At 40.2% G+C, this 288,358-nt stretch overlaps 5 protein-coding genes across 12 annotated transcripts; 3 read left to right on the top strand and 2 right to left on the bottom strand.

Annotated features, from left to right (window-relative positions):
* Window positions 1-10,585: 10,585 nt before the first annotated feature.
* Window positions 10,586-17,790, bottom strand: LOC310956584 (interferon regulatory factor 1-like; the record flags this gene model as incomplete). Its single annotated transcript, XM_083926864.1, has 5 exons — window positions 17,662-17,790; window positions 16,878-16,970; window positions 11,164-11,263; window positions 10,898-11,065; window positions 10,586-10,716 (listed from the first exon to the last, which is right to left on the bottom strand). Exons 2-5 carry the CDS (start codon window positions 16,962-16,964, stop codon window positions 10,586-10,588), a joined length of 486 nt encoding a protein of 161 aa, XP_083782990.1. The 5' UTR covers window positions 16,965-16,970; window positions 17,662-17,790.
* Window positions 14,280-44,185, bottom strand: LOC310956582 (interferon regulatory factor 1-like). 3 transcript variants are annotated; one of them, XM_083926861.1, is made up of 10 exons: window positions 44,036-44,185; window positions 43,264-43,356; window positions 42,462-42,561; window positions 42,199-42,366; window positions 41,977-42,017; window positions 41,703-41,832; window positions 41,424-41,531; window positions 41,241-41,269; window positions 40,931-41,048; window positions 14,280-15,048 (listed from the first exon to the last, which is right to left on the bottom strand). In XM_083926861.1, the coding sequence occupies exons 2-10, from the start codon at window positions 43,348-43,350 to the stop codon at window positions 14,942-14,944; spliced, it is 888 nt and encodes a 295-aa protein (XP_083782987.1). In that variant the 5' UTR covers window positions 43,351-43,356; window positions 44,036-44,185; the 3' UTR covers window positions 14,280-14,941. The 3 variants fall into 3 exon arrangements, with proteins under 3 accessions (XP_083782987.1, XP_083782988.1, XP_083782986.1); XM_083926860.1 differs by lacking the exon at window positions 14,280-15,048 and adding an exon at window positions 39,951-40,684; XM_083926862.1 differs by lacking the exons at window positions 14,280-15,048; window positions 41,241-41,269 and adding an exon at window positions 39,949-40,684 and having other exon boundaries at window positions 40,931-41,077.
* An 8,867-nt stretch (window positions 44,186-53,052) lies between these two features.
* Window positions 53,053-87,573, top strand: acsl6 (acyl-CoA synthetase long chain family member 6). The gene is made up of 21 exons (XM_083927068.1): window positions 53,053-53,184; window positions 65,367-65,587; window positions 66,959-67,073; window positions 67,669-67,733; window positions 69,321-69,422; window positions 69,864-69,963; window positions 70,471-70,649; window positions 72,139-72,171; window positions 73,093-73,144; window positions 75,695-75,768; window positions 75,987-76,064; window positions 79,709-79,843; window positions 80,362-80,496; window positions 81,802-81,897; window positions 82,224-82,296; window positions 84,583-84,671; window positions 84,901-85,017; window positions 85,169-85,312; window positions 85,866-85,967; window positions 86,069-86,140; window positions 86,452-87,573. The coding sequence occupies exons 1-21, from the start codon at window positions 53,139-53,141 to the stop codon at window positions 86,590-86,592; spliced, it is 2,169 nt and encodes a 722-aa protein (XP_083783194.1). The 5' UTR covers window positions 53,053-53,138; the 3' UTR covers window positions 86,593-87,573.
* A 7,135-nt stretch (window positions 87,574-94,708) lies between these two features.
* Window positions 94,709-131,302, top strand: fnip1 (folliculin interacting protein 1). Of its 3 annotated transcripts, none has more exons than XM_083926917.1 (18): window positions 94,709-94,882; window positions 106,925-107,054; window positions 110,459-110,596; window positions 110,787-110,887; window positions 111,205-111,279; window positions 111,666-111,757; window positions 112,748-112,831; window positions 115,293-115,364; window positions 116,844-116,979; window positions 118,051-118,252; window positions 118,790-118,875; window positions 123,092-123,238; window positions 124,917-125,086; window positions 125,919-127,689; window positions 127,874-128,039; window positions 128,274-128,474; window positions 128,586-128,701; window positions 128,948-131,302. In XM_083926917.1, the coding sequence occupies exons 1-18, from the start codon at window positions 94,791-94,793 to the stop codon at window positions 129,024-129,026; spliced, it is 3,858 nt and encodes a 1,285-aa protein (XP_083783043.1). In that variant the 5' UTR covers window positions 94,709-94,790; the 3' UTR covers window positions 129,027-131,302. The 3 variants fall into 3 exon arrangements, with proteins under 3 accessions (XP_083783043.1, XP_083783045.1, XP_083783044.1); XM_083926918.1 differs by lacking the exon at window positions 94,709-94,882 and adding an exon at window positions 102,460-102,500; XM_083926919.1 differs by lacking the exon at window positions 112,748-112,831.
* Window positions 131,303-134,518: 3,216 nt separating this feature from the next.
* rapgef6 (Rap guanine nucleotide exchange factor (GEF) 6) lies at window positions 134,519-282,035 on the top strand (the record flags this gene model as incomplete). Of its 4 annotated transcripts, XM_083926495.1 has the most annotated exons (31): window positions 134,519-134,873; window positions 167,847-167,917; window positions 169,013-169,069; window positions 172,561-172,644; window positions 184,170-184,239; window positions 193,186-193,329; window positions 227,521-227,652; window positions 232,678-232,858; window positions 234,701-234,837; window positions 236,590-236,748; window positions 237,777-237,929; window positions 239,285-239,449; window positions 243,467-243,574; window positions 243,901-244,104; window positions 246,103-246,211; window positions 246,342-246,585; window positions 251,531-251,688; window positions 259,560-259,800; window positions 263,421-263,588; window positions 263,762-263,977; window positions 265,791-266,002; window positions 266,619-266,742; window positions 267,976-267,999; window positions 269,722-269,942; window positions 270,528-270,701; window positions 270,815-270,961; window positions 271,234-271,353; window positions 273,510-273,780; window positions 275,769-276,316; window positions 277,227-277,583; window positions 278,276-282,035. In XM_083926495.1, the coding sequence occupies 31 exons, from the start codon at window positions 134,799-134,801 to the stop codon at window positions 278,296-278,298; spliced, it is 5,097 nt and encodes a 1,698-aa protein (XP_083782621.1). In that variant the 3' UTR covers window positions 278,299-282,035. The 4 variants fall into 4 exon arrangements, with proteins under 4 accessions (XP_083782621.1, XP_083782622.1, XP_083782623.1 ...); XM_083926496.1 differs by lacking the exon at window positions 267,976-267,999; XM_083926497.1 differs by lacking the exons at window positions 134,519-134,873; window positions 167,847-167,917; window positions 169,013-169,069; window positions 172,561-172,644 and adding an exon at window positions 176,160-176,293.
* Between the last annotated feature and the right edge of the window lie 6,323 nt (window positions 282,036-288,358).

Genomic DNA, 288,358 nt, shown 5'->3' with positions numbered 1-288,358 from the left:
ACCCGCTGGTCAGATGATGGAACTTCTGTTAAGTCACGTGATTTATAAGAAATTGGAGCCTCCAGCTTAGAGCAAGCCACACTGTTGCACAGAGCCTTGCAGAGGGACTGTATAGCTCTTGACTCAGCAGTTCCTTCTTTTTTTTTTTTTATTGTGTATGTGTTTTTGCAGTTTTATTTTTTCTTATCTGAAGATAGCAGGCATAAGAACTATATGAGAGGGGGATATGTAGTGCATGTGGGTTAGGGTTATGATGTCTTGGCCTTATGAAATAGCATGCATGACCCAAATCACTCACAGGTGTCTACAGGTTCTCGTGGCTTTAACCCCAGGAGATAGTCTCATGTTGGGGATATTTTTTAAAGTCAGGCGCATTTTTGACATCTTGTTGTGAAATGATGCTGTCATTATATGAAAAAAATGGCGTTTTTCCAACGTATAGTGAAGATCTAAGAAGACAAAAATGCAGCAACTAGCTGTGTCTTTTATCGGCCCACGAATGAAGAGTGTCAACAATAAAGATATACAGCAAGAGAGAGTTCCCAGTTGCAGCCTACTGCTGGCAACTACAGAACCCCATAAATGCCTGTTTTCTAACACACATAAATAAATATCTGTGGTATGTTTTTGAACAGGTCCGGTAGCCTGCATGTTTAGCGTTGACGTCCTTTGTTCGCTTCCTGTTTTCTCTATCTGTTTTTGTTGCTATGACTTTTCAATTCAGCGTGCTACCACATCTCATCTGTGGCCACACCCATAGCAGATGGCAAGGCAACACAAAGACATTTCTATTAAAAGGTGATTTTAGTAAATGGAGGATTTAGTCTTGCACACGGGCTCACACACAGATTGTTTTAGCTTGTGAAGTTGATGTCAGAAGCTCTTTGGAGTTCACTGAGGAATTCACTGGGATGTTTTAGTAAATCTTTCCGGTCTCACAAGACAAAGTGTGTGTCAACTCTGTTTAAAAACAACATACCACATTGCAGGGAATGGTTGTAGCTCATTCCTTGAGTGCTGTTAACAGAGCTCGGGAGCTGTGCAAGTGGATCTGCCTACTCAGATAACCTTTTGCGCTTACATAATGTGACACACATACCTAGATATATCTGACATATGCAGTATATACTGTTAAGGGGGTCAGGATTGTATTATCTTCTTAAAGTACAGGAGGGTCAGGAATTTCTGTTGATTAGCCGAAACAATTTACACATCTTGACACATTTCCAAAGAGTTACTTCCTTGTTTGTCCCTGCTCCTCTTTGGCTGGATATTTTACAGCAGGCCCTAGTCTATAAGACTGTTCAGGGTCAACCATAGTAACCTAAACCCTTTGGCAGCAAACATAATATTTGCTATGTAAAGATATATTGAGTAATGGTGTCACACTCCTTCCATGTGTGTAATCAGAACTTCTCTGTTCTTTATTTTGAAATGTTAACTGCATTAGCATAAATGTTAGAGTCTCTACCATTGGATCTCCTCTGTTGGGAGAGCGGCAACAGTTAGCTAGCCAGTTATAGCACTAGTTGCATTGCATTTCATTACTGCTCAGCCACCTCCATGTTTGCTTGTCAGTTCAGACGAGAGAGTACAGCACCTTTTAACAAAACATGCAATATGGTCCAGCTATGGCCTGTGCCATCTCAGGTGACAGGGCTGGACACGGCATGAAATGCTTCAGGGTTCAGCTGGACCCTTCTTGAGAACGAAACACGACAGCATCAGTAAGTGCCTCGATAATCACACATGTGTACGCTCAGGTGAAGAAAACCCTCTTGTAGCCAAAGTAGTTGTGAATCTAGACCGACAGGAGCAAAGGAAGAAGTTGTTTTTGTTTTTATAGAGAAAGCAAATCTGAAGAGGGAAGAGGTCGGAGTGGATGAACTGCTCCACAAAACATCAGACTTTAGATGTTTTGTTAGAGTTTGTTTGCTGCCACAGTCAGTGGTTTCTTTAAGCCATGACTAACCTTTACAAAGCAGTCATTTGAACCCCAAACCCAGATGTTTTATTTCTGAACTTAACTAAGTTACAATGGTTTTCCCTTACCATAACCAGGTTGTGTTTATAACATATACAGTCTATGGTTTGTACCTAAGTACACTATAAAATTTCAATCTAGTTAATTGTCTGTTAAGTCACTATCTATCAAAGAGTGAGTTTAAACACTGGGGATTGATCGTATGACCCACTAATGAAAGCACTCTGACTTGACTTTTTGCTGAGTATTCCAATCTGAGTGTTTGTGGTGACATTCCTTCCTGCCATGTTAGTGACGCTGCTCAATTCCTACAGAATACAAATTGAATCAGAACACTGTCACAACATAACTACGTCCTGGACATAGGGGCGTCAGCTGGGGAAATACTTACTATATTGTCCAGGAGGGCTGTTAAAAACTATGGATTTTGACATTTAAGTGATTCCAAAGTGGTTTATGACTGTAGTCTGGCATTCAACTGAAAACTACTCTTGAAGAGTCCAAAGTTGGTTTTTGAGAGACTTGCACATGCATGTTCATCAAAAAGGAAGAAATATAGTCACAAGATTATCCAGCTGTTATTTCAAATGAATCATTCAGTGTAAAGTGAATCTACGATCTGATGTGTCAGCTATTGTCTGGAGTAGTCTACAGGTTGTAATAAACTGAAATTGCCCTGATGCAAATTCACATGGTTAGTGTGTTGTTAAGATCCAACTGTTGCCTGGTTTGACCTGTTTGTGTTGCCACTTGGTGTGGTATTGTGGGCACGGTGCCATCCCGCCAGACAGGGTGGCAGTGTATGGCATACACCCCCGCCATGTGTGCGTGTGTGTGGGCGTGTGTTTATGTGTTTGTGTGTAAGATAGAGAAAGGGAAACAGGGCGCTGGTATTTCCAGTAAATCAGCCGACTCTGAGAGTGTCCTCTTCTTTCTGTCTTCTCTCGCTCTTATATATTCCAAGAAACCTTCCCTTTTCAGCAGACCACCTCTCTCTCTCTCTCTCTCTCTCTCTCTCTCTCTCTCTCTCTCTCTCTCTCTCTCTCTCTCTCTCTCTCTCTCTCTGTCTCTCTCTCTCTCTCTCTCTCTCTCTCTCTCTCTTTCTCTCTCTCTAGCTCTGTATTTATCTATCTGTTAATCTCTCTCACCCACACCTACAATACACTCCCACTCACCCATACACGTAAACACACACACGGCTACTGTCATGCATCATTGGATTTTTGGCAAACAGGCAACTCTTGTTTATGGCCGTCAAACTGAATTTGATTACATTAAACATGGAAGTTTGCATGATGTTGGACAGAGACATGAACGTTTTTGTCCTTTGTTTGGATCCTTTACTACCAGTACAACACTTTTTAAAATACTCGGTAAAAGTCCTGCATTGTAAATGCTACTTAGTAACTTAGAGTAGTATCTGTGTCATTAGGCAAAGTGGGCTAGTGTCAAAAGTAAAAGTCATGGGTGTGTAAATGTGTTGGGAATTAATAGATTAGATGGTATGTAGATCCTCTGTGTGAATTTGACAACTAGTGTAAAAGCGAGTCTAAGAATAGAAAGTTACTATATAAGTACAAGACCATTTATCGTATTTAGGATCTTATCCAGTTGAATTTTCACTCTACATGAAAAGACTGCAAACAAAACACACAACACAACAATAAAAGACACCTTTCAGAGGAGGATCACGATCTCATTTTCAGCCCTGTGCACACAAATGGTGTTCCTGTTAGATACATGGTTTCATTGTAATAATATTTACTTTATTTTTTATGTTTGTGTTTGTATGTTTACAGTATGTACGTTTACTGTGACCTCACATAACATATTTTGGGCCAAAACTTAAGAAATTAATCCGCTCATTCTGATAACATTTCACACACATGAAATTATGAAGTGATGACATTTTATACCCCAAAGTATGGACATAACCGAGGAACAGAAGGGGAGACTGTGACCATATTTCATATTTGGTCGGATACTGGATTGGTGGTGCTAATCGTTGGCGCTCTCCTCCTCAGTTCACCCCAAGTGGACATCCTTGTCTAATTATATCCTACAAGTTCACAGCATGTGTAATGCCTATTCAACTAAATGCTGCTCTGGTCTTTCCAGTAAATCAGCAGACTAATTAATTTCCACTATTTGCTTTACTCACTCGGTCACTCCCACATTCTTTCTTTACAAATACTCACACACACAAACATGTCCATAAAATACCTTAAGTCTCATCCGAAGTGTTTGTCTTCTTCTTAGCTTAGCCTTCAGGCCCTCACACACACCCAGATACCAAGATGTGGTCCGACACTCTTGATTATTCATGTATAAATGGATGAAACATGTTATGTTGAGTCATAGTTATGTAATTACATTTATTGATCTCGTGGTGTGATTTATTTTATCAAAAGTAGGCCCTAAATATGTGGAAAATAATGTTTCATTAAATGGCACTGTGCCCTTTTGGGTATCACCACACTGAGAAGCGCTGCGGAGGAAATAATGCGATGCACTTGATAATTTAGAAATGTTTTTTTTAAAGAAAAAATTGCATTAACTGAAGAGTTGCTACTACAGTTATTTATGTACTGAAGTACTTTATGTACTGACCTGTATACACTAGACTATTACTGAAGTGGTTTATTGACTTGGCTACAGCATTTGAGGCGCTTTAAGTTATCCTAGTGTTTAAGTCGCATTATAATTATCATAAATGGTTGATGCACTTCATACGTTATTAACTAAGAGTCAGAAAAAAAATGTTTTAAGAGAAGGATGTCGACATTACTCCTTGTATTACTGAGATAAGGTCGACAATTGGTCGACTTTTGACTTCTGTTTCCTGCAATTGTTTTCAGCTATCTCAATGTTTCTCAGAGTCGGCAACTTCTCCTCTCTCCTGTTCTGTTCCAGCATGAGCGTTTTTCAGAGACACAGTTTGTCTAAGCACATCTGTTCACTAAATTCAGTTAAAACAAATGGTGTGTGTGTGTGAGTGTGTGTGTATGTACATACATGTTTGTACGGCAACTTGTATACATTGTATATATTCTAGACTTCTATATTTAGTATAATTAAAAGGCAGGGGAGGGTAGGAGGGGCACTCGCCCAATGTGGCCCAATTGTTGAAAAATGCGTGCTAAAGTGCCATCTAGGAGCCAAAACATGTGCTAAAGTGCCCTCTTGGAAACCCAAATGTGGGCTTAAATGTCCTCTGGGAGCCAAAACACATGTCAGTGTCCTCTAGAGGCCAAAACATGTGCTAAAGTGCCCTCTAGGAGCCAAAAGTGTGCTAAAGGGCCTTCTTGTAAGCCAAAAGTGTGCTAAAGTGCCCTCTAGGTGCCAAAAACGTGTGCTAAAGTGCCCTCTATAGGAGCCAAAACACACGCTAAAGTGCCCTCTTCAGTGGCGAGGATTTGTCTTTTTTTTCCTTTTTTGCCTCTGCCCTTTAATAAGTCTGTGCACGCCACTGCATCACCATATAAATAAATCACAACGGGCCATAGATGCTGTTTCTAACCCATATCTATGAGGCTGATAAGAGGGTTTCAGAATGAAAAGCAGATTGGCTAACTTTTACGCTCTAAGGCGGGGTCCTGTTAATCCCTATTATGAATTATTACACACTTTTTGTGTGTATTTCATTATGCCACCTGAGCAATTTACAATGAGATGACATTTTCATTTTGAACTTTCCTTTATTTATCCAGGGAAAACCTTAGAGCAGCAGTAGCAGTGGGCAGCAGGGGGAAATGCAAATATGCACACACACCCAAGTGAGATATTTCCCTCTAAGAGACATCCCACATCCTTTATCTACACTCGAACACTCATCCTTTAATTGCCAGGTTAATGCAAAATAGTTGTAAAGATGTTATTCAATTAAATCTAAATTATTAACCTTGGCATTTTATTGTGTGCTTCAGCACTTAAACATCAATTATTACTGCATATTTATATGTTGGAATGTATTGCTTGTGTACAACAGCAGTCATTAGAGCTAAGAAAATGACATCCCTAAACCTGAAAAACCACCATTAAGTCAGTAACATAGTTGAACACAATGAGCAGTAGTACAGGCATGTTTGATTACACTTTCTATATATATACTGTATTTAATTAAATATGGTAAGCACTGGTATTAGTGCCTATTTGTATATTAGAACAAAGCAGGAGGGGAGGAAGATGTGTCCAGATCTGTAACTCATCCCCCATCCCAAGTATTTTCAGCAATATCTTCCTAAAGTATCAAAAGCAAAATTCCTTACATGGCCCCTGTGAGTGATATATTATCACATCAGGTTATTTTATTATTGAATTATTACTACCGATGCATGAGAAGCATTTAACTGCTGTAGCTGTTGGTTGAAATTGAGCTGATAAAAACTGCTTTAAAAACTTTGGGCAGTTACTAAAACAACATCATATTTTATGAACCAACAATTTGTTATACTGTACATCTACAATCTAAAATCTGCAAAGAAAGTTTAGTAAAAAGTACAGATTTGCCTCAAATTTGTAGTGTAGTAGAAGTATAAAGTAACATTAAATGAAAAGACTCAAGTAATGTATCTAAAGTGTACATAATCAGTTCATCTCCACCACTTTAAATCATCTGTAGTGTTCAAAAGCTCGCCTGTATTATCTAGAGTTTGGAGTATGTATTATTAAACAACACAAATACTGTAAATGTCCACCCATTTGAGACGCTTAATATAATCATTGAGGAAATTTAATGTATCTAGCTACATAATGAAAAGACAAAAGTTTCTAACCAGCTCACTCACGAGAGGTGTTTAACAGCCAGCCTGTGGCCTTGAGATGAAGCCGTGCATATGGCTGTTTTTCAGTGATGAATGGTTTTATTTCCTGCCAGAGGTGGGGTCAAACAAAGGGCAAAACACAGAGAAAAACCAGCAGGAGAGTGTTTTTTTCATTTCTTATTTAGCTGTGGGTAATCAAATTACACTACAACCGATAATTAGAGCCCAAAAGACTGTTGGTATATAATCATTTATTGGTAAATGGAAAGCATTTACATGACACTTTTCTAGTCTTATCGACCACTCAATGCACTTTACACTGCAGACACCATTCACCCACGGCACCATACAAGGGGCTACCTGCTCATCAGATAAACAATCATGCACATTCACATTCTGAGCAATTTGGGCTTCAGTTTGTAACACTTCCACATGTAGAGTGCAGGGGCCAAGGCTCAGACCTTAGCAGCCGCAACAGCAGAGCCAGTATTGTTCTATCGTTTGAATATTTTGCCAGGTACTTTCTGTCTGTCTGTCTGTATGTCAGTCTTTCTGTCTGTCTGTCTGTCTATCTGGTCCTCCTGGCTTGCAAGATTCCGTCACAACACACACAACAGGTGTGTAGTTGAGATCAAAAGTCTAATGTGTGCGATAAGCCGCAGTTACTAGAATTAATAAAACCAAGGATGTAAAATAATAAATAAGGATAAACTACAGTCTTAACCCACTTTGATATTCCACTGTGGCTGTTCTTGAGCAAGTTGTGTTTCCAGTAAACTGGCATCTGTTGACATCATGCCAAGACAAACACGCTCAGGTGTGTTTGCCAAAAAGACACTGACGGAAAGACACACACACACACACACACACACACAACCTTATGATGCTGCTGAACTGGAAGATCAGAAATCATTGCAGCCATAAAATATTTTCCAAAGAGATATAATGATCTAACGTGCATATCCTGAATTTATCCCAACTCTAAATTTAAACCTCTGGCAGATTGTTGATTACAAAGCTCTAAGTCTATGCAGTTTTAGTACATTTATGAATATATAGTCTTATATAACCTTCATGACTTTACATAGTTATGCTTACTGAACCCCAGTTGAAAGATATTTTTCTTTTATTGGTTTCTCACCCATCTGGGATCTGTAGGGCGCAGTTTATGAGAAAAAACTTGAAATATCCAAGAGCAACGTCATATATTGACAATACAAAATCCTTGGGTATTCCCTGAGATTATAAAATCATAAATTTGCAATAAAAAATCTCAAATGATCCGAGATTAAAGTCACAAATTTACCAAAACCAGTTGTTTCTTTTTTGTTGCTGTCAAGGAACCTCATCAGTCAACACTGGTAATTTAGGTTTGTTTGTTTGGGGGGGAAAAAGTGGAATTTCTGATTGCAGCACAGATGCTGTGCAAGTGTTAGATTTTGAATGATATCAGTCACGAGAGTGAAAAACCTAGGGAAATACCAAGCCTGCTTGATTTTACCCAGTTGGTTACTGTGGTGTAAATGACTCTGTGAAAGCTTCAGGGAAGAACCTCACATGTACATTTCTGTTGTTTCACAACTATATATATATATATATATATATATATATATATATATATATATATATATATACCGTATATATAAAAACAAGTCTTGCTGATCTTCAGTCTAAAGTAAGTCAGTGTGTAGTGTCCATTGAAATGGGGGCATGTCAAGTGAAATGTTATCACTTGCCAGATGGAAAGCACCAGAGATATCGCTCTATGGTTCCCCATATGCACACACACACACACACTCACACACATATACACACACTCACACTCTCACACACATATACACACACGCTTCCACCTCCCTCCCTACGGTCTTCTCCACAGTTTTATATTTTAGGTGTTTTCGCTGCCATCTCATCTATGCACGGCAGGGAGGAACAGTTTTGTGTTGTGGGTTTGGTATTTCCACCCGAGGGCCACACTATTTCCTGAGACACCCCCCCCCCCCCCCCCAAAAAAAAAACAACAAAAAAACAACTTCTGATAGACTTCTAAACAAATCCCAACAATCCATCTACCGTTGTGTCATTGTTGTCCAAAAATGATGTAGGTGAGCCACAGTAGAAAAAGAAATTTGGTGTTCAGTTACTCTTTAAACATATAAATTGAATTGCATATAAGTTGACGTAGTTGTTAAATAAATTATCAATAATTAAGAATCAAATTGAGTAGATCACCCCCATTGTCATGATACTCAATCCAGCTATTTGTGTTCATGTCGGTACATCCCTTAATGGAAGTACCTTTGTTTTGCAAATTCTGTCGTGGTAAGAAAGGAAGCATTATTATGATGCCAAAAACATCCAGAATATTTCCATTGGATATAATATTTCACTTAATGAAGAGCTAAAATGTGCTCATGCAGAATATGTACTGTATGTGATACTGTCAGACAGAGTGGGACAAGATGATTTGAATGATTTAAGTCTACTCAAAGGCAATAATGACAAAAGAAATGTATGGGGCTAAGTATTTACAAAGACAGACACTTCTGGCTCAGTGAACAGGTACTGACATCCATCAGTTACTGTGTCAGTGCCTCCAGATCAGGTTGAATTGTATGTCCACAGCGTCAATAATACATTACATGTTGGCATCTTGGCAGTTCAGGGAGGCATTTTTACTTTCTCCTTCCTTGACCTTTGTTTGCATGAACCCGTTGTGCTGCTGTGGCAGATTTATGCTGCACCTTTGCTCTACAGCCACACACCACACAGTCAGAGAAACCTGTGAAATGAGCGCTATACCTAAGAGAAAAAGGAGGCTCGGATTGCCTCCACACAGCTCTCACAGACCATTCCCCAATACCTGAAATACTGATGTTTTTTTTTTGTTTTTTTTCATGCATTCATGTTAATGCACGCCTGGCTGGACCAGCTATCAAAACAAACAACAAAAATTCAGATTACAACACGGACAGACTCTGCTCGGGACGCCATTACTCCACTGTATTTTTACATAGCAGATTTTTCTGTTTTCAAAGTTTTCTGCTATATTAATGTTCTGACTGTTGAGTACAGCTCCATAATACAGTTGACCAAATCAGAATGGCCTCGTGAGGCTGACACTGATCTTCATATAAACTAGTGTTACCACCTGTTGATTCACTACCAGGTGTTTTTCAGGTCTCTTAAGCGATTCATGCAAATTCAAAAGAATTGAAGCACATAAAATGTATCAGAAATGACATAAACTACATGATAACAAAAGACTCACCTGAGTTAACACAAACGGTATGTACACACACACACACACACACACACACACACACACTAATAGATATGGTATCGTATTTGTATCTCTTTACTATAACATGTGTACTTTTGTTTTACTATTTTTGTGTTGGGATCCTGAGGAAATGAAGTGTTTTTTTTAAATGCCTTCAAACATTTTTCTCTATTTTCTATTTTTGCCAGATGAAAACAAATCTTCCACACAGTTTAAATGCATTTGTTATCTAATGTGTAAAGTGTGTAAAACAGAAACCACCCTTAAGGGTAAAGTGACTCAGATGCGTTCCACAGAATTGGAATAATATATATGCCAGAAATGTTTCTAATTTTAAACACTTTGTTCTTTTTTCTGATAGGACAAGACGGTATCAAAACAGATCTACGACTGCAGCAGAAGAAGGGAGAAGAAAGCATGATGCCATCAGTCTCTAAAGTAACTATGTCTGAAACTAAAAAAGAGACAAACAGTGGGAATATTTACAGTATATTCAGCAACAAAATATCGACATACAGTAATAATTAGGTCTAAAGTAAGCTTACATCAGGTGTTTCACATCTCTTTTTTCCAGTTTGTCCAGCCTACAGTTACCCGACCTCTGGATATGAGCCCATAAACTGTCAATATATACATATCGTCATTTGCTACATTTACATCAGTCTCCTTTGCTTTGCTTCGTTTATCTGTGCAGATGAAATCAAGACATTTTGATCACTTAAACAGCTTATCGTGTGATTATAGAACAAACTGACTTCATGAGTAAAATAGAAAAAGATCAGCAGCCAGCAGACGCTGCTGCACATCAATATTAACTCGTACTTATGTACTCAAAAATGCTTTCTCACTTCCTGTCAGTTTTCTCACCTCTAGATTTTGGGCTGGCAGGCAGCATCCTGAAGACGCGCACAGCTTGGTGGCCTTTGTTAATGCTCTTGTCTTTCACCTCCTCGATGTCAGGCAGCGAGTTCATTGCACAGCGGAAGTTGGCTTTCCATGTTTTGGGGTCACAGGCCTGACCTTCGACATATTTCCCTGCAGAGTGCATTTTGTTACATACATGAATTTTTATTAAAAAAAAAAAAAAAACATCTGAGTCATTATGTGCAGTTTGTGTATTCACACTTGCTCACCTGTGTGGATGGCCCATGGTTTGAACAGACTTGCGTCCTTGTCCAACTCCCAGCCGTGTCGAGCTGCATGCTTCCAGGGGATCGAGAACATTGTCTTGTCCTGGAAAATAAAAAAGGAAATACAGAGTTGTAATGAGGGTTTAACATGGAATAAACTAAAATATCACATTAGCACCAAATTTCAAACATGGTTGCCATTCAAACTGAGCATGCAGTGTGCACTATTACTGTTAAAGTATGTAATATATATTATTTGCATAGTGCAGCCGCCACAAAAGAAGTTAAAAATACACAACAAACATACTCTTTCTTTTTTTTTTTAACAATATCGACATACAGTAAAAATAAGGTCTAAAGTAAGCTTACATAAAGTGTTTCACAGCTGTTTTTCCAGTTACCCTACCTCAGGATATGAGCCCATAAACTGACAATATATACATATCACCATTCACATTTTTATTTTAAAATATTCACAAAAAGACTTTATAATACAAAAACCATTATATAATCAGTTCAGGTCAGCAGTTGTTGACCTGATATATAAATGGGACTGAATACGAGAAGAACTGAACTATTGCATCATAAAGTGAACATGCAGGGGTTGTTTTTGTGTAGTTATCACACCAAATGTTTAATTGCACATATTCAACCTGACCTCATTTATTAGTAAATGATTGATTTGTTATTTAACCTCGCAGTCAGCTGCCCGGTCAAAGTATTTTAAAGATGTACGTTCATGCAAGTGCAAATATCAGAGCAGGAATTTAAACTATATGTCAAAAGTTATGGTTTGATGATACAGAAACACCAGATTTTCCATTAAATAAAGTGTTTTCTGCGCTGCTATAATCCGTATGTTGTAATAAAACTAAACATTTCTGTAGGAAGGTTGCTGTTTTTCTTTCTGTTTTTTTTGCTCCAGATATGTTTTATAATTGGAAGTCTGTACTCTCCGTTTGAGTGCTTTATATTTGAGTGACAAGCCATGTTTACCTTCAAAATCAACTACTGCACTGTACAGCGGTTAACAGCTGCAGGTGTCTTTTAACCACAGTGGACTGAGGGCAGACTATTCAGGCTACCTAACTCGTTTGTTGTTAACATTAAAACACACTTCAAATCCCTGCTTCGACAATCTTCTAACAGGGATTAAATTATTTTAAATATACAATATGCCTTTTAAATGGCCAAGATGATTGATGCTTTAATAAAATCAGACCCTTTTTGTTGGCATATGTAAAGAGGTACAGCATCAAAAACAATCCCAGACACCTCTGAAAAAGGTCCAAAATTAAAACTGTATATTAAGTGTTTTGTTATGGTCCTGCATGACGCTTCCTGATACTATTATAATCTGTCACGTTAGCCGTGATTGTTTCTACTATTCTGCTGTATTAACTGCCATAACATATCAGTCATATCCACAATACTATAGATATTATTATAGTCACTGGAAGTGTGTCTGTCTCTGCTTTTGTGTCTGTCTTTGTCTCTCTCTGTCCATCTGTACTTCTTTTCTCTCTTTCTCTCTCCTTTTCTTCCTCCCTAATCGGTGCAGACAGATGTCCGTCCTCCACAGAGCTGGGTCTGTCTGACGTTCCTGCATGTCATAGGGAAGGTTTTCGTTGCCACCGTACTTTACGGGGGAATTGTTGGGTCTATGTAAATCATAAATAAGTCATAGAGTGTGGTCTATACCTAGTCTGTAAAGTGTCCTGAGATAACTTTTGTTATGATTTGGCACTATAAATAAAACTGAATTGAATTGAATAGAATTGAATTGAATTATTACATTACATTACATTTAATTTAGCTGATTGTTTTATCCAAAGCGACTTCCACTAACTGCATCCAACCAATAGGGTACAAACCCAGACCAGCTAGAACTTAAATACATATGTTAGCTTCAGTGCGTTTTTTTATTATATATATTATTAATTTAGAAAATTAGCCAAGGTGCAGTTGAAAGAGGTGTAAACTTTCTGCTGTCTGGATGTCGATTGGGACATCAAATAAATCGAGAGAGTATTTTTCGTTGATCAACCATGGATAGAGAGTTCCCCCAGAGAGACGCTAACAGCCCCAAAGGGCTAGCACTGATTAGCTCAGGGCAGTGTGCTGAATGCATCCAAAACGTAATTTTTTAAACACTAATATTGCTCAAAATAGCACCAATCCTCTGCAGTAGCTTAATTAGAGTACCTACACATAAAACAAAGCACCAACAACGTAGTTAATGAACCCGGAGTTTATTAAATAAGACTTCTACAAGTCTGCACCTTACTTTAGGTCCATGTCGACAACCGAATGCACTGGAGTTCAGTTCAAGGAGGACATTTTTTAATCAATGGCTTATTTGATGTGTTTTCATGCCTAAAAAGCCCATGGGGTCCAGTTTCGGCAGACTTACCCTTTAAAGATAATTCCACTGATTCATCCTTTATCGGCAATCATCTCCTTATTATCATCGCATGTTCATCTTTCAAGTGGATTGACGAGTCTACTGATGCAGTTTACAGTCATCAGCAATCATCTGGACAAACCTGAAAGGATGTGTGTGATGAATGAGAAGAATGCTGTTGCTCCTCTGTGGTTTGTTTTGAAAGACCTGCCAAAATATGCAGACATCTTTATCAAATGAAAAAAAATCCTTTTTAATTCTATTTATTACCATTCATACTGATAGTGAGAAATGTCAACATGCTAAAGTGAGTTGCAAAACAGTATTATTTCCTCAAACTCTGTGTGGGGTTGATAGAGGAACCCCATATAGGGAAGGAAAGATAATTGCTAAAAACGGATGTTAATAACATTATTATTGCACTTGAAAGAAGTAGCAATTGTTCGTTTTATTATAGCCATAATGTTAAATCCAGTTTATTTTGTATACTTTGTAAAATAAATAGAATATCATAAAGACGCGTGGTGTCGATGCATTTTTTGAGCCCTTTAAGACTCATGTCCAGTTTACTGTGACAGATTAAGATGATAATTTGAAATCTTAATCTGCCACCTGAGGGAAATTTGTTGGCTTAAATGTCTGGTCATAGTAATTGATTTCCCAACAGCAGAGCACTTAAAGGCATCCATTTCTTTTCAGTAAAAAGTCATGTTCATTAACGTTTAGATTTTTTATTTTTTGTATAAAAACAACAACACACAAACAAAAACTATATAACTATTTACAGAAATATTTTACAACTGCTTTAAGCAAAAAAAAAAGTATGATCTTGAAGTAGAGCTATAACCAGGAGTTTGTTACAATGCATTATTACCCTTTAACTAATGTTTACTTAACGGAAAAATGGATTATTATAGAATTAGCATCATCTACCTGTGTTGAATACAATGGGTATGAGCCTATGTGCAATTTGAGGTAAGTATTGACTACCTCGTATGTATTTATGGCTGTATGGAGTTTGATAATGTGCTCATCCTAACTGAGCAAAATCAATTCCTGTGCTCATCATCACAAAAAGCCTGAGCACCAAAATGCCTTGAGTCAGAAATCAGAAAGTCCATTTTACACAGCAATGTACTTCATAACTTCTCACAAAAGGTGGAGGGAGATGAGAAAAGCTCTCTGAATGTGGCTGTCTGAGTGTCAAACACACGGAGGTTTAGCTTTAAGTGTGGAGACCGTCCATCAGACTGGAGAGACGATGATGGCGAGGTGTGAGTCAACTGAAAAGAGGGCTTCGAAGGGGAAGGTGGCGGGCAAGATGAGCTCTTTAAAGTCCAAAGTGTCAAAGCACTATTCTGTCCAGTCCTGAAGATCTCAGAGACTTGTCATCTGTTGACAAAGGATGTTCCAGAGGTCATCTGTGGAGGTTGCGAAGTCTGTGACCAAAGTTGTGTACTGCGGCAATTCGTCTAACTCGTCGACTGTAAAACAAACAGGAAACCCCACGTCAGCAAGGTGAAGAAGAACATAAATTATTAAAGACTAAACTTTTCAGGAAATTATATTTGTCAGGGTCATCTCAGATTGGGTTTGATATTGTGTTATAAACTGGGCCTGGGTACTTTGAATGACGTGGACATTTACCAGGCAGGATCTAGCAAAAGAGGCTATGAAGTTGCATTATGGGAAATGTAGGATCCAATTAAGAGCCACAAACACATCTATTAGTAACATTTACCTGAGGAAGATTCACTCCAATGGCTCCCTGGACTGGTGCATGCTTCATTGCTCAGGAACCCCCTGTCATCTAAACTGCTTGACATCCAGTTTGTGTCTTTCTGCAGTTGCTGGCAAATCTGAAAGAGCAACACTGGACTGAGTATGGCTATAATATTTTTGAACAACTGGACTTTTACCACACCAAACAGTCTTATCTTATGGTTTGGGGTATTAATACACAAGCCAAACAGGCTGAATAAGACAAACATGGGTATTCCTGTCAATGAAAAATGCATGCTGGTAAGAGTAGGTACCGAAAGCCATGCTTACCTGGATAATGCTGTCTGTATAGTCCAAATCTATGAGACCACAGCAAAGACAGCAAAGGGAGAGAAAAGGGAGTGGACATGAGTACGGCACTGTGTACTGCATTGATCTGTTTGAATTTAGCTTATTTCATTAAAATTAATCATAAACTATTTATTTTCAAGTATGCCGTATGTGTTGTTGTCTTACCTGAGCTGTGATCAGGTGAAACTTCAAATCTCTGGTAGAAGTTTCCAGGCCCGATTTCGACTGACAAAGACAAGTCAGGAACTTCAGATGGAGGCACGAATGTGAAATCTGCAAAGATGACAAACAATAGCACTTAATACACCTGATGCTCTCATGGGTTTGCCTTCACTGCGCCATGTAACATTAAGAACATTTTGTGTCTATGTATCTACTTGTTTGACACATAACTAAATGCCACAGGAAATTACAATGTTATTTATTTTTCCTCCCCTTGCTGCTCTGTGTGCACTGTGCTGTCGACTGTGTTCTCCTGAGTGGATGAAGTGTCTTCCTGCACTGAATCCGGGGGAGACTGGGTATCACTGCTGTCCTCGTCTTCCTCCACCTTGATCAGTGAGCTCTGCAGAGGTAGAAATTAAGTCACAGCCAGTGAGATTTAGCTCCATGTCAAGCTACTGCATCAATGCCACTAAAATACCATTATTCTATAATATATTTTAATTTGAATTGACTAGTGACAATGTAACAGTATTGCGGTATTTACCTTCTTCCTTTGCTTAGTTTCCTACACAAGCACTTTCTTTTTTTTTAACCACAGCATGTCATGTAAGGAAGAGATTTTGAATTTCTCTTTTTGGCATGTTTGGCCTATTTCCCACTCAGATAAATTATTGATAGAAAATTCTGTAATATCTGTGAGGTAATGACCAAACTAGGGTTACAACTAACTCCTGGAGTCTGGAGTGTTTGGATTAAAAGACTTCCACAGTTGCATATTGTTTTCCTTTCCCTTAACTATCTACAAAGTATTTATATTTTTCTGTTAAGCACCAAAAGCCATCACAGCTACTGCTTAAAACAGGCTACGATATTAGAGCAACCTACAAATATTGATTTCTACGGAACCAACGTAAAAAAAGACGCGTGCAGCCTTGTGCATCGCTTCCTTGATCAACAGATGTGTAGCTCCGATTCTACAAAATACATTTCAGAATGTTTGCATCCGGACTTCTTTCAGAAAATGTAATTTGCATGAACCAATGCAACTTGTTTCAGGAGGAAATAAACCTCTCACCTTGTCCACCCACATCAGACCGCTGACGGATTTTGACTCGATCTGCTGCTCCAGCCATGGCCTCTTCCTCATCCTTGACACGGGCATGTTTGCCTAAAATATGCAACAAAGAATGTCTTTATTAGTAAAAAAAGAAAAAAAATGAGGAATATGGCGTGTGATGAACAGCCATGAGATAAAATCCACTCCCGCATCTGCCTCAGTTTAGATTTACTGTTGCCTGCTGGGCGCGCAGCAGGCTGAATGGGGTTCACAGCCAGGGCATGCAGGCGAACAGGGGGCGTTTACGCGTAGGAGTCAGCGCGCTACTTATGAAGGACACAAGAGACCAAAAAACATTTCCTGGTTGTACTTTTAAGGCATTTGCGTTCATGAACGTGTTCAGATACAAGTGGACTGATTTTACAGTATATAACGTTTGAAAAAAAAAACGTGCAACAACTCGATTTTATCCAAACAGGAGGAATTTTAAGACGTGCGCCCAGAGAGCACACACCTCCTCCTCCTCCTGCACTGCTGCATTCATACTGTATGTAGCCTTCGGGTCCAAAAGTCACTTCATCAACTCCTGTCAATAGTCCTTTTGAACACATGGTGTGCAGGAATTACGCATCACTACATTTGTCATTTAGGGATATTAGAGGCTATAACAACTTCATCTTCCCGTATAAGTATTCAGGATTTATAATATTTCTTCTCGCAAGCAGCTCCCGGCAATAAAACATGTTTAAATATGATGCATCTCATGCAAGTAGAAGTGATACATGAATATCAAATCACTTACAGACTGCTTGTTGTATTCGCCGTAAGAGGAAAATGCACAAGAATAGTCCAAGTGGTTTGAGTTTGATCCAGAGAAGCTTCTCCTCGTCTTTGTGTTAATCCACTTGGAGACCTGTCTTGATCAGAAGCGGGCACTGGCTCCTCGCAGCTGTGAGTTCTGGCTTTATAGTGTGATGAGGGTTTTCCCCGGCACAAGAGAGGAGGAGGCGGGCGCACCGTAAAAACTGTCCATCCCGGGAAAAAAGGAAACTGCACAGAGCAGTTAAAAAAATGTTTTTATGTGATTATTAAATCCCATAAGAACATTATATCAAATGCTTATATCAAATATAAAAGTTAAATTAGGTTCAAATGGATATTTCTTTACAACATTGGCATGCGCATGCGCCGATGCGAGCAGCTTTCAGCCGTGGACCTGTTTCCGAGAAATCACGCTGTTGAAGGCAAGGCGGAAGTTTAGAACAACACGGGTTAATTACGGTGGTTTGCAGCACGTAGACCTACCCTTAGGTCCTACCCTTAAACTTGAATGACTCAACTTTACATTTGGCACGGGACAGTTCTTAAGGCTTTGCATTGACCTGCTTATTACAAACCTTTTTAATAGTTGCTGATATTGTCACACATTGTAGGTTTTCTATTTAAGGATGAAGCAATAAACAAGCCATGATTTTATTATAAGGCATATATATATATGTTAATGTGTCATATAGACCCACTGTACTAAGTAGCTAATGACTTTAGATAGAGCAATAATAATAATAAGAAGACGAATAGTAATAATAGAAATAATTCACATGTTTTGGTTAGTAGCAGTGATGTAAATTGTAATGTAGTTTTTGCAAAGTGTACCTTATTAAAATAACAAACATGCATATAAACGATAATATGTCAAACCACCTACACAGGTCAAAGGTTAACTTCACTCTGACATCATAGTGTTCTGCAAATAATGCTTTTCTTATTCAACACCATACCTCGGAAACAGATGGGGAGACATTTGGTTGAAAATGATACACTTAATACTTATCATTACATTCTTTCAAAGTCTTCGCTACAAATATTATGTAAGTCTGAACAGTTTGGATGTAAACTACAACTTGACTGGTTGGTGGAGGCATACATCCATAAGGCAGTTTTATTTTGTATTATCTTATTTTTAACTCAAACATATAGAACAGTAATCAACACCAGCCTGTGAACCTTTGTTCTCCATTTTCAACCTAAATCTACTTTATTTACCCTAATCTTAGGATTTACGTTAGTCTTAGACCAGTGATTATTTATTTTCTGCTCTCCTTGCCAACTTTTTATTCAAGATGCGACAAATATTGATTGCACTGCATGTACAGTATATAGTGATAGTGATTCTGATTATTTAGTCCACTTACAAGGATAAGACAGTAATTTGAGGCTTTGGGATGAGACAAGCAGCTTGAGCATCAAATCTCCCGCTGGACCATCTGTTTTAACAGCTCACTGACACTGGTTCAGGTCAAAGCCTTCGTTAGTTAGCCTGCAATTACACTGTGATCTCATGGGTGGGTAAGGGGACTAGGGGAGTGTAAAAAGAATATCTGAATTGGGGGAAAAATGAATTAGAAGGAAAAAAGAGGCATGATCTGACGTGGAGGTAGAGAAGGCACAATGGAAGAGAGGTAATTAAAGAGTGATAAAAATATATATTATTGCAACAAGTTCTACAACACATGCTTAAAATGTAGGGACATGAGTTAACATGTGGAGTTTCCAGACATGGCAAGCATCCCCCAGGCCGATGAGACACAAATTACATCATCTCTGCAGGTTTCTGGTGTCAGAGTTTTGCCTGAGTGGTTTTAAAGTCTAGCACCCCCATGAGTCCACTGTATGTACTGTCTCTTAGAGCCACAACAGCAACGTGATGCACCATCCTTTGTATATTGTACAATTGAAATAAGGAAACTTTAACAACAAAAAAACGCATAGTTTAAAACATGGTTAAAGAAAAGCAAAAATAGATTTACAGGAAGAAATTGAGAAAGAGGTTAGAAATGTGGAAAGCTTCAGCCTCTCTCTTGTTCCCACCACTGTTTTTATTTAATCTCGGTTTCACAGTTTGGTTTGTATCTGCATTTTCTTTCACCTGTGCCCCCTTCTGGCATCCTTCAACTTAAAGTTAAGTCCTCATGAATATATGGTTACTGATTAAACCCTGTGTTAAAGCAGAAACAAGGAAACGGTAGTGAAATATGTTCAAAGGGTCACCAGGTCAGGGTGAGGGCTGCTTCTTATCTTCAGTGCTGTAAACTAAAGTATGTGGTAAAGAAGTCAGAGGGAGACAGACTTGTTTCTGTACAATCTACAATCTAGTTCTATTCCTTTCATGGTCGTATCTTTTAATGATAATACCTCTTGCCTTCAAAAGGTATTATCACAGATTATTTTTTGTCATCTTAACCATCCATCCATTCATCTTCAACCGTTTGTCCCTATCAGGGGTTACGGGGGGGGGCTAGAGCCGATCCAAGCTGAGGCGTGAGGGGGGGTACATTGGCTTTCACTGTTTGTCTGTATGCTGGCATTAAGTCCTGACAGCTCATTAAAAGAGACAGTTGGTGAATACAGGTTGTGTGCATGGAGCAGGGATGGGATGGCATCGAGATGGGACATGGGGTGGGATCTTGAAGGTGAAGCACATAATGCAGCAACAGTTGGATGCTTTCAGACAGGTTATATGTTTTCATTCCACAACAATATACTGTATATTAATACATTTATTTAAAGATGCGTATATCTGAATGCAAATGAAAGCTTCGGGAAAGGCTTAGGGTTTTAGATGTTGTTCCCCTCCCTATGTGATACACTGTGTATTGTATGTCAAAGGTGAGCACCATAATGACGTGTCATCTGTTTCTGTGGAAAGCCCGCGAGACATTTCACTTTCACTTCAAATGCACAGTAACAGGAAGCTTTAAAACATTGAATAATGCGTTATTATTCTAAATAAGCAACAATCCGAATATATAATAATAATAATAATAATAATAATCCCTTTTAAATGAATTGCAGCTGCTATTACGACTGTAAACTGACTGGCTGGCTCACAGCAGCTGTGAATGGGAGTAACTGCGGCACCGTTTCGCCTGAAGGGTGGACTAAAATAAAAGTGAAAGTGTTTTTATGTATTGAACTGTCACTCCAGCCAAAAGTTCGGTTGTTGGGTTTATCCGCGTTTCGTGATATATATTTTCTTCAGAGCGTCACCTCTGGAAAAATATGATGGCTGAATAATTCAAGGTGAGTTGTCTTTTTAAATAGTTGCTTTAAATCGTAGATTGATACGCCCTGTTGACATAGCTGTGGTGTTTGGAAAAAGAAGCAGCCCTGAAATGTTATTTAAAGGGGAGAACAACACTTCATTGGTAAACAGTCCCACTTTTAGGGAGTTTCACCGTACGTTTCTTAGGTTTTTCTCTATTTTGAACAGAAATGAACCAAAATAAATTGAAAGTGACTCTCCGGAAAAGACAACTGCAGCCATATGTATAGCTAGCTGGCATTAAGTACTTCTTTCTTTATTTCAGTTTCATACATATTTTTGCACTATTAAGTAGCCTACACATTTATGCTGACCATACAGGCCTATAAATGCTATTGGGGTTTTTTTTTTAAAAATTTTATATGTGTGTGTGTGTGTGTGTGTGTGTCTGTGTGTGTGTGTGTCTGTGTGTCATAGGCCTTTTTACATTTTAGAGTTGTTAAGATTTGGATGGTAACATGCATAGTTATTGTTTAATTTTGAATACTTAGTACCCAGTGACATGACATATCTTACCATAGCATATCTATAAATGGCTCCTCCCAGGCCTCATTTGCACAGTTGGTCAATATCTCGTCTATATAAACGCTGTATCATAAACAGCCCCTAGATGTCGCCAAATACGTCCAGCGCATGTCCGACATGCAACATGTATTATATGTATATACTGTAGGTGTCTTTCATGCTCAGCTAAGTCACATTGTTTCACAAAATTGTCTTTAATGCATTAATATCAGAAGTGTAAGGTTCAATTCTCTAGTTATCTTTTTAATTGACTTTTACAACTTTCCATTTGACATTGAGATAATATGTATAGTTTATTATATGACACTGCGTCATATTTTATAAAGTAATCAATTGGTTTGTTTGTAAAATCTTAATCTGTTAAGTGAATAAAGCCCCTAGATGTCGCCAAATACGTCCGGTGCATGTCCGACATGCAACATGTATTATATGTATATACTGTAGGTGTCTTTCATGTTCAGCTAAGTCACATTTTTCACAAAATTGTCTTTAATGCATTAATATCAGAAGTGTAAGGTACAATACTTAAAAAACAATCTCTGGCTATTAGTCAATTCTCTAGTTAGTCAATCTTTTTAATTGACTTTCACAACTTTCCAGTTGACGTTGAGATAATATGCATAGTTTATTATATGACACTGCGTCATATTTTATAAAGTAATCAATTGATTTTTTTGTAAAATCTTAATCTGTTAAGTGAATAAAGCATTTAGGTAAACATATAGTGCCTTAAAAGAACAATAGTTGCCTCTACATTGCAGGGGACTATAAGTTTTAAACTTCAGCTGATGAATCCTACAGTAAATGAGGGGATGTGGAGGAAATCCCACCACTGGTAATGAAGTAGTCAAATCAAAAGAACATGCTACAACTTTAAAATTCTATTAGATCTTACCACCAGTAGTAGAAAGCAAGTACATTTGCTCAAGTATGGCATTTAACTTCAATTATGACTTTTTCCATTTTCTACATTTCCTTTCCATTAAAACGCTGCAATTCACTTATTCATACTAGTTAGATAGTTACTAGTTACTTTACAAATATAATAATACAACATACAACAACAAATAACATATGATGTATTATCACAGGTTAAGATAAGGTGAGACTTTATTGATTGCTGAGAGGGATATTTGCTACCCAGATCCCCGTTACACTTGCAAGACTAAAGGGATGCTTACACAACAATGCATCATGTTTTATAATCTGTTAACATGGTTTTTATAATTCTGAATGATTACTCTTACATTTGGTACATTAAGAATATTTTTACCTGCAACGATAGCGACGCTGGTATTGTTTTCACCTTGTGAGTCTGGGTGTGTCATTATGACAAAATGTGGTCCTGGAAACAACTACTATACCGCAGAGGCATAGTATGTCTGTCTCTCTGTGGACAGATTGTGTCACTGTAATAGCAACAGAACTGTGCCAGATGCAGTCACAACTTTACTGGTGTTGAGTTCAAAAAGAAGGCAGAGTTTAAAGATGAGTGTGGTCTGAACAGAGGCATCAGATGTAGGGGGTTGGAAGTAGGGAAGGGGGCAGTGGCCTCCCCACTTTATCCACTTTGCCTAATTTTCAACAGGGCTGGTGTGATCCCGAATACTTATACCTTTAAATGAGTTCAATTTTGAATGCATGACTTTTACTCAGTGACATGCAGTCAGGGGAGGCAGGTGAGGCTGTGCCTCCCCTGTCACAATGAGAGGAAAAATAAATGAAATAATAAAATAACACAAGTATTAATATCTGGACTGTATATTGACCGTTTTTATAGTAAAATTCGCAGAAAATTATGTATTTCCTGCTTAAATAAACGGAGTCTCATCGGAGACGACAGGTGAGGCACGGACAGCCGAGCCTCCCTCCAGATTGCGCAATCACACAAACTGTAGTGAGCGCGTGCCAATGGCGCGTGCTTGTTCACATTTCTGTGTATGTTTCCAATATGATGGTTGAGGACACTTTTATGTAATAAAAGCTTACATCTTCTTTTCCATGGTGTTCAGCAATGTATTTTACGTATGTGTGTAATATTTACATCTTATTGATGTGACATAAATCCACAGGGAAAATGCCTGGCTTGAGGCAGGCAGTACTTCTGCCTCAAGGAAGGCAGCGATAGTGAGCAGCCTGATAGCCTGCCATCAGCCAGGTCACGTGAACTCTGACCTGTGTGCAAAAAGTAAACACAAGAAGTGTGCTGTGCGACGCTGTAGAGCTTAGCGACAAGCTGTCATTTCTCGCCCTGAAAATGGAGGATTTGATTTCTAAACTAAGACATTTTTCAAAGCTTGACTTTCAGTCAAAGCAAGGAGCCATTTACAAGTAAAGGTCAGATATACTGCAATATACAGTGGCACTGGTGTTTTAAAATGGTTTTCAGCATCCTATTCGCTCCTATTCTCTCCTATTCTCTCATCCTATCCTATTGGCATCCTACTGTATGTTTGTAAATCTGACTTGTGAGTCAGTGCCTCCCCAACCCCAACCCTCACTGCACGTCACTGCGTTTTACTTATGACAGAGTATTTCTGCACTGAGCTGTTGCTACTTTTACTTATGTAAAAATGAAGTCCTCGACCAGTACTTAACACTTTAATGTTGTTACACTCTGGGAGTGACCAATGTTCAAAGTAAGTACTTTCAATACTTAAGCACACTGATACTTAACATTTACTGAAGTCTAAGACGTTTTTTTTTAAACTACTGATTCATTTAAATGTGGCTGGTGTCAAAACGTCAAATTTTATAAATTCACACCAGATGTCACTATTGGTACAGGTTTAGATAAACACTGTCATGAAAGAATATCCACTAGATGGAGCCAAGACCTTTTAGTATAACCAACATGAACTCAGCATGCTTATCTTGTACTTACTGTCTGTCTGTATGTGAAAAAGGAAGTATCATGGTTTCAGTGTTTATGACTGGCAGGGCGTTTCTTATTTACTCACCGTGAAACTCTACCTGCCCACGGATTCGATCACATATTTCTGGATTTGTTTTGCATGTGTGCAAGTGTGTGGAGAGGAGTAAACCTCCACAGTTTAGCAAAGATACGACTATTTATCACAATCAGCCTGCAGAGCTGCTGAATCAGAGTCCTACTGTAAAAACAGGAAATGAATCTTGTAAACCGGGGCAGTGACACTTGATCTACTTTAAACCCAGCCAGCCAGCCAGTAGGGCGCTTTTACATAACGACATTACAGGAATCTTCGCGTTGAACAAACATGTATCACAGTAAAACACGTCCCAAACCTGATCCTACTTCCTCATACCCTCACCTGGCATAGATGACCGAAGATACTTATGTGGCATAAAAGCTTTAACCCTGGCAGGCCTGTGTGCGTGTGTCACGGATGCTTGAGCCTTAGGTATGCCACATTCAATTTCCAGTGAATCTTTTTTATTATCATCACTTACTGAATGAGATCAAATCTGCACACCATGAGATTACATCCCAGTAGGGAATCTTGAATCTTGAATCTTGAATAGGGTCACAAATTCAAGAGTGCACTCTCTAATTCCTGCCAGAACTGTTCAAATATCAAACCCCTGATTGTTTTGGCGCACAAGACAACGGAACAGGCAGCATTCCCCTTAAAGTACCCAGATAAACTAATTTTTTCTTTTTGCGTGAGAGGCATATTATCTGATCATGTTTACCAAACAAAAATTCATATGGCTTGTTGGCCGTCTTATAGTTTTCTAGGGCAGTCTCAGCATGTTGTGATATGTCATCTTGTCCTAAAAGATAAGACAAACACTATAACATGATCAAAATCATGTTTCATCCAGTAAACTAGTGTATTTTCACCTTTTAAACACTGCCCCAAAATAAATGCACATTTAATACTGTCACATATCTGTTTAGTATGTCATCCTGGAAATTTATATAGTTATCTGTGACAAACAGCTTATCTAACACATCCAAACGGGTGCGATGTAGTGAACTCCACCCATCTGGGACTCTAAAACAAACACACAGAATCATTTTTTAGTAAGACATGATCCAAATCTGACTAGCAGTGAGGAAACTAATGTCTATCTTCTCCTCTCACACAATGACACACACACACTCAGATCTTTTTTTTGTAAATGCTGTGGTTGCAGCAGCTTCTTACAAAGCCACAAAAAGGCAGTGCCAAAACACTCCGGTGCAGCTCAGCCAGTATGAGATTTACACAGGGAGGGGTTGGGGAGAGAATCCAGAATTGGATTTCCCAACTCTAGGCAGGTTTCTTTAGAAATGCCTCAGTGTCTCATGTTAGCAGCAGCACCACCCGCTGGTCAGATGATGGAACTTCTGTTAAGTCACGTGATTTATAAGAAATTGGAGCCTCCAGCTTAGAGCAAGCCACACTGTTGCACAGAGCCTTGCAGAGAGACTGTATAGCTCTTGACTCAGCAGTTCCTTCTTTTTTTTTTTTATTGTGTATGTGTTTTTGCAGTTTTATTTTTTCTTATCTGAAGATAGCAGGCATAAGAATTATATGAGAGGGGGATATGTAGTGCATGTGGGTTAGGGTTATGATGTCTTGGCCTTATGAAATAGCATGCATGACCCAAATCACTCACAGGTGTCTACAGGTTGTGGCTTTAACCCCAGGAGATAGTCTCATGTTGGGGATATTTTTTAAAGTCAGGCGCATTTTTGACATCTTGTTGTGAAATGATGCTGTCATTATATGCAAAAAATGGCATTTTTCCAACGTATAGTGAAGATCTAAGAAGACAAAAATGCAGCAACTAGCTGTGTCTTTTATCGGCCCACGAATAAAGAGTGTCAACAATAAAGATATACAGCAAGAGAGAGTTCCCAGTTGCAGCCTACTGCTGGCAACTACAGAACCCCATAAATGCCTGCTTTTCAAACACACATAAATAAATATCTGTGGTATGTTTTTGAACAGGTCCGGTAGCCTGCATGTTTAGCATTGACGTCCTTTGTTCACTTCCTGTTTTCTCTATCTGTTTTTGTTGCTATGACTTTTCAATTCAGCGTCCTACCACATCTCATCTGTGGCCACACCCACAGCAGATGGCAAGGCAACACAAAGACATTTCTATTAAAAGGTGATTTTAGTAAATGGAGGATTTAGTCTTGCACACGGGCTCACACACAGATTGTTTTAGCTTGTGAAGTTGATGTCAGAAGCTCTTTGGAGTTCACTGAGGAATTCACTGGGATGTTTTAGTAAATCTTTCCGGTCTCACAAGACAAAGTGTGTGTCAACTCTGTTTAAAAACAACATACCACATTGCAGGGAATGGTTGTAGCTCATTCCTTGAGTGCTGTTAACAGAGCTCGGGAGCTGTGCAAGTGGATCTGCCTACTCAGATAACCTTTTGCGCTTACATAATGTGACACACATACCTAGATATATTCTGACATATGCAGTATATACTGTTAAGGGGGTCAGGATTGTATTATCTTCTTAGAGTACAGGAGGGTCAGGAATTTCTGTTGATTAGCCAAACAATTTACACATCTTGACACATTTCCAAAGAGTTACTTCCTTGTTTGTCCCTGCTCCTCTTTGGCTGGATATTTACAGCAGGCCCTAGTCTATAAGACTGTTCAGGGTCAACCATAGTAACCTAAACCCTTTGGCAGCAAACAAATATTTGCTATGTAAAGATATATTGAGTAATGGGGTCACACTCCTTCCATGTGTGTAATCAGAACTTCTCTGTTCTTTATTTTGAAATGTTGACCGCGTTAGCATAAATGTTAGCGCATACATGAGTCTCTACCATTGGGTCTCCACTGTTGGGAGAGCGGCAACAGTTAGCTAGCCAGTTATAGCACTAGTTCTATTGCATTCCATTACTGCTCAGCCACCTCCATGTTTGCTTGTCAGTTCAGACGAGAGAGTACAGCACCTTTTAACAAAATATGCAATATGGTCCAGCTATGGCCTGTACCATCTCAGGTGACAGGGCTGGCATAAGATGGACACGGCATGAAATGCTTCAGGGTTCAGCTGGACCCTTCTTGAGAACGAAACACGACAGCATCAGGAGCAAAGGAAGAAGTTGTTTGTTGTTATAGAGAAAGCAAATCTGAAGAGGGAAGAGGTCGGAGTGGATGAACTGCTCCACAAAACATCAGACTTTAGATGTTTTGTTAGAGTTTGTTTTCTGTCACAGTCAGTGGTTTCTTTAAGCCATGACTAACCTTTACAAAGCAGTCATTTGAACCCCAAACCCAGATGTTTTATTTCTGAACTTAACTAAGTTACAATGGTTTTCCCTTACCATAACCAGGTTGTGTTTATAACATATACAGTCTATGGTTTGTACCTAAGTACACTATAAAATTTCAATCTAGTTAATTGTCTGTTAACTCACTATCTATCAAAGAGTGAGTTTAAACACTGGGGCTTGATCATACGACCCACTAATGAAAGCACTCTGACTTGACTTTTTGCTGAGTATTCCAATCTGAGTGTTTGTGGTGACATTCCTTCCTGCCATGTTAGTGACGCTGCTCAATTCCTACAGAATACAAATTGAATCAGAACACTGTCACAACGTAACTACGTCCTGGACATAGGGGCGTCAGCTGGGGAAATACTTACTATATTGTCCAGGAGGGCTGTTAAAAACTATGGATTTTGACATGTTAGAGATTCCAAAGTGGTTTATGACTGTAGTCTGGCATTCAACTGAAAACTACTCTTGAAGAGTCTAAAGTTGGTTTTAGAGAGACTTGCACATGCATGTTCATCAAAAAGGAAGAAATATAGTCACAAGATTATCCAGCTGTTATTTCAAATGAATCATTCAGTGTAAAGTGAATCTACGATGTGATGTGTCAGCTATTGTCTGGAGTAGTCTACAGGTTGTAATAAACTGAAATTGCCCTGATGCAAATTCACATGGTTAGTGTGTTGTTAAGATCCAACTGTTGCCTGGTTTGACCTGTTTGTGTTGCCACTTGGTGTGGTATTGTGGGCACGGTGCCATCCCGCCAGACAGGTTGGCAGTGTATGGCATACACCCCCGCCATGTGTGCGTGTGTGTGGGCGTGTGTTTATGTGTTTGTGTGTAAGATAGAGAAAGGGAAACAGGGCGCTGGTATTTCCAGTAAATCAGCCGACTCTGAGATTGTCCTCTTCTTTCTGTCTTCTCTCGCTCTTATATATTCCAACAAACCTTCCCTTGTCAGCAGACCACCTCTCTCTCTCTCTCTCTCTCTCTCTCTCTCTCTCTCTCTCTCTCTCTCTCTCTGTCTCTCTCTCTCTCTCTCTCTCTCTCTCTCTCTCTCTCTCTTTCTCTCTCTCTAGCTCTGTATTTATATATCTGTTAATCTCTCTCACCCACACCTACAATACACTCCCACTCACCCATACACGTAAACACACACACGGCTACTGTCATGCATCATTGGATTTTTGGCAAACAGGCAACTCTTGTTTATGGCCGTCAAACTGGATTTGATTACATTAAACATGGACGTTTGCATGATGTTGGACAGAGACATGAATGTTTTTGTCCTTTGTTCGGATCCTTTACTACCAATACAACACTTTTTAAAATACTGAGTAAAAGTCCTGCATTGGAAATGCTACTCTGTGTCATTAGACAAAGTGGGTAGTGTCAAAAGTAAAAGTCATGGGTGTGTAAATGTGTTGGGAATGAATAGATTAGATGGTATGTAGATCCTCTGTGTGAATTTGACAACTACTGTAAAAGCGAGTCTAAGACTAGAAAGGTACTATATAAGTACAAGACCTTACCCAGTTGTATTCTCACTCTACATGAAAAGACTGCAAACAAAACACACAACACAACCATAAAATACACCTTTCAGAAGAGGATCACGATTTTAGGGTATCTCATTTTCAGCCTTGTGCACACAAATGGTGTTCCTGTTAGATACATGGTTTCATTGTAATAATATTTACTTTGTTTGTATGTTTGTGTTTGTATGTTTACAGTATGTAAGTTTACTGTGACCTCACATAACATATTTTGGGCCAAAACTTAAGAAATGAATCCGCTCATTCTGATAACATTTCACACACATGAAATTATGAAGTGATGACATTTTATACCCAAAAGTATGGACATGACCGAGGAACAGAAGGGGAGACTGTGACCATATTTCATATTTGGTCGGATACTGGATTGGTGAAGCTAATCGTTGGCGTTCTCCTTGAGACTTTGGTGACTGTAGACCTTCAGTGCTGCCTGGTATGAGATGTGTGTGACATTTCTGTGCAGCAACATCCATATTTAAAGCATTGTTTGTCATGGCTACAACTTTGTGTTCGATGAGTTGGTAATTATAGTGTTTAATATTTTCTAACTGAACTGTAAATTTAGTTCAACCCCAAGTGGACAGCCTTGTCTAATTATATCCTACAAGTTCACAGCATGTGTAATGCCTATTCAACTAAATGCTGCTCTGGTCTTTCCAGTAAATCAGCAGACTAATTAATTTCCACTATTTGCTTTACTCACTCGCTCACTCCCACATTCTTTCTTTACAAATACTCACACACACAAACATGTCCATAAAATACCTTAAGTCTCATCCGAAGTGTTTGTCTTCTTCTCAGCTTAGCCTTCAGGCCCTCACACACACCCAGATACCAAGATGTGGTCCGATACTCTTGATTATTCACGTATAAATGGATGAAACATGTTATGTTGAGTCATAGTTATGTAATTACATTTATTGATCTTGTGGTGTGTTTTATTTTATCAAAAGTAGGCCCTTAATATGTGCAGCCCAGTGGAAAATAATGTGTCATTAAATGGCCTGTGTGCCCTTTTGGGTATCACCACACTGAGAAGCGCTGCGGAGGAAATAATGCGATTCCCTTGATATTTTAGAAATGTTTAATTAAAAAGAAAAAATTGCATTAACTGAAGACTTGCTACTACAGTTATTTATGTACTGAAGTACTTTATGTACTGACCTGTATACACTAAACTATTACTGAACTGGTTTATTGACTTGGGTACAGCTTTGAGGCGCTTTAAGTTATCCTAGTGTTTAAGTCGCATTATAGTTATCATAAGTGGTTGATGCACTTCATATGTTATTAACTAAGAGTTGGAAAAAAAAACGTTTTAAGAAACGGATGTCGACATTACCCCTTGTATTACTGAGATAAGACCTCCAATTGGTCGACTTTTGACTTCTGTTTCCTGCAATTGTTTTCAGCTATCTCAATGTTTCTCAGAGTCGGCAACTTCTCCTCTCTCCTGTTCTGTTCCAGCATGAGCGTATTTCAGAGACACAGTTTGACTTAGCACATCTGCTTTACTAAATTCAGTTAAAACAAAGGGTGTGTGTGTGTGTGTGTGAGTGTGTGTGTATGTACATATGTGTATGTACGGCAACTTGTATACATTGTATATATTCTAGACTTCTATATCTAGTATGATTAAAAGGCAGGGAAGGGTAGGAGGGGTAGTCGCCCAATGTTGCCCAATTGTTGAAAAACGCCTGCTAAAGTTCCATCTAGGAGCCAAAACGTGTGCTAGAGTGTCCTCTGGGAGCCAAAACGTGTGCTAAAGTGTCCTCTGGGAGCCAAAACGTGTGCTAAAGTGTCCTCTGGGAGCCAAAACGCATGTTAAAGTGTCCTCTAGGAGCCAAAAACATGTGCTAAAGTGCCCTCTAGGAGCCAAAACATGCGTTAAAGTGCCCTCCTCAGTGGCGAGGATGCGCTATATGTGCCTTTTTTTTCCTTTTTTGCCCCTGCCCTTCAAAAAGTTTGTGCACGCCACTGCATCACCATATCCATAAATGACAACGGGCCTCTGAACATAGATGCTGTTTCTAACCCATATCTACGAGGCTGATAACCACTGATAATGCTCATTCAATGGAGCGATAACATTCGAAACATGTGCCACATTTCAATGAATTTCGAATCTTTCAGTTTGGCCAAAATTAACTCATTTGAAACATGATGAGCTTGATGTCTTCAACCTGTCTTTGTATAAAAGTATAGTGTATGGAGCAACTGATGGTATCACTTCTTTGGGACAACTCTAACAACTACTCCAGTGGTGAGTGTTCACAGTTTTGGGATGCGTAACTATTAGTGTACTGCATTGGCCCATATGAGCCACAATGAAACTAATAGAATAACTGCTACAAACTTGTTGCTTTGTTTTGGTGGTTTTTGGAATGCATATTTTGATAATTAGTCAGTGAAAACTGGCAATGTGAGTTGGCAGTGTCTTTCTTTCACACCAGGCTCCTTACACTCACTCTAAGGCATGGTCCTGTCCATCCCTATTATGAATTATTACGCGTTTTTTACTGTGCATTTCATTATGCCACCTAAGCAATTTACAATGAGATGACATATTCATTTTGAATTTACCTTTATTTATCCAGGAAAAACCTTAGACCAGCAGTAGCAGTGGGCAGCAGGGGTAAATGCAAATTTGCACACACACCCAAGAGCGATATTTCCCTCTAAGAGACAGCTCACATCCTTTATCTACACTTTAACAACAACTGACACGCACACTCATCCTTTATTTGCCAGGTTGATACAAAATAGTTGTAAAGATGTTGTTCAATTCCATCTAAATTATTAGCCTTGACATTTTAATTACTCAGCCCTTAAACATCAATTATTATTGCATATTAATATGATGGTATGTTCTGTTTGTGTATAACAGTAGTCATTAGAGCTAACAAAATGACATCCTTAAACCTGAAAAACCACCTTGAGAGATTATATAAAATACTAATAGAGTCAGTAACATGGTTGAACACAATGAGCAGTAGTACAGGCATGTTTGATTACACTTTCTATATATACTGTATTTAATTAATTAAGGTAACCACTGGTATTGGTGCCTATTTGTATATTAGAACAAAGCAGGAGGGGAGGAAGATGTGTCTAGATCTGTTACTCATCCCCCATCCCAAGTCTTTTCAGCAATATCTTCCTAAAGTATCAAAAGCAAAATACCTTACATGGCCCCTGTGAGTGATATATTATCACATAAGGTTATTTCATTATTGGATTATTACTGCTGATGCATGAAAAGCCTTTAACTGCTGTAGCTATTGGTTGAAATTGAGCTGATTTAAACTGCTTTAAAAACTTTGGGCAGTGAATAAAAAAAAAAACATATTTTATGAACCAACAATTTGTTATACTGTACATGTAAAATCTAAAATCTGCAAAGAAAGTTTAGTAAAAAGTACAGATTTGCCTCATATTTGTTGTGGAGTAGAAGTATAAAGTAACATTAAATGAAAAGACTCAATTAATTTATATAAGTGTACATAATCAGTTCATCTCCACCACTTTAAATCATCTGTAGTGGTCAAAAGTTCATCTTCATTATCTAGAGTTTGGAGTATGTATTATTAAACAACATAAATACTGTAAATGTCCACCCATTTGAGACGCTTAATATAATCATTGAGGAAATTTGATGTATCTAGCTACATAATGAAAAGACAAAAGTTTCTAACCAGCTCACTCATGAGAGGTGAGCCTGTGGCCTTGAGATGAAGCCGTGCATATGGCTGTTTTTCAGTGATGAATGGTTTTATTTCCTGCCAGAGGTGGGGTCAAACAAAGGGCAAAACACAGAGAAAAACCTGCAGGGGAGTGTTTTTTTATATCTTATTTAGCTTTGGATAATCAAATTACACTACAACCGATAATTAGAGCCCAAAAGACTGTTGGTATATAATAATTTATTGGTAAATGGAAAGCATTTATATGACACTTTTCTAGTCTTATCGACCACTCAATGCACTTTACACTACAGACACTATTCACCCACTGCACCATACAAGGAGCCACCTGCCCATCAGATAAACAATTATGCACATTCACATACTCTGCATTTGGGCTTCAGTTTGTAACACTTCGACATGTAGAGTGCAGGGGCCAAGGCTCAGACCTTAGCAGTCCGCCTGGCTTGCAAGATTCAGTCACAACACACACAACAGGTGTGTAGTTGAGATCAAAAGTCTAATGTGTGCGATAAGCCGCAGTTACTAGAATTAATAAAACCAAGGATGTAAAATAATAAATAAGGATAAACTACAGTCTCAACTCACTTTGATATTCCACTGTGGCTGTTCTTGAGCAAGTTGTGTTTCCAGTAAACTGGCATCTGTTGACATCATGCCAAGACAAACACGCTCAGGTGTGTTTGCCAAGAAGACACTGACGGAAAGACACACACACACACACACACACACACAACCTTATGATGCTGCTGAACTGGAAGATCAGAAATCATTGCAGCTATAAAATATTTTCCAAAAAGTTATAATGATCTAACGTGCATATCCTGCATTTATCCCAACTCTAAATTTAAACCTCTGGCAGATTGTTGATCATAAAGCCAGTCTATGCAGTTTTAGTACATTTATGAATATATAGTTATATAAAACTTTCATGACTTTACATAGTTATGCTTACTGAACCCCAGTTGAAAGATATTTTTCTTTTATTGGTTTCTCACCCATCTGGGATCTGTAGGGCACAGTTTATGAGAAAAAACTTGAAATATCCAAGAGCAACGTCATATATTGACAATACAAAATCCTTGGGTATTCCCCGAGATTATAAAATCATAAATTTGCAATCAAAAATTTTAAATGATCCGAGATTAAAGTCACAAATTTACCAAAACCAGTTGTTTCTTTTTTGTTGCTGCCAAGGAACATCACACCACACTGGTAATTTAGGTTTGTTTGTTTGGGGGGGGGAAAGTGGAATTTCACCACAGTGTTAGATTTTGAATGATATCAGTCAGAGTCACGAGAGTGAAAAACCTAGGGAAATACCAAGCCTGCTTGATTTTACCCAGTTGGTTACTGTGGTGTAAATGACTCTGTGAAAGCTTCAGGGAAGAACCTCACATGTACATTTCTGTTGTTTCACAACTATATATATATATATATATATATCGTATATATATAAAAACAAGTCTTGCTGATCTTCAGTCTAAAGTGAGTCAGTGTGTAGTGTCCATTGAAATGGGGCATGTCAAGTGAAATGTTATCACTTGCCAGATGGAAAGCACCAGAGATATCGCTCTATGGTTCCCCATATGCACACACACACACACACACACACACACTCACACACATATACACACACTCACACTCTCACACACATATACACACACGCTTCCGCCTCCCTCCCTACGGTCTTCTCCACAGTTTTATATTTTAGGTGTTTTCGCTGCCATCTCATCTATGCACGGCAGGGAGGAACAGTTTTGTGTTGTGGGTTTGTTATTTCCACCCGAGGGCCAAACTCTTTCCTGAGATACCCCCCCCCCCCCCCCCAAAAAAAAAAAAACAAACAACTTCTTATAGACTTCTAAACAAATCCCAACAATCCATCTATCGTTGTGTCATTGTTGTCCAAAAATGATGTAGGTGAGCCACAGTAGAAAAAAAAATTTGGTGTTCAGTTACTCTTTAAACATATAAATTGAATTGCATATAAGTTGACGTAGTTGTTAAATAAATTATCAATAATTAAGAATCAAATTGAGTAGATCACCCCCATTGTCATGATACTCAATCCAGCTATTTGAGTTCATGTCGGTACATCCCTTAATGGAAGTACCTTTGTTTTGCCAATTCTGTTGTGGTAAGAAAGGAAGCATTATTATGATGCCAAAAACATCCAGAATATTTCCATTGGATAAAATATTTCACTTAATGAAGAGCTAGAATGTGCTCATGCAGAATATGTACTGTATGTGATATTGTCAGACAGAGTGGGACAAGATGATTTTAATGATTTAAGTCTACTCAAAGGCAATAATGACAAAAGAAATGTATGGGGCTAAGTATTTACAAAGACAGACACTTCTGGCTCAGTGAACAGGTACTGACATCCATCAGTTACTGTGTCAGTGCCTCCAGATCAGGTTGAATTGTATGTCCACAGCGTCAATAATACATTACATGTTGGCATCTTGGCAGTTCAGGGAAGTATTTTTACTTCCTCCTTTCCTGACCTTTGTTTGCATGAACCCGTTGTGCTGCTGTGGCAGATTTATGCTGCACCTTTGCTCTACAGCCACACACCACACAGTCAGAGAAACCTGTGAAATGAGCGCTATACCGAAAAAGAAAAAGTAGGCTCAGATTGCCTCCACACAGCTCTCACAGACCATTCCCCAATACCTGAAATACTGACGTTTTTTTTTTTTTTCATGCATTCATGTTAATGCACGCGTGGCTGGACCAGCTATCAACAAAAATTCAGATTACAACACGGACAGTCTCTGCTCGGGACGCCATTACTCCACTGTATTTTTACATAGCAGATTAGTCAGTTTTCAATGTTTTCTGCTACATTAATGTTCTGAATGTTGAGTACAGCTCCATAATACAGTTGACCAAATCAGAATGGCCTCGTGGCCTGTATCAATCTCTTTTCCTTACGGGTAAAGTGACTGAGATGTGTTCCACAGAATTGGAATAATATATATGTCAGAAATGTTTCTAATTTCAAACACTTTGTTATTTTTTCTGATAGGACAAGACAGTATCAAAACAGATCTACGACTGCAGCAGAAGAAGGGCGAAGAGAGCATGATGCCATCAGTCTGTAACGTGACTATGCCTGAAACTAAAACAGAGACAAACAGTGGGGATATCTACAGTATATTCAGCAACAAAATATCGACATACAGTAATAATTAGGTCTAACGTAAGCTTACATCAGGTGTTTCACATCTGTTTTTTCCAGTTTGTCCAGCCTACAGTTACCCAACCTCTGGATATGAGCCCATAAACTGTCAATATATACATATCGTCATTTGCTACATTTACATCAGTTTCCTTTGCTTTGCTTCGTTTATCTGTGCAGATGAAATCAAGACATTTTGATCACTTAAACGGCTTATTGTGTGATTATAGAACAAACTGACTTCATGAGTAAAATAGAAAAAGATCAGCAGCCAGCAGACGCTGCTGCACATCAATATGAATTCATACTTGTGTACTAAAAAATGCTTTCTCACTTCCTGTCAGTTTTCTCACCTCTAGATTTTGGGCTGGCAGGCAGCATCCTGAAGACGCGCACAGCTTGGTGGCCTTTGTTAATGCTCTTGTCTTTCACCTCCTCGATGTCAGGCAGCGAGTTCATTGCACAGCGGAAGTTGGCTTTCCATGTTTTGGGGTCACAGGCCTGACCTTCGACATATTTCCCTGCAGAGTGCATTTTGTTACGTACATGATTTTTTCTTTTAAACAAAAAAACATCTGAGTCATTATGTGCAGTTTGTGTATTCACACTTGCTCACCTGTGTGGATGGCCCATTGTTTGAACAGACTTGCGTCCTTGTCCAACTCCCAGCCGTGTCGAGCTGCATGCTTCCAGGGGATCGAGAACATTGTCTTGTCCTGGAAAATAGAAAAACGAAATACGGAGTTGTAATGAGGGTTTAACATGGAATAAACTAAAATATCACATTAGCACCAAATTTCAAACATGGTTGCCATTCAAACTGAGCATGCAGTGTGCACTATTACTGTTAAAGTATGTAAAATATATTATTTGCATAGTGCAGCAGCCACAAAAGAAGTTAAAAATACACAACAAACATACGCTTTCTTTTTTTTTTTTAACAATATCGACATACAGTAAAAATAAGGTCTAAAGTAAGCTTACATAAAGTGTTTCACAGCTGTTTTTCCAGTTACCCTACCTCAGGATATGAGCCCATAAACTGCCAATATATACATATCACCATTCACATTTTTATTTTAAAATATTCACAAAAAGACTTTATAATACAAAAACCATTATATAATCAGTTCAGGTCAGCAGTTGTTGACCTGATATATAAATGGGACTGAATACGAGAAGAACTGAACTATTGCATCATAAAGTGAACATGCAGGGGTTGTTTTTGTGTAGTTATCACACCAAATGTTTAATTGCACATATTCAACCTGACCTCATTTATTAGTAAATGATTGATTTGTTATTTAACCTCGCAGTCAGCTGCTCGGTCAAAGTATTTTAAAGATGTACGTTCATGCAAGTGCAAATATCAGGAGGAATAGCAGGAATTTAAACTATATGTCAAAAGTTATGGTTTGATGATACAGAAACACCAGATTTTCCATTAAATAAAGTGTTTTCTGCGCTGCTATAATCCGTATGTTGTAATAAAACTAAACATTTCTGTAGGAAGGTTGCTGTTTTTCTTTCTGTTTTTTTTGCTCCAGATATGTTTTATAATTGGAAGTCTGTACTCTCCGTTTGAGTGCTTTATATTTGAGTGACAAGCCATGTTTACCTTCAAAATCAACTACTGCACTTTACAGCGGTTAACAGCTGCAGGTGTCTTTTAACCACAGTGGACTGAGGGCAGACTATTCAGGCTACCTAACTCGTTTGTTGTTAACATTAAAACACACTTCAAATCCCTGCTTCGACAAACTTCTAACAGGGATTCAATTATTTTAAATCTACAGTATGCCTTTTAAATGGCCAAGGTGATTGGTGCTTTAATAAAATCAGTCCCTTTTTGTTGGCATATGTACAGAGGTAACGTAGCCAGCCACTGTCAGGCGTATCAAAAACAATCCCCGACATCTCTGAAAAAGGTCCAAAATTAAAACTGTATATTAAGTGTTTTGTTATGGTCCTGCATGACGTTTCCTGTTACTATTATAATCTGTCACGTTAGCTGTGATTGTTTCTACTATTCTGCTGTATTAACTGCCATAACATATCAGTCATATCCACAATACTATAGATATTATTATAGTTACTGGAAGTGTGTCTGTCTCTGTCTTTGTGTCTGTCTTTGTCTTTCTCTGTCCATCTGTGCTTCTTTTCTCTCTTTCTCTCTCCTTTTCTTCCTCCCTAATCGGTGCAGACAGATGTCCGTCCTCCACAGAGCTGGGTCTGTCTGACGTTCCTGCCTGTTATAGGGAAGGTTTTCGTTGCCACCGTACTCTACAGGGGAATTGTTGGGTCTATGTTTATCATAAATAAGTCATAGAGTGTGGTCTTTACCTAGTTTGTAATGTGTCCTGAGATAACTTTTATTATGATTTGGTTATGATTTGGCTCTATAAATAAAAATGAATTGAATTGAATTGAATTGAATTGAATTGAATTATTACATTACATTACATTTAATTTAGCTGATTGTTTTATCCAAAGCGACTTCCATTAACTGCATTCAACCAATAGGGTACAAACCCAGACCAGCTAGAACTTAAATACATATGTTAGCTTCAGTGCGTTTTTTTATTATATATATTATTAATTTAGAAAATTAGCCAAGGTGCAGTTGAAAGAGGTGTAAACTTTCTGCTGTCTGGATGTCGATGGGGACATCAAATAAATCGAGAGAGTATTTTTCGTTGATCAACCATGGATAGAGAGTTCCCCCAGAGAGACGCTAACAGCCCCAAAGGGCTAGCACTGATTAGCTCAGGGCAGTGTGCTGAACGCATCCAAAACGTAATTTTTTAAACACTAATATTGCTCAAAATAGCACCAAACCTCTGCAGTAGCTTAATTAGAGTACCTACACATAAAACAAAGCACCAACAACGTAGTTAATGAACACAGAGTTTATTAAATAAGACTTTTACAAGTCTGTGCCTTACTTTAGGTCCATGTCGACAACCGAATGCACTGGAGTTCAGTTCAAGGAGGACATTTTTTAATCAGTGGCTTATTTGATGTGTTTTCATGACTAAAAAGCCCATGGGGTCCAGTTTCGGCAGACTTACCCTTTAAAGATAATTCCACTGATTCATCCTTTATCGGCAATCATCTCCTTATTATCATCGCATTTTCATCTTTCAAGTGGATTGACGAGTCTACTGATGCAGTTTACAGTCATCAGCAATCATCTGGACAAACCTGAAAAGATGTGTGTGATGAATGAGAAGAATGCTGTTGCTCCTCTGTGGTTTGTTTTTAAAAAGACCTGCCAAAATCCTTTTTAATTCTATTTAGTACCATTCATACTGATTGCGAGAAATGTCAACATGCTAAAGTGAGTTGCAAAACAGTATTATTTCCTCAAACTCTGTGTGGGGTTGATAGGGGAACCCCATATAGGGAAGGAAAGATAATTGCTAAAAACGGATGTTAATAACATTATTATTGCACTTGAAAGAAGTAGCAATTGTTCGTTTTATTATAGCCATAATGTTAAATCCAGTTTATTTTGTATACTTTGTAAAATAAATAGAATATCATAAAGACGCGTGGTGTCAATGCATTTTTTGAGCCCTTTAAGACTCATGTCCAGTTTACTGTGACAGATTAAGATGATAATTTGAAATCTTAATCTGCCACCTGAGGGAAATTTGTTGGCTTAAATGTCTGGTCATAGTAATTGATTTCCCAACAGCAGAGCACTTAAAGGCATCCATTTCTTTTCAGTAAAAAGTCATGTTCATTAACGTTTAGATTTTTTATTTTTTGTATAAAAACAACAACACACAAACAAAAACTATATAACTATTTACAGAAATATTTTACAACTGCTTTAAGCAAAAAAAAAAAAGTATGATCTTGAAGTAGAGCTATAACCAGGAGTTTGTTACAATGCATTATTACCCTTTAACTAATGTTTACTTAACGGAAAAATGGATTATTATAGAATTAGCATCATCTACCTGTGTCGAATACAATGAGTATGAGCCTATGTGCAATTTGAGGTAAGTATTGACTACCTCGTATGTATTTATGGCTGTATGGAGTTTGATGTGCTCATCCTAACTGAGCAAAACTGAGCAAAATCAATTCCTGTGCTCATCATCACAAAAAACCTGAGCACCAAAATACCTTGAGTCAGAAATCAGAAAGTCCATTTAACACAGCAATGTACTTCATAACTTCTCACAAAAGGTGGAGGGAGATGAGAAAAGCTCTCTGAATGTGGCTGTCTGAGTGTCAAACACACGGAGGTTTAGCTTTAAGTTTGGAGACAGTCCATCAGACTGGAGAGACGATGATGGCGAGGTGTGAGTCAACTGAAAAGAGGGCTTCGAAGGAGAAGATGGCGGGCAAGATGAGCTCTTTAAAGTCCAAAGTGTCAAAGCACTATTCTGTCCTGTCCTGAAGATCTCAGAGACTTGTCATCTGCTGACAAAAGCTGTTCCAGAGGTCATCTGTGGAGGTTGAGAAGTCTGTGACCAAAGTTGTGTACTGCGGCAATTCGTCTAGTTCGTCGACTGTAAAACAAACAGGAAACCCCACGTCAGCAAGGTGAAGAAGAACATATATTATTAAAGACTAAACTTTTCAGGAAATTACATTTGTCAGGGTCATCTCAGATTTGGTTTGAGAGTGTGTTATAAACTGGGCCTGGGTACTTTGAATGAAGTGGACATTTACCAGGCAGGATCTAGCAAAAGAGGCTATGAAGTTGCATTATGGGAAATTGTAGGATCCAGTTAACATCTATTAGTAACATTTACCTGAGGAAGATTCGCTCCAATGGCTCCCTGGACTGGTGCATGCTTCATTGCTCAGGAACCCCCTGTCGTCTAAACTGCTTGACATCCAGTTTGTGTCTTTCTCCAGTTGCTGGCAAATCTGAAATAGCAACACTGGACTGAGTATGGCTATAATATTTTGAACAACTGGAATTTTACCACACCAAACAGTCTTATCTTATGGTTTGGGGTATTAATACACAAGCCAAACAGGCTGAATAAGACAAACATGGGTATTCCTGTCAATGAAAAATGCATGCTGGTAAGAGTAGGTACCGAAAGCCATGCTTACCTGGATAATGTTGTCTGTATAGTCGAAATCTATGAGACCACAGCAAAGACAGAGGGAGAGAAAAGGGAGTGGACATGAGTACGGCACTGTGTACGGCATTGATCTGTTTGAATTTAGCTTATTTCATTAAAATTAATCATAAACTATTTATTTTCAAGTATGCCGTATGTGTTGTTGTCTTACCTGAGCTGTGTTCAGGTGAAACTTCAAATCTCTGGTAGAAGTTTCCAGGCCCGATTTCGACTGACAAAGACCAGTCTGGAACTTCAGATGGAGGCACGAATGTGAAATCTGCAAAGATGACAAACAATAGCACTTAATACACCTGATGCTCTAGCTTTTTTCACGGGTTTGCCTTCACTACGCCATGTAACATTAAGAACATTTTGTGTCTATGTATCTACTTGTTTGACACATAACTGAACGCCACAGGAAATTACAATGTTAAGTATTTTTCCTCACCTTGCTGCTCTGTGTGCACTGTGCTGTCGACTGTGTTCTCCTGAGTGGATGAAGTGTCTTCCTGCACTGAATCCGGGGGAGACTGGGTATCACTGCTGTCCTCGTCTTCCTCCACCTTGATCAGTGAGCTCTGCAGAGGTAGAAATGAAGTCACAGCCAGTGAGATTTAGCTCTATGTCAAGCTACTGCATCAATGCCACTAAAATACCATTATTCTATAATATATTTTAATTTGAATTGACTAGTGACAATGTAACAGTATTGCGGTATTTACCTTCTTCCTTTGCTTAGTTTCCTTTGCTTTGCTTCGTTTATCTGTGCAGATGAAAGAAAGACATTTGGATCACTTAAACTGCTTATTGTGTGATTATAGAACAAACTGACTTCATGAGTAAAATAGAAAAAGATCAGCAGCCAGCAGACGCTGCTGCACATCAATATTAACTCGTACTTATGTACTCAAAAATGCTTTCTCACTTCCTGTCAGTTTTCTCACCTCTAGATTTTGGGCTGGCAGGCAGCATCCTGAAGACGCGCACAGCTTGGTGGCCTTTGTTAATGCTCTTGTCTTTCACCTCCTCGATGTCAGGCAGCGAGTTCATTGCACAGCGGAAGTTGGCTTTCCATGTTTTGGGGTCACAGGCCTGACCTTCGACATATTTCCCTGCAGAGTGCATTTTGTTACATACATGAATTTTTATTTTAAACAAAAAAACATCTGAGTCATTATGTGCAGTTTGTGTATTCACACTTGCTCACCTGTGTGGATGGCCCATTGTTTGAACAGACTTGCGTCCTTGTCCAACTCCCAGCCGTGTCGAGCTGCATGCTTCCAGGGGATCGAGAACATTGTCTTGTCCTGGAAAATAAAAAAGGAAATACGGAGTTGTAACGAGGGTTTAACATGGAATAAACTAAAATATCACATTAGCACCAAATTTCAAATATTTCAAGAGGTTGCCATTCAAACTGAGCATGTCATGTGCACTATTACTGTTCAATTATGTAAAACATATTATTTGCATAGTGCAGCAGCCACAAAAGAAGTTAAAAATACACAACAAACATACTCTTTCTTTTTTTTAACCACAGCATGTCGTGTTAGGAAGAGATTTTGAATATCTCTTTTTGGCATGTTTGGCCTATTTCCCACTCAGATAAAGTATTGATAGAAAATGCTGTAATATCTGTGAGCTAATGACCAAACTAGGGTTACAACTAACTCCTGGAGTCTATTTTCACCTGTCTGGAGTGTTTGGATTAAAAGACTTCCACAGTTGCATATTGTTTTCCTTTCCCTTAACTATCTACAAAGTATTATATTGTTCTGTTAAGCACCAAAAGCCATCACAGCTACTGCTTGAAACCTACAAATATTAATTTCTACGGAACCTGCATAAAAAAAGACGCGTGCAGCCTTGTGAATCGCTTCCTTGATCAACAGATGTGTAGCTCCGATTCTACAAAATACATTTCAGAATGTTTGTATCCAGACTGCTTTCAGAAAATGTAATCTGCATGAACCAATGCAACTTGTTTCAGGAGGAAATAAACCTCTCACCTTGTCCACCCACATCAGACCGCTGACGGATTTTGACTCGATCTGCTGCTCCAGCCATGGCCTCATCCTCATCCTTGACACGGGCATGTTTGCCTAAAATATGCAACAAAGAATGCCTTTATTAGAAAAAAAATGAGGAATATGGCGTGTGATGAACAGCCATGAGATAAAATCCACTCCCGCATCTGCCTCAGTTTAGATTTACTGTTGCCTGCTGGCCGCGCAGCAGGCTGAATGGGGTTCACAGCCAGGGCATGCAGGCGAACAGGGGGCGTTTACGCGTAGGAGTCAGCGCGCTACTTATGAAGGACACAAGAGACCAAAAAACATTTCCTGGTTGTACTTTTAAGGCATTTGCGTTCATGAACGTGTTCAGATACAAGTGGACTGATTTTACAGTATATAACATTTGAAAAAAAAAACGTGCAACAACTCGATTTTATCCAAACAGGAGGAATTTTAAGACGTGCGCCCAGAGAGCACACACCTCCTCCTCCTGCACTGCTGCATTCATACTGTATGTAGCCTTCGGGTCCAAAAGTCACTTCATCAACTCCTGTCAATAGTCCTTTTGAACACATGGTGTGCAGGAATTACGCATCACTACATTTGTCATTTAGGGATATTAGAGGCTATAACAACTTCATCTTCCCGTATAAGTATTCAGGATTTATAATATTTCTTCTCGCAAGCAGCTCCCGGCAATAAAACATGTTTAAATATGATGCATCTCATGCAAGTAGAAGTGATACATGAATATCAAATCACTTACAGACTGCTTGTTGTATTCGCCGTAAGAGGAAAATGCACAAGAATAGTCCAAATGGTTTGAGTTTGATCCAGAGAGAAGCTTCTCCTCGTCTTTGTGTTAATCCACTTGGAGACCTGTCTTGATCAGAAGCGGGCACTGGCTCCTCGCCGCTGTGAGTTCTGGCTTTATAGTGTGATAAGGGTTTTCCCCGGCACAAGAGAGGAGGAGGCGGGCGCACTGTAAAAACTGTCCATCCCGGGAAAAAAGGAAACTGCACAGAGCTGTTTTAAAAATGTTTTTATGGGATTATTAAATCCCATAAGAACATTATATCAAATGCTCATATCAAATATAAAAGTTAAATTAGGTTAAAATGGATATTTCTTTACAACATTGGCATGCGCATGCGCCGCTGCGAGCCGCTTTCAGCCGTGGACCTGTTTCCGAGAAATCACGCTGTTGAAGGCAAGGCGGAAGTTTAGAACAACACGGGTTAATTACGGTGGTTTGCAGCACGTAGACCTACCCTTAGGTCCTACCCTTAAACTTGAATGACTCAACTTTACATTTGGCACGGGACAGTTCTTAAGGCTTTGCATTGACCTGCTTATTACAAACGTTTTTAATATTTGCTGATATTGTCACACATTGTAGGTTTTCTATTTAAGGATTTAAGGAAGCAATAAACAAGCCATGATTTTATTATAAGGCATATATTTATATATGAATATATATATTTATATATGTTAATGTGTCATATAGGCCCACGGTACTAAGTAGCTAATGACTTTAGATAGAGCAATAATAATAAGAAGAAGAATAGTAATAATATGAATAATTCACAAGTTTAGGTTAGTAGCAGTGATGTAAATTGTAATGTAGTTTTTGCAAAGTGTACCTTATTAAAATAACAAACATGCATATAAACAATCATATGTCAAACCACCTACACACACACACACACACAAGCATTGATCATCCAGATACCCATGCCTGATATCATAGGCATGTGCATGGACCAGCCCTTTAGTATAAACAGCCTCTCAGCTGAGAAGTAAGTCGTTTACAAGAAACGGTGTAGTAAATTAAGTCACCAGAAGTGGCAGTGCAGTACACATTTTATTATACCCCCCCCAGTCTATGATGTGGGCCATGCAGCATGCTGAGTTGAAGCGATGATGACGACACAACGCTGAAGCAGCAGCTGTGTGGGATCAGTAAGACAGTGGCAGAGATATTTACACTCTTGATCATTCATATGTGTGATAATTCACCAAGAGCTCATAACATGTTTAGTAATACGTCGGTCTGTGCGCGCACAAAACCGCAGCGGAGTGAATGAACATGCATACAGAACGGGATCCATAGTCCATGTTATTGTACATTTTGAATTCCGTTGCTCGGTCTCGTGGCTTTTTGATAAACAGTCTACCGGAGCTCCTGTTATATAACAGCATCAGTGCACACACAGCACGCTGTTCTTGTGGGAGCCCCCACACCGGTGTTGTTGTCGCAGCTACCGGCTCTGCTGTGTCCTAGGGACTTCCCACCCGCGTGGTGTTTTTTGCGCGCCCGCGACGGCTGCGCGCATGTGATGTGCAGGCACGCGCCTGGCAGGGAATGGCAGGGAGTTTTCCTGCGGAGTTTTCACCGGCAGTCAGTTAGTCTGTGGGATTTCCCAATGAAGGCAGTTATCTGGACATGGAGGGGAAAATCATCCCGATTTTCTCACCGGTTATTATTGGCAGCTCTGTTGTGTTTATTCCCACATTAGCATGTTTTGTTGGGCTCTCAGTTTAGGATGATCACAAATTTTCTTTTTTTTTTTAAATGCACCATCCTTCTGGAGTATTAGCTCATTTGGTTCCCCACCTGCAGGCAGCATTATTTTGCAAGGTAAACACGAGGTGTCACAAGATATCAAAGTTTTAACGATTCATGTTTTCTGACAAAAACAGTTTGTAAGTGAGTGAGGGTATGTCCACACACACACTTGAAACAACCTTTTTTTAAAAAAAGCTTTCCGTATGGCCTAGGCTCAAGATATATCTGCGTCCACACGAAACTAGTGAAACCAGCTCAAAAGGCTGTAATATACAAGGCAGGCCTAGATGTGGTGCTGTAGCTGCCACAGAAATACACCAACAACAGAGAAGACGAGACGGGGAGACGCTATGTAGGCTAAGATACAAACACCAGCGGCAAGTTTCTCGCCAAATCCGGCGACTTCCTAAATCTTGATCCATCCTGTAGAGAAATCTAGCTACTGTTTCTGGTGTTATTGGAGACTTTTGTGGTGTTTTGGACTCTGATGCACGAATCACTGCAATCCCAGGTGGGGCGATGACGGCATTGTTTAACAAAGTATGCAGATACACGGTCCAGACTACAACTCCACATGGGGCGTTAAAATCTTCCCACGCTGTTACCCGGTTTCAAGAGATACTGTTTTTAGGCTCTTATAACGCCGGCTGCATGTGGTCGGCCAAAAACGTCTTTGGTGGATGGGCCCTTAAAAAAAAAATTAAATGAATACACTTAAATTGTATGTCTTAAATGTCTTATGTTTTCAGGCTGTCCGTCTCTCTAATCCTTTGCAATACCTCAGGAACCCCTTGACAAATTTTCTTTGAATGTGGCAGAAACGTCCAGTCAAGGACGAACTGATTAAATGTTGGAGGTCAAAGGTCAAGGTCACTGTGACCTCACAAAGTGACTCTTTGCCTAATGATTTCTATGCTCGTTGTGACAATATTTCACACAAATGTTTAATAGGATAAAATTATGACATTATATATTTAAAAGGTCAAAGGTTAAGTTCACTCTGACATCATAGTGTTCTGCAAAAATGCTTTTCTTATTCAACACCATACCTCGGAAACAGACGGGGAGACATTTGGTTGAAAATGATACACTTAATACTTTATTTTACATTACATTCTTTCAAAGTCCTCGCTACAAATATTATGTAAGTCTGAACAGTTTGGATGTAAACTACAACTTGACTGGTTGGTGGAGGCATACATCCATAAGGCAGTTCTATTTTTTATTATACTTATGTTTAACTCAAACATATAGAACAGTAATCAACACCAGCCTGTGCACCTTTTTTCTCCATTTTCAACCTAAATCTACTTTATTTACCCTAATCTTAGGATTTATGTTAGTCTTTGACCAGTGCTTATTTATTTTCTGCTCTCCTTGCCAACTTTTTATTCAAGTTGTGACAAATATTGATTGCACTGCATGTACAGTATATAGTGATAGTGATTCTGATTATTTAGTCCACTTACAAGGATAAGACAGTAATTTGAGGCTTTGGCATGAGACAAGCAGCTTGAGCATCAAATCTCCCGCTGGACCATCTGTTTTAACAGCTCACTGACACTGGTTCAAGTCAAAGCCTTCGTTAGTTAGCCTGCAATTACACTGTGATCTCATGGGTGGGTAAGGGGACTAGGAGAGTGTAAACAGAATATCTGAATTGTGGGAAAAAATCAATTAGAAGGAAAAAAGATGCATGATCTGTTGGGAGGTAGAGAAGGCACAATGGAAGAGAGGTAAATAAAGAGTGATAAAAATATATATTATTGCAACAAGTTCTACAACACATGCTTAAAATTTACGGACATGAGTTAACATGTGGAGTTTCCAGACATGGCAAGCATCCCCCAGGCCGATGAGACACAAATTACATCATCTCTGCAGGTTTCTGGTGTCAGAGTTTTGCCTGAGTGGTTTTAAAGTCTAGCACCCCCATGAGTCCACTGTATGTACTGTCTCTTAGAGCCACAACAGCAACGTGATGCACCATCCTTTGTAAATTGTACAACTTCAACAACAAAAAAGGCATAGTTTAAAACATGGTTAAAGAAAAGCAAAAATAGATTTACAGGAAGAAATTGAGAAAGAGGTTAGAAATGTGGAAAGCTTCAGCCCCTCTCTTTTTCCCACCACTGTTTTTATTTAATCTCGGTTTCACAGTTTGGCGTGTATCTGCATTTTTTTCACCTGTGCCCCCTTCTGGCATCGTTCAACTTAAAGTTAAGTCCTCATGAAAATATGGTTACTGATTAAACCCTGTGTTAAAGCAGAAACAAGGAAACGGTAGTGAAATATGTTCAAAGGGTCACCAGGTCAGGGTGAGGGCTGCTTCTTATCTTCAGTGCTGTAAACTAAAGTATGTGGTAAAGAAGTCAGAGGGAGACAGACTTGTTTCTGTACAATCTACAATCTAGTTCTATTCCTTTCATGATCATATCTTTTAATGATAATACCTCTTGCCTTCAAAAGGTATTATCACAGATTATTTTTGTCATCTTAACCATCCATCCATTCATCTTCAACCGTTTGTCCCTATCGGGGGTTACGGGGGGGCTAGAGCCGATCCAAGCTGAGGCGTGAGGGGGGGTACACGCCGGACAGGACGCCAGTCTATCACAGGGCACATAGAGACAAACAGAGACAGACAACCATTCACACCCACATTCACACCTACGGGCAATTTAGAGTAATCAGTGAACCTAACACGTGCACGGCTTTGGACTGCGGGAGGGAGCTGGAGAACCCGGAGAAAACCCACGCAGACACGGGGGGAGAACATGCAAACTCCACACAGAAGGGCCCCAGCCGGGATTCAAACCGGGAACCCTCTTGCTATGAGGCAACCACCACACCACCGTGTCGCCCTGTCATCTTACAATTCCACCTCTATCCACAAATCTTAAAAGACCTCTTACCAACCCATTCAGGTTATATTTATTTACTCAGATTTGCTTTGCTTTGCATTCCTAACCTTATTGTTTGCTCACTCCAGTGTTGGGCAGCAGTCGAATAGACTTTTTTGCAAAATAAACACAATTACCCAGAAGTACCTGGAAATGGCAGCCATGATAAGAGCTTATGGAATTCCTTAAATGCTAAGGAAAGGTGCCTCAGTGCTTCCATCGTTATCTCCTTTAGCATAGGGTACACTGGACCACCCCTTATGAAAGGAACGGAGAAAAGGCCTTCCCACAATTTATTTGCGGCACCACCATTTAAAGCAACAACATTCGACCGTTCACGAAAACAAACAATATGTCTGTCTTTCATAAATGTAACAATTATTTTCGTACAATCATACTATTGGAATTAATGTGGATTAATATGAGCATGAGCAGCAATTCTCAATGAGACAATCCTTTTGTGTCACTTTTTTGACTCCTCTTAATTAGACATGCGTGTGGTGGAAACAGAAAAATAAAGATGATAAAGAGAGAACCTTGTCTTTGTCTGTCTACAGCAGGGCTGCCCAACCCTGCTCCTGGAGAGCTACTGTCCTGCATGTTTTAGGTTTCTCCCTGCTCCAACACACCTGAATCTAATGATGTGCTCGTCATCAAGCAGCTGAAGCTCGTCACAGGTTTGAAAATCGTTAGACTCAAGTGTGTAAGAGCAGGGAGAAACCTAAAACATGCAGGACAGTGGCCCTCCAGGAGCAGGGTTGGGCAGCCCTGGTCTACAGAGTCACATATAACTTACATTGGATAGACACTGAGTGTAGAGTTAACAGTCACTTATATAGGCAAGGCAATTGAAGAGTCATTGTCTACTCATAGTAATAAACAAAGAAAGTGTCTTTCACTAAGGCTCGACAGGCTAATGTATCATATCCAATCATTTGTGACCCTATCTTCAATGAAGTGGTTTATACTGCTTCTCACAACAAGTCCATAGTGACCCTAGAAAACCCCTGTAAAGTTTCAACAACTCAGTAAATCATCATATTACATATTTATGGTTCTCATCTGTAATAAAATGATGGTATTGTATGAGTCTACAGTGAATTGGTTATATTGTATGCATCCTTTGTATCTGCACAACAGACCCATAGAAATCCTCTTCCTAACTCATCCAGTTCGGCACAGATCAGCAAAGCAACATATTGGCACAGTCATGGGTGGCACAGTGAAACTGAGGGCGGCAGTGTTTAACTCACTCAGCTGCAGTTCACTGCTTCTTGGTTTCTACAATGATGTAGACAAAAATTAGCCACTGCAATGAGCTCCCTTGATAACAAGACTTTTGGAATTCTACAGTGGTCTCTAAAGAATTGACAATATGCTGTTTTTGCAATGCCTTTCTATTTTTCTGTATCTTTTCATCATCATGGTTCATGTGTAAAATTAGGCTAATATTATTTATCCACTTTAATAAAAAATACAAGCCATTCTTGCCATAAAAAGGGAGTGAGGTCCCCCAAAAGCCATGGTATAGTTTGCACACTGTCCAACATTAACATCTTTCCTTGACCTTATGATGTTTTCCAGCAAGGTTTAGGAAAAGATATAGGACTGATTTTTTATTCGGCTTGGTTGTTTTTTAGTTATGTTATTTTCTAGCTGTAGGTTAAGGTCTATAAAATATCCCAGCAACTGATAAATGGATTGTGATGAAAATCTGTTCAAATATTCATGGTACTCAAAAGATGAATCCTAATCATTTTTCCTCATGCTCCACCCAGGAGACTGACAATTATGGTTTTCAATAAAATGTCTTCACTAGTATTTGATGGTTTGCAGTGAAATTTGATGCAGACATTCATGTCCCCTTAGGGTAAACTGTGACAATCTGGTGGTCCTCTATCTACCACCATCATCAGGTCAAAATTTCCAAATACCTGCAAAAAAAGCATCCATTCCGAGGTCCTCATTGAGACAGTTTACCAAGTCATATTAAACAAGAACGAGCCTGGATTCATTGTTTGTTGAACCACTTAAGCTATGCAACATCATCATTATTGTCATTCATATTTTATTACCTGATTAATTATGTCGTTTCTTTAGCTGTCACATATTTTTGTATTTTAAATAAATGTCGTACATTAGGAGTGCCGCCTGACAAGTCCCTATGGGATTTTTTGGCTCCTCCTGCACATTTTAGTAATTTGTTTTATTTACTATTTTTCACTATATACTATATCTGGTTCATTTTTTACTGATCTATTATGTATTTTCTTATGTGCAATGAAACATCTAATCATGGGATTGTCATTACCATCAGCCTCCTCTGTACTTTGTGTTCAGTGCTAACAAATGTTAGCATGCTAACATGCTATCTAAGATGGTGAACATGGACGGTATACCTTCTTAGCATCAGCATGCTAGAATTGTTAATGTGAGCATGTTAGCATGCTGACATTTTATCATTTGCACTGAACACAAAGTACAGCTGAGGCGTTTAGCTCAAAGCACCATTGTAACAACAGTAAAGAGATACAATTCAACCACCAAAACAGACATTTATGCATGCACATAAGTCAAGGAAGTTACATTCTGACCTTGAAACATAAGGAATCCCTAATTTATTATCATCCTGTCAGAGGAGGGGAAGTTAATCTCTGTTATTTATCATTTTAACCCAAGACCTCAACCTAACCCTCTCATTTCTGTGGTAATACGATGACATTTAAGAGTTTTAGAGTAATATGTCACATACTGGGTAGATTTCTGTTTGTTATGTGTGGACTTTGATCACGCTGCAAAATAAATCAACAATGTGAACAGTGAACTCAGCTAAACTGCATTCGCTCTCCTGGAGTCCTGCTGGCAGATCGGGTAACTTGGTTAAGATACAACCCGCATTGAGATAAAAAAAAATGTATATATATATTTCTGTAATCGGTTTGATTCCACTCCTTTTATACCTGTTTGAACCCTAGACTGGTTTGACCTTTTTTTTCTCGACTATTTGTCTCAGTACACCAGATCAGTTTTTGCTCTCTGTTGTGTGTTTTCTCCGCAGTGGGATCAGAGAACAAGAAGAAGAACAGGATGGTGATGAGTGCAACTGTTGTGACAGATTAGAGGTCCTCACGAGTGACCCATTTAATAAGGTCAGTCACAGGACAACACCACAACAACACAGTAAGCGTGCCGACCACTACTGGAGACACACGTTTTGTGTCAATAAACTCACAGACTGAGTCAGTGAATTTATAGAAAGGACACATATTAGATTAACAATTAAATATTCAGCTACATCTGCCTGCTGTTGCGCTCAAAATGAGGCATATTTAGTATTCACTATGCAAATTGTATTATTTCAAATGAATATAGTGAGTAGATGAAACTGTGTTTAATCAAATACAAGTCAGAGCAGCCAGCCAGGACTTAAATCATATCGGATGCATTCACACACTCATGTGCTTGAGATAACAGGATGAAAAATGGAATCACTTAAAATGTAACCACTGCAGTGCCAGTGAGCTAAGCAGTGACCCTCCAGTGCATAACTGGACAAAATAATTAGTTTTTTTTTTATGTAAATACAATTCTGTTTCTGTCTTTTTTCCCTCTATTTCTCATCCCTGCTGTCACTCACTCAGCCTCTGTCACTTTGTCGGCCCATCTCAAGGTTACTTTAGTTCATTGGGAGTGTCTTATTGCACCACGTGATCCTGATGCAAAGTTACTCTGTGTCAAAGCTGTGGTGCTCAGCTGCAGGGACGTTTAGGCTGCATGGTGTGATGTGCCATTGACCAAAATAGCATAGATTCCTTTTGAATAAAACAATGTTCACAACGTTTAGAGAATATATGAAAATACTCATACACATGCTTTTCTTACATGCATAATTACTCATTTTATCTTTTCTTTTTTTTAAATAAACATTAAGCCTAAATGCCCAAATTTATAGCATCGCGTTTATTAATGACTTTACAGAATTCCATGATCATTTGACAATACATATAAGAATAAACACTTGATTTAGACGTGTGCATTCAGAATAGACATTTCATCCCCAGTAACCTTGGCGTCGATCGCATCTTCCGTCTGTCCTATTAAGCCCTTTCATTTCAGCAGGGGAGTCTGCCATTGCGCAGCGGCCAACTAGGTGAAGGAGGAAGATCCACCAGGAAGAAGGATGCTTCAATAGGCCGGTGTTTGTTTCTTCAGTCCGTTTAAACCCGCTGGACATCGCCATCTCCTGCCCCGCTCCCCCACTGTGGTCCGTCTCAGATATATTGTCGCCCCCCTCTCCCTCCCCCCCTTAATCTCCCAGATTGTCGGCGACTTGCTGCAGTCGATGCTGCAGTTTTGAGCCGCTCCTGCACCGGGACAGCTGACTCAATGAGAAAGACATGCTCGCATTCGTTTTGGTCTCTGGGTCGCTCTGGATTATATTAGGTGAGTTTTGAATACGTGTTCGTGTTTTGATATATATGTATATATACATTAAGGCCTATTGTATGATTTAGCATCGCTGGGCTGGGCTATAACAGGCGATGCACCTGTCTCACAGGGGCTGAGGCGCATTGTGTGTCATCACTGCCGGCTTTTTCATTCATTGGGCTGTGGTGTTTTTTATTTCATTCTTTTTGCAGAATCTACTTCGTCGAGTTTCTAATCATAGGACTCCTACTTAATACACACTGTAGTTGGCGCTTTGCCTGCACAGTGACGACGCTAGTGACATTTTAATATGTTCTCAGACTACACGTGTATCAACCCAGCTCAACGCAAACGTGTGACATCTCGGTTTTTAGCGAGCCTTAGCTTCAACCACAGTGCTTCATCCTTTTCTGTGGGCTTATTGGAGCAACGTGGAGGGATGCTTCCAGGTTTGCTTTACCTTTTATCAGGTACAGTAGGGGTGGACCGGCTGCCATGCGGCTGAATGCATGTTGGTCATCTTTAAACAGCAGTGATTTGATTTCGGTGACAGTGTGTTTGACGTCGAAACCATTAAAGAAAGACCAGTTCTCTCTGTGTGACAAATAGGATCAAACGTGTGCATTCGAGGGCCGGCCAGCTGCTAAGGTCGTGTGACATTGTGCGTAGAAACCGGACACACGTCATTAGTGAACAGCCTTTCAGTCGTCCGTGACCTCCTGGTGACGCTTGTGTCAACACCTAAACGAGGCTGTAACAAAAACCGCACCTCACATTCTTTTATTTCACACTAAACGGGGCCACTTTGACAGGAAGCCGGTTGTGAAAGTCAGCATTTTGTCTGTGATGTCCTCCGCCATGCCTCAGTGATGGAGGGAGGGAGGAGGAGGAGAAGGATGAGGGAGAGTGACGCGCTTCTAATGACCGCGTCTGATTGGACGGAGCTGTCCAGGCGATAGGGTGCTGAAATCCTGCGGCCTACCCGGCAAAGTAGAGAGCACAGCATGTTCCACTCTCACTGACACCACCCCGGTTTACAGAGCGGTTTTAGGGGCATGGTAACGCTTCAGAGGCGCCATCGTTAACCCCCGGTCGTCTTTTATATGCACGAGCAGATTATGGCAAAATATATAATTCCTTTTGAGACGTGTTTGATGGTATAGTTCTGATTTTATTCGAGGTGTTGTAAGACAATAGAATAGGGTCATTCTAGCCCATGCAATGTGATGAAAGAAACAGTGCCCAGTGAATTCTTGTTTTTAATGTATCGTGGCAGTACATCACAGCAAGGCTATGTTTTAATGGTAAATAGGCCTTGGTGTAATTATGTATTCCTCCGCCAAAGAGTATAGGTCTTCAGCAGCGCTGCACTGCATGGTTGCTAAGTGACAAACAGCCAGTAACAGTTGGGATTTTGGTTGGTGCATTAATATTAAAATTTGCTGTTGCAGGTGTTGTATATTTAATAACCAGCAAGCGGCCAATTAGAATCGAGGCTCAAAGTTGTTTCGAACAGACTGAATTGTTCGGCTGAAAAAATATACACAGTGACGCTGAAAAGTGCCCCCTGGGGTGATTCATGACACCTTTAACCTGTCAGCACATCCCAACACCCTGCTGCTCCTCAATATAAATAATTCATTTTAATCACCATAGTGCAGCCCCATACAGCCTGTAAACCTATTCTTTGCCCCTCCTCAATATTTGATTAAAAGGACGGTGGTGAAGTCACCCCACCTTTGTGCAGAAAACAACTAATAATGCTTTAGTATTGGAGGATGGAAGCTCTTCTTAACATAACACAAGGCCCATGTCCACTAGAGGAATAAGAACTGTATGACTCTTATGACATGTTGCATTTTCTTTCATTCAAACTACTTTTTGGATGGTGTCGAATTAGAGATTGCAAGAAGGTGGAGGTAGGGAGTCAGAGGGATTGTCAAAAGGTTGAAAACCTGCAAATTAGAGAAACACTGCATGACTGCACAATTTCACAGAATAAATGTGCAGTGTTGCCTGCTGTGTAATAAATGTCTGCCACTATGCGCTTGTTTGAGGTTATGAGGAAAACTGTTTCTCACCAAAACAAATTCCTGTTTCAAGTAAAGTGTTTTTTTTTCCTTTGCCTGACTTCAATCACATGTCAAGGTAGTGGTTTTAAGATGACATATTTATTGCTCTAAACTCTCAATCCTGGTGTAATCAATAATATCAGCCAGTCTGGGTGCTCGCAGATCCACATGACAGCTTTCCCTCTCAGTGGCATTTTGCTGTTTCAGCATTCACTGCATCCTCTTCCTCAATATTGTGGCTAAGACTAAAGTGCTGCACCAGGCCTGTCTGCCCATCACATGCTCAAGTCGCTTACAGATCAGACTTCAGAGTAATGTACTATGTTGTCTTTGTTTTGTTTGTGTTTGTGTTTTGTCATGCTCCTTTCAGATGGAAATATTCCTCCAATATTGATGGGTTTACTATAGAAATCCCTTTGATTCCAGAAATTCATCAAAAGGAGAATGATTTAACAAAAGAATTAACAATGTGGAGAAGGAAGGCTTTCACCAGGAAGCAGTTATGTGTAGCAGTTAGTCAGTTAGTTTGTGGTTGTCAGCCTCTTTTACTCACAGCCTTTAAAATGAAGCAGTACCCACAAAAGCCCCATGACACGTTACAAATGCACAGGGATGGACAATTTAACTGTCTGGTTCAACTGTTTTAACACTTTCATTATTATTCAGGGAAATTAAGATAAGACAAGATAATAAAAGATAAATACATAAAATTTCAACCCCCTCAGATTGTTATACAGAGTCAAACCCTCACTCTGACTTTGATATTCAAATCGAACTAGGAGCAGCCTAATTTAGTGTAAGTGTGTGTAATTTGTTTAAATGTGCAAATATCAACCGTGCTAGCAGAAGTCTCTATTTGCATATGTGTGCCTACTTATGTGTATTGTGTGTCACTATGCCAGTGTGCGGGAGTATCTTTTTAGTGAAGGAGAATAAGAGCACTACGTGTTTAGGTAGGGGAGGGTTTCAGAGAGAGAGAGAGAGAGAGAAAGAGAGAGAGTGGTGGAGGGAGGGGCGGATGGGGTGAGAGAGCGAAGCGTCTGTCGAGCTGAGGGTGGTGTGATACGGAAGCCAGCCAGGCCCAAACTAGGCCAAAACGCATCTTGCTGCCTTCCTCTTGCTTGCCTCAGCTTAATCTGACCGGTAGCAATGGAAAGGTAATCACTAGTTTGCTCAGGGTGATGTGATATCCGCCTCAGGCCCCTTAACACACCACATACACACACACACACACACACACACACACATAAACACAGACATACATCACGCCTCATCGGCTGCCTGGCTGCCTCCAACGCCTTTGTAAGTGCCGCTGCCTAGACCACAGCTGCTTTAACCCTTCTGCAATGTAATTACAGTTTAGATCGTTCACCTTACTTGCTTTTTCTTAAACCTTTGCTTGCTCTGTATGTCTCTTTTTTACCTTTAATTTGGCATTATATCATAATATCAGTCTTTCCTGCTTTATATCATAAATAGTTCTTATTTCTTCTGTAGCTTATATTATTCTGTAATTGTATTTATCAAATTATAGTTGCAATTACCCATTGTGTTGCATATTTATTCAAGAGGGGAAATGGCTGTTTCCTGTGTACAGGATGTTACGTGTTTCTACAATTATACCTCAGCGACAGCAGGAAGTAGTGGTTTGACTCATGGCGGGTGGTCTTAATCGAGGAATGGCAAAGAGAGATAAGGGTGGGGGGTTAAAAGAGAGTGAGTGATAGAGAAGGCGCTATGCAAGGATGAGTAAGAATTGTTAAAAAGAGGAAGCAATGGGTAAAAGACAGAATAAATGATGATGCAAGTGAAGTGATCCCTAACCGTGGAAAAACAGGGGGAAAACACATTTAAATACTAAGAGAAAGCCTTGTAGGATGTCTTTAAATAGAGTGCGGCCGTGAGGTTACTAGTGGTCATCCAGCTCTGTGCTAATAGGCTGTAATCTCCCCACGCTGGACTCTAATCATTGGTGACATCCCTCAGATGGGCCGATGAGGCGGGACTTAAGGAGGCAGGGCTGTGTTTCCTCCTCTTTAAGCCTCAGAGGTCACAGGAAGTCTAGCTGGCCCATTCACAAGCCCTCATCCCTGCATGACTTGCAGCACTAACGCTACACCAAAATCTTTCCAAGTGGAATATTTATGAGAGAGAAGGTCCTCATGAACAGGTGACATACAAGTATAGACGAGGAGCTGCTGCAATAAACAAGCGATGATGCAGCAGAGGTTCATTGCTAAAAATCTATATTTTGACCAGTTTTACTCACGTTGTTTAAATGGACTTAATAAAGTGACTCCAGCCTTTCACAGGGCCTCAGGGGAGTGACTATTCAGAGGCACTTTAGATGAGCCATTTGCACTGCACGTACCAAGTCCCTTCATAAAATATTGCCACTTCTTGAGCATATTTAGCTTTTTTTATGTGAGTGGATACAGCTGGATATTTTCTTTTAGTCCTTGTAATTCATGTTTAAGTGCCACAGTTAAATTAAATATGCTAGTAGGAATTCAACACCTAAGTGCATTTTGTGTGAGCTGATAAACTTAGGTTCTAATTCTAGTGTAGACATTTTAGTCAGCATGTACAGTTGTGAAGATTTGACCTGCTTGTTTATTTCCATCTAAGAGCTGCAATATTAAACCTGGCTGCCAAGATAAATCCCTGCTGAGGTCCGTTCATTCATCCTGCAGCATGTGCAAAAAGTTCAGATGTTTATTTTTTTAACCCAGCTGTTCATGCACAGTATGTGCACTTTATGTTTTGCAATAGATATATGATCCTGTGCACATCTGTCAGGCTTTCCAGATAAATGTATATTGATGTCTCCAAACTAGACATTGATTGATGTTGCATCAGGATTTTGAAATCTTTTTTATTTATCAATATTCCGCACATTTCACAGTGTTGATTCTGTTTTATCAGATGAATGAGGCTGCTTGCTGCCCTTACAGCACACACAGATTTCAAATATAGCCAGTCTCTCTCCATACAGCACATTTCAATGTGACATTTCAATGTGACAGACAGATGTCAGAAGCTGTGATTGAAAATCCCACAAAAAGCATGTTATTAAATGTCAGTCAATAAATATGAAGAGACAAGTGAAGTTCTCAAACCTTCACATAGCAGCACAAGCTAGATGTTAACATGCGTAATTGATCATCTAAATGTATCATTCAGCTGAGAAAGTGGACATGTAATTCTCAGGTGTGCAAAAGAAAAAAAACACTTAATTCAAGCTCTTTCTGAACTTTCACCTGCACTCACAGGCTTCATCTGCTGATTCAGTTTACTCAGTTGTCATGGAGATAGCTCTGTTGTCTTCAAATTTATTGTATGTGTTAGTTTTCAGCATTGCCTTACAATAAACCTTTATTACTGCTATATCTAAATTATACTGAAGGACTCAGGATCTGTAGTTAGGGGGATTATCCTGTAAAGTCTAATGTTCTAAATTGTGTCCACATCAACAATCCTTCCTTGAGCAAGACACCAAACCTACCTTCATTTAAAGCCACGCTGTAAATTCAGCAGGATTTCCGCTGGAGGGAGAATGAAGATAAACTCACACATTAAACAGAGAGGTCTTTGAGTTCAAAAAATGATAAAGGTCATTGTTGTTCCCGACCTGCTGTTCCCCGATCACGCCAGCTGAAGCAACAATCTTTGTAGAAGACTACAGGGATGGACCTTAAGACCTGTGTGTTTGTGCATGCCGTGCGTGCCTATGTGCGTGCCTATGTGCGTGCCTATGTGCGTGCCTATATGCGTGCCTATGTGCGTGCCTATCTGCGTGCCTATGTGCGTGCCTATGTGTGTGTATGTACGTGCGTGCATGCGTGTGTTATTTATGTTACTACAGGACAGAGAGTTGGACACCAAACCAAGCCATAGGCTGCAGTAGAGAAAAGGTTGAAACAGCTGAGCAAATGACCCTGTTCATGTAAGATAGTCATGCAAATTTAAGCACCTATTTCCCAATATTTAAATTTGTGTCCAGTTTCAGAGGCTGCACAGATGTGGCCTCTAGAGGCCTGAATGTACCTTGTCTTTAAATCCACCTCAAAAGTCCCCTTGAGTGAAGGATCAACTGGTTGTCATCAAAATTGTGAAAAGACAATTGCATTTCTTGGAGGAGCCAGGCATTTCATGTCATTGTGGTGGTTTTGACCGATATCTACATTGAAGGAGTCGGGCCCTGAAATGAGACACAGCTACTATGTGTAGTGAAAGGCTGATTGGTTCTTTAAGACCTTTCACTGCTTCACACCCAACACTTAACGCTGCTACAGTCTGACATTACTTTTTAAGAGAAAACATTGTCACTGTCAGATTCTGCTCTGAACATTTTCTACTCTGTCTTGTTCTCACAGTTTTCTATTGTATTCTCAGAGAACAGACAGTTTTCTTTATTGGCAGTCAAACAGGAACATGCGGACATGACCAGAACACAGAGAGAGAGAGAGAGAGAGAGAGAGAGAGAGAGAGAGAGAGAGAAGAGAGAGAGAGAACGAGAGAGAGAGAACGAGAGAGAGAGAATGAGAGAGAGAGAGAGAGAACGAGAGAGAAAGAGAGAGAGAGAGAATGACAGGCAGTAAGATGTTTGTATCTCTCCTGGAGGCCAATTAGGTGTCTGGCAGGCTGTGACTCTCCTGCTGCTGTCAAACTATTTCATGGCAGGACGATGTTGTATGTACTGTTTGCGGGTACAGCACCAGGAGTGGGTGTTCAATTATGAGTCAGCAGATGCAGATTATTTCCTGATGTTGTCCAACTAGCTCACGAACTCTGAAAGTTTCCAAAATATGTGTTTTGCGACCCGACAAATGGTTTGCAGAGATGAGTGTCATAGAAATAGGGTTTGTGATTAAATGGGACCCAGGCAAGATGGTATTTCATCAAATGTTACTGACACTACAATCCAGATCCAAAGTTTTTCTGTCTGTATGAGTCTGCTTTAAACCATTGAAATAGTCGAGTGAACTGACTTTGTGAATTGTTTAGCCAAATCCAGCCTCCCCTATTCCAGCCTTCTGCACAGTGGAGTCAGTAGGTTATGTCTATATTTAGTTTCCCCTCCTCTGCCTCTCTTTCCAAACACTGTGGCTCTGTCACCAGTGCACAACAGAAAGCACATGCATTGAGCTATGTTACATGTAAGCTGAGCAGCCTGTTCTCTTTTCCCACGGTGAAGTTTATAGAGATCATTTAATGCATTTTCAATATCAGTTAAATCATGCACGCCAACAAGCAGATAAAGCAAGTGTGTATCATGGACTGGTAGTTATTGTCTTAAGTAGTTTAGAACTTTACTTGTAATGTCAAGTAACAGTATTAAGATGCCAAATGTGTCCTTCCTGCAGGTTTTTATCTAAATCACTTTCAATTACTTGTTAATTTAAATTGTAACATCCATATAGTGTGTGTCTCTATGAGGATATCTGCATGTGTCTGGCAAGGTGTCTTTAAAAACAAATTAGGTTATTTGGTTATTGAACATCCACTGGGGAAATCATTGCCAGAATCAACGTATTTCCCTGAAACATAAACTTCTCAAAATCATCTCTGAAGTGATCATCGTAAAGAAGGACATGCATTCATTATGAGGCAGTCCATCCGAGATTTACTATCAGATCAGTTGTGAAATGCAGTCCACAGTTGTAGAACAGGTCAGGTTACTGTTTCTTAACGTAAACAGGTAGATCTTGTTGATGGTGATCAGTGCCTGATAGCAGAGAGGTTTGTTTGTTTGTTTGTTTGTCCTGTTGGCACGACACCGACATGGAAATTATCTTGTCTGTGTGTGTTGTGCTGCATGCCTGGCTGGTGCTTTGTCATTGATCTTCCTGTCAGAACGGCTAAGATGTTCTGTAATGTTGAACAATACAATATGAAATGTAGGATGTGCAATATTGTGGTAAATATATATCCTGTATATGTTTTCCTGTACAGGAAAATATTTATTTGTTCTCTGCAGATCAATCAATCATATTTGAACAACTCTAAAACTGATTAATAAATGTGTTGACTGTTGTGTGTTTTTACCCATAATGTATCTTGCAATGTGCAGAAGTACTGGGCAGATATTTAGACTGTTGTTCAACGAGATAAATCAACGAAACCGTAAACTGTACAGAATACAGACATAGTCTCTGTGACGTCGCCCATGGTCTCTTAATTATGCTGCCTTAAAACAATTAGTATAAAATGAACCATAGACTGTATCAAAAATGGACGTAGCATCTACATCGAGGTCCATTCTCTCAACTTGATCCAATCGTACTTACCTACTGGAGTCGCCATTTTGTTAGACTTTGAATCCGCCTCATTTTCTCTGACCAAAAAAGGGCATTGACTTGATGTTGGGGGGGGAGGGGATACGTCATTCTGGCTGACGTATACCTCCGAGGCGAAGTGAGGGCCAGTGGCTAACTGTCACTCAAGAGGCAGCGCCCCTTATTATTTATAAACTTGAACATCCAATTAAATAAAAACTAGCCTGGTACAAAAAAAAATTCACCCCCCTCAGTGTTGTCATGAGGATATGACCTAAACATACAGACTAAAATGTTTTTCTTGTACCAGGCCTTAAATAGGTTTAATTATGCTGTGAAAAAGGCCTATTTAACATGGGGGTCAATGAGAAATTGCTCTATTATGAAACCTGCCCCTAGTGGACACCCAGCAAACTGCAATTTTTGGCACTTCCATATTGGATCAACCAGAAAGTCACTGTGGTTAGGGCTTGGAATCAACCCCAGGAAAAATTTGTCATGAACTGAGAAACTGGTTTTACAGACCCAACCGTTTTGGCGGGGAGTGAATTTTCAGCCCTGGGGGGTTGCCGCTTGGTCCCAACTGGAGCTCCATATTCAAACAACGGACTTGAGATCAAATGCTTCATTTATCTCTTAGAAAGAAAGAGAATGGTTACCGTTACATGACCGTTTATGTTTAGGCTAATGAAAGGTGACGGCTAGGTTTAGGCATCAAAACGCCTTAAAACGAAAAATGTCATGGTGTGGCTTAGTACTTCCAGGACATAAACACCAGTCCCTGAGGTTAAAATCCTGTCTTTTCTGACTCATCCACTACCACAACCCACCTCTCTACGCAGAGTGTAGCAGTCGTATACTCACCTGATTTCCTTCTTTGCTTTGGACGTCATTTCTACTGAGATACACATGAAATTCCATTGCATGACTTTCCATATTTACATGTACGAGCAGTGAATGGGAACAGATTGGTCCATTCCAAACACCTGAAGCTGTGCCAGATTTTGTTTCTCATTTGTCATGGCTTTACAGTAATTCAGTGGAGCTATGGGACAGACTCCAGCTGTGCACAGTGGGCCACTCTGTGTACATCCCAGAATTAACTTTGACATTGTAACTGCTCCAACGCCCATGTCAAAATAGATTAGGTTTAGTTCAGAACCATCATCATCAAGTGGTTTCAGTTATTTTCTATTGTGCTCAACATTTCCCAGCACTTCAGCAGCTCTAATTCCCCCGTCAAGATTACTAGAACTGCAGACAAAAAGCAGACAACAGAAAAAGAGGAAATGTGAGATTTATACAGTAGTGTTACAGGCACATTGCTGGTTGCAGGCTCATCAGAGGGATCTATTATGCTGCGGTTACAGGTGATAGTTTCCATCTGAACAGAAACTTGAGTTTTGTTGAATTAAGAGGATCCGAGCCCAAGTAGAAGTTTGGGAAAACTCTGCGTCAGGGAATTCACTGTAGAGCAGTTGAGGGTGCTGTGCTACTGACTTGAATCATTGGTGTCATCAACCATCAGTGGAGATGATGAGTAATAGATGTTGTGTCATATAGGTCAGTTCTGCTTTACAATTGACTGTAGATGATGACTGATGTGCAAAGTATAACATTTAAAAAAATACTTTACCAGTGTTGTTGTCTCTTATTCTGATCTGTGACACACTTTATACTAAACTGGCACGCAATTGTAGTTCTGTACATGAAGTACTACGTTTGTGTATGGTGAACCGTAATGATACAACCTATGATGTTTTTTTTAACCTATGATTCCTTATATACCATCTACACATTTGTTTGTTGCTACTGTGCACAGTAATCACACCTTATGTGTTATCATGTCTACCTCTGTCAGGATTTCACAGAGTACTAAGGGTCAGTAACATTAAGGGGTATTAAATCTTTAAACAGATATTAGAGGTTTTTTTTTTCTAATATAATTTTTCTTTTTATGTGTCACTGGTCTTTTGAATTAATACAGCAGCCTGTGCCATTAGGTGTGTTAGCAATAAAAACCGGTGCATCAGCACCAATAGAAGACACTAAAGCTGTGTAATTTTTATGGGAATTGAGAGGTTTTAGCAGCCTGAGGGGGGCTCAGTTCAAAGCTGATTTAGTGGATATTTTACAGGCTGATGACAGTATTTCTTTAAATTCTCTGTGGTCACTGCAGTGTTTCTGGGAATTTGAAAGGCTCATTGCATAGATCCATTGCTTACACACTGACAACAAAAACAATGCAAAAGGTTCTTATGGTGCAAAAATAGTGAATGTTTCACTCGAAGGAGCATCTTACAGGTTCATATGATTCAGCTTCCCTTCAGTAAAGTAGCAGTGTAGAAAATAGTGTGACTACTCAAACTAATAGGCGAATGAGGAAGTCAATGTTCCCATGGCCTCAGATATTTATACCTACCGGCCTTGCTGTCTGTTCTGTGGCTCTGTGCATGTGTAAGTGTAGGAGGGAGAGAGAGTAAGCAGACAGGAAGTGATTCTGATTGGCTATGAGCTGCGGCAGTGCCCTGATACCATTCGTTCAGTCAGGTGGTGCTGTCTCTGACTCATTTCCCAAGGGGAGGGAAGGAAACCCTCCAGTCAGCTCTGCAGCACGCCTCCCCCTCAGATAAATTATGCATCTCATGCCGCGTGTTTGTGTGTGTGACGGAGGATGAGACTTGATTAGCACTGCGCGTGTGTGTGTGTGTGTGTGTGTGTGTGTGTGTGTGTGTGTGTGTGTGTGTGTGTGTGTGTGTGTGTGTGTGTGTGTGTGTGTGTGTGTGTGTGTGTGTGTGTGTGTGTGTGTGTGTGTGTCAATTTTATCAGAAATGTCTATCTCAACTTGGTTAAACTCTGAGAGACTTGTACAAAGGTCTAGTTTTGTGTGGTTGGTGAATGTGTATGTCTACGGGGGGTAGTAGCTCAGTCCATAGGTGACTTGGCTGGGAACCGTAGGGTCGCTGGTTCAAGTCCCTGTGTGGACCATGTATGGCTGGAGAGGTGCCAGTTCATCTCCTGGGCACTGCCGAAGTGCTGTTGAGCAAGGCACCGAACCCCCAACTGCTCGGGGCGCTAGTCACTGGCAGCCCCCTCGCTCTAACATCTCTCCTTAATTGCATGTATAGGTCCTGGTTGTGCATGTGTGTATTTCGGGCCTTTGTGTGTAACATGTATAATAATGAGAGTGAAAAAATTGAATTTCCCCGTGGGGATAAATAAAGTAATTCTTCTTCTTCTACGTCTGGACAAGCCCTCTCATCTCTTTTTCTGTTTGTCTTTGAACCCCCAAAATATAACCTGCGTTGAAAATACACTGTGGAGACAGTGGGCTTCCTCTTGAACTACAAACATATGCAGACTAATTGTAAACTGTGAAGTGTGAAGAGACTGCCTCTTTGGACTTTGTAGGTCTATTCACATCGGCTCACAGAACTTAATACATTTAGAAATCAGACCCTGAAAAAAATGATGATGTTTTTTTATATTTTTAACAGCACAAACCCCAAAGCCATCATTTCCCCTGGCACACCTCAGTTGGCTTTAATGGGGTATTGATTAGGTATTGACTGATCATGCCAAGATGCATCAACGCTGGGACTGAAAATCACAATTATTCCACCAAATATTGATTTTAAACCCATTCTAAATTAAAAATAAAATGTTGCCAACATTTTGAAAAACATGCACACTGAAACATTTAGAATTATTTTTGTATTTCAGACATGTCAAATTAGTCCTATTCAGATTTTGGTTGTCATAACAATGCTACTGCTGTAAATACACACAAAAAAGCAGCAAAATGATTTTAGACATCCTAAGTCAAAGGTTGTTTTCTATCCTGCAGAGCTGAGTTCCACCCTGATGGAGAAGATGCAGGCCCAGGAGATGATGAGCGGCCTGAGGATACCGGAGATGGATGAATTGGGACAGTTCTTTCGCTCCCTGCCGACCTCCACACTGGTGGGCATCGGCGCTCTGACCGCCGTGCTGGCGTACTGGCTAGCCACCAGACCCCGTCCCATCAAGCCACCCTGCAGTTTGCTGCACCAATCTGAGGAGGTGCCGGTAAGATGGAACGCACACTCAAACACACGCACACAAATGTATTCACAGATGCATGCAGAAGTATATTGGAGTCTCATTCACGAAGGCGGACAGTGTTATTGAAACACTCATTTGCAGACCCACCAAGTGAATGATTTGCACCTCCCTTCATAGATATCTTATCTTTCTCCCCCGCACTTCCAGTTTTGACTCTGATTCACTCACCGCCTAAACCACCTGCAGGAACCCAGATGAAAGAAGCTGAGTCGATAACAAATGCTGAGTTAAATTAAATGCTGCAGTTGTTATCATGCACCTGCAGCAGCGATACACTTTGTCAGCAGGATGGAGTGCTTTGTGTTTTTCTGTTTTAGATTTTTTTCCCTGGGTTTTACCTGTCAGGCAGCCTACATACACATGGCCCTAACAGTTGAGCTTGTTGGGACAGCAGCCTGAGAAGAAGACCTGCCAACACTACCTTGATCTCCTTTGCATGTATTTCAGAAAAAGATCTATATTTTTAATACTTTGATTAAAGAGACATAAGATTTGAGCACCAATCAAAGATAAGGCAATAAAGGCCGGTCAAGTAAAGATGTAAATACCTGCCTATCATTCATTGTCAGGCCTCATCACTAAATGTGATGTGTGTGTGTGTCCGAAGGCTTGTTTTCACTTTCACCGCAGAGGCTGTGATTCCACCCCATCCTGGTTTAGCTTAACCACCATACACACCAAACCAAACACACACACACACACACACACGCACACACACGCACACACACACACATCACAGCCCCGTGCCTTGTTACTGGCACCAGATGAAGCTGACAGCATTTGTAGTCATTGGGAAACTCCTTTGAAATGCTTTTTGTGGCTATGAGGGTTTTTTGCTTGGTAACCTGAGAAGGGATGTGAATAAAAACCGATTGTGATAACTGCGTCTGACAAGCACATGCATGCAAAGACACAACACATTCATTTCTTTTTATTCCAGGCTCCTTGATTTTTCCACCTAAATGACTCATTTGTAAATATGGATTTCCTTCAACCACTCTTTGTCTCTATGTGAATGAACTCTATTTACCCAGAATGCATCAGCAATGTACACACCAGGGAACGAAACAAAGCAGCTCCCATATCTTTGTACACATTTGTGAAGTTACAAAAGTGATGGATTATCATTCGGAGAACAAGGAAAACAAATTTGTTCTTTCTCTCCCTCAGGCTTTTGTATCTACTGTTTTAGCGCAAATACTATGGAATATTATATATTTTATGTGAAAATGATTTATGGTATTTATAGTTATTTTCTGTTGTGTATTCGCTCTCTGTCTGTCTGTCTGTCTGGCTGTCTCTCTCTCTCTCTGTCTCTTTCTCTCTCTCTCTCAGCATGAAGATGGAGGTCGCAGGTCCATGATGGGCGACAGCTCCAAGCTGCTTACTCATTACCATGACGATGCCAGGACCATGTACGAGGTCTTCCAGAGAGGCCTCCACATATCTGGTAGGATGTGAAGGGCAAGATCAGCACTTTTGAGTGTTTACTCACACACACACACACACACACACACACACACACACACACACACACACACACACACACACACACACACACACACACACACAGATACTGTACATTTTGGCAGTATGAAAAAAAATCCAATCATATCTCTGATGCTGGAGGTAAAATGAATCCTCTGGTTTCCAAGGTGATGCTATCGTTGCTAACGGTAACAGTGTCAGGGCTCACAGCCAAGGAGTACCTACAATATTTAGTGACTAAGTGACTGACTCACAATGCAGAGTTAAATTTCGTACCTACTGGCACTCCAACCACACCTGCTCTCGCCTTCATCTTCAGAAGTGACTCACTTATTGTAGTTTTTACCATTTTTAGAAGAACTATTACTGTCAATCAGAATTTGAGTGTGTAAACAAGTGGCCAATTGAAGTGAATGGTTAGTTTGCTGATGTTAAATAAGCATAAGTCAAGCACAGAATACTAACACTGCTGTGATATTCAAGTGTAATACTTTATCCACCTGGAAAACACTAAGTTTTCATCACCACTCTGACATCTCTCACTATGTGTTCAACAGGTGACGGACCTTGCTTAGGCTCGCGGCTCCCTAACCAGCCTTACAAATGGATATCCTACAAAGAGGTTAGTTTCATCCAGGGGACATTGTATCTCCCCGTAACAATGACAGGTGAAATGTGGAGGGAGTTATCCAGCTTATAAGAAACACTTCTAGTGGCAAATGCTATACAAAATGTTTTCTTGAATGGTAATAAAGCAGAATTGAATCTGTAAAATATACATATCCTAGAAATGTCAAACCTTATTACCACTCATCATCAGCTTTGTAATGAAATTTAATGAGCTTTAATTTGCCCATCCGGTCCATTTAAGTAAGTCGACACTCAGGTGTAGTTTGCAACCCGTGCACCGCAGAGGCTTGGTTGCACTAAATCTGCCTAGCAACCCTGGCCACCAAGCCTGGCACTGAGGAAGTGCAGTCTGCAAACATTGCTATGAATAGATAAAAACCAGCCTAAAAAGTATTACAGCGTGGGTGTACTGGAGGTTGCTACGATTATTAGAAAAATGTACTTATTGAGAAGTCCAGACCGTCTGAAATGTCACAATCCTGCTGCACTGGCTTTATTGTATTCTCATACAGTAAATGATTGCCTCTCTGGGAGTGTTTTCACCTGATTTTAATCTGTCATGCTGAATGCATTCAGTCCCCTGGGATACATTTTAAAAACAGGTCTGAGCAGGGCCTCTATGCTGCAGCAACAATGATAATGTGTGAATACTGCGGGCTACTGTGCAGTGATGCATTTGTTGCCTTCTTTGGAGCTAATGTTAGCTTCTGAAAACATACTGTGTTGTATGACTTTTAGGGCAAGAAAACATTGGTTAGCTGCGTATTATCATTTTGACAACATCTGGTGTCATTTAAATGTAAGAAGGGCTGCAACTAGCGATTATTTTGATTATGGATTGTCTGCAAATTATTTAGCATGGTTAATCAATTCATTGTTTAGTAAAAAAAAAAAAAAAAAAGACGAAGGCGATGCCATTTTGTCCTCAATCAAAACAAAACTCCAAAACCTAAAAAGTTTAATATCAAATAAGAAATGAAGGGGACATTTTATTTCAACAAGTGATGTAGAAATCACTGAAATAAAGCAATGCCAAAGGCCAAAGGAAAAGTGGATTACACAACCTTGAAGATTTACTAATGACGTCATGTTAACTCACAAGAGAGTGGTGGGTGGCAGTGCTGTGTTTGGTCATCCATCATACTGTAATTTTCAGATATGCCAGACAAGTCCAGGTTAGAAAAAAATGTACTAGACTTCCACAGAAGCCACATGGCACATTCTTGTTCTGCAACATGCCCGGGCACAGTACCATACATCCTGTTTTCTCTGATCACTCCAACGTGAGAAAGTTGATTCTGTCAAGTCAACAGTTTATGTAATAGAAGGTTAAGCTTTTATGCAGAAACGAAATCACGGACATAGCTGAAGAATGGCAGAAAATAAACTCCAACCTGATGGATTTCCCTTTCTCCAAAAGCCCCTGTTCCTATTTCCTACTCTAACTGTTTCCCTAGAAATTGGAAAGCATAAGGAAGTGAAAATATGTGTATTGTTCAAGAAGACAAGAAGACCAGCTCAGCATTTCTTTTGTTCTATCTGGTCCAATCAGCTGCTGTCCCATCTTCCCACTCCTTAGGTGACAGCCCGGGCTGAGCATCTGGGTTCAGGCCTTCTGCACCAGGGCTGCCAGCCCAACCCCAACCAGTTCATAGGAGTGTTTGCCCAGAACAGGCCAGAGGTGACTCTTGCTCTTTGTCTCAATCTCTGTGTCTCTTAACTTTCCATGCTGTCTCTTTTGCTCTGTGTCTTCGACTCAGTTTCTCACAGTTCTCTCTGCTTCATTGTATCACCAATTGGCTCAGATAAGGTAAACCATTTAACAGATGGTTCCATTCACACAGGCCACTAATGTAAACACAAACACGCGCACAAACACTCAAACTGTACACATCTGTCAGTATCTTCACATGGAGATCCTCCACGTTTTTACATTTTCTGTCTTTTAATTTCAAAAAATAAAACTGTATCGGCTTTAAACAATACTATTATGTATCATTATATATTTTTATAGTCTAAAAATATATAATGATACATAATAATATAGGATATATTAATAGAGGATATTTCACGGATGAGTGAACTTTAACCCCTGACTTTTGACCCCTGACTTGTGTTTTAGTGGATCATCTCAGAACTAGCTTGCTACACCTACTCCATGGTGGTGGTTCCTCTTTATGATACACTGGGCCCAGACGCCATACGGTTTATCATTAACACTGGTAAGAACACATACAGACAAATGACTCGTACAAATGCTGACATGGGCAGTCATGCAAACACACACAACAGTATTCTAAGTTTTGAGTTTTATTTAGACTTTAATACTGCTTGGGACTAAACTTTTTAGTTTAGTAAACTGAAGGATACTCTATTATTTTATGTTTAAAGGAGGTATACTAATAGCACACTTGAACAAACTCATTTTTGATAAGGTCAGCCAGAGTTCCCAGTGTGTTGCTTCCTGGATGAAAGCTTTTTTAAAGACTGAAAAGAAAAACGTAGTAACAGTCATGATGTGATAATGGTACTGCAAATTGGAGACTGTTGAGTCAATAATCTTATAAACAGTGCTTATGCAGGCCTAATATTTTATAGAACTGACCTCAAATTTCAGCTGAATCCCCTTTCCACATCTGTGTCTTCTTTTGTTTTGTTCCTTTTCGTGTCTTATTCTGCAAATATTCACACAAGGCTGCATGTGCTCTTGTGTGCTTGTGTCATTCCAGCGGACATCTCCACGGTTATCTGTGACAAAGTAGAGAAAGCTCAGGTGCTTCTGGAAAACGTGGAGCGGAAGGAGACACCGGGTCTGCGAAGAATCATCCTGATGGATGACTTTGACTCCTCCCTCACGGAGCACGGAGAGAGCTGCGGCGTTCACGTGCAGGCCATACACGAAGTCGAGGTATGACATGTAGGACCAGTATGAAGGTACTTGCACTTGTATACTGTAATTCAAGAAATAGTACTTTTCCGTTGCATATTCTGGTACTTGGTTCTTTCCATCCCTGTCATTTATTATGCTAATCAGATATTTTTATATTTTGTGGGTCTTCAAAAATGTTTGTCAATAAATGCAATCAGGTTTTCACTTGTACTGTACAGTACGTCCCCCTGAAAAGTATCTCTGAAAGCATTTACCTTGAAATCTGCACAGTAATACGATTTCATTTACTACAGCAGGGGATCAGGTACAAATTGTCACGTAGAGATATACGGTAGTCAACATATTGCTACTGAAAAAAGGTTAAACATCTATAATCCACTGTAGATTACTTGAAGGATAACGATCGTTATTTTCATATTTTACTTATTGTCCTAAAGACATAAATCTTAAATTTTTTAAGGGTTCAGAAATATGGTTTCATTTTATTCTGAAAACCTAATCCCAAACATATTTTTTAGTTAGTGAGTCAGTCAAACAGAAGTACATGTGTACATTTTTTGCAGTGGATTCTGTGCAGGACAGCGTATCTGAAGTTAACACAAATTAAACGACAGTGCCGACAGTGTAACGTGAAAGGTATTGTTAATGTCAATTAAGGACTATATTGCGCTGCCCCAGAATAACAGAGTAGTTCTTTGGTGTGTTTTTATTCATTTCTGTAAAATCCACTCCATTCACATCCATGTGGTGGATATTGGACCACAGCGATGCCATACTTTTTTTATAGTCTGGTAAAAATCTCAAAAGTCTTAACTGTGCACAATCTTAACAGTCAGTCAAAACAACCGATGTTTAGATTTGGTTACCGCGTGATCAAAAAGGCAAGTCTGGCATGTTAGGTGAGATCTTTATCTTGTCCTCTCTGGCTCTACAGAAAAATGGGGCATTTGACAACAACAAAGTCACACACTGCAAAAAATGACTGCCATGTGTTGTTATGTCTCTATGTTTATGCTTCATAAGCACAATCACAACAAAGGCTTAAATACAATAAATGATTATATAATGCAATGAGGAAGTTCCAATGAGTTGACTCTCAAGATAGTAGCAGTCAGTCATGTTTGTACATATCTGTCATTTTTCTGTGATGATGAACTGTAATGGATATGTATGTACTGTGCCAGTGTGACACACCCAGGGCATTTGCTTTACCCAGTGGATTCAAAGAAATGAGAGGACTTCTTGTAAATGCTACTGAACTCTGACTTACCAGCACAAATATCAGTGTACACAAATGCAGGGCTTTCGAGAGATGGATTTATTATTTCAGAACTCAAAATGCACAATCATTCAAGGAATCATAGAAAATAACAAAAAGACATGTAATGTCATGCATAAAAAAGTCATATCTACTGCTAATAGTTATTTTTGTGTTAAGCCTGTGAATGTTCTCATTTGTTATTTTATTTATTTTACATGTTCTTTTTTGTGTTGTTTATTCTTACAGGTTCTGGGCAGAGAGCACCACAGTAAACCTATAGTAAGTATTGATATCCAGTCCACGATACAGGAAGATACACTCTACAATATTTAATATTTAGTTATATCAATGCAAATGACATGGATGTGCCAATGTCTTTTCAATGGATTATCATATTTTCTACAGACATTTATGCTCCCCATAGGATTAATCATATTATATAGTTAGGACTCTGTTAGAATGCAAACCTGATAAACTATGACAACACCCTTTAAACATCAGCATATTAACTTTGTCATTGTGAGCATGTTAGCATGCTGATATTGGTGTTTTGCAAAGCACCACTGTGGCTCAGTACAGCCTGACAGAGGAACCAGCATGGCTGTAGACTCGTAGTCTTGTTTTGACTGTCATTGAAGAGGAGTTGCTTATTTTTGGTGTAAATATAAACTTGATTCACAGAAACATAACATTGAACTTGTTTAGAGCAATAAAATTTGAAATTGAATTATCAATAATTAAATAGTACTATGTTGTTGAAAGCTTTTGTTGTAATGTTCAAAATAAAAGCACATAACTGTTACGGATTCATTTACATTTACACTTAAGATTAAACAGTCAAAATTGACAATTCAGCCCAAAAATCCTCAGGATATTTTGTTTTACCCAGCTTAGAAATGATTTAATCACTTATGAAAATCAGAGAGAATTATTTTTAATAGTTATAGACCTAATTATTTGTAATTCAGTGCACTTCAAGGAAACTCTTTCCCATGAAAACTGCACGTCTGTGTGAAGAGAAAGGGCCCAAAAACATAGTAGACCTATGTATCTACACATGTAAACATTCATCATTCGTATTATATAGTGACGGGTTTTGTGCAGACTGCTGTCAAGAAAAGCTGCAGGAAGTAGAACTTCAGCTCACGTTAAGTTGCCTGGATATGTCATGCTCTAACCCATGTCATTATGTCTCCACAGCCACCAGCGCCGGACGACCTATCCATTGTTTGTTTCACCAGCGGAACCACAGGTAATAATTAGTTGTGTGAATGATGTGCAATATGTGTGTTTGGTGCTGAGCAATTCACACATACAGTAGGTCATTCAGGAACATGGCTGATGCAGCTAACTGGCTAACAATGCTATGAGTATCATTTTATTCCAGTTACTGTTCCTATTAAGTTTAAAATGACTGTATTCTGGATACTTTTTTAAAGGCAAAGGTTATTTTCACCCTGGCACAAATATCAATGTATGTTATGTGTACCCGGGTGTCGGTAGCCAACAATGCTATTTTCACCCATTTTTTTTTGCCTGACCCTAACCAAGTAGTTTTGTTGCCTTAATCTAACCAAACAGCGAAAATAATAAGTCAACATAATTTAAGTTATGTCCAGGACTGGATTCAAACCATGGTCTCTAGGGTGAAAGGAAAAATGTTTAACCGACTCACTCATAGTTAGCTGCCACAAAACCACACTTTGTCGTTCTTTGGGGTGGTGGATGAGGGGTCGGGTGTAAATAGCCAGATCCTGCGCCAAAGGCTATTTTCAGCCGGGTGTAAATAGACACCCTGTTTTTAATAAGCCATATTAAATTTGGCCTGTTTAATATCTTCCTAATATAATAATAATATAATATAATAATAGCTTCCTTTTGAGGAAACATTTTTCATCACCATACCAAGACATGCAGTATACGCCACAATATAAATAGCTGACAACCATTCCTTAACAAGATTTGCTCCTTTAAGTTGTTATGGCCTATTGCTTGCTGTACTTACATGCATACAAAGGCCTAGGTTTACTGACCTGATGCTGTAATGTGTAATGTGCGCTCTGACTCATAAGCAAATAAAAACGTTGATATCCCAGAGTCAACATATATTTTGTGAATATATAACTTCAGAGCTGCAGAGGTCAGACTTGTGGACAGGTCACCAGTAAAAGTACACTTGATTGTTGACTGATCTAACACAACTATTGTGTATTATTAGGGAAAGGCTGAAGAAAAGTCAAAGCTGGGACGCTAATCAATTCACTGATAACAGTGCGTTGGACGCAATATCATCTGCCCTTTGCTTTCCAGCTGTTGATCCAATGTGCATGTCGCTGACTCTGTTTGCCAGTTCAAACTAGGATCACCGATACTGAAAAATAAGCTCTGTTTATGTTTCAGGGAGCTGTAGATTAATGTATGCATATGCACCTTTTTAAATGCCATATATAAGATAAATATTCAGTCACTGTATACTATAATCACACAGCAATAAATATGCAAATGCTTTAAATCAAAGATGCGCTGCTACAGTCGGTCTCTCTTTTTATGTTTTCAGAATTTTTCTTAGTTTTATGTTTGATGTGTCAAAAATCAGTCTTGAATTTAGTAATTCTGTCTAACGCATTTTGATTCTTTTTGCTAAGAAGAAGACAAGTCAAAAACATTTCACTTCAAAATTCACACTACAACAGGAAGCTCTCTAACTGCTGGGATTATGATGATTTTTGGACCTACAATTGGATCAAATGCTCTACTTAAGGGGACTAGAAAGGCGAGCATTTACTGTAAATGAATCCAGTTTCTTCACAGCAACAGAGTGAATAAATGCCCTCTTTTCATTGTATAAATTCCTCAGCATATCTGCCAGTGGGCGGGACTTTCGTGTGAGTTAGAAAGCACCGCTGGTTTTTCAGGATGTCCACAACCAACAGACTCGGGAACAAGGGCAGGTCATATGAGGACACACACACTGGTGTCAGTTTACAAGTGACACCAGCTGCAGCTCACAGAAAACCATGCCATCTGCTGGCTGTCAGAGAGACATTCAGCCACGCCAACATGGGCTTATACTTTCCTCATATCACCACGTTTCTCGAGAATTCCCTCCATCTTTGTTGCAACATCTCATCAGCCCGGAGCCAAAAACATCATTGTTCACAGCTGTGGGAGTCATATGATACAGCTGGAAAGAGGAACACTCAGTCATTGCTTCATATACACCACTGTGTGTGTAGTAAGGACTGAGCAATGTGCTGACATTACAGTAAATGGAAACAAAAATGCTAATTTTAGCTTGTCATATGAATTGTCAAAGAAGACATGTGAATCAGGGATTTTCTTTAAATTGTGACACAACAGATTTCTATTTTTTCACTTTTAAGGTCATTTTAAAATGAACAAATAAGATAAGAGGATGACATAGTTTGGAGAGATTCCATCTCACTTTTGAGAGATTTTATTGAAAACTCACTTTAGTAATCTATTGAAAGTTATGTTACTAACTTATTCCCCTTACCCCCTTCTTGTAGTCTATTAGTCAGTCGGTAGCCTACAGTATACCTCTGAGTATTTATAATCTATTTCATGTCTGATTCCTTGGATGACTGTGTGATCCTTGGGCAGTTTAGGGTAATTTAACTTCATTGATGTTGGTGTGTGTGTGTGTGTGTGTGTGTGTGTGTGTGTGTGTGTGTGTGTGTGTGTGTGTGTGTGTGTGTGTGTGTGTGTGTGTGTGTGTGTGTGTGTGTGTGTGTGTGTGTGTGTGTGTGTGTGTGTGTTTGTGTTTGGTCTGCTTACACAGGCAACCCGAAGGGAGTCATGCTGACCCATGGGAACGTGGTGGCAGATTTCTCAGGATTCCTCAGAGTAACAGATGTGAGTCTTCTTTTGCCTTTTTTCAAGGAGATCATTAATAACAATCCCCTTCAGATATCAGTCAGTTGAGATGATTCAAAGAAGATGTTAGGCTTTGCTAAGTGATTCAACAGTCTGGTTTTACTATATGTACTTTTTTCTTCAGATTCTGTTTTTCATTAATTTGTTGTGTTGCAAGATAATATTCAATCTGCTTCTTCCACTCCTGTCTCCTGCAGAAAGTCATTTTTCCCAACCAAGACGATTGCCTCATTTCCTTCCTGCCACTGGCTCACATGTTTGAGAGGCTCATTGAGGTAAATGGGATGAACTGAGATCCTTGACCACAGGAATGAGCTTGTTATGGGTGTGAGATGAGCAGAGGAAGGATATTTGAAGCCATTCATTTGAGATCATTTAGTGCGTGGGAAGGAGAAAGAAAGGGAGGGAGGGAGATGCTCAGTTCTCCCTTTAGTTTCCTTTGCCTTGAGTTTCGTTTTCCAACTCAATGATGAATGCATACCTGCCTTTTACAGCCACTGGTGTACATGTTGCATAATTTCCTATCGTACTGAAGCACACACACACACACACACACACAAACACACACACATCATGTACACAAATCAGGTTAACATATTTACCATTTACCATTTCTCCTCTACTTTGCCTCCGACCACAAAGCTGCCAAAATGAAGTATATTCCTGGTGTTCAGATTTTGTTGGATCATTTGGACTCATGGGCACGCCACCACTATTTGTCTTTCCAGTGTCCACTGTTCAACCGTGGAAAGCAACTTGATTTTTAAGTTTCAGATTTAGTCAGAAAGCAAAGCTTTACAAAATTCCATGTATCATACAGCACTGCTGCTGCCAAAGGGATACTTTCCATGTCTCAAGTTGTTCTGTCATGCAGGCCCTCCTGTAAACCCCCCTTCTTTTTTATCATTAGGAAACCCTATTAAGCATTTACATGTCCAAGAAATCCAGTTTATCCTGTAGCTGTTTCTCTTAAAGCTTACGTAAGCAGTTCACGGGAAAGGAAAAAGGCATCATTTGAAAGTACAATTCTCCGCTCCCTCTGTAGCTCTGTTCAGACCTGCTTCATAAATTGAAATACAGGTGTACGCACTTAGGATGCATTAAGATCGGATCGCTCAAACCACATTCAGAAGTGGTCTATTTGGGTTTCTTTGCGGTGTTTGCAGTTGTTGGCAATGCAAGAATAGCAACTTCTTCCATAGGACTTTTACCATCATTAAATCAGGCTTTCATGTGTTTCTGCATTTGTAGAGCAGCCAATAGGTGCGCCCTCTCTCTAAAAATGACCTGTAACTCGCCAGAATTCACAGGCTGGATTTTCTAAAATCTGAAAACATCCGAAGAGAGTCTAGTTTTCTCTCAGACAACTTCTGATCTAAAAATAATGTGGCAATACTGCCAAAAAAATGTGATTACAGTTGCCTTTTACTCGACATGTAAGAAATCAGGTAGTTACTTGTATATAAACACTCTGACTTTGTTCCCTAACATTCACCACTGCAATTCCACACCTTAGAGAACTACCGGACAACAAACATATCCCTTCATTGGTGGATTTTCCCCATTTTTGTGTCCTCACAAGGACAAACACACACACATGGACAGTGATATCAACATCAAAAAAGGAAAATAATCAGCCAAGGTTGCATCAGATATTTAATATTATATTTAAGGGACCTCTGGTGTTTGAGTCTGCTGAGTCATCTCTCAAGTGACGGCTCACAGTGGCACCTCAACAATACCCAATCCCGTGAAAGCACACAGGAAACATCAGCGCTGATGTAAACAATCCTGCAGTGCACCCATTCTAGCCTTTCCTGTTTTGTTTTTGTTATCATCATACCCAGATGCATTGGTCGTTTGGTCAGCCTGCAGTTATGAAGTTATTGCAATTTTAATCCATCTTGCTGGGAACAACTGGAGGAAGTTTCCAAAAATGTTACAAAAAGGAAAGTTTGTTCCCTGAAGGTCAGGGTTTCACATTCACACAAACAGAATTGATTATATAAACTAAAATGCTTTGGCCTGAAGCAAAACTTCACATACAGGCAACTATTTTAGCTTCATGTTTGACCAAACACTGACAGCAAATAGTTACAGTGGTAAAGAGTGACCATCCAGAGCGGAGGTTGTTTTTACTCAGAAGCTGTGACGCCAATATCTCTGATTAAGGATCAGTCACAAAATATGACAACAAACATTAATCAACTAAGAACTTGTGATGAGATTGCATTTTTGTCTTTTTAAATGAGTCTGTAAAACCTTTTACCTAATAAATCTAAGGTTTTGTTATTTCATTAAGTGGATCAACAACTGTCTGTGTGTGTGTGTGTGTGTGTGTGTGTGTGTGTGTGTGTGTGTGTGTGTGTGTGTGTGTGTGTGTGTGTGTGTGTGTGTGTGTGTGTGTGTGTGTGTGTTTGTTGTTGTTGTTGTTGTTGTGTTGGTGTCATGTGCCAAGTGTGCAAATCAGGTTGAATCAGGTTGAACCAGCCTGGTTGGCTCGCCCGCAAGGCACAGACAAACTTGTCAGCAGTGTAAGACTCAGAAATAGGAAACCACCTTACTTCCCCAGAAAGCAGCGCATCGGCTCATACAATTAAAGCAAGCTCAAGAGTTTGTGTCTCTCTCTCTCACTCTCTCTCTCTCACACACAAACACACACACACACACACACACACACACACACACACACACACACACACACAAACATATAAAGTACATCTCCAATTCTGATACATGCAGGGCTGTCACAATCCAGGGTGAAATAGAGGGCGGAGCCCGTACTTCCCTGTGTCCTCAGATGGTCTCAGAAACAGGAACAGGGTCACAGCCACTTGACAAAAAAGGACGTGCTGAGTTAATCTTCAGTGATACAGTCTGCGAATGAACTGTAAAAGAGTTGCCTCAAAATGTTCACACTGCACATCAGTTTACTTGGTTGTATTATTTCTTGGTTGTTGATTTGAGCGAGAGTTATTAAAATGTAATTAACACCACTCATATCTCCAGCAGTCAGAGGGTTCACGTGAATAAAGAGTCACTCCTGCTGCTGCATACTTAAGTTTATCATCTGTGAACGCTGATTTCTCCTCTCACGTGTGAGTGGGAAACACAGAAGTCCTGTCCCAACATACTGTATACAGTGGAGTGCCTTGTTGCACAACAATCAGTTCGTTTAATTCAGCTCATTTCAGTTCCACACAAAGAACCAAAAAACTAAGGTGTCCACACTCATCTGATAATATCATACATACACCAGTGAAGAAACACATCTATGTACATGTACAGTACTTAAGTACAATATTAAGATTCTTGCATTTTACTTGGGTATTTTCTTTTTATGCTATGTTATTCTACTTCACTCGAGTTCAGAGGGAAATATTGTACTTTTTACTCCACTATTTATCTGATAGCTGGAGGTCAGATTTAGTAAAAAATACAGCGCTGTTAAAGATTTTGACCAAGTACAAAAATCAAATTTTTTAAACATCATACACAAACTAGTATGGTTCCTCTTTTTTTTCAGTGACATAAGATTTGAGAGAGTGTGGGAGAGTATGCATCAGTGATGGGTGACACATAAACTGCTATTTCACACAAATCATGTACCTATCTTTGATCTCTTATCCAGTGTAGCACAATCACAAGTGTGTAGTTTTAATACGTCCTTACAGCCCTCATTATTCACCAGATTATGGACAAAATTTCAGAATCATAAAAAGGGTTTGTTTTTCCTCTTCTTTTCTCTTTTTTCCCCTGATACACTTGGAACTATTGTTTGGAAAAGTTCTATATACATAAAGATGACTTCTGGGATCAGTTTTTATCTAAAATCTCAAATGATTTTACCCCTGTCAGTGTTTGGATTTTGTCTGTAAAAGATCAGCATTAAGATCACTATTTGTGTCTGTTTCTGCAGTCTGTGGTGTACTGCCATGGAGGACGGATCGGGTTCTATCAGGGTGACATCCGTCTCCTCCCAGATGACATGAAGGCCCTGCGGCCGACCATTTTCCCTGTGGTGCCTCGCCTGCTCAACCGCATGTACGACAAGGTGAGATCCACGGATAAAGAAAAGGCTTCTCAAGAAACTGTTGTTTGCTTGCTGTGCTGGAGAAAAAGTAATTGATCTATTTTGGTTCATTGTGAGTTTCTGGAGAAAAAACTGGTGAAAACGGGTACGGGAATCTGATGCCACTGACAGTGGTTTGTGGTTTGAAACATTTATGAGTCATATAGATATACAGTAAGTGTAAGATATTTGTCACCCTGCAGCTGTGGTTTTGGGATACAGTGAAGTTTTGGTTTTTGACTATGACTAATGCATTTGAAGGCTTTCTTCAGAAATGCCTGTTGTGAGACAAAAACCTCAAGAGTGTAAGAGATTTGTTTGGCAGAATGATGTGAGAGGAGGGGTGGGAGTTATGTTCTTGCACTTATATTGGTGTTACCTGCTTCCTGATCATTTCAGAGCAATCCACATGAATAAATGAACTCATTCTCTACAGCAGGGATGAGAAGGGTCTGTCCCCAAACAAAAGAATGTGTATTTTGTCCTTGTCTCCTCTGCAGATCTTCAGCCAGGCTAACAGCCCCTTGAAGCGCTGGCTGCTCAACTTCGCTGCCAAGAGAAAAGGTGCTGAAGTCAGCAGCGGGATCATTCGCAGTGACAGCTTCTGGGACAAAATCTTCTTTAGTAAGATTCAGGTAAATAGTGTTTTCTCCCCCTGAGCTAAGTGCGCCACCGTGGACTTATTTTTTGAATGAGGTGAGATTTCCCACAAAATCAAACATCATCATACAGTATGCTCAGTGCATTTTGGAAAATAACTGGAGAATTAGTGGAAGTTAATTATGATAAAGGTGTCAAGCTGAATTTAAAGCCAGATTTCTACATTGCAGTTTTTACACTATATACCACCACTGCTATTTCATTCATTTCTGTGCATTTGTAAATCAAGGTTCTTTATTCTTCAAACGGTTCGCAAAGTTAAGGATGCATCTTATTACTGCACTCCAGGCATTTCTTACTGTTTGGCCTTAAAAGTGATGGCATATGTTTATGTCACACCTGTTTGATACACACTGAATGCATTATTTTTGTATTAGCAAGGGTCTTCAAACTGTCACTGAAAAATCTGTAAAAGAAAAACTAAGTTTTTTTAAAACAAAAATTTTATGTTCAAATACACCCTGCAAGCAGACACTGTTCACTGTAGTTTACAGTAAGATGGGTCCACTTTGACAAGAACAAACAAAATGCTGATGATAATAGTGAAGACACATGTGGGGAGAGAAAATATTATCATGTAACTGAGCTTCTAAAAGTTTAAAAAAACAAAAATAATAAAAGAAGCAAGGTAAGAGACAAGTACAGTAGTTGTCTGTGTGTACTCTCTAGTGTAGTGTTGCACTGGTAATGGTAATAATACATGGTAACCTTCCAAAGGACTTAAAGCTCCTGAAAAGGTATATCTCTATAGCATTAAATATGTGAGACTGAAGCAACTTTAAGGTTTTAAAAAACATCTGGAAGCCTATAATTTATTAACATGTTAACGTTTTAACTCAGCTAACCAGCCTCATCGGGACTGTGTGAGCGTGTTTTCTTTAGATTTTATTGATAGTGACGAAACAGTATCTGGACTTAACATTAACTCTTACAGATGTCGCTCAATTCTGATTGGTGCTCAGAAATACAGACATCTCATATGACCAAAGGAGCCCCATCTACTTCAAACCAATTAGCAAAAGAAAAAGGAAAACCAGGAGACTCACATATAAGAAAAACAAAATGGTTCAAACTTGGGCAGATGATTGTGTGTTCAAGGTTACGCACAGAAAGATGTCATGGTTTAGAAAGCCCATTCTTTAAAACAAAGTACAAACAAAACATTCCTGATTTGTTTTTTTGTTCTGTGTTTTCTTCACTAAAATATTTATTTTGTATTATTTTTATAAAATTTGAAAATGACCCCCCCTGTACGGATGATGTGTTTTCTCTCTGTACAGGCCAGCCTTGGAGGAAGACTGAGGATGATTATAACAGGAGCGGCTCCTACCTCGCCCAGTGTCCTGGGATTTCTCAGAGCAGCTCTGGGATGCCAGGTCAGACAGACAGACAGACCCACACACAAACACACACACACACACACACACAAACACACACACACGCGCACAACAATGCCTCTAAACCTAAGTATGAAGTCTCAAACAGCCCTTTGACGAAGTGAAGACTTGACAAAATGTACACCCTCTAAAAGCCAGCACCTTAAATTAGTCCTCACAAGGATAGGTACATACTATGTGCGACCGGCATACAGTACAGTACATGCACAAATACACATACACATTCATACGCACAAATACAGTAAGTGGATGTATTTTTAAATCCCTCACACAGCTTTCTCAACATTTCCTGTGTCTGTGCGTAGGTATACGAGGCGTATGGCCAGACAGAGTGCACAGCTGGCTGCACCTTCACCACACCTGGAGACTGGACCCCAGGTGAGTGTTTATGTAACAGACCTAGTTAGACCCACTGAACTTGTTTACTTGACTAGAGGCTCAGTACAAAGGTCTAAAAAGTGATGTGGTTAAGTCATGAGTCATTTTAAGAGACAGGCGCTCTGACACAACTACTCAGACACTCTGTTCGTATCAGCTCTGTTCCCAGTGAATGTTTCACACGCAGTGGAAAAAAGGCAGGATGAGAATGAGTGGGAGGCTGTCATATACAGTAGATCCAGAAAAAAGGAGAGGCCTGGAAAGGTGGCACAGACAGAGAAGAAAGAGCTGTTAGGCAACACTATAAAAAGTCATAATAACTGCTTAGGGGATTGCCTGTATTAGGTCTGAGCTGTCTGTATTTACGCTCTTGCATTGTTGTGTTCAACCTCTTGGCATCGATGATAATTTTCCATGCTTTAAATCAATGAATGCACAGGTGAGGGAATTATATGCAGGAATTGACACGTTTCTTTGGAACTGGATCTTGCAAAAGTTTCGTAAAGTGTTTATGAATAAGCCTGTATTATATTTGGCTCTCTGATTAAGTCATCGTAGAGCTAAATGGAAATAAACCAGTTCATTTCTTAACTCAGCTGCACATTTAAAAGCGATACATCGTCTTTTGAATGTTAATAATTAAAAATAAATATAGGCTTAGGGTTATCTATACATATATACACAGTATATACTTATTATTACTTATTATTAAGTATTATTATTATTATTTTTACAAAGCACATATTATACCACATAAACAAATACATACTATACCTAATGCCTACCTTATTCATTATAAGGAACACATTTGAGACTTTTAGCCTCTGTATATGGGGCACCTGCTCTACAGCTAAGCCACCGGGCACCCAGAGCATTCACACTATACAAATATGTTGAGATTTTTTGCTTTTTCACTGCCTGCACACACAGACACAAAACACATTGAAGAGTAAATAACATTACACCAAACTTACAAAACAGCTCAGTGCTGTTTCTGAGAGCCTGGTGTCATCACCGGCTCAGTTACAGTTGTTTATTCTCGGTGGACAGAGCTTAAACAACATTACTTTTTGTATTAACTAGGCTTAGCAAGTAAGTCACAGTGAGTACTTTTTCACTTCATACTAAATTCACAAAAGGAAATCCATTTAATCCCTGAAGAAAAGGTGGAGATGAAGATGATGAGTAAGGATGTTAGTAATCTTAAAAGTCAACATCTGCACAAGGGAATAGACCTTTTCAAAGTTGAAAACATAAACGTTGTACATGTGTCCAAGTTTGATTCCTGTTGCAGTGAATGTGATTGACATCAGCTGACAGGAAGTTAACAAGGACCAAGGCTGTTGCCTAGCAATGTATTTCCATTTAGAGGGTCTATACAACTTAAAAGAAGAGGGAGTCCCTTCATGTTTGTTACGTACAAACATGTTTATTGATGACTATTTCATTCTGTGTGTGAAACGTTTTGCAAGTATTAGAGTTTTTAGTATTTGATTACTTGAAGTGTAATTATGTCTTGTTATTCCTTAATATGTGTGTAATATCTAGCTGTACAAAGGTTGTAGTGAGGTAGGCCATTTGCACTGGCTTATATTTATTGTCATTTACAAATCTGGGGGCTTTCGTTTGTACGCTTATTGGCATAGTATTACCTTGCAGTAGAAACAACTTCAATAAAAAAAAAGTAATGGAAGAAAAAGACTTTAATGACTTTCTAATGTGTTGTGAATTGTTCAGGCAGAATTAATATAGTAAATTGCCAATCATGACCTTTGACCTTTATTGCATAGAGCAGCTCCTGCCATTGTGAGACGATGTCTTTATCAGCCGGATAAAGACATCGTGCAGACTGTTAAATAACACTCACTATGTTTACTCACATATAAAATGTAGTCTAGCATCCCCCCCTGCTGCTCAGTCCTGATATTGCATGAGCTATGCATGTGATGTATCTTTCTTCAATTACTTTCTTTTAAAATTTGAAATGATTTTTAATGGATGTAACCGAACGTGTGCAAATGATCCATCGTCCTCACTTGTTCGGTTTCAAATGAACATCCATTTGGCTTATTGTTGAGCTTAGAGTACAGTGTGTAATTATTAAATGCTGTTAGTTATTTTCTTTAGAAAATTAATTCAACAGGAAAATGTTAGCAGCGACAAAGGCCAGCCAGTGCTGAGAGAATCAGGAAGTCCATGTAGAGACAAAAAAGGGAAAAAGGAAAAAGAAAGGGTTCTTTTGTTGAGGTTTTAATAATTTTGCTGGTTCTGACCATGTGTGAATAGGTCACGTTGGGGCACCGCTGCCATGTAACCTCATTAAACTGGTGGATGTTCCTGACAAGAACTACTTTGCCTCTAAGGGAGAGGGAGAGGTAAGTAACATGATTTTATAAGAAAGAAACATACACGTGTATGAGTATGTGTGAGTGTTTGTGTGTGTGCTTATTTAGATTATCTTAATATGCCATGATACAGAAACGCAGCCCAGATATGAGGTGTGAAAAAACAGCAGTAATGGTTAAAAAAGCATTTGTACAGGAGATACAGTGTATATTACCACCAACCCGACCCTTTTTTTCACTTTTCTAATCCACCATCTAGGTTTGTGTGAAGGGACCAAATGTGTTTAAGGGCTACCTCAAAGACCCGGAGAGGACGGCTGAGACGCTGGACACAGACGGCTGGCTTCACACCGGAGACATCGGCAAATGGTTGCCTGTATGTACACACAGCTCACATTGGACTCCATTATTTAGGCATAATAATTACAGATCATATATAACTAAACATTTGCTATAGATTATGCATTGTCTTTTAAATGAGGAGTTTTTTTCTTCTTGACGTTTATTCAACCTCTCCTTTGCTCTAGAATGGCACGCTGAAGATCATTGACAGAAAGAAACACATCTTCAAGTTGGCGCAGGGCGAGTACATCTCTCCTGAGAAGATCGAGAACATCTACATTAGGAGTGAACCTGTGGCACAGCTCTATATTCATGGAGATAGCCTGCAGGTGTGAATACACACACACACACACACACACACACACACACACACACACACACACACACACACACACACACACACACACACACACACACACACACACACACACACACACACACACACACACACACCCATCATCTTAATGTCCCTCATTGGGAGGGGGGCGGCTGTGGCTCAGAGGTAGAGCGGGTCGTCATCCACTCGAGAGATTGGTGTTTCGATCCCCGGCACCTCCGATCCACATGTCGAAGTGTACTTGGGCATGACACTGAACCCTGAATTGCTCCCCGTGCTGCGTGCCTTGAGTAGTCAGAAGACTAGAAAGGCGGTATATAAGTACAAGTCTATTCACCATTTATTGTTAGCTGTCCACGATAAGCTTTTCAAGGCACGAATGAAGTTAGTGGCTCCTGAGAACCTGCAAGGATATCTGTGCTTTACTTGTGTTTCACTTGAAGCCAGGACAACTATAATACATAATCACCTATCCGGTGCTAATGTTTAAGCTGAATTAGTACACAATCTTTTGACTTTTTGATGTTTGTGTTTGCTCTTTCCAGTCCTGTTTGGTGGGAATTGTTGTTCCCGATCCTGAAGTCATGCCTGAATGGGCCAAGAAAAAAGGCATATTTGGTACCTACAAAGATCTCTGTAAAAACACGGTAGGTGGCATGCTGCTCAGTCACTTCAAAACTTTGTTGACAATAGATGCTGGAAATACTGAAGAATGATACGGAAAATAACCTTCTTCTTTTGTCATCAGGAGTTAAAGAAGGCAATCCTCTTAGATTTGGTGCATCTGGGCAAGGCCAGTGGCCTTCACTCTTTTGAGCAGGTAGGAAGGCAGTTATTCAGCAGACTATGAGTTTGATGCAAAAACTGTTAACATTTGGACTGCCTTTATTTGTAGCAGTATTTTCCTTTAGAAACAAGTTAAATAACTTTGGTCTTAAAGCTACAGAACATCTTTCTCCAGCTGACCTACTCAGTAAAATAACAGTTAATTATGTATACTGTCTGACAAATCCTCTCTCTCTAATGAAATGTTGGATTGTTACAGGACTTATTATCTTTAATAATATTACCAAAGTTTAAACTAACCTGGGGCTCCTGTCTTTTCTATTCTTCCCCATTTTCTATTTACAGGTGAAGAACATCTACATCCACAACGAAATGTTCTCCATCGTAAACGGCCTCCTGACTCCGACACTAAAGGCAAAGAGACCCGAGCTGAAGGAGTTCTTTAAGGAGAAGATTGAACGACTCTACAGCAGCATCTCCATGTAAAGGCCGTATGACCTGATTTTCCTTCAAGCATCTTAACACTGAGATCAGCTTTGACCATTGACCCACAATGGGACAAAGATGTGACACCTTAGGCTTAACATGCTTCAGAAAAAACAAGCCAAACCTGGCCCCCTCTGTGGAAGATTTAAATGCCTAAATTAAAAAACACATCAAAGAAAAAAAGTTAAATACAATACACCTTGTTATTTTTCCTCTTTATGTATCCATTCACAGTGACACAGTCACACAAAAGCATCTGTTAAAAGGGAAATGAGCTATGAATATGTTAACTGAAATGTTTTTCATCGTGACAATGAACGTTAAAAACAAATCACAGAACAAAAAAAAAGAAACAAAGTGGCGCATTTCAGTGTTGTCCAGCAGAGGGCAAGATAAAACTGCCAACACTAAAAACAAATCACTGTCATTAGTTCAACACGTCCGACAAACTAGGTCGATTGCCAATTAATCAACGAAAATACTTTGTTAGGGTGGGTAAAAGATCATGGATTGGTTTAAAATGAGTCACAGGTGTAACTACATCACAGATTTATGTCTGTAACAAACTTTTAAAAAGTCACCGTTGACTTTTGGATTCACACAGGACACAAACACCAGGCTCCTGGGTGAAAATCCGGACTCCCTTCACTTATATACTGAATCACGTTACTTCCTCGTCTGCTCCCACAATCATCACTACAGCCACAAGGGAGCACTGTCTGACAATAAACGTAAATATGGGTGGTTATAAAGATAGGCTGTATGAAAAATCTTATAAACATAAAATGAACGGTTATAAACTGATTGTACAATTTACCCATAGGGACAATCTGGTTCGTTTGAGGAGCTTTTTTGTGTTGTGAAATGAAAACACTGTCACATTGTCAATGCAAAACTGAAAACTGTCCAATAATCATCAAGTTCTGGGGGGCTGGACAGAGGGATACTGTTAACGTATTTTTCATTTAGTTATGTGACACACTAAATGCATACAGAAAAGAAATTGGACCTATAACAATTTGTATTGTATTTAATTCTATGTCTCTGTTTGATTTGTTTTAATTTAATTTAATTTTAATATTGCTACCTGCTATCCACCCAATCAAACCATCAAATGCTCTTTCCCCAGCAGCCGAAACTCATCAGCACTTTTATGTTCAGTAATCCACTCCTACTTCCTGTCAATCTGCGTCTCCTCTCTTCTCCATTAGTTTAGACCCACAAGCCAAACACGACCTAAATCCACAGTTGTACGACAGCAAGTGTGATGTCTTTGTGTATAGTGTAGCTCAAGGGGATTTCTTGTTGATACTTTATGGGACAGTAATGGACTATAGATCATCCTTTAACTGAAATAACATAACGAAGATTACATTTTCCATCCAGACAATTTGACCACACTCACTTTTGGGGTCAGACTTAAGCTAACAAGGTAGAGAGAGTAGCAGCTCCTGCCTTACAAATCAATGATGTCTACACTGCTCCGTGTAGAGCATCTCGATGTTTGAGCCACATTCAAATCACAGTTCATGTCATGTATTCACTCATTCATTAAGTCACCTCTACATGGCTGTGATTAGCAGGTTAGCATGCATTCTCCTTGTTTATGTGAAGGACTGGCCCACTATAACAACCCTCAAGGTTCATACTCTACAGTCGGTTCAATCACAACTTTATTTACATCCATTTTACACACGCACAAATAGTAGGTCAGGTAAAATAAGATTAAAAGAGATAATGCAAAACCAGGGCTCAGGGCAATGCATGCAGTTTGCCCTGCAATGCTAGCTCCGTTAGAATTTGACTTGAAAAAGATGATTATTTCTTTGTGGCCATTAACAGCCAGTTGAATGCAGCTGCCCACAGCCACTGCTGCTAATGCAAGGCTTTGTAATGTATTCAAAGCTGATGAATTCCACTGACTGGAGGAAACTAGAACAACCATCAACTTTTAAACAAAATAAACACATTTTGGGGGGATTTTACAAATAGATAAACATAATGTATAGGCTTTTTAAGTTGATTACCATCCCAAAGCATAAACAATGTGGATGTACATAAATGAGGACAGCTAGATGTAAGCATATTTATTAAATCAATGGTTTGAATGGATTTTTTTTCTCTCTTTTTGCGTGTAGTGAGATGAATTGTACTTATTTATTTATCTATTCTGCTGTAAAATGGAATCAGCACCATATCCTTGTAATGATTGAGTGCAGCAATAGGGATGAGGGTGGGTGGGGAACAGGACGTGGGCAATGAAATAAAAGATATTCTGGAATGATTTTAAACAAGTGTCTTGTTTCTCCTTTTTTCCATGGTGTATTCAATGTTATTTGTATGCAGATTTTATTTTTGAAAGGTTTCCATGTAAGTACAGTGACTGTCTTGATGCCGTGATGAAAAATTGGACTGCTTTCTGGATGACAGATTGTTAGTAATACCATGTACTTGTATGTAGAAATGAAGTGAAAGTCCTGCATTTAAAATCATCTTTAAGTAAAAGTTTGGAAATAATAACAGCTAATTAAAGGTTGAATATGAGCAGAACACCGCCATCTAGTGTCTCAAGATTGTAGTCACAACAACAAAACATAATTCTAGCAGTCGGGTTGCAACGTTCGTCAGACCCGGCCCAGTAGCCTACAGGAGACCAGAGTCTGTTTGAGCCTGTTTGAACCCGTCCCTTCCGGCAAATAAAAAACACCATAAAAACAAGAATTGCAGAGGAGAGGAGACAGTTATCGTTGTAACTGTTACAGCAAAGTAAACATGAAAGTTAGCTTACTGATCAAGGAGAAACGTAGCCAGTTCTGCGTGCGTTTTAATACCGTTGAACTCCTCTAACTCAGTCCATGGAGTGAATGCTTGGCCTATAGTGACTCTCGTTTTTTCCCGTCTCCGGTAACTCAGCTACTGGAACAAATAACCAGCTGCAGGATCGGCAAACTCCATTTCACCCAGTGGCAGCCTACAGTAGCTGCACCCAACAACAGACAACCCTGGCAACCCGCAATGCCCAACGCTATTGGCTGCTACAATGTAAACAGAACGTGACAGAAAGTCATTTTCAAATCCATCTTTTTTTTTTTAAAGTATTAATTCAGTCTTAATATATTTTTTAATGTAAAAGCAATACTTTCATTCTGTACCCCTCAAAATGCCCCATGGGTGTTTTTTATCCATAACAGGACAATACCTACGCTAATTTTAAAACTAAACACTTCACACAAATGTTTAACAGGATAATGATGAAGATGTGTGAAGCATCCATGTTTTTTCTAAATAATACACTTTTATTTAATTATTTCAAAGTCTCCACTTCATATGTTATGTAATTCTGGAAAGTTTAAATGTAAACTGCAACTTGACTGTATGGCAGAGGCATGCAAGCCCAATGCGGTAATTCAAATGACTTAGATATTGTTATATATTAAATTATTAGACTGTTAATACTGGTGCATCAGTGCATCTAGCATTTTGGGTGGAACGAGTAGGCCTACAGTGGTTCCCACCCTGGGGGTTGAAGGGTCACAAGATAAATCTGACTGTGAGATGATTAATGGGGAAGTAAAATTTGTTTTTGCATACTGGAATATATTCCCAAGTTTCTGCTTTTTTGTAAAGTACTGGATTGTTATTCATTATTATTATTATTATTTTAACTCTAAAGGCCTTTAACAATTAGCAAAATAGAGAAGTTTAGAGGGAGAAGTAAGTGTTTGGTTGAACTACAACCAGATGCTTTGTTAAGGGCAATGTTGCAGCGCTGTCAAATAAATGTAGTGGAGTGAATGTCTGTCTGTCAGGCATCACACTTCAATATTTCCCTCTGAAATGTAGCTGAGAACAGTTGTAAAGTAGCATAACATGGAGATACTCAAGTAAAGTAGCTACAAGTAGGCCTTATCTCAAAACTCTGAGTTTTGAGAAATTTGAGTCGATCTATTTAGTTACTTTCCATCATTGCAGACCAGACTATTTCAGATTATGATGTAATGTGATCCACTCTATCTAATTGTAGCACGACTTCCGGTAAAGACTCGGAAAAAAATGTCGTCATCAGCAGCTAGTTGACTGCAGGTGCGCTCGGTTGCTAGGCACCGCACAGATGATTGTGTGTTTTCTGACATCTAATCTGACATGTAACCGCTGCTGTCTCAGTCTTCGCGAAATAATATCAGCCTACATATTTGGGTAAATGTTTAGGTACCAGTTAGCGTTAGATAGCGTGTGTTTTGTGCAGGGCATCGACCATTTGGACGTTTCATTCAGAAATGGGTCGACACAAGTACCGAGGAAGACCCAGCGGATCATCTGAGAAACAGGATACTCCCGTGAAACCGGCAATGAGCAGACGGCGCCGTAAGAAAGAAACTCACACGGTTTATCAAAAAATAGGTATTTTTTCTTGACAAAATATAATTTGCCAACGGTATGCACCATAACGTTATAGTAGCCGTTTTTGGTTGTTTAGCTTCTGTGCCCAGTTGCACTTTAAACTCCTGTAGCCTGATTGAAAAATAGGTGAACACCACACTTTTTTAGTGTTTCAACTAAATCTGTTTGTATTAGACCTACTTTAATGTGATCCATACATAAAGTGAAATGTATACGTCTTGTTTAATGCAGGTAAATTAATTAGTTGCATCATGTCCTTCTTCAAAACGGTCAGGGTGCAAGATCAGGCACCATGAAGCACTTCCAGAGGAACCTGAAGTGGAGGAGATTCATTTTCCCACAGACAAACCAACCCACCCGGTGCTTGTGAGTGTTCTGACTGGAAGGGATGGTGTATATATGTATGTATGTTCTCTTTATGATAATGATATTGACATGCATAAACCTTGACATGTTCCTTGGTCTTCGGGATGCTTTTGTTTTAATTTTTAGTTGTTTCGGGAAGGTGAGAAGTTCAGCCATCCGTGAGGAACTCGGGGGAAAGAGCCGCTTCTCTTTTGCGTTGAAGGTTGCCAGTTGAGGTGGTTCGGGCATCTAGTAAGGATGCCCCCTGGGCGCCTCCCTAGGGAGGTGTTCCAGGCACGTCCAGCTGGGAGGAGGCCTCGGGGAAGACCCAGGACTAGGTCGAGAGATTATCTCCACACTGGCCTGGGAACGCCTCGGGATCCCCCAGTTAGAGCTGGTTAATGTGGCCCGGGAAAGGGAAGTTTGGGGACCCCTGCTAAAGCTGCTGCCCCCGCGACCCGACCCTGGATAAGTGGTTGAAGATGAGATGAGTTGTTACAGGTTTCTCAAACTTCTTTATACTCTCTCATTCCCCATGCTTATTCTTTACACACACACAGGCGAGCATGAAGCCAGTCCACTGCAGATCTGCGAAGCGCTTGAGCAACACTGCGTTTACTGCAAACTCCAGAGACAAAGCCTTCTCGCCTGTCACGCCGGCTAATACAAAATGTGGATACCGAGTGTCACCAGCATTTTACCCAACCATTCAGATGACTCCAGAGCCAGAGGCTGTTAAAGGTGGTGAAATGCCAGTTAATGAAGAAGAGAAAAGCTTAACAGTGACTCCAGAAAGCATCACATCTTCTAGCATGGAGTCAGACACAACGTTCAACTCCGATGATAAGGAAGATTCCAGCAGTCTACCCTCCCCAGAGATCTTCAGAAGAGAGAGCTGTGTGTGCGTTTTTATTAATTCACAACAAAAATATAAGGTTATCCTACTCTATTTTTAATAATCTGTCTTCTCTACACAGTGGAAACACTGACTTTCCCCATTGAGGAGGAGCTGCTCGGTTTCCATCTTCACATCAAAAACTCCACCTTGCTGGATGTGAGCCACGCTGAGGGCATCCACATGTATCATTCCCCCAACCTTTCTAACATCGGTAATCCCCTACACATTTATTTTAGTTTAATAATAAATAAAAAACTTAAGTTATTTGACCAGTTAATTTTTTTTCTTTTAAGATATTCAGGCCCCCACCAATAAGGATTTGAAGTTATGAGAATTGTTTTTTATTAACATAAGCTATTATATTGATCGTCATACTTGGATTCAAATTTAAATGAATTAACACAATACAAATTAAGTAGAGAATAATCATTCAAGAATATTAACTGAGGGGTTCATGATGCTTGGGCCTTTCACAATAAAAGAGCAACTCATGCCCTATTTATTAAAGCAAAATGACACTTTGTAGGGACAATGATTACTATTGGTGCTGTTTCTTGATGTAATTATTACTTTAAAAGAAAAACTGATATAATTTGATGCTCGAGTGTTTGTATGTTATTGCCTGCAATTGTCTGAAAGAACTGAACTTCTGTCTGCAGATGCCTCTACAGTTCTTGTTGAAAAGAACGATGAGATCAAGTGAGTTTCGTCAGTTAAATTCATTTTTGGGGAAATTTTCATTTTCCCAAGTTTCTAATAATATCTTGAATGCTGAAACATTTGTAGGGGGGCCCAGTCAACACTCAAACCAGTAACACTGGAAGATTCAGTAAGGACTGAACCAGATGAGAAAAGCCGAAGACCTGAAGCTGAGGCCAGAATACATACAGACTCGTTTAAATCAGGTAAAGACTCATTAATTGAGAGTTGCATCCGAATCAATCTGAATAATATCATAATGCACCAAATAATGTAATATAATAACTCTGTTTTTCAATCCTCAATCTGTAGAGAAGGCCTTCAAGTGGAAAACACCACAAGAAGTAAGAAAGCCTGGTTACCTATCACATGCAGTCTAAAAGATGTACGCAATTTAAGTGTTGTTTAATCCAGAAGTAAAAAGGATTATGGTAATGGTCAAATGTAATTTTGTTCCATCAGCTCATCCACAGAAAGCCCCTTTTGTACAAGAAGGTATGGTTCAAAAGCCCCATCATTACTGAAATCTTGGAAGCAAAACACACCCCAGCCGCCAAATTAAAGAATGAAGAATCACAACAGACATCGAAAAGGCCTGTAGAAAGAAGCCTGGAAAAAGCCAAGTTCTTTGACTTTTTGGATGACAGTGACAGAGATGCATGCTTCAAGAGGATGAGTGATAGGTGTGTCAAACTCAGAAGTGCTCTTTTGTTTCCTCTCACAGCTCCTAAGTAGACCTGTGACATCTGAAGCCAAAATGTATGTAAAGATTTGGGCCCATAGGCTTGATCAGGGGTCTGTATGTATGTCTGTGTCAGTGTAACACATGAGACAGTCTGAATGTCTCAAATGGAAAAAAGACATGTGATGCAGTTGAATCAATATTTGAATATGTTTTTTAAAGAGAATAATATAAAGGGGCGCCATAGTCTAAACCTGCCCACCATATACTGTGCAAACATACTGTAAGGGACTTTTTACCTTTCATTGTTCCTCAACCCTTGGCAGTCACTTGTATTATAAAGCCTACTGTACGAACAGTGGTTGTGAAAATGCACTTGTAATACACACTGATACCACTCTTTGTTTGTTTGTTTTGTGCACAGATGTTATCAAAAAGTGCCTGGCGCATAATGACCACTAGATGTCAGACCTGTATTTTGTTATAGCCATCTTTTATTTTCTCGAGTGATTTGCTTTTCAATTTTACTTGTGAAATACATGTTTAGTTTTGTTTGTATTGTTTACTTTCTCTGCATATATGTCAATAGTATAATGTTTAATTTAATCTAAACATCTAAAATTTACGTTTATTTCTTTGTGCGTTTACTTTCTATATATGTGAGTCATGTCTTTCTGAAACTCTATACGTTTGTCAGTAAAAGAAAATCCAAAATAAATGAATATAGCCTACAATACGATTAAATAAATCACCCTTGTTGGGTAACTGTGTTTGCTTTGCACAATCCTTGCATTTCTACTTATCTCAAAACTCTTTTCTCATGCGGGTCTTTTAAGGATCTTCGATGTGTCTTGCAAGTAGATTAACATTTGCACTTGTTTGATTTCTGTGAATAAATTTCATGCTGTCACGATTCACGACAAAACATCAACACAGCGAATCCACTGACCACGTGGTACCGGGCCAAAAATACCAACCAATCGGGTATTTTGTAGTAGCAGCAGCGTCCGCTCAGCCAATCAGAAAAATGTAGTGGGTTACCAAGCAGCTCCCGTGACTAATGCCTGTCATATGACTGTGACACCCATGGAGACAGTTACAAGGAACAAGATTTGCTCTCGGATTTGAAAAGGAAAAAGAGACCTTCTGTACCGAATTTATTTTTGGTACAAAATGCCTCCAACTCTCTTCCAGAAACTTTTCAACAAGAGAAATGCGTTTTCGTCGCCGCCCCCGAGATGCAGCAAAGAGGACCCAGCTTTCAGGTTAGCTATTGTGTGTGTGTGTAATGCTTCTGGTCTGTGTGTGTGTAACATGTACATTGATGTTATTTATGATTTTCTTTCACCATGGCGCGCGGAGGACTGACATAGTTTTTTAGGCGTGGTGAATATTTATTTTTTTAACTCGCAGCCACTTAAAAAAAAATTAAACGCTGTATTAGTTTTGTCAATGTTAAGTTAAAGTGTGGAGGAGACGTGTTGTGCCTGTTGGTGAGGTGAGCTAACATGCTAATGCTAGCTACCAGACGTTAGCGGGGCTGCTGCACGCGCCGTCCCTTGCGCTGTTGATAAAGTGTTTAATCGACAATAAACGCTGCTTTCCCCCTCCATGGGGTGTAGTTTAAAAAGCTAATCGGTCCATGGATTAGAAGTTGCAGAAGCAGTGTCCTCCTTTCCCCTCTTTGTCTGCCCCGTGTCCTCATTTGTGCTTCTTTGGTAACGGGCGGTTAAGCCTGCGTGGTAGCAAGAAAACACCCGAGACAGCACCGTTACGCTGCTCTGAATCTTATCGGGAGCTATTATACCCCCGATAACTTGGAGCAAAGTACAGCTGGATGCTCCCAGTCCTGCGGCGGCACTAGTACTCTATGCCATTGCCGTCAGACAACAGTGGAGGACACTCTTCTGTGTGCTATGTGTTGGGGGCACATGTTATGGGTTCAGGCAGTCACTCATGACAGACATATCCGTGGGATAGGGCTGCACAGTTTTTTCAATGTTCCGATAATTGCTTGTGTTAAAAATGTCCGTTTTCGTTTGATATATACAATAAGTTATGTGTACATCACGCCACTGATGCCCAGCATAAAGTTAGTATGTCTTATTTAGTATTGCTCACTGCTTTGGTGTAAACCCATACAGTATATGTGTGATGTAAACTAGAAAAATACCTCCATATATCTAGTTTATGCCAGTGATGCTTAGAACAAATGTAAGATAAACTGGGTGCAGGTGTCACTCAAGCAGATGGACAGAAATTGGTTCAGTTTCAAATGTAACAGGCGTAAAATCATTCACAACATCTGCGCTCTTTGATATTTGTCCTTTTAAACCTGTCATAGCATATCTTTCATAGCCTTTTTTCTCTCTCTCTTGATTGCAGTGACTTGCTGTAAAGCAGCCATTACCCAATAATACTGACTACCACAATATTGTTTATCTGTAGCAGAGGGTAGACTACAGCTGGTTTAAAAATGGAGTGAATGACAGAATAATGAAACATATATATATATATATATATTCAGAATGGAAGTCCCTGCAGGTAGTGTGGCATGTAATATCACTATAAGCAGTATAAATACTTGCTTTCGAAATACCCCAAGGCTAAATTCAGTCAGAGTAAGGCATGCGTCATTGACTATTACTATGATACTCTATACTCCCGAGTTGATTTGCAGTTTCCCTACAAACATTCTGGATCAGGATCAGGACTGCCACCAAGGGGAACATGTTCATTTTAGTTTTAAATACACATTGGAAAAATGTGCTTGAGGCTTGCCATGACGGACTGGATGTAGTTTCCAAAGGACCTGAAAGCTCACCTCCTTATTGTGTTACTTTGCATTGCACTTTGCCCCGTGTTTGTGCCAGCGCACGTTCCATGGCCATAAATGTGTCCTGCGCCCAGTGATATAAATGCTGTGTGTGTGTGGTTGGCTGGCTTTAATGCTGGAGCAAAGAAGCAGGCAGGCAGCAGTCATTTGCTGTGCTCGTCATACCCTTACCTCTGGCAGGAGCTCCCCATTCATCAGGCAGGATTTGCTATGGAGAGGGCAGAACAGTGAGAAGACAAAGGCAAGGAGAAGGAGAGATAGATGGAGAGAGGATACTTGGGTGGTCGCAGGAATGGTAAAAAGGGCCACTGATATAACCATATTGTTCACTTGTCATTAAAAGATCAAATATGATGTGTATTTGGGATGATGCAAATAAACTTGGAAAAAAATCAGCAAACCACTAATTGTACTGCAGACTACATTGTAATACTTTGAAGCCCTGGAGCTGTGAAAGTAGCATATTACATTTGCTGAATGCAATGTTGTATTTGTGTGACATTCTATTTTGATATCAACATTGCTATATAGTAATGTTATCTATATGTTTTTGTCTTATTCTTTCATCCAAAAAATGTATTATAGCCATCAGCCCCCCAAATACCAAGTAAGCGAGATATCGTGCACTATTAAACTGTCAGAGATCTAACTGGGTTCTACTCCAGTAAAAAAAAAGCCTTGTGGGTGCTGAAAAAAGTTTTGCTGTTTTGCAACCCTGTTGCCCTGTATGATGCATCACCCAAAGCTGTCACATCACAGCACTGTGCCCTCCAGAATACCACAGAGGGCAGAAGGTTGGCTAACCCTGTGAGGAAAGCCTAAAAAGCCTCTCTGGTTTCCCTGGCTGCAGCACCTGACCAGGGACAGCATACTGTACATTACACTCAGAGCCCCTGGCTCACCCTGTAGCCAGTCAGAGGCTTGATAATCAGCCAATAGTTTAGTCCCCCCCACCCACAGCTAGACTGCTTTTCCTGGCTGCCCCCAGCCATCCCCGCCTGCTGAGGAAACTTCCTTCTTGACCCTTGTCATAAAACTCAATATAGCTGTGTTTGTGCTGCGATACAAAAAGGAGGGTGTGTGTTGCAAGAGATGGAATGGACGTTGGCAGCCTTTTTTTGCTTTTACACACCATTGCTTTTACACGCAAAACCTTAATCAGATGTGTTTAAAAAAAGCATATGTATTATTTGAGCTTTTATGCAAATTAACTGATACTGGTTAATGTCTACTAAATATTTTAACCATAGTTATGTTAGGAAAGGCTGTTTAATATCTAGGTAAAAAATACAACATTTTTATAAACCAGTTCATAGCTTTTACCTGATTCAGTTACTAGGTGCATATTGCCATTTTAAGTTGGTAATAAATTTACATAATAGTCTGGAATAAAGCTAAAACCTTGTGGTGAATTTGAAATCTATACCGTAGACTTACTAATTCATTTAATTTGACTATGCTATGAACTTAGCTCAGATTCTTCCTTCCTTTGTGAAACTTTGCATATTATTATGCATTTAAAAAAAAAGTATAGACCATAATAGATTTTGTTCAATGGGGGTGCTTTTTTCTTGATAACTTACCAGAGAAGTAGTGTTTCAGGTTCCTGATTGGTGTGGTGTCCTTCCTCTACTGCATGCTTTCATAACGCAGTGTCATGTGAGTCTTTCATCCGTCTAAGGCTGTCATGTTTGTGGGACAATCACATGGCTGTGCTCTCAGACACTGGCATAAAGTGTGTGTGTGTGTGTGTGTGTGTGTGTGTGTGTGTGTGTGTGTGTGTGTGTGTGTGTGTGTGTGTGTGTGTGTGTGTGTGTGTGTGTGTGTGTGTGTGTGTGTGTGTGTGTGTGTGTGTGTGTGTGTGTGTGTGTGTGTGTGTGTGTGTGTGTGTGTGTGTGTGTGTGTGTGTGTGTGTGTGTGTGTGTGTGTGTGTGTGTGTGTGTGTGTGTGTGTGTGTGTGTGTGTGTGTGTGTGTGTGTGTGTGTGTGTGTGTGTGTGTGTGTTTCTGTTTCTGTAAAGACAGCGGCTGTCATCAGGTTCCTATCAGGGCTATTTTAAGTGGCCGCACTCTGGCTTCTCAGAACTGCAGGGTCATGGTAAAGATATAGTTTTACGTAAAAGCTGCTCGCACATCGCACACATGCAGCAGCAGCATTCTGGTGAGTGCTGGTATGTCAGCTTAACATCTAGTTAGGCCTGCATGTCCTCTTACTTAGTGAGGACATCCCCTCAGGATGCTGCACTCCTCTCTATTTATTAATTGGTTGCTATTAACGATTGGTTTGTTGTTTGGCCTTTCTAGATTATAGTAAACTGGTATATGACCACATCAACACATGACAAATCGTAAAAATGGAGAACCTGCCAAAAGTTATATCTGTATTTTTTTAGGACTCTTATGTTTCTTTGATTCCCAGAATCACCACAATAGTTGCTGATCAGTGTCACAGCTGATACTGAAACATGATACTAAGGGCAGCAGGGCCTTACAAACAGTGCATAAAGTGCAACACATACTACTGACTTTAGACTGTGTTACTAGTTTACAAATTATATTCAGTTTTATGCATGACAGTGTACATTCAGCATCTGACGGAGACTTGTATCTGTACTTTTGGGTATACTGCACAATCTGAATTTACTTCATATTATACTTTGGTTTCTAAAGCATTTGATATTGAGCTATTATTGATATTCACCCTAATGGTCTCAGCATGCCTGTGTACCATTTCATTTGATTTTAAAAGATCTGTCTTCTATTGGAATTAATTTGGATAAATAAGTGTAATAGTATTATAATATTGTAAAGTGGCATTAATTGTCTTCTTTAAAATGATTTATTGATTAATTAAATGATAAAATTCAACTGTTTATTGATATCCAAAAAGCAAGTTGAGCTTTTGATCAATGTAGACATCTTTTAAGGGTCACCCTTGCCTCTCTAGTGACATGTGACCCTCACTTAGGTTTTACAGAAAGGATATGCTGACTGACAGTAATCCCTTTGCTTTAATGCTGAGTAGTTAATCATGTCTATCACATGACACTTTTTGTCCATATGATTACTCAACAGAGAAAAGAGGAAAAAAATAGCTCTATGCAGTTGTTGCATTATGGAGGCAAATCTGCTTTTCACCTGAAATTGAAAGTGACCATACACCCTGATTTCTACATAGCTTTCACCACACCTGTTCAGCCTGATGGTATGTTCATATACATTTTTTTTCGAGACACAGTCATACACTAGTTGCCCTCATCACTCCCTTTCTGTCATGTGTTGCTGAATCACAAGAAGTTGTGACACAGGAGTAAGCCATAGTGTACACAGTCATTAGAATACACACAAACACACACACTGCACAGTGTAAAGACAAACACAATATTTAAGTAAGTATAGTTTGTTTCAAGACACTATGCAGGGAATACCAAACAGAAAAAAGTTTCCAACACGTCTGGTAAACACAAGATCTAAAGTGTTGCCTTTGCCTCGTCTATTATGGAGAAACATGTTTTACAGATTTAAATTAACTAATCAATTAGCCTAGTTGATAAAATTGTATGCATGCGTTAATCAAGAACGTTTTTTTTTTTTTTTTTTTTAAATAGAGATCAGCCCGACAGATTTAATCTTATATCAGCCTCTGGCTATATGAGTCCGCTCAGACAACCAGTTGATGTCGTAGCATCCTTGAGTACAGTAACCTCAGGGCGTTGCAGCCTCTTCACACACTCAGGAACATGTGATTTCAGGAATGCAGAAGTCCTTAATGCAACATAACCTGCAGCGAAACCAGCAGGTATGCAGGTAGTCAGGTGCTTTCCAGCCATGTGGGCTAATTCCTGGAGGGACTTACTCAGAGCAAAACAATTGTTGCCTCAAACAAGTGTGGCAGTTGTGTTGGTGCGACAATACGTTTATACTGTATTGTGTTTCACCCTGGGATTTAGCCATTAAACAGCGAAGGAGTATTCCTTCTATCAGTAATTCATTGTCATCCCATATAGCATTACACTGGTGCAACAATCTATCCATGAAATGTTTCAAATTTGACAGGCGGTCAGACTGTGGGAAGTATTGGTGCATCAATGCCTTTCTGAGACTGTATCTGAAATATGCCCGTATAAGGCTAGAGAGATTTTAAAGATTAGATGTCATAACTGTTCTTCTGTGTCATCCCATGATGCATATCTAGTAATAGTTTTGCCCTTCCATGGGAAAGTAGCATTAAAGCACACAAAGAGCAACCGCTTGCAATGAACTGTGCAGCTTGGGCTCATTGATGTGTAATTAAGCTCTGATACATAATTTGTTAAGTTGCAGGGACCTATGTGAGACATGGGTATAAATACACAGTTGCCAGGCAATGAGTTTAAGTGTTCAGGTATTGGTTTGGCACTATTGCTGTGCATCATTCTCTCAGGACAGGTCACCTTAACAGTTATCACCTACAGAGCAGCCTGTCCTTATGGAAACTAGCTTTAATTAATCCAGATTATTTTCTGTAACCCAGAAAAGCATGTTGGTGATAATGCTAGAAAATCATTGATTTGATTGATTGGTATGTACAGTCATAATCTACTTTATTACAGCACAGAGCGACGGCCATTGCCTGCAGCAATAACGGAACAAAAATGTCTATAAAATGCTGTGTGTTGTGGCTGGACCTAACAGAAACCTCTGTCACACTCAGCCGGAAGAACGTCACACAGCTTAGACTGAGGGGATATTTATGTAACTGTCTCTCTGTCGCTGACAAACACACACACACATGCACAGATGTTCCAGTGGCAGTGGAGAGAGAGCGAGGGCTCTTTGAGGTCAGCAAGTAGGATGATGTCAGACTCACTGCAGTCAAGGGAGCTTGATTGCTTTTTTACCTTTTTTTCCCCCATTGTTGCAAACTTTGTATCACTGTGAAATGAAATAATTTTTCTCATTTGTCCAGTAATCAAATATTATCATATGTGACTCCCGTTAGTATGCAATTGAAATTTCCAGTTCATCACAGTTGATAGCCTACCTTCTTGGGTGTACTCATTAAATTCCCCAAAACGTATTATTTTTGTTGCACTACTCGGGTACAAGATCAGTGTCTATGAAGAACACACTGATGTTGTTTAGGTGTTGTGGGTCTTCGAAAGTGATAGGTTTTGAGCATTAACTCAAGCCAGAAATATAACATACTGTATAACTGCACTTGCAGTATCGTCTACATTAGGTAACTTATTCAGTGTTTTTATTGAGATCATTAATACATTTCGGATATATAAACTTCGTATAATTTGTTTGTTCAGTATCTCTAATTTATGATGAAGTCTCCCATCTTGTTAGTATCTCTGCATAATAAGGAAAAAGTAGTAATTTATGTATATGCTCCTGTACGAAGACCTTACCCACAGTCACCAAAGTTCCGTAATTTAAATGACGACCCACTGAGATTATGTGGCAGATCTGTGAAAAAGTTTCCGTTCTCCCTACTGACTTACTGCTGCTCACTTTCTGACTGTGCAATAGACTTTTATAACCTGCCATTTGTCACAAAACTAACCACTATCCATGTATTTGTAAAGGAAGAATTAAAGAGGAATCAACATCTAGGAAGCTTTCACTTTAAAGAGCCTGGTTTCTTTCTTTCTGGTAATTTATTTCCCTGCTCTTTCTTCCAAGACTTATTTGTTAGGAAAACAAATTGTGTGCACACAAAAGTTTATCAAAGAAAGAACGATGGAAAGAAGCAGAGAGGGAACACAAGGGAGAGCGAAACAATAACAGTGGGACTGAGAAACAACACACAAACAAATCCCCACTGTCACCCTCTTATCACAGTGCTTTGTGGCAGTCAGCAGTCCAAGCTCACTGCTGTTGCTGCCTCTGTACTGTCCAGCACACACAGTGCTCCTGCGATCACCTGACAGTCTCATGTTGTGTGAATTTAGTTCACCGCTATTCTTAGACCCTGCTTTGGCTGAGAGAGGAGAGAAGAGAGAGGAATAGAGAAAGAGAGAGAGGGCTGGGGAAAGACTGGCAGACTCACGATGATGCCCAGGTAGGAGTTGGTAATATTTAACCAGGCTTATGTTCATCCAAGTGGGCATGGTAATGTTGATCAAAGGTGGTTTGTTTGTTGTTTCTTTTAAGTTTTGTTTTCAGCCTAGGTGTTGATAACCTGTGGCTGTTTCCAGCTGGAGAGCTGACTTTACAAGGCTGTAGTTTTAAAGATTGATTAGATCAATTGAGTTCAATGTTATGTAATGAAGATTAAAGGGTTTTGTGGTGAAGTACACCTTTTTTCTTTGTGTTGATTTTTGGATAAGAAAACAACAGTTTGGTAGATATGCATTTGGGTGGAGTTGTAGTTCAAATGGTTTCTGTTTTACATATCTGTGATTTCAGATTGGATAACTTTTTGAGAAGGAAGGAGTTGAATCATTTCAAAAACGTTAGGGCCCTGCTTGCTGTCTTTGTGGTATTTTGAAATGTAACCTAAATGAAACCATCGCTGGGGATTTTGGTTTTAAGATCAACCGTTTTCAAGGAAGTTCATGCTTGTATGCGTGGTTGACAGAATTTTTGAGTCGTTTTTGGATCAGGCAATTGAGGTCAAAGCAGTACAAGTATGTAACAGTCATGAAGTCATGTGCTGCATTTATGAATGACTCCCCTCTCTTCTGTCAGTGCTGTGACTGTCACAAGCTCACTGATGGTATACTTCCTCCTTGGCGCTCGTACCGCCTTGTCTTTTTTTCAAATGCTTTTCTTTCTATCCCAGATGTTTATGTGTTTGTTTTGTATAACCCTTTATCTCATTATCTAAGATTGATACTGGGTTCCTCGCCATCAACCTTCAATGCTACATTTTATCATTCAATGTATTTGCTTTTGCTCTCAGCTTTTGTTCTTTGTGTTTCCTTACTTTAGGACATATCCTCACAAATAATTTTTTTTCACTGTGTTTGCTGCTGCTTATAAAAGGGCTCTGTCGTTTTATTGCTGTCTTTCTAGCTCTCTGTCCTGTGTTTATTCTTTCTTCCTCGCATCTCACACTCTGTGTTTTCCGTCTGTTATGTTTAAAACAAAGGGAGCAGTGAACTTGGTGTCAGATTATGCAGATCTCCCCTGGGCTGATCACAAAACAACACATCTTATTTTCAGAATGGTCCCCCCATTTTTGGCCAGAAATTAAATGGCATTACACATTTTTGTGAGCAACTTTATATTTTGTTAATTGAACATTGCATTAGAACATGAAATGCTGGTTTAGAAAGGTTAAATCAGTTAATGGTAGTTGCAAAAACCAATGGCAAAGTCAAATGTATAAATAAACAACGCATGAAAAGCAGTAGTCCAGTTGCAAGCAGGCATGTGACGGACTGAAACAACCACCTGATGTGTAATCTTACACACAAATGTATGAGCTAAATGTTGTCCAAGCCTCAAACAATGCAATTTGAGCTCATTATGTAGGCCAGGCAGGCATTACATCACCTATTCAACACTCAGACTGGGTAAGAGGTTGTTTCTCTCCATGGATAGAAACTAGGAAGACAAAATGGAAGATGTTTTTTAAAATGATCGAAACATCCACTTTGATTAACTGTTGGTCAAAACACAAGCAGACGAAAGATAAAAAAAAGCAATTTCACAAGCTGAGTAGTATCTCAATCATGCAAACCTTATGTCTGCTGAGTTATAAGATAAATGACAAGACAACACACCATTGTATTAATCTTAATTAACATTTCTCAAAATCTTACTCTTGAGGATGCTTTCAGAACATTTCCCAAACAACCTATACAAATATTCTTTGAACTTTGCAGGATGAACCTCCACCAGTGCCCGGAACATAGACTTCAGGGTCAACAAATGGTGTGAGGTTTTGGTTACTTTGAAAATTTGTCACATGCCTAAGTAATACTAGGTCACACAAGGGCCTATCAGTGCCTCCTGAGCAGATGGAGCTGGTGTTACTATTCAGGAAGACACTAGGTGAATCTTATTTTGAATGTCTCTCTGAGAGAGACAGGTGTCTGTCTGCTAAATCCCCTTCAGACAAAATGATAGTGTTATTATTCTGTAATTGCAGCATGGCCTTAAGACAACCATTACACCTCTTCTATTCGTTCCTCCTACTACTCTGCAAGACTGATTGCAAAACGGATTACCCCACTCCCCAAAAACCCTGGCCATACTTAAAAATAGGTACTGTAAATAGTAGATCATACGCACAGGAATGTACTCCTACAGTAGACTTGCTTTCCTGTCTCACACACGCACACACACACACATGCACATGCACACGCACACACACAAAAGCATACACCAACACGAAGGTATTCCCTGCCCTGTCAAGGCTCATTGACCAACAGTTGAATGTGTATGCTATTTTGTTGTTAAGTGAAATGGACTTAACTGTTCCTTTTCCACCCCTCCCCGCCAACCCATTTACTATATACAGTTGTATTTAGGGACACTCCCTGCTCCCATATAAAAGGCTATATTTAGGTCCAGCTCTGTGTCCATCTGCCTGACCCTCATCTATCCATCAGGTCAGACTGAAATCCTCAACCGTCTATGTGTTGGTCCAAACCCCTGTCATCTTTATTGCTGCTACTAAATCAACCAGCAGGAACAGAGTTCCCCCAAAAAGCCGAGGAGAGTGCCAAAGTCTGGTAAAGGCTAGTGCCCACGCTGAAATGTAAATATGTAACAACATCCTTCACAATATTACCTGAGAAGACCCAGCATTAATAAGATGAAGTGAATAAAATCACAAGTTACCTAGCAACAGCTATGGAGCAGGGGTTGCAGGTAAAAATGGTCTTGCTGTTACTTTACTGGTGGACGGTGTTTCTTGCCAGAAGAAATGTAGCACTTCTAAAGTCCATATCAGTCTAAAATCTAATAGGCCAAATCTCCAATAGGGCTATATATCTTATCTTACGCCATTGTTCATAGTGAATAGCTGATTGATGAAATGCATTTTCAGATCTGTTAAGTAAGAGCTGCCTGAGTGCATGCATCTGCAAAAAGACACTGATAGAAATGACAGATATTTAAATATCAATGAACTAATCAGTTGGTTAAATAAGTCCTATGGCTAGTTGACTTTAAAATACAGTATTTTTGCTAAAGCCTCAGGAGGGATAGTGGATCATACACTGTCTCTTCACTCCACAGTTGTAGGATAAAGTTCATTTTCTTGAGTAGAGTATAAATAATGACTCAACTCATCTAGTGGAGCTGCAGACTGGTTATACTGGGTGGGTGTCACATGTGTAACTTTGTGAATGAAGAGCAGGGAGTAGCAGCAAACATAATCTGTTAACGCATGCAAATATTCCCTAGATATTCCTTGACAGTGACAATCTGAAGCGGCTGCTTGTTATCTCAGTACCCGATCTGTAGTGGTGGTCGGGGTCAAAGGTTGGCTACTTGTTTAGGGATGAGATGGATGAATGATGGTAGCTACGGCAATAGAGTGACTCCGCCATATCCACTGGGAGGGATGAGGGCTTAAATAGATTTATTTAAACCACAGTAGTACATCATGTCTACCTTTTCCTTCCTTCTCAGAGGCTAGCCAGTTTTCTGGTAATATAGATCTCTGGTAGATAACTTGCAGAAATTGAGTACTCAAACCTCCACTATGGCTCAAATATGCTCCACAACAACATCAGTTTTTAACCAAAAGTATCCGCTTCAGAGTGGAACTCCACATCAAAGTCTGCGTACATGTTTCAGGTCTTATAAAGAAGTATCCTAGGCTTACCAGATCTCTGTAGCATGCTCCTCATCTTGGCTTGAGTTTATATAAGCTGCAACTAGTATAACACACCTGAATCTTAAACTGAACTGTAGGTGACCGAGTTGTAGTATGGGTGATGTAGGACACCAGGGGTTTTTCTTGTCCTGCACTATCAAATTTGATACTTTTTTTTTTAAACTGTCCTTTGTAAGTCCAACAATGTTATTGAGTGCAATGCTTAGTCAATTATAGTACTCTTGTAATGAAGCGTCCCTAATCTCAAGTCGCCTTTAAATATACACAGTTCTTTATTCTGATGTGCCAACTAATTTGACTTATAACTGCAGTTGGATAACCCAAGAACCCTTGTAGACCTTTTTTTTTCGGTGAATAATGTCGAACAATGTCAGTGTTCATGTTTTCAAAGCGTTTTGTTACTAGAGCATCACATGTCTCTAATGTGCAAATTTCCTTGAAGAAACACTGACATCTGTGAAATATGTTCAAAGAATATTTGACATATTCCCTGATGTTTTCTATTCACTCTCAACAATCTCTGGAGCTTTGTCAGGTTATTTGTACTAATTGCATTATTTTCTCTCACCTTCCCACCTCTCGTCCTCCTGTCTTTTTCTACATCACTTTGCTCTCTTCGTCTTCACTCCCTCACTGTTTTGATCCCTCTCTCCTCCATCCCTCCTCTCTCTATTCTTGCTTTCTTCTAGCTGGCCAATCCCCCAGCTGGAGCCCAGTCAGATCAGGCTGATAGTGTACCAGGACTGTGAGAGGCGTGGCAGAAATGTCCTCTTCGACTCCAATGCCAAAAAGAGGGGCACGGAGGAAACCCCCATCACCGTGAGTCACATGTTTGCTCGTCTGTGTACGTGTGTTTTTTAAAAATGATTTTTTAATGGAGGCTAAATCTCTCAACAGGGTCTTTCCTGTTTCCCTTTCTTATCCTGCTTATTTATTATACGTTTTCTTCACATTTACTATTGATTATTTTTTATTCAATACAATAAAATGCTAAATCTTATATTTGCCATTCTTTAATCTGGAGAAACTTTGACCTTTAAAGCTCACGTAGAGTCAGGATAGATGATCAGCGATAACTGCTAAAGTTCACCAGATGCGGATTCGGCCTGGCCCTGCTTCCGTGCAATTTTTATTTGCAGTTTCTAAAAGCAAATGTCTATGTCCCCATCCAATCAAAGGACGGTGAAAAGTCTCAGAAGATATCACCTTAAATATTCAGACATTATGTCAAACAGGTAGCATTGCTTATTTGCCAGTGAGACTTCACAACAAAAGCTGTTTTGTTACAGAGTATATATGAAGTACAGTCTTTATCAGGGTGTGTGCAGCAATAGCTTTCAGAAATCAATCATGTGTTTTGACAGCCAGCCTTGGGTAGACTCCAGGTCCCACACTGCACCTGCTAGTTGTTGTTTTTTTCCCAACAAACAGTAACACATGGTCACCACTCGTTTTTTCCTTTTTAATTTTGAATAACATGCCAAATATTTTCATAAAGCTGCTGTATGTTCCTGTCTGAGCCTGACCGGTTTGTTCTGGAGCTCTTATCTCCAATAATAATAGCCTCAGCTGACAGCCCATGTGTAAGCAGCATTCTTTCATCCTCACATGACAGCTGTGTCACTCACTGTCTGTCTTTCTCTGCTCTGGACTCACCCTCTCTACATTTTCCTCCAACCCTGCATCTTCCTTCTCTCAATCTGATGTCTCCTGTCTCTTTATTCTGTCCTTAATATCCTGATTACTGTCATCTGCTATATGCTTCTATACATTAATCTGGTTGTCTTGGTCTTTTCTATCTTTTTCTGAAATCGCTATACTCTTTTATAAATCACACTACCTTTTTATCTTTACGTGCCTGCCTACCTCTCTTTTTACCTGTCTAGATCTCTTTCTACATAATCCCCTTTCTTTCCTTTGTTCCCTTTTCTACCTGTTTTTGTAGTGTCTATCTTGCAGTATCTTTACCTTGTCTTGTTACACCTCCCTGCCCCTCCTCTCAGTCTTTTTCTCTCATCATGCCCTTTTCACCTCCATCTCACCTGCGTGGTTCACCTGTCTTTTTGCTTCCTCTTTTTTTTCGGCCAGGTTTTCTCTGACTTCATTGCCTCGCCATATCTTGTCTGCCTGTCCGTCTCCCTCATTATCATGTCCATATCGATGCCACAGTAACACACAGACACAAATTCCTGCTGTCTTATAACACCCTGACATTGAAAATTGTCTGTACTGATGCACATGGATTTACTGAAGCTCTACATTTGGATTGGACTGGTGCCAGATAGAAAACTGAGTAATGCCGTGTCTGAGTGTGTGTGTTTTACAAAGTGAGTGAGTGAGTGTGTGTGAGTGTGTGTGAGTGTGTCAGTGTCTGTGAGTGTCTGTGAGTGTGTGTCAGTGTGTGTGTCATGTTAATATAATATATAATACATTCTTCATCGTTAGGTCTTATAGTGAAACAAGGGGTGGATGGATGGATGTGCATGCATAGGATGGGTGAGAGAGAATTAAAAATTAAGAAAGGAAGGGAGCTAGAGACAAAAAATGAGCTAAACTATGGGATTATTAAAGTATTTCTGATTCTGATTCTAAAAAGGAAACCAGAAAAGAAATAATATAAAGGAGAGAAAGAAAGCTGCAGGAACTAAAGAGGGATTAAGTAGGTGTGGTGGAGGGAGGGAGGGAGGGAGGGAATGATTGCAGTGCTGCTCGCTCACGAGTTCCCGAAAGAGTCATATGACTGGCAGTCACATGCTGCTGGCCTCTATGTACACACCTTACATTGCACTGCAGCGGGCTCACACACCCATGTACACACTCAAACACATTCTCACTCACAGGGTTTTATTGGCATGACGATGTGCGTGTGCTGCAAAATCACTCATTAATAAGAGAGAATAAAATATGTACACAACAATTTGCATACATTTTGTACAGTCAGTGTTTACTGATGTACTTTAAAAAAGTAGCACTAAACAAAAACAATATATTTTCCTCTGCGTCTCTGCTTTCCTGCTCTCCTCATCTCCTTTTTTATTTCTCCCTTCCTCTCTTACATTGGCAGCGACATTGGTTTCAAGTGAGCCATTACCAAAGCCTTACACACACACACACACACACACACACACACACACACACACACACACACACACACACACACACACACACACACACACACACACACACACACACACACACACACACACACACACACACACACACACACACACACACACACACACACACACACACACACACACACACACCCCTCCCCTTCCGCTCCCCGCCCTCCCAAATGCATTCCTCTTGAATAGGCTGCCAAGTTAAGAAGGCACATGACACAAGCTGATTGAGCTCACATTGCTTTTAGTTTGTTGTTTACATAAGTTCCTCGGCTCTGGATCAGGTTTCTATGGTTTGTGACCTGAACAATTCAGCTTCATTTATTTATTTTTCCATTATGAAGTCTACTTTATATGGCCCAGGGACCTCTTATTGTTGGGACTTGTTAAAATGTCAGGGCATCAGAATCAAAGTAGACAGACTTGTGACTTTTTATAGGTGAAGTGTGCTCTCAGTCCTTTTGTCGATGTTATTGTTAGCAGAGGCTTCCATAACTGAAATCCCCCTGCAATAAAATCCTCTTGACTTTGTTATCTCTTGCCACGTGTAAGGGCTGTTCCCACACTAAAGGGCACAACCCTTCTAAAAACTAAACACAAATGGCTGCATCTGTCTTCATCTTTCTTGGTGATTTTATGTGCACATTAGCTCATTTTTGTTGCATTAATTCTTGTACATTCATTTTGTTTTGATTTGAATTTACGAGGATGAGAAGTAATTAACACCCAAGAGCAACATTGAAAGTTAAGCCATTGCTGCTGAATTTACTTAGTCAAAAGAAGAGAGTTTACGCACATTTCTCATTTATATTTGAAAGGAAAAGGAAAAACTTGTCTTGGATGACAACACAATAGAAAGTGGTTTTGTTTGTTTGTCAGATGTTACGAAAGTTTAAATCCTTAAAAAAGTAGTTTTTGCCATTTCATCAACTCAAATCCATATGGGTGTAGAATGAGGATTGTGCCTTTTCTTCTCCTACTTCCTCTTCATTAAATGTATTGGGATTTTCTGATGTCAGTTGAACCTTCTGTAGAGTCAGCTAAGCCTGTATTCATTTTATTTGGCCTTTAATACTATGTTTTTTGTTAATTACGCCATAGAGCACTGAAGGCCAGGCGAAGATGTTCGGGAAATGCTGTCAGCTCCGTCCTACTGGAGGTAGCAGCAGTTCCCTGGACAGCTCCTCCTCTTGCACTTCAGAAACAAAGGAAACTAAGGAGCAGGGCCTCCGCTTCCAGGTAGCTTTTATCTTTTACTTGCATGTGAAATTTAAGTATTTTCTCACTTGCGGTTATTATATAATATATTATATACAGTATAACAGTAAGAGTAGCTTTGTTAGACAAGAAAATCTTCAGTTAACTGTGGAGTTCATTACTCTTTAAGGATAACAGCATAAAACATTTGTGCTCCTACTATCCTCTCCAGGGTTCAAGGTGTTCGTCAGATGTTGTAATGCTCGGGGAAATGATGTTTGGCTCTGTGGCTATGAGCTACAAAGGTTCTACACTAAAAATCCACCAGATCAGGTAATGAGAATAGGGATGCATCAATGGCTTTTCCTCATAGCCGATAATGGCATGAATAGATAACACATGTTTTTGACAATTGGTTTTCCATTTAATATGGAGGTGAAAAATCTGCAGGGGTAAAGGCAGAACAATCCCATGTGCTTTGACATTTTTATGGCTTTTAGTACTCAAGGTTTTTATTTATATCTATTCAACTGTGTGTGGTAGAAGAATAGTCAAATGAGGTTGGGTGTGAACAACACACAAACGTGCATAAGCACATGAACTGAGGACACATGCTGATGATCTTTGTCCTTGTACTATCGTTATATCAGATCGCCACCTCAGCTGATGCTGAGCAAGGTCTTCACTGCCAGGACGGGAGGCAGTGTGTATGGGAGCCTCAACACGTAAGCATAAACACATGCTTATCAAAACTTGCTTCTCACTTTAATTCATATGACACCTTCTTCTATTAGCCAGCGCATGCAGATACACTCTCATCTCATCTTTCCCTCTCCCCCTCTTCATCTGTCTTGGTTGTTGTCCATATTCACTGTGTCAACTCAGGAAACTATCTCTGTCTGTGTCTCAGTATTTTTCTGTCTCACTTCATCTAGTTGATCACAGCTTTTCTCAATAGTCTCACACAAAAGAAGCCTAACCAACTGTAGTCAGCTTTGAATATATAAAAAACTTGCATGCAATGTGTATATTATATCATAATTGTGCTATGGGTACATGTTATAAAATCCACATAAACATCCTAACTTTTATTCCTGGTTTTCTTGTGCAGGTTACAAGACAGCCTAGAGTTCATTGGACAGGACAGTAACACCCTAAGGCCTGATCAAAACACTGGGCCCAACAGTCTTCTAGGGAACATAGGTAACTACAGGAACCCAGAGTCCCATCAAACCTTCTTTAGCCACCTATAACAGTCCTTCTGTTTTTTTTTCTTCAGTTCACTGGTGAATTGTACGTAGAAAGTGGGTGAAATATTGGTTTTTGTTTTGATGTTTTAAAGGACTTTATTGAGTCACTTTTATGTAGATTATTATGTTCAGTCAGTCCCAAACAATTTAATGGAGAAATACTCATATTTTACTTATTTATTATTTTGAGTATTGACCGCTTCCCCTGTTGTTTAGTTTACACAGTTGAAGTGCTTTGGTAGAAGTGTGAGGAATCATCTGATTTTGTTTCTCTCTTTCTGACTCTTTAACATTCCTGTTTGAATACAAACCAGGCTGGGTAGAGTCTGCTAACAGATTTCCCTTATGGCTCCTCTTCACTAACCTTGTGAGCAGTTGAAGAATGTTCAAACCTGACTTACGAGCCAACGTTTGCTCAGCAAATTTGTATAATTAACTGTTATCCTATCAAAGTCTCGGAGCAGTATATCTCAGTTGCGACTCATCCCTGAATCTCATGGTGACTCTACTTGTTACACATTGTTGTGAAACAATCTATTGTTTATGAAAAAAATGACTGGCTCCCAATAGAGAGAAGAATATTAAAATTGAATATAAAGAACTGTTGGCAAATTCTATTCTTTTGTGCATTTTCTCTGCCATCCTCACAGAAAAGACAAAAATGTACACATCAGAGATGATAAGTGTGACATAATTGATTTGTTTAATTAGCTGTGTTTTCTGTGAGTGATACCAGCATTTTTGTTTGTCTGTATGACTCACAGTTCATTATTTCATTCCAGACTAAAACGCTCCTGTAACTTTTTACTATGAGGTGGTCGAACAACAGGAGGCAGCCAGTTTCCCTCCTTACTCATTCACTAACTACGGTTCATGTTTTTTTTTTGTCTTTTTCCCTCTTCCTCCCTTTCTTCCTTTCCATGTTTTTGTATGTGCTGTGCAGGATTTTCTCAGCTCTGCAGCCCTCGACGGGCCTTCTCTGAACAGGGCCCTCTGCGTCTCATCAAGAGCGCATCTTTCTTTTCAGGTTGGCGCTTAAAACTGGCCATAACTGATGTGTGCCAGTTGCATGCGTGTGTAGAGACTGTAGTTGCAGTAGTAGTTTGTATACAGGCTTTGAATCTCAACAGTTGCATGCCTGTGTGGTGATTCTTCTATTAGAAGCGGTAGCAGTAGTCATAGCATGCGATATCACTGCAAGTCTGTAAATGACCTGGGTCAGATAGAAGCTGCAGATACCAGGCAAGATTGGTATGTTGTTCTTCAGTTCAACTGGGCAGATGAGAACTTTTGGATTCAAATCCAAGTGGTACCAAATAACTGTGAAATGCCGTTCTCTTTCTTGCTCCAAGACATCCACATCATTAAATGAGCTGTGAATATTATTAACAAATGCTGGTTCACTTGAAATTGGCTGTGAACCTAAACAGCACAAACTGCCACTTAGTAAAGCACAGATGGACGTGTACTGCTTCAAACACCTTCTGTTATGTTGTTTTGCTAACCCCACTAGTTAGACGTAAAGTCTACAAACAAATCATAAAATATATCTGCCAGAACTATCTGACCCAAGGCTGCAGGTGTATGATGCATGCAGAAATGGTGGATGGAATCACACTGGTGTCGGTGGTTGTAGTTCTAGTTTAAGTTGCAGTTCCTTCTCCTCTCTTCACTCACATGCTTTCACTAACTTCTCTTGTAACCATGGGCTAGGACAACATCTGCAGTATTCTGCCAGTATTTAGTGAGCTGTTCTATTGTAAGCTTTCCTTTTCTTCCATATAAACTTTTTAATGATGCAGTAAAAGTCACCTGAGCATGCATTTACACATTCAGGAACATCCTCACTCACATCAATACATTTACACACGGTTACTCAATCTGCTGTGCACCACTGAGCTACTCCACCCGAGCATCTGGTGGGGAAATGCCTTGGCGGTAGTTGTTGAAGGAAGGGAAGTAGTTACCTCATATTGCACTGCTGTATTCAAACCTGTAATGTCACAATCCCACTTCCTAAAATTAACATAGTATGGGTGGGCACAGTGGGGAATCGCCAGATATCTATCCATGTCACCACAAGTGATACACACTACAAACTTTACAGCCTGGACATTCATGATATTAGCATTTATTGTCATACCCGTAATATAGCAGCCACTGCCCAGCTTCTGCGAGCAGTATAACTTTATACCTTGCCGATACGTGTATCAGCACTGTAAAGAAACTAACTGAATTATTTCCTGTTGAGCTTTTTGATTAAGCAAGAAGGGTGCCTGTGTACTTACTAAATAGAACTATCAAGACAGCTACACAAAAAATGACATTTTACTTACTTGCTTTCAGTTGCTTCAAATGACTCTTCCCAGGAAATGCTGCCTACCAACAATCTAGTTCAGGGTACTGTTAGGTGGGCATAGCGTATAGTTATGTAATGTTGGTATGGTCAGAAAGCACAGTGTGCCACAGGAGTGCATGTATACGCAAACAAACAAACCCTCAAAGGTTTGTGTTGACTTGCTCATTAATCATCTCAACTAGAGCTATGCTTTCATCTGCTCATTTAAATGCTGCATTTGTGCATTGACATTTTTCACATTTTACACCGAAGTGTTGACGAGAAGGACATATGAGAACAAGCAAAGGGGCTCGGTGACATTCGTATTATGTCATCTGTTGTAGAAAGTTGCAGCTGCTGTAGATAGTGACAGAGATTGAGTCAGTGACCAACAGCCCATTACAACAGTAGTACATTTTTGCAGTATTTGTTTTGCTTGTGACACATCCTGTGTTTGATGTTACAAAACAAAGGTTGCACTAACAGCACGGGAATCAATCACTAGCAGCCATTTCACAGTAAAAATGAATCCAACACCTAGCCTTTATTGTGGTGATCTTACATATAGGTATGGTTAGGGCAGATATATATCTTTTGAATAAGCCACCAGAGCTTGAGTATTTTGTTTTCAAAAAATTCTGCCATGACAAATATTCCAAACATTTTTTAACCTTAACTTACCTGTATGTACTTTGTATGGTTAAGTGTTGATGTAGCCACTAGTCAGCCTATACCAGTTATGTGGCACAATAAGAATGATTGCAGTTCTTTTCAGAGGTATTTAAATTTCATTTAGCTTGGATGCTGAGGAGGTAAAGCATCAAAATGCATTAGCCTCAGTATTTGTGGAGTAGAAGAGCACTACAATGCTCTGACTTGGTGGTGATAAGTGCATCTTCAGCATGCCTGATGCTCAACTTTATTGATGATAAATATAAAATAAATGTATTGATGATATTATTTTATGTTTCTCACAGTTTTCTCTCTCTTTTTTGTCATCCTTCTCCCATTTGCTTTCCTTCTTTCTCTTCATCCAACTTTTCTTTTTCTTGTATCACTCCTTTGTTTCTTTATGTCTCCCATCTACTTTTACCTTTAACCCAACCCTTCACTTTCTCTCTCCCTCCATCTTCCTCCTCCCATCCTCCAGGCCACAGTCATCCCATGGACATGCCAGGCCGAGGGCTTCACGACGAGAGGGACAGTGGTATCGCCAGGTCAGGTAGGTTAATAAGACTAGAAGCTGGAGCCCGGATTAACCTACACTCAACACAGCTACATGTGCTTTCAGCCCTACAGCTGAACTTTGAAGCAGGTTTGAATGTATTCTTGTCAAGACCAAAGAGGTCGAGAACAGAGAAGATCAAGTGTATGCCAGGAAATTATTGTTATATTTCACTTCACTTCTTTTTACCTCAAATACCCTATTGGTTCCTACAATGTTTTTTGATTCTGGCTCTTTTTGTTTACCCAAAACATAACTGATGCAGGTAATGAGTTTTTTTATATTTTTATTCAAGGGTCAAAATGGTTCACCTTTAATTTCAGTGTTTAAGGTCAAGTGGGTGACCAGTTAAGCTTTGCTTAAGCTGCAACTTCACTAATATGGTACACTTGCACACAGTTTTCCATTCATTAAAACCACATATAGGAGCACCCTCTCAAGGCTGACTGGGGTGTGTATGGAAATATACGGTTAAAGACATACATCCCTCTCTTAACTTTCACTTCAGAAAAGAAGTATTTTGACTTAAAACCACAAAGAAAGAAGATGATGTCACTAGAGATGTTTACAGGACCTCTTTGGTATAGGAAACCTTGTGCAATGGAAACTGACCCCTGCTCTGCCCCCCCTCACAAACACCACCATGCCCCACTGGCATGACAGGTATGAGGGGAGTTGTGCTTTCTGCTCATACCCAGGTCACATGCAGATGATTAAATATAGCAGCTCTCAAAACTAGTAAATGAGCTTCTAATTCAAGCCTTGTTGTCTCATCTCCACTATTCCCACCCCACCCCCAGAGGTTGGGCTGCAGGGCTCTTTAGCTAACACTGATATGGACAAATACATACACGTCTCTCTGTGACACTCTCACCCTGTCTACCGTACTCTTCTTTTACTATAGCTCTTCTGCTCCATATACAACAGTTTTCTCTTCTTATGTCATACATACTTTCATTCTCTAACCCTGTAAACATATCCCTTTTTTATCTCAGCACACACTTAAGGTCACACACTGTAAATGGTTCATTGAGCCATTGATCAGTGTGTTACTATGTAAGCCTGTTGTAAAGCCATGTTGTCAGACAACTGCATCATGTGACTGCTGGCGGGCTAGCTGATATAAGATCTTATAGGAAAGCAGTAACAGTACATAGGTACTAAGTGAGTGGGGTTCTGTGTGTCTGAATGACTTTTTGTGTTTTGTGTGCTGTATATGTTTGCCCTTTTAAAGTTCTTTGTCTTAGTGAGAACAGTTATTATCCCGAGATATGTATGTGGTTCAGAATGAGTAACCCTACGCAATTGTTGTGACTCATTCTTGTCTTTTCTCTCTTCTGTCACCCACCATTCTCTCCATCTGTTCCCTTTTCCCTTTTGTTATCTTTTTCCTTATTCTTTCTCTCTTCATTTCTCTTCCCATCCTCTCCATAATCTACCTCCAATCCTTTCCTCATACCTCAACTGTCCCTTTAGCTTCTTTGAGCAGCCTGTTGATCACTCCATTCCCGTCTCCTGGCTCCTCCCTGACCAGCAGCTGTGCGTCTAGTTACCAGCGCCGATGGCTCCGCAGCCAAACCACCAGTCTGGAAAACGGCGTCTTCCCCCGATGGTAAGACCCATATCAGTTGTACATTCAGTCAAGAACAGCCATACAGAGTTATGTCTCATACAAACACATGCAGACTTAGAGTAATTAAAGTGGGGACAAGAGTTTAAGCTCTGTGGTCTTTTCTGCACAACTTCCCAAACACACACTTAGGGCGCACTCATACTGTCCATTTGTACTGTGCTCCGTGCCTGGACCCCTCCGTTCCCCCGTGGCCCAGGCCCAGTTGTACTCAAATAACTTGGAATGATCTGGGCCGCGGTGGTGGTTGTGCTCGTACACGTGCAACCATGGGCGCAACACAGTTGTACTCACTCTGGTCAGACGAACTAGAATATAGCCGTGAAGCGTGCTTAGGCACTGTACGATTGGACACTGTGAGTGCGCCCTTGGAGAAGTCTCTCCCATTCGCTTGCCCCCCTCCATTTTTCTTCCCTGTTTAGGCTGACAGTCTTTTGTAAAGTTTATCCTGCTAGGACTACCTCAGAATCCAGCAGGCAGCTGGGAAAATGACAAACACGGCTGCTATGTTCTAATAACTGCGCCCAGGAAGACACACAGACACACAAAGTGCTTTGACTAGACAGGATGCTATGTTGGCCTGTCACTGTAACTGCAGCTGTCAGTCTCTGAGAGCTCTAATCTTCCAGGCGTTCGAGTTCAGCAACACCAAAGCATCTTGTTTACCAGCTGCAACCTTAAAAAAAAAGCTAGGATTAAAATTATTTTGAAATGTTTTCTTTGCTTAACACATGTGTCTATGTATCTTTTTTTGCTTAACTGTTAAATAAGGTAAAATGTTTGTGTGAAGATTATTTACTGGTAATATCTAAGCAGTAGTTAACATGTATTAACATGCCACAAAAGTACAAGAAAGACGCTTAGCAAAGGACCTCAACGGTATTCTAACTAGTGATGCAATATGTAAGGTAAGATATAAACTTCATAGATCTTCACAGGCAATGCACAGTACTAGGGTTCAGATTTACATGTCAAATAAACATATTTTAAAGTTTGAGCAGCTTCACACACATTTCATGCTTTGAAAGCTGTATGTGATCTGCCTCTGATCAGGTCAGTGGAGGAGAGCTTCAACATGTCCGACGAAAGCGGTGGACCAAGCCTTGGCGTGGCTAGGAAGAAGAAGATTGCCATCGGGGTCATCTTCATGCTGTCCCCCAACCCTGAGGAGAACAACCGATTCCAGGATTTCTTTTTCTCCCACTTCCCTCTCTTTGAAAGCCACATGAACAAACTCAAGAGTGCGATTGAACAGGTGAATTATTGTGTGTGACTGTGACTTTAGACCAACTACATGTTTTATTTAGCAAGAGTTCCTTTCACTGGTGTCTGCATTTATTAATTAGGTTTTATTTATTCCAAAGATCATTGTTTTGCTGTGTTAGAGGTTAGTTTACTTTGATGCTTTTCAATGGGAGATGCCTGCTTGTGTATTCTTGATCACTTTCCTGATTGACACTGTGAAGATAAGCCTGTCATTGAAACCCATTTAGTAGTGAGCTATGAATAGTATCAGATATTAACCTCAAACTCTTGGCTGTTGTAATGAGCAGAGATGCTGTCAGATTGACTGGTCAATGGTCATACCTTGTATAGCTGCCATTCTGTTCACTGGTGTCTATTGTTGGCACCGTCAAAGCTCTGGATGACTTGTACTTTTACCCTCCATCTTCCTTTCAGCCCCCCCCCCCTCACTCTCTTCACCCTTACAAATTCCTTGCTCCACCTTTCCTGTTACTTGTTTGTCATTGCCAAATATCTCAAAGTGCATGTGTGTTGTTTCATTCTCAAGGCCATGAAGATGAGTCGGCGGTCAGCTGATGCCAGCCAGAGGGCCCTGGCTTATAGCCGAATGGTGGACGGACTCAACGAGTTCAGGTTGGGCAGCAACTCACATTCACTCACTATGACACATGTATAATTTTACATAATTTATTATTTTTCCTTATATATCTTACAACCAAATGTGCAAAACTACAAAATCTTCTATCCATCTTAGAATCTCTATCTATCTTCTTCTAGCTTCTATCTATTTGTTTAAAATTGTACCTTATTTAACTGTAGTGTCTCCCCTTAAGCCAGGAGGTCTTTTTACTGCATGTTCATTTTCAAACTCACAAACACTGAAGCCAACAGTACTGTTTTATTTAGTTATGTACTTTGGCCAAACACTCACTATGTCCTTAGTGAGGTTTCCAAATCATGGAAACTCAGAAAAAAATGTAATATTCAAAACCTGTTTCCTGGAAATGGATGTTAAATGTGTCAATCAATCTGCAATGCACACCAGGAGACATTTTCAAACTGTGTGGTTGGCAGGATTACGTTTCCTGGCTGGTAGTGAGAGAATGTTGGCATGATATGATGTATATGGAAGGCAGGTGTAATGGAAAGATAAAAGACCTGTAAAATATTGCCAAGTAGCTGCTGCACCAGGGAAAGACGGAGGAAAATAGGCATCAGATTCAGTGTAGGACACATTGTCATATCTTACAAATAGATTCTTCATTTAACTTTATTTTTTTTACTTTTCACGCCACAGATTTCCCATTTTAAGTCCTCTAATAAAGTCCAGCCATATATAAACTTGTATTTTATCCTAGGCCTATTCCTTTAATGTTTTTTGAATTAGGTCACAAAGTGCCCATACTAATCATGTTATGACACTTACATTTTGGCAGCTAAAAGTTTACAGTTTTTTTTAACATTTTTCATTTAGTATTTCTTACGCTTACCAGGTAATGGTCACATTTCTTAGATAATTATCAGAAATTTATCATAAAATGCCTCTTTGTTAGTTTAAATAATTTAATCAAATGCTGCCTTTAATTGCTATAATGTCGTTAGCTGGGGGTATTTCTATTTAACACGGTAAATTTATGGATTCTGAGGGTAACCGAGGTGAGGTGATGGGATTCTGTAATTCTCCAGTTACTCATGCGGTGTGCTGAGGTGTCACAGCAATCAATAATTAATGAATACTCACTGTGGTTTATGTGTGAGAATAGCTTGAGGCTAATAGCCTCTGCCCTTTCTCATATTATTATTTTTTATTCCTTTTTAAATGAATTGATTATTTAAAACATAACTGATAGCATGTATACTACGAAGCCCAGTAAAATATGTTAGGTAAAAAAAGAAGGAGCACTATGTTCCCTACCCATCTTCAAATCTGAAATCATAAAATCGTAGTGATTACGTTCTAAAATTGCATTTGTGTGCGTGTGTATATGGGTGTGACATGCTTGTCAGTGCGTGCGTGCATGCATGCATGCGTCTCCACTGCTTTCACTTGCCTCACACACACACTGGCAGGCAGTCCCCTGTCTAAGTTCCCCTCGTTGCTACAGTCATATGCCTGTTGGCAGCCGGCCACAGCAACCCAAGCCTCTGGAGTGGGAACCCTATCTACCTTAGACACTGACCACGAGCACCAGAATAGTAAATAATATGTGAGTGCCAGCAGGACGAAAGCTATTGCTCGGGACAAACAAAATATCTGTAAAATCTCACCTTCAGACATCAGCTAAATATAAGTGTAGCCACCTTTGCCATTAAGGGGTTTTGACTTCATGGAACATTACAGAAGGAAACTGGTAGAAATGCATTTGCTTGACTCTGCTTTGACGTAGTTGGAGGGCGGGCATGCACACGTACCCACGCATGCTGGCAAAGATAAGCTGTGCACTTAGCAGAGGTATGTGTACATAAAAGTCACACTAAACTATATTGGGATTATGTTAGAGCAGGGGTGGGCGATCCTGCTTCTGGAGGGCCACTGCCGGCATGTTTTAGGTTTCTCTCTGCTCGAACACACCTGAGTCTAACAATTATCAAAACTGTGACAAGCTTTAGCTGCTTGATAATGAGCAGAGCATTATTATCAGGTGTGTTAAAGCAGGGGATACCTACAGAAGCACGATTGCCCACCCAATTGTTAGTATACAGTTTAGATATTCTTACTTATACAGGAGGAAAAAGCAGGAGTACCGAGATGCAAAACCACTTAGCACACCGGGATGTGGAGGAATCTTAATTCCAATTTTAGTGCATACATTAAAAAAAAGTGCACTTATCCCTGTCTCAAGCACCTTGTATAGAATTATGCACCAAATGGCAGCCACTTTAAACTGTGGGACTACATCCTTGTTTTTGCAACATTCATCGCCAATATTTTTAGGTCCTATAATATCATAAAGTGAACTGAAACAAAAGCAGGAAAAGTAGGAAAGTATTCGGAAAGTATTATACATACATGTTTGCATGAAGGTGCTCAAAACGCAATGTTACCGCAAATTGATGTCACTGATTAGAAATCGGAACCACAATATTTAAATGAATAACTTTACAGTTATAATATTCAATTTGCAGAGGGGTCTTTATATTGGCTTAGGAAAACAATGCACAAGCCATAGATGAGGTCAGACATATTTGAATGGCTTCCCTCCATAGTGTGGTCATTTAAATCGGGCTCCTGATCTTGACACAACAGTTTAATTTCACATCATCGCTCTTTAAAGTTCACCTAAACAGCTGCTGCAGAGAGACTGTGATGAGATCTCCCACATCTATCATTGGCTTGGCCTCAGACCTCTACCCCCCTGGGGACAAAGCATGTTCAAGTGGGGCTTAAAAAGGCCACCGATAAGTTGACCCAGTTTATAACACCAGGATGAATAAAGCATTATTAGGTCATTTGATGCTGCAAATGACAGATCATCTTTGCTACCCTGCTGACAACGAGACACAAGCAGTTGAGCTGGAGACATGTTTGGGAGTGCTCAGTTACAAGGGACAGCAAGTCCATTCTGGTTAACCCTGCTTTGGCCTTTCAACTCATAAGTCATGCTGGAGTTTATTGTAAGTTTCATATGCATGTGTTGAATGATTCATTTCTTGGAGAAAGAAGGCAATACAGTGCCAGTTTGGCTATCCAGGAATTAAACATTTCGTCAAACTAAAGATTTATTGTTACGTCACATAGCCCCGTTGGCTGTTTAGGAAAACTGTTGTTTTTTTGAGAACATCCAATCAAGAAATGTCCTTGTCCACTACCACAGTAACTGTCATTGGGTTGATCAATAGAGGACAGGTTTAGGGTTACAACACTAACCCGAAATACTTGCAACAACTATATTTCAAAGCATTAGTTCTTCTTTTTGCAACCAGTTGATAACAACTTTTTATAAACCCATAAACAATTTTCTTTGGAAAATAAATAAACTTAAATGGCTTGATTACTGGAATACAGAAGAACTAGTGAAGGTCACTTTCACTTTGTGACACCTGCGTTTTCTCTCAGCATGCAGCCTGTCCTCTCCTCTGTCATCAGGTTCTTTGTAGGTCAAAGAGGTGTGAGTTTAATGCAGAATGAACCTTGTTTACAGTCTTAGATCGCCTGCAGTTTCCTGTAAGACTAAATCAAGATCGAAAAACAGCACTATGTTCTCATTCCTTATCAGTAGGACCTGCAAAATCTTGTGAGAGATCACTTGGGGCGATAGCAGCTGGTTAAATTTATTACAATGACTTTTCATTTTGTATGACTTTGTTGTTGTATTATCTCTGTTTGCTGAAGATGCAGTTGTAATATGGATTAACTTTATATGTTTGCAAGGAATACGAGTGAGTAGATAAAACAGTATTTTCAAACCCAGAACCCAGCAGCTGCAGTCCATATTTCAGCTCTGACTAAAAACGCCTGATTCTCCACATTCCTGAGGCTGCAGAGATTCCCCTCTGCCCCTGTGTCAAAGCTTGGCCTCCAGCCGAGACTCACCAACACGCCCCGCGTTCCATGGAAACTCCAGTCCTTCTCAATGGACAAATGCCCCAACTGAGCCACATACAGACAGATATACACACGCACACTGTACAGAGTAATATATGTGTGTGTGCGCGCACGCGTGCGTGTGTGTGTCTCCCGTGGCCTCTGTGCAGACAGCGAAGCTCTGTGAACTGAGATCTCTTTTGTTTACTCTGAGTGACAATAACATGTCTGTTCTCTCCCTGTCTGTTTTCTCCCTTCCCTTTCATTCGCTTTCTCCATGCCCTCTCCCTCTTTCATCACTCCCTCGCCATACCTCTTCTCCAGGATGACCATCTGCGACCTCTACACCATGCCTCGTGTGGCTGAGCCCGTCTGGTTGACTATGATGTCTGGAGCATCGGAGAAGAACCAGCTCTGCGGGCACTTCATGAGGGAGCTCTCCCTACTGATGGAGCAGGCCTCTAAGAACCAGTTGAGTGTCTTCTTGTACTGTTGCAGGAATATTCCAAAACCAAATTCAAGGGAACTACAATATATGCATTTTCAAACCCATATCTATCATGGTGAACAGATTTTTCCAGCAATTGTATATCCACAGATAACCCATATATTATTGAAACCAGACTGTTCACCCCATTATTGATCTTCTCTAAATTGAAAGGCATTAAGATAGTAGACAGGAATCACGCAATCTCACAAATATAAAGAGGGAAACGCATCTACAGCAGCACTCAGATATTGAGAAATGTGACACATAGTTTCCCCACATTTTTTTGTTTGCATGTACTTCCTGAACAAGCTTATGAACAGAGAAACACATGCAGGTTCACACACACACTATTCATTCCATTTCCCACATACACATAGTCTATGGTCTTGCTCTCCCTTTTCTTACGCTTAAACACACACACACACACATACTGTGATTGTTTCCCCCTGTCTGCCTCAGAGGGAGCTGTGAATGAGTAGATCCCTGCCAGTCTCTAATTGCTTATTGTTGCTGTTACAAAGCCACGTCAAACCCCTGCTAATTGTACATATATGAATTGGTAGCAAGGCCTTTATTGAACATAACACCCATATTCAGTATAGTTGATTTAAGTAGCATTCAGTACTCTGAACTGAATTATTACATTGAGATGATCTTAAAAGTCAAGAATAACTGCCAGCATTTTAAAAAGATGTGTTTTTCTAATCTTCATCACTGATTGAAAGCGTGAACTATTAGACTGTCTTAAATTGAAATTGAATTTAAAATCTGCCAATTAATTATTAAATCAGTGATTATGGCAATAGTGTAAATTTTGTTTCTGGCACCAGCAATCAATAGTTGTTTTGAAAAAATAAAATAACTGTATTTAACCTTGAGTGTGAAAATCCAAACATGAGCAAAATAAAATAATATTTAAAGGCCTCACGCTGCTGCCCACACTGTTGGATTGGAATTTATCGTTTAAATATTGAAAAAAACATCCGTACCATCCGTACTGCCCCATGAATCTCTTTAGACCTTTGACTTTCTCTTGTTTTCTCAATTCCTGCATGCTCTCGAAACATTGACCATTAAAACAAACTACGTCTCCTAGGCAACCATTGAAGTTTCTTTATCAGCATCACTTCTCGTAAAAATCCCTATTTCTACTACGACTACCTACGCATCTACACAACTACTTCACCTACTACACAATACTACGTAACGTTGACTCATGAATGAAGCATTGTGTCTCCCTGGTGACCACAGGTCCTACTGTATAACATTGTCTTTTCTTAGGCATCGAATGAGTATTTCCTTGACTGATGGTCAAGATGATATATGTGTTGTAGCACATGATTTAAGTGCCATGACAGTTTTGAGTCATGAGACAGGAAGGGAAGTAGACACTTGTGGTCAGGACTGAGAAGTGAATCATGCTAATACAGTAGATTGTGTGTGCGTGTCTATGTGTCATTCATGTGGTATGTGTGTATGTGGTGTCCGGACCAGCAAAAAAAAAATCTGACCCCGGTTTCCTGTGAGAGAATATCTGACCTAACCAAACAAGGTCAAGAGGGAAAATGAGAAACAATTTCTGATAGTGCACCCAGTGGGGAAGTACAGTTTTGGATTCTCTTCTACTCTCTGCTGACCAACCCACATCTGATATTCCAGATTCCTCCCTGCGTTATTGACGGCCATCTTAACCAACCACCTAGCCTGGGTGCCCACCGTCATGCCCAATGGACAGCCTCCAATCAAGATTTTCCTTGAGAAACACTCCTCCAAGAGCGTCGATATGCTGGCAAAGACACACCCCTACAACCCGCTCTGGGCACAGCTAGGTGAGGCAGTCACACGCACATGCACGCACACGCACTGTTCATTTGACTCACTTTTGTAATCTTTCAAACTCCTGGGAGTCAAATGAAACACTTTTTTTTTTCTTCATCTTGGCTTAGGCTGGAACGCATCCTAACTTGCCATCATTAATCACCACAACACAAAGACAAGTTGAGACTAAACTATCTTCTCTACATGCAGCTCCATTAAGTCTCCCATTTGTATTAGGTATTTGTGTGTCAATGTCATAGGTTTAACGCAATTATTATTTAAATGTCCTCCAGCATTCCCTATAAAAGTAAAAATTTCAGTTGTGATAAATATGCAATTTTCAAATTCAGATAAAATTTGCAACAGTGTGAAAATTGCACATTTGGATACTTTTTTACTGTGGCAAACATCATATTGTATTTCAGTAGAGCATGTTGCATTAGTGAAAAGTGGAAGTGTCTGCTGATGTTTATAGCTATAATTGATTTATATGTGAATATGACAAGCAATGATGGGAATCTTAAGCATTTATGTCGAGTAGTCAACACTTTGACCTCATGTGACATGGGGAACATATAGAAAGTTAGGTACTGGTGACACCTTGTGTTTGCATGTGAGAACTGCACACCAGAAAAAATATACCGATGTAGCAGTTTGGCTAACATTGTTAAAACATATCTTTATCGGTTTGGAAAACTGTAATTTGCAGAGACTCCCCCCACAAAAATTTGAGTAGAAACTATATCATTTCAAGAATTTAGAAACCTTAAAATATATCATTAACTGCTAAAAGAAAAAGATGCAATGCCAATGTCTTTTTTCTTTTTCTTTCACTGTGTGTAGGAGACCTGTACGGCTCCATCGGTTCACCGGTGCGGCTGTCGAGGACAGTGGTGGTAGGGCGCAGACAGGAGCTGGTCCAGAGACTCCTCTATGTCCTCACCTACTTCATCCGCTGCTCCGAGCTGCTGGAGACCCACATGCTGGACAGTGCTGAGGATGAGGCCATTGTCATGCCTGGTTCCCTCATCACCACCTCTCTGAGGAAAGGAGAGGTGGAGGAGTCGGACTATGTCCTGGTTACCGTCCATAAACCCAGTGGGCACTACTTGTCCCAAGGTGCCCACGGCCAGCAGACTGAGGCAGATGACAGCAATTACCCTTCAGACAACAGCCTCCAGAGCAGCACATACACAGATACAGAGGTGGAGCAGGGTGCTGGGGACACACCAAAGGAGGAAGATGAGGAGGATGAAGAGGACAGCAGTGAGAGTCATGGTTCCAGGAACAGTGTGCTTCAGACGGGACACAGTCAGGGTAATAACCCTGTTACCAGGACTACAGAAACAGATGAACCCAGAGAGCTGCACAGGGAGTCTAGCAGCCCATTATCCACAGAGGCCCGACTGGAGACGGTGCTGCGCGTTGGCTCGGCATCCCCCAGGGAGCAGGTCTGTGTGCTGGATACAGAGACGAAGGGAGACCTGAGACTTATCGTCCCATCTATACCCACAACCCTTGCATCAAGTCCATCCCCAGCTTCTGTCATCATAGAGGGTAAAAACTCTGGGGCAGAGGCTGGGATGCATGCAGGCATGGGGAACCAACCCACCAGAGTGCTGGCTCCTCAGCCCTTGGGGATCCCTCTAGAGAAGAAGCCCCCAGATAAGAAATTGGTTGCTGCAGTGCCAGTACCTGTCATTCCGGGAAACACCGTGGCAGGGCCCATGGTTTTGACTCTAACAGAAGAGGATGAGCCAGCAACAAAAGTCACTTTCCTCATCGGAGACTCCATGTCTCCTGAGTCGGACACAGAGAGCCGCAGAAGGAAGGTGGAGGAGGAATTCAAAAAGCACAAGAAACACCTCAAGGACAAACATTCACTTCACCAGCAGCTGTTGCTCATGCAGCAGCAACAGCAACAGCATCAAGGGCTGCATTATCAACAGCAACCGCAGCAGCTGCACAGAGGGGCGGATTCAAAGACCAGCAACACCTGTGCATCAGAGGACCAAACCAAACAGACCAAGGTAGCTCCAGCCCTGCAGCGGGTGTCCAGTAAGATGCCCCAGTGGAGTCCAAACTGTGCGGATGATTTTGATGAGTATTTCAGCATGGAGAACCCTGTGGAGACTAGGACAATAGACGATTTGGGCAAACGACAGGAGCCTAGCACCACAGACAGTATGCACAAAGACTTGTTGGACCCCTCGGGAGTCCCCTGTCCTAGTGACTTAGGGGGTCACAGCTTTCAGACTGCAGTCAGGGGTCAGGGTTTGGGGCTCTGTTTAGGTTCAGGTAGTGGAGAGGTAAGGTCCAGCAGCAAGGGAGACACTTTGTTGGATGTCCAGAGGAGGTGCAGGTGTGGGTCTACAGACTCCTCCGACACCTGCTGCTATAAGGGCTGTTCTGCTGAGCAGAACAAGGGTCTTCAGTTGTCAGCCCCCATCCCACAGGATGAAAGCAGCAACAGCAAAGAGGACCAAAAGCGTAAGACAGTGCCTGTCAATGACTGGGAGATACCGCGCAACGAGAGCTCAGACAGCGCACTTGGGGACAGTGAGAGCGAGGAGACCGAGGACTGGCAGGAGGAAGTTCTGGTGCCCTTTCCAGGGTGAGTCAAACACTGATACATTCATTCACAGACACACTCCCCCACTGACTTTCAAACAGCAAGTTGAGCTGGTATGAAGTGCTTTGGTTGTAACCAATAATCATAGTAATAATGATGGCAGGGAATAAGTAACCCATCTTCAAACAAAAACAAAAATATCTTGTGTCATATGTTTGACTTCCAGGTCGAAGTTGGTGGAGAACTACTCAAAGCCAAGTATTGCCAATTTTGGTCGGTCTCTGTTTGGAGGCTACTGCCCCACCTATGTGCCGGACTTTGTACTGCATGGGCTGCCCAGTGACGAGAAGCTACGGCAGTGCCTCATGGCTGAATTAACCCATGCTGTTCAGGTAAAGGACTGAAGTTATTGGACCTGTTCTTTTTCAATTGCCATTCAGATGTTTCAAGCATCCTTAATGTGAACTCACTTTTGCGATGTCACTGTAAAACAAGTAATTGCCTTATAAGGTGTTGTAATGTACCGGTTGTTTTTGGAGTTTAAGGCATACATTAACATGCAACGAATTCCTTTTTGCATGTGTTTCCTCGGTTTTAAATGAATAAATGTTCTTGTACTCCTGTAGCATCCAGTATTGGATGAGCCCATAGCGGAGGCTGTCTGCATTATAGCAGACACAGACAAGTGGACAGTGCAGGTGGCCAGCAGTCAGAGACGAGCCACAGATGTCAACAAGCTGGGGAAGGAAGTCCTGGTGTCCAGCCTGGTTTCCAGCTTATTGCAGTCCACACACCAGCTCTACAAACTTAACCTTTCACCCAACTTTGTATGTTACACCTCTGAGTCAAACACTCATTTTTTGTCAGTATACAGTAATAACCTCTTTGATTCTTATGCTTTATCAACCATATGTCTGTCTCTCTCCTCTCCTCCTTAGTGTATAATGCACCTTGAGGACCGCCTGCAAGAAATCTACTTCAAGAGTAGGATGCTTGCTGAGTATTTGAAGGGCCAAACAAGAGTCCATGTGAAAGAACTGGGCATGGTCTTAGGGTAAGCACTTCACCTTAATTCTCAACTCACACATGCTGTAAAGCTATACATTAAAGCTGAGTTTTTTGAAAGGCAGAGAAGAAAATCATTCAGTGTAAAGTTAAATCCCTATGTTCATTGCATCAGGGTTTATGGCCAAAGAGAAATGGTGCAGAAATGTTGATAAATTTCAGGTTTTCTTCTCCTGTCATTTTAAGTAGGGCATCTTCAAATCAAATCCTAATCTTTGCTCTGGTTTCATTGCAGAATTGAGTCCAGCGACCTTCCTCTGTTGGCCGCAGTAGCCAGCACTCACTCCCCCTATGTGGCCCAGATCCTACTATGAGACTGTAATTGCTACTATGAGGTCCCAAGCAGTGAGCTGCCTGGGGAAGCCAGTCAGACCCAGGTGGTATCACTCTGGACATGAAAACAGCCGTCCATGCTTTTTGGCTGATCCCGAAACATGGTTCCCTGACTCGCATGCTGGGCTAAGTAGGATCTTTGCTCTGAGCCTGAGCAGTGCACTTCTTTACGGACCACAGCCACAGCCTCCTCTCACTTCTACTGCTGCTGAATGTGTTGCAATGCAGACGTCGTGCCACAGGGGGGAACTAGAGACCACAGTCCCACAGATGGAGCGAGGCTCTGTGGATGACTGAAGCATCCACTGAAATGACCTTCTCTAGTTGTTTGAATGTTTCTTTTAAAGCAGAACACTTTTATTTTTGGACACGAAAGCCAAAGACTTAATACATTTTTTTTTTTCCAGTTGAGAATGAAACTTTATAGGATATGTGCATTGTAATAATAATAATAATGGAGTTTGTTTCTTCTACTGCTTTTTTTTCCCTCTGTACAATCTTAAACCCAGTCAGACAAAGTGACGGACTACAAGTTTAAAGGAAGCCCATGGACATGTTTAACATTAATTTGAGGTAAATATCACTGAGGACATTATCAATCTCATGCCAATTATGTTATTTCATGTATCTTCATGTATCTGTTTACAAGCCAAATTACCCTAAGATATCCCAATGACACATTTTTATTTTGTCACATTGCAATGCACACCTTACTTAAAAGCCCATTTCCTGGCAACATGGCGGTAATTGATGCACACCGTGATTTTTGGGTCTACAAACTGAGTTAGAAATGGCTAAAAGTGGCTTTGACATTCTTATCATAGGTACAGCACTACCTCAGATCTTCATATGGGCCGTGGATGACATACATTTACAGTTGCCCCATAGAAAACCCTGAGGTATTCTTTTTAAGCTATTTTAAAATCACAGGAATGTTGGCATCAACTGTGTGCGGACTCTATGCTGTGTTCTTTGAAAAAGGGAAGGTTGTTGAATTCCTTAGGATGATCGTTACACACATATTTTTTGCTTCAGAATGTGATTAAGGGAGAAGGGTCCCTTTCTACTGTGGAAAAGCTAAAAAATGCATCATCTACATCTATTTTACAACCAAAATGCTGAAATATTTTCACACTTTTATAGCTTCGCCACCTTTTTACGATGTTTACGGCTTCCATGTTTGCTGCAGAGTAGAGGAACACAGGAGGCCTTATAGTGCATTCAGATATGTATCAATTATCACTATTTTCAAACATGTTTCTATGACGGTTATACTCACAAAAACATGCAAAATACAAAACTATAGGAGGACACTTTTGTTCGATTTTTCCATGACATTGACATGTGATTTTGGTTGTTATGCCATATAGCCAGGGTGCGATTTGCTGAGCGTAAAAGGAAGGCTGAGTTTCTTTCACGGCTTCTGTTTTTGGATTCTCTCCTGGGCATAAAGTGTAACCTGCAGAGGGGCCATTGGGACATTATTCCGATGTTAGTATTATTTTTTTTGTCATCAGTTTACAGAATTGGAAATGAATGTATATTTTTGTTATGTCTTTGTTTGATTTCAAATAATAGGAGTTACAAATAGCCTGTATAATATAGAATATAGGTAAACAAAAGCAGGGAGGAACTACCGAGCTGCTCATCCATACACTTGTACTGTGCTTTTAGCCAGGCAAATATATGTTGATGGCAACTGAATTGCAGGCCGAGAGAAAAGGTTTAATTTTGCAAACGGCTAGATCAAAAAAATCTTCCATAAAGGTTGGAGTGCCTCAGGCTTGAGCTTGTTGATGGACTTAAGGTACATTGTGTGTTGAACTGTATGCTGAGAATGACTAAAGTAGGACTAGTTGTCAGTGTCACCCCTGAGGACAGTCTTTGTTTCTCTTTAAACTCAAATCGCACCCTGTTTTTGACCCAAGTCTTAATAGAGATGTGGCATGAATGCATCACAGGCTCATTTTGCTGGTAAAAATTGATATAGACCTGCTTGTTACTGCATTGAAGATGCTCCGCTGTATCAGCCTACATTTTGTACAACCCAGCCATTATGTTTAAAAGGTATGAATGCATATCTGCTTTCCTTTCTTTGTACATGAATAAGTTATTTAGTTGCCCGTGGTATGTGTTACGGTTCATGTAAACTGTACATACGCTCTGTTTATTTCCATGCATTTGTACAGAATGTCTTTTAAGAATTGTCTCCTCAAATTATTTTTTCCCAATTTTATGGGAACGTTGTGCAATAAAGATGGCGATGTTAAGGATTTATGTGTCTGGGAAGGTTTTTTGTCACACAATCAAAGGGGGAAAGGGGGATCCTGGAACAGTTAAAGATTGGATGTTTGAATCTAAAACACTTTCCCCGAAACTGAAAACCAGGAACTGATGTGAAGAGTAGGGGAAAAGAAAGAAGAACTCCTTTATTTGTCCCTCAATGGGGAAATTCAACACACACACACACACACACACACACAATGTTAGAGCGAGGGGGTTGCCATTGACCAGCACCCCGAGCAGTTGGGGGGTTCAGTGCCTTGCTCAGCAGTGGCCAGGAGATGATCTGGCACCTCTCCAGCCACCAGTCCACGCTTTATTAATTTAGTTCACACAAGGACTCAAACCAGCAACCCGTTGGTTCGCAGCCAAGCCACCTATCTCGCCCAAATCTTGGTGGTTCTGTTCTGACTGACTCAGGGATGGAGCAGGGGATAAGACCACATACTGCAGTTGTGTACCTGTTTAAGACATCACATTTAAGTCACAAGCTTCCTGTGAAACCTACAGGCCTGGCTCCTATTCAGTGGAGCATCTCCAAGTTTGTGTTTCTTCACATCTCAGATCAGCACCTGTGGTTTTATCTTCGTTTACCCACAAACACTGAACAAAGATATAGCTGTTACGTGTGTATTGATTTTTCACAGGCTTATTTAGCTTTCTTTTTGTTTTTAATATCATTGACAGCCTATACATGTTATAATTCCATAAGCAGCATGTAGCTTTACCATGACAATTCCTCCATTTCTGTGAAACTGCCTCATTTTTCAAACACACTGGAAAGTAGCTATAAATCAGTGCGCGCTCTACACGAATGGCCCTTGTGTTTGGATTGATGGTAGTTTGACTTCTAGCGCTCACCATCTGGATCACACATTTCTCTACCCACCTTTTGGATTTACCACCCTGAAAACTGTTCCGTGGCTCCGCTCCACCCCCACCCTCCTCACGGCACGGGAGGTAAAGCGAAACGAGCACACACGCCGCAGTTATGCAATAAAGGAAGGCGTGTCGTGGCAAGCAAATAACCTACACTTGCGGCGAACGAGTGCGTCTCCTGTCAGTGGAAATGTCGCAGGGAAGGCGCGCTGAAACCGGATACGCTTTTGCAGCTCAAGCTTTTATAATACCGTAGAAGTTTTTAGCTAAAAGTGGGCTGTCGCTTTTGAACGCCCTTTACTCGTGTGACTATTCCGCGTTTAGAGCAGTTTGTGGTGTGGTGGCGATCTCACTTTCACAAGTGTCAGAAGTCAGAGAGGGAGGACCTGTGCTGCATTCAAAGACTCCTTTTGAAACTCGTACGCTCCAAAACTACGCGGTTTTTAACTAGTAGACTAGTACATTTGATAACTCTTAAAGAAAATAGCACAATACTTGTCTTACATTTTATATATGGAATTCATAAGCAATAAAATCCACTATTGCTCTATTCAATTTCCTTTCCTAATACAGATTTCAGTGATATGGTTGGCTGGTAGCTTATGATGGCTAATATTTGTAACTTTTATTTTAAACACAAGACATACATAAATACAACACAAATTGACAAATTCAAATAGAATACACAGTAAACCTCATAAGAAAATGGGTAAATTCATTATATATATAATAAGAGTAAATAGAGGATAAAAGAAAGTAACAGATATGCAGAGGCAGTTCTAGAGTCTGTTGGGGCTCTGGGTAAGAATGCAGAGCGGGCCCCTCGGACCAGCATTCATCACCATTTTGTGTGTTTTTTCCCCTACAATTTATTGTTTCTTATTGATGCTTCTTCTGTGTGCGCTACTTTGCTGCTGTAAATAAGAAATCCCCCCTTTGTGGGACTAATAAAGGAACATCTTATTTAATATAAATAATCTGACACCAACAAAACAAATTGTGAAATGCATACATTTTTTTATTTCACAAGTGCACATTTGAGTTATTTTCAGTTAGTTACTGTCAAAATATAAATACAAACGTTAAAAACTTGCACTTCAAACATATTATTAAAAGTAACAGAACAATAAAACCAGAACAATAAAAAACGTGGAGTCACTTATTGCTTACTGTCCAGGCAAATTAATATTTGGCACATTGATGATTGATTCTGGTTTAGTAGTTTGCCGTTTAATCATTTTATCCAAATCAGTCCTCACCTCCGTTCTTTTAGGGCCAAAATTATGCCGAGCTCACTGTTTTTAATTTATAGGGAGACACATGAATTAATTGATCAGCCTGCAAATAAGGGATCATATCTCTCTGTCTGTGGCTTCTCAGCAGTGGCTGTATTTGGAAAAAGAGGTAATAACCATTGGCTTCAACGTCGTTGTTGAAAAATGATCAAAAGTACATTTTTAAATCCAGCGATCTCAGGATTTTTCTCTCTTTTAGACCCACTGTGACATGTTGATGAGTCCAATAATTTGTTTTATTTGTTTTGCTCAAAAAAGATGTGAAAAAAAGAAGTGTGTCTAGAGCCGAGTGTTGGTGAGAGTTTCTATTCTAAGAATTTCTCAGCCTATAGTTGGGGTTGTGGTAGTTTTGCATCTTGTCGGAGGACCTGTAGGTTTTGCAGCTGTTGATGTGAAACCGACTGTAGTGTACCTTTAACCGCATAACACAGCTGGAAAAAAACACATATAATCAGAGCAATGAAAGGAAAGAGTTGGGTGTGTGGGGTGTTAATACAGTGTGGAATATTATGTGAAAGATAAGAGATAAGGGCTGTAGGAGATAAGCTGGAAGCAAATTAATATTTGGCACATTGATGATGGATTATGGTTTAGTTGTTCGCCATTTAATAAATGCATCCAAATCAGTCCTGACCTCCATACTTTTGGGTCCAAAATTATGCAGAAATCATGTTATTAGTGTTTAGTGAGGGCTTTATCGGGCAGTATAAATCTGCTGCTTTTTAAAAAGTTGTTCATCAAGGAAATTCATTCGAGTAGTGACTTAAATTCCACTAAAACGAATAGGAATATATATATATACACTTAAAGAAAGTAATGTATGTTATTAATATCGAGCTATGAAACGATCATAAAATAGCCCTTATTTCCGATAGCACGTGAACGCAGCACCATCTCCGTGCAGACAGATGTCGTCAACTCTCGGATCTGCAGGAGGAGGAGGAGGAGGAGGAGGGATCTAAATCTGAACTTCTGGATCTCAATGACTCTCGCTACGGAGGTGGATATTTCCTCTACCCAACATGTACACAATTCAACACCCCGGGTGCCGTAGATGTACCTTTCTGTCACACTTTAGTGGTAGCTACTCTCTCCCGGACGCGCAGTAGTTAAAAGTGAAGTTGGAGAAGAAGGAGCTGCTTGGTGGGTTAAACTCCATCCATGCTCGGCTCGGCTCGGCTCGGCACAAGAACCAACGGGGATGTGAGTTTTGTTCGGGCTAAAAGAGCGACTGAGGAGACGTGAAAGTGAGGATACCCGAGGACCAAGTGATAAAAGTGGATTTGAGCCGAAGTTATGAAAATGACCGGTGCCATGGAAACTTCTTTCAAACTGGCTTTAAAGAAACCGCCCTCGCTGCGGACAGCAGAGGTAAACAAAACTATCGTGTTTGTGTGTGTGTGTGTGTATGTGTTTTATTAGCGTCGCCTTGCTAATGTTAGCCAAACTTAAACTGTAGGAAAACGTGACTGAAATGAGTCCACAGTATCTCACTATTAAACTACAGTGTTAGTTAGTACACACTGTACGTGACTTCATTGACAGCATGTATCTCATACAACATGTTAGATAGCTCACTAAGCTAGTTTCTGGGAAAGTCCTTGAACGCAACACTTGATTCAACTCTTAACTGTATGTCTTGCTAAAGCAGTTGTCTGTGCAAATGCAAATATAACAGGGAAATGGAAAAGTTAGAGCATACATACAGGGCAAAATGTATCAGGGGCTTCAGTGGTGCTCAAACCGGGGTGCAGGGACTCTACTGGGCCCTTCAGAGAGTCAGGGGCCCCCTTCTAAAAGGACCTTCAGGGTAGTTTTATCATCTTTAGTCATGACAGATCCACCAGTTTTTTGGTCTTTATCATGGTAAAGTAGGGGATAGCCCTGGTCCTGTACCAGGCCTACTAAACAAACACCAGAGCTTCCCATCAGAGGGCTTATGCCTATAAACCCAGGAGATAGTTTGTTTAAACTTTAGCTTGAATGAGGCCGGCTAAATTAAATCACCACTGCTTTCTCATCCCTCCTCCTCCCCTCCGCTGCCTCCTCCCTACACCAAGCTGTGGAAACACAGCTGGCTTGTCATTGCTTTAGTTATGCTCTGTGCCCAAAAATAGCTCACGCCGTACTCCCTTCCATGTTCAGCCTGCTGCTGGTAATAGTTTTGAAGTGCAAGCACTTTTCAAAGCACTGTCAGAGTACAGAAAATGTTTTTTAAAAAGCTCAGTTAGCCCTCAGCTCCGCACGACGCTTTTGAAAAGGTCCCTTTTTCATAGCTCTGATCCTCTGTTTGTTTGTGGGTGCATGGTGGGTAGAAAGCCTCATTCACACCTTCATAGAGGGCTTTTGTGTGCACTTGAACAAACCATAACAGCCATGTTAAGTCCACAAATATATGACGCAATCATAGCAGTGAAGTGGATCTGTAATCAACATGATAGGTAGCTCTTTGACAAAGTAACTATATTTAGCCCCATCCTCTCAAATGCAATGGAACAATCCTGCTTTTTTTTTTTCCTGTCAGCATTTTTTTCCAGGGATGCTGAACACTGTTTGTTCTTTTATATTTGCAACCAGCATTCATGTCTGAGATGAAGACAGGGCGACATGTTCCATGCAGCAGGAAAAAAAGTAAAGTTTGTGTTGTATTTGTCACAGATGACCCCCGGTACTAGAACAAGAACAAGGAGCCAGTGTGTTAATACGTCTTTATTTTCACTCATAGTTTAAAACCACCAAAAGTACGTTCAGTGCAGCAGTATGATAAAGCCATGTTGTAGTCTACAGCTCTCTCAGCCTGTTGATCACGATAAATACAACACACTTCAAATGTTAAGACATAAGTGGTGGTAATACAGCTCTCATACAGGCAGACAAAATCATTAACAAGTCGTTGACAAAATCCTCTAACAATAGTCTCTTATTAATCATAAAAGTCTATGTCACATGTTGTATTGGTTGCATTATATCTCCATTACAGGAACGTTTCCCGATTTAAAGGCTGCTATGACACTGCTGATGTAGTTAATGACATTTTTTTTGAACAAAGTTCAAAGTAGCTTGAAGGATTCACGTCGGTGGTACTGTTCTCTTGATGGAGCAGAAATTGTTCTCAAGGTTCTCAGACTGCTGTTGAATGTGGCGCTGGGATACTCACTATCATGTGGAGTTTTTTTTTCAGTCATGTGAGTGCTCCTGGTACACCTGCTTTTTAATAAATTCAAAAAAGTGATTAAATAAAGCAGCACACCTTGAACTTTGGGGAGAATCATTTCCCTTTTTATGGGCACTATTTATATCGGTTGCTAGTTTTTCCTCTGTAAACGGGCCGCATTTGATTCTGTCGGAGTTTATTATAAACCTTGTTGAGTTGGGCAACGGGATGGCGTGGAAAGCATCACATACGAATCAGGTGTATTGTTTTCACAGTCCTACTTCATTAAAGCCTTTATGGTTGAGACAGTCTGCTAAAATTCTTGGATGTGAAAGTTTTAGACGTGCTGCTGTAGGTTTGTCTGTCTCCTGTGCAGATGTTTGGCTCGGTGGGTAATCTCTCCAACCGCACATTTTATGCCTCGTCAACCTTTCCCAGCTTCGTGGGTTTTCCGTCCAGCTCCCTGCCCACCTTTCTCGGTGCCATCCAGACGCCCTGGTGGTAACAGACAACAAATCAAGGCGGGTGATTTATGGTGGTTTTTAGCTGCGCCCAGTACAGATCGGACATTTATGGGAATTCCAACCATCACAAAGCCACAGGCTCCCTAGGGAAGGTGCAAGTGAGGGAGAGAAAGAGAAACGCAGACTTAAGTGGTGACTTCTTGCTTTCTAAGCAAGCAGTGGAGCCGCTACGGACAGAACAGAGGAGGAGATGCAGACCAGTGTGTGGTCGATGCTGTATTCTTGGAGTGCATGCAAAGAAACATGTTTCAATCGAGGCTGTGTGTGTTTTCAGCAGAAGTTACCAAAGAGGATGGTTTGCTCAGAGCTGACGCAGCTCAACAAATTGTAAAACTGGTGTATTTTTCCCCCGTCTTCATTAACCAACTCCTGGTTCCATCTGCTCTGCACACAGTCAGCACAGAGATGTCAGGGTTGGTTGTTTTCCTCTCTTTAGGGGCCTTTGTAGAGTATGAAGAACAGCTGACACACACAAGACAACTGCACAGAAAGATGATTCATCCTCATTAATATGACACATCATTCGTTTTTATCAAACGTTTACTGAGTGCACACATATTTATTTATATGCACATTATGTTTTAGTCAAAAAGTCCATTCACACTAGAGATGCACCAATCCGATACCCCATTAACTAATTAGCTGGATCGTATATGGGATGAATGAGGCCGATCCAGCATTCATTCAGTCATTTCTTTTTTATTGATATCATACACAGCAAGTTAATTAAGCCATTGTTTGTTGGGTTTCAGGCAGCTGCTATATTTTGTATTACATTTTAAAATATCTGTTTGCCGTACACTTTACATGGAAGTGTTATTTTATTTAGAGTTTAGTTTAGTTACCTTTTTTTAACAAGGCTAAATGTTTATGTCAAGCCTGATGCCTTCACTCACATGGCAAGGTATACGGCTCATTCATTCAACAGTAGTATTGGATCGGTATCGGCTCATACGCTCAGCCCAGGTATCGTATTGGATTGGAAAAAAATGGATCGGTGCCTCTGTAATTCACTTCGGCATGAGGAATTGAAAGGCTTTGCCGGGGAGATTTGGCATATTTTATTATCTTAAGTCATTTTTCTGAGCAAGAATGGCAGTTTACTTTACAAAATTGCATAGTTACAAATACTTTTAAATGATTTGACACAGCTAAACTGTACACGGATGTGTTCCTCCTGCTCCGGGGTAGGCCCCACTGATAAGGGATTTTTGAGACCAATAGTGATTTTAGAGGGGTACTGATACAGACATGTCTGTTCAAGCCCAATATCGCCCGATAATATTGGCTGACTGATATATCGGTCTCTACTCTAGGTTAGAACATGAAAGTGAAGCCTTTTGGTTTGAGGCGTTTCACTCGGGTGTTGACTGTTTAAGGAAGAAGATATAGGTCACAGAGTGCTGTGGGAAACAACAATAAGTACCCTGTGTGTGTGTGTGTGTATATTTTCACAGGCCTCGCTTTGTGTATGTTTGTAGCTGGACATGTATGTTTATCTACAAAGTGGGCATACAGTAGCTAAGTGCTTGTTTTTGCCACAGTGCCTGTACATGGATGTTTCAAATAGAGCAGGAACTTGTCTGTGTGTGTGTTTTTAGATATTGATCTATCGTTTAGGTATACATAAAACAGATCTCCAACACTACAACTCAGCCTGCTTCCTGTCTTTTTCCTTGTTGGCATTACTTCAACCGTCTCCAATGTTGCCCGGGGCACCATTGTGTTGTTGCTACAGGATACTTCAAATACCCTCCCACTGCATTTTTGTTTCACTGATACACACAACAGAATGGCCTGCCTACTTCAGAAGTAGGTGGAAATGAAGACAAACAGTACTGCCTGACACTAGTGATTATAAAGCAGTTATTTTCAACGGTGGCATCTGATTGGTCACAGATACATTGCAGTTAATTCCTGTAAAATTCAGCTAGCTGTAGCCACTGGCTACATCAACTATGTGATAAACAAGGGTGTCATCCTCACAATAATTTAGTTCAGGCTAGTGTTCTTGAATGATTTTAGTATACTTATAAATGGGTTCATACTTGGCTGTGATTGGATGACAAACTCCTGTACAGTTAAACTGAGACAAACCTGCTGAGTGGAAGATGACTTCATGATCGATAGGGAGGAAAAAATAAACGTTTGATTTAGGGACTCATTCAAGAACATGCACACTTGTAATGCTCATTAAGTCCAAAACAACTTTTCAAAAAGGATGAAACTTGGAACAAAGTTATGTATTCTATAAGGTCTGGCAGTATGATATTCGTAAAAGGTTTATCTTTACATCCCAAAACAGTAAGTCACATTCCTCTGAGAATTACATGTTATTCTTAAGAATGCCATTTAAAGAGTCTTCATTTGACTTTCTGTTATTGTTATCACTCTGTCCAATACAGTATAATGGTCATGGATATTCACTCGGTGAATTATAACACTTAATGCTTACTTGTGCAGTGATGTGGCTGATTCAATCCCATAGAAGGCAGGAAATCTGGGTGAGGAAAGTGAGCATGACTTCAGGTGAATAAGATCTATCATTACCATTTATGAGGTGCACTTGAGCAAAGCCTATAACACAAGGCTCCAATGGAGCTGCTCAGTGTCCATCACACTGTGTTTGCGCTGGGTAGCTTCCAGGTGTGAATAAAATGACTAAACTGAAAAAGAGAGTATTGCTCTCAGTGTACTCCCCCTGATTAAATAAAGGTGGAAAAATAAAAACTTGGCGAAACGTATCTGCAAAACAATGCCTGACAGGCGTTTGGGGAACCACTGACCTAAGCAGATATTGTGTTATACATTTGGATATTGATTTTGTATTTTTCCATATTTCCCCCGATTTCAGGACCATCGTCATGATTGCAATTATAATTCCTTTCCCCAAAGTTCATAGGAACCATGTCTCGTTTATTTGTGCACATTACTTCCTTTTCTTGCAGTGTAAATGTTGCAAAATAGCCATTATCATAGTAGTCATAAGAGCCCTTCCTGGGCTAATTGCTCGAGTAACCTATTAGTTTGTTTGATGTGTAAATCCTCCATTCACATAAGTGCATTCTTGAAATATGAGCAAACATGCATCATGTTCACACACACACACAGCCGAGGTAAAAACAAGTTAGACAGACACCAGCGTCATCTTGACAGTGTCCTGAGGGCTCATCTTCCAAGTTTGGTGTAGGTTCAAGCTCACTGTTTTTAATTTGAAGGGAGACACACAAATTCATTGATCAGTCTGCAAATGAGGGATCATATCTCTCTGTCTGTGGCTTCTCAGCAGTGGCTGTATTTGGAAAAAGAGGTAATAATCAGGGGCTTCAACATCGTTATTGAAAAATGATCAAAAGTACATTTTTTAAATCCAGCGATCTCAGGATTTTTCTCTCTTTTAGACTTACTGTGACATGTTGATGAGTCCAATTATTTGTTTTATTTGGTTTGCACAAAAAATGTGAAAAAAAGAAGTGTGTCTAGAGCCGAGTGTTGGTGAGAGTTTCTTCTCTAAGAATTTCTCAGCTCATAGTTGGGGTTTGTGGTAGTTTTGCATCTTGTCGGAGGACCTGTAGGTTTTGCAGCTGTTGATGTGAAACTAACGTGGTGAGACTGTAGTGTACCTTTAACCACATTACACAGCTGAAAAAAAAAACATATAAACAGCAATGAAAGGAAAGAGTTGGGTGTGTGGGATGTTAATACAGCATAGAATATTATGTGCAAGATAAGAGATAAGGGCTGTAGGAGATAAGATGGAAGGGTCAAAGAAGATCTTTTGCCTAAAAAATGTAAGCGATAGTAGACAGAAACCAGTTTATAGACTAAGGTTGCGACATAAAAACATGCTCTCATAGTTCGGACACATCTAGCAAGGTATATGAGGCTATCACATAAGACATGGCTGTGAGGAAGAGAGATGTGGGAAAGTGAGAGATACTCAAGTAATCAAACGATGGTCTGAGGGAGAGGTGGGAGGGGGAAGGTATGGATGTTTGAATCGAGAAAGCTGGAGAGTCAGCAGAGAGAAGGAGAGAAATAGCTACACATAATCAAAAGCTGGGCTGAGAGAATGAGATGAGAGCAGCAGACCAAGTTGGATACAGAGCAAACTTCAAATGAAAGAGTGAAGGGATTGGCTGATGTCTGATAATTGATACAGACAGGGTGTTCAAACCGAAAATAGCACTGGAAAAGAAACAACAACCTCAAAATAGACAACAGGGAACGTGACTAAATGAGATATGACCCAGGAAGTCCAGTACCGTGAAGCAAGATCTTATAACTGTGGAGAGATCACAGTGACAATCATTTCATCTTTTTTTCTGACAGCTGTGAGGTAAAGAATAGCATTTTGCCATTGTTATTGTAACTACTGTGAAATGCTGTTGGTGCTAGAACCTAATGGGTCGGCCGTTGCAGTGTGTTGCCATATTACACTGCATTGAGTTACGGCAGAAGTTAAGACAAGTTGAACTTTTACGATTATTTTTTTGGCAGTTTTCAAGCCTTTTCTCAAGACTAAGGATGGACCGATATCCATTTTTTAGGGCCTATGCCGACACATATTTTTTTTATCAGCTTTAGCCGATGACCTGTACGGACTGCAGATTTTCTTGAGCCGATACTATTTTTGCTCCCTCAATTTACATCATAAAAGTTACACCACGATGATAACAAATGTCACGAGTCACAATTTAAAAAAGGGAACGTTTATTGAACTTAAAAAAAGCGTTTTCAGCAACATGGAGCTGCCTGCGGCCGCTGCCTCAAGGTGCTTCAACCTTTTTATATGGGCGAGTGCTCTAACCACTGTTCCACCAGCCGCCCACAGGGTCGACCAGCCTTTACCTCAGGCGACCTGTGTTTGTGAGGCCCTGGCGATGATGACCGGAACTTGGTCTTTTCGGGTTCTAGTTGGGGACTGCATGTGCACCTGCTTCAAAAGCTTGGCTTATTCTTGATTTCTCTATATAAAAAAAAAAAACTGTCTTCAGATTTGTGATTCATAGGATACTGAATCCTGATTGGTGCAATGAAGTATGTGTCGTCAGTTTTCTACAACTGCCCACTTCAGACCAGTGAAAAAAGCCCCAAAAAAGAAAACAGGAATCTCCCCATTGAAAAAAAACAGGCAGGAAATCTGTGTTTGTGTAGAACCCCATTACTCATAAGACACTGGAAATATGTTTACAGGGCTCTTAAGCAGTTTGAATGTCCACGTCCAATTTAAAGCAACAACCCTATTTTAACCTACAGCTGTCATATTTATCACCTTCGACTGCCGACATACAATAATGTATTTGTTGCCTGTAGCGCCGGCGTTTGTGCCAAAGAAGGGAAAGGTATCTAAAAACATCTTTAAGCTGAGGCTGTTTTTTTTCCCAGTTGAGTTTTAGTAAATCCAGTATGACGTAAATGCAACACACACACACACGCACGCACGCACGCACGCACGCACGCACGCACGCACGCACGCAAACACACACACACACACACACACACACACACACACACACACACACACACACACACACACACACACACACACACACACACACACACACACACACACACACACACACACACACACACACACACACACACACACACACACACACACACACACACACCAGAATCAATATCAACAAACCTGAACTGCAGGGTTGAGAGAGAGTCAGAAATTAAAAGGACACAGGTGTGTGCGTGTGCGTGCGTGTGTGTGTGTGTGTGTATCATTGAATAAACACAGCCTTCCCCTGACCTGGAGCAGTGAAAGCTCTCCTTGTGGAGCCAATAAAGGCCCCTCCTAACTGAGCTGTTGGGCCTGTGGACTGGAAGGCAGACAGACACTTAAAAAAACTGAAGTGACTCAAGTTTTGTGAGCAAGTTCTTGGTCATCCCTGCTCTATGGTTTGTGGTTGTTGGTTTCAAAGATCTGTGACACCAATTCCCCACTATATATATATTTATATATATATTTCAGCTGCTGGGTGAAGCCTGAGAAACAGCACCAGGGCGACACGAGTGATACTGTTTTTCAAAACACATTGTAACCCATCGACGTGACTATTTTTCACATGCGGTCTGTAAAAACACTTTTTTTGTGTGTGATTTGAAACATTGAAGGTTATCAAAGAGTGATCCACCTCTCCTGTTTAATGACCATTGCACATGCATTCAAAATAGAGCCAAGATCTTTGAAGTTGTTTTTAATACGTCAGACAGACTGTTTATGGGATACGTAAGACATCCAATTGTGCGCAGCCCACTTACTCAGTCATATTAAACTGGTAACTCTTGACATTGAAACATCGCAGGGATCTGAATGTTTCAGATGGAAGTAGTGGACTTAAATGTCAATCCATTTACTGTTTCACAAATGTATCTTAAAGGAAATACCAAAAATGTGTTGGCTCCAGCTTCCCCGGTGTGGGAAAAGTGGCATTTTAGTTTTTTTTAAACAAAATAAGCTTTTTTTAAGATTTCATCTTGGTGTCATAGAATTTAAGTTGCACACTGTCCCTATATTTTTTTTTAGCAAGTTATAGATCAAGCTATGATTTGATTCACTGTCAATAACCTAGTTTCAGCCCCCCTTTGAAACTCACAACAAACAATAGTTGTAAGAAGTAGTAGCTTGTGTTTACTGCCTTAATCATGCTGTAATCCGCACTGTTTACTTGACTTGTTTAATTATGAGCTTGTTAGTGAAACGGAGGCACTTGTAATGCCAAGTGTTTAATAGCTTGTTTTTTTAAAACCTGTTTTGAAGTCCCTCAGTCATGCAGTGGGCCACAACAACAGCCTGGCTTTGTCCCGCTGGGTATTGTTTGAATATAAACACGTCAGCTTTTCCTGTGGGTACTTCACAGCACAGCAGCCCAGTGTTTCAGGGTATGCGCATGTTTGCCTGCGTGTGCTTGTGTGTGTGTGTGTGTCTGCGTGTGTGACTACATTCCATACAGGACAGCAGGCGTGATTAGACAAATATCGTAAGCTCGGACCTGTTTCGTGTGGAGGGAATGCAGACCAAGGGTACAGGTGGACTCACCTTGTTCAGTCAACCAATGACAGGGTTATCTTCAAATCTTGAACATCAGTTGATCATTTGCTTCCCTCACAAGGCTCGCTATTGTGTCAAATAGTTTGAGTATCCCTTAATGCCAATATTACTGTTCCAATTAAACTTAGGAGTTTCAAGGTGTTTTTGAGTTTTAAAGTTGAGTGGGTTTTCTGTGAAAACAGGATCTAGAGTTTCTTTAAAACCATAGAACATTGAATATATGATATTATTGCTATTACTTCAGTTTGAAAGATATTTGCCAGTACAGTGTTTTGTGTATATTAAATATGCCCTTTATTCACTTTGACACTCTAGGAATATACTATCTGTACATCAAAGGCCTCTGCTTGGGGCAGTTATTATTCAGTGACTTTCCAACACAATGGACAGCTTCATTTTTTAATGTGAACAAAGTTTCACACAGCCGTTAATAAAGAGTGCAAAAGTCAACGGTGTAATTCCCTGCGACTGTAAAGTTATGGCATACTACTGTAGAACATTATATAAGGAGTAGGTCTGAACCCACTGATTATTTTTTCATCATCAATTAAACTAATGTTAGTGCTTATTTTATGTTTCTAAAGCCAATGCGTAAGGGTTAGATTTCAGATTTCCTTCGTAAAGATCTTAAATGCAAATATTGACATTTGTTACCCATCTATGTTCTGTATTTTTACTTGATAAAGGACTTTAAATTAGATAGGGGTGACTATTGATATTGTTGATCAGAGCTGCCCAATCTTGCTCCTGGAGGGCCACTGTCCTGCATGTTTTAAGTGTCTCTCTGCTCCAACACACACACCCTGCTTGATAACGAGCACATCATTAGACTCAGGTGTGTTAGAGCAGGGAGAAACCTAAAACATGCAGGATAGTGGCCCTCCAGGAGCAGGATTGGGCAGCCCTGTTGTTGATTTATTTTCAGTCTAATTCAGGGGTGGGGAACCCTGCTCCTTGCATGTTTTATCTTTCTCTCTGCTCTAACACACCTGATTCTAATGCTCTGCTCGTTATCAAGCAGCTGAAGCTTGCCAGGGGCTTAATAATCGTTAGACTCAGGTGTGTTGGAGCAGGGAGTAGCCTAAAACATGCAGGACAGTTGCCCCTCAGGAGCATGGGTTCCCCACCCCTGGTCTAATTGTTTCAGCACTAAAAGGAAATGCTACCAGAAATCCTTTGGTCTTGGCTCTTTTACTCTTTCTCTCGGAGCAGGAAGTGGGCCAAGAAGCAGCCTGTGTAAGGATATGTTGCCACAGTACTCTTATTAAAGCAGTTTTATGACCTTGCAAAACTAGTCTGGAATGTGTGTCAGAAAAAGGAAAGCAGCAGATATACCTCCAGCTGTGTGTTTGTGAGAGAGCGTGCTTTACTGATTGTGCTTCAAGGGCGTTTCTGTGCAAGGTTCCAATTTATGTCTCCATCAAAAAAAAACAAATAACATACTTTCACCAAATGTATGCAATTGTTAAAAACCTATTGTCCAGACCTGAATGACCTTTCTAAAGGAAAGGCCCTCTACCCCACGTCTGTAAACAGAACAGGGTAAAGATTTATGTTCAACCTGATGATGAAAGTGCACATGATAACTCAGTGTCGAGCTGCAGAAAGATTTTCATGCAGTTTTCATTTCTGCACAAATGATCTATCTTAAAAATGTCACAAGGGCCACAAGACAAATTGGCAATTTAATCTCCTGTTAAATCAATACTCCACAATGTTTTTATATGAATAAATACCCCATTGATTCTCTTTACTACTATAGATAACATTAAAGCAAGATAACACCTATTTTGTACGGGAGTTGGAACATTTGCTGATGGTAACCTGATATCCTACATCGTCTGGTGCTTACAAAACTATAGCTTTTACTTTTATGGCTTTTGTAAGAACCAAAGATGTTGCTGTCAGCATCTTGGAAATCATCATTTAAATATTTTCAGTTTTTTTTAATGTCTTTTACATGCTGAGAATGACAGCTGTGAGTACATTTTGAAAGTAGAGTGAGGTTAGATGAAAGAATGCATACTTTCTGCAGCTCCTAGTGCATGCATGACAGTTGAGCCCACCGAGACCCGGCCGATGTAGGCAGCTGTGTGTTTCCCTTCGGTAGCTTAGAAGTGCTGGCATGCAAGAAAACCATGTAAAGTGTATTTTGAAAGGCCTGGTATCATGTTCTGCAGAAATGATCACAAACCCCCGCCCCCTCTTATGAAGTATTGCGACTGGACAATAAACAAAACTACACATTTGAGAGTAGGGCTGGGTACTCAACTTCGATACTTTTAGACTGCCTCCATAGCATTGAGTATGGGAAAAAATGTCATTAAATACCCGATTTCACCCTAAGGAGTAAATCTCATCAGCATAAATGAGCCAATGAGAATGCATCCTCCTTGTACTAAGATCTTATAATGCTGGTGATTGGCTGTCTAACGTTACACGTCGTAATGGCATGCAGGGAAAACACTATCCCGAACAGAGATGGGGCCTGGTATAAAGGAGCTGAAAAATAAAAATAAAGATTTGTCCTGTAATGTGAAATGTTTAAATGTATTTTTGTTAAAACGGATTTTTATGAAATTGTTATCGAAAAAAGTAACGTTGAGGAACTGCCATTGAAGTAAAGATGTCGCTACCAGTACCAAAACTACTATACCGAGCCCTTTTTCAGAGTTAGATTAACATATTAAGAATTAGGGAAAACATAATAATGTTTCCCTGATTACCTTCCTGAATTCAGCTGTAATTGTTCTGTTAAAACAGAGAGAAAAATGTATCACAGAGCACCAAAAGCTAGAGCTTCTCTTCACTCAATATATAAAAACTGCGGTTGTCTTGCCTTCTGGCCAGTAACTGAAACGTGTTATGGGAATATGCTTTTATAGTTCATGCCTCTTTGTCCCATCTATTCGGTAAAGGGACTGCCTATCTGTTAAAGCACTGAGCTCTTCTAACCGCGGAACTTATCCCAGATAACATTGAGATGAGTTCAATCAGCCACCATTGAGGTCTGCACGGCTAACCAAAACAAAAATGCAAAGAATCTGTGTTGTGACACGTGGCTTCTTGTTCTGGTATTTTTGACCTTAAGGATTTTGAATACTTTTGTGTGTTGTCACAGCAATAAATTTGTGTTCCCTATGTGGGGAGTGTTCAGTGGAGCACAGGCAGTATGTAGGTCTCAAACATCCTGCACTGTAAATCCCTCAGAGACAGGGCTGTAGTCAACAGCAGCAGCATTCCTTATGGTAGCCAAGCAGTGCTGATACATGAGGGAACACTACCTGGAAAAAGAACTGATGTGCTTTCTTATTTTGAACCTGCCTTTGTTTTGCCCATGAAGAGAAAAAAACAAGAACAGGGGGCAAGGTTAAAGCACAACTTCTCTCCAGAGGTCTGAGCTATTGACAGTGAGTTATGCAGTCTGTTGAGATGAGTCAGGACTTTGAAGATTAAAAATGCTTCTCTGTGTTTGTCCGTGTGGCTGTTGTGCGTCATTTCCACTGTATGTGTGCGGTCTGTGAGTTATTTTGATTTGTGTAAAGCAGAGACACACACTATTACAATATTGAAGTCATTGAAAGGTATGACTAATTCAGATCCACAAATTAAAGCTGATATACCTCCCTAAGTGTTTCCTGTTTTCTGATTTTCTCCATTTCAATCAGTACATTGGGTATGGCGATTGGCAGTCTTCACTGGTTTTTATTTAGCTTCATACACAGTTACTCAACATAAAGGCTGTTTATTCTGTCTCATAGGGCCATGACTTACCTAGAATATGTTTTGTAGCACATGTTCTGTTTTTGTGTGAGAGCAAATGACTGGTCGTGTCTACATGGTAACCCTAGATTTGTAAAAATTAGCAAAAACTCTTGCAAGACTTGTTTATGACCATCTATACTAACCTTAACCATTCAATTGCATTGCCTAAACCTTACCATATAATCTTAACTATCGGAGTTCAGTACCTACCTTCTAACTTTAACAATTCAAGGTTAATGGCTAACCATAAACATCTCACAAGACTCAAATATGGCAAATATTGGGTTACCATGTAGACATTACTGAAGTGGCTGGTAAGCTTTTGTTTTTGCAAGCCAAAAATATTGCAAAGCCGAGCTTTTTCCTGCCTATTTAAATTGTCTCGTAATATGCTCAGATTTCTAGAGATAAGAACTAAGGTACAAAGTGTAGTAACTTTAATCTTGTATTTGCACTGGCTTTGTCAGCCCTAGGTCTTTAATAGAGTCAACAGAGTCTGACTTAGCCAGTCAATGTAACAAAAATGATTTTACTTGGTTTGAGTCTTCTTGATAAAGTTTTTGGAGCTCTGCCTTTCACATGTTTTTGATGGATTTTTTGGAAGCCACTTTGTAGTTCTTGGCAGAGGACACAGGTAGAAAGTTCTACAAAACAGCACACCTGCTACACATCCTTCAAGACTTTGTATATAATCTTTTTTACTGTTTTAGCGCTGCCATAGAAATGTAGTCTCACCAAGGGATTCCAGCTCGGTGACTGTTATTCTTGTGTGTGGCCTCACATCACTAGCAGCCAGTTCTGACCTTGATCCATGGTATCAGTTTTTGAAGAAGGCAAATACTTTACCTTTGTTGTTGTGTCTACAACCTTACGACGCTTCATGAGAAGGTGAAGTTCTGCTGCTTAGCACAAGACAACCCCAACGCTACCTCTTTCTGCTTCTTCACCAATCATCATTGTATACAAACGTAACACAGTTACATATTAAGCACTCTTTAAAGAAAGTCTGTTGTCTCAGCTTACTATGACTGACACGCTTAATTCACATTGTTTATTGTCACTGGTTTAAAGTTTTCTACTTAAGTGCACCAATTAAAATGTAGCAACATTTGAGTCAAAATCTGTATTTGATGTGATAGAGAGATACGTAAGATTTCAAAGCAAATTCACAGGGACTGAACAATTTACCTTAAATTGTAATCAAACATATAACTGAACTGTAAAAACAGCTTCTGACATTGCAGTCAAGAGAGATAGAGTGTTGAGTGGGTAAAAGACAGGGTATTGCCACTGTCTTCCTGAATGATTTTATTCTGATGCACAAGGTTGCAATTTGATTTCTGATTCAATTTGATTCAATAAATATTTGAATCGGGATATTTCAGTTACAAAACCAACGCTGCTAGGATATAAAAGAGATCTTACAGAACTAATACTTTAAATTGAACAAGAAACCCTCTAACCCTGTGCATTATTCAAAATATTAATGTTAAAGAATTGACCCCAAAGCAGATGCATTAATATTCTTTTTATTTACATTTACACGCTACAGCAGTTAACACAATAAAGTCAAACTTGACATACTCTACATCCAGGGAGTATTGAGTGACGTTTTCATTCAGATATCTTGAGGTCGAAGGTAAAGGGGGACCCCTTTGAAAATGGCCATGTCAATCTTTTCCAAAAGCCAAACTTTGGAGTGCATTTTAGCCCCCTTCTCAGTGGATTCCTTAGGTCGGCTAGGTTCATATGAGATTTTTCTTTTTATAATTTGATATCGGATAATTCAAATGATTTTAAACGGAAAATTGTTTTTTTAAACCCAGCCCTAGTAATAGATGCCGGTAATCTCTCAGTAGTAGGAGTAGTCCAACCCATGCTCTGGAGTTTGATATCTGGTTCATCAAACACGGAAAGTGTGTCCTGAGTTTTTTATCCATCAGTCACAAGTGTATCACAAAAATCTAACTTCCTGTTCAGCTGTAACTAGCTGAGATTTTTGAGTCTGCATCACCTGTCTGATCCCATCCATTTGAAATTGAATGACTGCTAGCTGCTCTATTCGGTGAGATTGAGGCTGGAGCGCTGACAGAAGCAGTGTTGTGGGAGGCCCCCTTGTTTGTCAGATCCCACTGGGGAAACACTGAGTCACTGTCCACATCACAAGAGAAATCCCGCGCTGCTGTCTGCGGTCTGCCCTCTGTTTCCCATTCAGTACTCTGCCCCAACACCTCTCTTTAAAAAAACATAACAAAACCAGGGTGTTAATACTATAGCAGTATATTACATTGCCTTATGGAGGGAATAAACAATCTTTTTTTGTTGCTTTTTAAATTTTTACTTTGAGTAAAAATTGTCTGTTGCACTATTACTGAGAAAGTTGATCAAGTTGCACTTAACAACTGTCTATTATCTCTTTTTAAGTTGTATAATATCTTTATATGGCTGCCCCTACTGGTCGATTGGTCGATTAGTCGACTAATTGGTCGCTTTGGTGTTAGTCATTTTTACGCTTTTTTCATGATAAACAACTTATATCCAAAAAACTTCTCTGGTAAACACAGAACTCAAAGTGATGTTTATAGATCTGTCGTGTAAATCAACTCATCGATTAGTTGACAAAATCGATCGAGTGTTAGTCGCCAAAGAATTTTTGAAATCAAAGACGGCGTTAAAGGTTTAGTATATAAATGTTGAGTATTCATGTGCAAAAGAACACAGTTAGTGGTTTTGTTTAAGCATACTGGTGCTGGCAAGCAGATACAATGTTCTGCTATACACCTCTTTTTCTAAGTCTTGAATACATTAAAGAAATATTGTCTTCCTATCTTATCTCCTTATATACTCCTTCTGTGTAAACATGTCTCTCACACACCGAGTGCAGCAGCTTGCTTGCTTTTAATATTCAAAAACAGAGATACACTTATCTATTGCAGGTGGAGCTAACTTTAGATGTGCAGATAAGGGATCGTACCACACTGTTTTGTTAAGGGAAAACCAGACACTTGCTACAAGAGCTTGTACTGACAACATTCCTGTCTCAGAGATCGACGCCAAGCCAATTTTTCTCAAGCCAGTCTGGAAACGACAGATTCAACTCTCTTCTACCATGTCATTGTTCAGTCGTGAGGCACACAATCACTTGTTAACCGGCGCAGTCTGACAGAGTTAAGTTTCAGAATTAGACTGGCTATTTGATTACAGTATCTGCAAGTTTGTGCAGTAACTGATGATCCAGTCGAGGCACTCGCCTGCATGGAATTCAGAAGTATGCACCTGGAGGCCAACAGTGTGATTGAGCAACACACAATTAACCAGAGTAGGTGTGTGTGAAATGGTTTGTCAGCATTGTGGAGCATACATGTATTTCCCTGAGGCATAAGTGGTTCGCATTGCTTTAAGACTTATGAGAGGTGCAAATTGTACAAACTACACAAGGTGATCATAAAATGCATATAAACACATGGGTGTGTAGTTTGCGCAAGCAGCACAAAAACACCAGTCAGTTTGTGGTTGACCTATTCATTATTTTGACACACACTATTACTCAATTCCTAAGTCACCTATTTTACTCAATTGCTGTCTTACTCACTGGTTCATTCAGTCAATTGTTTATTCAAGCTTTTGCACGCTCAGTTACTGATTCATTCACATTTTTGCTGTCGTCCAGTTATTCGTTTTTGTTTTCGTTTTATGCATTCAGCACTCTTTTGTTTCCAGTTGTGTCCTGGTTTGGTCAGAATCACTTATTCACTCTATCTGCTGATAGTCTTCACGCTAACTCACATAATTTTGGTCCGTCTTTCACTCACACAAAGTACTCTCAGTCATTTGCATGCTTACTCAGTCATTCTCCACATCACTTGTTGGCTTGTTCGGTCAACTCCTTTGCTGACATGTTTGAAAAGAATGCAGAGCGCTCACCTTTTGGAATGCCGGGAATGTGACAGCTGGATTCCCTGAACTTCCTGCCTGCCGCACCAACACGATTGTATTAAACAATGAATAAGGAATCCAAACATGGTGGCCCATTCACACTAAAGAAAGGCTCCTCACCCTGAGCATAAGCTGAAAAAAGTCTTACCTGCGTGCCCATAACACATGCATTCAGTATTGAAAATAACTATGTATCCTTATATGGCTCTTGTTGTCTTTTAAATATTCTTCAGTCACCTTTGTGACACATAGGACATGCTTTCCCTTAAAGTTTTACAGCCACATATTTTAAAATGACTAGCAATTTGTTAGGAAGTGCACGTGCATGTGTTTGTGGGCCTTGATACAAGAGAAATTCAAAAGGGGGAGATATACTCAGAGGAAGGAATGGGGTCAAAAAGGGTTTGTTTAATGGGAAACCTGCTTAAGTTATTTTGGAGCTGGGGCGTTGCCAACAATTAAGTGGCTTCACCAAAGCTACAATGTCATACAGGTCATCATTTTTTGTCCATATGGCAGGGTTAGATAGCCTAGCATTCAATTTGTACAGGGTTCTGCCCTCACTATGCGTTAATGTGCACAAACACACTTACAACAAAGGTTGAAGAGATAATGATAGTGATTAGACAGGATTTAGGTAGGTATTGTAAAACTGAATTAGTACAGTAACTGGAAAGAATGGATTAACAAAAGTATAGATTAACTGTGGAATTAGTTACATTAGTTACAATATGAAGTTCCAATAGGAAGTTGGACAATAATGAATTCATTGATTAGTTGTGTGACAGAAAATTAACCTTTTAACTATTTTGATAACAGATAACATGTTTCAAGTCATTTAAAAAAAAAGTGGAGAAATAAAAGAAGAACCTTGGGCTTTGGGAATTTTTCTAGCCTTTTCTTTTGTAGCATATTCTGACATTTATAGACGAACAACTAATCAATGAATTGAAAAAAATAATCTGCAGATTAATAACAATAATCATTAGTTGCATGCAGCCCTAATAAGCAGAAAATGAGTTCCAAAGGAATAACAGTAAATCAAGTAAAATATTTAACAGCCCAACAATAAATTAACAGTCAGTCATACACTCAGACAGTATAGCAACACTGTAGCCCCAGACAACTAGAATAATGACTGGATTGGTTAACAAAAACACTAACAACAATCACTGATACGCTTCAATAAAAGATGATCTACAAATAATATTCCAACTAGAGCATTTGGGGATTAGATCAAAGATACCGCTCAATTTTTGCTCTGCTTGACAGATCTGACAAAATGCTGCACGCAACTATGTCTGTTTAGCAGTAACTATGGACTGTCTGTGCCACATCTGGGAACACTATGAACTGGCATGTACTGTATATGGAGAATACATTTTAGTTTTAAAGTTATGAAATGTTCTTGTCCTTACCTTACTTACTACTGCTGTTTCTAAAGTATACGCCCCTCTTATCTGCACAGAGTTGGCCTACCCTTTGACACAGTCAACTTTTATCACTCATTTCTTTCAGATCAAATCACACCCGCTCATTCCATTCCTATCAGAGAGTTACAGTTTGAACCGTAGCTGACACATTTATGCAAGCCCAGTGTGTGTAACTGGGCATCTACAGGGCACCAGAGGAAAATAACCGGGACACGCCACATCACCTGCCTACAATACTCAAGTATTAAAAGCCCCGGCATTAATTAATTTGAGCATGTAATGTCTAATTCATATGCAGATTTGCAAAACAACTATACAAATGTCTTGGCCTTACAGGATCACCAACATTTTGCTAATAAAGTCCTCTGCATGGATTTCCTCTTTTTATCTTAATGGTAGCTCCAGGGTGGTTGAAATAAACTACTGTCTTGATATCCCTGAGTTCAATATCCTTTTGCTTTGATTAGATTTGCAGATGATTTGGATTATGTGTGATCAATATCTCACACAGCTTTTACTGGCAGCGATTAAACTGATTATACCATCTACATGCATGCTTTATTCTCCTAAATAAAAGTCTAACACAGAAAAATAATCTGCTGGTTATAATGGTAAACTGCCCCAACCATTAAACCTACTACTAATATTACTGTTAACTCCTCAGTATTGATTCAATCAGTGTCAGAAGAGGGGCTGCAGCGACACGTTGACTGTGATAGCTACTATTTTTGGCATTTAAGATGCACATATCCATGGAGACCCACTGAAAAGCTGGTCTGTGTCTCAAGACTTAAAAACAATCCAAATGGTTCATTCACTCCTGATGGAATTGACTCACCGAGTGTCGAAACAATCTATTTCAAGCCCCTTCTGTGCTGTCACTTTTAAACACTGTCAAAGTGCTTTCCACTGATGCTGTTTCAACCAGAGCAGAGGTCACGAACTGGGAAGTGACTGTCTACTCCCAGTTGGAGTTCCCGCTGCCCGACCAGACCCATTCATTGATAAGGGTCAGATCAGCCTCAATGACCTGACTGACAGTGTATTTAGCAGAAGGATGAGTTTATTGACTCAGAAACTGTGAGCAGTTAAGTAGACATGTCAGAGGAACAGTTGGAGACAGATTGATCTCTCTATATGGAAACAACTTCCACACACATGTCCTGTGAGACGGTTAAAGCGATGTCAGTGATCACTTACTGCCTCTGCCAACAACAAAAAAAGTGATGACTATGCATGGCAGCATCTGATACATGCTGTAATGTGCTAAGTGTTTTTCTGTGGTGGATTCTTAAATGCATCTGCCTTCAGGTATGCAGTCTGTTATGTCTGCTTCGCCAGACCACATGCTAATATTTAAGATTAATCAAACCGGTCTGAATGTATTCCGCCTCATTTGTTAAGAAGTAAACATGTCCACTGAATTTACTCACAACCTAGCAAATCATCTGTTCATGCATTTTCTGTAACTTTACATCAATGACTTTGAACTTAAAAATAGAAAGAGGCACCACTTATGTTTCCAAATTGCCTTTAAATGTCTGTTTCAATATAATAGCAGCTATTATAGCTATATTTAAAAAACTAGAAACACTTGTTGAATGAGGATGAAGAGAGACGACAGCACGTTCTGTCTGTCCCTACCTGATCTCTAACTAGAGTTCTGCACAGGCTAAAACCAAGACCAGAACCCGGCCTGTACCTGTGCCTTTAAAACCTGACCTCACTGAACCCACTCTGTAATGCCAAATTTGAGTGTAATTAAGTTACATTTAAAAATAATCTGACCCAAGCCCAAAGCTTTACGCAACGTAATGACCCGCTGAACTCTGCAGCCTACACCACACATTCATCTTGTAATCTTCTAGTATAATCAGAGCAATTTTCCTGTCATTTTCGAGTGATAAATATGGAGGTGTGCTAGTTAATTTTGTCTTTTGTCCAAGTTTGCCAGAGAATATAACAGGCTGAGAAACACTGCCTGTAGTGCTCCACAGAAGGGTGATAACCTTTTCCAAAAGTTGAAACCTTGGATGTCAGGATTTACTAACTATTAATTTTGCCGTAACTGCAGTTACAAAACGTCACGGTGTCATAACATCACAGTGTCATAGCCATAAGAATTATTTTCAAAGCTACGACATCTTCTATGGTGTCCATATTCCTACACTGTTACCCTGTGAAGACGAATCTAGTGAGTCACGTTGTTTGTTGTGCATTGAAAAGTCCTCTTCCAAGCAACATAACATGTGTTTGTGCACCCGTTTGTTTTATGTGAGAGTTTTGTCGCTCACCTGAATTGTTAAGAAGAAGAGCTGTAAAATGTCAAAGGGAACTGACATTCCATTCATATATCCACAAATTTGTATATCTACAAAATGACCACGGAGGTGTTGTCAAAGCTGGATATCCAGTTTGGAAAATGTGACTACAAAAGGTCCAACACTTTGAATTTGTTCTTACATTTTTTTAGATAATAATCCACCCCTTTAAGCCCAATATCGCCTATTTTTAAATTCCCAAATGAATGCTTGTGAAATTGGGATATTTCATCTGGCAATAATCGTGACGTTAAAATTTCGTACGATGACATCCCTCGTGTTGACATATGTAAACTGTTAGTTTTCATTTGATGCGCAGTCCTTAGATCTGCTTGAAATGCTTCTGGATTCAATCTTTTTCTGTGTTGTCGTGATGTTGGTCACACGAGGCTGGGTGCACCATGTTTAGATTCGTTTTTCACTGGGGTGGTCTGCACTGCATTAGCTTGTGTTTCGTTCGCCTGGTTTTCAAGGCGGAAACTAAATTCGTCCTAGGGCTGAGAAAGTTTCAAGAACCTAAATTTAAGTAAGTGAGAGAAATGTTTTTTTCGCCAGCCTTAGTGGCCAAATCTGCAGTTAGTAAGCTCAGTCAAATAGTCTTCCATCCAGTCAGTCCACTGGAAATTACATTTCATTATGTCTACACAGATAAGAAGCCAATCCCTAGCAGGGATTTGTGTGCGTCTGTGTGTATATGTGTGTGTGTCTGTGTAAGGTTGCTGGAAGTTTGGCTGTGTAACTTTGGTGATAACATGGTGTGCTGGCGTCCGATGTTTTGATTCAATGCGACCACTGGGATGTTTTCCATGCAAACCTATTTAAACTATATGAATGTTTCCACATGCTCAGTTGTTTTATTGTCCGGGGGAGAGAACCAGCACAAGTGGATTTGGATAAGAGTGTCAGCTAAATGCTTATGGACATTGAAACGTTTGCTCCGATTTTTATGCATTTTTTGCTTTTATTCTTTATACTACTTGCAGTCACTTTTTCCTGCATCTATGAAAATTATACATTTTAGTTAAGCATCTGTTTTGAGTACAGTTTCTAGGCTACAGCTTAACTGCTAACTGCCCCACATCCTCAACATAAATGGTGGTTTTTAGGCATAACTCTCCATTTAAAGGAAATTCTAACCCAGAATAACGTAGCCTACACAAGTCCCATTCCTGTAGTGTTAGTAGTGGTTCAATTTCACTGATGTTTGTTCTGCTCTCACCAGAGAAATCATACACTCCAGGTTCACCTGGGTCGTTCATGACCCCGGGGGAAACATCTGAGGCTTGCATGAAACTAAAACAAACCAAAAACAGCATTAATTCCTCAAGTCCCACAGGCGAGCTAAAGCTAGCGAGCCCAGCTGTAAGACACTTGGTGCTTTTTGTGTTTTCGGTCTCATGCAGTCTCCTACGCCAACTCCAAAAGAAGTTTGAGAGTTCGGAGCCGGTTCTGTTTTTAATTCATGCTGCAGTGAGAGTGTGAGAAGCAGAGCAGTGCTGCCTGCCTGAACAGATTAGTGAAAGAGATCAGCTATCTGTTCCATATCTTGGCTCTCTGACGGACCGCCTGCGGCTATAAGGCCATGTAGACGACAGCTATGTGTACGCCAAGTGGGTGCTTGCATCAGCTACTTTAACTCCTGTAGAGAATCAGAGCTGCAGTGTTCATTTACATGCTTATTCATGTTTGTGTTTGCACATTTCCGTTTGTGTGCCTGCCTAAACTTAGCAGCTCACTCAGACTTTGCCTGTCAGCTGAACTCCGTCTGGCAGGAACCTACAGTAAGTTCAGCTAAGTACTGTGTGTCCAGTCTCTAACATCTGCTGCTTTGGACAGACCCTCTGGTTGGTGTGTCCTCTACTGCTGAGGCCAGCAGAGATGGTGAGGGATAGTGGGGGAGAAGTTAAAGAGGCAGAGGCATGAAAGACAAATTAGTTTAAAACCCACAAGTGATGAAAAGCTGAGTATAAGTGTCTAACTCTCCAAAGGTATAGCTTGGCTAAAGAAGATAAACTATAAATGCTAATAGCTGAGTTAATGAGAGCATGTAACAAAGGTGCATTGTGTTCTGAGGGAAATAATAGATGAGTTTAAAATTGGTTGGTAATGAGAAGGAGCAGGAGTGGAAAACACTTGTGAAATTATTTTTAAGGGTGTTTAAGATGTCTTTGACATTTGTGAAACCAGACAGCCAGTTTGGGCAAGTGCAGTGTAATTAGTAGAGATAAAATTCCCATAACTTCAAAGCACGAGTGGAATCATTTTGTATATTTATGGAACATAACAGGCAGTCATAAAATCATCAAACCTAATTCCCCTGTGTGTGAAAAACTTCTATTGATGATGGGCTGCATCACCGTGACTTTTTCAAGTAGTGATATTGATTTTTTTCATCAATAAAACGTTTAGAAGATATCTTTTTGCTTTTTGCCAAAACAACAAAAGCATTGAGTAACACGCTCATTGAGAATGATGACATTTACTTTAATTGTGCAGCTGTTCCTCCAACAACCCAGCAGCCACCTGTAAAATATCATACAATGCAAACATAACAATAACAAAGCTTGAAATGTGAATGTACACTTTTCCCCCACAGCCACAGAAAGTTCATTGCGGACAGAAAAAAAAACTTCCTATGCCTACTTCATTGATTTAAGTTAAAAAAAAACACACAGAAAACTGCAGCTAAGATTACATAAAGGGTCAGATTTTCCATTTCTGTGTGGCAGTGTTTTTGTGCATATGTGTGTGGCTGTTTGCTTTGGCTGGCGGAGGGAAGGCAGCTGGTGTGGTGTTCTCTGGGCCAGACTCGCTCCTCACCCTCTTTTCTAGTAAGTAGGAGTAAAGCAGCAGCAGACTTTCCCAAAGTCAGAGATCGTTCTACAGCTTGCAACGTGAGTGTATAAAAAAAGTGGTCAAATTTTGCCATGATGCACGGTTGGCTTCCTTACAAGTAGGGAAATGGTGTTTCATCTAAGAGACTTATTACTAACTAACCATCTTCTAAAGAGGAAGGGTTCATACCCTCTATTCACGTCTATTTTGGGCTGTTCATCTTCTGTTCAGCTCTGTTTGGGCAGTTATTTTCTTCAGCTCCACATGTTTTGCTGGTAATTTGACAAGCATTTACTGTAAATGCAGTCAGCAGTTCATATGCGAGTCCGAATCAAGCACAAATCAAGTTCTCTTCTCTCTCCCTCCCTTCCTTCCCGCTGTTTCCATAAGCCGCTCCACCACCAGCACCGCGACTGTCGTCACTCGGCTTGTAATGAACCCACCTCCATAGTTTTCGGCGCGGAAACTCTCAGGATCCAGGATTTGCACTGTATTTGTTTTCAGCGTTTTCTTTTTTTTTCTTTTTTTAGCAGACATTGGCCGGTGTCACTCCACGCTTTAAATGATTCGCTGGATGATCACATGCGTTTAATTCTGCAGGATCACATTATGGTGAGAGTTTGAAAAAAGGTCTTTGTGCAGGCAGTTTCAAGACCCTCTTTTCAACCTGATTCTGCTCCTGACTGTAATTTCTTTGTTGAGCAGAATCGAGGCTGAGCTGTGAGCAAAAAGAGGGGATTTAAATACAAGTGAAACCTCACACTGATGCCGACAGATAAGCCTGAACTGCATGGTGGTGCAGGGGATTGCCAGTGAGCTTCTGGCTTGTATGGATAATGATCCTGTCTGGAGTTATGATACCATGGGATCATAGTTGACCTTGTCAGCCCTTGTAGGTTTAAACCATTAAGGCTTCAGGGAAATTCATGTTATATCGTGCATGATGTTAAGCTTTCGCCTGATCTGTCTGGTAAGGAAATTGTGCAGCTATGAATAATGACCATGGAGTAATTTTTCTCTTCTGCTGTCTTTTCTGTTATTCCAACTGTTCGAGCTGCAGGATATAAAGATATCTAATTGCAGTTATTTTTGACTGCTGTTTCAATTATGATATGACATTGGAGAGAATTATAATTTTTGCATCATTATTATTTTCATTGAAAAATATCTGTTTGTAGAATACGACTTCTCTCTCCTTTTCTTCCGCCCCAACCGGTCAAGACAGATGGCCGTCCTCCACAGAGCTGGGTCTGTCTGACGTTCCTGTCTGTTATAGGGAAGGTTTTCAACGCCACCGTACTCTACGGGGGGAAGGTTGGGTCTATGTAAATCATGGATAAGCTATCGAGTGTGGTCTATACCTAGTTTGTAAAGTGTCCTGAGACAACTTTTGTTGTGATTTGGCACTATAAATAAAATTGAATTGAATTGAATTACAATAGACTGGGGCATCTCTGCAGCGCATATTTTGCCATTAACAAACATTGTGTCTCCTGTGATCTGGATATTTGTACTGGTCCTTATAGCTTTTTCGATAAAATTCTGAATCACTGAGTAGCCTTAGAATAAATGTTTAGCTTTATCCAATAGCCTACAAACGAGAAGCATCCCTGCTGTCATAATCCCCATATACAGTACCGACCTATCCGGTCAACCTGTTTAATGCTTGGATGAGCAAATGTGTCTGTATCAGCTTATATGAAAGTCCTGTCTCTAAACATCGACATTGTTGTCAATAGACCAAAAGTAGGTCCTTTTGAGATTGAATCAAAAATAGATCATCTAGTCTTAGGTGGTGTTGAGTTTCTTTTATTTATCATGTTCTTTACTTTTCTATGTTTAACATTTCTCCACACACTCAACACACAGCACCAGCTGACTGGACATGAATTTGTTCAACTGGTGAAGTTAAGGCCCTTCAACTGCTTGTCACGACTTTCCTTTTAAATGACAATCACTGATAGCTTCTTAAGCTCATTCTCCATCTAATTCCATTGACTCACAAAGCACTCACACTGAATCCCTATGTAATTCATCCTCTGACAAGCTGACTTTTCTGATGAGGCCTGTTTGCAGTCTCTGTGTCTATATCTGAAGCTCAAACAGAGCATCTCTATTCTGTTCAGATGTGTATAATGAAAGAGGAGCTTACTGTACCATGACGCAGTTTATTGAGTAGAGCTGACCTGTTTCTGTGGTATACATGCTGAGTATTGGAAAGTTTCCTGGGATTCTGTACCTTCAGTGGTATCCCACAGAGACACTTGATACAACATTTTCTGTTCCAAGCATGAAGGGCTGTGTGGTTTCTGTACGTCAAAATATGTAAACATATACAAACTTAATGTTATACAGGACTTTTATGGCTCTAATATAGTGAGGATGTAATTACCTGTGTGTGGTTTGCAGTTTTCTTGGCAACTTAAAATCACAATATTCTGACAAACTGTCTTTTATTTGATGTTTTCTCATATACAAATGACAATATAGAATATTTTTAAAGACTTTCTAATTATTAATATATATATATATATATATATATATATATATATATATATATATATATATAGTCCAGCACAATGTTGACACTAAGGCTTGGGGAGTCAGTAATCTATGTAATGTAAATGTTAAAAGGCTTGCTGTGCCGGCAGGATGTTGGCCAAGCTGTTTGTTCTGTCGGCCTGAATGGACGTGTTGTATCGCCTCTCTACAATATCCTCTCTGTGTCAGTGACAGACTGCCATACTGTACATTCTGGTGGAGGCAGGAGTGGGCCGAGGGGTGATTGAACTCTCTACAAGGGCAGGTTCCTTCACGAAAGTCCATTTTCCACAAAGATTCTGTAGAAGAATCTTGAACTCTGCCGCAGGTTTTCAATGCTTGCCACCACAGGGTCACAGCCCACTTCATGGCACATATCTCAAACCAGCAAAGGAAAGCAACGGCATCCTTAACAAACAATATGAAAATAGTGTAGCGGAGTGAGGATTTTACTAGCCTAAGGGACATTAAACATACCTGGTACATTAAGAACTTCCCCAAAACAACCAGTTCATGTAACAGAGCCTCCACAGTTGGAATTACAAGGCTTTTGCACAACAGTAGCTGGCTTCATTTCTTACTCATGTAGGAGTGCCTTGACATATCACAAATTCTGTGTTAGTAGGCTCTTGATGGTAGAAGGAGAAATGTGGTGGGTGGGACAACAACCTCTGTACTGCAACAACTTGCTTTTGTATGACTGTTCCTAGTTCTGTGCTGCCACAGCTTGTTTATGTATGAGTAACAGGCATACTTTAGCAGGCCACACGTCAGCATCCTGTGAGAGTTTGGGGTGCTAGAAACCAACACATACAGATCTACTGTTACTCTTAAATGCGGATAGAATATTTTCACAAATTATGATTCAAGTTCTGTGGTTGGGCCACATGACAGCAAACTGGTCTCACATCCCTTTTCTACAGCAGTATGTGTACTGTAAGTAGCAACACATATTTCAAGTACCTTTTTTTTTACTGTCATTTATTTATATGCTCTTGCTGTCAGGAAAGCTGCTCCCCTAGTCCGTAGTTAAATGTGTCAGTTTACAGTGTCTGATGGACCAAATCTTATTCACTGAGAGTGATGTTTCTGCCAGGAGGTGGCAGCAGCACTGTAGCTACCTGAGTCACACACACATGATGTTTGTCAGCACACACACCATGGACAAGCACAACTAGCTCAGAGCATCACTGATGAGCTTCATTTGTCTTATTTTTAGTTTGACAGCCACACTGCTGAGGATCAGATAAGATGGCATTTTTAGATATTCTCTGCAGTGAGATGCATCTTCAAATGGTTGACTTTTTAGTAACTTGGAGAACCAGCTTTTTTTTCTTGACTGACAACCGTGAAGTTGTAAAATGTCATACGGTTCTGCTCATGGGGTGTGAGGACAGTAACTTGGTATTTCTCTTCTGTTCCCCAGACTCATACTATAATATTTACAAAATGTATAGTCATAGTAAGCTGTATTCAGTAATGCATTAAAATATTTAGGAATTTAAGTATATGCAGTTACAACCCTGATTGAAACCTCTCCAAAATAGCAAGGTATAATGGAAGAATTGCACATCTCATCCAAGTAAAATACCTTTTTTTTTCCTGCTGTTTAGTTTTGGCCATACCGCACAGGGTTTAAACGAAACGCTATGGCCTCATCTGGTTATGAGTTAATGGACGATGATGAGGTTGTGAGCTGTATATACATATATATAAATATATGTGTATTCATGTCTGATATATCAAATCAGGTGCATCGGAGGACTGGTGTTTCTTTATGTTAAGACAAAGCAAACCTTGTTAGAAACACTGCTGCAGCAATCAATATTCTCTGAAAAAAGAAGGATTAATGTATGCGAATAACTTGAATCCTGAGCATATTTAACAACAAAAACAAGCTTATGTTTTCATATCTCGTTACTTGGGGGTAATTACCAGTTTACCATGTGGGTTGGGAATGGAGGCACCACTGCAGAAAAGATATGTGGATTGACACTACTACATTAAAATAAGGGGATCGTTTCCCTAGTGAACACCACCAGAAACCAGACCACAGCTACCACACCCTCACTTCAAGTCCAAGCTGTGTATATATGTATCCAGGGCAGAGCGAGAGAGAGAGAGAGAGAGAGAGAGGGAGAGAGAGAGGCGTGGGCCGTGTAGTGATCACATTACCATCCTCTCTCTGGGAGACCACTGAATGAAACGACAAAGCAGAGATCCCCTCCTCGGACATCCTGCTATCTGTCTGTCTGGGTCTATTGATGACCTGCTTTACACTAATCAATATGTGAAACGGGGACAGCTGGCCTCATGGATGTGTGTTGTAGTAGTAGTAGAAGCACTGTGTTTGTAAAGGTCATTCAGTAAAATAAATCAATATATGATTTGGTATATAAGGTGGTACTGCAGGTTGAGTGTGGGTTATCTCATAACCTTTTGGTACCAATATTGTTTTACATTCTTTTTCAGTTGAATGAGGATTAATCTGCAATTGTGAAAATTCACTTATCAACATTTTAGAAAATATTTGCTGCTTCCAGCCTCTCAGATTTGCTGTTTTTGTATTTTTGGTCCTCAGATCTGCGTCTTATCAAGCATTAAAGGTGGTGATGCGGGACATGTCACTGTTATGAGGGATTGGTTTGCCCCCAACATGGCAACATCTCAGGTTAAGATAAATGAGGATCTGTCACTGATGAAATAATGTGGTTGGTACTCCTATTTCTTTTTTTAAACAGGCATTACTTCAGAGAATTTCAAAGAATTTGAGTATTTAATGTAATCCAGGAACACCCTGACAGCCAGAGATGAGGTTAGTATTGAGCTGTTTCCATCTACTTTAAACTCCCATGCAGGCTTGTCGCCTCAGGCCCGAATGCCCTGACATACACACACTTACTGTAAATACACGGACATGCACATACACACATGCGTGCTCAGCAACATGACACGAGTGCCTACTGCAGCACTTTGTTGTGCTCACTAACCCAGTTAACTGTAAGTTGAAGTCAATACAGCTCCACTTGAACCAGGGTTTTCCATGCATGCTCTCTGCTCACTGTTTCTGCCCCAGGATCAGTAAATGGGGGTTACAACTCTTTGTAAAGTGGCTGGCCAGGTCAAGCTCTCTGTCCCTATTTAAATGGCCCAGTTTCCAGTGTCTTGACTAGGGATGGGATTTGTATAAGATCTTACTAGTATCGATTCTCCTCATCCGTCCTATTCTTTATCGATTCCCTTATGGATTCCTGATCAGTTTTCTGTGCGGAATACAAGTTGACCTACACAGGTTTTCAATTTCAACAGAGAACTGTTTCATTATCTGAGTCTGCAGCTCTCTTTTTTACTTAGGTTTTCTGGCTTTTCAAAGAAAACATCTGCTATGTCCGCCTGTATGGCTAATCTCATTATAACGGCACACTTTAGACCATTTCTTGCACTTCACCATGACTCTTTGTTGCAAGTTTCAAGCAGTGTAGATGCACTGTATGAATTTGACGTCATTGCTTTTGCAATGAAAAATATGCCAGTATTGATGAAAGGAATTGACAAGCTCCGAGGCAAATGATCCCAGTTCGGATTCCAATTTGTTACTGGTCCTCAAGTAGAACCGCTTCTCGATTCCTATCCCTTTTTAAGGAACCATAGACTAAATGTTGCACCAGGTGCTAAAATATTTCTCTCTTGGGAGGTAGGTACTTTCCAGAAGTTCAGGAACTTTAGGGACAAGCTTTACAGGGCTCACCACTGCTGCTGGTCACACATAGATGCCATGGCAACGAAACGTGTACTGCTTCATGAAACAAGGAAGTGAAAATCTGATGTCAACCTTAAGACCAGGTTGGACTTTTCTTGTTAAGTAATGTTAGAAACAAAGTTCAAATTTAGGGTTGCACGGTATGAAGAAAATATCTAATTGCAATAATTCTGACTGGTATTTTTGCATCATTGTCATTTTCATGTAAAAAATGATCATGGTGTGATTTTTGTGTTCTGTACCAACAAAGAAAATTTTCTTAAGTCCGTAGAAAAAGACTTGTAGTGTGTGACATCTGCAGCACCACGATAGTACTAAAGCCAGGGATCTTCCCAAAAATGATGTAAAGTGTGACTTTCAGTCACTTTCATTCACATAGAAAGCAGAAAGAGGACCTAGCACTACAGATAAGTGTAGTAATATCCTCTCTATGACGTTCCTGGCGATGAGATAGCACTCAGGCAACACAGCAGTGTTGTAGAAAGCATGGAACAAAACTGGCTGAGGTTTAATTCACATCTCCCTCTCTTGCTCCCGTCTTTCTCTCATCTTGTTTTTTCTTCACCATACTGCCTGCAGTCTTGTTCACTCCCTTCTTTCTTTCTCTCTCACTCTCTCCCTCTTGCTTAATGTCTCTCTGCTCCTTCTCTTCCCCCAAACTCTTCCTTCCTGCAGACTGAGCCAACAACACATCAGAATTGTGTTGGTCCATTGCATTAAAGCCTCCCCAGTCCCCAGTGTTCAGCTCTGCTTCCGCTAACTCCCACTGCTTGACTCAGTTTACCACGTACCCACATACACCCACACACACAAACACGCACGCACGCACGCACGCACGCACGCACGCACGCATGCACGCACACACACACACACACACACACACACACACACACACACACACACACACACACACACACACACACACACGCACACACACACACACAGAAACTCTAGTATGCTCTCATAAAAGCATGATTCTTTCTCTGCTGTATTGATTCTGATGTATTGCTTTTATACTGCTGTGATACCCTGAAATAGCTCATGTTTAATTTTTTTTTTCTTCCACCAATCCGTATTTGTACAATGTCCGTTATAATATGCACAACTGATTAGATGAATGCAAAAGCTAAATCAAAGATCACTTATTGGTTGCAAGCACGACAAACTAAAGAACTAATTTGAGTTTGTGTAATTCTGTTTTAGTTGTTTTTTGTATGAGTGAATCAACTATTCAGACTAAACAATATAGGATCTCTGATAAGTTTCAGTTTCTTTTTTCATGTTAGTAGTGGAGAATTCTAAACATGCAACCATGTAGAGACAGAATACACATGCCGTCGTGTAAATAAGATAAGCTCTCCTTATATGAGCGCCCCCCTAATATAATGGTAGGGGAAACACTGCATTACATACACAGTGCTCAATCTGCTTAATAACTATGTCAACAAAACCAGTAGTGAGGAAATGGTATTCCAACAAAGGCAACACACTGCAAAAATGAATTTGTCCTCCCGGATTTTCTGATTTATTAGTTCAGGTTAGTGCATTGTAGAAGTCCCATTTTACTGTCAGTTCTTGCTAAACTGCAGCAGCGCTTTGGCTTTATTTTGAAGAGGGATGATTGTTGGGGGGGGGGGGGTCTTGTTTCAGCTGTCAGAAGTTGAAAGCACAGTTTCTAGTTTGCTGGTGGACATTTGGATTTTTTTGTTTATGTTTAAATGTGCTCATTTGACTCAACTGATTACTTTTAACAGAAGGTTTTTAATCATAAGTACAAACAAATGTACAAAGGCGTGATGCTGGACTTCTACACTGGCTATTAATACATGACAGACTTGTGCTTTAAAAGAAAAAGTTCAACATTTTGAAACTGGACTTATTTGCTTCTTGTAGAGAGCTAGATGAGAAGATGAATGCCTAGCAGCCAGCTCAGTTTTTCTCAGCATAATAACTGGAAAAAGGAGGAAACCAGGCACAGGTTACCAGGCAACCAGTGGAAGTTACTGTTCCCATTACTGGCTAAGAAATAGCCTGTCACATAACTTTCTGTTAAAAAGGTACATTTCTGCATTTATACTATACATATCAGAATGGATCAACTAAACAACCTACATCATGTTCATTTGTGAGCGTAAGAGGAGCTGGTAGGTGGATTTAGTTCACTTTGGACAGAGCCAGGCTACCAGTTTTCCCGTTTCCAGTCTTTCTGCTGAGCTGAAGTTAACAGTATGCTGTAGTTGTTGTAGCTTTATATTACCATTACTACCATACAGTAGGACTAGGCGAAGTATTCAATGTATAGTTTTTCAGTTAGCATGGAATAGAAAATAGAGCAGATTTCCAAAAGAGAAGAGAGAAGTCATGGTAATATAGGCTATGTAATACATTTGTGTGTGCGTGTGTGTGGGTGTGCGTGTGTGTGCGTGCGTTAAAAGTAGTTGCCCTGTGGTCTCAATAGCTGCTTAGTTTGTTTGATCCTACAGATGCATATACGAAGCTGTTCCGTTCACATACACACTCTGTCAACCTCTTAATGTTTTGACAGCTGGGCTTGATAGGATACTATTTTAAGGGTGGACCTATCTGTGCTTGTCTCCCCGCTGTCATGTGCATACATAAGTGGCATGCTTGCCCGTCTGGTTTGAGGGTGTCAATTTGATAGGCAGTGTGTGGCATGGTCCAAGTGGCTTCTGTCAAAGTGCTGCACTAGATGTGATTTACGTGGTGCTAAGACATTCTGCACACTCTGAACAATGAGCTAATCTTTTAAAAGCTTTCAATTTTTTCACTTATTCAACATACTCTCCAATGTGTGTGTAATTATATATTGTTTGAAAAGGTAGTGAAGTTTGTTTTTGAGATGGTTTCCTGCTAGCTGTAGCAAAGATTCCTGCAGCATGTGTGCATGCCATGTAGGGTGCACATGTCTTTTTTTATTATCCATTTATGATAAGTATTTTCTAGGTGTAGTGTCACAAACATTGATTTCATTGTCTTTCTGTCCTTCAGGACCTGCACACCATCTACTGCCACCTCTACCACATGGACGTCCTCTCTCACCTTAGGGAACATCAGCTAAGGTGAGTCATTTTTTATTTCAATTTCATTTCATACCAAATTTAGTGTTACAACCACAGAACCCATCTACCGTCTGTCTGAGGAGAATTTTGCCTCTGGGGGGGCAACGGTGAATATTTGGATCTTTCTGGTTTAGCCAGAGGATATTCGTTCAAGACTTTGTCAATTGTTTACTGCCCAATTAGCATCTTTAGACATAAGAATGGAGTTGGGGTTGTGAGATTGTGTCTCTGTTACACAGATATCTGCATATGAATGCAGATGAACAATAACAAAAAGCTAATGAAAGCTAATTCCTATGCAGTATCTCATTATAGAGATTAATGTTAGTCTGACTCTGAGTTTTGATTTGCTGCCATGAAATGAGTTGTCAATCACAGTATCAGTTTACCAAAAATAAATGTAGATTAGCCTTTAGGCCTACTTTCTGCTTGAATTTGTCATAATGTGACACACCCTACCTAAACCGGTTTAGAGTGCTTACAATGTTTTTACAAATACCTTTTGCCCCAGGTAAGTCCCCCCTCTCCTCCCCCTAACCCCACCCTCAGCTTTACCATTCAAAGGACGTTCAGGCGCCTTTCAGACATTCACACATTCATACCGAGCATGTTTGAAATGCTCTGCCTGTAAGTCTGGAATGTTTTTTTTCTTTGCTAGTTTAGTTCAGTTGAGCAGGTGACAACAATGCCATTTGAAGAGGCCGGTCTGAGCCCTCTTCCTAACTAACAGTTATGTAACATTATGATGTGAACTAATTACAAGAAATAAATCCACAATGACAGAGACGGATATAAACATCTAATAGACAGCTGTTGAATAATACAATGGGCCAGTTAGCAAGATACAGTACTTGTGAGTCCATTTGAATTGTGTTTACAAATGCTGGTTCTCTTATTTGGGTTCAATCGACTAAAAACGCCGGAAAATTTTGCTACAAAGTCTGACTGGCACTGTAACACTGTGAGCTGACAGTCAGTAATGACGGTGTCTAAAATGGGAGAGCTTGTTGGATTTGTGATGGATTGTTAGAGCCAGAAATGTATTAGAGACGTGTTTGGAGAGAGAAAGTGAACATCTTTGTCTTTCTGTCTCAGGTCGATGTGTACCTCGGCCAGGTATGAGAGACATGAGGCCAACCACATCCTGTTCTAGTAAGTACAACCTCTCACACTGAGCAGGAAGTGCTCTGCTATGTTCTGCTGCACTCACTCTCTTTTTATTCAAAAATCTGCTGAGGAACGCTTATTTTATTCAAACAGGAGTTGCTTTGTATATTTTTATCATCCAGTCGAAGTTTCACAATATTTATTCAAGAATATCCTGCTTTACAATCAAAGAATCCTTTACACTGACACTGCTAGAACAATACCAGTCTGTCAGTTTTGGCCACTAAGCAGCTGCATTAGTGTAAACGATACCTTGCTCAGGGGCACATCAGCATACATCACCTCAAAAAAAAAGAAGCTTAATAACTCTCTAAAATTGATGATGCTCTCTTTTTTCCTCCAAGCTGGAACTCGGAACTTGACGTCTCATTACGTTCAAAGTTGGAAAAATATCATATTTAATGGGTTAGCCAGGTTAGCCATTGTTAGCAATACTGGCTGATAACAATGCATTATGCTGTATTTCATTGCTACAGTGAGAGCTGAAGCTCTGCAAGATCTCCAATTGGGAACTCAGAAATTACGACTTTTTTAGTCAAACAGGAACATATTATTCATTTGTGCCAATATTTATGCTAATGAAGGAAGACCCAGTGCATCAGACTGGATCATTGATATGTTTGAAATAGTCTTTGGCAACAATGGGAGCTCTATGACACAAAGGTATGAGATGTATCTGGCTTTTTTGTAGGAACAATTATTGTAAGTTTTGGTCTTTTAATTAGATATGTTGACAATAAAAACTATATAATATCACCACATTTATCCTTTAAAATGGCTCAACATCTACTTTTTGTATGATCATTTCAAGTTATACCACACTTTTTATACCAACATTTCTAAATATTCCCATCCCATAAAGAATATTACAATGGAAAATGTGAATTAGGGCTGCTGAATCATCCACATTATCTGCTGCTTCTTAAATAAACTTCCAAACAGCCCTGTAAACTCAAATAAATGTAGACAGACCTACTGATAACCTGTCTGTCAGGGTATGTGGATAAATGGATACAAAGATGGATGAGGCAGATGGTAAAAAGAAGAAGTGGCTCATAGACACTGGTCAAGAGGAAGGCGGAGTAGCAGCAGAGAAGAGAAATGAGAGATGGCTAGTGAACGAGGGAGAGGGGTGTTGAAAAGAGGAGAGAGCTGATGATGAGATTTGAAGGGAGGAAGTAGCTGCAAAGAGAGTTGTAAGAAGGTATATCAAGAGAAGACATGACAGGAGTGTAGAGGAGGATAGAAAACAAGAGGGGAAAATGCTAACAAGAACGAAGGAGTAAAGGAAAACAAGAGGAGGAGACACGAGAAAATTAAACGAGGGGAGAGATGAGGAATTTAAAGCAAGGTTGGAGAGAGATGAGGCCGGGACGTGGAGGAAGTGTGAGAGATGGAGGGAGGACAGAGACAGATGAGAGGATGAAAGAGAGAATCTCCACTTGCTCTTGATGTATTATCATGCTCACTAGACACACATTTAACACTCAGTGGTTTAATTTACCATCAAGTAACACACACACACACACACACACACACACACACACACACACACACACACACACACACACACACACACACACACACACACACACACACACACACATACACACAAACACACACACACACACACACACACACACACACACACACACACACAAAATCTTTTTCTCCTATACACTCTCCTGACTCTGTACCAAGGGCTAGTCTTAAGCACTTTAACCCAGAACAAAGCACCTGCCATGTTCAATTAGTCAGCTGTCACACACACACACGCACACACACACACACACACACACACACGCAATCATGGTTCCACCAGGGAAACCATAAGAGTAATCGTGTTTAAACCCCAATAAGAAACACGTATTTTTATTTCTCCTTTGAAGCAGTTATTTTAGCCTTTCCAATGATAAAGTACACCAAAAGCAACAAAAAATGGCTGAATGAATGGATGATGCATGCCTTCGGAGGACGGCAACTGACTAAAATGCTCCATTTTGTGTGGTTTGTCACCCTAAAAATGTCAAGATTTAGTGAAAAATGCCCCTCGCAATTTCCAAGCTTTCCCATTTTCAAAAGTTGAAAAATGTACAGACATATGTCTCTTTTTTTTATTTTTTTCCTCAAATCAAAACCCCTACTTTGTAGTTTTCCATAACTGTCCAGCTGTGTCACCTTTTAGATAAATAACCTGCGTTTTCCATCCAATTTGCAAAGTGTGTTATTTTTAAGTTAGATGTGAAAGAGAATAACCTCTGCCCATAAATTTCACTGCACCTAGAAATTGTGAGTATACATATATCACACATAAAAGCTACTGTCTTCTGCGCTGACAGGGATGAAGAGGCGATAACATTACAATCTTTCCATGAGGTGATGCTTTTCCCACGATGATGCATCTCCTATCTCCACTCTTCAAACACTCCTCATTTCTCAGTCTATGTTCCCAGTCTCCGTATTCATATTCATATTCATAACCATGGTCACAGACACAGAGTGTTCTCTTCTGAGAGACTTCTTCATGTATGATTGCTCCTCGACTTGCTGCTAACTCGGGCACCGAGCTTATTAAGAAGTGAATGCGTCTGGCGTTCGGGGTGAATACATTAAATGTTTTCATGAAATAGCATGGGCAGTCAAAAAGCCCATGTTTTAGATGTGTTCACTTTCAGATAAAAGTATTCCATGTTGCAGCTGCTAAATGAATGACGGACAAATATAACGTGATTCTTTCAGTGCTTTTTTTGTCCATCCTTTAGCCCGACTGCCTGTCTTAAATAGATTCTCTCCACCTTGCAGTGATGGCATATTATATCATGGCTCCATAGTGCTTGGCATGCTAAGAATACATTTATGCTAATGCAAAATGCAGCACTTGGGATTCAAAGCTCGGATGTGCACTTTATATTTTCTTTCAGACTTATCTGTCTTCAGTTCTCCTTCCATAGGCTAACCCCCACATTTTTCAGTCTTGGATAATAAGTTACACCAGAATTATCTTTTGCTCACTAAACCATAAAAGACAACTATGGTGACACCTAACATGAGGGTGCACCAGAGGTACTGACATAAATCTGGTTTTAACGTCAGGAAAATTTTAAACTCATCCGTCTGACTGATGACATGTTATTTGTTCATTATCCTTATTATTAACCTTTGAAATATGATGTCCGTAACTTTTTTGCCATCAAAATTACTGCAGGGTGTAACGTGTTGATAGAAAATAAAACCACAACTTAAAGAGCCCAGTAACTAAAAGTAACTGAGGAATTGAATACATCAAATATATCAAAAAAGCACATATGACAAGGAGGCTCAAAATATACCTAAAACACATACAAGTTGATTAATCTCTATCATCAACCTAACAAAAATGGGAATGTTGAGATTTCTAACAAATTAGATGTGAGGTGTTGTGAAGAACAGACTGCAGTGTTTTATACTAGTGTGTTTTCTTTTTCTCTCTGTTCCAGTCCAGACAGCATCGCTACCTGCTGGTACATCCTGCTTTCTGGATCAGTCTTCGTCAAGGAGCACATGTACTTGGCGAGGTGTTGGTATGTAACAATCACACACACAAAGACAATGACAGAACAGCATCATGGTGGGGTGAGAAAAGAAGGTGCCATATGTAGTGAGAGCAGGTGGGATTTGTCTGACATTGCACGTCTTGACATTGTGCGTGTGCGTGTGCGTGTGCGTGTTCGTGTGTGTGTGTGTGTGTGTGTGTGTGTGTGTGTGTGTGTGTGTGTGTGTGTGTGTGTGTGTGTGTGTGTGTGTGTGTGTGTGTGTGTGTGTGTGTGTGTGTGTGTGTGTGTGTGTGTGTGTGTGTGTGTGTGTGTGTGTGTGTGTGTGTGTGTGTGTGTGTGTGTGTGTGTGTGTGTGTGTGTGTGTGTGTGTGTGTGTGTGTGTGTGTGTGTGTGTGTGTGTGTTAGCTATGAAAAGACATTTATGTAAATTAAATTGAACAGCAAGGTTAGGGGATAGTCAAACATTTTACAGATATTTATGAAACCAGCTCATCTGTTCATGAGACTGTCTATGCCATCTAATGTGAAACTGGATCCAGCAGCAAGTTAGCTTAGCATAACTGATTGGAAACTGACCAATTAATCTTCTGAATAGTCCGCGGATTAATTAATTAATCAATCGTGTGGTCTATAAAGTGTCAGAAAATACTGGGAAACATTGTAATTTTCTAGAGAACAAGGTCATTAAATGCCTTGTCCTGTCTGACTTCCTGGAGTCACCGCAGGTTGCATGGCAGGATCAGGACCCCAGAAAGTGCACAGGGCTTTAAATCCAATTTGACATAGTGGCCAAATGGTGGAATTACAACTTCCGTGTCCGTCAGTTGATGCAATTGAGCCTCATAAGACTTTTCCCCATTGTCTTACATGTCTTTGGGCCCAACAGTGCCGATCATCTGGTATTTTTAGACGTATTTTTCATCTTTATTTGCCACTGAGCAGCTTTCATAGGACTGAACGGGGCTCTGCCTTGATTGCTGTATCCAGTAATCTTTGTACAATCATGGGCAAGACTTAGTGTTCTCAATTTAGATGATATAGTTTGCTGTATGGGGTTGCATTACACTAAAATGTCTTTCTAATATGTGAAACACAAGTGGGGGAAAGGTTCAAGTGCATTAATTTAGTAGACTCAATCATAAAAGACTATCAGGTCCCCCTCCCCAGACTCGTCAGAATGCCAAAAAAAAGCCTTGAAATACCTTAAACACAGATGGTGCACCTGTTTAAACAGTCCATTTGATTGTATTAAGAAAACCTGTGACAGAAAGTGTTTCAGTTCGCCCCTCAGCTCCGTGTTTATCTTCCCTCTCCTGTTATAGTTGGACTGAAACAGAATCAACACATGCCAGAAACAGAAAGGACGTGGCGTTGGTCATGAATTAAAAATTATTGCAAAAGTAAAGTCTCACTCTCCAGCATCATAATATATTCAAATTAAAGGGTTTTTCTACCCGTCATGGAATTTCTGGAAGAAGAAGCAGGTTTTGGTGAGTTGTATCCGAAATAGTTTTGGTATCTGAGTGAAAGTCTAGGGAAATGATGGATCCCTTTACAGGAATGTTCCAGATGAATACAGTACATTTTTCACTTCTTGTTGCATTAGTTGGTGGTTTTCACCTTGTTTTACTTTACTGTTATTCCCTTAAGACATCATAGAGTAGTCCTGCAAGTCCCTGCAGATTTCACAGATTACATGTTTGTACTAGTCTGTCCATATAATAAGATCAAATTTGATTCCTTCCCTCTGTATGTTAATTATTTTCGCGAATCATCTATTGATCGTTTGGTCTATATAATGTCAGAAATTAGAGGAAAATGCTACTTCTTAAAGCTATAGGGGACATCTCTGAATGCATTGTCTAATGCTTCAGAACCTAAACATATAAAGACAAAAAACAGCATCTAATCCTCTCAACTGACATGGTGGAGGAAGGCAAAGTGGGGGGAAATGTAATTAAGGACTTTCAAAATACTTCAGCACTTTCTGTATCACTACAAAGAAATCAATCTGAACAACAGCCAAATGATCTACCTACAATAAGTGTCCTTCGCAAAGATGGCTGGACACTTACCTCCTCACCACTGCACGGTCCAGCTCGACTTGACTAACTAAACTCGCCCTTTTTTGGTTTTCCATTAGCAAAACTTGTGTATGATACCTGGTACAAGTACTACCTCGGTCAAGCTCGAGTGGAGTGGATACTAAGGTGGTGTTGAGCGTGTATTACGAGATTCAACTCATGTCCGTGGAAGAGACGAGAGAGAAAGACGTTTTAAGTGTTTCGATGCTTTGTAATAAAAGCTTTTAAATAACTAAACAACAGAGGACTTTCATTGTGATGATTTTATAGGAAATTAAATGTGTTTATCCACCGTTTTGCAGCTGCGCCTGAAGCTCTAAATAGCAACAGCAAACTTTGCGATGTTAAGAATGGGAGTACCTGTGGTGATATCCCAACTATTCGTATATTCGGGTACATTTTATGAAACTAAAAATAAGGTTCTGCCTGCATACCTCCGGGGTGACACGTTTACTTTTTTGTAGCCGCAGCAGTGGAAAAATGAATCCCTTGCGCGCTGGGCTGGCTCATCAGTTATTTCTCATATAAGCAATAATAAATAAAGTTCATAAAACCTGAATGCGACAGTTGATGCAGTTTCTTGTAGTGAAGATGGACTCTTTGAAGGAATAGATAAAAGTAGCTGGTGCGATGTTAAGGCAGTTTATTCAACAACAACAACACAAAGCACTAACTGAAGCAGAAAGAATAGTTAGTCAAGTATCAATAACCTCAGGGCAGCTAGCACTGACCGTGTGTGTGTGTGTGTGTGTGTGTGTGTGTGTGTGTGTGTGTGTGTGTGTGTGTGTGTGTGTGTGTGTGTGTGTGTGTGTGTGTGTGTGTGTGTGTGTGTGTGTGTGTGTGTGTGTGTGTGTGTGTGTGTGTGTGTGTGTGTGTGTGTGTGTGTGTGTGTGTGTGTGTGTGTGTGTGTGTGTGTGTGTGTGTGTGTGTGTGTGTGTGTGTGTGTGTGTGTGTGTGTGTGTGTGTGTTCATTCCAGTTTGGGTCAGTTGATAACAGAGTGAAGGGTGGGGTGGGGGAAGGTCGGTGCCCTGTAAAGGACTGGAGGGTGTACACACAGGGGGTGTAGGAGGGCTTGGAAAGAGTCACAGTAGGAGCTAATGGGGGGAGTTTGTGTGTGTGTGTGTGTGTGTGAGGAATGCGGAACCCCTGGCAGAACAGTGGCAGGCCATGTGTTCCTGAGCAGCCTGCCCGCCTGGAGCCCAGAAGCACATCCAGGCAGGAAATGAGCATGCTACACACACACACACACACACACACACACACACACACACACACACACACACACCTCCCTGGAGCCATTAGACAGACAGACAGACAGAACAGAACAGGGTAGAGCGGGAGGGAACACGCGCACACACACACTCCTCCCTCAGTTAAAGACAAACTAAAGGCTTTACAGTCACTTACTTCTGCTTTCTGAGGAAACTTTTCACTCGTTCACACTCTGGAGTATAGAACAGACACACTTGGATCTAAACCTGGATTACTGGAATATTGTACTCCCCCTCTCTCATACTTGTGGATAATATGCTGGATATCATTTCACTTACAAGGAATCCAAAGAAGCGGACCGCCGAAATTCTTGTTCCTGGTTCGTAATCTCCAAGCTTTTGTTTCTCTTTTATTTACATCTTATAGTTCAGAGATTGCAGAGCTAATTCAGTTGAGCTTTTTTAAAACTCCCTCTCTCTCTGCGCATTCTTCAACCCAGCGCACTCCATTTCCTGCCTGCCATAGTTTAACCAACTGGATAGCCAGGAATTCCCCACAGCGCCGTGGCAGGATAGCTCTGTGCTCTAAAAAACTCTCTTTTGTGTTATCCTTTTTTTTCATTATCTTAAAGAGAAAAAGATGTCTCTTTTACTTTAGAATAAAAGAAAAGTCTGTACTGTCCTCAGCCCTATGTTCAAATGTTTAGTTGATGACTGTTGATGAGTTATTAATGATTTAATATGCAGTGAAGATGGATATGATACACAGGTGTGAGCAGAGATATTTCGGCTGTCCACCAGAAGGCATTAAGATTCAAGATTCAAATAAACGTTATTTATCCCCGGGGGTAATTACGAAACATAATGAAAACATTATGAGTTGGGGTTATTTAAAGCTTTAGTTACTTGCAAATGATGAAAGCTAAACTTTATGAGATTCGATAATGGATTTGGAATCGATACCGGATTTGGTTTCAGTAAAATGCTACTAAACTCCAACCCTCTACTGGAAGAAGGATTGTTCATATATCAGTGTTTGAAACTTGACTTCCTTGAACCTCCACAAGTAAAACATTTACCACGCTGCTCACTTTTCATCCGTGTCCTCGGGTTTTCTGGGAACTTGCAGCGCAAAAAGATTAGAGCAAGATAATCTACAGTAGAGTGAAATTAATGTCCACTCAGTGAATGGTTATGTCTCCCTAAGCTACGAGGATACTTTAACTCACAGCCTTGGAGTTCAGCAGCAGCTGTCGGCGGGGCCCTGTTTGGCTCTGATACGCTGAGGTTTGAATTAGGCCCTTAACTGATTACCCTGTTGTTTTGCAAATGAATCGTAATGTTTCTGAATGACCCACTACGTCATTACTTTGAGCCTGTCTGGTAATTTTTGATTTACGTGCTTGTGTGTTGGTGGTCTGTCTGTATGGTGACTGCTGGCCAACTCTCCCAGTCTTCTTTAATGTGTGTGTGAGTCAGAGTGGTCAGTATTTGCCAACCACTCAGCCACACTGAGAAGGAGAATAATTTCTCTGTGTGTGAGAGAGACAGAAAGAGAAAGAGAGAGACTGTGGTCTGTGGTTTTCTTTCTTTACTGTTGGTCATCATTACCATGGAGACATTGTTGCCAAATGGGCCTGGATCCTGGGCCCTGTTTGGGTTTGGATTTTTGACCGAAACTCTCTACTGACTTAAATTCCACTCAAAGATTGTTGTCGGTATACTGTGCAGCATCACATACCTTGGCACTTTTGAAAGTTAAGTTCTTATTTGCAAGTGTACAGTTTGTTTGTAGAATGTTGCTGCATTAAGACCAGCTTTAGATCTGCAAGAAAAAAAACAAATGGACTTGGATGACTTTGTTATGTGAATGTCCTGTTTCTACTGTTTACCTCATGATTGGTGTGACCAAAGATAGAATAATAGCCACCGTGATCATTTTCCAGATACAGTGTGTGCCATGTATGGGCGTATGATAAGCCTTCAAACATGTGAATTTGTCGCTAAAACTGGACTTCCTGAATTTAATTTCATGTCTCGCCAGGCCATATTCAAAGCCTATTTCAATATTTATATCAACTTTATTCTCATATTGTTTTATTATTTTTATTAGACACCTCCCTTTATTACTATTTTGCACTCCAGCACTGACACCAGCTCAGAGTGCGTGTGTGTGGCCTTAGTATCTGTGCCGGCTGTCATGGTCTATTGCCCCCGGGCACTGCAGCTGTCACTAGACCAGGGCTGAACCTGTTCTCCCGTCTGCCAACAACTTGTTTCTGCTGGAAAAGAGGGGAGAAAAATCATCACCTGCTGGAAACCAGCACAGGCACAGCTTCAGTGCTGTGGGAAGAGCTTTCCATGCCAAGGAAAGATGACTTATTTGAAGGGAAACAAAAGTAAAAGTAGTAGTGCGCAAGCATCGGGTTTTGCATCAGCTTCTTCAGGTTTGCTCAAGAAACCTGTTCACTTCAAATAAAACTTATTTTATTTCATGCAGAGATAGAGTTACTACTAAAGAACTGGAGTTCAATGCGGTCTACTGCAACAGTGAGTTTCCCTGCATACTATACTTTAAATAAATTTGTAAAACAAACTTTCCACACTAAAGCTATGATTCATGGACTTCTCTTTTTTTATCAGCACGTTTGTTTGACGAGTTCATGAAACTCTAAACCCACTTTTATTTTACCAGACTAAACCTTTGGCCGTAGTGGGGTTTTAGAGGTTTCTCTTATTTCCTCTGTGAGACACCAGCTGATGCGTCAGACTTCAGTTCAGTCAGGGAAACAGAAATATTTGGTGGGCACAAAGTCAGTTACTCACTATGAGTTGACTTAAGTTTGTTGGTTCTTCGACAATTGTGGGAATGCAGTAGGTCAGAGAAAGAAGAAGGAGCAGAAATGGGAAGCTGCGCAAAGGTGTTTAATTGTCCACACACAGTACATACATTAGGTGTGCAAGTCTGCAAACTCTAGATCTCCTCCTGCCCCTTTATCAATAGCAAACTGTATGTCTCCTTTGTTTGTCTCACCACTCTGTCAGCTTACACACACACACACACACACACACACACACACACACACACAGACACACACACACACACACACACACACACACACACACACACACACACACACACACACACACACACACACACACACACACACACACACACACACACACACACACACTCAGTGCACTGAAGAGAAGATGGGCTTGGCAGGCTTTGTGCTGCGCTGACAGGGACCATGCGTCTCGCCTCAGTGAAGTGTGGAGAGATCTGTCAGAGTTGGGCTGACCTCCAGGCTAAGGGCTCTGAGAGAGCTCTGCGCCCAGCAGACTGCATTCCTCCCTGGGAACCCTTAAACCACGCCTGAGTGTTCATGTTCCGGTGGAAGCTGTTGTATAAGACAGTATATGGATTTTGTTGTATTTATTAATTTACTTACTAGGCTTTGTGATGTAAGACCATATGCATTATTTTTTATTTAACCAGCTCTGAATATTTAAGTTAGTTAAGTTCGTACTGACTCGTTGATACCATTTTTTCAAAGATAAACAAAGAATAAACAATCCTCTGGAGTAAAACAATTTGGGGAATCTTAACTGGTCGGCCTGGTTTTGTTGCCCATGTGTTGGAAAGCATCTCCCTCACTGATGTGTCATCTTGAGGAATGCTTTCTGCAGCTGAAACTGACCTCTGATCTCAAACCAGGGAGGCAAGCAAAAGCAGGATTTCCCGAGAGGGGGGTCTGTAAAATATGACTTGAACAATTGATGCATATACAAAAAAAATTAAGAATATACAAAGAAAACATAAGTATTGTGTATAAACCCCTTTCCATCATTTTTGGTTCATTCTAATGTGCTAAGAAAATTCAATTCAAAGGGATAATGGCTGTTAAGGTCCCTGGATTCACCTGACCACTGCACTTTATGGAAGAATTAGTGATTCATATTTTGTACATTTCGTGAATAATTGTTACATGTAGAAAACCTGATATAATCCTTTTAGCCTTACTTGTGTTGCCAAAAAACCCCAAGGCTGTATCTGCAGGGATGGATGTTTCACCTCATTCTGGGAATCTTGAGTCTAAACATGTGGCTACACAGCGTAGCTGAGTGCATGTGGCAGTGAAGTGTCAAATAAATCCAATCACAGCTAATTTAGCCCTAGTTCAGCTACAATGAGAATGGTTTCCACCAACAATATGGTCATAGTTTTTATCCAATGGCAGCTTTCTTCGACTTGGTTATCATTCCTCCCTTAGAAAAAAATCAGTGTGACACACCAAAGCTTTGACTTCACAACTGCTTTCTTTACTGTTCCTAGAAATTCTCTGTCTGAATAATCACTGCTCATCCAAGCTTGAGCAGAACAGATGCATGTAAAAAAAAAAAGAAGAAGTGGACTTTCATCATTGTTTCCATTATCAGAACACATTTTGAAGTCAGTCTTTCATCTGGGCATTAAATCAAGAGTCTGAAATTGTGATTAAGGATGTGATGAGATGAAAGTGTGTTTGTTTCTTTTTGGGCCCAGAGAGAGGAAGGGCCAACAGTAAGACGAGAAGGAGAGGATGAAAGGGAATGTAGAATGGAGATTAGGAGAGATGGGAAGAAAACAGCAAAGCGTAAAATAAGCTACAAACGGACTGCCGATTTGACCATTGTCAGTCTACTGAATGGGCGTTCTCAGTTTATTGTCTCTACCATAGATATAAGGCAGTGTGGCCCTACTGTACCCCCTAGTTCAGGCCTTAGTAAGCCATTATCATATATTGTAATGGTAGTATGATGGCAGGAAGTGGTGGATGGTTATATACATTTAGGACTTTCACATGGGAGATCCAATTTTTGCATCCTGTTTGAAACTGTGACTTTTTAAGTTTCATACATTATGTTCTTTAGTATTTTAACCCAAACCACAATCTTTTCCTAAACCTAGCCATGTAGTTTCGTTGCCTAAATCTAACCAAGTAACGGCTGTTTTGTTCTAATTCACAATGTGACTCCCAGACCATTTCAAAGTGACATCAAAGGGTCCTAAAAGCAACCGTTACCATGTTAATATATGATAACAGCTTTCTAAACCCCCCAGAGATCCAGGTATTTAACCACTAGTGGATCTCCACACCAGACATTTGGACCAGTCCCAGCATGGTCAGATACGTAAAATGAACTGATGAAGCCTCTTGGGTGAGAGGTGAAACGTCTTCCTAGACAAACGACCAAGTCCAGTTGCTTTTGACTTAAATTTCTTTGTGGAAAACGATGACCTGGACAAATAAGAATATTTACAAGCTTTCTAAAACTTACTGGTAGGTATAGCAGACACCTTCTAACCCATATCAATGAGCCTGATAACCGTTGATTACGGCCACTTGATAGATTGATAACGTCCAACGTGTTGGGGGTGTTGGAGAGAAGTGAAGTGGGCAAGAAATGGGGAAGGCAGCAAACGGTGTACAGAAGGAGGTGGAAAACAGCTGACAGAAAAAGACAAAACAGTGGAGGAGCAGGGGACAGCGAGAAGCTTAAAGGAGAGGGAATATTTAGAAATCAGATGCAAAAAAAAGGAAGGCTCAAGACAACCAGAAGTGAAAATATTGGTGTGGAGCTGAAGGGCAAAATGAAGAGACATGAAGGAAGGATTAGAGAAATGAGAGCAAAAAGCTGTAAACCAGAAGTAAGAGGGGAGCGACCGTGTGAGAGACAGTGTGAGAATGTAAACCAGGAAAGTAATGCGAGAGTGAAAGTTGGCCCTCTCCCAGCTCAGCACGCTTCCATAATTAAAACCAGCCGCTTCTGCAGTTCTTAAACAATGCTGAGTCGCCACTTTCAGGGTGCCAAAGGGAGCGATACATGTTCACAGGCCAGTCTCTTCTCAGGGATCACCGCACACAGTGATTGAGCTGCTCAGATGGGGTATCGCTCACACACTTAGACAGTACATGGGAAACACAGAGACATGCATAATTACCGTATGCCTAAGTACAGACACGCACGGTGGGAGACCGTTTTCACAGATGTGGAAAGAAATTTCTCAAAACTCTAACACACTTTAAAACACCTGATTGTTTTTAATTATGGAGTATACTGGCAGCTGAGGAGTGTATGGGCTTCACTTTGCCTGTTGCATTACTTTGTGCACTGTGCACAGATATTATGGTGAGCATTGTTGGCTCCAGAGCTGAAGCAGTTAGTCCATTATTGGATAGTCAATCATCTGACAATTAATAGGCAATTATACTGATTGTTGATTAATTATTAGTGTAATTTTTTAAGCAAGAATGTCAAACACATCCCATGTTCCAGCTTCTCAAATATCAGAATTTGCAGGGTTTTTTTTTATCATGTATGATAATAAACTGAATATTTGGCTTTTGGTCCCCCTGGCTTTTTGAAATTCTAACATGCATTTTTCTCTTTCAACAAATGTGTTAATATCATGTTGATTAACAGATTAACTCATAAAAAATCCCTTTCTGTTGTGTTTTTCACACAAGTTGTGAATGGCCTTGGAGGTTTTAAAACATTATGATTTTAAAGTGACTTAACAAGATAGTCACAAGAAAGAACATCTTTCTGAAATTAGTTTAGAAATGAACCCAAAAAGCCTTACATATGTATCCCTCAGACTGTGGCTGTAAGGAGAAATTTGTAACAATGTTTTTTCTTTTATCAAATTCTCAGAAGTTGACTATGACATCATGTGAGTATATAACAGTCTGACCCACATGGTCCTACCACAACATCAGCTGTTCTTCTGCTTATCAGACCAACAGCAGACTGGGGCTCAACCTGTGAGGCCTGCAGACACAGACTCACATTGTGCTAAAAACTATTAACTGCTAACACAGTGTTGTAATGAAGCTTGTGAATTCACTTAAGAATGCAAGCTGAAATGGCTGTGGTCAGTTGTCCGTATCGATTTGAATGATGAATGCCAACACCAGTCAGCTGCTAACAGAAGAATGTTGGAACTTACATAAATGTTCCCAACATGTTGAAGCAAAATGTTCAAACAACATGTTAACGTTAGCTAAGCTTTCAGTTTGACAAAATTAAAAGCTTCAGTATTACTTAGCCTGCATGATGTCTGTGAGAATAATCTCTGTGTACCATACAAATATGTTCTATCGAAGAGGTAGATTGAAGATTACAGCCCCTTTATTATGAGAAAGTATGTGTTTTAATTGTTTATATGCTCGTTTAATGTTTAGAACTTATTGCTGTTGATTCACACTCATCGGCTGGAAGTGAACTGAGTTTTCACTCAAATTTATTTAGCAGAACAAGTGGCCACACCTTAAAGTCATAGCCTCTTTACCAAATGTTGATACCTGAATGAAGAGCCTTCTTTCATATAGTGAAAAAATATACAGGATCTACCAGGAATGGGCATGAGTAGTTAATTGCAAGATCGAGGGATCGCATCAATTCCTCGAGGACCAATCGAGCTCGTGCTAATGCTTATTCTCAATCAAAAAAGTCACAGTTACCCTTTAAGGATTTATTTTTCCACAGCCACAACTTCAAAACATTGTTTCCTTACAAAAACGTAAATTTTGCTTTCACATTCTGTTAATGATCAGTCCTGTTGTGGAGAACAGGCGTTCCGCTGGCACTGAGATTGCAGGTGTCAGCTGCTTTGCCAAAACGACTTATTTTTTTGGGACCTCCACCACTTCAGTGGGTTGTTACGAGGATGAATACATGGCTCACTGAAACAAGCCTCTAGCTTGTTGACATCCATATTTTTGAACTAGTCCTCCCCGAAGAGGGTGTCCAGTGCTTCTGTGCTTGCGACGTTGCGACCTCGAGCGTCACTGCTTTCCCCCTCTATATCGTCTGGGCCTTGCCCAGTAACCCTGTTATGTAGGTCTCACAACTCCTCTCAGATGGTGAGGCGAAGAGCCGGTTCCAAAAAATCGTGTGTCTCGGGTCAAGTGCAGACGCAAGAGGGGCTGCACCGGCGCACACAATCGAGTTAGAAAGGAGCACTACTCGAGGGAACTGATCACTCACGCCCATGCCTAGTATCTACTAGAACGGGTTTCATCTTTGATACTAAGACATCTCAATTTTACATTTACTTGCATTGGATGGCGTATAAAGCTGGTGATTATTTGTAGGGGGGCAAATTTGATTGACTGCTGCTGTTGCCACAGTCAGTGTGTCAGAATTGTTTTATCTTTGTGTTTGGTTTGTTCCTGTTTTAACATTGATTTATTTGTGTGCTCTCTACAGTTTTGGCAAGCAGCTGGGGGGCAGACGAGGCTGTGAATGTATCACTTTGGAGCCATCAGAAATGATTGTGGTGAGTAGAGACGCTGCCTCTCTCCCTCTGTCTGTCTCCCTACAAAGCACCTCCCTTTTTATCCTCCCAGTTCTCCCATCTCTTTAATATTATTCCTGTTTTTTCCATCTTTATTGGATGTCTGTATCACCCTTTTTCTCCTTTTTTCATCTCCCTTCCTCTTCCCCTCTTTTTCTTCTTCCCCTGTGTGCCCTCCCCACTCTCTCTGAATGTCTACAAATTGAACTTCAAATGAGCTTCATTGGCAGAATGTGTTGCCAAAATATTTGCCATTGGAAAAAAATGATGTATAATATAGCAATGGTCAATCCCAGGCAATCTTGTATTATTATCTTTCATATTCCTTAAATGGAAATTATGTTTTATGTTTCATACCTAAAATTACCCATCAAATAACGACAAAAATGTTAGCAAAAAACTAAGATAGCAGCTCCAATAGAGAGTGTTGCATAAAAGGTTGTTTGTAGCCATGATGTTGCAAGGCTAGCAAGTTTCCCCTCAGAAAAGCAGTTCTCAGCTTATCCTGCAGGTGTATAACTCTCATCCGTCCCTTAATCTAGTAGTAGCTTTGTGACAGGGTGCTTAAAAAGAGTGTTTGCTGTTTCTTTTTAGTCATAGTAGCATCAGGTCATGTCCATCACTTCCCAGTGTAGTTTTCAACCAGTGTATAGCCCTCGAGCAAAAACATCTGTTCACTGGTTAAACTTTTCCTTCAACTGAGAGAATATCCGAAAGTAGTCATTCAGCTGCAGTTTATAATGCTATTTGCAAACACAAATGCAATGTGTTTCTGTCTGCCTCCACAAGGTCGCAGTGCTTTCAAAGTCTCTGTCTCCTCCCTAAATGTCCCCCCTGTTCTCCTGTCTTCCCTCTCCTGAGTCTCTGTGTCTGAGGGACTGATGGGATCAGACGGGATAAGACAAGATAATTAGTAAAGTTTTACACGAAAAGCAGCAGGCAGCATCAGCTCCACTGTTACTGAGAAGGGAATATAAAACCCTGAACAGACTTGACTTCGTGGCTTCTTGATCGTTACCTGTTCATTATCTTTGACCTTTAACAGTGAGACCCAAGGACTCTCAGACGTTACAGCAAGTCCCCTGCAAGTTTTTATGCAGATTTCTTTTTCAAGAACTGTGAGACTTCTGTTGCTATAACTGTCATTACTGTACCCAGGGGCACAATGATGAAACCTTATCATCCGTAGACAGACTGTCACTTTCACTTTAAACTGAGGCAATAATGTGCAGGCTTTTTATTAAAATTAATATCAGTGTAACCCTTCTTTCTCACTTACACAGTAATGATTTAACCAGTTTCACTCTGAAACAATTTAGATTTAGAGCTTCGAGCAGTTCACGGGGAAATTTCCCCTGTATTATAGGAAATCATTTCCTCTGCAGCTGAAAAGAAGAACAATGGAAGATCTCTTTCAGAAACTTTTTGAACCGCTGATTGTGTTATTCATCTGCAGCATTCAGTTTTAGTTGACACTGTTTAATAATGTAAACGTATCGAGTCAAAACGTATTTCGCGGTTTAACGGTGGGTTATGTGTTGTCGATTTGTCATTTTTAAGTGCCTGAACATTATCGAAGAAAGCAATGCTACTTACACATACTGTTACTCATTCTAAATGATGCTCATTCAGACATTATATAGAAATAGACCATAAATCAATGTTTGTTTGCTTGTGTGTGTGCTCTTTGTTTGGGTTACTGACGGTATAGAGAAAAAGAAAGAAAGAAGTTGGAATTGTGGATGAATTTGCAGTAAAGTAATGGGGCTCTTGTAGCCTACAGTTAAAAGAGAGTGTTGGAGAAGGGGAAGTAAATGAGTAACACTCTCCCCTCATCAACAATGGCACATTTTGATCAACAGCTCGAAGAAATGACGAGCTACAGCAACTAAACTCAGGAAGTCCCTTTTGCTCCTTGCATAACTACCACATATAAAGACCCGGTACAGTCAAAAAGATTAGATTAGTAACAGAGCAGTGACAACGTAACAATTGTAATACAGATTCATCATGTTTTCATGCTGTTGCTTCACTGTGATGTCCTAAAAGTGTAATTCAAATCAATTTTATTTACAGTGCCAAATCATAACAAAGGTTATCTCAAACACTTTACATATGGGGTAGGTAAAGACCACACTCTATGACTTATTGATGATGTACGTAGACCCAACAATTATCAGTAACTATAATAATATCTATAGTAATGTAATATGACTTATATTCTATGGCAGTAAATATAGTAGAATAGTAGAGGACCCCAAACTTCCCTTTCCCGGGTCACATTAACCAGCTTTAACTGGGGGATCCCGAGGCGTTCCCAGGCAAGTTCAGAGATATAATCTCTCCACCTAGTCCTGGGTCTTCCCCGAGGCCTCCTCCCAGCTGGACGTGCCTAGATCACCTCCCTGTGGTGGTGCCCAGGGGTCATCCTTACTAGATGCCCAAACCACCTCAACTGGCTCCTTTCAACGCAAAGGAGAAGCGGCTCTACTCCGAGTTCCTCACGGATGGCTGAACTTCTCACCCAATCTCTAAGGGAGACTCCAGCCACCCTTCTGAGAAAACCTATTTCGCCCGCTTGTACCCGCGACCTCGTTCTTTCGGTCATGACTGAGTAATGATCAATCAATGATGATTAGTGGTAATAACAGCTGTGATACAATGAGATACGTTATATTACTAGTGTTAGTGTTTTTATGGCTGAAATTTTAAAAAATTTAAAAAAAAAAACTAATGATAGTATACATATATGAGTAATTGTAAAAATAGCAGCAGATGTTGGAAGGGAGAAATGCAAAAGTAAAAGGGAGCTTGTTGGAAGCAAAGCTATCTTTTCTTAAGCATCAATAAACATTACAATAAATATGTTCTAAGAAGTTGTTGCAGATTTATGTTTGAAAAATCAGCACCAGGGCTGCAAACTCCTCCCAGTTGTTCCAGGGACATCAGAACATAAATTTCCTAGAAAGTTCCAGCAATGAAAAAGGGTTATAACAGTGAGGTGCCCTTTCATCAAGGCACTTAATCCGAAACTACTCCTATGGGGCCATTCAGAGGCTATTGCGACAGTAAAAGGGAGTGGTGGGAGTACTGAAGATCTTCCAGGTATGGTTGTGCGGTATTGAGCGAATGTGAAGTTAGGTATAGCAGGAATAGAGCCAACACGCTCAGTTGACTCAGTTGCCTGGGGGATAAAGGACAGACAATTTGAATAAAATAAAGAGTTTGCAGCTGAGGAAATATATTTGAATTCATCTTGTCTGAGTTTGTATCCAGTGTGTCTGCTATCCAGGAAGAGTAGAGAGAGAGAGATGTTGGTGAAGGAGGAGAGGAGTGAGTGCTAAAGGGATAAAGTGGATCAGCTGATCATAGTCTTAGGGAGAATATGAGGTGTTTTTTTATGTCTTCACATATGGGCATGTCTGTTTTCAAGTATTTGCATTTTTGTCTGAGAACCAGGAAATGAGATTATGTGGAGGCTGTTATTGTTTTTAATATCCAAGCATATCCTTGTCTTATCCATCTTTAATGGTCTATGTTGCAGCAGAGAGGGTGGGTCTTGGCATTTGGAGTATACGCTCTTTTCCACAGAGTCAGAGTCCGAAACGGTTTTATTGACAAGTAAGTTTTCACACACAAGGAAATTGCCTTGGTGTCGCGGTGCATAATAGAAACATGTATAATATAGATTATATACATTTTTTTAAAATGTCCAGTGATTAAAAAAACAGAGAATAGATTTTGAATGTGTTGTGTGAAAATATTCACCATATAAAGAATATGTGCAATGTGAAAATGGACAGATGGAGATGCACAGAATATGATGAGTAGTGTTGGCTGTGGAGGGTAAACAGATGTGCAATGACAAACAGATGTGCAATGATAATAATGGTTGTAATACAGACTGTAAGCTTTTGAAATTGAAACCACTTCCTCATCTATATTGAGACGGGTTTGTGCTGTATACAGAGCTGTGCAAAAAGAGAGATTACAGTTTTCAAAGGCAAAACCAGTCTTTAACACCCTTTGATAATTACACTGCTGGGCCAGTTTTCCCCTTTGAGGTGTTGACAACACATCGTTCTAATGGAACTAATGGGAGATGTTGTACAATGCTACAAGATAACAGTTGTTTTATCTTTGTAAAGATGCCCAATTAGCTTAGAATATGGACAGAAAGCCCTGTGAACACATTACAGCTTTTTAAAGAGGCCAGCGAAATAAAGCATCTTTGAGTGTTTAAACTGTGTTACAGAGACTGGACTTGTAAAACCCATTTTTACTTTTTCTCATGTTTTGGATTTGACTGTTTGCATTCAGATTGAATTATTGCTTATCGTCCAATGCTTGGCGAAAGTCTATGACTAAAACGTAGCTGCGTCTTCAGCGCTTTTTGACGCCCACAACTTTATCAACAGATTCTAGCTTTAATAGCAGGTTGGACTTCTATTGTCAAGTCAAGACAATCTCAGGTCAAGAGTTACATGGTTATGTTCCTCCCAGTGATTTCACTACGTATATTCATTCATAAAGTGATGCTTGTGTCTATGTGAATGGTTGTTGCAAGCATATCATTGAGTATTAAACTGCAACATGGACATAAAATAAAATCCTACTTTTGCCAGGTGTATACTTTAATGTAGTTGCCATTCAACCTATACCCAGTGAAAGAAAGCTTTTGCATTTGCCTTCAGTTGAGCCTTTCTTGGGAAAATCCTTCTGACGCACAACAGTCGATGTGTGTTTGGATTCAGGCAGTAGCGGCTCCTGGCTGGGTAGTCAGCTTGATTGGTAAAAGCTGAACAGACGAAGAAATAAGTGGTACATTCTTTTCCCAAATCCAAAAGAACACACCACAGCGCTGGTTGAGTGACGGATGATTTCTGGCAAGCATCTTTGCAGTGAGCGCTTATCATCAATGATGCCTTCAGACATAAAAATGGATGAACTGGACACACATACACACACTTCAAGATAAACACACAAGAGCAGAGGACTGTGGTCTAGTCACACTGCGTTGCAGCCAATCAGCTAATTAGGGCCATGGGAATAGTAGAGGGAGTGTAATTTGTGACTCTGGTCACAGGATGGACAGGGGTGACATTCAGACTGGTAGGGCGGGGTTGTTTTTTTGTGTGTGTGTGTGTGTGTGTGTGTGTGTGTGTGTGTGTGTGTGTGTGTGTGTGTGTGTGTGTGTGTGTGTGTGTGTGTGTGTGTGTGTGTGTGTGTGTGTGTGTGTGTGTGTGTGTGTGTGTGTGTGTGTGTGTGTGTGTGTGTGTGTGTGTGTGTGTGTGTGTGTGTGTGTGTGTGTGTGTGTGTGTGTGTGTGTGTGTGTGTGTGTGTGTGTGTGTGTGTGTGTGTGTGTGTGTGTGTGTGTAATGAAAGTGGGAAGAGGGGAGTAAGAAATGAATGAATAGAGCAAAAAGTAGGGGGTGATCCACGGTGGCAGGCAAGCCCTCAGATAGACAGAGAGGAATGTTAACTGACTGATGAGTGGATGGGAAGATCGTCACATAAATTTCAAGGGACAGAGGAAACAGGAAATATGATCACATTAAGGCTGGGAGAGTCAATCACAAACAGAAAGGCAAGACTTCTCAACGGCTGACGGAACTGGTCACGGGACAGATGGGGGTTGTATTCAGTCATGCAGTTAGAGAGGCACATACACTGTGAGACCAACAGATGTTTATATGGTCACAGGATCGAGGTGAGAGTGTGCTACATTTCTAAACTCCCCTCCCAGAATTTGGAGTACATTTTCCTTCAGGCTGCTTGTCTCGTGAGGCTTGTTAAAACGAGGCAAGATGACATTTTTTTTTTGTTGCCATAAAAAGGGACATCGATACCAATACTTTCCCATTTTACTACTGTTGTTTGGCATTTAATCTCTGAACTACTCATCTTGCAGCTGTTTCCGAGTCCATTACAGCTAAACTACCCACAATGCTGCAGTTATTCTGTATATTACAGCAGAACTCGCTGACATAGGGTTGTTCCTCTGTCTATTCCAACCCATAGCAGCTATTGAGTCCCCTTTCATCAGGGACAGAAAATGATTGAGTCCATCTTCTCTCTCGTGTTTTAATTTAAAGCTGCTTTCATTCGCTGTCTTCAATCAAAGCGCTATGTGATGTATGCCTTACAGAGATATTACCCTAGTCTCTTTGTATTTTTTAGGTTACACTGATGTTATTGTATGCGTCACATGTAGGAATAAAGAAAGGCGCACAGTACAAATGTCAGTCCTCTGGCTGTTCTTCAGCTTGTTTTGGTTTACCCTCGTCTCAAAGCAAGAACATGAACACAGTAGTTGCATAGCCCCATAACTTTTAAAGGACAATCATATGTCTGTAAGGCTAATGTGAATACTCATGACTGACTCGAGGTCTTTGAGAAAAACTGAACAATGGTCAAATGTAATTCACTGTCTCTGGCATTCATATACTCATGTAAACTTTAATAGTAAGAACATTATCACATTGTAAGCTCAATGGGGCAAGTAGAAGGATGTCATACCAAAATATCCATTTTATAACTGAAATGTAGCCAATTATGTATTATAATTTGTATTCTGCATTGGTTCTGTGAACTAAAAGTGAATAGCAATTTTGTAAAATACATTCAGTCAGATTATTTATTATACTAATTATTTATAATCACATGTATTACGTATCTAATTTATGCATGGACACATGGTGTGCTAATTGATGCATTTTAGTTGTCAGCGACTATAGATTATAGTGTAAACTGGTGGGAAAATGCAGATGAAGAGTAAGAGTCATGAGATGTAAGAGAGGCTTAAAACCAGCCAGGGAAGGGGAATGATGAAGATAATGAGTAAGAAAGTGGAGATGAGTCAAAGTGAGAGACAGAAAGAGGAGTGTGAAGAACATGTAGCTCAAAAACACAATATGATCGGTCCCCTCTTACTTTCTTCTTTCTGACAGAAAAAGCTTGACAAAATGGAAGGCTGAACAACAGGCAGTGATATTCTGAGCAGGCAAAAAGAAACATACGTAGAGCACACTTGTTAGAAGGTGCCGAATTATCCAATCAAACTTCTGGACAAACAACAATGAACGACTAAGCAATAACATCTGACCACAAACCCTAAAGCACGACATGGTTGGGAAGTGAGAAGAGGAAAATTAGGCTGACACATGGGTAACGTAGTGCATGATTTACTTGATTTTACATGTGGACCCCAATATAATGGTAACAGATGGATAGATAGATAGAAGTAAGACAAAAGTGAAAGAGGCTTGTGGCTACATTTAACGCTACTAGCATTACACACCTGAACCTCCGACCAAACTGTTAGTAGTTGGGTTGCATTATGGATAATGTAGGCGCAGGGCTTCAACAAGGAAGAAGCCCTGCGCAAGGAAGAGGAATGTGCAGAATGAGAGTCACTGAGAGTCACTTCATTAAGACATCAGATGCCTCACTGGGTTACTATCTGTCTGTTACTGGACAAGCATGGAAAGAGGGTTGTGGCTACATTTAACGCTACTAGCATTACACACTGGAATCTCCAACCAAACTGTTGGTAGTTGGGTTGCATTATGGATAATGTAGGCGCAGGGCTTCAACAAGGAAGAGGAATGTGCAGAATGAAAAAGGTGGCATTCCTGGCTCTGACAGTGTTATAAAAGTGTAATGCTAAATCATTGCAGTAATCGTTTAACAGCAATGTTTTGTCAGAATAACTGGAAGGGTTAGAGTTGGAATATCTAGTTGTATTTCTGCTCTGTCTAGCATGAAATTAATATTCAAACCATTTATCATAAAAGAAAAAATACCAAAACAGAAGTAAATAAAAGACTGGTTGAAGGAAGATAAAAAAGATAAAACCAAGTGGCTTGCAACACTGAAGGAGAGCCTTTCCTCTCAAGGTTGAGTAACATATTTCGAATTTTTTAACAATAGCGGAGTTACCGACATAATAAGGCTGTTGACTTACTTAACATTATGCAATGGAGAAAGAAAGCAAATTCCTCCGGCAACAAGAGACCGGGACAAAAAGCCTAGGGGGAATGATTTGTATGGCCGGAATCTGTGTGCTGTGCTGTTTTTTTCTGCCTGGCGAGGATATTTGTGTATTTACGGTTTCCTGGAGGAAACTGTGGGCTCAGTGTATGCTCTGTGCGCGTGTCTCAGACAGCGAGAGAGAGAGAGAGCATGTGAGTGAGTCTGTCAGTATGCAACGTGTTGAGCAGCTGAACTCTGTCTTGAACTCTCCGGCTAAGAAGAGGACAACTCTCGCCAAAGACAGAAAAAGAGACAACCCTTCTTTTTGTTCATTTAGTTTGGTTCTTTTCTTTATTTAGTTGTGGATGCTTGCTCAAGAGGATGTGATATTGCAGGATCCCTCAGGATTTTGGACCTTTTAAAAAAAAAATTGGACGTAACACTTCTATTCATCTTTGGTCGAGAAGTGTTTCCCTGTTGTTTTTGTTTCTCCCCTCCCGTGGTATTTCCTGCTTTTATGTGTTGTTCTGATACCGTCCTTGAGTCCGGATGAGTGCGCTCCGCTGGCACAGGCTCTCTGCGCTCTGGAAGAACTGGATGTTCAACCAGGAGCCAGCAGAAGAGCTGGGCCAGATCTCAGAAGCTCCGGGGCAGGAAGCAGAGCCTCAGAGAAAGGAAGAGAACACACTCAAGGATCACAACTCTGACTATCAGAACCAAACAGAACTTAAGACCCCAAACTTGGATTATAAGAATGAGAAATCAGATCACAATGTGAACTCGGTTCCTAAGATCCAAAAGTCTGACCAACTAAAACGGAGCAGCTCTGAGCCGTGCTCTACCGTATCAAACAGTGAGGTTCGGTCCTCCAGCTGTCCTCACACACCTGAAGGTTGTGGGTGCGAATGCCGTAGAAGCTTCTATTCTGAGGAGGGTGTCGACTGTGTATTGCAGGTGGATAACGGCAGCGAGGGGGACGACAGTTTTCTGCAGAGAGAAGGATCCCAACGGAGGTCCAGACGGCGCTTCAGGAGGGTCAACCCCAGGGGAGAGCGGGAACTCATTACAGACGGCCAAGAACCTGCCAGCTACAACACGGTAAGAGAAACAACACTACTAGTAGCTCCGTACAATGACAGGTCTTTTTTGCGCTCTACAGTATGTTCACTTTTAGATTAATGTCAAACAGTAAAAAAAACTTCCATATTATGAAGCTATTCCAACACAATTTTACGTTTATGCCTGTAAAATTTGATTTCTTTTACTGTACATACTGTTTATAGCAAGTTATGTTTCAGGGGTTCTTAAAATAGACTCATAGCAGAATTTAGAGCTCTCCAAAAGTCTGATTTTCTGAAACCTGCTGACATCCTGACTAATTAGTGCTTTTAGTCTCGACAGACACATGTTAGAAAGTTGCCTCAGCTTATACTTCTTAAATCCTGCTGCTCTTTATAAAAAAAAAAGATTTTCAGCATAGCACAATTATACACTCATTAGTTTGAGCAACTCAGCCACAATTATCAGATACAGAAATTCATAAGAATTCATTATTCATATGAAATGCATAAAGACAGAGGGTGTAGAGGATACACAGTCACAGGTTTCAAATTCAAACTGACATTGTTTGAGTCTTGTTCTTATCAGAGAGCCTCGACCTTTGTGCAACACAAACTCCTTCTACGCTCGCTAAATACTTACCACCAGTGTGATATGGTCTACATGTTCTGTTAGATATAATGAACATATGATGAAGAAAATTTAAAAGTTCCCTTGGAAAAATCTTTTTGGCAGTTTGTGTAGATATACATTTGTTTATAAATAGTGGCTCTGAACATTCTTGTCATTTGAGTGCTCACAGAGAAGATAAATGCCAGAAACATTGTCAACTACATTTTTGACACAATAAAAAGGGAAATTGTAGGAAAAAACAAACTAGGTCTCTCTTGTGGCCACTTGAACAATGCCTGTGTAAGAAAAGTACTGAAACTGAGTGTGTGTGTGTCTGTGTGTGTGTGTTTTGAGTTTCCCTCCTTCTGATAGAATCACTGGAGCCAGCAGTGTGTCAGTTACAGTCTTGACTAATCACTAGAAGCCACCCTTTGCCACACACAGTCACACACACACACACACACACACACACACACACACACACACACACACACACACACACACACACACACACACATACTTCTCCCAGCTCATGCAAAGTTCCCTTAGGTGTTACAAAGGGGCTTGATGGAGATCTTAAAGTGTCCTCTGCAGACCCTACGCGGTAGTCTCTTGGTGATGGATAAACTTTTTAAAATTACATTTCTTACCTTCAGCATTGCCGAGTCCCACCACATTATTGTTTGTGACTGCATTTGTTATGTAAAGGCGAACCACTCTGATGCGCTAGCACAGCACAAAGACGCAGGACAAAAAAATTGGGACAGTGTGAATGTTCTGGAAATACAGATAGTTAAATTAGTCACACAGATAGTTTGCATACTGGCCCATTATGACTGTTACTTTCTCTTCTCTTTTCACAATTCTGCTGATGTCTTCAAGGTTATGGCAATGTCTATCTCTACTCCATCTTTTTTTCGGTTGATATGCCTGGCGTGTGTTTTTGTGTGTGCATGAATGTGTATGTGAGTCACTTTTGGTACAGGCACCTGTTGTTTAGATACAGGCAGTGTTGGAAAAAGCGGGTAATTTTGAGGCTGCCACACACATACACTCACTGCTGTCTACCAACACTGTGGGTGGCAAATAGGAAGGGGGCTAACTGTGGAATAAACAGACGCATGCTGGGAACAACAACAAGACTGGTTAACAAATGTAGGATGAGGTGTTAAGTTTGACATTTAAACCTGACAGGAAAGACACATGTTTGAGACAACTCTTGAGCCCCTGTCTCTCTGACAATCTAGTGTACTCATGGTGGCACATATCCTGAGCTTCACAATGGCTCTTCAGAAATCTATGGGTTACATCACAGAGACTACATCGTTGTTTTATACGATCTATGGCTATAGCAGAGCGAGCCATCAAAAAGTTAGATACAAATAAAAGACCAAACCCATCTTCAAACTCAACCTTTGTTTCGATGATGAAAATCTGACCGCAGACAGACATGTATACACCTGGCAAAATACTCAAAACCACAGACACACAAGGTGAAACTAATACCAACCTCAAATATTGCACTGGTAATAAACAAGAGCAAGAATACATTGGCCTGGTAGCACTGAACTAAAAAATGATTTTTTCTCAAATGTTAAAAATAGACAAAAAATAAACATAAATACTGCAACACATAAGTGCCAGAGCTGCCTTTGAACCTTCCTACAGTGAAGGGAGGTTTAAATTTAGGATTTTCCAAACTACAATCCCTAGCACTGAAGGAGCCTTGTAGTAAAATGTGGGACTTTTACAACGGCAACATCTGGTCAATGATCATCCTTTGACTATATGTCTGAATTTCATCATGCTGAGATATATCTCTGCAAAAGGAATGATGAGAAATTACTCAAACACATCGCTGAATTAGACTGAATTTCCAAGTTCAAATGTTATGTCTGCTGCTGTAGGAATGAAGGTATGTTTGTTCACTTAAATGCTTTAAGAAGTAATTGATTCATTGATCATTTTACGTTCCTTCTCTCTGTAATTAATAAACCAAGAGGTCAGATAACTGGTTACTGCAGAAAAATGCATTTAAAAACAGCTGTTGTTTTTGTACAATCGTGCGATTTTTCCTTTCTTTTTTGAATGTATCTTAGGAGGTCGCCCATTTGTGACCATATGATGGTAATGGGTGAATGTTACAGGTATAAATGTACTCACACACTCAAAGAGGACTGATTTTGTGGCAGTGGATCAGAGGATGTTGTTTAGAGGCCTTACTGAACCATAATAACATCAGTAATCCATTATCACTGGTGTGTACCGGTGTCTGGTGTCTCTCTCGTAATGGCTGGCTCTAGAGTGATTGAAAGTTCCTGAAGCTATGAACTAAGGAGAGTCCTAAATAGCATCTCTTGTATCTTAAGCAGAGAATGAAGCACAATACGTCTTCTACTTAAAAACAAATCACACCAACTAGTTGGCCTGCTTGTGTATTTTTTGGGATTTCAGAAGCAGATGAGAACAGACAGACTGCTGATTAGATTGAGCCTTATTCTATTATTTTATTTCACTGCTTTTATTCTTTGCGACGGCTCTGGTTGTGATCGATTCCCATTGATCCAGTAACCTGATTCCTCTTCCAGCAGGGTGAGAGGCAAAAGATCCTGTGCATTCTCTCACTTCCACGACAGACCACTGGGATTCAGTAATGACTCGGACTCATACCACACACACACACACACACGCACACACACACACACGCACACACATGCACACTGAGAGTCACTTCATTAAGACATCAGATGCCTCACTGGGTTACTGTCTTTCTGTTACTGGACAAGCCTGGATAGATAGATAGATGGATGAACCCATCCCCTAATTTGCTTTGCAGGGGAAACCTGCTCTAAGGGCTTTTACAGCCAGGCTACTCCAAACAACCCCTGGATCATTAATTTAACTTGATGTAGGTTCAGCCATCTGCACAGGATAGTTCAGTATGCACAGTGCCAGAATAAAATGTGTGATGTTATTCTGTCTTAGAGATCCAAGTTTTGTGTTTGTGTTTTCATACATTCTATTTCAGAGACAAGCCAGTAACACACTATGAACCAAGTGAGGCTCACTTTAATGTAGTCATTTGAGAATATTTTCAGGCTTCATTTGCTGCTAGACCTGTCTCGAACATGCTTTTAGAAACGTGTAGAGCATGAAGCAGCATCCTCTGCTGTTGTGAGGCAATCGAGTGTCGGTACACGCCGGAAACACCACGACGCTTGCAACGTCTGTGGTTAGCACACTTCCTGTCTCTTAAGTCAAAACGTCTGAAGTCTGCTTCATTTTTCCCTTCCAAACCCGTTAGCATTTGTTTCTCCTCTCTGGCTAACCTGGGACAGATATGAGTTAAGTGTGAAATACTGCGTTAATGATTTAAAGCATCAGCCACCAGTGAACATATAATTTCTTAAGGCAGAGAGGAAGGTCTGTGGAAGCTACTCTAGGCAAGATTTCTAAAATTACACTCTCTCTGTACTCTGGACGTGTCCCGCTTGCCCACATTACTGTAGCTAGATGATGTGGTTAGTCATTAATTGGAAATCTCTTGACGCAGGAAGCAACAAATCACACCAAACTTCCGAAACAGAAATGAGCAAATGTCCAAGAGACAGCTGTGCTCAGCAATTGATGGATTGATATCCTTTAACATATTATATTTATTCCCTCACTAAGAAGAATTTAAAGTCTGAGGAGGACATTTGTAAAACAACTTTGATTGTATATGGTAAAACTTCTATCTTTTTTTTTTTTAGCTCTGTAATATGAATCTCAGTTTGTGACACAAGAAAACAGACGCATGCCCACAAAGTTACATAACACATCACACCGGTAGGTTTGTAGTTATTTTCTAAACCTAGTGTCACACATTATTGGTAGTTATAATAGTCACAAATGTGGAATATTGTCTTTGGCTTCACAGGTTGGTTAAAACACATCATAGTAAATCACAATACATACAATAAATTGTGCAACATGCAGAGAACAGACATTTTTCCAGTGTGAGTGCAAAGACTTTGTAAGTGTTCTTGGTTGCTGCAGTGTCTCAATAGGCCCCAAGGGCAGTTATATGAATTATTTTTAAAAAAGTAGGTTAGTGGCACCACTGCTGGAGAAAACAGCTGAAACGTCTCCATCAGCAAACTTCCTGAAGACCCCAAGACTCTAAATGCTTAGTAGCACCCTACTTTTGCTGTGTGGAGGAGGCATCTTCTATCTGCCGAGAGAGATCATGTCAGTCGAAAGCTTCAGAACTGACACTAAATGGCCTTAGTGGTGAGGTTGAACTACTGTTCCCGAGGTAAAAAAATTAACTTTCAATCTTGAGAATGGAGCTACCTTTGCGTGAAAGCTTCTTAATGTTTACTTATGTTTCATTGTTGTAAAAGCTTACATGGTCTGTGCGATGCACGTAGCCTTAACACTCAACACTCTTACCTAATAGCTATCTAATCCCAGTTTATTTTTAGGGAGCCATTAGCGGTGACTTTACCTTGATGACTCTGTCTTTGGAGGTATCATATTAGTGCTCATCATGCAATGACATTACTCAAGTTACTCTAACGCCATCGCTTACAATTAGGTTAAATCTAAGGTTGTACTCATCATTTAGTGAGCAAGTCATGGGTGTGACTCATAAAAATGCTTTGTCATAAGAGTGTCAAATTTGTGTGTAGAGTAATGGAAAAAATGACTCTGCGTCATCTTTCCATCTCCCCTCAGGTTTGAAGGTCACTCAGATGGGGGGATGGGAAGATTCACTTGCTTTGTAACAGATAATTCCGGTCAATTTGACATGGTCTCTAAAGTTTGATTCTACCGGCCATTTTGGCATGCGAAATTGGTCATTTGGCAAGTAAAAACAAGTCTGGGAAAACTGTGGAACCCATCCACTGTGGTTGTTTGTTGAAATAGTCAATTTCCTGTGCTGATTATGTTGGAATGAGCTTGCTGATGTCGTTCAGTTTTATATAGTTTTACTTGGCATCCTGTAACGATGAAGTTGTTAACGTTCCCGTTATATTCCTGGCTTCATTTTCATCGCTCAACAACACCTAGTCCTATACAACAGATCTGTGTGTGTGTCTGTGTGTGCGTGTGTGTATGCGTGTGCGTGTGCGTGTGTGTGTGTGTGGTACTATTTTATAGTACGTAGCAGATGTATGTTTAAATGCAAGATTGCAAGATACAAACACGTGTGTAGGTTTTTATGTACGTCTGTCTTGCTGTCCATCTTGTTTGTACTTTTGCAGAGCTTAAACATTCTGGCAGGCTTTTGTTTTCAGTCTGTTCCTGAGCTCATCTGGTCCCATTCTATCAGAATGCAGGTGGGGCCAGCTAAACCCCAGGGGCCTCCAGCCAGCTCTGCCACTGCTAGACCAAGTAGACCCCCTGGGGAGGGAGAGACAGGGAGCCAGGAAGAAGGGGAAAGGAAGAGAATAAGAAACCATGATAATAAAAAAATGTTCACTCAGAAAACGGTGCAACTATAAGGAGGGCTGCATAATCATATATATAATTAGTATCCTTATTGTTTAATTGGATATTTGTCTATGAAAATGAAATGGGAATGGACAGTTCTTAAAGTCGCTGTGTTATTAAATGAACAATAAAAGAGACTTATGGTGATGAGGAAATACACCAGGATGATGGTATCATAGCCTAGAAGGCCAGAGATTGGTATTGATTAGCAGCTGTATTAAATTGTTCAGATACATCAGGGTTTTTTATTTCACCTTTTATGGAAATGTATGAGTCAGTTTGTGGGCGGATTGTTTCACATTATTCATCTCATAGACATCACTGTTACTCTATCTACAGTACAGTTAAGGTGATACAATTCAATATCAACATTCCTCACAAACAATAAGTGGGTTTCCATCCCCTTGACTTTATGCATTTTCAATTTGCGCATAAAAAAAACACCTGAATTGAAGCTAAAATGGATAATATATATAATATCTATAAAAGCAAATGGTGACTGCTTTTGGTCACCTAGTAAAATATTTAAACATTTAAAAAGAAAGAAAAACACATTGGCATTCAGGTTTCTAGCAACCCAAGAAAGAAAACGTAGACTTGGCAACACTGCTTTATTGTGATCTAGATTTCCTTTCCTTTCACTCTGCAATGTCTCGTGAAGCAGAGATGCCATGAGAATAACCTTTTAAAAATCAAGACGGGGAGGAAGGAGGGCGTCAGGGAGTAGGACAGAATGAAGGGGGAGGGGGGGGGAGGGGGGTAAATGATAAGGAGAGAGGGATGAGAGACAATTATATAAAATGTAACATAAAAATCAGTGACATTACAGTGTCTCTTTCAAAATGGTGACGAAAGACGGATGTGAATAAGTGCAGGAGTGACAAGGAATGAAGGATTACGAAAAGATGGATGTATAGGAGTGAGGGGCGCTGAAGGTCCGATAGAGAAGAGGGGTTGAGGGAGGAGAAAGGAAGGTTGAAATGAAGACTGGAAAATAATAGGGGCTGACAGGTAATGAAAAAGATGAGTGGGCCAGTAGCAGAAGGGGTGGTGAGGCATGGGGCAGAAAGGTGAAGGTTGTGGGAAGGTCAGATGGAGATTTAATGGGAGGCAGGAAGGATAGGGTGAAAGAAAGGCAAGGTCAAGAAGGGTTAAGACAGGAGAACGATGGAGGTCGGTCGGAGGATAAGGTATTGGAAGGATGGATCTAACTAGGGTTAATTGTACTACACATAAGTAAAGTGTCATTAGTTTAACTTGCTCTGACTGTCAGTGAGGTGGGCTTTAGTGCGTCAAAGCTGAAATCTTTTGAGAGTTAAATTTGGCTGACTTTTTCTGTCAAACAAGGCTGTCCTGGTTGCCACTTATGCACAAAAACTATATTTTTTTTCTGGCTCCCAATTACTCAGAAGAATTCCAAACAAAACTTAGGCTTTACAATCTAGAGAAACGTCGAGTATGTCATTTGTTTTCTACAGTCTGCGTCTACAAAAAATACGGAAAAACTATAAATTGGATAACTGGCAACAAGCGAAAAACCAAAACCAAAAAGGACAAAATATTTTTTATCCAAAGAGTTGGCGCTGTTGAATGCAACGATCGTGTGCCAATCAATTACTTGTTTACTTCCTCAAATTGTGAGTCAGGCTCCAAACACTCAACACAGTTTTGGACGGATGCCTCCAAACAACCAGCAAAACCACATTCTCAGTCACCCAGCGGTGCTCCAGCCCTGCTGCTGGACTCCTGCTGCATTCACTGTCCATGCACAAAAACACAGCTTCACACACTTTCTGTAAATGCTCTTAAAAAGACTTAAAATAAATGCTCTGACCGAAAATTATAAAAGGTGGTATTTTTAACATGCAATGACAGCTTTGGTTTTACATTTTTTTTTTTTAATTTGCCTTAAGTACCTGCAGACATGCATGGATGTGTGTAGAGTGCAGTAGATTGGGCACCGCACTGTATCAGTGGGGCACTGTTGTTGCTGCTAATTTTAGGGATTACATCAGCATCACTAAGATGACAACCTTGTTGAACTCCATCTCTATATCCCTCTCTGCTTCTTCCTTCACTCCTCCCTCCTCCTCTTACCTCTTTCCCCTATGCTCCAATCATCCTACCTCCCTGCTATCATCTTCTGTCTAGCCTTCATCTTCCCTGTGATGAGAAGGTATCTGCAGGATAATATTTGGTGTCTTCCTATGAAGTATGCCTGGACATAAAAACACATGGTGTGCATATATTATAATCTACATTCATACTAATACACTTTCAGACTTCAGTCTATGTTTTTGGCTTTTTTGTCTCGTAAATTGTGATTAGAATTTGTTCTTTAAGACAAGCCGTGACCCAAATCCAATCAAAGTTTCTCCTCAGTTCATGAGCAGCCGACTTGAGATGAAGGATGAAGGACATTTGAGGATGTTTATGGTTCATGTAGTCTACAAGTCTCCAGTCAGGAGATCAAAAACCAAGTAACTGTGAAAAAAGCTGATGTGCACCAAAAAAAACCAAAACCTACCTCCTGAAAAAGACAAAGCCTTTACTCTCCCTCCCTTACCTCTCTTTCACCTCGTGAAATCACGCCAGCAGCACTCTCCCTTCTACCCCCCCCCCCCTTCCTCCTGTTTGTTTAAATTTTTCATTCACGACTCTTCCTCTCACTTAAGTTTTGATTTCTCTCTCTTGCGTGCTCGTCTCTGACTCACTGTCTCCTCTAATTCACGTCTAGTATGCCTTAATCTGGTCCTGACCCTCTGGGTTACTTCATACTCTTTATGAAGTAACTCATCTGTTTAACTTATTCAACCCCCCCCCCCCCAAACCCCTTCATTCTTTTGTCTATCCATCATGTGCGTTCGATGTTTTTTAGGAAGCATGCAGAAATGACACATCTCACTATTTCATTCTGGGAGTTGCAGCTACAGTTGAAGGTCAAAACGAGCTATTGTCACCAATTGTCACTGCCTGTTTTATGTTTTTGCATCTCTAGGTCTACTGGGCTTCAGTCTCTCTGTCTCTCTCTGTAGTCGGAAAGGGAAGGGCTGGTTTAAATAGCAGGAATTCCTGTCTTGTCCTTCAGACAGACACACACTCACAAAGTTTGTACACACACAAACATGTGATCAGATGACGGCAGTCAGCGAAATTCACATAGTTGCTTCTTTGTTTGTGTTGCATGAATGTACGTACGTTTAGGTTTTTGTGTGAGCAGGATTTACAGCACTCCCCGTTGTGTACTAGTCTACTGTGCACAGGAGTGCACTGTATTAGTGCAGCAACCAGTTTCACTTTGTATACAATTACTCATCAAGCGTCTTGATTTCTTGAATAATTCCAAAGGGTCATTCTCAGAGTGCAGTACTCCTTAAAGCAAAATTGCCAACTTTCCAGTCTCTTTTTTCAGTCAACCTTCGATCTTTTCTGTAACTACGATGTTGATGCCTTGTTGCAGAACGACATGTGATCCACCAAACCAGTACTTGTTTATATCCGCCTTCATTAGTTGTGTTGTAAAAGAGGCACAGAGTCTCTGACTGTCCACAGAAATTACTGTACAGCCACAAAATTAGCTGTGTGTGTGTGTGTATGTGTGTGTGTGTGTGTGTGTGTGTGTGCGCAGACATCTGTGTCATGCAGAGCTACAGGGGCTTTAGTTGGCTGACTCTTTTTAATTAGCTCGGCAGAACAGATTAGCTGTGAGCAGTGGTCAGACACACACACATACACACAATGCAGTTTGTGCAGCCATGTGAGGGTATACAAATTAGTGTGTGGGGTGTCCCAGGGGGGCAATTGTCCCAGTAACAGGCCGAGTGACAGAGAGAGTCAGGACCTCCTCAGAAATCAGTGAGTCACGCCTCTGTGAGCAACACACACAGGATGCTACGTGTGTGTCTAGTGAGTGCAAACTGATTGATGTGTTTGAGGCTGTCTGACAGCTTGCCATTGGACAGGTCACATGCCTGAATTTGTCACGTTTTCCAAAAACATTAACATTTTCTTTTTAAGTTTTTGTTTTAAAAAAAAAAGATCTGCTCATACTTTCTGTTTTTGTCTTTCTAGTTTAAAAAACAAAACATCAGTCTCTTTTTATTCAACTTGTATTCTCTGATACTTGCTCTTTCATTTTCTGATTTTCTCGCCTCTTTTCTTTCGATCTCATCCATAATCACCTGACCTAACCCCACCGCATGCTCCCAAAATCACACAATCGCAGACACACTGTTCCAGGAAGTGTTTCCTGTGTGACGTGTATCCTGCTCTGTGTTTTGCAGACAGATCCCTTATCATCGCATGCGGAGTTACAGTAAACAGTCCTCTGACACACATTATGCAGACGAGCGTGTTTCTTTACTTTTTCGGTTTCAACTTAAAATCACTGCAGTCACACAGGAAGAGACGCTTGACTCATCTGAACTTACATGTTATGAACCTAATTATAGTGGTTATTACTATGTAGAACTCATGATGAGTGTAAAACGTAAGTGTTTCTTGTGACAGTTTTGACTGTAATTCCCCTAAATCCTTCTCGCTAATGGGAATTAATTTAGATAAATGCTTCTAAACTGCTACAGTGCAGTGAAGTGTGGGGATATTTTTTCCTTTATCTGTTATTAATTAGTTTCACATTGACGCCATCTTTTATCATGTAACTTTTCTCTGTTCATCATGTTGCGTTCTGACTCTTTGTCTGAGATCATTTATTCTATCTGAGTTATTTTCTTTCACAGACCTACCAGGTGGCCCCATCTTGAACTGGTTAAGCAGGTCTCATGAAATACTTTGATTTTGTTGATTTTGTAACAAGAACTTTCTCTTTGGTCACCTAAATGACCAAATCACCTTTGGTCATTGCTTAGCTCTGTAACAATGCCTCAGTAATCACTCTGTTTGTCAAACACACCGCTTTTGCCACCACCTGAAATGTAAATCTCATTAGGGATTACGTTTACATGCACAGTGTTCTGGTTTTCGCAGTATTCCAATAAAGACAATATTCCCATTAAGCTGTTTACATGGTTAATGAAAATTAATATCCCACTCATATTCCCGTTTACATGCAGCCATGCAAAATAGGATTTTTTTCAAAGTTTTATTAAGACTTGTTCGACTGTACGAACTCAGGCTCTCTCTTTCATTCCTTCAGCAACCTTTTTTAAAAGGTTGGCATAGCAATGTCGGCTAAATCCAAAAATCTGTTTGTATCAAAATATTTGATAATGTTTAAAAGTAGTTGAGTTTCTCTTTTGACACAAAATATGGACTTTTCTTTTGGGCATGCACCTCTAAACTTGCCCTACGAACTGTTGGCTAGTTGGTTTGTGTACAACAACCAGCAACGCACAGAGCTGGAAAGAGGCAGTAAACAGTCGCCAACTGCTGTAAAAACCCCAACTGACACCCATATTCCGAATGAACTGTAAGGGATAACACCATTATATCTCACGTCTTAATTGGAAAGTGCTATATTCGCAAACGGTCTTATTTGAAATGTCCAAATGGAATATGCTGTTTACATAAACAAATTTGTAATATTGTCATATTGGGAATAGTACTGGAATATTCGTATTTATGTAAGTGTAGTCAGTGTGCAGTAGAGATCTTGTTTTCTAGACTAACATGTTCTTAATTAAATCTCAATATAAAAAGGATGGGCTAAATAATGAATGTTTTCCATCGGTCATTGATAGAGAAAAGCCAAACATTCATTCGTATGAAACATTTTTGGTTTGTATCTTAAATATTAATAAATGGTTATTCATTTTCTTGTTGATTTCTAAATATTTAATCAAAACATTTGATAAGTGGGCTTCTACACAGCCTTACTGCAGACCAGCGGGGCTTAACTAAACTATGCTCCAAACTTTGAGAACACGAAATGCAGCAGCTGTGTGTGTGTGTGCATGTTTACTAGGGCTGGAGCTTTGACAGCAGGGCAAGGGAATGATGTAGTGCTGCGCACACTAGTATGCAGAAGAGAAAATACTGCAGTTAGTACAAACTGTAGGCACGATCTTATGAGACACTCTTTTATTCCTTTGCTCTGCTATCTACCTTTTTTTATCTGTCTCTATCTGTCTCTATCTGTCTATCTACCCCTCCATCTGTCTATCTATCCGTCCGTCTTTCTATTTCTATCTCATTCTGTCTCTCTTGTGTACATAACACTCCTCCGAAGGCAGAGCTCCATGTGCTTGCATCCGATTGGCTTTGGAGTAAAAAGATGATGTCATTTTTAGTCGGGTGGTGCGTATCGTTTCACACACACACACACACACGCGCGCGCACACAGAGGAGAGAGAATTGAGGGGAGAGATCCTGGTTCATAGCAGCAGAGTGAAGCACAGAAAAGGAGATGGATAGATATAGATGAACAGCTGATAAAATTGCTTTGAAGAGAAGTGGGGGTGAAAGAGACAATGTTCGACATCAGTACAGACACTGAGGCAGGAGAAAAGAGAAAACCGCTAATTTGAGGTGAACACGATGAAGGCAGAGATTGCTCAAATTGGGGATTTTAAGACGGCGAGGGAGGGAGGAAGGAGGAGAAAAACACAGGCAGTGAGGGGGAATATATTGAACGAGAGGGAGGGAGGTCAGAAAGAGAATGGGAGAGGGTGAGAAAGATCCTCCCCTCTGAAGTGTCTGGTAATAGGAGATCACATCTCTCCTCTGCTGGAGCCGTTCAAACAACCAGACAGCTCCTATTGTCTCTGCTTTCAGTTCATCCCTCCCCTCTCATCTTTTACTCAACGTCGAAAACAAACCAAACAGACAAACACCACAGAACACAAGCTGGTAAACGCAGCAGGAACAGAAGAAGGAATTAAAAGCACTGATGCTCAACGCCGGAAATAGAAAACACTTTTATTCTTCTTATTTATATTAATCGTTTCAGAAGGCGTATTATTTGTAGGGTTTTTGTTTGTGTGTGCAACTTTTTTTTTCTTTTAGGATAAGCAAGTAATGCAGAACATGCAGTCTTTGCATGAAACTAGTAAATAATTAAATTATATACAGAAGTCTTTATGAAAAAAGTGGTGCTGTGTAACTCCCTTTGAGAGTATACAGTACTTTGCATGCGTGTAATGTCACATTGCATTAGTTTGATAAATTGCATCATAAATTCTACACTCATGTAGCTGCTGCAAATGCTGCTTTGATAGTTTAGATAACTACATGTATTTCCAAGGAGAAAATGCGTATTTGTTTCATAGGTGTTGACTAATGATTAATGAAGCAAAATGGCCTGGAAAATAATTGTTCCCGCTGAGTTTCTGCTTCACTTGCTCGCATAAAAATGGTTATGATCGCCAGAATTGATTTAGTGATTCGGTAAAAACTTTGTGGTCACGGGTACTTATATTTTTAGATGTGTAATAAGGATTCATATTGAAAGTACTTTTAACAAAAGTACCTTATAAAGAAAACTTTTCACCCTACTGTATTTAAAGTTGTACTCGTAAAGAATTTAGATACTATGTTATTAGCGGCCTCTTTGGCAGGTGAGTCTGCTCTTTCAGCCCTCAATCTTGTCACATTCATGGTCACTATGTGTCATTTTCTTTGCACAACTTTATTGAAACACGTTCACCTCTCTACTTCTGTCCCCTATACATTAGCTATACACACACGCACACACTCACGTTCCTATTACACTTCTGTCCTAACTACAAGCCTGACTCAAGTTGGATGTTCCCGATTTCCGATTAGGTCTGATTAAGTGAACGCAGCATAACCATTAGTGACAAGTTTCGCTGACCAACCGATGTCAGCAGCGTCACTAACATTGCGGCCTATTTACATCTATGGAGGGAAAGTCGCCACAAACACATATTGGAATACTCTGTTAAAGGGCAAGTAGAAGTGCTTTCATTAATGGGTCATACGATCAATCACCATTGTTGTAACTCACTCTTTGATGGATAGTAACTTAAAATACAATCAAATAGATGAAGATCTTGAGTACATCTGCGTTTGGCTTTCAAATCACCAAATCAATGTTTACCACGGTTAGGCGAATTGAACAGGTTGAAAGGACAGTTTTATATACTTCCTTGTCGCTTCAACTTTCTTTGGTGATATTCTCCTATAAAGTAGTTATTTGCAGTAGTTACAGTTTACATCTACAGCTGAATGCTTTTATAACCTCAGTTTTATCAGCGATGTACTGTATTAAAATTATTTATCAGAGATTGTCCTTTGTACGCCAAATCCTGCCTACTGTGTCGCGAATCCTCCAGACAGGGGCTTTTTAATGGGGAAAACCCATTATTGTCTTGTGCTATTGTGTCGCGTGTTCACATTCACCACCAGCGTCTGTCTTTGTATCTGATAGGGGCGCCGAGATTTATGCTCAACCCCCCTTTTTTTGTAATTTATGCGGCATGCTCACAAAGAGGAGGGGGTTGCCTCAATACACTCAGCTTTATGTTACCAGCCGATCAATAGAGATGCTCCCTCTCTTTCCTCTCCATCTTTCCCAGTGTCTGTCTCTGTCCACCTCTCTCTCGTCCACATCTGCTCAGCAGCCAATCCATCTAATGCAGTTCCCTCTGCTTGCTCTCGCGTCATCCTCCCATCCCCTCCATCTCTCTTTCTCTCTGGCTCGCTCTCTCGCTCTCTCTCGCTCTCTCGCTGCACAGGTGATGTCATTCTTTTTCAGCTGGATTCTCCTCCCTTCTCCCTCCTCCCTCGCTCTCACTCTCTCCTCCGATTCCCATTAGCAGCTGGCTCTCCACAGCGCAGCATCCTATCCACGGTAGCTTCTCTCCAAGGGCGGGAGAGAGAGAGGAAGAATGCCGGTGTGAGCGCTAACCAGGGAAGACAGCGTGAAACTGGGTTAAGGAAGCGGGATCACTGGCCCCTACCATGGAGCTGCACCGCTGTGCATGCACATGCACCACTGGAGCTCTGTAAAGAGATTAAGAGTTGCAAAGAGACAGAAAAAGGAGTTTGGCAGACGTTGACAGTCAATGAAGAGGAGGCGAAGAGCTGCAGGCAAATAATTCAGCTGTTTGGTGGACTTTAAGCCAGGCAAGAGGCTTCTTCTAAGGGGGCTGCAGATGCACAGACAAGTCTCCCTTTTTTATCCAGCACTGGCTCATCTACTTCCTTCTTTTAGGAGGAAAGTGGATCTAGAAGAAGACAAAAATGACTTAGTGACTTTCTACATTCAACTATCAACAGAAAAAATCTACTGAAATGGGATGTTAAGTTAGCTTCATCTTTGACCACGCAACCTCCTGCTCTGGGCTCAGTTTTGAATATTCTGCAGATTTCCATTTTAGGTTTTTTTTCAGTGTTTTAAGCTTCTGTGTTGCAGTTCCTTTGAATGTGTTAGTAAGAGAGATAAAGCTTGAAGTATAAATGGATCTCCCTTGACTTTAAGTCTCCCTCTATAGCAACATCTGACAGCCACCCAGCCCATCTTGTACCTTTTACTGCCAAATCAACACAGGATTTTTAGAAATCACCCCCTGGACAGTTCTCTTCTTGTAGAAAAGGCATTGGTGTTAGCCCTTGCCCTCCTCTTTCACCTCTTTTTTTCCCTTCATCTCTTGGTGTAAGAGGGGAAACTTCCTCTCACTGGCACCCTCCATTCTGTGGAAATGGCTTTCCTGGTCCGTTGCTATGCCAACTGCTTGCAGCCGTGGTCCTCCAAAGTAAGCGATGTCGTAATCCTTTTCCTTTTCTGGCCAGTGCCTCTGGCTTAGGATTGTGTGTGTGTGTGTGTGTGTGTGTGTGTGTGTGTGTGCGTGTGTGTGTGTGTGTGTGTGTGTGTGTGTGTGTGTGTGTGTGTGTGTGTGTGTGTGTGTGTGTGTGTGTGTGTGTGTGTGTGTGTGTGTGTGTGTGTGTGTGTGTGTGTGTGTGTGTGTGTGTGTGTGTGTGTGTGTGTGTGTGTGTGTGTGTGTGTGTGTGTGTGTGTGTGTGTGTGTGTGTGTGTGTGTGTGTGTGTGTGTGTGTGTGTGTGTGTGTGTGTGTGTGTGTGTGTGTGTGTGTGTGTGTGAAAGAAAATTAGCTTGATTTATGTGCACATGAGGAATATATTGTTTCTGTTTGGAAACACATTCATGCTTTGCTTCTTCCTTAGATTTGAATTCCAACTGTCGTAGCATATCCAGAACACCTGGTAACATGCCAAAGCATTTCCCTGTCCCTTCACTGTAATATTTTATTCTTTCGAGCACCACTCTTCACTCTCTAAAGGACAACTTGATTTGAAGAGTTTCCAAAAATAATAATTAGAAGCCCCTGTGGCTGTGGATGGTATTTTAAAAATATTTTTGACTTTTGTTGCCAGTACAGTTTTTTGATGAGATAAGGCACGTTTATTAATAGAGCACTATTCAGACACTAGGCCATTCAAAGTGCTTCATAAGGGCATATAAAGACATTAAACATGGAGAGTTGAGATTGCAGATGATGGGACTAAGGTTGCATGAGTTATAGCTTATTAGTCTCTAATATTAGTTTAATAAATTGATTATAGTCCTAATTTGAATGCTCATAATCGAACAGATGCTATTATGAGATGTCATTTGAGACGAAGGGTGATAACTATTAATCATTAACACATAACAATGTGAAATAATTGGTCATTTTTGCAGGCCATGAAGTTCTGTGAATAAAATGCTGTTGTAACCATGGCGACAAATGATGTACATTTTCATACACGTCTTTGTTTTTCCTTATATCTGCCAGCTTCATGTAATCCATCTGAACTGACTAATCTGTCTGTTGGCTCCCAGTAGTCAGCAGTGGACTGGTGATGATGTAGCCGTGTGTATAATTAACAGTTAGACGTTGGCGCTTTAATCGCTCAGAATAATCCGCTAGATAGCCTAGCCTCTTGATGCAAGGAAAGCAACTGCAGTGTATGAACTGTGACTTGTATCTTTTATGGATTTTTCTGTTCTCGTTCGTTCATTTTTTTTTTTTTTTTCAAAGATGATTTTTTTGCAGCTTAAGGGAGACAGGAAAGAGGCGGAGGGGATGACAGGCAGCAAATGGTTTCAAATCTTACCTGCAGTGTTAAGGATTCCGCTTTTTTTGTGCTCTATCAGATGAGCTATCCTTGCAGAATGACTGTCGGATAGATCCCTATGTGTCTGTCTCTTTGGGAGCTGCTGTCTGGGTGCTGAAAGCCTCAGAGATGTTTGTCTTCATTATGCGCGCGTGTGTGTGTGTGTGTGTACGCTTTCAGTAGCATAAGTAATAATTAGGTCTCTGGAGATGAAAGGGGATAAAGTTAGAACATGTTCAGTCTAAGGTAACACATTAAATTGGTACCCCACGCAGTCACAGAACAGGGTCTTAAATACCTTATTAACTCGTCTTTATTGCTCTCTATCCCCTTGGCGGTTCAAATTATGCATAGATATTCCACTGCTCGCTGTAATGTTACTGCTGCTGATTGAAAACCTTGTAAATCCAATTTTTATGACTATAATAATAATTATTATAGAACTAGATAAACAGACATTTTGGACGAGGATAGCATAAATTAAAGAATTTTGACCAAGATGTGTCAAGTTGAGTTTGTATTTTTGCTAAAAAAGTAGTCAGTCTGTTATTTGAAAAAATGACTGATGGTTTATATTCTGTCGATTGACTTATTATTTCAGCTCTGCTTGTGAAATGATGTAATGAATGACCTTATCTTAACTTATCCGGACATATCTTTCGCATGCTTATACCCCAACATCTCTTGTTACTTATTGGCTGCCATATATACTGATAAATATCGTTGATAAGATAAGATAATACTAGCTGATTCATCATGTGATCATCATCCCAACTGTTGCAGGGTATTTACAGTCCAATGTCTGTGTTTCAGAAGAGTTGACCTCATTTGTTACTTGTCGGCTTCTCAAATCTCAAGGCTGTCAATTGCCCAATGATTCTCATAGACGTCATATGTTTACTCTGTAGGCATAAGTTAAATGCTTTATGTCCAACTTTGTACCATTATTACACCCAAAAGTAAGAAGAAACTTAGACAAAGCTTTTTTTTCGTTCATCATCTTTGCACCGGCTTAACTTGAACCACTTTTGTATGTTATTACTGGCCCACCTGTCCCGCATGAGTCTTGCTAATTTATCCAGAGCCACTGAGGTTTTCATCCAGCTCGTCCTGTTTGAAGTCCACAGTTAATTGGTCGGCGTCTGTGATGAGCCCACCTTTTGCAAAGGTTAATTAAGTTTCCCTTTCCCTCCCATTAGGCAACCTGTGCTCTGTCTGGAGGTACAGTAGCAATCAGAAACACTGCAGTCAGGTTGGGAGGGAAGAGGAGCAAAGTGGAAGATAGGGTGTGAGGGTGGTCTGTAAAGGGATTTTAACCCTCTGAAAAGGTTTTGTGAATTTGTTCTGGGATGTCGAGGAAGGAGGGACGATGAGGAAAGAAAGAAAGAAAGATGAAGAGCCATCCCAGAGCGTGACTTGAAATTAGAGGGAGGGGAAAGACATAAAAAGCGAGAACAGAAAAATGCATCAGTGAATGAGAGAAAGCCTATGAAGCAGTGATTTTTATTCCACAAGAGGTTTTCACAATTTCATCATTGACTGCCTGCTCAGAATGGCAGCCAATTATTTTCTCTAGAAGACTCTTTTGATAGTTTTGGCTGCTCTGCTCTGCAAGGGATGGGTGATATTGACAATTTTCATATACACTACACTTGGCATCCCATATACCAGCAGTGTATGGGCAGCTTTGCATTGTCCCATCAGCCAGAGGCTTAATCAGCCTAAATGCAATCAAACAACTAAACTAGTCGACTTTCTACAGGGGATCTAAGAGATTGGATGACAAAAAAGTAGTGAGTCGGTCGTTGTTTGGTTTTATTTCTCTAAAGGGGATCCGCTGCTGCCAGCAGGCTTTTACAATCATTTCTACTGCCTTGTTTACTACGGACTGGGAGAATAACCCTCTCGGCTGAACCGTTATGAAAAGCAAACAGTTTATTTTGCCATTTAGGCACTTTCGTTCGTAACCACTGTTCTAAAGTGCGGCTCTTTACCAGATAGCATGTCAAACTCGCTCTAATTTCTAAGGTCAGAGGATCGTTATTGAAATATTGTGTGGATAGAAAGTTGGCATCAGATGACAGACAGTGAAATGTAGGCCAATGGGGCTGCTCTGTGGGGCCAGCAGGATCCTTTTTCTGGAGCACTGAACAGTTATAAGGACTAGATTGATTTGCATCTCCCATAAACAACACAGGACTTTAAAAGGGAGTTCAGTTGCTGTCTTTAAAGAGGCTTTTAACATTGTTTTGTTGTATCGTGTCAATGGACGGACTGTCCCCTTTTTTTAAATCCAGTCCAGCTCATCCCCACTGGAACACAACATCAGTCCACGTCCTCCTGCTGCTGGAGGACTTGTCAAAATGTTCTGCTGCTGAACTCTCTGACCCTCTCTTTTGCCTACATGGGACCTGTTTTCCAAGCTGTGTTTTTCAGTGCTTCTCCCATGTTTTCTCTCACTTTTTTATTCTTTACCTTTAGTCTCTATCTTCTTTCTGTTCTTAGGGAAGACTTCCAGCTGCCCTTCCTATTTTCTTCCTTCCTTTCTCATCTGTTTTTAATAAGATACTCTTCCATCCTCTACTACTTGCTCATCTCTCCCCCTCCCTCTCATTTTCTCCATCTATTATTTAAACATCAATAATGGGGGTCTATAGTTGTTGTTGTTGCCAGCCTGATGCTGCTGTTGTTGCTGCCCTGCTGGGCTCTATCCTCACTCATCTGCTGCTTCCTGTCTTATAAATCACACCAACTCCTTCTAAAACCACCTGCATCCTCACAAGTCCAAACTTTGCTCTCTGTGTATGCACCAAATAAAAGTTGGTTTAAAAACTGGCTACTTTGCATGATGGTGGCACCAAATGACAATTTAACTTATTTATTTATTTGTACTTTTCTTTGATCATTTATTTGGTTGAGCAATACTTTTCAACTTTGCTTCCAAGATACAGAGGATGAAAAAAAACTGAATATTGAGAGTTGTGGTCAATAAATATGGGTTAGAAATACAGTCAGCCTTTGGAAGCTCTTACTCATGTGACCGGTTGGATAGTTTAGCCTTCATCTGTTATCATTATAGCTGATTACAGGATTCAAACATGGTACAGGATGTCCAATAACATACAGAGAGATGGAGGTGAACTTCCGAACTTTAATCAAGTTTTTTCACCACATGCACATTTTTTATGCACGCCCAACACTTTGTATCTCTTAAACTGCCTCTGTAATAAAGTCTCAGAAGTTACTGTAGTGGACGGGGACAAAACTGCAAGGTGTATGTGATTGGATAACTGTACTAGCTGAGTGACAGCTGGGACAGCCAATGGCAAACTGATACATATAATTTTGTGAAAAGATTAGTCTTAAAGTGTGGAAGAACATAGCCAGTATCTGTTGGTTGCTTTAAAGGGACTGCAGGTTGCTTGATCTAACCTTGTCTGTCTTTGTTGCTCAGTTAAATGACTTCTATATGATTTATAATTGTCTCTCTCTTCTTTTATATGTGCTATGAACATCATTTCTTACTAGATAAGCGCTTGATTACAAAAACAGGAAGTGCCATCTTAATATACTATAGATAATGTAATAATTCCTCCCTCTTGACTGCAGACTTCCCTGGCAGAGTGCAGCAGGTCCTGACTCAGGTTGACCCAGGCTAATGCCTTTGCATCCCTCAGCAATCAATGGGCCTTCCTGAACACTGGCATAATCAGTGTATGTGGACCCATGCTGCGCTGAATAGTAATGGGGCTGTAGATGTGTTGGTAGTGGGGACCTACAGTGGGATGATTGATTCATTGCCAGGAAGGGCGAGGCAAGGCAGGTCACATAGTTGGACAGGTAGTGTCTGGCATATCCAAATAAGAACCACTCCTAACCTACAGCGTTGATAGAAACTGGCTCTACAAACAATAACAGGAAAACGCTGTACATATCCAAGATGGAGCCAGTTAAATTATTGTTTGTTTTTTAAAAAGGAATTTTATAGGGTGCAAAGTAGATTTGAACGAGGGAAGAAATTTAAAAGTACACTTATACAGATCTTCTGCTCAGTGTTGTTAGATGACATATTTGATTCAAGCTTCAGTTACTAGCCTACCATCCATCATCAGATCAGGTAGGATAGATAGCTACATTAAACCACTGAACCTCTATTGGGTGGAGTAAGGAGATTAATTATTCTTCAGTACAGTCTATTGACCCTTTTTCTCAGTGCTGTGGCTTCATGCCCAGACTGTGCTACAGGTCTGATTTGGAACTGAGCACCTGGAAGCTTTGCACTTTTTTTTCAAGAAGTTACAATTTCAGATGTCACAATGAGGGAAAAAGATCACACCCAATGTAGTTATCAAACTGATTTAAATTCAACGATGAAAAAGAAATGATTGTTGCGATTTATTTGGAGGAGCAATTGGTGAGAACACTGTCCAAGAAAGTATGGTGACATTGAACATGTATATGATGATCATACCATGCATGATCATGCGCATGTGCAGTCTCTACAAACTGTCAAAATAGTTTGTTTTTCTCAACTTAGAAAACATATTTTACTCTCATTCTGTACTTGAGAGGAACTATAAGTTGCAAACCAAAGTTCCTGGTAAAATTAGCCACTGTAACAAAGAAGGTGACATTTGAATACTGTCAGGAGCTGGTGCGGTCATGGTAATTGCACTGTGTCCTGTAGAGGTGACAATAAAGACGAGAAATCCTAGTTTACAAGGATCAGCTTTGCCGTGATAAAAAACAATAATAAATGAAAATAAAATTCACTATTTTCAGCATCTTGGTAATAATTGTTGTATTTATAAAATTTGCTGCAGTCAACAGGTCGCAGTAATAGTAGCTGTCAATCATGAAAGGCACTTTGTACTGTAATCCTCTGCATCATCAGATCAGTGGGCAGAAACTGCAGGAAACATTAAAAGAGTATTAGATAGAAGCACCTTGGCTCCCCTGGTACCTGAATATGTTGACAGAATCATTTTTGTGCACTAAGAGGATGACCTTTGCCAGGTGATATATTACCACACAACCTCTTAACATTGGCAGACCTACTCTGACCTCAAATCCACACAGGGAGAGAGGGAGAGAGGGAGAGAGAGGAGGAGGGAGAGGGAGGGAGAGATGGAGGGGGAGGGAGAGAGAGGGAGGGAGAGATAGAGAGGGAGGGAGAGAGAGGGAGGGAGAGGGAGGGAGAGAGAGAGAGGGAGAGAATTTGCTTGCACAGGAAGTAGGGGTGATAAAGATCGATATGGGTTGCATTAGGCCAGGCCATGCCCAACTTACCTCCCATAACTCATAAATTACTATTCAGTCCTTCTAGACAAAAACATGCATTGTTGCATTTGTTTTTCCAGTTTTCCATATGAATATTGGTGTGGTATCAGTGACAATAGGCAAAAATGTATGGCCCGTCATCTTTCTTTGCAAAAATAAAATGCACTTAATGTTATGATGGCAACAATTCCAATACTACCAATGCAGACAACAGTCACGCGTGATTATTCCCAGCTAATAAAGGCACTCACTTGCTTAGTAGTTTACCGCACTTCACCTTTGGATGTCGAACAAAGAAAAAAATATTCCATTGCTCCACTGAGTACAATGGCATGAAAGAGCCAGTATTTTGTCCCAAATGGTGTAATTACTGTCCATTAGCTGTGATAGGCTGACATTTTAGAGTTTAAAGCCCACTCAGGCCCTGTATGCATTAACATACCCAAGCCGGTCAACATTACTGGGCTGAATGGACTGAAAGGGAGGCTGCTCATGTGGAGATGCACTCTAGCCTTTGTGCACGTGCGCGCACACACACACACACACACACACACACACACACACACACACACACACACACACACACACCTATTGTCTGTACACATAAACACCCATGCATGTGACCCCTGAACTTGCGGACATCTCACTTTCAGATGCAGTTTAACACCCACTAATGCATACACACACACACACACACACACACACACACACACACACACACACACACACACACACACACACACACACACACACACACACACACAGGCCTAAATACTGGCACTCTGTAATGGTTATAGCATAATAACCATGTGCGCATACACATAAATTACTCCCCCTCACTTTATGGATGTAGACTCCACCTACCAGAGCTCTGCCAGATATGAGCTGCTACCCCCACCCACACACACGCATACACATACATCCTAGTGCTGATATTTCAGCCACCCATAGTACCCACCCACCCCCCAATTTCACTTGGCTCCCATTGTCTCACTGATATTGATCCACATCCCCTCCTCTGCCTGCAAAACCAGAGAGCCTTTACTGGATAATTTTCAAGGGCATTTATAAATACAAGATGGGGTGGATGGTGATCGCTCTGTGGGTGTTTGTGAATTTGTGAGAAAGAGAGAGAAAAACAAAGAGAAAGAGAGTGTGGGAAACCAGACAGTTTGTGGTATGAAAACAACGGTTATCAGGCAAGAAGAACGTCCGTCAGTCAGTATGGCAATGCGAAAAACCTCTAAACCCTTTTGAACTTTGAATTATTTATTATTTTTTAATATGCCAAATTACACAGACGTATATTAAAGTGACCAACCAACCTCTAAAGCACGCTATCCTTGGTGCCTCATGATCAAGTTAATTTCCTGTCCTTCAGGTTGTACTGAAATTGTAGTGAGTTCTGTCTGCGCTGAGGTGAGTGGGCCAACAGACTGGAGCACGATCCAACATGAACAAAAACACCACATGAAAACCAAAGGGTGGGGCTGCCCCTCCACTCGGCCTCGGGGTCAACCTGTAGGGGTGCCAGGGACGCACTGCACGTGTGTGTTTGTATGTGTGAGTTGGGCTGCAGAGCAGGAAGCATCTGTTAACAGAGGGGAGCCAGGAGGTACTAAGGTGTTTGTGTCTGTATGTATCTGTGCACATGCATGTGTGTGCATACACAAGTAGTCAGTATTAAAGCCAAGTGTTTAGCCTTCCCTCCTGTATCCGGCAGACCTGGCCGTGGCCCACCTTCCTCAGGGGTCCAGACAGAGACGCCTTGCCGCTTCCTGCATACACACAGAACAAAAGAAATAGTTGATAGTGAACACGATCAAGTTAATTCAATCAGAAACCCTGCATACATACATTTAGAACCAGCATTTTACCATGTGTAAAAACAGATGGAGACCATCATCATTGAGCTCTGTAGCGGTACCATTCTATTTATTAATATTAAATCAATCCCCTCAAAATCACATATAGATCCTTTATCATAGCAGCCATTTTAAACTGTTCTCTCAGATGTCCTTGAACAGGTATTAAAGCAAGTAGAGGAGTAGGGCAGACTAGACTAGAAGGACTTTCCACTAAAGCCTGGTTGTAATACTTTCAGTTCTCCAGAGAAGGAAGAATACTTGACTCTGCAGGGGTGCTGACCCATGCTAATTACCGTATTCACTGTGTAAGCCACCAGAAAACTGAATGAGTGGTAAAGACTGTGTGGGATGAAGGAGCATGCAGCCAGACTGGCAGCTTATTCTGATGAAGGCAGGGGGGCAGAGACATTATTTAATGCTTTGTGTTATTACAGTAACAAGTTGAGTACTTAACCCATATATTTTTGGGGAAATTCCTTGTGAAATGAATTGCATGGTTTCTGTAATATTAAACTATAGCTTTACTTGTTTAGGGCTTGAGGTAAAAGGTTTAGGACTTTATTTGGGATTGTTTCCCTGTTTTGATTGTCTTAACTTTACCAAGGAAACGTAAAAAATAATAAAATAATTGTCCTTATTTTATGTTGAGATATACACATTTGGTTCCACCATTACACACTCAAACGCATATGTGCAGTCCATTGTTCAATGGTTAATGCCCATGTTAACATGTTAAAAATGTAGTTGCAAAGAAGCATCACACATATATGAATGCACATACTTCTTCCTCTTTCCTTCCATTTTTATTTGCTTCCCTTGTTTATCTTTCCTTCCTCATCTCCCTGTCTCTCTCTCCTCTCTGCATCTCTCTACTTCATCACTCTCAGACAACTGGGGCAAAAGTCACAGGCCTTTGGCATTGTTGGTGACAGTGCCATTCAGCATGCCGTCTGTCACAATACTGGCACAACAAAGTGTGGAAACTGCCAACTAATGGCTGTTTATCCAGAAGCTCGCCAGCCCACTGTCTTTCAGGCTAAAAACTTGCCATCCAATGACTGTTGAACCTTGTACCTCACAAAGGTGTCTGCCAAATCGCAGGAGGCAGTTATTCTCTGTAACTGAGATTAAAATGTTTTTCAGAGAGATGCTGCTGTGCTGAATCTCCCCTTATGTTGGGAAAAGGTTTTCCTATCCTTTCATTTTTGAGCATAAGGTAGTGAAAAAAGGACTGTAGAAAAGGTTAGTATTATTTTTGATTTGTTGCAACAATAACATGATTTGTGTCAGTATTGTGCAGCTTAAGGTTACATCCACATTACAGCGTTTTCATATCATAAAACTCATAACTCAGGGGACGTGTTTTAAAAAGGAGACCTTTGGGAACGATGACGCCCACGTCAGTCAGTCTTGACAGCCGCAGTAATTTGTTGCAGTCACACCCCAAAAAGTCTAAATCCAACACCTCCCATGATGCAACATTATAGTAGCTTTGTTTAGACTCTCTCTGCCTGGTAAATGCCTACAGATTTTCAAACTCTATTCCCTCAGTTTGTAACACAGGCTTTCTGGCACAAATGCTATCAACTGATGTGAGGTAATCAGGGTTATTTTCTCCTTATGATGAGTTAACTGAACAATGTGTCTATAAATCAGTGTTCATATCAAAGGATGTTTTGCAAAGAAATGGAAGCAACATATTGACCACAGACTCAGCAGATTGTTTCCTGATCAAACTAGTATAACTCGATGCATGATTTGATCCGGTATGGTAGAAAGAAAAAACCCTTTTATTCTCTTTAGCAGGGTTTAATCTTAAATTTGTGGACCAGCAGAATATTTGAATGCAGAACGTAGACACTTTTTTTTCTTTTTTTCTTTTCTTTTTTTTGGACAAGGTGTCAATTGCAAGTGCTCACAAAGTAGGGCTGGCTGGAGATGGAGGAAATGTCACTGTGTGAAGCACAAAAAATATGAGAGAGAGAGAGAGTCCTCATCTCCTCCTGTGGTCCCCTGCTAACTCCACCCTCCCTCCCTGCCTCCCTCTCTCTGTGGCATGTCTGCCTTTGCAGTTGTCACATCCAGTTCTAGCTTCAATTCATTACATCTCCCCTTTCCCCAGCTTGGGTACACACACACACACACACACACACACACACACACACACACACACACACACACACACACACACACACACACACACACACACACCACACACACACACGCCAGATATATTGTAGTCTGGTAGAATTGGATTCTTAAGAGAATATTTGAGACTTTTTATCTTCATCTGTTCCTTCCCTTTCACTTCACCCTCATTCCACCTCTCGCAGCCAGTCCTATCCTTATTATACGCTCTTCCCCATTTCTTCCCCTACCTTTGCATGCGCTCTGTCTCTCTCTATCTCGTGCTCTCGCTCTCTCTCTCTCGCTCTCTCTCTTCCACACAGACATGCACACACATAGACACACGATCCAGTCTCCATCATATGCTGCATTCTGCCTCGCTGTCAACTCTTACACTCTCTATGTCTCTCTATCTCTCTCACACTCTCACACAGTCATATTCACTTCAGGTCCCTCTATTTTCCCCACTATCTCCATCTGTCTCCCTTCACTGTATCTTAATCCAACCGTCTGTGGACTTACCAGCAATAGAGTGGATCATTGCTGTGTGCTGAGACTATTCAGTAAGCCCAGTGTACATTTTATTGAATGACACTTTGTGTGTGTAGTATGGCGCTATTTTGTGTATTTATTGTTAACTGTATTGTTGTAGGCATTCCTTTGTGCATACAGTGTGAGTGTGTACATGCATGTATTTTCCCTTTTGGTATTGCTCATGAATGTGTTGCCCATCACAGTCCTCCTTTTACGACATTAGAGCAAGCCATGAGTGCCCTCGATTGATCAAAGCTTTCTGTAGTGCTACAGGGCTAAATCTGGAGCTTCAAAATACAGTCCCGTTCCAGACAGCTGGGCCAATGTTCTCACCTGGCAAGTCTGGTGAGGCAACTTGCAGTCAGTTCACTGCTCCTTGCTCCCTTTGATGCTGGTTTGTGTGTGGGAGCAGAAAGGAGGGGATTTGATCCAGTTGGGAAAGAAATACAAGAATGGACAGAAGGGGATGAAGGTCAAAGGAGAAGGTGACAGAAAGTAAGACTAGAGTAGTGACAGGGAAACTGTGGAGTGGAGGCTGTAACAAGGGAGAATACCATTAGACGTGGAGATCGACTGCAGACGCAGTTAATAACCACGACAATCAAAGCGAAGGGGTGACATCGAGTCAATGCAACGGGACTCAGACAGCAGAGAAATGAGAAAACCAGCAGAAATCAGAGTCAGACATCAAGTTAACTCTGATATCAAAGGAAATATAACTAATTTGAGACTGCAGCTTCATTTTTTGGCGAGGTGGATTGCTGCAGTCTGTGGTGTGATTTCTGGTGTAACAACCTGCTCTGAGAGCTAACTCAACATATGGTGACAGCTGTTATGAGTAAAGATCTATGGGGTTTCCTGTTTTAATGTGGAATTATGCCATAAATGCATAGTTTGATAGCATTTTATTGAATTTAATGAACATCTTTTTCTCTGACACTTCTGCTTCTTTCTCAACTATCCCAATTTATTGCAGTGGTGATCTTGAAAATAGGTCTAACTTTAGTTTTGCTGTGGGAATGACTTATCAGCAAGATATTAAAATATGCATTGTAAATTTTTGTTTTTAATGGAACTGAAACTTTCAGTATTAAAACACCAGAATTGATTAGAGTAGTCCTGTCAGGGCAGTTTGTCACTACTGACATCTACAGGCCAACCTTGCTCATGTCAGATACCCCATCAGTGACCTCACTACCCATTACCATGCCTGTACTTACTCAGCTGCGGGGTTATGAATTGGTAAGCCAAGCAAGTTCTAAAACGGGGCTTGATTGTTATTATTCCCTAAACTTCTGTATCCTGTGCACATTATCAGTCAGTAGAAATGATCTGGTGACTTGTTTTTTAAGGTGTTTAACCTTCCTTTGTCATGTTTTCAGAAACATGAAACAGATAAGTAGAGATAATGGTGCATATGTCAAAGAGCCAGCATATGTGATTTTGGCATCTTTTTGGATATGCGAACAACATGAATACACTAATGTCTACCACCTTATTTCTGTTGTACATAACCATTAGTGAAAATACCTTAGCTAAAGCAAAGGTTTCGCACCAGCAAAATGAACAACCCTCAAATATTTTTGCTTTATTACACTTCAACATCTGAACAATACTTCTTTCTCTATGATACTGTCATTTTGTCTTCTCTTGGCTAAAACAACAGCATTGTCTTTAAATATTCATCGAGCTTTGTTTTGTGTCATTGTTTGTTGAACCCACTTTAATTATCTCCCTCATCAGGATTCATCAGCCTCATCACATTTTCTTTAATTACATAGCCAAGCCGTTTGTCCTCTTTATTATTCATCTTAATGTGTTCTTCTCACTCTTCCCTCGGTTCCTCTGTCTCATTGCGTGTGTTGATGTGTACATCTCTGTCATGCTCCATCTCTTTTTATAAATCTTCCTTCTTATCCTCCTCTATTAACTGGTCTCTGTTTCTGCCGTTGTCTAGGTATGTGTCTGTGTAGATGTCTATCTCTCTGATTATCAGTCGCATCGTGAAGTCTCAGGTGTGTCTGTTAGAAGTCATCAAGTGGTATCTCTGCATCCTAATGAAGCCTGTGCTTTATCAATATTGAGTTAGAAAACGATTAACTGATAATTCATGTACAACATTATTCAAGGAGATGGAGCAGCACTTTTTGAAAATCCCTTTTAATGGGAAAGCCCCCATCTGGGACCTTTAACCAACTAATTCAGACTACAAGGCTGGACAGACCAGGTCTCATCCATTAATGTCTTCAACGTTTCCGAACACAATTCCTAAAACATCTCTCTACACATTGACCTACAATGTAGCAAAGATAATCCCAGAACTAAGATGCCTCTGGGAAACCTGGTCTCTTGTCTGTGTAGCCAAATGGCCAGTCTGGGCTTTATAGCCCATTTTATCACTGAGGAAATAGGGGGAACAGAGCACTCAGGCCCTTAGCTATTTAATCTCATTGTTAAAATTGGATATATAAAGTGAAACAGAGTTAGGTTTTATAGAAGTTGGAAAAAGAAGATATCACCCTAATTTGTTTTGCTTTCAGGGGCTTGAGTCGGTCTACAGAAAGACAAATGTAGTCATAAAATTATCCAAAAAACTGCAGAGTGGCCATTTGTATGCTATGTTAATGCACTTTTCTCCATGATTAATGGATAGGTCGAGGGAAGGATCCTTATTTTGGTGGTAAACTGCTGGTGAACTATATGACATCATGGGAACACAAATGAAAAATCATATTAAATATATTCTCTTAGTAGAACTAGCTTTTATTCTGATGTATTCTCATTTCATTTAGTTCTACCCACAAAGTCTTCATAATGTAATAATGGGTGTATTGAATGAACAAATACATCTAGACACATCATTGACAGCAGTATTATAAACAGACAGCGGTATTAGAAAAGCCCTACCAGTTGGGTTTTTTGTTCACAATTTTTTTTTTTTTACCAATTATTCATTTATAGGCTTCCAAACTAGGTAATAACTTGATGTTCAGACAGCCCTTGTGGATTTTCCTCTTCCTTGGCTGCTGCATCTTTCTTTGGTTGAATTTTTCCCCTTATAATAACAGATGATGGGTCAATTTATCTGGAGTTAATCATAGTCTTTAAGTGATTGGTGTTGGTGAAAGCGTTGTCGGTTTTCCTGCGACATAACATTTACAGACTGCTTGATCCTCCTATGATTGTGCCCTCTCGTTGACATGATAGAATTGTACAGCTGAAGGAACCTTGCACATTTATATTTAATCTCCTAACTCTCATCCTTAATGCATGAGGTGAATGGGAGACCCCCTAAACCCCCCAGCCCACCCCCACTGCTCAGCCCACTGGGAGAGGGAAAGAGGAGGATTAGAGCAGGATTAAGTCTGTAGTGTGAATAGGAGCCACGAGACTGCCACAATTATTCACTTCTGCCATCACTCTCTCGCCCAACTTCTCCCTTCCATCCTTCCCATTAACTCCCTCTGCCTGTCCTTTCCCTATTTCATTCCCTAGTACCTCCAAAAAACACACTTTTTTTAGATCCTCAAACATGTGTTTCATCTCTCATATCTAACTGTAATCTTATCCCCAAAGTATTTTACTTGGTGAATAAATCCAACCAAGTAAGCATGAGGCGAATGACAGAATTGCAGAATCTGTCAGTGATGCAGCCTGAGAGAGAACAGGGAACTCTTCCATGATATTACAACATTGTGAATTCACTGCCATTCTGCCTCTCTTTGCTCCCTCCCAAGGTGCAAAATGTTGCATGAGCATGGAGCTCTTTCCATTTATGTGCCTCTATATCTGAATGAAGCCGTAAGGAGCATTAACGTAAAAGTCACCACCCGTCTGAATGACAAAAAGTCAAAGTATTGGCTTGATGGAGCCAGCAATGTTACATTTTATGTGTCTGAAAAGGGCTTTAGTGTATTTCCCAAAATGTCAAACTTTTCCATTATGTCCTCAATACCCTGCTTCCTTTACACAGCTCTTCCTTATAGCAGCCCTTAGGTTACAAAATGTCAGTATCAGCAACTCACAGCTTATAGAAATGTGGCTGCTGCATTTCCAAAGTTCTTGTTTCGTCTATGATCCTGACGAGATGAAGGTCTGGCTGTTAAATCATATGCTGCATTTGTATTCTTCGAGTGTCCACTTTGAGTATCCTTTGTGTTTGTGTGTGTGTGTGCTTCTTTTGCCTCAGTCCTGATCGACCCAGTAGTTTGACAGATTCATTTCTGTCTCTCTGTATGTGGATTTAGGTGAATGTATGAATTGGATGCAGGGCGGGAGCTTCATCATCGCTAGCTTTTAACTGCTCCATCACACAGAAATCAATACATACCGTATTTACCTGTGATGAAATTAGCAATCACTCTCAACTAGTCGTGAAAAGTATTGGTAAGCATAAGGGATGTGAATTCTACTTGAGAGTGTGTGATTTAGTCAATAACACAAACTGTCGAAGATAAGGTGTCGCCTGCAGTTCAATAAGCGAAACACACAATTCATTATACCGCCGTAGCTAACGGGGAATGGATTTCACTTAAATACTCCTTCAGTTGCGCTAAAACGAATGTCACATCTGTGAGTCAGTATGTATTTGTGAATTTTCAGTGGCACACTTTGAAATTAGAATCCTACTATTTAAGTGTTTGCCAATAGCACTATTATCATTGAAATATGTGAGTAATAAAGAGAAACATAGAGGGATTCAGAATGTATCAATATTTAAGTGCTTCGGCATTATTATAGGGATGTGTGTGTGATGAGTAAGAACGCAGCAGGTGCATAAAGGTTTATAGATGTTAAAGTTATTTTTTAGTTTTACAGTGAAGTATTTTCAGATTCCATGTGTGTATGAGTTAGAGCTGGGTAATAATGACAATTTTATTTTCAATTATGAATTTGGTTTATTATGAATCAAGAGATCCAAGAGACGTATATGTATATACATGTTTAATTTGATTAGATTTTTTTTCATCAAATCTGTATTTTTGCTATGTCAGTTGAATTATATCTAAAGCAAGAAATTTCATTGTTAAGACAAGTTTTCATTTAAAGTTAAATAAATGCATGATGTTTCCAAAGTAATGAGTAATCGTGTTAAATTATCATGATCTCAAAATTTCCCCAAAATAATAAGCTAATGCAAGAACAGAACAAAGTCATGCATGTAATTAGTCCATGGGGTTTGGTACAAACAGCATGATAATAATGACTTTATGGATTCATGTTAGCTTCTGTCATAGCAGTTTCTAGTCTTCCTGGGCTGCACACACATTAAGAAAATGTCCAAATAAAATGTTTATACGATCATGAAAGTCAAAAGAAAACAATTTAAAATGGATAAAGCTTGTGTGTAAATCCAGTGTTCATGAATCTATTAATTTGAGTGTTCCCCTCCAATATGGCACACATTAAGAACAAGTCAATGAACTTCTTAAACTCCACCCATCATTGCTGCGTTTCCCCCGTGGGTTTGGGGTTAAGTGCTGATGGGGTCGTACAGTACAACAGGCCTATTAGAAGAGAGTACTGAAGGGGCAGCACCCCCAGACTCTACGTCTTTAATATTGCATGTTGGCACCGTGGTTCAGCAACCTCAGCTAGCTTCCGAGCTTCAGTTTGGCTTGGTTTAGCTTCACATGTGCAAGTGTTGCTTTTAACATTTTAAGTGAGGGTTTATGCGCGTTTTTGAATGGCGAGCGCTGTCTGATGCGGCGATGGAGGAGGTGTGCTGTAGGGTAGCCCGATGTCGCAGGAGAACATCTTCTCTCACCCTTACACTGCCCAGATCCAAACTGGTAAGGCTTGAGCATTAGTTAATTGCCTTTCTTCTCGTGGGCACCAGCTACATTTGTCCAACGGCTCAGGAAATATGGAAGAAGCCCAGGTGCCTCAATTTAAAGGCAATCCCATTTTTTACCTCCTCAAACAGGCTCTAAATATTGTTGTTGTGCAATGGCAGCCTTTGTAGAAATACCTATTTTAGTTATTCTTTCATTTTAACCCATGGTGTATGGGTATCATAGACATTTTCTATTTTAATCATGTTACAGAGGAGAAGAAAATTAAGTTTTATAATGCTTAACCTCTCCAATTTAAGGTCGGATTAAGACCTGGTCTTGACCTTTGGTTGACCTGCTTGTTGGATTAGACATGGAGTGTGTTTCTTAGAGCTTTCTGTATTGTGGATTAAGTAAAATATTTTGTGTAGCAACATTTCTATCGATCTATCTATGTGTGTGCGTGTGCTTGTGTGTGTGTGTGTGTGTGTGTGTGTGTGTGTGTGTGTGTGTGTGTGTGTGTGTGTGTGGGTGTGTGGGTGTGTGGGTGTGTAGGTGTGTGTGTGTGTGTTTTGTATGCACTAAATGCCAATTTCTCTGATGGTATATGGTGTGGAGTGATTCTAGGTTTACTGTATGCTGGAATGTTGTGTGACTGTAGCTTGAAGGTTACTTATTGATCTGGTGACCTTTTACTGGTCTCTGCTGCAGTTTTTTTACTGTGGAAGTTTACAAGTCGTCCTCTTTGTGGAAACAATCCTCCCTCTCGCAGGTTTTTAAAGGTCAGTTGACTGACAACTTTGTCCCATTCTGAATCAGAGGTATTTATTTGGATTTTGCAGTGTGCAATTTGCATAAGAAGTGATAACAAAATAGAAGAAACAAATGGATTTTGTTTGTGTCGATGCTCAAACTTTCCTTTGCACAAATTGTCTTCTTATCCTGAAGTAAACAAACTGACTGAACAGATTTGTGTAAGGAATTTATTTTGTTTTTCGGCCGTCCACCTTGATGTATTTGCCTATTTGATTGTTAGGATTGGCATTGGAAGTGTATTTGTGTTAATTTGTTTGTTTGTTTGAATTGAGGAAATATATTTCTTGCTTTTCTACTGTACGGTAAATGAGTTTGAGTGCCTGTTCAGTGTGCACACAAAACATCAAAGCAGTCTGCATGAAAGAAAGCCAGCTGCGTTGTACTATTAAGACAGCCATGGCCAGAATTTACTGCTTCATTGTTTTGTTAAGGTCAATCCAAAAATATAAAACCGCTCACCTCTTCTGATTATCAGATATCATATCAACCTCCAGCCTCAACCAAAGTGTCTCCACCTCCATCCTCTTCATGTTAATTATATTTGTGTCTAATAACATGTCAAACAGTGCCAAACCAGCTTTGGCTTTCAGGTTAATGAAACAGGTGTATGTGTGTTTCTCTGAACTTGTGTGTTTGCCTCTGTTAAACTCATATCTTCTCCACTTTCTCCTCCTGTCTTTCTACTACTTCCTATCTGTCTGAACAGCTTCCTGCTGACCTGAATAAGATGCACCTAACAGACCACGCCCATCAGCAGGTGATGCACATGCCTCCCAGCCAATCAGGATGCAGCATCGCCAGTGACTCGGGAAGTAGCAGCCTTTCAGATATTTACCAGGTGGGTACTATTGCTTGTTAAATAATTGTATCTCATTTGTTTTCTTTCCTTTAAAGTTTTTTAGACTCCATCAACATGTATACACATATGGAGTTTATACGTCATTAACACTAACATTAGGTGGTATGTTATTATAAGCTGTTCAACATCATAATTTAAAATGGAGAGAATCCTCCATCAGCTTTCTATTGCCTTACAATGTAACCTTTGGGTTATCCTCGTGCATTTTGCACTGCCACTTTTTATTACATGACATACAAAAAGTAATGCAGCCTGCCCATACCAGTGACAAACCCCTACTGTGTATTTTAAACCGTCAACCACCGCACTGTGGCAACATCTGGTCTGTGGCAGAATAGTCTTAAGAGAAGATTCTCCCCAGCTTGTTTTGCTCCAGTTCTGTCTGTCTACCTGTAGCATACGTGTCAACCCCCTACCCTCCCTCCTTGCAATCCGAGTACCTCGCTAATTATTGTGCATCAGTTGTACATCCTGGTGATCCATCTCCCTCTGTAAGTCCTGCTGCGGATGAAAGGTCACCTGCAGGAAATTAACCTAACCTTTCGAGCTCTGTCTAAACTTCTGCTACAGGTATAGAAGCTTTAACATTGTCAGCACAGTTGGGTTGTATACTGTTCAATCAATTCGCAGGTATTCCTTTGGTCTGATTCCACAGGTAGTGTGATAGGAAAATTGAGAGTATGACATCTAGTGTATGTCACTTATGCAGATGATGACGAACTTAATGCTCGATTTAGGTTTATCTAGACAGGAATGGGGAATCCTTGTGCAGGGGACAACTGTAGAAGATTTTTGTCCCATTTCCTTACAGTCCATTTAATTGAACTACTGGAAACATGTAGACCTTTGAGGTTGTTGATTGTGTACTTTCATTTACTTTTTCTTAGTGGACTCCTAAGAAAACTAGGAAGCTTATTATGTATGTATGTGCAATCACCCATCCCAATGCAAGTGTAAAATGTAAAAAATGTACAAAAGTATATTTGCCATACCAAAGGTCTTTATATTTTACTCTCTCTTCTTGTACCAGCCTTATCTTTACGTGACATTTCTGAGCATTAAATAGCTCAGAGTGCTTTGGAATGAAATGCCTCTCTCGAGTGAAGGGTATTTAAATGCCTGAGAATCAATAATCCATAAAAGGGTACATGACAAGGCTGCCATCTCATCATTTTAATCCCAGCTCTCCTAATGTCCTCTCTTTACACAGGGAGTCATAATACACCCAAGAACCTGTTTAACATTACCTTTCAGTCCTGTTCTTTACAGGCTGCTGCAGTTTTTAGTTTTCTGTTCCGGTTCATGCTGCATTCTTCATACATATTTGTCTATGGATTGGGGGAGTGGTCCCATTTAACACCAGGTTGTTAGCATTGTTAGCATTCATCAGCTAAACCGGTGAGGTCCATTAGCAACAAACTAATGAGCTACGGTAATGTTAATGAGCTGGTATGATCAATGGACGCTGCTGGCCACATAACGAATGAGCAGGTTTGTTTCATCAAAAATTCTTCACAATGCTAATATCTAATATATACGTTTAATTTTACTCAAAGTATAAAGTATACTTTTAACAGCACAAGCCAGGAGAACATTACACTAACACAAAATAATTGAACAGAGGAACCTGCTGTTTTCTCTAAGGTTTTGGCAAGCGTGTATATATTTTGCAGCCAAGAGAGCTACAGTATTTTGCTGCTTTCTCACAAGATGTAGGGAAGTTTACCCTCATTTGTGGGGTTGGGGGATTCTCCCTCGTTTACCCTGTCTCTCCATCTCACTGCTTAGACCTGGCTTTACTCTCTCTCCCCCTCTGTGTGTGTCTGCTAAAACAATGTCACAGATTTTACACCTGCTTACCCAGGGATTGCATTTCAGGCCCTATTTCCTTTGCAGCAGTCAGTCAGCAGTTAGTTGCAGCAGCTATTTGCATAAATATCCATTCATTCTATGTTATTTTGTACCTTGAGACAGAATGGCTTTACCTAAAAATATACTTTTCTTACATTTTACCCTCGCTAACCCTCAGTGCATTCCTTTGGTAAATAAGAATAACCCCAGTTTGAGTGTTGATTGCTCTAAGATGGGCTGATATCCCCAGTACATATCCCTCAACGTCTCAACGGGGTGCATGATGCATGTTGAAATCTATTAGTCAGTGTCAGCACAATTTGTGCTCTCACTAGAAAAGGATAAAACTCAGATATTTTAACCTCCTTATCGGCCACAACCTGTCCTCCCTCCTGCGCCTGTCTGTGATCGTTTTCAGATTGATGTAAGTCAGGTCAACCTGGGTCGGACGTTTAACACAGAGGCCTGATCTCTTCATCCTGAGATTAGATATTTATCACACAGATCTGATCCCATCAGCTTGTCACTGACCCAGCTCTGTGTTTGTTTATAGCTGCCTTAAAGCGCTGACCCTCCAGTCAGCTGCGGTCCTCGGCTGTCAAGGCAACAGAGGTTTTTTTGTTATGGGTTTCTCCTTTCTTCCACCTCATTCTCTTTTAGTACCTTAATCTCATAATCGTTCAGTATACTCTAACTCCCTAACTTTTTAAGCCGGTCTGCCGCCTCCTGTTCTCACTTCACCTATTCCTCCCTTCTGCCCCTTTCCCTTCTTTACAGCTCTCCTGTCAGTCACCCTCTATTCTCTTTTATTCTTCTTTGTGTGTTTTTTTCTTTCATCTCTTGGCTATATCCTGGACCTCTGTGCATTCCCCCCTCAATTGTTTCTCCCTTCTGTCTCTGCTATTCTGACACAGTGCTGTACAATGTGGGGGTTCTTGGGCTGTCCCTCGTCTCTACAACTTTTCCCCTTTGCTCAGTCTCACTCTGACACCAGGGGAATTGGACTGAAAGGGACATTTTTTGCAGGATTTTAACAACCTCTATAACAGCTTCTGTCTCACAATATGGTGTTTGCTTTCTTATTGGGAACTATAAAAACGACTGTTGCATTTTAAGCTTTTATCTTATTCTACAGTGTTGGCCAAAAGCAACAGATGTCCTCCAAGAATCAATAAATCAGAGCTTAAGTAAAAGAAAAATACTTCTTTTTATTTTATTTTACAGAGCAAAACAACTTGTAGGACATTATGTTGGTTTAAGTGTGCAGATTAATTAATATGGAGTATTTACCCCTGCATGGGATTTCCCTTTTAGCTGCTCTTGGTTCTGCAGTTGCCGACAGAAATGATGTTCCTCTTGCTGCACAAAGTCAAAAGACCAATTCATTAAATCATTACAGGTTTATTTTATTATGTTAGTCATCTCTTATTGGTGGCAAAACAAATAAAAAGAGTATTCAAATTTGATTATGGAAAGGAAACATCTCTTTTCTACTTTTCTACTGTCCTTATCTATTAGGGCAAATTAAATGTACTGTACCTGGTACAGAGCAGGGTAGAGCTGAGTATCTAGTGCCTTTCCTCTAAATAGTCCAACCTAATTTAGGAAATCAAGAGTGAACTTGTGCCTGAGCTTGGGATGGACTGTTAGCTTAATCCTCTTGCCTCCAGAGAAACCTATAAAACCTATTGGCCAGGTACCAAATCTCTGAAGAACCCAAGAGCTCGATTGGATTGTTGGGTAGGGAGTTCATCCTGTAGTGTGAAGGGCAGAGAGTTAACTTTTTTCCCACCAGCTTCATTTCACTACCAAAATGCAGGCATTTCAATACCTACAAGATAATGTCCCTGGGTCATCGCTTTTAATTTTCAACACTTCATTGTTCTACATAACAACAACAGCAACTCTTGTCTCTCAATAGACAAATGTAATACAAAAGAAAAGAAAACAAATAAGTGTACAAATGAGAACATATTCACATAAATATATCTTCTTTGAAATTTCAAATTCCACATGAAAATGTAGACATATTAGTTACTGGCAACTTTTTTACCTCCCTTCCTACATTTTTTCTCATTAAAGATGGAAAATGCTAGAGTAAGTGATTGCTCAGCCTGGTCCGTCATAAGGTAATAAATTGGCTCCATTCTGCCAGTCAATTATCTTTGTTTTAAGGTCTACCTGGAAGAGCTGACAGATGGCCAGTAATGCTGCCACTACCACTGGGGAGCTCCTCTGTCCACCTCTAGGTTGATGGTTCAGTTCCCTCCTGACCTGAAAGCCCCTATGCCCCTTCAGAGCCATACTCTGCCAACCATCTGTCTGCCCCGCATAGGGGAAATATGGTTGAATATGAATTATTACTGCTGGATTTACACATTTGGCTGTTTGTGTCTGTTTTCTAGTTTGGGACCTGGGTCATAGCTGCTTTTTCCAAGGTTATTCATCATTGTTTGTGTGGATGATGTATCACAGAGATTTCAAAAATAAAGGGGGAATTGAATACAGCTATAAAATTACAGGGTATTTGCCTGCTTAAGATTTTTACAATTTTAGACTAAATGCTGTTTGATCCCATAACTGACTTACTTGCTGCCAGGAACTGAAACTGTAGGAAATATCAGGGGATAAAGATTAACACTTTGAATTTAGTTGCTGGTTACATTTCTCAAAATTAGTACTAGGTTTGTCTTGTGCACCTTTCATATCCCAATAATTTAATAGAATTGATCACTATGTGCCTTCATCATAACACTTAACTGTCATGTAAGTATCCTTAAACCTTATCTTAGTGTGCTTTGATTTCTACCATTGCAGTCCAGATAGAAATAATATATAGATATTTTTGAGACAAGCAGATTTAATTCTAAGAAAAAAAGAAACCTGATCTAAAATTATTACATGTTCTGAAAATCCATAAGATGCAGTTTTTCGCTGCTAATACAAACTAATATTATATTAAATTATATTATATATTATATTTTTTTCGAGGTCCGAAATTGTAAAAGATATTTTTATTATAAAGCAACTTGAGGTGCTATATAAATACTGTGAAAGTATCAAAACACTCATTCTACAGACAAATGCACACAGCCCATATTCAGTAACTGTGCCTCTAAATGTTACCAACCATCTCCATGGTCTTTGCTGCAGGCCACTGAGAGCGAGCTGGGAGATGTTGACCTGTCTGGACTTCCTGAGGCTGCGGTGGACAGCGAGGAAGAGGAGGAAGAAGATGAGGATCTAGAGAGAGCTTCAGACACTCTTCTGGGCCGAGACCTAGTCCGAGAGTGCCTGGAAAAAGACCCAGCTGACCGCAATGATGACGACATTGGTGAGTCAGACTCTAATACTATGTCTTTAAATGGTTTTTTCAAGTGTACACTTGGAAAGGCTTGTCTGTAATCAAACAGAGAATAACATATTTGTTATTATTTTTTAAACATAAATTTACTAAATGTAGCAAAATTAGGCACTAGCACGTCACTTGATGCACTGTCAGTTGCCATCTATCATTCAGTGAGCACAGTGGAGACACAAATACCCCTCTCACGAAAGACCCCTCACAGTGGTCTTTAAACACCAGTGCCCTTCCAGTGTGTATTTTTAAGCAGGCAATCAGAGAGACAAGCTCATTAGCAGGACCCATTGGGGTCCTGGAGGGGAAGGTGACCACATTAGAGGGCTGAGAGGAGTTGTAAAGGCCCGGCCTGCTGTGCACCTGCTGGGAGGCTGGCCTTCTCGTAGCCTTTACAACTGTCTGGTCACTTTCAGCTCATGGTTAATTTTTTTTTAGATGTCTTCTATCCTTTGCTATATTAGTTATTGTTGAATTGTACATCTTCTTGCTAGTATTCAAAAATAACAATCTCTTTAAAAAATGTCTTCGGTTGAACTGCTCACAACCATAGACTGTATAAAAAATGGACGTAGCATACCCATCACAATCCGTTCTCTCAACTTGATCCAATCGTACTCGCCTACGGGAGTCGCCATCTTGTCAAACTCTGCCTCATTTCCTCTTACCAAAAAAGGGCATTGATGTGATGTTGGGGGGAGGGAGATACATCCATCTGGCTGATGTATACCTCCGAGGAGAAGTGAGGGCCAGCGGTTAGCTGTTACTCAAGAGGCCATGCCCCTTATTATTCATAAAATCTAACCTCTAATAAAATAAAAACTAGCCTGAGTACAACCCCCCCCCCCCCCCCCTCCACCCCCAGTGTTGTCATGGAGACATGACCTAAAGATACAGACTAGAATGATTTTTTGTAGCAAGCCTTAAATAGGTGTAATTATGCTACGCCTATTTAACATGGGGGTCAATGAGAAATTGCTCTATTATGCAAACTGGACAGTGGACACTCGGAGGACTGCAGTTTTTTCCACATCCGTATTGGATCAACCAGAAAGTCGCTGTGGTTGGGGCTTGCTCATAATGTATAAACATAGTTATTATGGGCCAATCCTCAATACTTTTATCAAAATATTTATATTAGGATTACATTACATTACTAGAGAAGCTTTATTCTCCTTAACTCACCAGATCAGGATAGGTTCCACACAATCAACTTGTACACAACTGAATCCAAACTTTTGTGATTCTGTTTTTTTTCTTTGTAATCTTAAACTTCCAACCATCAGGAAAGATACTCTGATTAAACTTTTTAAAAACACTAAGAATGTCTTAAAATAGAGTTACTGCTAACCCAGGTTTTTTTAAAGACTAAATGAAAGAAGCAAAGAGACTAACAGAAAGAGAGGAAGTGAATGAGGCGCTAACAGCAGGGGGAATAAAAGGGAGCTACTTAGCCAGGCTGCATAGTGTGCAGGATGGAGCTAGGTCACTCTGCTCTCAGCCACAGGGCAGAGGAGGTGGACAGAAGATCTGGAGGGAAGGAACACAGAGGAAAAGTTTCTCATTAGGCAATGAATATCTCAAGCACTGATAGTATACACCGCTCCTTGCCAATAACAAGCTCTGGATGAAAACAATTAAGATTTACTGTGAACTGTGTGTCTATGTTATTATGGCTTTTTCTAAAATGTTTTGAATTGAGATAAGCCCTGACAATGAATGTGAGAAGGGTTCGCTTGGAATTTAATTTCTATGTTTGTTTTTTTTAATATTAAATTGTTCTCTTCTCTCCCCCTTCATCCATTGTGTGCCAAATAGAGCAACTACTGGAGTTCATGCACCAGCTGCCTGCCTTTGCCAACATGACCATGTCTGTGCGGAGAGACTTGTGTAGCGTCATGGTGTTTGAGGTGGTGGAGCAGGCTGGCACAGTCATACTGCACGCCAAACAGGAGGTATGAATAAATGAATAGCACACACAAAATCTATGTTATATGTACATTATATCTCCATCAATATATTTCCTTAACAATTAAATTGGTTTTGGCTCATTCTTAATTGGGTCGTTGATATAATTACGGATAAAAGATCTTAGATTTGTCTTTCCTTGGCTTGCAAATCAGTGACGTAACCTTTAACAAAGCACACAAAAACACACACACAAGCATGAAGGGAGTCATTGGAAAAATAAAGAAAGGATGGAGGAAACAGCACACAAGTACATGGAACTACATACACACACAGGTGTTGACATGTTTCCATGTCTACAGACACACACATCCTCACCATGTTCCAGTCTATCCCAAGCTAATTCTTCTACAGAAACTGGTATGTGCAAAGTCACCGCCGGGTAAAAGCCCTGTCAATCACCTGAGCTGCTACACAGCTAATTAATTAAGTTACATGCCTGAGAAAAGGGAGCTCTGTCAGTGCTGTTTGGTTACACACAGCAACATTAGAACCGACAGGGTGATAAATGGCAATGAACTGGCAGCCGCAGAGCTCCAGGAGGAAGGGCCCCCACATCAGCAGAACAAAGCTATATACAAACACACACACACACACACACACACGAATAGGGAGTGTGCATTATATGGTTGTCTGTGTCTCCATACTGTCTGTGTCGAGCCAGTTGATGGACAGGTCTCTCTCTCTCTCTGTGGACTTTATGCTGAAGGTCAAAGAGAAGCACTTGGCTCCTCTCACAAATGAACACAACTCTGTTAAGTGAGTGAGGGAGGGAAAGAGTCTAAAGTGGTCTAAAAGAGGTAAAAAAAAAAAAAGGAGATGAAGTGCTTCAGAGGACAGAAAGGAGGAGAAAATTCAAGTAGAGGGCAAAACCAACTAGAGCTTCTTTACTCGCCATCTTATTTTGAAGAACAAGAACTTGACAGATAATATTGTAATTCACCCACCTTTGCAGGCTGCCATAAATATTCATGGTATAAACTCAACATATATGCTCTGAGAATGAGTCTTCGATTTATTACTTTATGAAAATAGCCTCTTGAGGATTTGTGTGTAGTGTATGTGGTTCATTACCTTCCCTCACCTTACATATTATCATTGCTGAGAAATAAAGAGTGAGAGGCTGACTGGATGAAAGGGAAACAGAGAAGCGCTGAGAGAATTGGGGATCTGCAGGGTGAAAAACGGTGAGAGAATGAAAAGGCAATGAGGAGGAAATATCGGTTATCGTTGCGCAGGGAGCCCGGGGCTTGTTCACCCTCCCTCCCTCCACTCACACCCGGGATGAATGGCTTGTTATATTATGCCTGCCAGCATTCTCTTTTCAAAAGCCACCACTTGAGATACAATACCTCTTCACCACCTTACTCATACCTCACACAACGCACATAATGCTGACATTATAATAAATGTCAGTTAGTAATATATAGACATGTTAAGAGTAATTCATGTGCAGTGTTATACTGTAAGTCTATTGCTTGTGTTGTGCAGCTTCTTACAAATCCTTCAAACATTACAGTGAAATTCAGTGTGCTCTGAAATGTAATGATTTAAGATAAAGTTTTGTCAAATGATGTTAACGATGAGTCTTATAATGTCAAACAATTTTTTGCCAACCTGCAGTCAAATCATATTATATTTAACTGGGTCTCTTGTGAGCGCACAAGAGCGCACATCGTATGTCGATTTAGCTGTGGTTGATGATTTTGAAGATGTCGTCTCTGTGCACATGTCTGCAGCTGGATCTCTGGTACGTTATCCTGAATGGGGCAGTGGAGATCAGCCACCCAGAGGGAAAAGTGGAGACTCTTTGTATGGGCAACAGTTTTGGCATCTCACCCTCTTTGGACAAACAGTTCATGAACGGAGAAGTTCGCACCAAGGGGGACGACTGCCAGGTAAAGAGGACTGACAAAGACATCATTAAATAAACATTGAGCTGTACATTTACAGCATCAATGTGATTGAACCTGTTGTAGATAGCATTTCTATTTACTTTAAAAAATATATATTTTTTTTGCTTGCACTGACATGCCAAGTGTTAGTGAACTGGAAACAACAAATGGTATCACAGTCATTCATTGATAATTACAAAATAATTTTTTAATAACTGTTACTTACTTTTTGAGTTTTGAGTGATATCAAGTGTGCATTTCTTTTCTAATCTTGTGCTGCTTTACTTTATTGCAAAGTTAAGTTTTTCTTGTTAATTTATTCCGACAATTATTCTTAAAGTTTACATTTGTAAAATGATGATAGCATTTCTTTTGGTATACCTTTTTAAAATACAGAATGTTGGTTGTCAATTAAGCCACAGACCTATTTGTATTGTGATAGTGTCATAGTGTTGTATTTCTCAGATGAGTTTATGAAAAGTGAGTCTTGATATAGAGCTCTGATGCGACTTCACAAAGGTAAAAGAGCCGTAGCATGTACTTGTGGTAACAGCCTCTGTCCACACTGCCCAGTTCCTCCACTCTACGCATCATTTCCTGTCTTCAGATACACAGGAAGTCGCAGAAGTAAGCCTTAGTTAAGCAAATGCAGAAATTGATGGTTTAGTCAAGGGAAGTGCAGTGACTGACAATGCTCTAGTCTCTAGGGTAGTGAAGAGTCATGTCTTGGTGCTTTCTGTTCGGTGTGATATAATAGGAAGTTAGGCTCCAGTGTCAAATTGGATGCGGCTGCGAAATGGCTCGATGAGAAGATTTTGGACCACCATATGTATTTATATTGAGCCTTATTTAATTGAGTTTAGTTTGAGTGAAACAATTGTGTTGTTGGACCTTCCTTCCTTCATCCGTCCATGCCTCTCTCTGCCTGCCCTCATGCTTCTCTGCTGTTGTTTGAGTACCCGACGGTGGTGCCGAGTAGTGTTTTGCTCTTCTACCAGTTCACTCGCTTTCCCCATGTCATCCTCGACCAGTTCGTCTGCGTCGCCCAGGAGGACTACTGGCGCATCCTAAACCATGTGGAGAAGAACACGCACAAGGTGGAGGAGGAGGGGGAGATCGTGATGGTGAAGGAGCACCGCGAACTTGACCGCAGTGGAACCAGGAAGGGACACATTGTTATCAAGGTTAGTGATTTTAAATGTTAAAGTGTTGTGTTTCTAGATTTTAAGGAACTTGAGTTCGAGCAGAGTTCAGTAAGGAATTTTGCTGTTCTAAAGTGTACACTGAAAGCCCTCTAGTCCCAGAGGGAACACATTATTAGTATCCTATAACATGTGAATACAGTTATGGACAAAAAAGTCTGGCAGCAGGATGGATTTGGAGTTTAAACATAAGGTCAAGTTAGACTGGTGATTCACCCAGAGCTCAACCTTTGTTAACTCAGTCGATAAACAGTAGAAATACATTTAACCTTGTTCAAGAGCCTATCCTCTACAAAAGGAAACAGGGAAAAACACAAGAACACAAGGACACAAGGAAGGTTTGACATCCAAGGTTAAGCTCCATGCCAGCAAACTAATAACAATTTTTAATGTTACCGAAAATTTTGGGTTAACATGACTGACTTATTACATGAGGAAGTTATCATCCTTTATTTTTGCTTGATCATGTCCTAAATGTCTGGATGGATTGATTTGAGTACCACCTCATTATAAATCGACCATGCCCTCCCATACAGTATCTTACAAAAACGTCAATGCTGCTGCTCTGTGTTCTTAGTTGATCGTTGAAGAGGCACCGTTAGCACTATTAGTGTTTGCCGGAGCATTTTTCTTGTACGCTACATCACAGTGTGCACCAAGGCCTTCTGATCCTATTCTCAGAGCCTCCAGTGGCAAACAGGTATTGATCGGATAATGGGCCTGAATGATTCTCTTGGCCACCGCTCCGAGAAAGGCTGTTGGCTCCAAAACATATCCAGCGGAGATGAGTCAATGCACAAGTGTTAGCATTTCCGCTTCTGTTTTTGGCTTTGTTCTTTTTGTGTCAGACAAAAGTGGATGCCTTTCTAGTTTCTGTTCCTGTAAAATATATCGTTTCCCCCAGAAACCTCTGCTCTGGTGACATTACCAAACTCACTGCAAACACAAGAGTAGAGTTTTTGTGTCTGCTAATTAAAATGTTAGTTGAGATCTAGACAAAAAAATCTAAACTTATCCCAGATAATACATTTAGATTTGGTCTTATCCAGAAAAGAGCGCGTGCATGCACGTCTTTGTTTTATTGATGGGTGACTGCTCAGTTCAATAGCTGCATCTTTATAGTTTATGTCCTTGTCACTTTTATGATTTATGTAGACATAATTTATTCAAATTGGTTTGTACACGTGCTCTTGTGCCTGCCTGATTCTGTGTGTGTGTTTATGCTTTATGTGTGTGCGTCAAAGTGTCATTTCAGCTGTCTTACATGTGTAAGTTTGAGTGTGCGGCGTACATTTGTCTTAGTGTATCCTTATGTGTGTACATCATTTTCACCCTAGGGAACCCCTGAGCGTCTGATCATGCACTTGGTGGAGGAACCGTCGGTGGTGGACCCCACTTACATCGAGGACTTTCTGCTGACCTACAGGACCTTTCTGTCAAATCCCATGGAGGTGGGCAAGAAATTGCTGGAGTGGTTCCATGTAGACAGCCTCCGGGACACGGTGAGTCTGTGTGTGTGTGTGTGTGTGTGTGTGTGTGCACGTGTAAAGAAAATAGATAAACTTTAAAGTTATTAAAAAGAGCTCAGCTATAAGCGCATGAAAAGAGAAAAATTGGACTGCAGTCATCTGGAGACAGTGCAAGATATATCTGTGTGTCATTTGCATAACTATGATAGTTGACATTAGAATTCTGCATAATTTGACCCAAAGGCAGCATATATCAGTTGAACAGAAGGGGTCCAAGGACTGACCCCTGAGGAACTCCACATGTCATAGCCACTCGATCGGATTGATAACTACCAATGGTCACAAAATAACTCAAAATAACAAGTAGGACCTGAACCATTTTAAGACTGTCCTGCCCAGGTTTCCAACCTGTTCAGCAGTATACTGTGATCCACAGTTTCAAAGGCAGCACTGAGATCCAACAGGACCAGAACTGACACGTTGCCTGAGTCAATGTTCAACCTTATGTCATTTGCTGCAGATCTGTGGGGGCAGAGCTTACAATAGTTAAGTGTCAGATGGCATTGTGTCAAGACGTCGATGATTTAAGATGCTGAACGGTTTCTTCTACCGTTTTTTGGTCAACTGTATCAAACTCTGACAGTACAGTGGATTTATTAGGTGAGTGTAGGGGTTGCATCATTGTATTATTTTACTGATTCGTGTGGATATTTAGCCTTATAGATTTGAATTTTTTGTTGTAAGAGCAAGCAAATTCATTGCATTTTTCTGTGAAAGAGAGTTCTGAAACTATCTCTTTTGGAGGGGTTGTAAGCTTATCAACTATAACAAGCAGAGCGCGAGTGTTGTTGATGTTCTCATCAATCTTTTCAGAAAAGTGTTGCTCTCTAGCCTTGAATAACCCATGGTTAAAATTACAAAGACTTTGTTTGTAGAGGTCATGGTGAATTTGCAGTTTAGTTTTTCTCCATTTACACTCTGATTTCCTGCATTCTGTTTTCAGAGCCTTTACCATCATAGTGTTCCTCCATGGTTTTCTCTGCCTGTTGGTAAAGGTCATCTTAGTTTTAATAGGTACAGTGGTATCAATGACATTTGAGACGTTTCAGTTGAAATTATCCAGGAGTTCATCAGATGTTGGAAGAGGCCAAAAGTGTCAAAAAGAGAATAAAGTTCTTTGCCATTTTTGTCCATGTTATTGTCTATGTAGTTTCCTTGCACTGAAATACAGATTAACGACCCCCCCCCCCCCCCCGCCTTTTTTACCACTTCGACACTGTAGGTACTTTGGGTTTAATTGGATCAATAGTGACTATCAAATGAAATATTTGATAAGGAAAATTAATAAAGAAAAATTACTAAATATTAATAACTTCAATTTATTAAAAACGTCACACGGAGAACCAATCAAATATAGGGCCTTGACTCACGTTCAGATTATGAGATTAAGTATTCTCAATAAACTTACCGTTAATCAAGGAAATATTAGTTATCACCAATAATTATCAACGATAATAATAAAAATGACTCTAGTCAAACCAGAGTTCCTCGGGGCACCACCGTCATAGACGGAGTGATAACTAATATTAAAGTCTCATAAAATATATTAAACTAATAATTAAGGGTTAAACACCGATAAATATAATAGTTTAATTAGTTGAAGGATTTAAGAAGTTCTTTTCTTAGTAGAAGCTGGCTCATTCATCTTTGTGTAATATTAAATAAACAGACATATGGTAAACACAAACATTTATTAACAAATTAATAAATGCAACAAACAAAACACAATAAACTAACTAAAGCTAACAGCAAACGTATGTTTGTGTGTATGTGTGTGTGTGTGCGTGTGTGTGTGTGTGAGAGAGAGAGAGACAAAGAGAAGAGGTGGGGGCTCGAAGAAGGTGTGAACCTTCTCTTTGTTACACAAAGGCCGGAAGCCTGATCTCTCAGTTCTTATGACAAAGTTACAATGGTATCTAGTCGTTCATAAAGTCCTATAACATGTAGTAATGCCCAGTTGGTGATTAGTTACCAGTCCATGAGATAGGAGATGTTGCGCATTGCTTGATGCCAGCGGCTGGGTGAAGAAAGGAAGCTTTGTGGTGAAGAGGTTCTTGTCTTATTTGTGGCTCTTAGGCAAAAGAGGATTCGGATCGTCTGTGCTGTGCTCAGTTGAGGATAACCGGTTGGTTAACCTTCGTGGTGATCCCACGCCATAGGCCAGGTCCAGGGCCGAGGGGACAGCTGGAAGCTGGTCTCCTGGAGTTGAGTGATCAGGGAGAGAGAGCGGGAGGAAGATCCGGGAGCAAGATCCAGTAGAAAGAGTCAGTAGAAAGAGAGCGAGAGATTGTGTGCTTCACTTTATATAGGACCGGATGATGTCATCACCTAGGGGTCAATTCAGCCAATGAACAGTTTGGGTGCCTTGGAGGATTCACACCTGGGTGTGACCTGTTGTGGGGGTGAAGGCATTTTGAGGTCTTTGTCCCAGTAGGCTGTGGGTTCTACGTTAAACAAACTGACAGTTCGAGTTAATCCAGAAAATGAACAATCATCTTTGGGCGCCGGTTGCACCTACAACACCTATCCATAAAACTCAAATTTGTTGGTGCTGCCTCATTGAGAATGGTACCACAGCTACATTCAGTCAGCCATGTTTCAAGTCTAGATTATAGACTGCTATCATAGAAGAAAAGCAAGAATATTTAATTATGCCAGTAGTCTGCTATCTACAAAAAGCCAGGAGCCGCTGCTCATAATTTTCCATAGAAGAAAAGCAAGAGTATCAGCAAGAATTGTAAGTAGAGACGAAAGCAGAGAGAAAAGTGTCTGCACTGTAAGAAAGCCGGAAGTAGAGTGTACATGATAGGTCAAGTTGGCTGGGATGGGAATGTTCAGGTGTTTCTGTGCAAGTTAATGCTGCAGGATAGTAACCATGAGTATGCATACCAAGTTAAAACTGCATAATTTCATCTATTCTGTACCATTTTATGTGTGCACTTTTAAATGACAGTCCTTCAGCCCCTGTCGGCACTCCTCATGTTTTGTATTCATGCATGTTGTTGGAAATTGTTGTGCCGCTCACATACTGATCGATACAAGTTCAGCCAGCTCAGCTGTCCTTGAGTCCAGCAGCGATTTGTTCATGCCTGACACCCCCGTTGTCCATAACTGCTTTAACCTAAGATTAGTCTTGTACTGTCAATAGTCTTTATGTGGTTGTCATTCAGGCTTCTAATCTTCAACTCGATTAAACAGGATCTTACCCTGAACAGAAGGAGCGGAGAGAAAGTAACACAATGCGAAAGGAGAGGTTAGAGTGTGAGAAAAAAAGAAAGAAATGTGGAAAGTGGACATTGATTGATTGGTGCTTTGTGTCGATGTATTGGTTGCATCGCTGACCTTTTACAAAGGTTAGAACAATGTTACTACCTGTGTAAATTTGCAGACTAAATTGTTTCCCAATGCCCTTTGTTTTTTCAGTTTTTCTTCTAATTATTGGAGGACAAAATAAAGCAGTCAACCAGTGGTTAAACATCTTCTCTGCAGCCACGCACATGATCATTATTAAGCCTCTTGTACAGTATTGCTAAAAAATATATAGATTTTTCAGAAAATAAAGCTAGATAGATCTGTAATTGTGAGTGAATAAAACCAAATTCCAAAAACAGTTGTAACAATTGTTTGGTAGCCATTCAAGTTATTAACTACTATAACATATATAGACATAGATGAAAAATATTTAACATGTAGTTTCTAACAGCAGGGTAACATATTGAAGAATGCCTGCACTTTATGCACTCGTATTGCCAAGCATTTAGCTTGCTCAGGTATAGCTGAATAAATACCAGCTCCAAAGGTCCTGCAAAGAAATTAAATAGGACCTCTGACCTAAGACCTATGATATAAGCATTGTGCAAGAGTACTCAACAAATTTCTCATGAAAGCAGCTCATACTTAAATAGTACAAGAACTGGAGGGTGAAAATAATTTGGGACCGGAACTGTGCAAAAAGAATTGTATAAATAAAGCTCTCATTGTGCATCACAGGTGACAAGAATCGTGCTGCTGTGGGTCAACAACCACTTCAATGACTTTGAGGGTGACCCGGCCATGACACACTTCCTGGAGGACTTTGAGAAACATCTCGAAACCACAGTAAGTTGAACCATCAACCTCAACTTAGTTCTTACTTCGGTTCATCTTTTTTTGTCACTTTTTTTCTTCAGTTCAGTCGGTTCATTTTACATTTTTATGGTTCTCAAAGACATATCCTCGGACAATTTTTTGTCAGAAAAGTAGCTCAGATCCAATGGTTACTGCACTATCATTTAGATTTCTCATGTAAAAAAAACTTGCACATGATTACATTCGTTGTTTTTCCATCCAAAAACTGAATTGCACACCTCAGGAAATAAAAGATAATTTAAATGCAAGACTCCTCAAGCTCATAATTTTTTCCAATTTTTTCCCCTCCTTGTTAGAAAATGAAGGGCCATTTGCGGCTGCTGAACATCGCATGTGCAGCCAAGGCTAAGTGGAGACAGATAACTCTGCAGAAGGCATCCAGGGAGTCGCCGCTCTACTTCAGCGTGCAGGGCGGCAGCGAGAGAGGATTTGGCATTTTTGTTGAATCGGTAGAAGTGGGGAGCAAGGCTGCAGAGGCGGGACTCAAACGGGGAGATCAGGTGAGAGGACATAAAACTCAGAGTGGTACTATTAGATATGATATATTGCTGCCTGTGTTTTTTTAAAGAATGACAGCATTTATAAAGTACATATATGTTTCAACGTGATGAGGCATGAGATGTGACATGAGTCTTATTTACTGTAAGGAGGTCAGTAGGGTTGTCAATTGTACCGGATTATATGTCAGTAACCAGAGTATTGCTATAAAGCTATTGGCATTTGTATGCGTCCCTGGATGTGAATTAGTCCTCAAGAAGACGCTAAGAAGGGGATTAATTACATAATTAAATGTTTTATGTGATTCATGTGAAATATAATATAGAGGTAGAATTGATGTGAAACAGTATAGAGACACATTTCAACTAAATAATGGGATGCAGGAAGAAAAATCTGTAAATATGGCATCAACTGGTTCAAAGTCACAGTGTGTAATGAAGTGAATCTCCATGCTAGATGCCTTGAGGCATCTTCAGGAGTGTCAATTTTTTGACCTATTTGTCTGTGAGGATTTAGGTTGTATAGCCCCATGATCACCGGGTCAGCAGTCTTATGTTAACATCCAATGATTAACCACATGACAGTGTGGTTAATCTGAGGTTTTATTCAACACACACTAGCCCTCAAAGACAAAGTGAAACAAGTGTCACATCTTTACAAAGCTGTTAAATATTTGTGTCTTATATAATTTCACATATATATTTAGACCTTATAATATCACTTTTGTGTTTTTCAATTTGTGCTTACTTGATCAATGCTGACTTTGAGATCTGTGGCAAGTTTTGGTTACTACATGCTCTAGAAGCTGTTTGGACTATTTTAAGGAATTCTAACAAGAACTTAGAGACCTCTAGAGATGAGAGAAGCCTCCATATTTCATCTCTGTAGTATCATCAGTCATGTTCTGACGGCAGAGTGGCTGAATGGAAGCCACTCCTGAGTCTGGAGTTTACCAAACGACATTCAAGGACTTCTTGAAGGACTGAGAGGCTGAGAAACGATTTATGTGACAAAAATTCCAAAGCACCAATGCCACATCTGTGATAACCAGATATCCCTCATCGCCTGGTTACAGTGAAGCATGGTGTTGGCTGCATCATGCAATACTTCGTAGCAACAGAAACTGGGAGTCTTGTCAGTATTTAGGGAAAAAAGTAGCCAGATATAGTAAAGGAAGGTCCTTAAAGATAATATACTCTAGAGTGTACCTCACTTCAAACTGAGGTAAAGATACATTTCTCATCACAACAACTACCTCAAGATTATAAACATTACAAAAGTGGTTTGGCTTTGGGAGCATCCTCTGAGTTTCTCAGCTGGAAGTTGAAGCTTGGACTGCAGTAAAAGAAAAACTTTGGATAAAGAGTTTTCATGTTCATTAGTGCACTCCATAAAGCCTAGTATAGCTTGAGAGCATCTGTAAGAAATAAGAGGATTATAATATCCGAGGCCTGAGCACATTATGTTTGCGCCTTCCATTTTAACAGGAGCACCCTGATCGCCTCAAGTTGGAAAAAATTAAACTCGGAGCAGAACAACCCCTAATGTCATGTAGCTTCACAGCAAAATAATTGCTGAGAACGGCTGATTTGGTGGTTGCCCTAGTCGCAACAATAACAAAATGAAGCAGCCTGCATTGCTTTGTCTGATCGGGACATGTTCAACATAAAAGGCAGTACAGTGTGCCTCCATGTTTGCAACTCGCAAAATGCAATCTGTCTGATCGGAGCCTAACCCAGTATTTTTTGTGAGTTTTTTTGTATTTTTACTATTGCCGACAAAAATGTCAGTGTTCAGGGCAGGTCACCCAGCAGTCACACTGCACTGCACACTTCCCTTTTTTGTGTCGTTTTGAAAGTACTAGAAGAGCTAAGCTTGTATATGCTCTGTCAAAATAGTCTAGAATAATATTATGTATCATATCACCTTGAATTTAATCAAGAATAAAAGTTCAATTTTACTCCTGCTAAAATTCTGTCATTTCATCTGCCTTGTTTCAGATCATGGAGATCAATGGTCAGAATTTTGAGAACATCTCCTTCTCCAAAGCTGTTGACATCCTGAGAAACAACACACACCTCTCTCTCACAGTCAAAACCAACATATTTGGTGAGCAAAGACAGAGTATTTCTTCTCATGGTGGTGCACGTAGAACACCATCTGCATCACCTCAGATTGATGTCCAATTGTTTGAATTTGAGACCAATCTCCTTCCTCCTCTCTCTGTACCTCCATTAAGTCTTCAAAGAGCTCCTCAGCCGGATTGTGCACGAGAAGAAGAACGGCGGCCCTCACATTCCCAAGATCCAGGAGAAAAAAGGCAATCGCTTCTCCATCGCTGACCTTCCTGGAGACATGGAGTTCCCTACAGACCACAAGAGCACTAGGAAAATGAAGGCTAACACTGTGTCAGGAGGACGGAATAAGATCAGGAAGATGCTGGAGAAGACGCGCTTCAGTATACTGCCGCCCAAACCATTCAGGTAAGAGGATTTATGTAAACACTACTATCTGTATGGTTGCAGGCAGTGCTTGAATGGGAATAAAATGGATTAAAGGTAATATTCCAGTGGAGGTGTGGTGTTAAAACTTTGTAAATACAATGTTGTGTTCACGTCTTGTTCTTGCTGCCCCCAAGTGGCTCAAAAACTCAGTAAATGCAGGTTTAAACAATCAGTAATGTGAGTTCAGCCGACCCACAATCCTCTCTGGGTCGCTCTGCTATCTCTGCATTGGTGTTGTAGCAAGCTGTGACTTTCTTCCGACAGAAAATGTGAGCAGAAATCTAAGCCCTGTACTTTGCCACTGAACTGAAGCACTGATTGTATCTCAGGAAGTGAGAAGCACATTTCAGCCTTCTTTCATTGCTTGTCTGAGCAGGAAATGGAGAAATTTCACCCAACAAATACTAAAACGCTGACCTACATTTTTTTTTTTTTTTGGAAAGTGGTGGAAATTAACTGAAATATATGACATACAAGTCCTTTCCATTTCAAGCTGTGGGTACAGGAAGAACATTGCTCAGAAAATGTGACATTTACTTTTGCGTTTTCTTACTCGTGGTTGTCTGGGATGCAATGCTCCGTCTACTCTTTCGCTTATCTTCAGCTGCTGTAATGTCGATTGGTTCCAGCCAAATCACAAAAATGTGAAAAGGCCTCATCATCATCATTTAACCATTGTTGTTAACTTGCAGCATCTGGAGCAATTGAAAGCAATTGTGTAGATGGAGGCTCACATTCAATATTCCAGCCGTAACGTGCTGATACAGGCTTGATTTCATTTCATCATTTCATGCCTCTCCAGGCCTCATTAAACTCCATATAGTGTGTGTGTGTGTGTGTGTGTGTGTGTGTGTGTGTGTGTGTGTGTGTGTGTGTGTGTGTGTGTGTGTGTGTGTGTGTGTGTGTGTGTGTGTGTGTGTGTGTGTGTGTGTGTGTGTGTGTGTGTGTGTGTGTGTGTGTGTGTGTGTGTGTGTGTGTGTGTGTGTGTGTGTGTGTGTGTGTGTGTGTGTGTGTGTGTCTGCTGTTGTCAACCTGTTAATTACAGAGCGCACCGTCAGCATGGCACTCACGCACTGTAAACTCGCTCACTCACACACACACTGTCACATCTACGTCCCCTCCCTCATTTTTCTCTCTCACTGTGTCCACTCTGTTCATCAGTTTAAAGCTTGACAGTAAATGTCCACAAAGCCACAGTTTCCATGAAAACTGATTGTGTGTCTGTCTCCTAACGCAACATGCCATCCCCCGGCCATTGACCGGACGCGGTGCACAGCTTCCGAAGGCTCTCTGCTGCATTTTATTTATCGACCAAACAAGGGCTTTCATTGCTTTTTATTTTGCTGGCCGGCACCATTCAAACCACTCTTTGGTTCAAAGGCACTGATGGCTGATCAAAGGGACTGGAGATGAAAATGGAGATGAGATGAGATGGGTGGTTTGGGTCAATTGGGATTCATCAGTGCCTGTAGTAGGATGAAAATGTGATGGGAGGCTGGTGACAACTGGGTGCATGTGTAAAAAAGGTACAGGCTGCTCTTAAGACTGTGTCATTTTAAAATATACCATGTGGATTTAAGTACGTCCACACACACGCAAACACACACACACACACACACATAAGCTGGGCTCATTGCCATTTTAAGGCACACAAGGATGCAGCCAGGGACCACTGTTGCCATGGTACGGTCTCAAGGCTACATTTTAATGCTTGTTTTCCTCCTTAAACACTTGCCAATTTAAACTAAAGGAAATTAACCTTGTGTAACTATTTAAAATCCCATTCAAATGCTCTTGCCCAGTACATACACAAACCTATTGTCACTGCTGCTTCTTTCTGTTCTTGGTTGACATTGTGCTCCACTTCAGACAAGGATTTTATGTGACAAGGACACGCTGGCAATAAACGAGTCGTTTTTCTGCCAAATGAATAAGTCCAGTCCTGTGCATGCACCTAAACACACATCCCATATTGACCAGCCCAGTTGATTTACATTCCACAGATTGGAAAGCGATAGACAGAGGTTTTAGCCTTTTGACAGTTTGTCTCAGAAGTCTAGGTGATTTAGTGAGATGGCGATTAAGGAGTAACCTCATGTCTCCGGGATGCCATTTTCATCCTCTAAGCTTCTTTGTGATACAGCTACATGCACTAAATCATGATGCTATCACTATTACTATTGTGTTATTAAGCGTTTTCGACATTCAACCTACAATGCATCCACATTTTACTTCATAGTCACTACACTGTTGCTCCAACTGCGAGGAGAACTGCTCACAAAATGATTACTACTCCACTTACTGTTCCACTTGAACTGGACAGTAGTTAGAAAGATAGACTGTTTCTTTTATTGCCAGAGGCTCTGTCTATATTCCCAGACAGGTTTCTGGTTCTGCCTTGTTTTCCAAACCACAACATTTTTGATAGCCATCAGTGAAGAGGTGACAACGGGGAAAACATCGCCATTTTTGTGCGCTGTTTAGTATGTTGTTAAACAAACTATTGATTATTCTGTTTTATTGTTTCAGCTTTTTCTTAAACTATAATCTTTATGCGCTTCCTCCTACTTGCTGACAGATTACCTCACAAGTATTTTTTTTGTGAATGAGGTCAAATAGTCGAGGTGGATTTCCTGACATATCCTGCACCTCCCTGTCATGAGTGCTGTGCTGTGAATGAAACTATGCTGGCTTTATGAAATTGCTCCTGACATTTTCTTCTTTTTTATTTCAGCAAACCTGTCAGTGTGTTCAGACTTTGGCAACTGTATATTCTGTCAACCTACTTGTGCGTTTGTGTTGTTTTAAGTGTGTGTGAGAAAAGGGAGGCCTAGTCACTTGCATCGCTGAATCACTTCAGCAGAGCTCTGCTTCTGTTTTTTTATTTTTTTCTTGCTTCCTTTTTTCTTTTTCACGCTTTTCAATGTCGTCTCTCTCCCGTTTGTCTCCACTGCTTCAGGGGCCTGTTTGGGTAAGACCTCTTGCGTAACTCCCCATCCTCCAGCCATTTAATTCAGTATCCATCTGCAGACCTGCACACAGCAGACAGTCTCACACACACACACACACACACACACACACACACACACACACACACACACACACACACACACACACAGACACACACACACACACATGACTAAATGTACTGTATTCTGCAGGAATATTGCAGAAAATACCCCAGAGACCTTGGTTTAATTACAATGTTTTATAGAATAGAGGAGGGTTATGGGCTACAGATGGTTTTGGTTTTGATAGTCAGCACACCTGCCACCTGAAGGAAAGCTGATAAATACCTGTATATATAAAAGTATTATTATGCCTTTCCTTAACCTGCAAGTGTGCATATTAACAGAATTATGACACAGTCTAGATCTAACAATGTAGTCTTATTTGAAACCTATCTTATCTGTATGTCTCAATTTCACCATTATACTCTGTTTAAATCTCCTTTGTCTTTTTCACCACACTCCAATTTTTTTCCTTTTCTTTGTCTGCCCATGTGTGTTTTTACTGTCCTTCCATCTTGTCAGTGCAGTCCGTCGACCATTGACTCGAAGATGCAGAGGCTTCGCTGCAGCAGCACTCCGCTGTGTTAGCGGAAGCCCTGCATTACTGCATCGTGTTCAGTACATACTTTACAGACACACACATAGAGGAAGATGCCATTAGTATGCAGGCAGGAGGAGAGGAACTCTCTGTGTCAGACATGCAGTTACAGACCGCGACTCAAACTCAAGATGTGTGTATGAGTGTGTATTTAACATCAATAAATCAATGTAGTTTTCAAGTGCCAATTTTAGACCGCATTGCTTCCATTTTCTTTTATTCTGTTCTTATTTTGATTGTAGGTCGTTTATTATTAGTCTGAATTGCTATAAATGTACCTACTTTAAGTCTATTCTAAAAGCTTGAAAGTTGAAAGCTACCAGAGCTGTTTAAGAAAGTGTTATTCAAGCTTCGGGAACCCACATTTATTATTCGAGGCAGGGCTTTTCAAAATCACAATACCTGTCCTCCTATGAGTTTGTCTCCATAGAGTTGCCATTTCCATCGCATATGTGCAGATCCAGACAGTCTAATGATGCCATTAATGTAAAGGTTGATGTTTGCATATCCCTGAGCGCAGCTTAGGAGCCAGGCAGAAAGGCGCCTGTCTTTCAAGTCCAGTGTTGCGTCATGATGTGGCCAACCACTGGACACACACAATAGAAAAGAGGGCTAAATGCAAACACCAACATGTATCGAAAGGGGAAAGCAGGGACACAAAGTACAGAACACCCACAAGGTCACAAATAATTGAACTAAAATACTCCTTACTTATCATGTCTTTTCATATGTGCTCTGCTGTTTGCAATGCTTGTTTGTGTCTCTGTTAGCTTGTGTCTACCTTGTCTCATTGTCTAGTGCCGTGTGTGTGTGTGTGTTGGTGAACTTGTGTTCTCTATCCGTGAATGCTCCTTATCAGTTCCTGCCATTCATGAAACCGCCCTGTGGATGAATTTCCACTGTGTCACTGCCGCATATTAAAATATAGTGATATTTTGTGTTGCCATTCTGCAAGAGTAGACATTTTTGATTGAAACTCCTGATATTTTTTTTCCACCGTTTAATGAGTTATATGTTCTCAAGATGAAGGGAAAAGCACTCGTTCCGGTAGCTTGTGCTTAGAACTCATAAAACGAAAGGAAAGGAGATTCAGGCAACTCTTTTAAAAAATGTCTATTCCTGCAAAAAAAACAAGCCTTAAATTGATTCTAAGTTATCACATGATGGACAAAATCTAATTTTCCTGTCTCTCTCTCTCTCTCTCTCTTTCTTGTGATTTCACACCCTTTTTCTTTTACTACCACCGACCCCTACTCCTACCTTCACCCCCTTCCTTTTCCTGTCCCTCGTCTCCCCTACTGCCTTTCCTTTTTAGTGACGGTGGCATGGGTCATTCTCAGGACGACAGCATTGTGGGTACCAAGCAGTGTCGTCACAGCGTGGCCATCATGCCCATCCCCGGCAACCTGTCGTCCAGCAGCCCCGACCTGCTGCATCCGGCCACCAGTGTCCTCGACTTCTCCAACCCTGCAGGTAAGAAATAATGCTAAATGAAAATTAAAGGGATTCTGTGTGGACGGAATAATCCTTTATTAGTGATTTCCCTGTTTCTTTCTTAATGTGATAGTTATGAGGCACTTATCCATAGTCAGTGTGTTACCGACAGTGGATGTCAGCAGATGTCGTTTTTTAATCACTTAAAGTGTAAGCTGTATTTAGGATATTTTCAGTCCTCTTGCCTACTTCCCGAAATTGGAGGTATGCTGACCGCTGTCTGCTGTAGGTAAAACACTGATTATAAGTATGTCATACAACCCCACTTCAAAATATCCAAACTATCCCTTTAATGAATAGATTTGTTGTTTAGTTGATTCCTCTTTTTGAACATTTATCTTGAGAAAAACAACAGCCTGAAACTCTCAAAGTGAAACATGAAGCGTTGGGTCAAACCAAAACACATTCAACAGATGCCTTTCACGACACATATAATATATTATTTATTTATATTTAAGTAATTTCATGGAAGGGAAGCAAAACTTTCATTACTCTCACTCACAGTTTTATGTTTTTGACCTTAATGGCCTCATTTCAGGTTTGTCAGTCAAACATTTCGGTGCTTATTTCCGGAACCAGTTTGTCACACTTGACTTGAGACCTCGGCCTCAAAGCTACTTGTGGAGTTAAGGATTGCTCAGTGGGAACTGAGAGACGCCGTACAGACAGCCAGTCATCCTTGAGCATAATCGCATAAAGCAGCCATATGACAAGCATACTGTTGTGTGCACTTGGTTGTCTTAAATGCAGACACCCTGTCTTTTCTCTTTTCTCTTTTTTTTCTCCTTGAAATACTGGCAAACTCCTTTAAACACACTTACTGTACGCTCAATTGTGCTGACAAAGGAACACACATAAACTCACTCAAAGCAAGCAACTGGAGCTTTCTGATGTAGTTGTACGCACACAAACACACACACACACATACACACACACACACACACACACACACACACACACACACACACACACACACACACACACACACACACACAGAGCTGTTGCAGAATTGTGTCCGTTTGAAAAGGATTGACCTCCTAGACTTTAAGACTTATTTATTCCTTTCTTGTGAGGCGTGTTTCTGTTCCCATAATTATTTGAACTAACATGGAGTACTCCCTGTGGATTTTTTTGTTTGTTTGTTTGTGTGTTAGTGACAAATAAATATTGAGAGAGGGGAGAACAAACAAGAGAAAGTAGAAAGGTGAAAGAGTGAATATGTTCCTGATTTATTGCACCAGTCATTTATCACCAAGCTATACACACACCTGCATGTAGATCCGAGGTTTTTAAGCCTCACATGTGGTTTTGTTGTACTAGAGTACACACACACACACACACACACACACACACACACACACTAACTGCACCACATGAATCATCCACCATTAGATCAAGTTTCTTTCAGTCCCCTGGCTTCTCATTAGATTTAATAGTAGAGGAGAGAAGAGCGCGCTCAAACAAAGCCCCTGTTCCAGATGCTGGACAGGGCTCGTAATACCTCCACAGTCCTACTTGTAATTACATTAGCAAATAGATCAGAAGAAGCGCTGAAGAATCAATATAAAATCTTGAAAAATTGTCAGTCTTATAACATTCATTGTATGGCTTTAGATAGCTCTTGGGTTGTTTTAAAGTGTTTTTTTAGGGTGAGATCTTTTGTATTTTAGAATCACAAATCTATTTCATTCCAATCACAGAACCCATCGTCTATCTGTCTGATGACACTTTAGCCTCTGGGGGCAACAGCTAACATTTAATATTTATTATAAATCTTATGGTGATTGTCTGTAACGCATTGTTATTGCTGCCTACCTTGGTACCTTTGAAAAGGCATTCTTAATCTTAATGAGGCTTTAGTAAAGTTGAATTAAATATTACTGATCTGGACTTTATTTGACAGCATCTGACAAAAGTGACTTAGTAAACCTCTTTTTTCTATCTAACTTTTTAATAACTACAGTGCTATATTTGGTTAGACATGTGTTAACTAAAGATTCCAGCTTCTCAGATGTGATAGTTTGCTATTTTTCTCTGTCTTATATCACTTTTAAATTATTATTCTTAAGTGTTAGACTCATGTTTGGGAAAAAAACATGCAATCTGAAGACGTTCCCTTGAGCTCTTGGACATTGTGATGGACATTATTCACTTTTTTTTCTTTCATAGACTCAATAATTTAACAATCGATAGAAATAATGATTGATCATAATAATAGTCTCTAATTTCAGCCCTGATTATGAACAGATGTTTGTCTGGCATTTGAAACACTTGATGGTCCATCCCTGCTTCAAACACCTAAAGCTGAAACAGATATGAAAGTGTAGCACGGACGTTAATGCCGCAATGTTCTTTTAGAGATGAAGGAACAGCAGAAGCATTTTCTTCGGTGGCTGCTGTTCGTGGGTGGTTTCTTGTTTGGAAAGTGGTGACATGTTGTTGTATTATCTTCTTGGTCTTTCTTCTCTCTCTCTCTCTCTCTCTCTCTCTCTCTCTCTCTCTCTCTCTCTCTCTCTCTCTCTCTCTCTCTCTCTCTCTCTCTCTCTCTCTCTCTCTCTCTCTCTCTCTCTCTCGCTCTCTCTCTCTCTCTCTCTGTCTCTCTCTCTCTCTCTCTCTCTCTCTCTCTCTCTCTCTCTCTCTCTACATTCATTCCGTGTTTTCTCCTACTGTTTCTCTTGTCCCTTTCTCTCTTTCTCCTCTTACATCTCTCTTGCTGGGATTTTTAACAGACGTTGTTTTGTAGAAATAATGAGTCACACTGGCTTCACTCGAACAGATTAAGACTACAGAAGAAACTCCACTGGTCTTCCCTACTTTTTTGCTTCTGTCGTGATGTTTCCTGCTACTATGTCTCTTTGTATTTCCTCCAACACCCTTTCTCTCTCTCATATTCACTGTATTTTCTCTTTCTCTTATCTGCTTGCCAAGCCCTGGGGCTTTACTGTAAGTATACATACAATTCAATGCCACAATTAATTTTTGTTTTATTAAATATTCCTCTCCCAATGTTCCCTCCAGCTTTTTTTTCCACACCCCGTCTTTGTATCTCTGCATTTGTACCTATTCCACTAATCATATATCCCTTTGAGAATGTTTGAGTACCGGAGTAAATGCATTTTTGTGGGTTTTTCAAATTTCAAGGGGTTACCTTCGGGTGGAAGTTTTCATGTTAAGCATTGTCACTTAAATAAATATGATATGCTTCTCTCCTGAAAACAGTGACAATTAAAACTACTCTCAGTTCATAAAAGTATATCATTTCATGTGTTCTTCAGTAGTTGGATTGTAAAAATAAATTGAGAAACACTGGAGTGTGATCAAGTTGAATCTAGTAACACATTTCTTCATTAAAATCATAAAATTAATTTATTCACAACACAATGCATTTAACGTCCAATTGAAATGAAATTGCATTTTTTTTTGTCTTCTTCAGAATACATATCTGCTCTGTAATCAACATGTCCTATGTTCTCCTTGGAGAAAATACAAAACGGAGATCATTTTATGTTTTGTTATTTCATGATGGCTCCCTGTAGCTTTGCATTGAGTCATTTTATTACCGTTCCCCGACTACAAAGATGGAGAACTTCTTACCATACAGCCAAAGAAATTGCTTAATTGTAAACCATGTGTGGTCATTAAAGAATCTTGAATTTTATTTACATAAAACGTCACCGACAGGCCATCATTCTGACCCACACAACAGCTGGACAAATAAGCATTCACTGAGGAAAAGTGCACTGCTAATGTCAGTTTGCAGTCTGGATAATTAACTAATAACAGCCTGTAAACATGTCTGAAAACTGGTCACTTCGGACCACTTTGATGTGGTGCAGTTCTTGGTCTTCAGTACCCTGGCTAACAGCACATTGTCTGCTTATGGCTTGTAAGCTACAGGGCAGGTTTGTTTATCTGCTGCTGGTACCAGAGCTAAACCCACAGGCTGCTGTCAATCAATCACAGCCACCGACACATCCCTCCAGCCACTGAGACAAAAAGGAGCATGAAAGAATATGACTGCTAATGAGGCCATATGGATTCATTGTGTGTCTTTTATCACATAGAGGGAGGCATAATTACTGTCAAACTGTGGCTACAGAGATAAAACTGCATAGGATATATTCATTGTTGGTTTTAGTTCTGTTCAGGGGGTTTGGTGATAGTAATAAAACACATAAGAATTTGTGGTTGACTTATCTTTTAAGGTTTAAACTTGGGAGGTTGAAACATTCTCATCACAGAAGTATATTATAAGATATTTTCTCTTTTCTGTTTATGTATCAGAGCAGTGGTGTTTAACCCCAGCTACTACAGCTCCACTCTCCTCTGAGCACTTCAAGCCATCATTCCCTCGCTGCCCGCTTCTTCTTTGTATGCTTTCATGGGTGATTTATGTCTTCTGACTGTATGATGGAGTGACTGGGAAAAGCTTTGGCAAACAGCAGAAAGAGGTCGAGAAGAAGGAGGAGGAGGCTGGTGGGAAGTGTGTAGCCTTAGTGCTGTGTTTGCACAAACCCAAGGAGACCTTTTTTTTTTTTTAAATTCTGCATAGAAATTTCCTTTGGCTTCAGGCCATTGATATATTCTCTGGTGTTAATGAAATGGAATGATACCTTATTAAAGTTGATAATTGACTGGATGTTTGGCTGGATGGGAAGTGATTGTCCTCCTGTGTGCAGGTCAGATCGCAGCTCATCCAGAAGATTAAACATGATTAAGGTCCCCAATATGATAGCCAGCTATTTAGACAAGAACCTCCCACACTCTGATCACAAATCACAGCTAATGAGACACAAAGCATTTAGCTTCCACTCAGCCCACCATCACCACCCTGCTGCACGTCAACAGAGGAGCTCTGCTAGTGCAGCAACGCAGAAAACAAGGAGGGAGCCACAGTCACACACTCATTCCTCTGGCGAAATCTTTGTATTTATGCTCCTAAGGATCAATGTTTCTGCACTTATCCAAAATTCAGTAATCATTTGAATTGTCATTTTATTATTATTTTATTATTAAGTGCATGTGTTATGATCCAAATCAATAACACAGTCGATAGAGAGGTCATTCATAACCAAGATTGGCCCTTGATGGCCAGTGGCCGTTAAATGCAAAATGAAAAAATTCACACATTATAGAAAGTAGAAAAACATCTGGATGTTTACAGAAAGAAGAAGTGTAATACTGTAACTATGCATTCAAGTAACGCATATGAATATACAATATATGAGGAGCTCTTTTCCAAAACGCTATAAATCCATTTTAATAGTTTTCAGGAAAATTCCATTTTTTACCTAGACCCACACATTTGGTTAATATTCAATTTATCTTGTCAAAATGGTTTTTATGGCTCAGTCTGAACTTGTTGAACGGACTGACAAAAAACTCTCCCGCTTCAGAGCGCCGCCATGTTGGATCGCATAGAACGCTCACTGAACTCTGATTGGTCAAGAGGACGTATCGCATTTAGGCTAAAAATAGGTTTGGCGCTGGTCGCGGTTTGGAAAGGAACTGCATCTTGCGGATCATTTTAAACAAGGAAATATAGCGATTTGCCATGAAGCATTGATGAAGCAGTGAATAGGTTCTGTATACAGCAAAGTGGCATGACACACTAATTTTTTTTAAAATTTGGCTTTTATCTCGTTTTGGAAAAGAGCTCTTCATATGTAAAGACTCAGCCAGCAGAAATAACAGTGATGATGATATATATATATATATATATAAATGAGAAAAACAAACTACCGGTACATGATTACATTCCTTTCAAAATAGTATAGGCAAAAAATAAACTTGTATACACATGGACACTTCCAGCCTTATGTAGCTTCTCTCAACAAATCCTCATGTCTTTCATTGATACGTCACAAATATTGAAAACACAATGAATCCTGTCAAGACACAGTTCTATTTAAACGAGCAGAGGTGATTTATTAGGAGCATTTACTCAAATGTTGTTGTTATTGGTTTTGCCTTCAGCCATTTGTTTTCGGCTTATTGTGCTGCTGCTGCAGCTCCAGCTATTGTCATTACACACACACTTTAAGATCCCCACAGTCACAGACAGATCAGAAATCTGTGTTAATAAAGGAGAAGGCAATCACTTTGCGTCTGAATGGTAAACAGGAAGAAGCAGGGGCATGTGCATTTGCATGAACATGCAACAAACTCATCAGTCAAACACGTGTTTTATTTCTTTGCCCAGTTGTCATCTTGTCTTTGTGATCTCCCTCCATTTTCAGTTAATGTTATCGAACTTAACCACACATAACACACACGTTGCGGCTGTGTGACAGCTTCATCTGGACTCCCTCTCCACTTGTCACCGTGCAGCGTTCATGACTCATTGTTTTAAAGCTCTTTGGCTGCCTGCGGCTAATGGGCCGTACCCTCTTCCTTACTCAAACACAGCGATCTTTAATGCAGTATTTCACTCAGGGGGAACATTTCCATTATTCAACACACATCACACCGTATGAGTCGCGTGTAGCTGCTCCAGCATCCCCACCCGAGATTTTGTAATATACTCATAAATATTGTCTCAGATCTATTAAACAGTAATGCAGTATGTCATCTAATATGGTAAACTTGAGTATTTGTGAGAAATTATGCTTTTGTCATTTTTTTATAATCATATTTTGCATTCATTGCTTTTAAGTAGCACCTTACATAATAATATAATAAAAAGTGTGAATTATTGAATAAAGAATGTAATCTTAAATGACACTGCTTAGTTCAAAGCTTTTATTTATTTTACTTTAGCTTTTCCTGTAATGTTATGTGGAATTGGAGACAGGATTATATTTTAATTTCCTGCTCAATTATAATTATGCAATAAAAAACTAAATTACAGGTCAAATAACCAAAAGACAGAGTTGATAAAGTGTGTGGATACCCAGGTTTGACATTGTCCTGGAGATTCTTGCTTCCTCTACTACTGTCACACAGATTCAAGCGCATTAAGGTTTCCTTTTACTTTCTTAGTGCATGTGTCCTTGTTTCTTTATCTTGCTCAAGCTTTATTTGAGGCTCAAGAGGTTGCAGTGCACATGTTTACTTTGAAAGATTAGTAACCTGTGATGTCTTGGATCATGTCATGTGTACACTAGCCCCCACAGTCAATGATTCAGTCTGTGCTTTTCTGCATGTATGAACCTATCTGTGACCTTGCAGAGGACTTTAACATAACTGTCGCTAATATAACAGTGAAAATAACATTAAATCTAAGCATGCACCGATGTTGCAGTTAAAGGCAAATATCTTCACAGCCATTTGTGGCATCATCATGCAAGTTGGCTTCAGAAAACGATTGAATTTACAGCCATTCTGGGGAAAGTGTCGTGATTTGGCTGAACAGTAGAATAATTTAGTATTGCCATTTGTAAATTTAAATAGTGGGATAAGTTGAATTTTTATTTTAAATATAGGTTACTGTAACACCAGTCTTTGATCCTTTGCCCATTTGGTTTAACACCAAAGATGATTTGGCAGGGGAGTAGCGAGCTCAGCAGATCTGTTCAGAGTAGAGGACATAAGTCTTGTCACCTGAAACCCTCAATAATGTGAGGTAAATGAAATGCAAACCATAACTTGATAGGATTCATTCCAGTGCTGGCACAGCACACATTTGATAATGATATCATCATTGGTATATCAATCTGACAACCACCAATGCCAAAATTAGAACTGCTTTTTCATTCAGTTGTATTGTGTTGTACTGTAGACTTTATTAAATTCAGTTTAATTGCATTATTGGCATTTGTATTGGCAAGTATTGGCATCCACATTCTGCAATTCATCCAACCCTGATTGGTAAATCATAGCTCTCCTCTTTCTTTCTCTCCCACACTCAGACATCCCAGACCAGGTGATTCGGGTGTTCAAGGCCGACCAGCAGAGCTGTTACATCATCATCAGTAAGGACACTACCGCTAAGGATGTGGTCGCCCACACTGTCAATGAGTTCGGCCTGATCGCAGCTCCCGAGACCTACTCCCTGTGTGAGGTATCGGTTAGCCCAGAGGGAGTGATAAAACAGCGCCGCCTGCCTGACCAGCTCTCCAAACTGGCTGATCGGATTCAGCTCAACGGCAGGTAGGAAACCCAAGAAATACACTGGAAAATCTAATACTTGACAGTGTTGACTTAAAAGTTAATCAGGCTGAATTTAGATAGATCCGATATTGGTTGTAAGTGGCTTTCTTGTGTTTCTGTCTTTGCAACTTTAAAGTTCACAAGGCAGGACAAGGAAGGAAGCACATTGGTCATGGTAAAAGCAGAACAAATAATTTGAAAATGTATATAGGCCAATGTTTTTTTGGAAGGCTTGAATGACTAAACCCAAGACATGACCTGCTGTTCTTGTACTCAGAATTGTAAGACATGGGAGATTTTCTTTACTTTCCTTTTTCATATAATATTTGGGTTGGTTCAAATCCTGCAAGGCCACACAGTGCTCTCACAGGCAAAACCTCATCTTTTCTGAATCACTACAAACACAGCAGCTCCAGACTTCGCACCATACAATAGTTTGTACAGTACATATACAGTACATTGATTAAATACCCCTAAAGCAGCGGTTCTCAGTCTTGTTCCTAGGGTTACAGGATACGATTCTGTGATGTAGTTAATTCACTTGGCAGTCCCGAGGTGTAAATCAGTTCCTGAGTAAGTGGTTTGAATAGAAGCCAGCAGGGCTCCAGGTGCTAAGAGGCAGGATTCAGAGCCACTGTCCTAGTTCAGTGGAATGATAAACCAAGTGGTGCTCCCCCTAAAAAGTGCTGGAAAACATTTTAAGTTGCTGCTCTGAGCACAACACAAACTGCAGTTTGTCCCATTAATAAAGAAAAACAACGGTTCAAAATTAATTGCAAGTAATGCTGGTTAAGTGCTGCAGTGATACTTTACAAATCCATAGGTTCAGGGATGCTGAATGTCATTTTCTGTCTCTAAATCTGCCCTTTGTGCAGAAACATTACTTTTGAGAGAACACCTAAATCAAACTTAGCCTTTGTGTGATGTTTCTCTTGCACCACTGCTGCCAGTATGTTTTTTGTAGATGATTCCCAGTCTGTAGCACATCACTCTGTCGACTTGATGCCACATTCCCTTTTTAGATGAAAGATAGTAGGACATGAAGGATAATTGGACTGCAGCCGTATAGACTGCTCGAAAACGGTTTTCCTGTCCGTCTTCTACCCCCCCTCTCTCTCTCCCTTTCTCTCTTTCTCTTTCTGTCTCTCTCTCCTTGTCTCCTGTGGTCCCTCATCAGCCCTTTCCCAACTAGGTTAGCATGAATATTTCATCCTCTGTCAGGGGCGGAGGCCTCGGCAGACAGCATGGCACGTCTGGAATTATTTATACACACACTAAAATGCACACACACAGGAACATACAAAGATATAGATGCAGACTGTCACCTTCATATACACAGTCACGCATTTATAGGCATATAAATGCAAATGCTGTGTTTACACATCCGTACGTATTTACATTCATGGATTCTATTTACGTGCATCGATAAACACAAAATCTGACCAAGAAAGTCCCAGACATGTATGGACACCCATTCGAAGGCACACTCGTTCACTCAGAGAACACTCATGGTAACACCTTTCATGTGTTTGTGATTGGTGGCTGAGCTTCAGCGTTACAAAATATCTATACTGTGAGTTATTGGTAGGGGAGAAAAGGATGGTTTAAGAGATAACAAGAAACACATTCAGATAGCTCCTCTTTAAACATATTTCTTCACTTTACTCTTTTCCTCTTATCTTGGTGACAGTACTGACATGGGAGGCAGTCTTTTTTAAATACATATACATGGTGCAGTGTCAGCAGGAGGATCTGCATGTATGTATTCAGCACAGTAAAGTCACAGTAGTTGTATTTATCAGGAGCAGCAGGCAAATGTATCTCCGTCTTGCTTCTCTGTCTCTGTATCTCGCCTCCTACATCTCTCCCGCTCTACAGCTGATGATTGACAGAAGGTTTAACAGGGGACAGGCCAAACCAATTGTGAGCCTAGTTTACACTGTCAAAATATACATAAATGCTGCTATGAGTTCTTATGCTCAGCACACACACACACACACACACAAACACACACACACACACACACACACACACACACACACACACACACACACACACAAACACACAAACACACACACACACACACACACACACGCACACACGCACAAACGCACAAACGCACAAACACACACTCACACACACACACACACACACACACACACACATACACACTCACACAAACCACCAAAGGCCATTTACAATGGCTTGTTTCCAGTGACTACTTTACTCAGCCAGTTTGTCCATCATTAATTTAGTCTCGTCTCCATATGTCCATATATTTTTTTTCATGATTCTTCAGTTTATTACTGTCATTTTGACATATTTGAGATACATCGGACCACTAAAAGTTTAGTTAAAGGTCTCCTTCTGTCATTTTGTCTTGTATCCTCTCCTCTTCTCTCATCTCGCCTCCTTTTGAGTCATCCATGTCATCTCCTTTACCTGTGTCTCCTCTTGCCTCCTTTCATTTTAGCTCCTTGTTCCCCTTTCGTCTCATCTTTTCTCCTCTTCTCTTCTTTTGTCTTGTATTCTCTACTCTCTTCTTCTTTCACCTCATCTCCTTTTGTGTCCTCTCGCCTCCTCTCTACTCCTCATGTCTCATCTCATCTTCACTGCTCTCGGCTCCTCTCTTATTCTCTTCTTGCGTCCTTTCTGAGTATGAAACTGGTTTTGCGCTTTATCCTCAATGTAAATTAGGCTTGATCTTCTCACCTCACATCCTCACTTCTTTTCTAAGTTGCTGTTCACTCAAGCTCTTCTTGCAGAGTAACATAGGGCTATTTAGAGGCTCATCTTTGCCAACACTTTGCCCCTTAGTGCGACGGGGTCGGTCTATGGAGCGCTGAGGTGCTGCATTCCTGCATGAACACATTACAGCTCCATTACAGTGAAAGTGGGGAGGGGATGGAGGTTTTAGATTTACAAACACAGAGGCACATAATGAGGTAAGAGAGATGGCCTGCTGCTGGAAGCTCTCCCAGAAAGCTGTTGGAGATCATCATCCTCTTTTCCTTCTCACTCATGCACCTGTCGTCTTTCTTATCACTCTTTTGCTGAGAGCCTCGCTCTCCTCTCTCACTCTCCTTCTCCTTTCAATAGTAAAACATGGCTGTAATCTATCAATCCTGTAATCTATCAATCCTATCAGAATTTCCCCTGTGCCTCAAACAAATCTTAAGTTGGAGACAGAACATGTGCCTCTTTAGGATGAAATATGTATGAGATGAAGGGATTTGTTTAACATGAACGAAAACTGTTTTTTTTTTCACCTACCTGCAACTGCAGCCTATATGAAAGCATCTCAAGATACTGCTGATCTAACACCTACTGCTCCAAAAATACACAGACTTTCAAAGTATTTTACATCCTGCAAATTCTGTACTTTTTGTAATTATTGTCAGTCATTAATCACTCTCTCCCAGTCTTTAGACTCAAAGGCTCAGATGTAATCATTCCTCATCTCTTTTCGTTATTTCTTTGCAGTTCCTCATAGGATTTCTCAAATTTTATACACTTTTTTTTATATAACTTTGTAGGAAAATAACTTTGAATATAGTTTCTGAATACCTTTATTCCATTAGATATGGTTTTCACATGTCTGACTGTTTTTCTTTCCATAGGTATTACCTGAAGAACAATATGGAGACAGAAACGTTGTGTTCAGACGAGGATGCACAAGATCTCCTCAGGGAGAGTCAGATCACGTTGCTGCAGCTCAGCACCATGGAGGTCGCTGCCCAACTCTCCATGAGAGACTTTGAGCTCTTCAGGAACATCGAGTCTACAGAGTATGCTGTCGTTCAACATTTTATTTCACTTATAGCAGGCGTTTTAAACTTATGACTGTAATATATTGCTCAAATGTTTTACAGTCAATATATATATATATAATATTTCTCCTACTGTTGCTGTACATTATTTTGAAATATTAATATTTGAACTTTTTTTTTATGCTTCCCAGGTATGTGGACGACTTGTTTAAACTAGACTCCTCGGTGGGAAGTGGTAATCTGAAACAGTTTGAGGAGGTGATAAACCAGGAGACCTTCTGGGTCGCCACAGAGATCCTGAAGGAGCCCAACGCCCTAAAGAGGATGAAAACGATCAAACACTTCATCAAGATCGCCCTGCACTGCAGAGAGTGCAAGAACTTTAACTCCATGTTCGCTATTATAAGGTGGGCTCAATGTAGAAGCTGTACAAGTGCGTGTGCATTGGCTTTCTAAACTAAGTGTCAAACTTTGTTTCATCATTCTCCTCTTTTTTGCCTCAGTTGTAGCCGACAGGGCTCTTGTTCTGTGGTGACAACTAGCATTTACTCCGCCTCCCCTGAAGGCCTATGTGCCAATGAGCTTTGGCCAATCGCCTCCTTCCCCACAGCCTCAGGAGAACCAGCCTTACCTCCTCTCCTCTCCCTCCCCTCCCTCCCCTGCCATCTCACTGAAAGAGCCCCAATTCTCAGCAACACAAACTCTGCCACTGCGACCCTACAGCATTTAAAATGAGAGTCCCATAGCAACAGTTCCACTTATTTTTTTGTTCCCCTCGGGTTTTGGTTCAGATGTATGTATTGTGTCCCTGTTATAAGAGGTAAAACCCACATGAGGGGAGGCAAGTTAACACTGGTAGTGTGCTTTAGGGATGAACTTGGAGGTTTGATATCTGCATATGTGTGTATTCAGTGTTGTCTTTGTGTCAGCATAAGCAGTTGTGTCTGTGTTTTGTGTTGTCCCACTCCAGAGAGTAATTATTCACAAACAGCATGTCATGCTCTCACTGTAGCCTAAGTCTGGATACTAGGTCGTTGTGTGCAGTGTGCTCTTTTCAATTTACAGTATGATAATTACAAGAGGGTATTGTCAGCAATGTGACTGCAGTATACATAAAAATATAAATGCACGGATGCAGTACTGCATTAACTAGCACTGTAGATATAAAGTATTTTGATTAATTAAAGAGATTACAGTTTTCGCAATACATTGATACGAATACATAATTTACTCTTTTTCTCACTCATGCTGAGCTGTCCCCTTATGTTGGTTCATGTGTTCAAGGAGCTCAGCATGACGGTGATCTTCTGTGTGCTGCCGTAGAAGGCACTTTAGAACAGAAGTATCTGACCTCCATGTCCCTCTACTCTCCTCACAGCAGGATGTCTTCGCACATATGGCTCTCTGATGCATAACTTGCCCGGTGACAGGGGCGTTGCCGCTGTGTGTGTGTTTGTGTGTGTGTATAAGAGAGATAACATGCAGGGTTTCTTTAAGCATTATGTAGTGGACACACCCTACTCAGATCGTCTGAAATAAAGAGCACCTTTACAAATGTAATTTATATGAGAAACACTGGGTTATTTGTGTATGGGGTGAGTTGCGTTAGATGTGGTGACTTGAGAAGTAATGAGATTCAAGCAGAGGGTTTGCGCTATAAGAACACATTACTCTTCATCACAGAAATGTTGACCAGACTGACCCTAAAATGCATTCCCGTGGTCATCCAAACTTTATAATACTCATTTTGTTATACTCTGATAAACCACACTTCTTACCACACATCAACTCTGCATCCTACGTCATTGAAGGATAGACGTAGAGTTGATGAGCGAGAGAGAGAGTTGATGAGCAAGGGATGAGAGCTGGAACGATAATGAAAGAAGGGAGCAGAAATAAATGCTGTGCCAGTCATAATTATCAGCTGTCTAAATGAGTCTACTCAGAGATGACATGGAAAACGGAGAACTCACTCACTGAAGTAATGAGCTCCAAAAATAGTAATTGTGCAAATGCCAGAATGGGATTTTGATTGGGATGTATGTATTGAACATACACACTAAAACTCGTTTTTTCTTTCTCTTCTACCCTCCTTTTGCCCCTGTGCTTTATCATTTCTGCTTCAATCCTCCCCTCCCTTTTTCCTGTGGTAACCTATTTATCTCTGCCTCCCTGCTCCCCTTTCCCATCCTCCTTGCACCGCTTTCCTCCCTCACGTAGTGGTTTGAACTTGGCACCGGTGGCTCGGCTGCGGAGCTCGTGGGAGAAATTGCCCAGTAAGTACGAGAAGCTGTTTGGAGACCTGCAGGATGTCTTCGACCCGTCCAGGAACATGGCCAAGTACCGCAACGTCCTGAGCAGCCAGAGCATGCAACCACCCATCATCCCGTTGTTCCCAGTGGTCAAGAAGGACCTCACCTTCTTACATGAAGGTAGATGTCTTTGTGGAGAGCACAACATTTCTTTATGTGTTTTTTGTTTGTATGTTAGCTACTCACATGTTGCTACATTCCCTTTAGTTGCTTAAGCCTGGAAACTAAAGCAATTTCTGAAACTTGACAAGTCATTCTGCACAGTTTAATATCCCTACTTCCTCTCTGTTGGGCAGAAGGTCATTTTCAGTCTCACTTAGAGGGTTTACTTCTGCTAAAGGCTTCCCCATCTGGCCTTTTTCACGTATCACACACTCAGGTCAAAACTAAGCAACGTGACTTCTCCTCAAAAGTCTTCTCTTAACATGTCTATGTATGGCCATGATTGGAAAGGAAAAGAAAGTTTGCCTAATTGTGCAAATAGCCAAAAACTCTCAATCGGCCCAGCATGATTTGATATGAAAGACCACTTTGATCTCCTGGAGAACTGACGAGAAGGAGACCAGAACAAAGAGATTTTCACTTTGAAGATTTGACTTGGAAATATTGTTGTGAATTGAAGCCTGCAAATGTCCCAAAATATTAGTCATTCATCTTTACAATGTTGACAGCTGACTTCACACTCACTGTATGTGCATGTATTTGTGTGTGTGCGCGTTTGTGTTCGTCCTCTCAGGCAATGACTCCAGTGTAGACGGACTTGTGAACTTTGAGAAGCTGAGGATGATCGCCAAGGAGATCAGACACGTGGTGCGGTTGACCTCGGCCAACATGGACCCTGCCCTCATGTTCAGACAGAGGTTGGTTGTTTTGCTACCAAGAGTCCTCAAGATTGACCAATTTTGCTTTAACTTGATTCTGGTTGGCGCCAGTTTCACAGATACAGGTTGCTTGAGGCCATTTTAAATCACCAATGATAAAATTAAAACCTCCATTTGTAGAATTGTTCTTTGTACCAAATGGGGAAACTCTCTGTGTTGCTTCAAGTCCTTTTATTCTCAGTGTCCCCCTACACATAGGGGCTTTAATAAGCTGTATCACAAATATGTCACATCCAAAAAATTATCTGATTAAGCCAGGAAAACAAATGAAAATGTACATTTTTAAACTTTTTTTTAAAAGAAATGTATTAGGAAAGAGAGCATGAGGTGATTTTGCAGCTCAGAAATCATCACAGGACCCAATGAACAGTTGATTTGCATAATAGAACAGTAACCAATAAATTAATTTTTAACAAGTGAGTAATTTTGTAGTGGTTTAGTAAGTGGAATCAAATAATCAACTCCCCTCAAATATGTGTACCTTTGATACTCCTCCTGCTTCTTGTCAGAGTATGACAAAACATTCACCGCAGTAGAGGCATGGATGCCATGAGTCCAGTATAACGATAAGAGGCTATAGAAAAGATACGTTTACTAATGAAAACTACAAATGTAAGCAAGAAGGGGAATCACTACACCATACCTCCACCAGCCAACTGGGATCCTTCACCACCAGGATCAGGCACACACTCGAGGTCTGGTTTGATCAATTCTCATCCAATTCCTGTCCGCTCCATGGCTCTTGTTGGCTCGATCGTATCCCTCTGCTGGAATGCTATGACACAAGGCATGGGTCGACTGGAAGGAGGCTAGAATTGATGCCAGCCACAGTGTGTAGTGCCTATCACTCAGTTTGTATATGTTTATCACAGTCTGTCACCGCTGCAGTGCATGACTGCCCTCTGCAGACACTCCCTTCATATTACAACATCAAGATATTTTGAATTTTGAAGAATTTTGTTTTATCATTACGTCATACATGAGACAAGTTTTTCAAGGTGACACAACAACCTGTTTTTGGGGGATGCACAAGGTTGTCCCACACACTCTGCAGGTTGATATGGGGAGATGTCATATGTCTGGTGTCCTCCCATCTCCAGTCATTTCCTGTTTGTTTGTCGATGGCATGACCTCTACATAGTCTTGTCCCCCCTCGACCCCCCCCAACTTGTCTTTAAGTCACGCTTCAATCTTCACACCTCTTGCTTTCAGGAAGAAGAGGTGGAAGAGTTTAGGGTAAGTCTGTCCTGGTACCGGTCCGATCCTGTTTCGGTCTGGACCAGCAGAAATGTTAAATCCACCCTGCATCCCCACCACCAATGCATGTCCCCCCTTTAATTTATCTGAGTGTCCATGTGTGTCTGCCTGTGCTTGTGTGTGAATAACCCTTCCATTTGCAGTACCCATTCACCTGAACCATACTGAAGTCCATCATTGACCCATTGATTGTTTGTTCGTAAAATAGTATGTTTGAGTCATATAGTAGCTTGAAATAATTATTGTTTGTTTTTAAAGAGGTCAGATATAAGTAGGAAGTAAAGAACATTATCTCAAATGTCAGATTTACCTGTAAATTTAGATTTTAGTGCACAGTGGAAATAAATGTCATTATTTTATTTAGCCAAATAAAAAAGAAGAGAGACAACACAATTTTAACTTGAGACTGCACACAATATAATATAATATATATTAGAGAATTACATTTAAATAGCTAATATCACCTTACCAAACAATCTCAACTCAAGGTCCATTTTGTACCTATTGTGTTGGAGCACCATTATTGAGAACAAAGGAGTAAATCAGGACTATCAAATGTTATTTTCAGTTTCAACACTGCTACAAATGCAGCTGTAGCACGTATCTCACTATCACTGTCCTCATATGTATTTTATGAAGCAACAAATTATATCCAGCTACAAAAAAAAACTTTCAGAACGTCGCAGAATCGTCTCATTGGGAATCTTTGTTCTGAACTGGGCTTCAAATAAAGACGGTGGGAGTGAGAGGGACAGTAAATCTGACACATGCTAACATTCTGAAGTAGCACTAACGGGACAGGGTGTATTTGTTTGGGTGTTGAGCTCAAAAATCAAGCATCTTTCTCCAGAATTAAAAATGTTTGACCTTAAAAACACTCAAATTGTAGATAAACAGAAAACCAACGAATGTGTACAATAGCATGTCAACTGACAGACTAAATCCGCTGACATAGATCACGTGATATGATGTAAAGCTCCAGAAAAGTAACTAAATGGTGAGATTGTGTTGTCAGCTGCTGTTTACAAGGTCAAGAATAAAGCTTTTATGGAAAACCCCGCCCACCATTTGCTTAATAAAGGCAAAGTAAAACAAACCATGTCAAATATTTACAGATACTATTTGACTCAAGTTTGGTGTTTGTTCAAATCTGCATCCTGCTATAATATTCCCCATATCGGATCTTGTGCATCTTTTGTTTCCTAACCCTTTTGCCTCCATCTGACAGAATGTCCTGCTGTTCTATACTGTGATAGCATGGCACACCAGCGAGAACTGCCTCCCTCCCAGTTGCATGGTCCTGTTTTAAAAATGCTATGCTCCAACACAAAGACAGATATGCAGATTTTATAGTAGAGGAGGTATTCAATAGGATAGTAATTGAGCCTGTTTTTTTTATATCTGTGATTGTACTCATTGTTGTTTACCATTCTTTCCTTCCCTCTTTTTTTCTGTCTTTATACTTTCATTTCCTTTTCTGTCCCTGTCTTATCTTCTTCATTTATCTCCCTCTGTTCTCGACGGCCTCATCTTTCTCAATCTTTCATCTTCTGCTCACCCATCAACACTCTCTATCCATTACACCTGCCTCCTATGATTCCCTCCTCATCCCATTGTCCAACCTTTTTTCCCCTTCTTCATCTTTCCTCATTATCCTCCTGCCTCTCCTTCCTCTACCTCCCTCTCTCTTCCCGTCATTAGGTCTTTGAGTCAGGGCAGCACCAACTCCAACATGCTGGATGTGCAAGGCGGCGCGCATAAAAAGCGAGTACGTCGCAGCTCGCTCCTCAACGCTAAGAAGCTGTACGAAGATGCTCAGATGGCCAGAAAAGTGAAGCAGTACCTGTCTAACCTGACAGTGGAGATAGACGAGGAGAAACATCAAATCATGTCACTGCAGTGTGAGCCGTCCTACAGCACCTGTGAGTAACAGAAACTCAGTGGACCTACAGTATTTGTATCACCACCTAAATTGTTTGTATATATTCTCTGTGACATGAGTAATTGTGGATTAGTCAGAAATATGTTATTGTGTCAGTAGAATATAAATCCTTTGACACTCACCCTACCTGGTGTACACACATCAGTAAAAAGCACATAACTGATTGACACACAATACACAGTCTACTATACACACTTTTTTTACGCTTGCACTGCCACCTAGTGTATTTGCAAAGGTATTGCAGAAAACAACAGTAATGAATTGATCACTCAATCGCTAAATACTGCAGTATACATGTATTGCATCATCCAAACCCTCTGTAGAACAAAACATGCACACAATAGCGTGATACTTGTATCAGTTTTGTTTGTGATAATCTTGCATTTGATAACATCAAGACATCTATTTTATGTCTTGAATCATACGAAAAACTATTTTAAAATTTAGGTAAGTAGGTCTTGAAAGGATTTACAGATGAACAAAGAGCTCCAAGTTTGAAATGTTAGATGTTTTTAAGTAATTCTGTAATGTGTTTGTACATTTTCCTTCTTTCTTGTGGTTGTAGTGTCTAAGAACTTGAGTGACAGACGGTCCAACAAGTCGGACATGTCTCCAGTGTCCCTGCGGTCGACTCTGCCCTCAGGGAAAACACAAAACAGGGTGTCACAAGTCCTTCAGGTCCAGGTCCCTCTGAACCCTCTACGAAAGAAGAGCACTGCCAAGGACATAGGCCCACCTAGTTAGTACACCTGCACTTTACTGTATATATGAGACGGTTCTTTATCAACACAGGCAGACTCCCAGGTTATTTTACTTCTCTGCAACCTTATAATCTTTTTTTTTGTTCCCCAGACTCCAACTCTCCCCTGGTGACGAAGAAACCTCAGTTGAACTCGTCAGAGGACTGGAGCACCAAGAGACCAACTGATGACACCGTCTCGACCATCTCCTCCCTTCACTCCAGCCCCACGGTCTCTCCACAGGGCTCACCGCGCAAAGGTCTGTGCTTTGCACCCTGTATGCTTTAGTATGAAAGGACCTACAATACCCTAGGTGAAGAGCTGGAGTAGAGAAACCATGTCTGGAGTGAATTTAATGTATGGTTAATTTCACACTTTTCAATCCACGATAAGGATTTAGGATTGCATGTTTTCTCATATACAGTACAGAGTAACTGAGAGGGTCGCTTTGTCTTGAAGGTCCTATTGTTTTAAAGTAAATAAAAAGTCTTTTTTTCCATTGCTCACTACAGTTTCCTTCCCATTTTTCAGTGGGAGGTGTAGCCAAATCCCAGAACAACAGCCAGATGAACTTGTCTGGATCTTCGTCGTCACTGACCAGCGAAGCCAGCACAAAGGCCGGCACCATCAGCCTGCGGAACTACGGCATAGGTGGGGCTCTCCTCCACAAGAGGATCCAACTGATGACCGGGCAGCACAGCCGAGAGAGTAGCAGGGAGAGAGAGATACAGACAGAGGAGGAGAAGGAGGAGAAAAGAAGTGAAGGGGAGATGATCCTGGAGGAGACCGAGGCAGTTCAGAGAGGCTTTTTTCCTTCAGAGCAAAGAAGAGGGAGGTCCAGGCAGCAGAACAAGCGGGGTGCACAGGCAGATGCAGGGCTAATGCTACTGAGGGTAAAAGCAGGAAGCCCTCCACAGAAATGGACAGGTATGCATGGGGTACATCCCATGGTCACCCCTGGGTCTCCTCCCAGTCTACCAGGGTTGGGATCCATGACTTTGTCACCTCTCTCCGAGTCTCAGTCAATGAGACCCAGACCCCCAGAGTCCCCCATCAAGACGAGGCTGATGTCACCATTCAGGATACTGAGGGAAAGGAGTCAGTCAAGGGATAGGCCGTTGCCAGTCAGGCCACATCTCGACAGCGGGGAGGGAACAACAGAGAATGAAAGACAAAAACAGGCAGAGCAGAGAGCCAATAGGTCGACCAGCCCAAACCCCTTCCTTTGGCTCTGCAGGGACAGACACGCCAGGAGAAAGACTGTGTGACAGGGAGAACTGATTGATACAGTTACTGGCTGACAGTGACAGTGAGGAAAAACGAAGCTAGTGGTATTTCAGAGAGATTTTTCTTGTTGATGATCGATTGCATTTATTGAAAAGCCGTCACAAAGGATAGCCAGTTAAAGTGATGCCACCTCGTTACATTTTGAAAGCACAAAATAAAGTGTGACTTCAGAAAAAAGGGTCTCATATCAACTGTAAATCATAGAAAGGTGACGTGAGAAAGAAATTTCACAGCCAGCATCGTAGCAGATGAGAAAAGGGCATTTCATAAACCATTTCTAATTGTTTTCTGAGTTCTCCCAGCATTTCTTTGTTTGTGGGAATAAGCCTGTCAATCTTTGTACTAAAGTGTTACAATGTCACCAAACAGCCAAATGTAGCAACATATGTCACTTTCAAAGCAAGAAGCAAATTCACTGTAATGTTAAAAATGGAAAATACTTTGTCCTATATGAAACATTTTTCTACCGAGATTCAAGTTTTTCTCAAAAAACGTTGAATTTATTGTTACTTTTTTGTTGAAATGCAGTACTTTTATTGTCATGTTCATTTAGTTCGCCTGCAGTCACAGTTGATTTGCTCAGCAGATGTTTATGTTTAATGTAATTTTAAGTATTTCTCATTAAAAAGGGCACAGAAACCTCGGATTGTCTCCCAATATAAAAATATATATACTGGAGATCAAATTTAGAGAACAAATTATTAATACTTGATTTATTCTTATATCCGCTGTGACTTTACCACTGCTGTACTAGCATGTTTTGTTTTTTTTAAAAGAACTAAGGCACTTCAACTAAAACCTTTATTTTGTGGGGAAAAAAACACTTAGCAAAATGATTAATTAAATACTAACCACTGTGTCAGAAGAGTAGATTTAAACAATGTTTAGGGCTATTGGATTCAAAAATGAATAGGAAATCTAGAGGCTCTTGCTTTGAATGACTTCAGCACATCTGCGCCCACAGGACATCACTAGTTTCTCAAACTGCTCTGGTTTGATCTTGGTCCATTCTTCTTCAGTCTCTTTGACAGTTCTGTAACTGTAGTGGGTTTCTTAGCCATTACTTTGTTGCTAAGGATTTTCCAGAGATTCTCTAAGGGGTTTTGCTCACTGATTTTTCACAAAATAAAGTGTTTTGTTGAATTTAAAAAAACATGCTAGAACAGCAGTGGTAGCCACAGCGGATCAAATTCTGAACAATAAAAAATAACAGTATTTTAGAATAAATCAAGTATTAATACGTTGTTCTCTAATGTTGATCTCCAGTATGTATATATGTATCTCTCTCTATCTCTCTCTCTCTCTTGACATCTAGTATATAGTATAGTATATATATATATATATACACACACACACATACATGCTTTTTTTGTTATTTCTGGGTGCAGGGTGATCGGCAGTTCATATTTCTTTCTGTTCTTTACTTCTACTACTATCTCTCATACCAACCATGTCCCCTCTAATATCACTTTTTCTTCATGTTCACATGTCCTTGATGGTCTCTCCTCTGCTCTGTCCAGGATACGCTCTCCTACCAGCTGGTAAAGCAGACAACATGTCGGACTCGAGTCACAGCGAGATCTCCTCCCGCTCCAGTATCTGTTCGGTTGACTCCGTGCCAGCTCCTGGGTCTGACGACCGGTGTAACAGCAGCAACAAGACATCTACTGCTGCTACTGCTGCTATGACTACGCCTACTACAACAACTACTACAACTCCTCCTTCGGTTGTTGAGAGCACAGCAGCAACGCATGCACACTTAAATGCGGATTACAACCAGCCGAGCACAAGGTAATTAAATTAAGTTGATCTAATCTGTCTGGTTATGTTCATTAATTTAGGTTGAAAAGAGAGCATCACACATCAAGTACATTTCTTGTGTGCTTGTCCTTTGATACGCATAATGGGATCAGCCGAAAGTTTTTGACTCCTGATCTGAAGTGTGCACTTTTTTGCAATGCCAAGATATAGATGACACGATCAATGCGTATATATGCACTCAAGTAACCGGTTTAGAGTCAGCTTTTGCCTGTAAAAAGTAGGATTTCAATAATTCCGGTTGAGGTACCATATAAATACTTTGAAAGTATCAAAATCAGGATTTATGGTTCTTTATACTTTATATACTATAAACCTCTATACTATATAAACTGTAGGCAGAGACACAGAAAGCACACGCTGACCAATAAGGGCAGTCTGGGGTTTTCCGGCAGGGGGACTTAAAGATACAGGCGCTAAAACGGAGCACTTTAGACAGAGGGTGAATACAGGTATATTCAGTCAGAATGAGAAAAATAATGTGTTTTTTGAACATTAAAGCTTGTAAACATGTAATGTATGGAGAAATGTATACTTAATTGTCACACTGTGCGCAAGTGCAGTACTATTTATAAAAACTCTGAGCTATACTTCTAAAATGCAAAGTGTCTCTCTTGTTAGATTACAAGAGGACCTGCATGTTCACTGAAGAACAGTGGGTAATTGGGGCTGTAATTATTACTGCGGTGGGGGTGAAAAATATGCGCTCCGGATGTTATTAAAATCACTGACCAACTCAGCACAATATTAAAATCACCCCGCCTTCCCAGGAGAAATACTTTTTGTCCGAATGCTTCTAAAGTAGCTTGAGAACATAAGATTTTAGGACTCAAAGTCACTCCGGTTCAACTTCACTGAAGGACATTTGACATCGTTTGACCACAAAGAATCTCTTTCTATCTATGACTCGAGCATACATAATCATCAGAAACCTTCCCATTGGCAAACGTTAGTAAGAAGGCACCGCAAGCACACGGTCTGAGCCTCTCTTCCATTTCCTCTCCCAGCTGGATCCCAATTATGTCCTTCCCTCATTAAAACTCAGAGAACAGGAAGTCATAAAACACGGCAGGTTTTCATTAGCGTCCCACATTTACTGCCCTCCTCTCTCCTCCTTTTCTCCGTTAACAACTTAACAGTTTTCGCGCTGGCGGCTTTTTAATCTGGCTGAGTAAACAAAACACCTTTTTTTATTGTCTGCTGTTTGTTTATTGTCCCTCCACGATCAGGCCATTCTGTCTTTTAAAGAGGAGACATTAAAATATCGCCGGACACAATAATACGTCTGCTTTTCTGATATTGTATTAGTTCGGCAGCCTTACCGTATAACACCAAGCTGTTTTATGAAATCTGGCTCGGTTTCATTGAGTGGCTTGTTTGTCCTGTAAAAACCGTGTCAGTGAATCAAACTGCTAGTTTATGAAAAAAAACTTAAAAAAAAAAATTCAGACAGTGATCTATCATGCAGAAAACGTCAAATATTTTCTTTGGGAAAGCAAGTGTGCAGATGATGCATGAACTTTAATGGCAGAACATTTGCAGTAAACATTTTACAGGTAAACAACGAGAAACATTTGAAGAATCAGTACAATAACTTCGCTGGCAACAAAGAAGACTGTGTAGAGAGAATCTTCTGTGTAACACTGAACTTTATCCTGTTTTTGTTTGTCTTCATTTGCCAGTGTTTTGTTGGTGCATGACTCTCTGACCTGTTCATCCTCCAGCCAAATACCTTTTATAGTTATTGAACCACCTCCTTTGCCCTCTTCTCCCTCCCTCTCTCTTTATTGTCAGTTCATTTCAGTGCGACTCCGCCTTTACCACCACTCAGCAGTTTGCTATAATATTGTGCAGCACATTTTTTATTTTCCCTCCTGATTCTTTCTTTTGTCCTTTTGCATACTAAATTTATCTTATAGTATATTTTAATAATACTTTCACTTTGTCACTTTCATCTACAGTAGTTCTTCGTCAGTGGCTCGAGGATATGTATCGCGAGCCTCCACCTTCACCTCCTCCATCTCGACGGAGGAGCTGACCCCGGACCACACCTCTCTGGACTCTGTGGCCGACAGCGGCCGAGGCAGCTGGACGTCCTGCTCCTCCAACTCCCACGACTCCTTCCAGAGCCTCCCCGCCTCTTCCTGCCGGCCCTGGGACCACGGCATCCATGGGCACCCGCTTTCTCTTCCGCACACACACCTAGGCAGCTTCAAGCACACGCAGCTGGCCGGGCCGATAGCGGAGGTCGAGGGCGCCGGTCAAACATGGGCGAATGACGATGCCGCTAAGCATCACTCCAGAGACTCCAGCTCGGATCTGTCCAATCAGTCGCGACAGAGCTGGGCGTCGTCCAGCTCGCTGTCGGACACCTACGAGGGGAATTACGGCACGATAAAGCGGCGAAACACCTCAGAGCACCCCTCCTCACCAACCAACGAGGAAGGAGGGCAAAGCACAGACCCTGTCTACAAAACGGTGACGTCAAGCACAGAGAAAGGCCTGATAGGTGAGGGCTCAGGTTGCAAATTGAATTCCCTGTAAACACTGTGTCCTGGTCAACTCAAGGGCTGTGCAGTTGTTTAGATACTTACAGTAGAAAACAGTTTTACCATTTAAGGCTTTGTTTGTAAAGCTTTAGAGTCAAGATGGCTGTTTTTACATTAGACTCCCATGCAGTAAATGAAGTCGGCTGTTGCTGTCGCTGAATTGCTGCTGCTCTCTGTTGCTTGACTGTTGTCTAGTGAACGAACAGTTTGCTAGTATATGAGGATAACAAAACAATTTGAGTTTTTTGACTGTAGAATAAAGAGGGAGGAGGTATATTTATTAGTATGCACTGAAGAAACAGTCAGTTGGTTAATCTATTAGTAGATCAACAGAAAGTGAATTGACAGACATGTTAACGATCAATCAATCAATCGGTAAAGTCAATCATTATCCACTTCAGCCTCTCAACTGTGTGATTTAGTCTTGTGAATTGAATCGCTTAAGGTTTTGGACTGTTAGTCAGACAAAATGAGTAATTATGATCAGTATTTTTCACTATTTTCTAATGTTTTTAAGAACGATTAATCGATTGATCTTCTAAATAATCGACAGATTATTCAACAGTGAAAGTGATCATTAGCTGCTGCTCTAGTTCTGTCTGTATACGCTGTAGCCATCCATCTCATTGGTTCTATATTTTTCTTTTGATTTTTTAAACACATTTTGATGCATGTATAGTTGTGGATACCCTTAGTGAAACATCACATTGATTTAATTTTTCCATCATATTCTTTTGCCCCCCCCCCCTCCCCCCACACACAACTCCCTGCACCTACTTGCCACTTTCTTTGCAACTTTTTCACCCCATCATTCCTCACTTCCTTCCTTTGCTCCATCCCTCCTTTCTTTTAACCTACACCTCCATCCAGTGTACTGTGTCACATCCCCCACCAAGGATGAGCGTTACCGAGCTCCCCCTCCCACCCCTCCAGGCTACCAGGGTCTGGCTCTGGGGGATCTCGGCCTCACAGACGGAGTAGTAAGTGGGCCAGGAGGTCTCCTCCCCAGGCCTCCTCATCTCAGACCTCCAGACTACAGCGTGGCCCTTCAGAGGAGCAAACTCCTGCAGAGCCCCGGAGCAGCTGGAAGTCTGGCTGAGGCACGGAGGCTGGCTGGTAACCATCACCTCCACCACCAAGAGGCCCGGACAGCCGGCTCCACGCAGTGCCTCTCCAGGCCACCCAGCATCTGCCTCCCACAACAGGAGCTGGCCGACAGTGAGGATGGTACGTCCCACAGGACACTGACGTGATAAAGCAATCTCTTGAGCAACATTTTAACATGTTAACCAGTAGTATAGATAAGTGTGAAACTCACATGTTTTCATCACAATATGATGTCAATTCTTTGGACAATGATGTCATTTTTTTTTTGATATCACAGAGTCTGCCAAGATACAATTTCAATTGGATTCAATTCAATTCAGGGCCCTGTGATGGATATAGGACTATATGTCAATTTAAAACATTTTTACAAAAACATTAAACATTTTTGAGCTCTTCCAGGGATTTAAATTAAAAATATATATATTTTTGTATTAGAAAAAATTAAGATAAAGTGAAAATTTTAAAAGAAGGTGTATCTTAAAGATGACAATATGTACCGATATTTTCACTTTGCTTCAAGGATATTAGATCGTTCATTTTTGAACCAACATATTGATCCAAATCGATGCATCAGTGCACTCCTTACTAAACCGGGGGTGCCCAGGTGTCTTAAATTCAGTTTTATTAAAATGTGGCATAAAAAGTAATTTCAAGATTTCAACCCCTGCCTCGCGTGGCTCTGTCCGTCATACTTTTGCTGGTATGATGTGAATTAGAGAAGATCTTAAAAAGTCTTTGATCAAATGATTACATTTAGCAATAAGTAACCTGTACACTTTCTGCCAAACATTGTCTTCTCTTCTCTTTTCCAGATGAGCAAGTGTCAGCGGTGTAAAGGTGGTGACGCACACACACACACACACACATTCTCACACACGGACCACGTTGTGTTGATCAGGCTTTGGACTAAACTAGCAGCCTGCTGGCACCACTTTTCAGAGCACATTCTCCAACCCCTGCAAACATAACCCTGTGTGACATCCACCACGGACCATAATGCACTTCTCCACCAGACCAGTGGGTCATGTGACCTCTCTTCTCCACCATACCAAGACTTGTACAATCATCTCTTTTTAAACCCATTTCACAAAAAAAGAAGAAAAGAAAGATTTTACATACCTTTTAAAAACTCCTGAACAAAGCCGAAAAAGGCGGTTAGACGGACGTAAAAAAGGACGACTAAAAGAAGGAAATGACAATAACGATGTCTCATGAGAAGAAGTCGGCATCCTTTGGAAACAGACCACCATGTACCTCCATTTTGCGCTCCAAGCTCTCTTGTTAAGAGGTGTTTCACATTTTTTTTTAAAGTTTTAAAATGCTGTACAGTGATTCTTTTTCTTATTTTAATTTGCATTTCTGAGCTTGGCAAAGTTTTATGTGGTAATAGTGAGGAGGAGGAGGAGCAGACAAAGGGTCAGAGAGCTGTTGTCAGCAGTGTAAATATTATGACGAGCATCAGCTCATGGGGGGGTTCTTTTGTTTTGCTGCTTTTGTTATAGTTTGCTGTCGATTTTTTAGAAGGCTTTATAGGCCTCTATCAAACCCTGGCACTGAGGATGTAAATTTACATAATTAACATCAGTTCCAACATAGTCAAACCAAATGGAAACCCTATTTTCCACTCCTCTTAGGGAGGGGAAAACGATTATTAAACTCCTGAAGTAGCAGAGAGTACGTATGTTTGTGTTTACCACTTATTATACTTTATTGAGCTTTAAAGAAAAAAAAAAAGTCAAACAGCATCTCTCAGGCAGTTGTGTGTCTTCATGTCGCGCTCTTCGCCACCCAGTCACCTCTCTTATTGCTCGTTCAGTCTGACGGGAGGTACTTTAGCGGCATGCTGCCTCCTCGATGTTCTATAAAAACTGTATTATAACTCGTTTTTAATGAGCTGAAGAACAAATGCCTCACTGCTTCCTGTAGAGTAAAACGCGTGTCGTTATTTTATTGCAGCAGCTATAATAAAACGATAAATTAGCACTGCGTGGTTGCACAACGTGCATGGATTCACACTCGCACACACAGCAGAATCTTAGATGGTGTGTCAAGGACAGTGTTTACACCGACGCTTACACATTTTGTTTACAGTGTTTATTGGACTAGTTGTCTATTGAATTACAAGCTGAAATGTTAAAGTGTAATGCTTGAGGTTCATTTGACCTTGTAAATTTGTTTATAAAGCAGCAGGAATATGAGATGCAGCATAAACTTTGACTACGTGCTCACAGTGTACCTCTCGTATCGGTTTTTCCTTCTTATTTAAAAGAACGAGCAGCCAAACTAGTCAACAGATAATGTATTTTAATGCCTGGCTTGCATCTCCATTCCATGTTCATAGTACATTTTGTAGAATATTTAAAGGATTTGCTTGAAAAATATTTGTACTGAAACCAGAAGCAAATTTGTACATTCTGAGTAATGTTTTGGAAACGGAAAAATTGTTTTTAATGTTTATCTGCAGTGCAGCAGGGGTGTAACTGGAATTAGACGTTCTTCTCCTCTCCTTCTGCCGTCTGTCTCGCGCTCTGTGATGCTTGTTTTGTATTGTTTTGCCACACAAAGACTTGAAATGAGTAATGCTAATATATACATGGCATATATATGAATTTATACATATATATTTTTGTTTTTTCTTTGCCATAAATTAATGTCATGTATAGATGAGAGAAGAGAGTCCTCTATAAAGGCTATTTTTGAATATTTTTGTTATGAGAAATAATCCAAGGTTGTGATTGCCCTGTCTCTGTCTCGGGGCAGGAGTCTTACAAGGAATTTCTGTTAGTTTTTGTTGTTGTCCCTGACATAGTTTTTCCTTTCCACTCAGTTCTTGGTGCCATTTCTGCTCTGTCTATAATCATAATTGCTGCTGTGTTTTGGGATACGACTGTGTGTGCATGTGTGTGTGGACTTACATTTGCGAGGTTGAGATAGAATTTATGTTTTTATTCCATTTGGATTCAGTACAGCACATGAAGCAAGACTCAGAAGTCGTTTTCTATAAAAGCCCTTCTTAGTTTGCAGCTTTGATTGCTCCTGCCTGCAGAAAGGTGCCACCGGTTTCATGACAGAGGCTTTTCGTACTCAGGCTAGACCATTGAAAATACGTTTTTTGATGCTATTATATCCCAGTCTGTTTGATGGAATAAGCCCTGCCATGATGCCAAGTCCGTGTAGTCTGTTTCCCTCTCAGCTCTGTCAACTCAGCAGGACTTTTGAAACCTTTCTCCTCACTGTACTCACTGTTTAATGGATACCGCTCCATTGCTTAAAGGTTTCATATGAATCATGAGTATCCACTGTGACCCCCACATAGTCCCTTATTCCTTTATAAAACAAGCTCCATAGTAGAAACTTTGAAACAGACTGAGAGTTAGAAACTGACAATTGCTCTTTTTTTTTTTGCACAACTGTATTCCTCAGATTTGTAACCGTAAATCAGTATTAATAGTCTGCATGGAGGGATGATTAAAAAGTTGCAGCATATGCTCCTTCCAATTGTTGGCCCAGATGGTATGAATGACACAGATCTTCTTCTGAAGTCAGAGGAAATGCTATATATATATATTATATTTATATATATTACCTGCTTTCTAATGTTGGAGAGAGTTAAACATCAGGCTACAGTTTTTTAGTGTGTTTCTTTTCCCCCCCGTAAGATTGTTGTACAGAATTTTGGAATGAAGCTCGTCACACGTTGGTCATGTTGGACGTTTGTTTTATCCCTTTTGTGCTTTTAAGACTTTTTCAAAGATGTAAACAAACATCATCTATACCCCTTTAAATGGAATTTCATTGCTAGGCAACATCCTTGGTCATGGTTAACTTCCTGTCAGTTTAAGTCATTCACATGAACTGTAACAGGAAATAAACTAGGGCATGTTTAGAATGTTTGTGTCTATAAACCTTTTCAAATGGAATTCCGTTGCTAGGCGACATCCTGTGCCCTTGTTAACTTCCTGTCAGCTGATGTCGTTCACATTCACTGCAACAGGAATCAAACTTGGACACATTGAGAATGTTTATGTTTACAACTTTGAAAAGGTCTATAAGCACTCCAAAATGCCAATTCTTTTTTTTTTATATTTCTCTCTCAAAGCTAAATTAAATTTAGCGGTAACCCCCTCTTCTCCAACTCCACATACAGTAGGTATGTTTTGATGGAAGAACTGGCAGTGAGCAGCTCTTAGCGCTGTGAACATGTCAGTGTTTCTAACAACATGAAAACATGAAACTGTTGAGTCAGCTCTCTCACAGCTTGATAAAAATATCTAGCTTATTGTAATTGACACCCCCACATCCCACCCCCCGCCCCCGCCTCCTGCCATGTTACCTGGAATGCAATAAGAGAGATGTGAATGTGTTTTATGTAGACATCTTTTTGGCATTACAGCAGAAATGCACAACAATAAGCTTCAATGTGGTGAGTGTGCTGCACAATCTGTACAAAGAGGTATTAACTTGGTCTGTGGCTTAAAGTTTGCTTTTGTCTCACACTTCTCATAGCTGTTGTAACTTATGTCTTTTAGAAAGACAACATGATTTTGCTCGTTTGCTTTTTATGTATTTTTTACGAGTGATTGTAAATAGTTGTTATATTTTTGTTTAAGAGAATGTTTAAAAAGGAAAAAATACCTTTTATTTCTCCAAGTCTACTGATATGAATTTGGACAATGAATAAAATGTTAAACAGAAGTGATTTTGTGTCCTTTTTTGTGGTTAGTTACTAATAGTTTAAACTTATACGTCTCTAGTTTCATTAAATACAAGATGCTTTTACCTCTTCAGGCCTCAGACAATTCAGAGGAATCAATCATCAACAGTGCTCTCCTTTCAATTTCATTCATGTACAAAGGTATAGTTAATAATAATTTGTAAACTGTATGATAATTGCCAGCCAATAATTTGATATGTTTTGTAATATATATATATAAATATACGTTTACTTCGATTATGTTTTTATTACCTGTGCTAACAACTTGGATCTGGGGAGGGTGAATCCCGACTTTCGTGACTTATTCTGTAGCGTTACCATTTAAGTGTGTACCAATTATTGGATGGATCATTGCCAATATCAGTCATTGCAAAGCTCAACAACCCTGTTATGTAGCCTTGATGTCTATAATTACTTTACCTTTCAGCAACAGCAGGATTGTGTTTTTTTTACCATTACGTCAAGACAAACACAGCCAGGATTTGTATAATGTTCTATCTACTTTCTCATACTTTCCACAAGTGAATCTACTTCCCATGATCTCTCCTTTTTGTTCTTCAGATGTCCTAGGTTTCATCCTCACCGTCTCTTTGCCTTCTGCTGCGTTCAGCTCGATATCAGGTCTGATTAGAGCCAGAGAGCGTCACGCTGTGCTCAAGGTCAGGTTCCTTTTATTACTCATTAAAGGTTTACTGTCACACGGAGGGGCAGGAAGTCATGCTGGTTTCTCTGTCTATGTGTGTGTGAGAGGCAGAATACAATGTACTGTATTATACGGTGCATTTCTTTTGCAGATGGATGTGTACAGGCTGAACAAAGCACAACCATTATCTCATCAGTGGAGTGTTAACACCAAGAATGACTGCATTGTTTGTCACATCTATCGTTATTATTATCACGCAATGTCCCTAAACAGTGAGAGAACTTTGTTGCATATCACCCCCTGTGTGCTTTTTCTCTCCACTGTCAAAAACTATTCAGTAAAAGTATTAATGCAGAAAAGTAACCTTTTAAAAGGTCAGTTCATCTAAATGACACTAACATAAACATTCAAAGCATTCTCTCAGAGTCCAGCAAAGGCAACTTAAGGTCCACTTACAAACTTTTCCAGAGCCTCGATCAGCTAATACTCAGTTGTAACTGTGATGGATCCGTTGACACGAGAGCTGATTTCATCCACAGCACTTTAACGACTGCTTATAAATATTGGTGTAAAAGCTTAGCATAAAAAAAATCCGGCTTGACCTTGGAAAACACTAGACTGACAAAACAATCCCAACTCAAGGTCTGCATACTAGCTTCCTTTACAAACCTTTCAACCATGACAATCAACAATCCAGAAGGATAAACAAGGTAACGTGGTCATAAAGACGTTTCAAAGCATTACAAAATAAATAAATACTAGGAGTAACTGAGAAGGCACAGAGAAAAGGTTGGAAAAGGACCCATATTAATGACATTCATTTGAATTGAAAAAAGGACTGTGTGTAAAGGCCTTATATAATCCACAGAAAACACAATAGTTCCAATGAAACTTTTGGATCTTTAAATGTATAAATTTCAATAAAATTAAAACACCAGCCATATCCTTTAATAACAGCATTCCCCTCTTATTGTCCAATAAAGTGATCACACGGGACATCATAAGTTCCAGAAAGTCGGTCTAATTCAGATGACGCTCAGTAAACTTTTGCTTAATCTGACGTTGACACTATCTTCTTAAAGACACTGAACTTTCTCCGCGATAAAGTTAGAATGATGTGTAATGGAGACAGATCAGGTTGAGGGAGGTGCAGAGGGGAGGCATGTTAACCAGCACGTTCAAAGAGCTGGTCTCTCCACTTCAGAGAGAATATTCCAGAACGATGAGAGAAGTGAAAGTTCAGCTCCGAGTGGGATTCCGCTGGAAACGGGTCGGTGAAATTACGCACAGCTTCAATTATACATCACAAAGGGTGAAAGAGCCCCACTGGATGGCAGGAGAGGAAATGCGGAAAAACTGGAACGCTCGGATCTTGTAATATGTGTGTGCATGTCACACCTCTCCTCTGTTTTGACTTTGAAGTTACGACTTTGTCAGGAGCAGAAGCCGAGAGCAGGAGGTGGGGAAACGCAAACTTTACCACCTGAGGGTTGGCGCCCACACGGGGGTTGACTTTTAGCATATTCCTGTCTAAATGAAAATTTGTGAAGCAAAACACTTTGGAAAATATTCTGTCACCTGTATAGTCTCAGCGCTGCCCTTGAGAGCCCATACTGTATGTGTGAGTGTGTGTTTTCGCTCTCACATACAGTACATCGATGAAAAGTTGGTTTTCTTTGTTAATCTTTAGTGTCTTGTTTTCTGCACGATCATGTTTAAAAGTTGATTGTCCTCGAGTCTTTTAAACTTGTTATTGTACTGCATGCATTATGGAAATGTTTGCTATCTTAGTTACGTTAAAAGAAACTTAGTATCGCACTTTCATAAATTTGGAGGACTTACAGGAGAAACTATTGTTCCAAAAACAATGCAACTGCTCTATCCTGGTTGCTAAGGTGTTTAAAATGCTGCCCATGTGATCTCTCCCCCATCACTACCCGAAAACACTCATGCCTGACTTTTAGTCCCTATAGGTCCAGCTTAAAGAACACGGGACCCCACACTTCCCATATTGCAACTCTTTTGTCAGTCCCTGCATGGTCAACCCAGTTGCCAGAATAAAATGTTGTCAACCATTTACCCCAACCTCCTCCATAAGATGAGTTTGAAGCTTGTTATACTACATCACCGGACTTCCGCAGCACAGCTCTGAATGAGTAATATTAATGTGTGTAATTTTACATTCCAGTCAGTTGAAAGTCCGGTAACTTGCATATAAAGAAAAAAGGATGCTAAAAATGTTAAATATCAATGTTTCTTTAATTTGCAGCAACATACAATGCCTGGCTGATAGGGTATAAGGGCCAGATTCTCTGATCCCATCACAAAAACAAAGGTGTTTATATTTGTTTTGATTGGCCAAACTGAAAGGCAGGAACACGAAAAGCCGGCCACCAGTATTTGTATTAAGTGAGAGCGGTTTCAGACACTTCTGTCCAGTTCAGAGGCCAGTCCGGTGATGTCCTGTAGAGCCATTATTACACTTCATCTTCTTGCTCTTCACCTACTCCTCCACGTCATTACTGTCAGGTCACTTGAGTTGTTTTTCACGTGACCTGTAGCCAGAGTCACACTAAATATGTTTAAGACCATGTATTCCTAACCCTTAAAGGGTTGCACTGACTAAAATACTTTATATCACACCAGGAAGGCTGACTGATATAAAGAAATAAAGTTTACGCAAACAGACTATGAAGTCTGCCCACTTCTCTGTTTTAACTCCAGACAATAAAAAGTGAGATTCGGGTTAATTAGCATCTTCTGTGAATCACTGTTAACTGATAACTTTTCTCTTGTTAGTGTGGGCCAGACCCAAAACGGCTGTTCATATATTTTTGATATCATGAAGGTTTTACAAATAGAAAAGTGGAAACAGAAGGTAGTCAATGATGTTTTAAGATGCTGGATATGTTACTTTGGAAAAAAAAAAAAACTTCTTTGAGTATGGTGTTTGTGTCCCCAGCCATTTGTCACAATAGATATTGATCGTTTGGATGCGTCACTTATGATTTTGTGTTAACATGTAGTGGTGACAGGGGAGCGGCATATATATGCATATAAATGAAGAAAGGCTGTTTTTCCTTTCTTTTTCCATCAACTCTCATAGAGTCCCAAGTCTTCCTTTCTGGACCGTTTGTGGGGGTGTGGGGTAATATGTTGAAATGGCACCTTCCGGGGTCACTCTGGCCATTTGTCATCAGTCCGCAAGGCTTCCTTGTAAAGAGGTTGAGGTCAGCGTCCTTGCATCTCACCGTCCTTAACAATGTCAGCAATGCAGCACAGATAAATGACCTGGCAACCCCACAGAATGTGACCCAATGTTTAAAAGTCTGCAAGTATTCCTTCAAGCTCCTCTTCTTTTTTATGGCATTGAGGTATGACTCTTTTGATCTCACTTACATTTTGGATTAATTTAGTTTCATTTTCTTGGACTGCATGTGTTAATTATTTCGACGGTCACTGTGTCCTTTTTTTTAATGCTAAATGTTTGAACTGTAACTGTGTTAGATGTAATACTGAAAGCATTCTGCTCCTGACTAAACGTTTTGTCTGATATATGGTAAGGAGGGATAAAAACTTGTGTGTGATCCTTAAAATCTAAAATCTAAATTTGAATCCTACTTTTGGGGAGTCCCCTGCAAAGATGTAAACCCTCCAACACTAACCAGTCACTACAGATATTTAAGTATCTCATTTTTACCCTCGTTTCTATCTTTTTGGGCACTGTGATTTAAGTCCAACATGCCCCAAAATGTGCTCTCCTGCTGTTCCGCTGACAACCATGGAGGGGCAGTGCTGCATCGTGAGAGACAATGCCCATGGATAGCTCAGTTTCTACATCTCTTTACCCATGTATTCTGCACTATTTGTGAAAGAAGACTATTTCCCCCTGAGATTGGCCATGCTATTAGGTGCAAATTACCAACACGTTGTTCGTGTTGGAACGATGCAATCCTGGCTTTGTGACATAATGATTATATCTGTCTCAATTGTCTTTGCCCTGTGTGCAAAAGTCTCCTCTCATCCTTTAACTAGTAAATGTTGGTTCCTAAAGCAGATGATGACTCCTTTGTACTGAGGCTTTAATTGTTGTTTTTAATGGGTGGTTGCCTCACTTTGTGTGCTTTATTTAATCGACTTAGTGAGTGTGCTTCTCTTGGTGTGTGTTTTTATGTTTCACTTTCAATGAAAGTCATGCCTTGTGTGTGTGCAAGTGTGCGTGTGTATGAGAGAATTCAGTGGGGAGTGTAATCTATCCTCCCTAACTGTAGAGGAGGCTGTTGCAGTTGCTCTTAACAGCCTTATCATCATCATCATCATCATCATCATCATCATCATCATGATCGTAATCGTTATCGTAATCATCATCATCATCGAATATCATCTTCATCATCATCAACATAATCATCGTCATCATTTGTATATCATTACTTTAACCAGCAGAATGTGATGCCTGGGAGTAAGCAGTATACTCTATCTATCTATCCATCTATCCATCTATCCATCTATCCATCTATCCATCCATTAGAGAGAGTGTAAGCAAGTGTATATGTGTGTGTTTCTTAGCTTAACAAGAATAAGTGTGTGTCTATATCCTTACTTACTGTATGCCTGTACCTGACCGTGTGCGTGTGCGTGCGTGCGTGCGTGCGTGCGTGTGCGTGTGCGTGTGCGTGTGTGTGTGTGTGTGTGTGTGCGTGTGCTCATGTGTTTACTGTAATTGTGAGTAACTCTTGCAGGGGCAGCAACTATGGAGTAAAGTAGCCGGATGCCAGTTTCCAATAATGAGTCAAGGTCAAATGGTTCAGGAGGGGAGGTGAAGGTTAAGAGTTTGAATAGGGCGATCGACCAGTTACATCCTATGCCTCAACACTAACACAAACATACACAAACACATACACGTAAACTCACATGTGGATGGACACGCTTGACTTCTTGGCCTTTTAGAGGAAGTGTAGAGTGGTAGGAGGTGAAGGGAAATGGATGGAGGTTGGAGGGGAAATGGAGGAGAAGGGTAGAGATACGTATTGATTTATATGTTTTTGTGTGTGTGTGTGTGTGTGTGTGTGGGGGGGGGGGGGGGGTTGTGGGCTGCAGGGGTGAGATGGGAGTATTAGGGCAGTATTGTCTCAGCAGGGCGTCACCTTTGCCTGAAGCAGACCTAGAAGAAGAAAGAAGGTGAGTGGATTGGGTTCATCCATTACTTTATTTAGCCCCTTCTTTTCCCAATTGGAAAATGTAACCTTTTCTAAACAATACCTCTCACTTTGTCTCGAAAGAAATCCTACATAGACCTTTTACATTTTAGTTTTTACATGTTTATTGATGTGAATCTCTTTTTATTCATGGAATTCATCATTTTTTGAACAAAATATGCACACATATCCTTTGTCTGCTTTCAATAATTAGAATACCCTTGTTAAAAAAATCACAGATAATACATTTCACAGAACTGTATACAATCTGTGAAGTGGTGCTTGTCCCTTTGTGGCATGTTTAAATTCTGCCAGTTGTGGAGCTGGGTGGAGTATTTAGTGA

Source organism: Echiichthys vipera, assembly GCF_963691815.1.
Source record: "Echiichthys vipera genome assembly, chromosome: 14".
Lineage (NCBI taxonomy): Eukaryota > Metazoa > Chordata > Actinopteri > Perciformes > Trachinidae > Echiichthys > Echiichthys vipera.
Note: the sequence above shows the minus strand (reverse complement) of the source record. Positions and strands in the feature narration are given on the sequence as shown.

What these genes read in the sequence shown, in the direction of transcription:
- fnip1 (XM_083926917.1), top strand. Translation starts at nt 94,791, where the DNA reads ATGCCTCCAACTCTCTTCCAGAAACTTTTCAACAAGAGAAATGCGTTT. An exon ending in CTAAAAATCCACCAGATCAG is followed by an intron (nt 110,888 to 111,204) that starts GTAATGAGAATA and finishes TCGTTATATCAG; the next exon opens with ATCGCCACCTCAGCTGATGC. An exon ending in TCAAGAGTGCGATTGAACAG is followed by an intron (nt 118,253 to 118,789) that starts GTGAATTATTGT and finishes TTCATTCTCAAG; the next exon opens with GCCATGAAGATGAGTCGGCG.
- acsl6 (XM_083927068.1), top strand. Translation starts at nt 53,139, where the DNA reads ATGCTCGCATTCGTTTTGGTCTCTGGGTCGCTCTGGATTATATTAG. An exon ending in AATGGATATCCTACAAAGAG is followed by an intron (nt 67,734 to 69,320) that starts GTTAGTTTCATC and finishes CCCACTCCTTAG; the next exon opens with GTGACAGCCCGGGCTGAGCA. An exon ending in AGCACCACAGTAAACCTATA is followed by an intron (nt 72,172 to 73,092) that starts GTAAGTATTGAT and finishes ATGTCTCCACAG; the next exon opens with CCACCAGCGCCGGACGACCT.
- LOC310956582 (XM_083926861.1), bottom strand. Translation starts at nt 43,350, where the DNA reads ATGCCCGTGTCAAGGATGAGGATGAGGCCATGGCTGGAGCAGCAGATC. An exon ending in GTCTGATGTGGGTGGACAAG is followed by an intron (nt 42,562 to 43,263) that starts GTGAGAGGTTTA and finishes TTTATTTTCCAG; the next exon opens with GACAAGACAATGTTCTCGAT. An exon ending in ACAATGGGCCATCCACACAG is followed by an intron (nt 42,367 to 42,461) that starts GTGAGCAAGTGT and finishes TGCACTCTGCAG; the next exon opens with GGAAATATGTCGAAGGTCAG.